The 243,793-nt window shown below is 43.9% G+C and overlaps 3 protein-coding genes across 3 annotated transcripts in view; 1 reads left to right on the top strand and 2 right to left on the bottom strand.

The window, feature by feature from the left end:
* Positions 1-3,180: 3,180 nt before the first annotated feature.
* LOC140718411 (uncharacterized) lies at positions 3,181-188,338 on the top strand. Its single transcript, XM_073032125.1, has 12 exons — positions 3,181-3,633; positions 17,926-18,119; positions 52,068-52,254; positions 57,930-58,112; positions 70,107-70,238; positions 76,692-76,923; positions 82,349-82,617; positions 125,147-125,299; positions 130,098-130,299; positions 170,089-170,225; positions 170,322-170,522; positions 186,518-188,338. Exons 1-12 carry the CDS (start codon positions 3,340-3,342, stop codon positions 188,336-188,338), a joined length of 4,005 nt encoding a protein of 1,334 aa, XP_072888226.1. The 5' UTR covers positions 3,181-3,339.
* Positions 39,408-40,529, bottom strand: LOC140718586 (trafficking protein particle complex subunit 6b-like). The gene has a single exon (XM_073032546.1). The coding sequence runs from the start codon at positions 40,527-40,529 to the stop codon at positions 39,957-39,959; it is 573 nt and encodes a 190-aa protein (XP_072888647.1). The 3' UTR covers positions 39,408-39,956.
* A 45,162-nt stretch (positions 188,339-233,500) lies between the features above and the next one.
* LOC140718412 (tumor necrosis factor receptor superfamily member 5-like) overlaps positions 233,501-243,793 on the bottom strand; it is a 15,855-nt gene continuing 5,562 nt past the window's right edge. The window contains exons 3-10 of the mRNA XM_073032126.1: positions 243,562-243,687; positions 241,494-241,637; positions 240,471-240,564; positions 240,102-240,262; positions 238,066-238,091; positions 236,340-236,402; positions 235,770-235,843; positions 233,501-234,190 (exon numbers count right to left, since the gene is read on the bottom strand). Coding sequence (XP_072888227.1) covers positions 236,373-236,402; positions 238,066-238,091; positions 240,102-240,262; positions 240,471-240,564; positions 241,494-241,637; positions 243,562-243,687 — 581 coding nt within the window. The 3' untranslated portion in view covers positions 233,501-234,190; positions 235,770-235,843; positions 236,340-236,372. The remainder of the gene's footprint in view (positions 234,191-235,769; positions 235,844-236,339; positions 236,403-238,065; positions 238,092-240,101; positions 240,263-240,470; positions 240,565-241,493; positions 241,638-243,561; positions 243,688-243,793) is intronic.

Here is a 243,793-nt window from a genome sequence, read left to right as displayed (position 1 = left end):
TAATATTTTAACTTGCTCTTTTTTTCTCATTTGCACAATTTGTTCTGACACTGGTTGCTTGCCAATCTTTGTTGTGTGAGTTTTTTCATTGATACAACTGAGTTTCTTGTATTTACCGGAAATGCCTGCAAGAAACTGAATCTCAGGGTATGATGACATACATGTACTTTAACAATGAACTTACTTTCAACTTTTGATTCTGCTTCTGATTTGCATGTCTTCCCTGACAACACAGTGGTGATATGGTTACCACGTCACGTGATTCTTTGTATACTTTCCGACTTAGGACAAAATCAACTTGTGAACATCTGTAAGAATGGAAGTTGTTCCTTACCCAGGGATGGTCTGTACGCTGTAGTTAGCAACAAGCACTGCGCGAGTCAGTACTTCCTTGCGTTAAGCCCCACAGTTATCTCAGCAGGTCCTCTCTCAGTGCTGCCACCAGCTTTTTTCCCAAATTTCTCTGTGGTTGGCTGATGCTTTACAGCTGGTCCAGGAAATTGCAGCCAGCGTCAACCCTTATTTTGTGATTGCCCTGCCCACCGTGTTCAGCAGGTAAATCTCAGTAACACCAGCATACTTGGCGTGAAAGGTGGCTAACTGTGAGAAGGCAAGGGTTTCAGTGCCAACCCTGCCCCCTACTCGGTAAGCCAGTGGTAAAATATAGGGAACTACAGCTAATGGCACTTTCCTTGGGACTGGACATAGAGGTGTATAAGATGATGAGAGGCATTGGTTGTGTGAATAGTCAGAGGCTTTTTCTCAGGGATGAAATGGCTAGCATGAGAGGGCCTAGTTTTAAGGTGCCTGGAAGTAGATGCAGAGGAGATATCAGGGGTAGGTCTTTTTACTCAGAGTTGTGAGTGCCTGGAATGGGCTGCTGGCGACTGGTGGAGGAGGATACGGTAGGGTCTTTGAAGATACTCCTGGACAGGTACATGGAGCTTAGAAAAATAGAGGGCTATGGGTAAAGCCGAGGTAATTTCTCAGGTAAAAGCATGTTCGGCACAACTTTGTGGGCCGAAGGGCCTGTATTGTGCTGTAGGTTTTCTATGTTTCTATGGACAAGGACAAAGGCAGCATTTCGAGGAGCATGGAGGAAATGAAATGCAAACTCCAAATGGACACACCCAAGTACAGCTCCGTCAGTGGGGCCATCTTGGGTGGTAAAAATCCCTCGGTTCTGCTTTAAAGAAGGTTAGGTGGCAGAGTACTTCCCCGAGTATCCTGGGCCAGGTTAACCCTCAGCCAACCTCTCTGAATGACCTGTATGGTGCATCGACGCTGGATCCAGACTGGGTATTAGTTTGACCACATGCACATCCAGGGAACAATTCAACGAGAGAGACTGAGAGAGCACAACTCGCCGTACAGAGCTTCCAACAGCTCAACCCCTGTTCCTGACGTTCCATTCTCTCCTTTCACATTTCAGTTGGGAGGCTCGTCCACAGGGCCGCGAAACCTCGGAACCCTGAAGCCATGCTCGTCTTCTAGTCCGCGTCCTCGTGATGTCGAAAAGCGGCCGGGCGTGAGCCCCCGGGAGCGGGGCCCCAGCACAGAGTGTAACTCCAGGTCAGCAGAACCCCATCCACCCCGAAAAGGAAAAGGAGAGACATCAAAGGTAGAAAGTAAGCTGTTGTTGTTTTTTTTAGATGAATACAAAGGAGTCGCAATTTAGCACCACCATGATTCAGCCTCCGCCTATGTTGTCCATCAATCATTATGTGCTGTGTTGTATGATGTAGGTGATCGTGGTCTTTCCGCGACCATGATTGACTTGGCAAATTCTTCCGCAGAAGTGGTTTGCCATTGCCTTCTTCCGGGCAGTGTCTTTACAACACGTACAACACGCTGGAGGAACTCAGCAGGTCGGGCAGCATCCGTGGAAACGAGCAGGACTGGGTCTCGGCCTGAAACGTTGACTGCTCGTTTCCATGGATGCTGCCCGACCTGCTGAATCTCTCCAGCGTGTTGTACGTGTTGCTTTGACCACAGCATCTGCAGTGCACTTTGTGTTCCGTGTCTTTACGGGATAGATGACCTCAGTCATTGTCCAACACTCTTCAGAGATTAATTGCCTGGTGTCAGTGGTCGTATAACCAAGACTTGTGATATGCACCAGTTGCTCATACCACCTTCTCTCGTGGCTTCGCGTGACTCTGATCGGGGGAGGGGGAAGGCTAAGCAGGTGCTACACCTTGCCCTAAGGTGACCTGCAGGCTAGAGGAGGGGAGGAGTAGCTTACGCCTCCTTTGTCAGAGACATAACTCCACCCCACCACCCAAAACTCTGGCAGAGAAAAGGCAATTAATGCTCTGGTATAGAACAAGACCAGCATCATTGCATTACAGTGTCAGGGGTAATACTGCCCCTGAATAAGGGCATAAGGCAATATGTCATAGGAGCAGAATCAGGCCATTCTGTCCATCTAGTCTACTCTGCTATCCCATCATGCCCTTATTATTATCCTTCTCAACCCTATCCTTTCTCCTCATAAACTTTGTCACCATTGCCGAGCAAGAACCGATCAGCCTCTGTTTTAAATCAATGCCAGAACGGGAGGTTTTGAGATTGGGTAGGCTGGGACCTTTTCCCCTGTAGTACTGTAAGAGGCTGAGGGGTGACCTTATAGCGTGAGGGGCATAGAGGAGCTGTGTGGCGACAGTCTTTTCCCCAGGGTAGGGGATTCTAAAACTGACGTGGGAAAGATACGATTTAAAAGGAACCCGAGACCCGATCTTCTGATGCAGGGGTTGGTAAGAACAGGGAACGAGATGCCGAAGGAAATGACAGAGGCGGGTATAATTACAACGTGTAAAATACGTTAAATACGAGAGATAAGGGTCAAACATAGGAAAACGGGTCGAGCACAGGTCAGCATGGATCAGTTGGGCCGAAGGGCCTGATTCCGTGCTGTATTACTATAACGTTAAGTGAAGGCAAACTTACAACTGAGGAATAAAACTCGTTTTAGCACCACTGGGGTATTTAAAGGCGTTCAATGTAAAATGGCTATTTAATGGGGTAAATCAGTAAGAGGCAAACATGAAGCAGTTGTCAAGAGCAGGAATTCGGTGTCAGAGCAGGGCAGAACTCAGGCCAGGGAACGCAGCCGCCCGGGGACTGGTTGAACCGCTGCTTGTTGACTGCCGTTTAGCTGAACTGGTTCCGCCTCTCTCATAGATTATTCAGGTCCTTGGTAATTAAATATTCAGCATGGTACAGACCCTGCGGGATTCGGTCTGGAACCGGCGCCGGAGCAAAATGGTCACGCGCAAAAAGTGAAGCGTCGGAAGGAAATGATAATCGAGTATTTGAACAAATACACAAGAGTATAAAATGGTTCTGGACCCCTCGCTGGTCGCTGCCAGGAACGGCGACCTGAAAGCGTTGCAGGCGCTGCAAAGTAAGGGCGCCCTCCTGCAGAAAGTGTCCGATCACCTCGGAGCTTCGCCGGCACATCACGCCGCCCGCTCCGGGAGACTCGACGCCCTGAAGTACCTGGTAGAAGAGGCGAAACTCGCCGGGAATCAGCGTGCCAGGAACGGGGCGACTCCGGCGCACGACGCGGCTGCCACCGGCAACCTGACGTGTTTGCAGTGGCTGCTGTCAGCGGGAGGATGTCAGACACAGGTAGGGAGACCGGCACTGAGGGAGACTGTGGGCGGCGAGGCCAGGAGAGCTTGTTTTAGTTGGAATTGATGTCGTAACTCTGGGCTCTAACGGTGGAGTCTGGGGCCGAGGGGCAGTCGGGTTATTATCGAAAGTGGGAGGACATAAGACGGGGAAACAAGCCTGGAGGTCCAGAGTTCCCATCACCGGCACATCCGCTGAATGTGGAGAAGATGAACGCATTCCTTCGGAATATCTCTGCCCACACGTAATGAGTTCACCCTCCGTAACAGTAATGAGATCCTATCGCGTTCCAGTGTTTCCATTAGTCCGCCTCGTGCTTATTACAGTGTGGATAGCAGTGAAAATATACAAAGACTATGTGGTCATTCAAAGAGAGGACCAGGCCATTCAACGTTTTTATTGTACTGTGAATGTTTAAGCGTCCAGCAAGTGGAATGACTAGAGTCTGAGAGAACTGGTTATAAAGAGAATCGGGGTTTACTCTCCAAGCTGCTTTTCCACTAAGTTAACTTACTTGGTTTACACAATCTTGACCTTACCGATGAGTGAGTCAGCGCAGAAGATGGACACTGTGTGGAACTTAGGCAAAACCAAGTGTCTGCTCCTATTAATCATTTGAGGCATCTCTTGCCGTTTCCCGTTGCGTTCTGCGTTACTTTCCCTTTGATTCTTGAAGTTCTCTTCTCCAGTGCTACTTTTTCCTTTGTGAGATGCCCTCCTGGGTTTCATTTCTCTTTGTAAATCTTCACCCTCCAGCTCCCTGCAAGCTCTCCACGCTTCGTGTGACTCCCTGACCTGCTTCCATTATTTCCCATGCAGCTCCCACCTATTGGTTAATAACTGCCTCCTGAATGACCCCCAATCTTGCCCCTTATTTCATGCAGTTCAAGTTCTCATCCTTAGAGTCATAGAAAAGTACAGCACAGCAACAGGCCATTCAGCCTATCTAGTATGTGCTGAGCATTTTAAACGGCTTACTCCAATCGACCTACACCGGGACTATAGCTCCCGCCCTCCCCCCATACCTCTAACATCCATGTACCTATCCAAACTTCTCTTAAATGTTGAAATCAGGCTTGGACGCAGCACTGTCGCTGGCAGCTCCTTCCACAAACTCTCAGTCCTCTGAGTGAAGAAGTTTCCCCTCATGTTCCATTTAAACTTCTCACCTTTCACCTTTAACCCATCTTTTAGCCTGCCGGTTGCTGCGATCTCCTCCAACGTTTTATTTCCGGACTCTCCAAGTTCGGACCTCCTCATCATCCCTGACCCTGTGCCTTCAACTATCAAGACCCTGAAGACTGGAATTCACTCCTTCAATAAATGATTCCATGTTTAAGAATGTGGACTCTCTACATAAAGAATTTCTTTTTGGGCAGCCCTAAAACAAGAGATTCTATGGACAACACACACAAAACGCTGGAGGAACTCAGCAGGCCAGGCAACATCTATGGAAAACAGTACAGTTGACGTTTCAGGCTGAGAGTCCACTTCAGGATCCTGCTGAAGGGTCTCAGCTCGAAATGTTGACTGCAATCTTATCCATAAACGCCGCCTGGTCTACTGAGTTCCTCCAGCATCTTGTGTGTGTTGGTTGGGTTTCCGGCATCTGCAGATTTTCTCTTGTTTGAGATTCTGCAGATGCTGGAAATCCGGAGTAACGCACACAAGGTCCTGGACGAACTCAGCAAGCCAGGCAGTGTCTTTGGAGAGGAATTAGCCTTCCCTTTTGGGCTATGAGCCTTCGTCAGGACTCGCTGATCAAGACATCCATGACCATATACTTCCTACCCCATATTCCATCTGCCATTTCGTTGCCGATTCTCCTAATCTGCCCAACTCCTGTGCATTCCCTACTTCATTCACATTATCCTGCCCCTCCCAACTATCTTTGTATCATAGATCTGTATCATGGATGGCCCTGGAAGTCGTGGATGTCTCTACTCTGCTCCTATTCTGTAGCTTCTGCCACAGCTGATGAGGCCAAAGTGAGACCTGTAGACTCTGCCCACAGGTGGAGCATGAGGTGTTTCTCGGGACAATTGGCGTGGCAATTTGGGAGGTAGTACACTTATTCAGCTTCTCTGTGTTTCCAATTAAAGATCACAAGCTTCTCTATCCCACCCCAAATATTCCTTCTCCAGTTTGCGCAGTCATTGCCCAGGAATTCCCGCAAGCCAGTGGGTATAGAACATAGAGCATATGACATTACTGCACAGGCCCTTCAGTCCACAATGTTGTGCTGACCTTTTAATGTACTCTAAGATCAATCTTGTACTTCGCTCCTGCGTGTGCCTATCTGAGAGTTTCTTAAATGCCCCAAATATATCTGCTTCTACCACCACTTCCACTGGCTAGGTATTCCTCAAACCCACCACTCTTTGTGTTTTAAAAAAAATTCCCTCTGAATCCCCGCTATACTTTCCTCCAGTCACCTTAAAATTATACCTCCTCATATTAGCCATTGCTGCCCTGTGTAAAAGTCTCCGGCTCTCCACTGAATCCATGTCCCTTACCATCTTTTGCACCTCTATCCAGTCGCCTCTCATCCTCTTTCTCTCCAAAGAGAGAATTCCTCACTCGGCCTTTCCCCATAAGGCAATGTACATTTCCAAGGAAGCTTTGGGAACTGCCTCAGATCATTGCCCAGTGCCTGGTAATAGAATGGAGCAACTAGGACTTTAGAAGATATCAACAGGTTTCTTTGTCCAACAGTGTTCTGTTCCAAACAAAAGAAAAATATCACCTTCCTTCCCCTTATCCTAACAACATTGTCCTTCCATCCTTGCTCACGGCTTGCTCCATCTTCTCCTTCAATGCGTAAGTGGTCCCCAGAAGTCAACATTTCACAAGAGTCAATGTTGGGTCTGCTGCTTCACACGTTATATGTTAATGGTCTGCATGCCACAACTGATGGCCTTGTGGATGATACAAAGATAATTGGAGGGGCAGGTAATGTTGAGGAAGACGGGGAGTCAGCAGAAGGACTTGGACAGATTTGGAGCGTAGTGGTTAGCACAATGCTTTACAGTACCAGTGACTTGGGTTCAATTCCTGCCACAGCCTGTAAGCAGTTTATGTACTCTCCCCATGACTATGTTCCTCCCAGAGCCCAAAGACATACTGGTTGGTAGGTCAATTGCTCATTGTAAATTGTTCTGTGATTAGGCTAGGGTTAAATTTCGGAGATTTCTGGGAAGTGCAGCTCGAAGTGTTGGGACGACATGTTTTTCGCTGTACTTCAATTTAAAAAAAGATCAGGAGTGGCAGATGGAATACAGTGTAGGAAAGTGTATGGTCATGCACTTCTGTAGAAGGAATAAATGCAAAGATGATTTTTTAAACAGGGTGTGAATTCAGAAATTGGAGGTGCATAGGGACTTGGGATTCTCTAGAGGTTAACTCGCAAGTTGAGTCAGTAGTAAGGAAGGCACTTTACTGCATATTATTTTTCACGGCCTGTGAGAACTTATTGAGGTGTTTACAATTTGGGAAATGGTACAGAAGTACGAAAAGCAGGCAACATAATTATTTACCTGTGTTGTGTTGAACACTTGCTGGGTTTCATATGATATTTTGCAGTTACACTCCCTGTGGGATATTGTATCTTAAAAGCAGTCAAATCTACAGTTGAGATGTAAGAGGAATCATCCTTTATCTAGTCGGTGACTCTATAGTTTCAGAGGGATATGGTCCAAACACAAGCAAATGTGACTAGCTTAGATGGGCAACCTGGACCATAAGACTTGGGAGCAGAATTAAGCCATTCAAACCATCAATCCTGACATTTAATCCTGGCTAATTTATTTTCCTTGTCAATCCCATTCTCATGCCTTCTCTCCATCATCCCTGATGCCCTTACTAATCACGAGCCTAATGATGTCCGTTTTAAATATACATGATGGCTTGGCCACATTGTTGTCTGTGGCAATGAATTCCACCGATTCACAAGTTCCAGTGAAATCTGCCCCCTCATTCTTTTAAATTCCAGTGAGCTCAGGACTAGAGTCATCAAAAGCTCCATATATTTTAATCCTTTCATTCCTGGGATCAGCGTCTGGACCCTCTCCACAGCCAGCACAACCTTCCTTCGATTGTTTGTTCGTTATGTACCGTGTTGTATGACATGGGTGATCATCGTCTTTCCATTGACCATAATTGTTCTTGGCAAATCTTCCTACAGAAGTGGTTTGTCATTGCCTTCTTCTGGGCAGTGTCTTCACAAGATGGATGACCCCCAGCCATTACCAATACTCTTCAGAGGTTGTTTTCCTGGTGTCAGTGGTCACATAACCAGGACTTGTGATCTGCACCGGCTGCTCATAGGACCATCCACCATCTGCTCCCATGGATAATTTTACATGACCCTGATCACATGGGGGTTGGGGTAGCTAAGCCGGTGTTAGACCTTGCCCAAGGGTGACCTGCATCTAGCCAAGGGAAGGAACACCGTACACGTGTCTCGACCCCACCACCCACTTTTTAGATACGGGACCCAAAACCTCTCACAGTACTCAGCATTATATCCCTGCTTCTTTATTTTAGTCCTCTGGAAATTAATGCTAACGTTGCATTGCCTTCCTTACCACCTGCAATGTTGATACAGAGCCGAGGTACTCCATCGTGTAGAGAAGAAAAGGCCACAAGAATTGGACTGGAACTCTTCCAACTGCCTAAGTCATCCCTCCTACACTATCTCTCTTCCCCAACCGTCTCACCAGCACTGGGCACACATGTCGTCACCAGCCCAAACTCTCACTGCCCATGTGGGGCTTTATGATGACCTGCTATAGTTTTAATTTGCTCATATCCCTACCAGCTAACTCTGCAGTTTAGTGCTTGTAATGTGCTGATGACACACTGTTAACTGTCAGGGTAATCTACTTTACCTATATATAGTCGCCTCCAAATCCTCCATAATGCAGTCTACGCTAAAGCAGGATATTGGTTAATGGCAGGATTACCCAAAGCAAATTAGTTTCCGTAACCTCTACTGTTTGTTCACTGCCTCATGTGTATCTACCAGACATATGCTCAAACTTAAACGTGACGCACTTTAGAAATTCAAACAGCATCGATATGGTCACCCACTTTTCTCAAAACCCATGTAACAGAATCAGGTTTTATTACCACCGGAATGTGTTGTGAAATTTGTTAACTTAGCGACAGCAGTTCAATACAATAAATACTAGAGAAGAAGAGGGGAAAAATAAAATAATAATAATCATAAATATATAATTAAATCGATTACAGTATATGTATATTGAACAGATTTTAAATCATGCTAAAACAGGAACAATATATATTAAAAAAGTGAGGTAGTGTTTATGGGTTCAATTTCCATTTAGGAATCAGATGGCAGAGGGGAAGAAACTGTTCCTGAATCGCTGAGTGTGTGCCTTAGTATCTCCTACCTGATGATGAGAAGAGGGTATGCACTGGGTGCTGGAGGTCCTTAATGATGGACGCTGCCTTTCTGAGACACCACTCCTTGAAGATGTCCTGGGTACTTTGCAGGCTAATACTCAAGACAAAGCCGACTAAATTTACACCCCTCTGCAGCTTCTTTCAGTCCTGTGCAGCATACCCTCCCCCCCCACCCCCCCCCCCCCCCATACCAGACAGTGATGCAGCCTGTCAGAATGCTCTCCATGGTGCATTGATAGAAGTTTTTGAGTGTTTTGTTGACATACCAAATGTCTTCAAACTTCTAATGAAGTATAGTCGTTATGTTGCCTTCTTTATAATTGCATCAATATGTTGGGACCAGGTAAAGTCCTCAGAGATCTTGACACCCAGGAACTTAAAACTGCTCACTCCCTCCACTTCTGATCCCTCTATGAGGATTGGTAGGTGTTCCTTCGTCTTACCCTTCCTGAAGTCCACAATCAGCCCTTTGTAAGGGGTGATTTCAGAAACTATTTGTTGGGATTTGATAAGTCAATGCTGCATTGAAGTTGGATGTCAATTAGTCTATCAAAACATAGTCAAAACCTGCCCTCAGTACCCATTTCTTCTCTGCAAACTGCTTTGTAATGTGTTGCTCTGTCCTAAGTTCTGCACAAGTTGTTCCGACTGGAAAGCTTCATGTTTAGTCGCTCAGCCCTACGGTATTTCAGGACTGACCTACTTCTCTCATCTGGCTTTAGCCAGATACTAATTGAAACAGAGGGCATGTTAATAAGTTCTCTTTTTGTCTCCCTTCCCCACGCTCTCTCTCTCCCACACAGCTCCACCTCAGTCATAAACCTGCTCCAGGCTCCCTAGACCAGTGATTCAGTCACAATGTAACAGAGCTGAAATTGGCTTTTATTGTCCGGTAATATAGAGGGATTATATTGCGCTAAACTTGATTGCTTGCTTAAATTTTCCTTCCTCAAACTTTGCAAGGCTTCAACAAATAACTGTGTGGATTGATTACCTATTTTCAGTAATAAAATTCAGAGAGCAGAGAAACAGGCCATTCAGCCCATCAAGTATCCATTTACACTAATTTTGAATTATTCCCATTTTTGTTCTCTCCACACTCCCACCTACACTGCACTGGTTTGGTAGGTTTTACACTTCATTCTGCATTGTTGTTCTTTTACCATATTCCAGCTCAAGGCCCTGTGTGTAACGATCTGATCTCTCTGAACAGTATGCAAGGCAACCTTATCACTGGATCTTGCTGCACATGACAATAATATACCAATACCAGTTTTTACCAATGGACGAGGGACTATTTACAGTGGATATTTAACTTAGTGCACATATATGGGATGTGGCAGTAACTGGAGCTGCTGGTGAAAACACAGGGAGAATATCGAAAGCTGTACTGATAACACCAGTGGCCAGGATTGAACCAGGGTCAATGAACTAGTGAAGTAACTGCAGTCCCTGCTGCCTTCCTGTGCTAATCTTTGAGCCAGTAACTAATAGTAATATTAATCTCTGGGTTGGGTGTCCCGGGAAGGGTAGCATCTCTCGAGGAGGGCTTGATGTGTCCATTCCGGGGCAGCTCACTCACCTTTGGTCTCCACTGACACTCAGCTCTCACCTGTGAATCTAAGTAGCTGTTTGCATGCCCCATCCCGGCACAGCGTTTCGACAGGTGGGCCTCATACTTCAGGGACATGCCTGCCCTAGCAGGTAAAGTCAACTCTGGCAGACTGGCCACATGAGATCAATGTTGAGATCCAACGGCCAGGAAGGCAGCTCTCCAATGCTGTGTGGAGAGCGAAGGGCCTGACAAGGAATACCAGACATCATGGTTATCCAGTGCAACCAAGGAAGACCCCAGTTGTGACAACTACTGGGCTTGAACTTCCGAGATCGAGTGAGTGGAACTGCCCCAGTGCAATGGCTCTTCTACTTTAAAAGCTCTCCTGCACAGGCTTCCTTTTCATCGTCTGATATGACTGAAAACCAATCAATCTTCAGGTTTTCAGATCAATTATATCAATATTATCATCTGTATTCACACCCTTTTACACTCTATGTTTGCATTCTCACTTTCTAACTATCTCATTAACCCGTCATCTTTATGACTTTGATCATTTTATACTCGTGGCAACATGGGCCTCGTCCTTTCACAGTTACCTGTCCCTCACCCTCCTTCTCTACAACTTCTCTCTCTTTCTGCATTGTGACAAGACATCTTTGTCCCGAAACCTGAACTGTTTCTCTTTCCGCAGGAGCTGTCGGACCTGCTGAGTTTTTCCGAAGCTCGTTTTTCTTGATGCAGGAATCGGGGCTGAATTAGCTAATGTACAATCCTAAGGAAGCAGCCTCTCCCACCACGTGCACACACCAGCACACCGTGAGCCCACTTCCACTTGAGAGGGCGGGAAGGACTTTGAGAATCAGCATCTCCTTGACTACAGTGCAAAACTGAGCTACTGAAAGTCTGAAGTAAAACAGAAAATACTGGGAATATTCAGTCAGTCAGCCAGAATCAATGAAGAGAGAATAAGATGACACATGATCGTTGATCTAGAACATTAATTTGCTTCTTGCCCTACAGTGTTTAACTGAACTGTGACATATTCCCCCACTTTTTCTGTTTCCTTTCTGTCAGTGTAGTGTGTGTATGTGTTTTCTACTTAGTTCTAGATTGGTGGCTTGCCTTCTTAAACTTTGAATCATAAATTCATACAACACGAAAACAGGCCTTTTGCTTCAACTCATCCATGCTGAATGTTGATGGCTTTGTGGCCAAGTTAGTGGATGAGATAAAGATGGGTTGTGCTGCAGGCAACGCTGAGGAAGCAGGATATCCGTAGAAGGACTTGGCAAGGAGAATCGGCAAAAAAGTCAGAACGTAATGTCGGAGCTCAGAGTTCAATTCCGTCATTATCTGTAAGGAGCTTATATGTCCTCCCAGTGGAAGGACTGGGAGGGGACTGTGTTTCCTCCCACAGTCCAAAGATGTACCGGTCAGTAGGTTAATTGGTCATTGTAAATTGTCCCGTGATTAGGCTGGGGTTAAATTGGGGGTTGTTCAGCATTGTGGCTGGAAGGGCCTGTTCTATGGTGCATAAATTTAAAAAATATATACATCGAAACATTAAAACATACAGCGAAATGTGCCAATGACCAACACAGTCTGAGAGTTGTGCTGAGGCAGCACTCCTGTGTCCAGTGCCAACATACTGTAGCGTGCCACAACTTGCTTACTAACGCTAACCCATATGCAAATGGGATGCGGGCCTTTGTTGCTAGAAGGATTGAGTTTAAGAGCATGGATGTTATGCTGCAACTGTACAGGGTACTGGTGAGGCCATACCTGGAGAACTGTGTGCAGTTCTGGTCTCCTTACTTGAAGAAGGATATACTGGCTTTGGAGGCAGTGCAGAGGAGGTTCACCAGGTTGATTCCAGAGATGAGGGGTTAGACTGAGGGGAGATTGAGTCGCCTGGGGCTGTACTCACTGGAGTTCAGAGGATGAGAGGAGGTCTTATAGAAACATATACAATTATGAAAGGGATAAATAAAATAGAGGCAAGAAAGTTGTTTCCACTGGTAGGTGAGATTAGAACTAGGGGACATAGCCTCAAGGTTTGAGGGAGTAGATTTAGGATGGAGATGAGGAGGAACTGCTTTTCCCAGAGGGTGGTGAATCTGTGGAATTCTCTGCCCAGGGAAGCAGTGGAGGCTACCTCAGTAAATATATTTAAGACAAGCTTGGATAAGTTTTTGCATAGGAGGGGATTAGCAAGGGTGAGGGTGGGTAGCCCTCTCAGGTCAGCAAATTTTCGGCAGAGTTCCTGAGTTCCATGCGGGCAGGAGGTGCGAGAGCCGGTGATCGGCTAGGTACACGAGTCAGCGAGACTGGCATTTTGAGGCCTCTAGTTCGGGGTCTCATCATCAGCAAGTATGGAACTCGAGGCCTGGAGTCATGTTACCTGATGATTGCAAAACATACCAGGGTGGCACTGCAGTACAATTGCTTTACGGTGCCAATTGGGGTTCGATTCCCACCACAGTCTGTAAGGAGATTGTACGTTCTCCCTGTGACCGCGTCCATTTCCTCCCACATTCCAAAAGATGTACGGGTTAGGATTAGTAACTGTGGGCATGCTATGTTGACGTTGGATGTATGGCAACACTTGGACTGTGCTGGTCATTGATGCAATACAATCCATTTCGCTGTATGTTTCGACATCCATGTTTCAAATAAAGTTAATCATTAAATCTGTAGTTGCACGTGTCTCCTCCTTGAAGTAGGAGGCATAGTAGCATAGCGGTTAGCACAATGGTTTACAGGGCAGGTGACCTGGGTTCAATTCCTGACGCTGCCTGTAAGGAGTTTGTATGTTCTCCCCATAACTGTATGGGTTTCCTCCGAGTGCTCCGGTTTCATCATACAGTCCAAAGATGTACCGGTTGGTAGGTTAATTGGTCATTGGAAATTAGGCTAGGGTTAAATTGGTGGGCTGCTGTGCACTGGGGCTTGAAGGGCTTGTTCCTCACCATCTCGATGAATAAATAAAACAAAGAATAAAAGAAAAAATCTGGTTCAGACGCTGGAATGTTTACTTGTAATTGCTGAACTTGGGGTTGTGTCCAGTCTTTGTGCCCAGTCTTAACACATCAGCGAACATGGGGGATTTATTTGTGCAGCTTCTATGGGGGAGGTGAGTTCTATCCCTCTGTGGGCCTCGATTATCCACTAATATCCAAATGCTAAACTGTCACTTGGGTTGACTGAGGACGTCATGAATGAGTCAGCGGTACGGAAGTGTTTGACGAATTTGGTTGGATTTATAAGCATTCAAAGGCAGGAAAAGATGCTGTCATTCATCCAACTTATTCCACGGATTTCTGATGCTTCCTGCATTCCTCAAAGCTATGAGATCTCGGGCAATAACAGTCAAAAAGGTATGACAGTTTGGGAGGAAACAAAGATAAAGATTAGCTTTACTTGTCACATGTACATCGAAACTTACAGTGAACTCCATCATCTGCTTCAATGATCACAGTCTGAAGATGTGCCTGGGGCAGCCTGCAAGTGTTGCCAAACTTCCAGCCTAACATAGCATGCCCACAACTACTCACCCTAACACATCCATCTTCATACTGTGGGAGGAAACTGGAGCACCCAGGGGTGGGGGGGGTGGGATGGGGAGCACATGCAGCCCTAGGAAGAATGCACAACTCCTTACAAACAACAGCGGCGATTGAACCCTGATCACTGACTGCTCGCACTGTAAAGCATTATGGTAACTGCTATGCTACCATATGGTGAAATAGATAGTGATCCGATTATAATTTTTAAATATTTGTTCATTCATTATGTGCCACGTGATATGATGCAGGCAATCATGGACTTTCCACGATCATGATTGTCCTTGGCAAATTTTTCTACAGAAGTGGTTTGCCATTGCCTTCTGGGCAGTGTCTTTACAAGACGGGTGACCCCAGCCATTATCAATACCCTTCAGAAATTGCCTGCCTGGCATAATGGTTGCATAACCAGGACTTGTGATATGCACCAGCTGCTCATACAACCATCTACTATCTGTCCCCAGGGGTTCACATGATCAGGGTTGGAGAGGTGGGGTTAAGCAGGTGCTACACCTTACTCAAGGGTGACCTGCAGGCTAACGGAGGGAAGGAGCACCTCACACCTCCTTTAGTAGAGATGTATCTCCACCCTGACAACCAAAAAATATTAGATGAAAACAAAAGGTTTTAGATGCATAAAAGCCTTAGCTTCCTTAGGAGTTTGTGAAGACTCGGCATGACACCTAAAACTTTGACAAATTTCTATAGACGTGTAGTGGATTGCATATTGAGTGACTTCATCACAACCTGATATGGAAATACCAATGCCCTTGTATGGAAAGTCCTACAAATCATCATGGGTAAAGCCCTCCCAACCATTGAGCACAACTTCATGAAACACTGTTGTAGGAAAGCAATGTCCATCATCAGGGGTTTCCACCACACAGGACATGCTCTCTTCTTGCTGCTGTCATCAGGGAGAAGGAACTGAGCCTCAGGACTCACACCACCAGGTTCAGGAACAGTTATTACCCCTCAACATCAGGCTCTTGAACTAAAGGGGATAACTTCACTCAACTTTATTTGCCCCGTCATTGAAATGCACCCACAACCAATAGACTCACTTTCAAGGACTCTTCATTTCACGTTCTTGTTATTTATTACCATTTATTTATACTTCCATTTGCACAGTTTGTTGTTTTCTGCACTCTGGTTGAATGTCCTCGTTGAGTGGTCTTTCATTGATTCTGTCACCATTCTATAGATTTGTTGAGTATACCCACAAGAAAATGAATTTCAGAGGTGTTTATAGTGACATATATGCACTTTGATAATACAATTTACTTTGAACTTTGAAGATCAGTAAACTAAGGATTAGGAAATTTAAGAATTCAGTAAAGAGAGCAAATGCATTGGCAGGGAAAGGGAAAGTAAAAAAAAAACTAAAGTATGCTAATGTGAAACAATCTTCTTAAGCCCGTCACCCCTACAGGGGCAAAGCTGCCGACAGCAGCTCACCAGTGTCCTCAGTCCTGGGTTATTCTCCCATGTTTTCTTTCAGGTGTTGTCCATCTTCTTGGTGTATCCTTGCTGTCCAGGGATGGGACCTTTGGAGCTTCTGCTGACGGTTTCAGTAGCTCTGAATTTTTACGGGATGGGGTTGCTATCTCCAAGCCCTACTCTCCTCCTTTCACAGCTGGGCTTGTGTCCGTCTGTGGCGGAGTTAATGAGAAACAATCACAGACTGTAAAACTATCCATGGACATGTGAAAAGCAAAAATACAGTCGTAGCATAATTAGTGGGTTGGAATAGCTTTTTGCTATTTCGTTTTTCATTCTGCATCATGTGGTCTTTAAGATATAAAGACCACCAGTCCAATGGCTTTTTAATTACTTTCTCCCTGTCCTTGACATTTTAGAACTATGAATATGAATTCCTAATTCTGTTTGGCCTCTTTTCTTATGCGTTGGATGGAAATACATTTATTTTCATGAGGGAATGAGAGAAATGCTAGAGAGAACATAAGCACAAGAGATTCTGCAGATGCTGGAAATCCAGAGCAATGCTGGAGGGACTCAGCAGATCAGGCAGCATCAATGGAAAGCAATAAAGAGTCCACTTTTCAGGCTAAGGAAGGGGGAAAGAAGCCAGAATAAGAAGGGGGGGGGGTTGAAAGGAGTACAGGCTAGAAGCCAGCTAAAGGGAAGGTGAATGGGTGGTGTAAGAGGAGGGTGGAATTAATTGAGAAGCTGGGAGGTGATGGGTAGGAAAGGTAAAAGACTGAAGAAGAAATCTGATAGAAAAGGAGAGTAGAGCATGGGATAAAGGAAGGGCATCAGAGGGAGGTGGAAAGAAATAAATAGTCAATGTTTATTCCCCTCCATAAATACTGACTGACCTGCTGAGTTCCTTCAAAACTGTGTGTGTGTGTGTGTGTGTCATTTGTGAGAGAACATTGTGAGGAGTATCTGGTCATCTGAGAAATATTTATTGGAAATTCCTTTTCACTCCCAAAGATAATTAAAACTAATTGTGATGTGAATGGTTTTATTCTGTATTTAGTGTAACCTAGTCTCTATTGCACACTAAAACAGCTCCAAATTCCCTTTAAAAGAATTCTGTAAAATGCCCATCCACCTCAGGTTGAGTTTTGGAGATTTGACCCTGCTTTGGATAAGATCCTCATTCCCTCCCCCCCCCCCCCCCAGCCTTAATTCTGGCTTCTTCCCCCTTCCTTAGCCTGAAAAGTGGACTCTTTATTCTTTAATTCTTCCCCCTCCTTCCTCAGTCTTGAAGAAGGGTCCCAGACTGACATATTGACTGTTTACTCTTTTGCATAGATGCTGCCTGACCTGCTGAGTTCCTCCAGTGCTCTGTGTGGTTTACTTAGGATTTCCGGCATCTGAAGACTTTCTCGTGTTTGGGCCCTTTTAGCCCAGCATGTTGACTAGGGTTCTGCAGAAAGTGGGCTTTCTGTACACCTTCTCTGAAGCCTCAATGTGGCGCCCACATCATTTAAAAAAAAATTTTTTTTATTAGTTTTTCAAAACAATTTACAAAATTAAAAACCCCAAATCCCAGTGGGGAGCATTAATACAGTGCAAGATTAAGCATACAATAACAATATGCTACAAACGAAGAGAATTTAACAAAAAAAGCACCTAAATTAAAGACAAGTGAGCTTAGTGTCCTCCCCAATCCCCACAACACAAGAAAAAAAACAACTCCAGACCGACCACAACACAATATAGAGAGTATAAGTCAGGACAGTCAAACTCCCAGACTGTGAATACACTTAGTAACAGAGGATAATAATGCCTACTACCAGAAAAAAAAGAAAAAGGGAGCTGAAAGCAAGAAAAAAAAAGAAAAAAAAAACCCTAGTCAAGAGGAAGGTTATGAAAGTACTCGATAAAAGGTCCCCAGACTTTATGGAACTTTAGATCCGAATTAAGAACTGAATAATGAATTTTTTCGAGGTCCAAGCAGGCCATAATGTCATTAAGCCATTGCGCATGAGTGGGCGGGGCAACATCTCTCCATCTAAGGAGGATCAAGCGTCTCGCCAGGAGAGAGGCGAAGGATAGTATTCGGCATTTGGTTGGACCCAGACATAAATCTGTCTCGCCCCAAAAACCAAACAGAGCAATTAAGGGGTTAGGTTCTAGGTGCTGATTCAGAATACCCGATAATGTAGTGAAGACAGCCCACATCATTTTAATTGAAGTGTTAAGCAGCCATTTTGAAAAGAATCTGAGATACTGACGGATTTATTTTTTTTCCCCCTCCACTCTCTGCAGGATAAGGACAGCTCTGGGGCCACAGTTCTGCACCTCTCATCGTGGTTTGGGCATCACAGTGTCACAGAGTGGTTATTGAAAGAGGGGGGCAGTGACCCAAGAGCAGCAACGGACACCGGAGCCCTTCCTGTGCACTACGCTGCAGCCAAAGGTGACCTCCAGTCACTACGACTGCTGCTCGGACAATGTCCCAAGTAAGTAATCATGGAAGAACTCAGATGGACTGAGGCTAATTGCTTGCTGCACTGTGGTGGAATCAAAGATTCAAGATTGTTTAGCGTCATTTCCAGTACTTGGGTATAAAGAAAAACAAAATAATTGTAACTCTGGATCTGATGCAGCACAAAAAAGATTAATGACACCACAATAAATATAAATACATAAGATAGCTTATATACATAGATTGATTGTATGTCTATAAAGTGATGCTAGGCACAGGAGTGTCTGTTTGTAGGGTGACGCTAACAGGAAATGTTTACGTAGCGGTGGTTATGGGCGTGGAGGGGTGAGTTAGTGGGTGGAGGTGTTGAGGAAAGTAATTGTTTTTGAGTCTGGTGGTCCTGGTGTGGATGCTATGTGGCCTTCTCCCTGCTGGGAGTGGACCAAACAGACTTTAGCAGGGTGATTGGGATCCTTTATGATGTTACTGGCCCCTTTCAGGCACCTTTCTTTTTATATATATATATGTCCCTGATGGGGGTAGGCTGATGCTGGTGATGCATTGGGCAGTTTTGACAACCCGTTGCAGAGTCTCCCTGTGTGCACTGCAGTATGGTTTCTGTACCATGCAGTGATCCAGCTTGTCAGGGTGCTCTCTTCCGCACGCCTGTAGAATGATGAGAGTATGGATGTACAAAGTCCGGCTGTCTTCATCCTCCTCAGGAAGTAGAGGATTTGATAAGCTTTCCTGACTGTGTAGGATGTGTTCTGTGAGATGTGCATTTCCAGGAGTTGTAAAACCTTGGTTATAAAACCTACAAGCTTCACTGTCTGTTTCTGAGGTGAGCCAAGTCTGGTCAAGTGTAACGACTGACAGGTTCTGCATCCTTGCAGTTTGAGACCCATTCAGATCTTGGGCGTTCCATTCAAAGTGGAGAACAAAGCAGATACTCTGATTTTGGTGCAGCACTCTATGCAGGAATAAGGACATTAGCAGGGATAATGGCGTCAGGTTAAAGGAATCGGAGAGGTGAATGTGGTTTGGACAGTAACGTGGTTCTGCTTCACCGTTTGGAGTTTAACTGCTCATTCCTCCAGCAGAGCCTTTTAAAGTTCTATCCATGTCACGAGTTTTCATCTGGACCACATTACTACCCTCTCAAAATCAGAATCGGGTTTGTTATCACTGACACAGTCTATCTCATGAAATTTGTTGTTTTGTGGCAGCAGTGCATTGCAAGACATTAAAAAATGATTATTAGTTCAATAAATTGTGCAAAAGAGGAATAGTGAGCTGGTGTTCATGGGCTCTTTGAAAATCTGATGGCGGAGAGGAAGAAACTACTCCTAAAATATTAAGTGTGTTTATTAAGGCTCCTGTACCTTTTCCCTGATGGTAGTTATGAAAACAGGGCATACCCTGGACGGTGAGGGTCCTTCATGATGGATGCTGCCTACCTGAAGTGCCACATTTTGAAGGTGTCCTTGATGGTGGGGACGTTAGTGCCCATGATGGAGACGGCCTAGTCTACAACCCTCTGCAGCCTTTTATCAATCCTGTACGTTGGAGCCTCTGTACCATTTGGTCATGCAACCAGTCAGAATGTTCTCAACGTGACACCTGTATGAATTTGCTAGCCTTTGGTGGGACTCCTAATGAAGAATAGCTGCTGGTCTGTCTACTTCATGATTTCAAACAAAGTTTCACTCCAGTCTTAAGGATTTGATCTTTATGCCGGTCCAGGCAGGCAACACAGCTCTTATGGATGCAGGGAAATTATCATAAATTCTATTCACTTTCTTGCCGTAAATTGGCTGCAAGAAAGTGAATATTAAGGTAGTACGGATTGAGTACCCATGATCCGAAAATCCAAAATTCTTTTTAGTGCTCACAAGATATCACAAATGAAAAATCCCACAAGGTGCTGAGAAGGTTCCCAGGTGATGAACAGGTCTCTGTGCACCACGGACAGTTCTGAGAAGTGACCTGACAGAAGTACTGAACAGAAGTTAATGAAAAATAGGCAAACGCTGCCTAAAGCGAAGAATGAAGATCTGGGTCGAGTATTGAAAGAGGGGATTCCTCAGTGTCGGAGTGAACATATGCTGCTTAATGGTGTGCTGTTCATGAAACAAGTGAAGATCTATCACAATAAAACTGAAAATTGAAGGTAGTTGTGAATATTCAGCAGGCTGGTTGCAGAAATTTAAGAAAAGGCATGGCATTTAAAGACTTGCTGTGATAAAGCATCTGCTGATCATGAAACAGCAGAGAAATTTATTGATGAGTTTGCCAAGATCATTGTTGATGAAAGTCTTGACATGTTGAATGGCTGCATCAGTACATATACGTGTTGAACAGGTATAAGACAAAGACTGCTTACCAGAACACTCAAATCCAGAGCCATAAATGATGGCAATTCCAAGCTATCTCATTATATATTCCAAAATCCAAAAAATCCAAAATCCAGCCCTAAGCATTTCAGATAAGGGGAACTCAGCCTATATATTGTAACTGCAACTTTGAGGAAGAACTATCAAAACTCAAAGCACAACCGAATGGGACTGATTGCTCTCTACAAAATCCAGTGTAGTGACAGCAACAAGTACTACATTGGTCAAACAGAAGGCACGACCCGCTGGTATCAGCTCACGAAGACGAAGAAGGACATCATTTCAACTGGACAGCCAGAGTCTTAACTCAAGCAAGAACTAAAACAGAATGAGAATTTTTCGATGTGTGGTTCTCTACCGTCAACGAACACATCAACTTCGATCCAGTGTATGAACCCTTACGGAGAAAAGACCAACAATGACACCAACAATCAATGAATTGCTAGTAATCTAGGGATCTGGAGAGCAAAGCAAACACTTCCAGCGGACCTCCATCGAAACTAGCCAATCAGAATCTGTTAAACTGTCCGGTGTTTTGAACCAGCCTACCAGATCACGATGTCTCATCTATATCCATTTGGACCCCAGAGGAGTATATAAGCCAGCCTTCTGAGGAGACAACACCCTCAACTGCGTACTGGTGATGGCTTCTCGATTGGAGCCAAAACATCTGAAAGCATGTTGCCAAGCTCGGCGATCAACCACACTTCCAAATATTGTAACGTATACGTACATTGATAATAAATTTACTTGACTTGACTGGACTTTACCTGGATCCACAAAATTGTCTCACTGTAGTCATAGTCTCCTGCCTCTCTTCACTAACCAATTCTGTAGGAATTAATCTGCGGCTGTGATGGCTTCTTGAAGCAAAATGTCCCCATAATTATCCCCCTCCCCGGGGGATTGCAGTGTCTGAACTTCACATTCTGAGTCTAATTTCCTCAAGCTTCACGCACTAAATCAGGGGTTTCCAAACGTTTTTAATGCCATGGACCCCTACCATTAACCAAGGGGTCCATGGACCCTAGTTTGGAAACCCCTGCACTAAATGCAGACTTAGTTGCCATGAATCTGAAAGTCTTATATTATCTCTCACATACTAAAGTTGAAAATTAGAAGACTTAGATTGAAGGATGAGACGGGAAAGATTTAAAGGGGTCCTGTGGGGCTCCAATGCTCAGTGGGTCATGGGTTTAAGGAACTAACTGCAGGGGAAGATGTAGAGTTGGGTGCAGTCATAATGCTTAAAACCATTTGGAGAGAAACATGGATAGAAAATATTTAGAGGAATGTGAGCCAAACATGGGCAAATAAGACTAACATTATAGGCATCTTACAGTCATGGAGTTACAGACTCCAACAGCATCCATGCCAACCATAATGCCCACCAGCCCCATTTGCCTGCGCCTGCCCAATAACCCTCTAAACCCTCCTATCAATATTTATAGAATGTTCTAATGGTACCTGCTACAACCACTTTTTCTGGCAGCTCATTCCATGTAAGCACCTTCCTTGGCATAAAGAAGTTGACCTTCAAGTCCTTTATAAATCTTTCACCTCTAATCTTAAACTTCTGCCCATATTTTCTCTGGGGAAAAGACCGCGTGCTCGCACCCATGGTTGGCATGGATGAATTGGGATGAAGAGCCTGTTTCAGCACTGCTCTGCCTGGCTTAATTTCAGTTATTTAATCCATAAATATTAAATATTAAACTTTGCTGTTGTCTTTAGTTCAGTGAAGTCCACAATCCATATTCCATGAAACTTATACTCAGTTGGTAATACATCCATTTGACTTTATGCATGAGTGAAAGAAGAAGTGTGTGTGTGTGTGTGTGTGTGTGTGTGTGTGTGTGTGTGTGTGTGTGTGTGTGTGTGTGTGTGTGTGTGTGTGTGTGTGTGTGTGTGTGTGTGTGTGTGTGTGTGTGTGTCCATGTGCATAGGTGAGTGTGTGTGTGCAGGTATGTCTGTGTATGTAGATGCACAGAGTTATCAGATGTGTACATGAGAGAATGAATTATCATCTTGTGTGCATATGTGTGTGAAAGACTTTCACAGGAACAGGATCAGGTGGAGGCCATGTGATTCCCTTGCACCGGCTCTGATGGCTGGCCAAATACTTCCCCTCGAATGCATTTACCTGGCTGAACCCCAGAAGGTTTACCAAAACCCTACCTCAGACTCCATGGTATGCGGTTACTCAGCAAGTAGATCCCTTCCTTAAATCAGGAAGGGGGAGGACTGTTTGTGTGTACCTACGAGTTCACATGTCAGAGAGGGAGAGAATTTGTTGAGGGTACATGTGAGAGAGACAGAGGATGGGGAAGAGTGTTTGTGTGAAATGCTATGCTGGAAAATTCCAGCTGTCAACAAGTCCTCTTGTTGCACTTCGCTTTGCTAATCATGAAAACAAAGTAATTCGCTAACTCACAAGTGACATCAATCTGTTTTGTTTTCACTGCCCCGAGTTCTTTACGTGGCCTGGTCGTCTAGGCTTGAGAATTTTGCAGGGATCCCCAAACTAGGCCAAACCTTTGCACCATTCATAATAAAGACAATTTGTTTCACTTCGCCCTGCTCTTTGCTCTGTTCCTTCTGGACAAGGACTTACCTCCATATTCTTTCCAGATTAATTTTCTTCTGGAAAAGTCAAATTCTCACCCAGTGAGACACACCGAGAAAGCTTCCTGTTTTTCATTCTTCTGACTGGACTCCTGGGGGATTTTGATGAAGCTTCTGCAACCTCCTGGTTTGATTTTGGCAACATTCCCAAAACTTACCCAGCCCTGTCTCTCTAAGGTTTCCACTGACGTTACTAAGGGTGATATCCTTTGGGATATTAACAGTGAATTGGTCTGTAACACATTAACAATTACCTGGAGCTTCAACTGTCTCTTCTTGCGCTTTCGAAGATCTTTCTTTAGCGAAATAAGGAAAGGTGGTGTGGCGGCGTGGTGGTGTAGTGGTTAGTGTGTTGCTCTACCGCAGCAGTGGTCGCCATTTGGGGTTCAATTCCCGCCACTGCCTGTAAGGGACTTGTACATTCCCACCATGATCACGTGTGTTTCCTCCGGGTGCTCCGGTTTACTCCCACATTCCAAAGACATATGGGTTAGGGCTAGTGAGTTATGGGTATGCTAGGAAGCATAGCAGCACTTGCAGACTGCCTTCAGCACAATCCTCGCCTATTTGATTTGATGCAGATGATACCTTTCACTGTTTGATTTGATGCACGTGTGACAAATAGAGCTAATCTTAGCCACGCCATTGAAATTAGATGAAGGAAGAAAGGCCCAAATCATAGAATTCCTCACTTCATTTTCACAGCTCTACTTGGGAACTGATTTGCAAGGCAGATCACAGGAGAGAAAATCAGTGTATACTTTGTGATGAAAGTGGATTCATGATGCACAAGCTCTGTGCGTGGAATGAGAATTCTGAACTGACTGCCAGATGAAATGTTAAAACAAGACTCCATCTACACTTAGAGAGATTGTACGGCATTAACTTGATAAAGATGGAATGACTTCTCTTTTGTATCTTATCCAAAATCATTCCCTTAACCAAGATCACAAAACATGGGTGCTCTGATGATCACACATAAGCTCAGTGGAGTCAGACAGCATCCATGGAGGGGAATGAAGCTTATGGAGTGTTAGCTTTCATAAGTCGAGGGATAGAGTTTAAGTGTTTAAGAGTCGCGGGGTAATGATGTAGCTCTATAAAACTCTGGTTAGGCCACACTCGGAGTACTGTGTCCAGTTCTGGTCGCCTCACTATAGGAAGGATGTGGAAGCATTGGAAAGGGTACAGAGGAGATTTACCAGGATGCCGCCTGGTTTAGAGAGTATGCATTATGATGAGAGATTGAGAGATTAAGAGGCTTTACTCTCTGGAGAGAAGGAGGATGAGAGGAGACATGATAGAGGTATACAAGATATTAAGAGGAATAGATAGAGTGGACAGCCAGCGCCTCTTCCCCAGGGCACCACTGCTCAATACAAGAGGATGTGGCTTTAAGGTAAGGGGAGGGAAGTTCAAGGGGGATATTAGAGGAAGGTTTTTTACTCAGAGAGTGGTTGGTGCGTGGAATGCACTGCCTGAGTCAGTGGTGGAGGCAGATACACTAGTGAAATTTAAGAGACTACTAGACAGGTATATGGAGGAATTTAAGGTGGAGGGTTATATGGGAGGCAGGGTTTAAGGATCAGCACAACATTGTGGGCCTTACTGTGCTGTATTGTTCTATGTTCTATGAAGAAACAGTCAATATTTTGTGCCCAAACACTTCATCAGGATGTTCGCTGACCTGCTGAGTTCCTCCAGCACTTTGCGTGTCTTCCTCAGGATTTCCAGCGTCTGCAGAGTCTCTCATGGTTATGATCTCATGGACATGCCAATACTGTTTGTGGGACCTTTCTGTGCACAGATTCTGCTGACTTATTTCCCTGTTGTTCATTGCTGATGCTTTACAATATCCTCGGGTGATGGAAATTCCATCTTACTATCCCTTTCTCCCAATCTGGGCCAACTTACTCTATCTCATTATAATTTATGCATTGGACCATAGGACATAGGAGCTGAATTAGGCCATTTGACCCATCGAGTCTGCTTAGCCATTCCATCAATGCTAATTTATTAGCCCTATCAACCCCATTTTCCTGCCTGCCCCTCGTTTCTGTTGACTGCCTTATTAAAAGAGAACCTATATGCTCCACTTTAACTATATCCAATAGCATGTCCTCTACAGCCATCCATAGCATTGAATTCCACAGATTCCCACCCTCTGTCTTAAGATATTCCTCCTTATCTCTGTGTAAAGCGATGCACTTGTATCGCCACCTTCTGTCTAATGAAGTTCCTCCTCATTTCTGTTTTCAAGTGATGTCCTTGTATTCTGAGGCTGTGCCCTCTGGTCCTACACTCCCCCACTGTAGGAAACATCCTCTCCAGATCCACTCTGTTGAGGCCTTTCAACATTCGATAAGTTTCAATGAGATCCCGCCCCCCCCCCCATTCTAATTTCTAGTGAGCACAAGCCCAGAGCTCATAGATACCCCAATTCTTACATTGATTATTCATTCCAAGCACTCTGAAGACCAATATTCCTCAGGCTCATCACACATATTTTTGAATGCAATAATTTTGCACTGTGTTTCTCAGAGTGCACCAAGCCTGTCTTTAGGCCCTGCCATGCAAGACCCTACCTTATTCCAACAGCTTTAAGATCTCTCTAATGTTTTGGACCAGGAAGGAAAGAGTTACTGATGTTGTTGCAAAAGGAGCCAAATGGTATTTATTGTCAGTTACTATCTGGACATGTGTTCCCACTGTTGTACTCCGCAATCAGTCTGTTTTCAGTGGTCGCAGAGCTCTTGTGGTGCAGACAGATAATGGTTCTCTTTTTGTTCATCCTTCAGTCATGTAAATAGCTTTATGCTCCTGAGGTAAAGGGGATTGTTTGAACATAAGAGAGACCCAGCTTTCTCATAGAACCGGGATTGAATGTGAACGGATCATTTCATTTCCGTCTGTCGGCCTTAATAACAAAGAGAAGTTTAAAGATTAGTGTTATTTTCACGTACGATGAAACACACAGTGAAATGTGTCATTTGCGTCAGCGACCAACACAGTCCGAGGAAGTGCTGCCATGCTTCCCAGTTGAGTGGGCTCGGCCTCTTTTCCTTGGAGTGACGGAGGATGAGAGGTGACCTGATAGAGGTGTATAAGATGATGAGAGGCATTGATCATGTGGATAGTCAGAGGCTTTTTCCCAGGGCTGGAATGGCTAGCACGAGAGGGCACGGTTTTTAGGTGCTTGGAAGTAAGTACAGAGGAGATATCAGGGGTAAGCTTTTTTATGCAGAGAGTGGTGAGTGCGTGGAATGGGCTGCCGGCGACGGTGGTGGAGGCAGATACGATAGGGTCTTTAAGAGATTCCTGGACAGGTACCTGGAGCTCAGAAAAATAGAGGGCTATTGGTAACCCTAGGTAATTTCTAAGATAGGGACATGTTCGGCACAGCTTTGTGGGCCGAAGGGCCTGTATCGTGCTGCACGTTTTCTATGTTCTATGCTCACTGCTCACTGACCCGTATGTTTTTGGAATGTAGAGGGCAGTGCCCAGAGGAAACCCGCACGGTCACAGAGGGACTGACCAAACTCCTTACCGACAGTAGCGGGAATTGGACGTGGGTTGCTGGTGCTGTGACGGTGTTATGCTACCACCCTGTGTTGTGTTTAAGTGCTTGGAGTACTGCAGCAATTAAAGCATTACTTCATCATCTTTCATTTTGACCACAGTTTCAGGTCAGCACCAACTTGGGTGTGTGAGCCCCTCAGGATTGTGGGTTCAAGTTCTTATCCAGAATCTTAAACACTTCAAGCTGGGCTGATGCTCTGGTGCAGTGTTTAAGGAATTTGTTTTGTCTTTCAAATGAGCTGTCAGGAGAAATATCAGCTGCCCTCTCTTGTGAATATCATATATCTCAAGCCAATATTAATTAGGAGTCTATGGAAGTTATCCACCTCTGCCTAAATCCTTCAAGGAACATGAACAAGAATCAAAATTAGGTGATTATCACATTGCAGTTTACAGGAGCTTGCTGAGTACAAAATGGCTGCCATGTTTTCTACATTTTATCCCAGCTTGTCATCAGAATACCTTACACGTTCACTCATTCATACCGAATTGTGAAAGGCACCATAAAAGTGTAAACTTTGCACATTTTTGAAAAGATTGACTATACTTTGAAACTTGTCTCATTATTTAACACTGGGCAGCACAGTAGCACAGCGATTAGTGTAACACTTCATGGTGCCAACTGTACGACTGGGGTTCAATTCCCACCACTGTCTGTGAGGAGTTTGTACATTCTCCCCGTGACCACGTGGGTTTCCTCTGGGTGCTCTGGTTTCCTCCCACATTCCAAAAGACGTACAAATTGAGTTAGTAATTTGTGGGTGCGCTGGGTTGACCCCGGAAGCAATTGCTGACTGCCCCAGAGCATATTTGGACTGCATTGGTCATTGACGCATTTCACAGAGTACTTCAATGTACGTGTGACAAAAAAAAAGCTAGTAAGAACCGGCGATCAGTTTTCTGGTCTGTTGCTGGAAGAGACAAATGGGAAGATCCTTTTGGAATGTGGTAAAGACAATGCAAGCATCCTGGGACCTGGATACAGTTGGCGAACATAACATGTATTCCCGATTCCCCTGAGTGTTTTGGACTGAGATTAGGTCACAGCTCCTGCTCTCTGTTTAAGATCAAGTCATCTTGGAGGCAGGACAGGCTTTTCACAAACAGGAGCTGCTGGAAATCCAAAGCAACACGTATAAAACGGTGGAGGAACTCGTATGATGTTCTCTTACGGGGTTATTCCCCTAAGGGAGAACGCCTCTGTGTGACTTTGTTTAATGTGGGGAGGCTGATACGTGGGTAGCCACTGCGCGGTCCTTGACAGATTGGGGTCAAAGTGCAGTGGAATGGAATGCAAGATGTGTAGGGACTTTTCACTGTGGCAGCGTTCTTCCAACTTCACTGCCGTCGTGATGCATCATCGTCTTCTGCCAGCTCCACCCTTGAGGTTTTGGTTGGATCGCTCTTTGTTTGAAACCTTCCCCTTGATGTCACCCCCATGGGTGATCCTACCGTGACCTAAGCTCCAGAAGGCACATCTCTCAGGTTCTCAGGAACTCACAAGCATCTCCACCACAACAAGGCGTCAATCCTCAAGAGGAGATAAATCATAAAGACATTACAACCTCAGCATGTCCCAAAGCATTTTCAGATTCCTACTTAAAATGCAGCACCCCTGGAATTGAGAATTACGGCAGCCAATTTGCACACATCCCTATGCATGTTAAAGTTGCAAGCAAGCTGTTAAGTCCTTTTAGATCTCTGTGAAGCAGGAAAAATGGTAATTACAGGATCAGCAGCACTCTTTTAGGAGGTGACAAATTTCCAGATTCAGTCATAAGCAAGGCCGTTGGTTATTTATCTTCAGACCAGAACCAAATGGAATTGTACATTACAATCTGCTCTTATATCAGTAAGCACGTATAATTACTGAATTATTAATTCCAAGGGCTGGACTAATAATGTGAGTTCAAATTCATTATGGATAACCTTGTTTTTTGCTCAGCAAAATAACTGTAAGGAATTTGTGAATAGTTCAAATTTTAAAGTATGCATGTTGCATATTATTCCTCAAGGCTTCATTACAGACATGATGGGCTGAATATCCTCATACTATGGTGTAACAGTTCCATAGTTCTTTAGATAATTGGCTCGATCATAATAAAACTTGATTTTACATGAGAACATCTCATGTGAAAGGTGCAGCTCAAAGCTACAGAAGGCAGGAGACTTGGTAAACATGAATGCAGATATAATAATGCATATTCTAATGTGCATTCCCATTTGGTTCTGCTGTGAAAATAAATGGCCTTGTTTACACCTGAAACTGGAGATTTGTCACACCCTAAGTGAGTGTTGTTGATGCTATGATTTCCATTCTTCCTGCTTCAGAGATCTAAAAGGGTTTGACATCTTGCTTGTAACATTGCTGAGCATAGGGACTTTGGAGAGGGATTATAACTCAGCCATGATGGAATGGTAGAGCAGACTCGATGGACCAAGTGGCCTAATTCTGCTCCTCTGTCTTACGGAAAGAGATTACTGAAGCAGCAGGAGTGATAGGGATCTTGTGCTAAAGCAGGCAGCAGCATAAAAGACATACATTCACTGAGCGTATGTTCATGGTCTTCTGCTGCTGTAGCCCATCCACTTCAAGGTCCAAAGGGCTGTGCATTCAGAGGTGCTCTTCTGCACACCACTGTTGTGATGCATGCTTATTTAAGTTACTGTCAGCTTGACTCAGTCTGGCCATTCTCCTCTGACCCCTCTCATTAAGAATGCATTCACACCCACAGAACTGCCGCTCACTGGACATCGTTCTGTTTCTCGCACTATTCTCTGTAAGCACTGGAGACTGTCGAGCGTGAAAATCCCAGGAGATCAGCAGTTTCTGAGATACGCAAGCCACCCTGTCTGGCACCAACAATCATTCCACGGTTAAAACCACTGCGATCACATTTCTTGCCTGGTTTGATATTTGGTCTGAACAACAACTGAATCTCTTGACCATGTCTGCATGCTTTTACGCATTGAGTTGCTGCCAAGTGATTGGCCGATGAGATATTTGCATTAACGAGCAGGTGTACCTAACAAAGTGGCCACTGAGTGCACGTGTAAAAGACCTGTCAGGCTAGCTGAATAAAATATCTCTTTTACAACTCATTGAGTTGACGTAATTTGCAACTACTGTAAGTTTTGAGATTTCTGGAATTATTTTCACTTTATCGCCGCTGAAGCTGGTTTCGCTCTTTCGTGCCCCTCACCCACCTCATACAGAACTTAGATTAATTATTCAATGATCGGTTATTTCTGCTGCTCTGAGCAGCTGTGATGGGACAGTTTCAGTTACTAGATCTGGAAACTTGAGTGCAGCTCCTCTCTCTCTGCCTTGTGGTTACCAGAAGTTGTGCAAACAAGTGTGTGTGATCACATTTGAACCATTCAGTTTCATGTGGCGAGCATGTAAGGAGTTAATTAAAACATAACAAAGTGCCCGAGCCGCGTGTGGAGAACATTTGGCAGTACATCACAAGCAAATCTCATTTAGGTTGGGCTTATTACTCAACTGGCCCAAATTGCTGTTGCTTTTGATTGGAAAATGGTGATATTGTGAATACTCTGAATTCCAGTTAAGGTAGTTGACTCCAAGAGACAGCTGGCTGTGTGTCACTAATGTTCACTGCTAAAGTATTAATTAGGCTAGTTGCAGGTTTGAAACTCCTGATAAAACATTTTACGTGTTGTATCTGATGAAAGGTCTTGGCCCAATACATCTGTTGTTAATTCCTTGCCATAATTGCTGAGTTCCTCCAGCATTTTGCATGTGTTACTTTGTGATATGGATCAGCATGGCTGTGGTAAAGACCCCTTCACCACAGCTGGCTTTTTCACCCTCTTCCAACTTTCAAACTACCCCTCACGGCCCCGCTTCACCTGGTGAATTCTGAAAGTCTCGGCGCAGATTCCGGCTGCCCAATTCTCACTGAGGCTAAAGGTCTCCATGTAACACAGTAAAAAGCTAGAACCTATTTGTGTGGAAGGATGTTGCTGAAAGTAATAAACAGAAGAGATTCTGCAGATGCTGGAAATCCAGAGCAACACATACAAAATTCAGCAGGACAGGCAGCATCTGTGGAGAGGGATGTGCAGTTTCAGTCTGAGGCTGTTTATTTGGACTGGAATGGAAAGGGGTCTGGCTCATCCCCCTTCCATTCCAGTCCTGATGAAGGGTCTTGGCCTGAAACGCTGACTTTTTATACCTTTCCATGGATGCTGCCTGACCTGCTGAGTTCCTCCAGCATTTTGTGTGTGTTACTGAAATGGAAGTCAGAATCAGGTTAATTGTCACTAAAATATGTCGTGAAACTGTCATTTTGTGTCAGCAGTAAAGTTACAATAAATAAATAAATAACAACAAAAAAAAAACCACAGAAAACTACTAACTGCTTTATTAAACACTTCTTCCGGTAAACGGTCACTGAATTCAATACCCCATAACTTTCCTTTCAGAGTTCAGCTTTTGAACAGCCTGTGCGACCTGACATTTTTGTGATGTGAATCGAAGTCTTGAAGGTGCAGCGTGGTTATGAAGTGGCACTTACAGGCTGAATCGAGGCGGCTTGGCCCGGGCACGAGAGCGGGGAATGAGCCAATGTTTGCCCATTGTTAGAGCGAACTTGGAGGTGAATGAATGTGGTAGAATCAAGTCGAGGCAGAGCCTGGGCTCGAGAGCAAGGAAAGACCTGACATTTGATCATTTTAGTAGCAGGCTGAATTGGAAAGGTCAGATATGGGCTGAATTGAGGTGGCAGGGCCCAGCCCCAAGAGCAAGGAACGATCTGAGGTTTGGACGATTTAAGAGCTGGGCCAGATTTAAAGGGTTAGGGTGTCGGGGCCGGAGGCGAGGGATGGGCAAGTTCAGCTGACGGTTCCGCAAGGTTTACTCATGTCTGTGCTGAATTGAGACTATGCCCTGTAACTAATGGACTCCTGAATCAGCTGCTGGCTTCATATCTGTGAACTCACTTTTCTGAACTTCAGTTCTGAATGCTATTTGCTTACTTTTACTGTTTGCACAATTTGGTTTATTTTTTCTGCACACTGGGTGTTTAACAAACCTTTTAAATCGGTTCTATTGGGTTTCTTTATTTGTGGCTGCCTGTAAGGAGCCGGATCTCAAGGTCATATAACGTGCACCTACTTTGATAATAAAAGTAATTTGAACTTTGAAACAGTGCAAAAGAGGAATAGTGAGGTCATGTTCATATGTTCATGAGCCATTCAGAAATCTGATGGTGGAGGGGAAGAAGCTGCTTGTGAAATAGCTTCCATTCATTGGAGCACAAGACTTACAGCGGTTAACAATTGTCAGTACAGGTGAATTGCCTTTCAGATAGGACATCAGATTCAGATGTTTTTTCAGCTGCCACAATAAGGACCTGGTAACAGGACAGACAAGGGTAATAGGAGAAAAAGAGTGGGCTATGTGTTAACTTACATTTGTTCTGCCATTCATTTGTTCATGAATGAACACTTACGCCAACCCCACACTCCTCATCTATTTTCAAATCTCTTCCTCTCAAAAGGTCTATTAATCACTGGTTTGAATGCACTCAATAATGCATCTAAAAGCAGTTTGTACGTCTCCCCATGACCATGTGGTTTTCCTCCGGGTGCTCTGATTTCCGTTCAGATTCCAAAAACGTGTTAGTAAGTTGTTGGCACTGGAAGCATGGCAACACTTGTGGGCTGCCCCAGCTCAGTCCGAGGACTGTGTTGGTTGGTGGGGCAAACAACATATTTCACTGTATTTTGATGTTTTGATATACATGTGAGAAATGAATCAAATCTCTCTTTAGAAGTGGCTCAGTACTGTAGAAATTTTATGTATTGCACTGTAGTGCTTTTGCTGCAAAACAAATTTCATGACATATGTGAGTGATGATAAGCCTGATTCTGATATGGGTCTCTACTGTGGACTGAGAGTGGGAAGGGGGCAGGGAGAGGGGAATCATGGTTGGGAAAAGGGGAAGGGAAAGGGAACGGAGTGGGAAGCACCAGAGAGACACACTGCAATGATCAATAAACCAGTTGTTCGGAATCAAGTGACCTTGCCTGGTGTTTCAGGGCTGGGTGTGTCTGCAACTGCGCCACCTCCCATCCCTGGCACTCCTTCTCTGCCACCTGTCCCACACCCCTCTTGCCAGCACTCCACCCTCACCATTCCCAACGTCCTTTGCTCCCGCTAGGTCTACAAACGTGTTCTCAGCTCCACCTTGACAAATACAGTAGGTACAGAAGTTTTGGGCACCTTTGCGATATATGTGTGCCTCTAACTTTTGTGCAGTACTGTAGATATCTCCAGTATGTGATCCCAAGTTATCAATTCTTCATCTTCTATTTGTCTCTCTGTGGGCACACAAAAGCCCGCCGCACCACCTTGAGAAGAGAAGATGGAACTCCCGCTGTTCCTCGGCCGACATTTCTCCCTCAACCAGCAGAGACCGAGCAAACAACACCTCTGCCTCCCTGCTCTGTCTGGGACCTTGCAGAGTGGATGCCGTGCTTATCGACATGATGGTGACAGCATTTCAGACTCAGTAATCAATCTGGTGCCCTGCCGGCATGACGGGTCCTGTGTCAACACTGGCTCGATCCTCCCGCGGCAGTCATCCACAGTCAAATGAAAATCTCAAGTCTGACAGGTGTCAGTGCAGCAGATTAACACTCCTCCATTCAACACGCTGACCTCTCTGTCTCCATTGATAACATTGAAGAAGAAACTGTAATCAGAAACTGAAATAGTAATTAATCAGCGTCGTAAAGGAATACAAACCAGGACTGTCACAGCATCAAACAGCATGCAGAAAGGGAAACAATTTTATCGCAGTTCTGCAGTAGTTGTTTAATGCTGCAGTTGGTATCAGTATAAATGCCATCAATTTAAAATGAGGGGAATGGTTTATAACCCAAAGTAACCCATACAGGTGACTGATAGTTTCTGTCTCTGTTCCAGAGTTTTGGTTTACTGTGGCATTCAGAATGTTATAGCATAATCTCTTTGTCCAATTTTGTGGCTAAAGGAGATGTTTTGGAATTGTACAGAACTGTTATACAGTATACGGTTTCTCTGGACTGTCAGAATGGGTGCCAAACATCTTCATTGGCATTTCAGACCAAGACCCTTCAGCAGTCCAGATGAAGGGTCTCAGCCCGAAACGTCGACTGTACTCTTTTCCATAGATGCTGCCCGGCCTGCTGAGTTCCTCCAGCATTTTGTGTCTGTTGCTTTGGATTTCCAACATCTGCAGATTTTCTCTTGCTTGTGATCTTCATTCAGTGCTCAGTCAACGTTTTCAGACCAATTATCAACTAGTGTGCATTAACCCACCAAAACTAGATGGGTTCTCTCGTTCTCCCCACCATTCTCAGCCCCTCCGCTCACATTTACTGCCTTCCTCTCTCCTGATTAGATTAAAGATCGGCTTTATTTGTCACATGTACATTGAAACTTACATGAGATGTATCGTTTTGCATCAACAACCAGCACAGTCCTAGCTGTACCTGGGGCAGCCTGCAAACATAGCCACACTTCTGGCACTGGCATAGCGTGCCCACAACTCACTGGCTTATTGTGATACAGTGCGGAACAGGCCCTTCTGACACTTGTCACCCAGCAACCTCCGATTTAACCCTAGCCTAAGCACAGGACAATTTGCAATAACCAATTAGGAAACCCACACGATCACGGGGAGAACATACAAACTCCTTACAGGCAGCAGCAGGAATTGAACCTGGGGCTCCTGGACTGTAACGCATTGTGCTAACCACTATGCTACCAATCCGCCCTATAGTCCAAGCTGTGCTGGGAGCAGCCAGTAAATATCACCACACCCTAGCACCAACGTAGCATGCTCACAACTGACTAACCATAAACCTAACCATATGTCTTTGGTGTGTGAGAGGAACCTGGAGTACCGTGGGGAAACACACACGATCACGGAGAGAACATGTAAACTCCTTAAAGACTGCAGCAGGAGTTGAACCCTGATCGGTGGACACTGGCATAGGCACTCCAGCACCTGCAGAATCTCTTGTGTCCATTGAACTGGAGTTGGGCATCACAGTAGCGTAGCAGCGTAATCCGTTACAGCACTAGCAATCTTGATCGGGCGCTCCGTAACCATGTCGGTCTTCTCTGGGTACTGTCATTTCTTCCCACATTCCAAAGACACATGGATTACGCTCAGTAAATTGCGAGCACGGTATGTTGGTGCCAGAGGCATAGCGACACTTGCAGGCTCCCCTCAGCTCATCCTTGGACTTCGTTGTCTGTTGACACAGAACAATGCATTTCACTGTATGTTTCGATGTAGAAGTAAGAACTAAAGCTGATCTTTAAACCTCTAGTTGTATGTGGGATTATCAAGGGATCAACACTGGAAAGGTGAGCAATTTCGAGTTCCTGGGTGTCAACATCTCTGAGGATCTATCCTGCAACACATCGATGCAGCTACAACGAAGGCATGACAGCAGCTATATTTCACTTTGAGGAGATTTGGCATGTCACCAATGACACTCACAAATTCCTACAGATGTACAGTGAAGAGCATTCTAACTGGCTGCATCTCCGTCTGGTATGGAGGAGGCTACTGCACAGGACCGAAATAAGCTGCAGGAAGTTGCAAACTCAGTCAGCTCCATCATGGGCACTCGCCTCCCAAACATCCAGGACATCCCCAAGGAGAAAGTCAGTATCCATCATTGAAGAGCCCCATCACCCCTCTCCTATTGCTACCATTGGAGGAGGTACAGAAGCCTGAAGACACACACTCAACAATTCAGGAACAGCTTCTTCCCCTCTGCCATCTGATTTGTGAATAGACATTGCCCCTCACTACTTTCTCCCCTCTTTTAGAACTATTTATTTAATCAAACTTTTAAAATATATATAGATATGCTTACTGTAACTTTTGGGTGGCAGGTTAGAGATACACCTTTACAAAAGAGGTGTAACCCTCAGTTAGCCTACAGGTCACCCTTGGGCAAGGTGTAGCCCCACCACCCACCGATCAGTGTCACGTGAAGCCATGGGAGCAAGTGGCGGATGGTCGTTTGAGCAGCTGGTGGATATCACAACTCCTGGTTATGTGACCACTGACGCCAGGCAGACAATCTCTGAAGAGTATTGATGATGGCTGGGGTCACCCACCTTGTAAAGACACTGCCCAGAAGAAGGCAATGGCAAACCACTTCTGTAGAAAAATTTGCCAAGAACTATCACGGTCATGGGAAGACCATGATCGCCCGTGTCACACGACATGGCACTGAACGAGCGACTGAACTGTAATTTACAGCTTTTAAAAATTATTATGGATTGCAATATACTGCTGTCGCATAACAACAAAAATTTCACGACATCTGCAAGTGGTATTAAACCTGATTCTGATTCTGTTGCAGAGCCTAGGAGGCTGCTGCATTGTTGGATCATTAGAGACCTGTGTGTCTTTGGTGTTGAAACTAACTCCATTCTTTGTCCACCCTAATAAGGAAGATGGAAATGCACCCTCAACCCCATAAATATTCCCTGGATCGTGAGGCACAGGCCTCCAGTCAATGGTGTAGGTGACATTCAATAAGCATTTTGGAAGTTATAAGGAAATTGAACAACAGAGTCAAAGTGATGCAATACAGGAGGTGGCCTTTTGTCCACTGCCTCTGCGTAGACCAACTGAAAGTGTTTCCTTAGGAGCCACACTCATGTCCACTTTTCCCATTGTCCTGCCATGTTTATTCTTTCAAGCACTTGTCCAACACCGTTTGGAAAGGTGGCACACCGGTGTGGTGTTTAGCACAACGCTTTACAGTTCCAGCGACCCAGGTTCAATTCTGGCCACTGCCTGTAAGGAGTTTGTACATTCTCCCTGCGACTGTGTGGGTTTCCTCCCAAAGACATACCAATTGGTAGGTTAATTGGTCATTGTAAATTGTCCCATGATTAGGCTAGGGTTAAATCGTGGGTTGCTGGGCAGCACAGTTCGAAGGGCCAGAAGGGCCTATTCCGCACAGTATCTAAATAAACAAATAAGTATATAGTTAGTTAGTTAGATAAATAAATAAATTAATTACTGGATTTGCTCCCACTGTCAAAGCATTCCAGATCATTTCAACTCACTGAGTAAGGATCTGAAATATTTCTCTCTTTATTTTCCTACATCTGTGCTTTCTGGTCACCAAACCTTGCCTATGAGAACAGTTTGCCACCATCTATTCAAACAAATATCCTGTCAGTATTCAACACCCCTATTAGTCACACATCTAACTCCTTTAGCTTGTTCAGCCTTCATTGCAAGAGGGTCTGAAACGATTGAAGATTACCCCCTTTTTGACCATACCTTGCCTAAGGAAACAGCTTCCTCCTTTTGACATGTAGAGGACCCTTATAAGATACATCAGACATTCCTATGGGGACTGACACCTTGTGGTGCCAACCCCTATGAATCCAAAAGCAGACAGCAGATTGGGTCACCAAGACTCTCTAAAGGTGGTGAACAGCAACAAGTGTACTGCAGGGGATTGGACTGGGCCTACCTTGTCAAGCCCCGTGAGACTTTTTAACATGTCAATGAGATTGCCTCTCATTCTTCTCAACTCAAGATAACATTAAAGCTTAAATAATTAAAAAGAAGTTAAGGATGTAACATACACACTCATATAAATACACAGTCAAAAATTTAAAAAATAAACTAACTTAAATGTTACATGTCTCATGAAGATAGGTTGAGCGAGCATGTCTGATGAAGATAGGTTGAGTGAGCATGTCCGATGAAGATAGGTTGAGTGAACATGTCTCATGAAGATAGGTTGAGTGAACATGTCTGATGAAGATCGGTTGAGTGAAGATGTCTGATGAAGATAGGTTGAGCGAGCTGGGACTTTTCTCTTTGTAGTGAAGGAGGACAAGAGGTGACGATAGAGGTGTAAAGTTGATGGGGCACAGATCGAGTGGATAGCTGGAGACTTTTTCCCAGGGCAGAAATGGCTACTACAAGAGGGCATAATTTTAAGGTGATTGGAAGAAAGAATAGGGGGATGTCAGAGGTAAGCTTTTTACACATAGAATGGAATGTCTTGCTAGTGGTGGTGGTGGAGGCAGATACTATGCAAAAGTCTTATTCACCCTCGCTATGTATATGTGCCTAAGACTTCTGCATAGTACAGTATACACACTTTTATAATAAATTTACTTAGACTTTCAACAAGCAAAAATATGTGCAAATGCTGGAGGTACAAAGCAGTTCAGGTAGCATCTATGGAAAGGAATAAATGGTCAACGTTTTGGGCTGAGACCCTTCATCAGTCCTGATGTGTGTGTTTCCCTGGAGTTCCAGGATCTGCAGAATATTTTGTGTTTATGAAATATTGGAAATGATAAATAAAAACAAAACCTCTAAGTTTTCAGTGGTCAGGCAACATCTATGGAGAGGAATATGGAGTTAATGTTTCAAATCAATGAACTTTCATCAATTCTATTGTGCACCTACTCTCTTTGTTGGTAATCTAACAGATTAAAAGATTTCAACGTACATTTATTATCAAAGAATGTGCAAATTAGACAACCTTGAGATTTGCTTGCTCACAGGTAGCCTCAAAGCAAGAAACCCAAAAGAACCCAATTAAAGTAAAAAATAAAATAATGACCAACACCCAATGCACAGAGAAAGGGGGAAAAAACACAAATTATGCAACTAATATAAGCAAGCAACAACATTCTGAATTAAAATGAGTCCTTAGATCTGAACAGCGGAGCAGCCTAGAGTAGGCCCAGGCTTCAGTATCAGTCCGTCATATTAGTGGACCTGGAGCTCAACAGCCAGGGGCAGTCTTCATACCCTCAGCACCATGGATAAGGAAGCGAACGTCATGGGAGAGCAAGCAAAATCAGCACTTGCCTCTGATCCCGATGCCCTGTTTTTCCAGTATATCATTTAAATGGTCCAAACAGTGTATTGTACCTTGCGGCTGGGCACCACTGCAGAGAACGGCTCCAGACCTAGAACACACTGCCTGGTGCTTTTCTCCGGGCCCAGATTTTGCTGCCCAGCCCAAGCCGCTCTTGGTCTCTCCAAAATCGGCTTGGTGATCCAACCTTGCACCTGGACCAGTTGTAGGAGCATTGGAACTCCTCAGCCTCAACTTCTCCTTGGTGATAATTTACTACAATTTACTTCAGAAAATACGTTATTTTTTTTGGTAAATTATTTTTTTTAATCTCTTAATCACTTTAATCATTTAAATCTGAGCCCAATACAGTCTAATACAGCAACTCTATTCCGTGAAAATCAGCAGTCAAAACTGCGGGAAGTAAGTGAATGTGAAAATGGGGCAAAGCTCTGAATCTCAAGGTACTTCTGATCTCAGGGGTTGATATTATTAAATAAAAAAACAGCCTGGGCTCCATCACCTGCAGTGGAGAGTATAAACCACAGTTTAGATTATGTCTCACAGTGAATATTATAAACTGCAGCGTAGACCACAACTCGCCATGTAGATCGCGATCTGTGGTGTAGAGCGCGAACCTGCCGATTATGACCCTCCCACTCTCCTGACTCAACAGCTCTGAACATCAGTAGTTTCAGTACAAGAGGCCAAATATAGCTTAGTCACAAGGGGAATTTTCTCTGGGGGTGACCCCAGTCAGGCTCTCAGTAGCTTTGAACAATTCAGACTGACTACTCCTTGCTCCGATGTGGAGCATAATATATAACTATATATATTGAGATGGAGATCTGAAGGTGAGAGACAAAGTAGCCGTGGATTCTCTCTCCATGTCCTTTGGACAGGCTAAAAACCACTTCAGGCTGCTGTCATTCCACCTGGATTCTGTACAAAAAGCAGTACCACAGGTGATGAAGCCTGTTGACAGGGCACTCTCGGGATCATATTGTGTTTTCTCACACGGAAGATGGAGGGAAACAGGGGAGAGGAGAGAACAGTTGAGAGTAAGAGACCAAGAACGATTGCTCAGGAGATAGTCACACTGTTAATGGGCAGTAACAGCAGGATGAATTTTGTCCTAAGACTGGCCCATAGCAAAGGGACACTTATCGGTAATTCAAGAATAATTTTTGTCACTGACTTCCCAGCAAGGGTTCCTTTATCAGCAGCCATAACTCACTATGAAACAGGCTTTGATTCACTTCTATCCTCATCATAGAACCAACTAACAACTTCAAAGTACAGCATCGATACAGGAAATGATAAGGCACAAATCTGTCTGCAGCTAGTTTAGCTTCTATGCTTCCTCGCTGGTCCTCGTCCAGCCGCACAGAGTCCTATGATGCCTGGAGCACAATGTGAAATTTACACGCTGGCATCGCAGAAACCTCCGCCGTAACTGTGCAGTCAATTCCCAGGTTGGGCAAGGCACCTCTCAACAGCCCACAGGTGAATGCCAAGAACTTTGGCGCCTCCTCCGGATATTGTTTCCCACTGGAAATCAGTGCGAGGAGACGGAATCGGTTGTCCTGAAGTACATAGGTTCCCTGATGATTTGTTCGCAGGTTGTCAATCTGTTTCCGGAAGAGGTTTGTCCAGAATTCCTTACAGATAAACTTCATGATGTCCAGCTCATCTTTGAATGAAGGCGTTTCCTTAGTGAATCTTTCAATCAGACCTTGTCCTGCACGGAAGCCCATTCGTTCCAGTGTGGAAATGCACTTCCCATGACCCGGGTCCTCGGGCTCAGCCTCGCTCTGTAGTCGCGACACCAGCTCCAGGTGCAGCAGCTCGAACAGCACCTCGGCTCCTTCCCTCCGCTTCAGAAAATACGTTATTAGTAATGTTTTCATCAAATTTCTTGCCTTTTGAACTACCAGTAAACTGTCACATGCATTCTGTAGCACCATGTTAAACCGCAAGTTTAAAATGTCCCTGTGTCTGCTGCCATTATGAAGGGGTGGGGAGAAGGTGATGTTAAACCAGATACTTACTATGATTTTAATCACAGTGTCACTTCAGGTGACAGATTTCCACTGAATGGATAAGTTAGGTGAAATTACTATGGCCCATGAACAAATTCCAAAACACAGTCAGTGCACAAAAAAAGTTATTGCAAGCCATTTCCTTTCTCTAATATATAGAGATAGTAGAATATTTCCTCTTAGAATGAGCTAGATGTGACTGGTCTAACACCTTAAAAACATATCCCTAACGATATATAAAGACTAGAGATTCTGCAGGTGCTGGAGATCCAAAGCGACACACACAAAATGCTGGAGGAACTCAGCAGGTCAGGCAGCATCTATGGAGAGGAATAAAAGGTTTATGTTTTGAGCCGAGACCCTTCATTAGGACTGAAAAGGAAGGGAGAAGACATGGAATAAAAATACGGGGGCGGGGGGAAGGAAGGAGGATAGCGAGAAGGTGATAAATGAAGCCAAGTGGGTGGGAAAAGTAAAGGGCTGGAGATGAAGGAATTTGACGGGGGAGGAAAAAAGGAGGAAGGGACTCAGGAGGAGGGCATCCTTTTTTTAACCAGAAGGAGAAATCAATATTTATGCCATCACCTTGAAGGCTACCCAGATGGAACATAAGGTGTTGTTTCTCCACCCTGAGCATGGCCTCATTGTGACATAAGAGGAAGCCATGGACTGACATGTCGGAACGGGAATGACAATCAGAATTAAAATGTTGGGCCACCGGGAAGTTCCACTTCTGGCAGATGGAGCTTAGGTGCTCAATGAAGCGGTCCCCCAATTAACGACGGGTCTCACCAATGTCACACCGGGAGCACCAGAATAGAGGAGGCTGCATTGGTAGTATACTATATAGGTCAGGATACACAGGGAGTGCTTGATCCTCCTGTAAAAATTCAAAAGGTGAGAGGTGCCAAGAAATCCTGTCACTTTCGAAATACAGAAGATGTAGGCTCCAGTTATGTTAGAAACATATCTAATAAAAATCATATTTACATAGCTATTTGAACATGGTGACAATCCTAAAGATTAACATCAGAATTGTGCTGATACAACTTATCAAGAGACCTCTTTTCTGTAGAAAAGAGGAGACTTGTTGAATCTGTTTAAAGTTATGAACTACTTCAATAGGGTAAACGGAAAGTAAACATTTCTTCTCGTGAGTAAATCTAAAATCCTGGTCTGTAAAAATGGGTCATTAATAAACCGAGTGAGAGAGTCGGATGAAGTTTCTTTAACCTGGTGAGGAAGTGAAACTCTGTCACATAGTAGGCAAGTAGCTGAGGTACACAGTATTTAAAAGGAATCACAGTAGCAGCACGGGAAAAGAATAGATGGAAATGCCGATAGTACTAGTGGGAACTGCTTGTGAAGAGCATGAACACTGTTTCTGATTCATGCTTTGGTTTTGATATTGAATGAATCAAAAAAAATCAGTTTGAAAGAAAATTTAATTGAAAGGATTCATTGGTATTACTGATTGCCTTTGCTATTCAATCCTGTTATTGATCATTTGATGCTATTATTGACCTACTGATAGAGGGAGCATTTATAGAGACATTGATAGGTTCAATAACCAATCAATACCATTATTGGTTGAGTGAACACTCAATGCTATTAACTCACTGACCATTCTACATTTTGCCGATATTTTTAACATTACAGATCAATTAGGAATTTAATATTAGAAGCATATTGATTATTGATTTATTCAATTACATCACTGATTAATTAGGAATTCAGTAGTGTTAATATTAGCAATTATTATTGATTGAATTTTTACTGAACAACACATCTTTTTTGTTACTCATTGATTACACATGCAGTGGTTTGCAAAATCGCTTTACTCTGCCAGCTATCATCGATTGGGGATCAATTCCTGCCGCTGTCTGTAAGGAATTTTTATGCTCTTCCCTTGACTGCTTGGGTTTCCTTCGGGTGCTCCAGTTTCCTCCCACTGTCCAAAGTCGCACAGTTGTGGGTGGGGTTAGTGAGTTGTGAGCATGCTCTGTTGGTGCCGGAGGCGTAGTGACACTTTCTGGCTGCCCCCAGCACATTCCTTGGGCTGTGTTGATTGTTGATGCAAAACGCCAGATTTCACTGTATGTTCCAGTGCTGTTTCAATTAATTGATAGATTGATTACTTATTGTTGTTTCTGATGACGTATTGATAGTTCTATAATTTGCTGTTCAGTATGAGTTGTTTCTTGAGTGACTGCCAATTCAGACCCAAGTCAGTCAATTGATTGATATGCTTGACATTCATTGCTGTTAACAGATTTAATTTTAATATTACCATGTGAAATATTGGTCTTTAGAATTACTGTACGTTGCCCTTAGATTGATTGTCTTCTTTGCTGCTGATGATTGAAAAGTTGTCTGCTCAACATCATTAATAGGGAGGTGGGGGATGAGGACTGCCTTTGGCTGTTAGAAGAAAGTATATCGAGGAATGAGGGCATTAGATTGCACGGGAGCAGGGGGTGTTAAATAGGAGGGAATTAACTGACAGGCTTAGTTTGTGAATGTACAAAGTGAGTTAAATTTGTGATCAGCTATCACAGATTGTCATATTGAAACACAGTGGATTCCGGTTAATTGGGATACATCGGGACCAGTACATTTTTGCTGAATTATGCAGCTGCCCCAATTAGCTGAAGCTTCATGGAAATAGTTTAAAAAGGTTTAAAAACAAGACAAGCTGAGTGACAAATTATATATATAAATGAAATACTAAACAAATTAGAACACTACTGAACTATAGAACTGTATTAGCTCCTAGTACTTTATCGATGGAAGAAATAATCTGCATTACATTATTTTGACTATAAATGACCAAAATCAGTGCCAACACCCAGTGCAGATGCTTTAGGGTAGATGATTGCATCCTCTGAATCTTAATTTTCATTGTAACATTCAAGATGATTGTTGAAACCGTCGAATTCATTATAGTTTCAAACATGTTGAAGTACTGAAATTGTTTCTTTTTCACTCCCGGCTGTTTCTAGCATCTCCAGTCCTGAATGTTTGAAACTGCAGTGAGCAAAACAGTTCTGAACTGTCTTAATGCTTAATGATTGCCAACTATCAGTGACATAAATTGCTGCTTTTTGACATGAACACATGCAACTGACAAAATTTAAAAGCTGTTCGCTCAAAGCATGGTGTTGCGTCTAACTGTCACGCAAGTGCACGCAACTGTTACAAGTTAGAAACTGTTTGGCAACAGTCTGCTGCCACAATTAAGCAGCATTGTGTCCCAAATAAACAAAGGGAATCACAGCCATTTTCTCAGTTAGATTTTGTTCTCCAAGATTTGTCCCAAATAAGCAGCTGCCCTCTAAGTCGATGGCCAGTTAACCGGAATCCGCTGTATATTGTAGTCTCAATATTTGAAACATGGAGGATGGAATTGGGCAATTCAACTTCCTGGAAAGCAGGTGCTCAGTAAAGATATTATAGTGACAGAGAGGCCATGGGATCTTAAGACATTTAGGTCGAGTCTGCCCCACCATTCCTTCCTGGCTGATTTATAATCCCTCTCAACCCCAATCTCCTGCCTTCTCCCTATAACCTTTGATACCCTTACTAATCAAGAACCTATCAACTTCTGCTTTAAATGTAGCCAATGACTTGGCCCCCACAGCTGATTGTGGCAATGAATTCCACAGATTCTCCACCCTCTGGCTGAAGAAATTCCTCCTCATCTCTGTTGTACAGGGACATTCTTCTAATCTGAGACTGTGCCCTCTGATCCTAGACTCTCCCACTCCAGGAAACATCTCTCCATGTCCAATCTATCTAGACCTTTCAGTACTGGGTAGATTTCAATGAGATCCCCCTTCATTCTTCTGAACTCCAGAGAGTACAAGCCCAGAGCCATCAAACACTCCCCTTACATTAATGTAAGAGTGGATGTAATGGATTTGTCAAGGTTATATTAGGCGATTGATCTTTTTGTGCCATTATTGATTGATCATTTGATTGGCTGCTGTTATTGATCAAAATCCATCTGACAGTGTTACTGATAGTATTCTGATTCATTAAGCATCCATTCATTGTTGGTACTGAGTACTTCATTGTCTGAAAGTTCGTCCTGAACATTGAGAGCTCTTATTGCTCAATTGGACATTCATTGTTGTTACATGCCAACCAATCGGCATCTCTCACTGACACCTCTGAATTCTTACTGTTTATTTCCCAGAGCTGGGAACACAAGGGAATGTTTTTGAATGCTTTGTCCTGCAAGCTGAGATCTATTGCTTGCTGTCGGAATGAATGAAGCCAGTGTAGAGGTCAGTGCTCCAGCACAAAGCGACACAGTTTAAGGACAGGGACTGATTTCTGTTACTGTCTTGAATTATTAATCTAACTGTGCTCATTATCAGCAGACACGATAACTAATGCTCTCCCTGCTGAAACATTCAGTGGTTTCTTGGGGTTTTTTGTTTGGATGGAGAGGTTAGCAGGTCGGGTGAATTTTGGTATTGAGAGATTTCCTCAAGGATTCCTGGAACGTATGCAAAATTCACACATAGTTAATCCAAGCAGGGTGCAGCCTGGATTAGAGAGCATGTTCTATGAGGATAGCTTCGTGAGGGATGTGAGGGGAAGTTTTTTTACACAGTGTGGTAGTACACAGAACTGAGAAGGATAGTAGTAGAGGCAGATACATTAGGGACATGTAAAAGACTCTGATAGGCACAGGGTTGAAAGAAAAATAATTGGGTGGGTCAGGGGAAGGGATTAGATCAAACTACGAGTAGGATTAAGGGTCAGCCAGCAAAGCAGAAGGCCTACAATGTGCTGTACGGTTTTATGTTCAAGTTCACATGTATAGATTTCACCACTTTAAAGCCGGTAATGTATTACATACAATGCAGAATGGTCTAGGAAAAGATTATGATGGCTCCCCAAACTATCTGTCTCTTAAAGGACAAAATATTATCAATACACACATACATTTGAAGTAATTATTGATGTCTTCTTTGAATTGAATTGACGTTATTACTTACATCCTTCACATGCACGAGGAGTAAAAATCTTTACATTACTTCTCCATCTAAATGTGCAATGTGCAATTTATAGTAACTTGTAATAAATAATATGTCCAATAGGACAGTCGATATAGCATAGAAATACAATTGTATCAGTGTGAATTAATCAGTCCAATGGCCTGAGGGAGAAGGCTGTCCCAGAGCCTGTTGGTCCTGGCTTTTATGCTGTGGTACTGTTTTCTAGATGGTAGCAGCTGGAACAGTTTGTGGTTGGGGTGACTCGGGTTCCCAGTGATCCTTCCGGCCCTTTTTACGCACCTGTCTCTGTAAATATTCTGAATAATGGGAAGTTCACATCTACAGGTGTGCTGGGATGTCCGCACCACTCCGCAGAATCCTGCGATTAAGGGAGGTACAGTTCCCATACCAGGCAGTGATGCAGCCAGTCAGGATGCTCTCAATTGTGCCCCTGTAGAAAGTCCTTAGGATTTGGGGACTCATGCCGAACTTCTTCAGCCGTCTGAGGTGAATGAGGTGCTGTTGTGCTTTTTTCATCACACAGTCAGTAAGACCGCATGAGATCCTCGGTGATGTGGATGCTGAGGAACTTAATGCTGTTGACCCTCTCAACACAGATCCGTTAATGTCAATAGGAGTTAGCCTGTCTCCATTCCTCCTGTAAGCCACAACCAGCTCCTTTGTCCTTGCGACATTGAGGGAGAGGTTGTTTTCTTGACACCACTGTGTCAGGGTGATGACTTCTCTTCTGTAGGCTGCCTCATTATTATTTGTGGTTAGGCCAATCAATGCAGTATCATCCTCAAATTTAATTAGCAGATTGGAGCTGTGGGTGGCGACGCAGTCACGGATTTACAGAGAGTAAAGGAGGGGGTTAGGACACAGCCCTGAGGGGCCCCTGTGTTGACGGTCAGAGGGGCAGAGGTGAGGGAGTCCACTCTTACCACCTGCTGGCGATCTGACAGGAAGTCCAGGATCCAGCTATACAAGGCAGAGTGAAAGCTGAGGTCTCCGAGCTTCTCGTCGAGCCTGGATAGAATTATGGTGTTGAATGCTGAACTGTAGTCCAAGAACAGCATTCTCACATAAGCAACCTTCTTCTCCAGATGTGTAAGGACGGTGTGTAAAGCTGTAGCTATTGCACCATCTGTCGATCGGTTGTGTCAGTAGGTGAATTGTAGGGGTCCAGTGTGGGTGGTAGCAAGCTGCAGATGTAGTCCTTGGCCAGCTTCTCAAAGCATTTGCTTATTATTGAGGTGAGTGTGACAGGACGCCAGTCGTTCAGACATGTTACCTTGGTCTTTTTAGGTACAGGGACAGTGGTGGATGTTTTGAAGCAAGAGGGCACCTTACACTGGGAGATAGGGAGACGTCTGAACGACATAAATAAACAAACAATCCTGAATCTTGAATCTCTTTGTGTGAGCAGTAACATTTGGGTATTTTTAAATGTTGGTGTTTTTTCTTATCTGTTGCCTTTGCATGGCTGCAGGAGCTCAGTCAGGCTAAAAGGATCACCCTCTAGTCCAGGTCATCTGGGACGTAACTGGACTGTAGCTGAGAACTTGTCACAGCGCATCGGGTGGTTATAGTTGGTGGATTCCAAGTACTTGCTTGGTGCTGAGACACAGTTTGAGGCCTTGGATCAGATCAATGCAACATAAATATGTCCTTAACACTTCTAAAACAAAAGAGATGATCATTGACTTCAGGAGATCAAAGGACAGAGTACACCCCCCCCCCCCTCCGTATACATGGAGAGGTAGTGAAAAGTGTGGAAAACCTAAAGTTCCTTTGAGTTATGCTGACAAAACAGCTGACATGGACCACCAACACCTCGCTGCTTGTAAAAAAGGCATAACACTCTTCTTCCTCAGAAAGCTGAAACAGGCCAAACTCCCACAAAAGCTGCTGCTTAACTTTTACAGAAGCACAATTGAAACCATCCTGACCAACAGCGCCACAGTGTGGTATGCCAGCTGCACAGCCGCCGAGCGACAAGACCTGCATCGCGTGGTGAAACCGGCCCAGTGAATTGTCAGGATGGAGCTCCCGGACTGGACACCATCTATTCCAGCAGACTCAGGAGGAAAGCAATCAGCATAACCAGAGACACCACACACCTCGGCCACTCCCTGTTTGACCCGCTGCCATTCAGCAAAAGGTTCAGGACACTACAAGCCAGAACAAATAGACTGAGGAACAGCGTCTACCCCAGAGCTGTGGCCTCCATCACACCACTCCCACAGAACAATGATCGAAACTGTGAGCACACACAAGGACCCAAATACTTGCACTAATGGCACTTTGTGCATTACTGTGATATTCTGGTGCTGCTGCAACTTATTTTCTGCTACTTATCTATTTAATACTGTTTTTCTATTGCTGTCTTGTTTTTATCTACCACTTTGTTTGATCGCCTGAGAGGAAGCCAAACAGAGTTTAATTGTACCTATGTATAATGACAATAAAGATGATTCAATTCAATATCACTGCAATTTTTTCCCTCAAAGATATATGCCTTATTTGTTGAACTAGCAACAGTAATTATTCATAGACTCAGTGGCCACTTTACTAGGTATCTCCTGTGTCTAATAAAGTGGCCACTGAGTGTATATTTGTGGTCTCTTGTAGCTGTTCAATGTGTTCAGAGATGCTCTTCTGCACACCACTGTTGTAATGTGCAGTTATTTGAGTTACTGTCGGCTTGAACCAGTCTCACCTTTCTCCTCCGACCACGTTCATTATGAAGGTATTTTTGCCCACTGAACTGCCACTCACTGGATATTTTTTAGTTTCTTGCACCATCCTCTGTAAAACTCTAGAGACTGTTCTGGTTGAAAATCCCAGGAGATCAGCAGTTTCTGAGATACTCAAACCACCCCATCTGGCACCAACAATCATTCCACAGTCAAAGTCACTTAGATCACATTTCTTCCCCAGTCTGATGTTTGGTCTGAACAACAACTGAACCTCTTGACCGTGTCCGCATGCTTTTATGCATTGAGTTTCTGCCGCATGATTGGCTGATTAGATACTTGTATTAACGAGCAGGTGTGCCAGCATACCTAATAAAGTGGCCACTGAGTGTATGTCCATGGTAATAGAGCACAACATCTCTTTCTTTTATCAACAATCTGCTGAAGATAATCCACAGGTCAAGCAGCAAAGGAATTGTTGGTGATTCAGGTCGGGATTACTAAATGCCGCATTAGGGCCTGTGCAGCGGGTGAGATAATGTGACAGGAGAGGAGACTCCAGGGGAGTAGAAACACCTACATGAACCATTTGAAATAAGATTTGAGATTGTTTAATGTCATTTCCAGTACACAAGTGTAAAAGAGAAAATAATTATTTCTGGGGTAGGAGTAATTTTTACCCCAGACCCGATGCAGCACGAAAACACGCAATAAGGTAAGGAACACAATAAGTCTAATAGAAGAAACACAATAAATATAAATGCATAAGACTGCTTATATACACGGTAGGATTGTATGTCCATAAAGTGACACTAGGCACAGGAGTGTCTGTACATAAGGTGACTCTGACAGGAAGTGGTCGGGGGTGTGGAGGTGTTGATCAGTCTTACTGCTTGGGGAAAGTGACTGTTTTGAGTCTGGTGGTTCTGGCTTGGATACGTCATAACCTCTTCCCTGATAGGAGTGGGACAAACAGTCTGAGAGCAGGGTGTGTGGGATCCTTCACTGGCCATTTCTGGCACCTTTCTGTACATATGCCCTTGATGGTGGGTCAGCTGGTGATGCATTGGCCAACTTTGACTACCCGTTGTAGAGCCTTCCTGTTCTCACAGTGCAGTTTCTATAGTCGGGACAAGGGCAGCATACGACCACAGCCATTTGCAAGCTCCTTTCAAAGCCACAAACCATTTTAACTTTGAAATAAAATCCCATGAGTCAGAATTTGCATGGTTCTAACCAAGCTTCACACAGTTATTGGGACCTATGACTAGAATATGGTCTCTTATTACTGGGTTCATTGGGGAATATGTTGTTGAATAGAAAGTTCACTGGTTTACTAGTGGAACTCTCCCCTCAAGGGCAACAAGATTCAGATTAGGTTCCACTCCAGGTATCCTGTGGGGATAAAGTATGCCTTCTGAACATTGGGTTGGGGTTCAATGAGGGTACTCCTGTGTAGCACACATGGAGGAGTGTCATCTGCCCATACCCGGCCACTTTGTAAAGGGTATTTGGAGCTCTTTACTCTTGACAAATGTGCTGTGAAGATAAAAATCCCTCACATTACATCTGGCAGAGAGGCGTGACACAATGGTTGCAAATGACCACTGCAACTAAATGCGTGCGTGGGTTTCCTCCTGGAGCTCAGGTTTCCTCCCACAGTCTGGAGACGTACCGGTCATTGTAAATTGTCCCGTGATTAGGTTAGGGTTAAATCGGTGGGTTGCTGGCTGGTGCAGCTCATTGTTGTAGAAAGGCCTGTTTCACTTTCTATATCTAAACACACTACTGTGCAAAAGTTGTAGGCACATACATACATAGCAAGCGTGCCTGAGAAATTTGCACAGTACTGTATTTGTCAACGTGGAGTGGAGAGCGAGTTTGTAAGTCTGGCAGGAGCAAAGGATGTTGGGAATGGTGAGGGTGGAGCACTGCGGGAGGGGTGTGGGGGAGGTGGCACAGAAGGAGTGCTAGGGGTTGGGTGTTGCGGGTGCAGACAGACCCAGTTCTGAGGCACTGGGCAAGGTCAAATGATTCCAAACAACTGGTTTATTAATCTTTGCAGAATGTCTCCCTGGTCCTTCCTACTTTTTCCCCTTTTCCCAACCATGATTCCTCTCTCCCTGCCCCTTTCAGGTATATCATCACTCACAAATTTCATGAAATTTGTGATTTTTTTTGCTGCGACAGCAGTTCCATGCAACACTACAGTACTGTGCGAAAGTCTTAGGCACCCTGGTTAAATGTATGTGTGCCTGAGACATTTACACAGTACTGTAAGTAAGTAATTCTGCCGCTGTGTGTGTGAGAAGGTTTGATTTTGTAATTAAAGAGGGATTAATGAGAGTAGGGAGAAAAAGAAAGGATTTGTGAAAGAAAAATTGCTGTAAGGCTGCATCAGAAAGGCATGGGAGCGGATTGTTCTTCCTCTGGGTGCTCCAGTTCCCTCGACATTCCTACAGAGGTATGGGTTAGTAGGTTACCTGGTCACATGGGTGTAATTGGGTTGTGCTTTGGACTGGAAGGGCCTGTTGCTGGGCTGTATCTCTAGATAAATGACGTTCATATGTACAGGTTATCTTTTTACAGGTTAAATCGGGTGTCCGGGGAGGAAATGCAGAGCCTGCAGAGAGACTTAGATAGTTTAGGGGAATGGGCAAAGAAGTGGCAAATGAAACACAATGTTGGTAAGTGTATGGTCATGCACTTTGGTGGGAGAAATAAATGGGCAGACTATTATTTAGATGGGGAGAGAATTCAAAATGCAGAGATGCAAAGAGACTTGGGAGTCCTTGTGCAGGATACACTAAAGATTAACCAGCAGGTTGAGTTGGTGGTGAAGAAGGCGAATGCAATGTTGGCATTCATTTCTAGAGGTATAGAATATAAGAGCAGGGATGTGATGTTGAGGCTCTATAAGGCACTCGTGAGACCACACTTGGAGTATTGTGTGCAGTTTTGGGCTCGTTATTTTAGAAAGGATATACTGACATTGGAGAGGGTTCAGAGAAGATTCACGAGAATGATTTCAGGAATGAAAGGGTTACCGTATGAGGAAACAGAGATGCGGAGAAATTACTTTAGTCAGAGGATGGTAAATCTGTGGAATTTGTTGCCACGAGTGGCTGTGGAGGCCAAGTCATTGGGTGCATTTAAGGCAGAGATAGATATGTTCTTGATTAGCCAGGGCATCAAAGGGTATGGGGTGAAAGCAGGGGATGCAGCTCATGATTGAATGGCGGAGCAAGCTCAGTGGGCCGAATGGCCTACTTCTGCTCCTAAATCTTATGACCTGCACAAGTGAACCACTTATATAACAGAGGCCCCCTTGTAAAGCGGTGGCACAGTTAGCGTATCACATTTACAGCGCCAGTGACCCAGGTTCAATTCCCACCACTGTCTGTAAGGAGTTTGTATGTTCTCCCTGAGACCACATGGGTTTCCTCTGGGTGCTTTGGTTTTCTCCTGTCTTGCAAAGACTTGAGGGTTTGTAGGTTAATTGGTCATGGTAAATTACCCCATGATTAGGCTAGGAGTATATCAGGGGATTGCTGGGTGGCACAGCTCGAAGGGCCAGAAACGCTTGTTGTGTGCTTTATCTCAATCAATCGATTGATAGATAGATGGCAGAGTTTTGTAGGGCCTGAATGGCCTGTTACTGTGCCGTATCTCTAAATTAAATAAAACATCAAAAAATGCATATTTCTAGTATGAATTGGTCAAAGGTTGAGTAAGGCTTTCTGTTCTTGTTCCAGCGTTGTAAATACACAAATGAAAAATGGTGCCACTCCCCTCTATCTGGCCAGCCAGGAGGGCCACCTAGAGGCCGTCCAGTATCTTGTGAAAGAATGTGGAGCAGACCCACACATACGAGCCAACGATGGGATGACTGCTCTCCACTCAGCAGCCCAGATGGGACACAACACCGTCATCGTCTGGCTGGTAAGTACTGCTCCAGGAGTCGTGCTCTGGTGGGCGGCAGTTTCTGCTTAGACTACCTGGATCCATTTCCTGTAGCTTGGTGTTCTAACTCATGGGTTCTTAACGCAGATTCTCAGATGTATCTTCAATCTAGAATACATCACAAAATGGTTTGCAGCTATCATTAAATAATGCCTGTAACAAAACAATAGGACATATTCAACAGGTGATATCTCAGAAAGGTGCCACTCATCATTAAGGACCTCATCATTAAGCGATGGTAGTCATTGCTACCATCAGAGAGGAGGTACAGGAAACATAGAAACAAAGAAACATAGAAAACGTACAGCACAATACAGGCCCTTCGGCCCACAAAGTTGTGCCGAACATGTCCCTACCTTAGAAATTACTAGGCTCACCCATAGCCTGAAGACACACACTCAACATTTTAGGAACAGCTTCTTCCCCTCCACCATCAGATTTCTGAACGGACAATGAACCCATGTACACTACCTCACGAATTTTTGTTCTCCTTCAGCATAACTTATTTAATTTTTTAAATATATATTTCTTACTATAATTTATAGTATAGTTTATGTTTTGCACTGTACTGCTGCCACGAGACAACACGTTTCATTAGGTATGTCAGTGATAATAAACCTGATTCTGATCCAAGGCTGAGAAACCTGGAAGGAGGTAGAAGGTTTGACTGAAGGAATAGCTGAAGGACTTTGAAGAAGCTTGGCAGGTGGAAAGAGGGGATTCCCTGAAGTCTGGGGTGCTGGTGGTAGAATGGAGTGAGTTAGAAGCCACAGAGAATGGGAGTGTTGGGGGAAGGAGATTGAGGACTGAAGGTTGCTGGGTAGTGTAATGCCCCTGAGGGAGTAGAGAAACAAGAATTGGGAATCCTATTGTAACGTGTTGAGGAACATCAAGTTGGTGTTGTGGAAACAAGCCTACTGGGGAAGAAGTAAAGTGGGGTCACTATTGAGTTATAATTGTCAGTGCTATTTAAATTCACCCATCACCCGTTCCTGAGGCTGCTTCGGACAGCCATTAAAAGTGCTGGAATAGTGAAAGGTTTCATTCCGGGAGAATAGGGAGGCATCGGTTTCTCCTCCATGCCATGAAGTGCAGAAATGGCACCACTTTAAGGGGAACTGTTGACTGAAGAGATTCCTTCCTCTGAGCAGAAAGCGTGAAGTAAACCCAGTAAAAGGTGCTGAATCCTTAACTCAAGTGTGCGGAGTTTAGCAGAAGAGTGAAGCTTTTTCCGCTCGGAGTCGCAGGCTCACACAGCACGGAAACAGGCCCTTTGCTCTAACTGGTTCACGCTGAGCAAGATGTCCATCCAGACCTATCCCATCATGGATCGGACTGTAGAATTGTTATTTTTCCTGTAGTTTAACCATGCTTGCTTGTATTTTAATATAATCACCTACATCCTTGTCATTTTTCAGTGAATTTTACAGTCATAATGATACAGTTGCCTCATATTTTACTGGAAACTGCTTATTTTCAGCGGCAGGTGTTACATGACTTGAATCTGGCTATCTTACTGGTTAACTATTATCGCTGGAATTTCTGTTACATCTAGTTTGGTAGGAGAAGAACACACTACTTTTATAGCCTGCTTTTTTCTTTCAGCACTTCCTCTTTGCCCTTAATAAAATAGTCATCAACACCAAATTTTATGCTTCATTCTTGACTTCTGAATAACCTTGGTATCACAAAAACATCATTTGCTAGTGTCTGACCCATAACCTAAACCCTTACTATCTGTGAACTGATAAAACTGCCTTTTAAAAGTTGTTATTTTTATTTATCCATTAAATACTGGAGCATAGAACCAGTCATTCTGTAAGATCATGTTGATCTGATATGGTCTCAACGTGACATTCCTGGGTAACTTTTCATTCCCTTTCCTGGTGCCTGTTAGCTGTTTCTGCATCTTTGCATCTTTCAGTGGGACGGGATATCGCTAAACCTCAGATACATATACAGGTAGGGTTTTGCACATGGACACCAGGGAAGAGAAGAAGATTATGTACACTTTCAAATGTCGTAGACCAGCATCTGCTAGGTTTGTGTGAAAGTGGGATGCCTAGAAATCAGAGACCCAGGGAGAACAAGGCAGTGAAGGCTGTGATACCAGGCCTTCCTTATTAATTAATTCCTTAGGAGGCTGTGACCATAATATGATAGAGTTCACCTGCAACTTGAGAGGGAGAAGCTGAAGCCGGATGTATTAGTATTACAGTGGAGTACAGGGAATTATAGAAGTAGGAGAGATTGGAAGGGTCACTAGCAGGGATGTCAGCAGGACAGTAATGGCTGGAGTTTCTGGAGCAATTCTGAAGGTGCATGATATATACATCCCAAAGGACTATTCTAAAGGCAGGATGATGCAACTGCAAGCGAAGTCAAAAACAACATAAAAGTAAAAGTGAGGGCAAATGATAGACCAAAAATTAGTGGGAAGTTGGGAAGTTTTTAAAAAAAAAACAACTTTTAAAAAACCCATAAGGGAAAAGATGAGATATGAAGATAAGCTAACCAATAATATCAAGGGGATACCAGAAGTTGTTTTCAGATACATAAAGAGTAGAAGAGAGGTGAGAGTAGATAGTGAACCACTGGAAATTACGTTGGAGAGGTACAGTAGCTGTGGTGGTCAAGGAGGTTATGGCGGACGAACCGAACACGTATTTTGCATCCGACAGCAGCGGTGTGCCGGAAGTTTGAGAATGTCGGCAGTCAGAGGTGATTCCATTGCTATTATTAGGGAGAAAGTGCTTAGGAAGCTAAAAGGTCTGAAGGTGGATAAGTCACCTGGACCAGTTGGACTACACGCCAGGGTTCTGACAGAGGGTACTGAGGAGATTGTGGAGGCATTGGTACTCGTCTTTCAAGAATCACTAGATCCTGGCATAGTCATAGAGGACTGGCAAATTGTAAATGTCACTCTACTTGTTAAGAAGGGTCGAAGGCAGAAGAAAGAAAATTATAGGCCAGTTAGTCTGACTTCAGTGGTTGGGAAGGCATTGGAGTCAATTGTTAAGGTTGAGGTCTCAGGGTACTTGGAGACACATGATAAAATAGGCCGTAGTCAGCATGTGTTCCTCAAGGGAAAATCTTGCCTAACAAATCTGTTGGAATTCTTTGAAGAAATAACAAGCAGGATAGACAAAGGAGAATAGGTGGATGTTGTGTGCTTGGATTTTTAGAAGGCCTTTGACAAGGTACCACACAAGAGACTGCTTAACAAGATAAAAGCCCATGGTATTACAGGAAAGATACTAACATGGATAGAGGATTGGCTGACTGGCAGGAGGCAAAGCATGGGAATAAAGGCAACCTTTCCAGGTTGGTTCCGGTGACTAGCGATGTTCCACAGGGGTCTGTATTGGGACTGACTCTTTTTATGTTATATGTCAATGATTTGGATGATGGAAGTGATGGTTTTGTGGCCAAGTTTATGAACAATACAAAGATAGGTGAAGGAGCAGGTAGTGTTGAGGAACATAGAACATAGAATAGTACAGCACATTACAGGCCCTTCAGCCTACAATGTTGTGCCGACCCTCAAACCCTGCCTCCCATATAACCCCCCACCTTAAATTCCTCCATATACCTGTCTAGTAGTCTCTTAAACTTCACTAGGAAGCAGGGAGTCTGCAAAAGGACTTAGATAGATTAGGAAAATGGGCAAAGAAGTAGCAGATGGAATACAGTATTGGGAAGTGTATGGTCCTGCACTTTGAGAGAAGGAATAAAAGCAAAGGCAATTTTATAAATGGGCAGAAAATTCAGGAATCTGAGATGCAAAGGTACTTGGGAGTCCTCGTGCAAGATTTCCTAAAGGTTAGTTTGCAGATTGAGTCAATGATGAGGAAAGCAAATGCAATGTCCTGACGAAGGGTCTTGGCCCGAAACGTGGACAGCGCTTCTCCCTATAGATGCTGCCTGGCCTGCTGTGTTCCACCAGCACTTTGTGTGTGTGTTGTTTGAATTTCCAGCATCTGCAGATTTCCTTGTGTTTGTAATGTTAGTATTCATTTCGGGAGGACTAGAATATAGGAGCAAGGATGTAATGCTGAGGCTTTATATGGCACTGGTGAGGCCTCACTTGAAGCATTGAGAAGAGTTTTGGGCCACTTAACTAAAAGAGAATGTGCTGACATTGAGAGGGTTCAGAACAGGTTCACGACAGTGATTCCGGGAATGAAAGGGTTATCATATGAGGAGTGTTTGTTGGCTCTGGGCCTGTACTCACTGAAGTTTAGAAGAATGAGGGGGATCTCATTGAAACCTATTGAATATTGAAAGGCCTAGATAGAATGGATATGAAGAGGATGTTTTCTATAGTGTGAGAGTCTAAGAACAGAGGGTACAGAATAGAGAATATTCTCAGCCTCAGAATAGAGCGGCGTCCATTTAGAACAGAGATGAGTAGTCAGAAGGTGGTGTATCTGTGTAATTTGTTGCCACAAGCGCCAGGTTATTGGGTGTATTTAGGGCGGAGACTGATAGGTTTTTGATTCGAGCGTGAAAGATTATGGGGAGAAGGCAGGGGAATGGGATTCAAGGCGGAAATGGATCAGCCACGTGCAGACAAAATGAATCGAATCCCCTGATTCTGCTCCTGTGGTCTTATGGTCTAATATATGATCAGTACCTACAATTGCTCATTTGATAGAAATATTTCATCTGACACTGAATATTCTGGTTTCTTTCCCTAAGGTCAAAAGCCCACAAGACTGAAAGAAAATAATTTGTTCCATTTCTCTGGTTTCCTCAGTGAGAATTTAAAAAGAGTGTTAGAGGGCACCAAAGAAAGAAGCTGATTTCCCCATTGAGAAAACACTTACCCTCTTACCCTGCTCAGCTCCTCCTCCATTTCCCATCATGCCTTGGGCTACAGTCACTGTCTTTACCTCAGAGTCAGGGAGTTTAAAAAATGGGGTGAAGATTTAAAAGAGGTAGGCACCATATGGAACAAGCTGTCATTGGAGGTGGTAAAGGTGGATACAGTTATAACATTCAAAAGACATTTAGAGAGTACACAGATAGGAAAGGACCAAACATGAGGAATTGGGACCAGCTCAGGTTGACAACTTAGTTGGCACGAACAAATTGGGCTGAAAGTTCTGTTTCCGTGGTGTATAATCCATGACTCTATGAGTGGCTGTTTATGAAGTGCCATGGGATATCATCTTAGATTCATCTTCCTTTCATTTATGGCCCCTTTGCCAAGACACCAAATATTCATAAAGCTTAGATATTGGTGAAAGGATTGAATTTAAGAGTGACTTGGTGGGGAGGGGGATGTGGAGCAGAGATGTTTGCAATCCCTGTGACAAACAATGATTATTTTAACTCTAAATCTAACCTCTCCTGAATTCCAAGAAAATGATCAAAGTTAAGAAAATGCTCTCAAAGAGTCATGGAGTGGTACAGCACAGAAACAGGCCCTTTGGCCCATCTAGTCCATGCCAAGCTGTTATCCTGCCTAGTTTCATTGACCATAGCCCTCCATACCCCTCCCATCCATGTACCCATCCAAATTTCTCTTAAATTTTGAAACTGAGTGATCATTTCTTTAAAAAACGGAACAAATATCTATAACAAATTTTCACATCAGGTTGTCAGACTCCGTTCACTGGTTAACCTATCGTCTCCATTGCCCCATCCAGGTGAGTTTCTCAGACATTAGCCTGTTGGACCAGGATGGTGAAGGGGCCACAGCAATGCACTTTGCTGCCAGTAAAGGACACGCCAAGGTTCTCAGCTGGCTATTGTTGCACGGAGGTGAAATTGCCACGGATAACTGGGGAGGGTCCCCACTGCACGATGCTGCTGAGAATGGAGAACTGGAGGTAAATTTCCAAACACTGCACGGATCTGAACTGTGATGCAGATGAAATGAAGTAATTAATAGATAAAGAGCTCAACTTCCTGTGATTCTTTATGTTTACTTACTATTTTCCTTTGTGCTCTGACAAACCTAACTCTGCTTTGTTAAAACCTAAGAATAATTCTGCTTTGAATTAGTTGGTATTAATTAAGGTCATCATATATAACATCAAGTCATGTATGTTAAAGTGAATGGTTTTACTCTGTGAACATAGATTTAAGGGGCTGAATGGCCTCATTCTTTTGTATAAGGATATATGGAAATAATTTAAAGTCTTGCAGAAAGCCCTCTCCTGGTTTAATTTGTAAATACACCAAAAGGTGCACTGGAAGGGAGTTTCCAAACTGAGTTCCCGAATTTGCAGTACTGTGCAGAAGTTTTAGGCACATAAATGTAGCTAGGGTGCTTAAGACTTTTGCACAGTACTGTAGTAACATTACGTAGTGCACAGAACTGCTGTCACAAAATAAATTAAATTTCATGACATATGTGAGTGATGATAAATTTGATTCTGATATAGATAGATGCTTCATTGATCCCAAAAGAAATTATAGTGTCACAGTAGCATTACAAGTGCACAGATATACAAATACACAAATATTAATAGAGAAGTAAGAAAGAATAAAAGATAAATTACCTCAAAGAGTCTAACTTCCCTGGCTATAGGTTGACTTAGTATAGCGCCCAATGGCCGACAGTGAGAATAACCTCCTATAGTGCTCTTCGGAGTAATGCAGTAGTCTTAGTCTTTTACTAAAAGTGCTCCTCTGTTCAGCCAAGGTGGCATGCAGACGGTGAGAAACATTGTCCAGAATTGCCAAGATTTTCCATAGGGTCCTTTGTTCTACCACAGCCTCCAGTTTGACTTCTTCAACAGAGCCAGCCTTTCTAATCAGTTTATTGAGCCTGTTGGCATCACCCATGTTGATGCCATTGCCTCAGCACACCATCGCATAGCAGATTGTACTGGTGACAACAGATTAGTAGAATTTGTGAAGGAGAGGCCTGAATATTCCAAAGGACCCCAGTCTCCTCAGGAAGTAGAGGAGACCCTGGCCCTTCTTGTACGCAGCCTCTGTGTTGGTACTCCACTCAAGTCTGTCATCCAGGAGCACCCCAGGTACTTGTAGGTCCTCACTACATCCATGTCCTCACCATCAATAGTAACAGGAAACAGTGCAGACTTAATCACCCTAAAGTCCACCACCATCTCCTTTGTCTCACTGATGTTGAGCTGCAGATGATTCAGCTTGCACCATTTGACAAAGTCCTCCACCGGGGCCCTGTATTCATCCTCCCATCCTCCCTTTATAATCCCAACTACTGCTGAGTCAATAGAAAATTTCTGCAGATGTCATGGCTCAGCATTGAATTTAAAGTCTCAGGTATACAGGGTAAACAGGAAGGGAGCCAACCCAGACCCCTGTGGGTCTCTATTGTGGACTGAGGCGGGAAGGGGGCAGGGAGAGGGGAATCGTGGTTGGGAAAAGAGGAAGGAAGAATGAAAGGAGCAGGAAGCAACAGAAAGATGTTGTGTAATGATCAATAAACCAATTGTTTGGAATCAAATTACCTTGCCTGGTGTGTCAGTGCTGGATGCATCGGCACCCATGCCACTCCCTGCCCCTGGCACACCTTCTTTGCCACCTGTCCCACCCCCCACTGCATTTCAGCCTCGCCATTCCCAACATCTTTTGCTCCTGCCAGATTTACAAACTCGCTATCTGCTCCACGTTGACAAATACAGTATTGTGCCGAAGTCTTAGGCACCCTAGCTATGTATATGTGCCTAAGACTTTTATATAGTACTGTAGTGCTCAGATATTAAATAAGTTTTCCCTCAATCAGCTATGGGGCGATAACAGCATGCCCCCACATTCTCAAAGCAGTGATGTCAATCAAGTGTCCTTTCTTTATAGCTGTCCAGTAACATCAGTAGTGAATGGCGACCCCTTAGCCAGCAGTGAGGATTATGCTTGGATAGTCCACTTCCCTATTCCTCTTTTCCTGTAGTTATTAATTTTTTAATATAATACTTTTATGTCTTGTACTGTATCGCTGCAGCAAAACAACAGATTTCACAGCAAATATCAGCAATAATAAACCTGATTTTGATTCTGAGCACACATCTGTAGAGTAGACTCCAAAGTAAATTATTTGCTTCTCGTGGAATCAATGTTCATTACAGGCATTAGGAGAATTTGAATTGGCTTATTATTGTCACATGCACCAAGATCCAGTGAAAAGTTGGTCTTGCACGCTGTTCATACAGATCAGATCGTTACACAGTGCGGTGAGGTAGAACAATAACAATGCAGAATGAAGTGTAACAGCTGCAGAGAAAATGCAGGGCGTTTGAGAGATGAGAAATATATTTCATGCAATTCTGCTCAGTGTGTGGTGTGTTGTACTGTTATTTCAATAGAGGCAGTGACTTGCGTTATATTCATTTTAACATTTCGAAGCTCATTTAGTTTCTGAGAGTTTTCTGCATGCTTTAAGGTCCCCCAATAAAGTCTCTCAAAGTTGCCATGCACGTTGATAGGATTGTTAAGAAGGCATACGATGTGTTGGCCTTTATTAATCGTGGGATTGAGCTCAAGAGCCACGAGGTAATGTTGTAGCTCTACAAAACCCTGGTTAGACCGAGCTTGGGATATTGTGTTTGATTCTGGGCACCTTATTGTAGGAAGGAGGTGAAAACATTGGAAGGATGCAGAGGAGATTTACCAGGATGCTATCTGGGTTGGAGAGCATGTCTTATGAGTGAACGTCTGTTTTTCTCTTTGGAACAAAGGAGGACGAGAGTTGAGAGAGGCGTACAGGATGATAAGAGGCACAGAACAAGTGGGTATTGAAAGACCTTTTCCAAGGGTGGAAATGGCTAATACAAGGGGGCATAATTTTAAGAAGATTGGAGAAAGTAACACCCTGCCAGGGGTCGTGTGGAGATAGATACACTAGGGGCATGTAAGATGAGAAAGATTATAGAGAAATGGAAGTTTAATATAGGAGAGAAAAGTTAGATTGATTATAGGGCAGGTTAAAAGATCGGCACCATATTGCAGGCTGAAAGGCATACACTTTGCTGTAATGTTCTATGTTCAGTGGAGGGAGGAAATATTGATGCACAATTCGGAAACTACCTTGTCACCAGTTCCATGGAGGGTTCTGGTCATCATCTGTGCTAACCTTGCAACTTCCCAGCTTGTTGATTTATCTATCGATTTATTTATTTATTGAGATACAGCACAGAATAGGCCCTCCAAGGAGATGGTGGTGGACTTGAGGAGACCTAGGCCTCATATGGAGCCAGTGATCATTAATGGAGAATGTGTGGAGCAGGTTAAGACCTACAAGTATCTGGGAGTACAGTTAGACGAGAAGTTAGACTGGACTGCCAACACAGATGCCTTGTGCAGGAAGGCACAGAGTCGACTGTACTTCCTTAGAAGGTTGGCGTCATTCAATGTCTAGTGAGATGCTGAAGATGTTCTATAGGTCAGTTGTGGAGAGCGCCCTCTTCTTTGTGGTGGCGTGTTGGGGAGGAAGCATTAAGAAGAGGGACGCCTCACGTCTTAATAAGCTGGTAAGGAAGGCGGGCTCTGTCGTGGGCAAAGTACTGGAGAGTTTAACATCGGTAGCTGAGCGAAGGGCGCTGAGTAGGCTACGGTCAATTATGGATAACTCTGAACATCCTCTACATAGCACCATCCAGAGACAGAGAAGCAGTTTCAGCGACAGGTTACTATCGATGCAATGCTCCTCAGACAGGATGAAGAGGTCAATACTCCCCAATGCCATTAGGCTTTACAATTCTACCGCCAGGACTTAAGAACTTTTTAAAAGCTATTATTAATGCTTTTTGAGATAGTGATTTAGATGCATATCATATTTTTTACTAGGTTAAGTATTGTATGTAATTAGTTTTGCTACAACAAGTGTATGGGACATTGGAAAAAAGTTGAATTTCCCCATGGGGATGAATAAAGTATCTATCTATCTATCTATCTCCCAGCTCTTTAAGCTGTGCCATCCAGCAGATCCCCTGATTTAATCCTAGCCTAATCACAGAACAATTTGCAATGACCAATTAACCTACCAACTGGTACATCTTTAGTCACGGGCAGAACATTACAAACTCCTTCTAGGCAGTGGTGGGAATTGAACCCAGGCCGCTGGTACTGTAAAGCGTTGTGCTAACCACTACACTACTGTGCCGATGCTGGTCAATTTACCAACTGTCCGGTCTGAGTGCCACATAGAATGAAGTTCAAACGATGTAGAAATTAAGGCTTGTATTGAGGATTTGAAGAACAGGCACCTATAGTTGGATGTAAACCTGGGTGTTAATGATGCCCTGAAAGCTAAAGATGATTTGCTCCACTGCGGTTCAGTGGGTTTTGAGGTTGGCGAGGAGCTCGATGCAGTCTCTGTCACAGGTGGTGCATAGTCTAGGGTGTTGTGTGGAGAATCATCTCCACCTCCTCCCAGTTGCTTCTTCTCCAGTTTGAGCTCGTCTGGGATTACCCTGAGCCTGGGAGGATGTTACATCTCTCTCTATGAGAACGACTTTCCTCTATGCTGGAAATCTCCTGCTGTGACACAAATTGGAGCTGACCTTGTTTTGGGTGCTTGGTACCGATGTAACCCACCCATCAGAGCTGGATAGGGCTGGCCTGAAGATTGCCTTTTGCTTCAAGGACCTGAGCAACTGTATCTAAGTGTCATTACATATAATCATGTATTTCAATGTAAACTGGCTTAGTGAAACAGCTCCTCCTACATTTAAGAGGCATTTTGGCAGACATTTAAATATCAAGGCATCACAGGACATAATCCTAACGCAGGAAATGCACTCCAGATCACCTGCCTGTTAACATTCATGTGGCAGCAACTCAATGCATAAAAGCATGCGGACACAGCCAAGAGGTTCAGTTGTTGTTCAGACCAAACATCAGAGTGGGGAAGAAATGTGATCTGAGTGACTTTGACTGTGGAATGATTGTTGGTGCCAGATGGGGTGGTTTGAGTATCTCAGAAACTGCTGATCTCTTGGGATTTTCACACACAGCAGTCTCTAGAACGGTGAGAAAGACAAAATGCATCCAGTGAGTGGCAGTTCTGTGGGTGAAAACACCTTGTTAATGAGAGAGGTCAGAGAAGAATGTCCAGACTGGCTGAAGCTGACAGGAAGGTGACAGTAACTCAGATAGCCACAGTGTGTGCAGAAGAGCATCTCTGAAAGCACAGCCATCAAACGTTGAAGCGGATGGACTGCAGCAACAGAAATTCACAAACATACGTTAATGGCCACTTTATTAGGTGCAGGAGGTACCTAATAAAGTGGCCACTGAGTGTAGGATTCAGTAGCCAAAAAGGTTGGCATGTATATGCTGGGCTGAAAAGCCTGTTTCTGTGCTCTCTTTGACCCTGTGACTATGAGATGTCAGGATGTGAATACATAACACCTTACTGCCCCCAGACACTATGTTAGCCTTGAGCTGGAACAGGCCTGATACTGGGTATCCCACCCTGCTAATGGGTTTGGAAAATTTGGTTGAGATGGCATTGGTGATACCTTTGCTGTGCTCTCCTGCTGTCTGGTTGTCCATATCTCTCAGTCCCACAGGGGGCAGAGGTCACTGCAGCTGGGTGAGCCGTGAACTTGGTGCCTGGTTTTGAAGTCTTGGTTTTTGAGCAACTTTTCCCTCAGAAGGCTGAGGCCATCGTAGAGCACTAGAGCACAGAATCAGGAGACTGAGGTCCTTCAACATCTGCCGGACGATGCTGAGGATGTTCTACAAGGCTGTGGTGGCCAGTGCTATCATGTTTGCTGTTGTGTGCTGGGGCAGCAGGCTGAGGGTAGCAGACACCAACAGAATCAACAAACTCATTCGTAAGGCCAGTGATGTTGTGGGGGTGGAACTGGACTTCCTGACGGTGGTGTCTGAAAGGAGGATGCTGTCCAAGTTGCATGCCATCTTGGACAATGACTTCCATCCACTCTATAATGTACTGGTTAGGCACAGGAGTACATTCAGCCAGAGACTCATTCCACTGAGATGTAACACTGAGCGTCATAGGAAGTCATTCCTACCTGTGGCCATCAAACTTTACAACTCCTCCCTCGGAGTGTCAGACACCCTGAGCCAATAGGCTGGTCCTGGACTTATTTCCACTTGGCATGATTAACTTATTTTTATTTAATTATTTATGGTTTTATATTGCTATATTTCTTCACTATTCTTGGTTGGTGCGGCTGTAACGAAACCCAGTTTCCCTCGGGATCAATAAAGTCTGTCTGTCTGTCTGTCTGTCTTTGGCCCATCGAGTATGTGCTGAACTGTTATTCTGCCTAGTCCCATGGACTCACACCTGCTCTGTAGCCCTCCCATCCATGTGCTTATCCAAACTTCTCTTAAATGTTGCAATCAAACCCACATCCACCACTCACGTTCGCAGCTCATTCCACACTCTCACCACTGCAGTGGGGAGTTTAATCATTTGATATTTGCTCCCAGAATCATAGTACATGGGAAGATATTGTATCAGAATTATTGTACAGAAAGACCAAGGAAAACTGGAATTAAGTGTTAGGTTGGCATTGTTATTCCCTGCCCCAGGCTCCCCCCTTCAGCAATAATGATGACACAGCTGTAGGTATTCCTAAATCTTCCCTCCTGTGGTCTCTGGCAGGGAAGCTCTGTGTATCTGTGCAATCCTTCTTCTCACCCTTTCTGTGTTACACTTCCTGCTGTGATCTCACAAATGACTCACCAAGTCCCACAACGACAGGTGTCAATGCTGTCGCTGGACGGATTCAAGTCGCATAATATTCCTACTGGAGTTATTCCGGGAGGGCAGACTTTCCTTTGGAAGCAGATGCCAATAAAAAAATTCCTCTTTCAAACATTGTGGGGAACTTGACTGAATTATTTTCAAAACCTTCAATTCATTGTTTAAATTCAGATGTTGGCTATTATTAATTTTTATTAATGGGAAGGTATTTACCTTTTTTTTCTCCTTAATAAACAGCTTCAGTCTTGGTCAGGGTTAGATTCTTTTTTTTTGTAATAAATTAATATAGTTCAATATAACTATTGATTAACTTATATGAATACGGGGTAATGAGATTTTTATTATGAATGTAGGCCACCTTTAGTCTCAATAGACCATGGATTTGCGCCTTGGAAAGTTTCCGAAGTTTTTTTAACGGAAAACCCTCAGTTGCCCAAGCTGCAAGTCTCCCCTCTCCATGCCACCAATTTGTCCAAGGGAAGGGCATTAGGACCCATACAGCTTGGCACCAGTGCAGCACAAAACAGGCCTTTCAGCCCATCTAGTCCATGCCAAAACAGTAATCTCTTGAGTCCCGTCAACCTCCACCTGGAGCATAGCCCTCCATACCCCTACCATCCATGTACCTATTCAAATATCTCTTAAATTTTGAAGTTGACTCACATCTACCACGTGAGCTGGTGGCTTGTTCCACACTCTCACTACCCTCTGAATGAAGAAGTTTCCCCTCATGTTCCCCTTAAGCATTTCACCTTTCACCCTTAACCCATGGCCTTTAGTTGTAGCCTCACCCAAGACCTCAGTAAGACCTACTTTGGTGGTTTCTCCCAAAGTGCAACATCTCCTTATCAACATTAACCATTAAATTCCATCTAACACTTTTCAGCTAGTCCAGAACCCATTGCAAGCTTTGGTAGTCTTCCTCACTATCCACCGCACCTCCAATCTTGGTGTCATCTGCAAATGTGCTGATCTAGTTAACCATGTTATTATCCAGACCATTGATATAGATGTTAAACGGTAACTGACCCAACACCAATTCTTGCAGTACGCCACTGGTCACAGGCCTCCAGTCAGAGAAGCAATCATCTATTACCACTCTCTGGCTTCTCCCATGAGGCTAATGTCTAATCTAATTTACTACCTCATCTTGAATGCCAAGCAACTGAACCTTCTTGACCAACCTCCCATGTGGGACCTTGTCAAAGGTCTTGCTGAAGTCTATGAAGACAACATTCAGTGCCTTGCCTTCATCAACCTTCCTAGCAACTTCCTTGAAAACTGTTATGATTGGCTAGACATGGCCCACCTCACACGAACCATGCTGACTATCTGTAATCAGTCTCTGTCTATCCAAGTACGTAGATATACGTTCCCTAGAATACCTAGCAATAAATTTCCCGCTACTGATGCCAGGCTTGCCAGCCTATAATTTCCTGGCGGAACAACACTTACTATCCTCCAGTCCTTCGGCATCTCTCCCGTGGATAAGGATGTTTTAAATATCTTAGTTGAGGCACCTGAAATTTCTGCGCTGGCCTCCCACAGGGTCCCAGTGAACACCTTGACAGGCCTTGGGGATTTATCCACCCTAATTTGCCTCAAGACAGCAAACATCACCTCCTCTGTAATCTGTATACGGTCCATGACCTCGCAACTGTTTTGCCTCACTTCTATAAACTCTATGTCCATCTCCTGAGTAAATCAATTTAGGATCTCCACCATCCCTTTCAGCTCCGTGCAGATTGCCACCCTGATACTTCAGAGGACCAACCTGTCCCTTGCTATCCTTTTGCTCTTAACGTATCTGCAGGAGCCCTTAGGATTCTCCTTCACCTTCTCTGCAAGAACAACCACTTGCCTTTTTAGCCCTCCCGATTTCCTCCTTAAGTGCTCTCTTGCATTTCTTATATTCAAGTACCTAATTTGTTCCTTCCTGCCTGTACCTGCCATGTACCTTTTTTTCCTGAAGCAGAGCCTCAATGTCTCTCAAAAGCCGAGCTTCTCTAAACCTGTTATCCTTGCCTTTTATTCTGACAGGAACAGAAAAACTCTCTACTCTCAAAGTTTCACTTTTGAAGGCCTCCCAAGTACAACTTTGTCAGAAAACAACCTGTCCCAGTCCACACTTGCCAGATCTTTCCAATGCCATCAATATTGGTCTTTCTCTACTTTAGAATTTCAGCCCAAGAGTGATCATTTCATGATCACAGGAGGGAATGAAAATGTGCAGAGGGTAAGGGGTACGTGTAGAGGGGATGGGCGAGGGGTAAGTGTAGCAAACTATGTAGACAGGACTGAAGTGCATGGGGCTGCAAACTCCTCTCTGAATAAAAACCGTTTCAGAGGTAATTTCGTGTCTCTGGTGTTTTTCCTCAACTGAGCAGGTTAATAATTTCAGGTTGACACAAGGACCAGACCAATCCTTTTCCACACTTACCTTGAAACTAAAGGTGTGATGATCACAAGATGCAAAGTGTTCCCTTGCACAAGCTTCTGTCACCTGCTCCATCTCATTCCCTCACAGGAGATCTAGTATCCACACTCTCTCTAGCTGGGATTTCTATGGGCTGATTAAGGAAACTTCCCTGAACACATTTAACAAACTCCTTCCCATCCAGCCCTTTTACAGAATGGGAATCCCAGTAAATATGTGTAAGGTTAAAATCACCTACTGCCACAACCTTATTTTCTTGCATCAGTCTGTAATCTCTCTACAAACTTCTTCCTCTAAATCCCAAGGTCTGTTTGGTGGTCTGTAATGTAGCCCTATTAATGTGATCATACCTTTTTTATTCCTCAGTTGTACCCGTAAAGCCTCATGAGATGAGTTCTCCAGTCTCTCCCTGTCAGAGCACTGCCATGATATTTTCCCTGACTAGGGTCACCATCCCCCCTCCTTTGCTCCCTCCCACTTTATCACGTCCAAAACAACAGAACCCTAGTTCCAAACAAGAGAAAATCAGCAGATGCTGGAAATCTGAACAACACACGCAAAATGCTGGAGGAACTCAGCAGGCCAGGCACCATCTATGGAAAAAAGTACAGTCAATGTTTCGGGCCGAAATGGTTGAGGACAACATTGATGGTGGAAGAAGGGAAGCCCCTTTCTTTGAAAAGCCCCAGTCCTGCCCCTCCTGCAACCAAGTCTCACCAGTGGCTACAATATCATAATTCCACGTGTTGATCTATGCTGTAGGCTCATCCGCCTTTCCTAGAATACTGCTTGCGTTGAAATATATGCAGTTTAGAACATTAATCCCACCATGCTCAACGATTTTATTCCTGACTTCATACATAGGCTTAACAATATCTTTCTCCGCAATCATCCCGCTATCTGTTCTGGCTCCCTGGTTCCCATTTACCGGCAACTCCCACTTAAACCCCAACTCCCCACCAGTGAACCTTCCCACTAGGATATTAGTCCACCTCCAGTTCAGGTGCAAACCGTCCCATCTGTACGTTCCAACCTTCCCCAAAAGAAAGCCAATGATCCCTCCCCCCCCCCCCCCACACCATCTTCTCAGCCACATGGTAAACAGTACGATCTTCCTATTTCTGACCTCACCAGCATGTGGCATAGGTAGTAATCCTGAAATCACAAACACTGGAAGTCCTGTTCCTTAGCCTAGCACCTAACGCCCTGAACTCACTTTGCAGAACCTCGTCCCTCTTCCTACCCATGTCAGTGGTACTCACTGGGCCATTACCTCTGGCTGCTCACCCTCCCAGAATGCAGTGGACTCCCTGACCCTGGCATCTGGGAGGTAACATACCATCCAGGAACCTTGTTCTCGTCCGCAGAACCTCCTTTATGTCCCCCTAACTAACAAATCCTCTACCACTACAACCCGCCTCTTCTCTCGTCACCCCTTGCCGTCTGAGCCACAGAGCCAGACTCAGTGCCAGAGACTTGATTGCTGTGACAGTGTATGTCCATTCTTTATCCACGTCCAAGCTGAGCTGACCTAGAGAAGGGCACAGTCTCAGATTAGAAGGACGTCCCTTAGAACAGAGGTGAGGATGCTCTCTTCTCATTACTGCCATCAGGAAGGAGATACAGGAGCCTGAGGTCCAACACCACCAGGTTCAGGAACTGTTATTTCATCTCAGCCATCCTGAACCAGAGAGGATAACTTCACTCACCCCAACACTGAACTGATTCCACAACCTATGGGTTCACTTTCAAGGGCACTATGACTCGTGTTCTTTCTTTCTTTCTATCTGTCTATCTATCTAATCTTTTTTATTTTTTGCATTTGCACAATTTGTCATCACAAGATCACAAGGCAAAGGAGCAGAAGTAGGCCATTTGGCCCATCAAGTCTGCTCCACCACTCCACCATGAGCTAAACTATTCTCCCATCTAGTTCCAATTTCCGGCTAATTTCCCCATATCCCTTGATATCCTGACTAATTAGATACCTATCAATCTCCTCCTTAAACACTCTCAATGATTGGGCCTCCACGTCTGTACGTGGCAACGAATTCCATAAATCCATGACCCTCTGGCTAAAAAAATTTCTCCTCATCTCTGTTTTAAATGGGTACCCTCTAATTCTAAGACTGTGACCTCTTGTCCTGGACTCGCCCACCAAGGGAAACAGCCTTTCCACATCTACTCTGTTCAACCCTTTCAACAGTCAACTTTTACACGGAGGTTGTTTGTCTGTTTGTTTGCAGTTCTTCATTGATTCTTTTGTGTTTCTTTGAATGTACTATGAATACCTGCAAAAAAAATCTCAATTTACTTTGAATCTATTTAGGCAGAGGGTGGTTAGTACCTGAAATACACTGCCTGAGAGAGTGGTGGCAACTGGGTCTCTGCCAGCATTTAAGAAGTACCCAGATGAACACTTGAGTAACTTGGGCATAGAAAGCCATGGGCCAAGAGCCGGGAGATGGGATTAATATGGATGAGTGCCCCCTAGTTCACGTGGGTGAGTTAGCCTAAAGAGCCCAGTCCCATGCTGTGTTATTCAGTGGTTGCTAGCAGTGTTGAGTATCGCTGCAGTATGGGCAGTCTTTGTGTCGCAAAATGGACCAGTTCTTATAGTCACCTTGGTAGTTTAGTGTCTGTCTTTCTCCAGTAGTGGCGGCCGGATCAGTAACATTTATTACGTTTGTTTGACATGTATTTCTCCTGTTAATGCAGTGTTGCCAGATCTTGGTGGTCAATGGTGTCGACCTGGGCATTCGCGATAACGACGGCTACACAGCTGCAGAGTTGGCTGAGTATAATGGACACAGTCAATGCGCCAAGTACCTCAAGACAGTCGAGAACATGGTAAGAGAAATCCGCCAGGGAATTACATTTGGAGTCATGGATAAATCCCTCTGATTAATGCCACAAATGCAGACTTCCAGAAGCAGGACGATTGTTCCCATTCTGTGAACTGACTCACTTTCAAGGACTCTAAAACTCATATTCACAGCACTATCTATCGATCGATCTATTGTATTGATGTACACTGGCAATATTGGACTCAAGTGCAGAGGAAAGACAGACTCCAATGTAGAGACAGCGACCAGAGTTTACTCATAATAATTCCAATAGAAAGTCGGTGTCTCAGCTGAGCGACACCGTGAGGCATGACATTCTCAAAACTGGGACCTTGCGATTAACTCTAATCAGGCATCTGCTTAAGTAATCCCCAAGACTATCAAAACAAACTTAACAAGTTTAAATGGAAAGCACTAGGAGATCACGTTACAAAGAGCGAGTCGTTTGTGAAAAAAAACACATGAGGAACTGTAAACAATTAAACAACAATTAACCAATTCAGGTGGTCTAAAATCTTTGGAGCCCAGTGCTCTCTGGCACCCTGCACAGGACTGAAAAGCTTATTACAACCTGTCTCCCTATTAGTCCATCAATGCATTTATCTATCTATCCACCAATCACCTGTCATCTATCTTAATCTATCTCTCTATCTCTATGTATCTGAATGTATAGTTATTGATTTTTCTTTATCTATCTTTGTGTTTATTTATTTATTTAACTCTCTCTATCTATGTATCCATTTTTTTTGTGCAATGATTCTTTGTCAGTCTTCATTTTTGTTTTTTTTTTTCGTAAACTCTATTGTATTTCTTTATATTCCTGCAACTGCCTACAGGAAAATGAATCTCAGGGTTGTATATGGTGACATATACATTGCTAATAAACTTACTTTGACTGGACTTGTTCCTGATAGAAGCATCTGTGTTTGGGTAAAATTCCACAGACAGGAGCAACTCCCTGACCCCTGACCTTTGCCCATATTATGAGGCAAACTTATGATTATTTGGCTATGTTGATCACAACCGTTAATAGAACATAGAACGTGGATCAGTACAGCACAGGTACAGGCCCTTCAGCCCACAGTGTTGTGCCGAACCAGTTAAAAAGCAAATCAAAAACACCCAAACACTAATCCCTCCTCCCTACACCATGTCCATATCCCTCCATCTTCCTTGTATCCATATGCCTATACAAACATCTCGTAAAATGTCTCTAATGTACTTTGCTCTCCACCATACCAGGCCACGCACTCCAGGCATTCACGAGTAAAAAACTTACCCCTCACATCTCCCTTGAACCTACCCCCTCTCGCCTTCAATGCGTGCCCTCTGGTATTAGACATTTCAACCCTGGAAAACTCGCTCTATCTCTGCCTCTCATAATCTTCTAAGCCTCTATCAGATCTCCCCTCAGCCTCTGGCGATCCGGAGAAAACAACCCAAGTTTACCCAGCCTCTCGTGATAGCACATGCCCTCTACACCAGGCAGCATCCTGGTAACCCTCTTCTGGACTCTCTCTAAAGCCTCGACATCCTTCCTGTAGCACGGCGACCGGAACCGTACACAATACTCCAGATGTGACCTAATTGGAGTTTTATAAAGTTGCAACATAACCTCTTGACTTTTGAACTCAGTGCCTCGACTAATAGAAGCAAACATTCCATAAGCCTTTTTAACCACCTTATCGACCTGTGTAGCCACTTTAAAGAAGCGATGAACTTGGATCCCAAGACCTCTCTGTTCAACAACACCATTACGTATCTTGTCCTTAACCACGTACTGTCTCCTTGCATTTTCCCTACCAGGAGCAACACTTCACTTTTATCAGATAAAGCCATCAGACTCCTCGATACTCAGAGCCTGGACTGACACCAACTCACTGCCCTCTACTGCGCCTATTGTCTTGTTTATTATTTATTGTAATGCCTGCACTGTTTTGTGCACTTTATGCAGCCCTGGGTAGGTCTGTAGTCTAGTGTAGTTTTTTTTTCTGTGTTGTTTTTATGTATTCAGTGTAGTTTTTGTACTGTTTCATGTAGCACCATGGCCCTGAAAAACGTCTCATTTTTACTGTGTACTGTACCAGCAGTTATGGTTGAAATGACAATAAAAAGTGACTTGACTTGACTTGACTTAAACTCAATCTGCCATTTCTCTGCCCGTATCAGCAACTGCTCTATATCACACAATGTTCTTTGCCAATCCTCCACACTATCTTGGTATCATCCGCCAATTTACTAATCTACGTTTTGATCCAGGTCATTTATATACATCACAAACAGCAGAGGTCCCAGCACAGCTCCCTGTGGAACTCTACTAATCACAGACCTCCAGCTCGAATAAGTCCCTTCAATCACTACCCCCTGTCTTCTATGTACAAGCCAGTTCTGAATCCAAGCAGCCAATTTTCCCCAGCACCCATGCATCTTAATCTTCTGGATTAGCCCCCCATGAGGTGCTTCGTCAAAAACCTTACTAAAATCCGTGTAGACAACATCCACTGTCCAACCCTCATCATTTTGTCAAAAAACTCAGTCAAGTTGGTAAGGCATAACCTGCCACTCACAAAGTCATACTGGCTCTGCCTAATTAGGCCGTGGGTTTCCAAGTAATCCAATCCCTCTGAATTTTCTCTTGCAATTTCCCTTCCACTGACATCAGACTCACTGGTCTATAGTTCCCAGGAATTTCCCTTGCTCGCTTCTCAAATAGAGGTACAAAATTAGCCACTTGCCAGTCCTCCAGGACCTCGCCTGTGGCCAGAGAGGACACAAGGATACTGGTCAAGGGCCCAGCAAACTCGTCTCTTGCCTCCCTGTGGGGTAAATTGCATCAGACCCTGGGGAATTATCCACCTTAATACTAATTAGGAGGCCCTCCTCCTTGACCTCTAAACACACTAACATTTATACACTCTGTGCTGATCTCCTGGTGCTCTATAATCCTTTTCCTTGGGAAATACTGAAACAAAGTACTCATTAAGTACCTCACATCCAAGCAAATGTTCCCCCCTTTATCCCTGAGTGGTCCCACCCTCTTCCTAGTTATCTTCTTGCTCTTGATGTGTGTATAGGATGTCCTGGGATTCACTTTAATCCTACTTGCCAAGGACTTACCATGGCCCCTCCTGGCTTTCCTACTTCCCTTCTTTATTTCTAGCTTCTGGCTTCTTTATACTCCATAGTGTGCTTCGTTTGACCTTGACTTCTGAAGCTTTGCATTCTTTTCCTTTCTCTTCTTGACTACTTTCATCAACCCTCTGGACATCCAAGGGTCTCTGACCTTTCCATCCCCGTCCTTCCTTCTCACAGGAACATACCTTTCCTGTACTCTGTACAACTGATCTTTAAACCCCCTCCACGTCTGATACGGGCTTACATCAAAGTGGTCTTAATTAAAGCATCTTAGTTCCAGCCTAATGCCCTCATAATTTGCCCTATTCCAATGAGTGAAGAGACTGCGGATGCTGATGAGGGAGAGGTGGAGAGGGGGCACAACCTTGGCAAATAATTTTGTGCCATCTTCCTCTGATGGATGTCAGGGTGTTCACCAGTCAGGAGTAATTAACTCGCCAACAGTGTATGGCGCAAACCCTGACTCTCACGTTGGATACACTCAGCGGCTCAGGCAGTACCTGTGGATAGGGAAACTGAGTTAATGTCATCAGTCAATAAACTTTGTTCTCCTCCCCCACAGAGGCTGCCTGCTTTGCTGAATATTTACCATGTTCTCTGTTATCTCATTTTTCTGGTTTCTAATGTTCTAATTTCACTGTTTTAAATATTACTCTCACCTTTGACATCAAAGGGCAGAGGATCAATTTTATTTGTCCACAAGATTATTTTCTAAATTTTAGCAGCTTATATATATATATATATATATATATATATATACATACATACATACATACAGACAGTGCCTATAAAAAGTATTCACCACCCCCCCACAGAAGTGTTCATGTTTTAGTGTTTTACAACATTGAATCACATTGGATTTAATTTTGCTTTTTTGACACTGATCAACAGAAAAATACACTTCCGTATCTAAGTGAAAACAAATCTCTACAATGTGATCTAAATTAATTACAAATAAAAACCACAAATTAATTGATTGCATAAGTATTCATCCCCATTTAATATGACACACCAGATCGTCACTGGTGCTGCCAATTGGCTTTAGAAGTCACATAATCAGATAAATGGAGACCTGTGTGCAGTCAAAGTGTTTCAATTGATTGTAGTAAAAACACACCTGTATCTGGAAGGTCCAACTGCTGTTGAGTCAGTATCCTGGCAAAAACTACACCATGAAGACAAAAGAACACTCCAAGCAACTCTGTGAAAAAGTTATTGAAAAGCACAAATCAGGAGATGGATACAAGAAAATTTCCATGTCACTGAATATCCCTTGGAGTACAGTTGTCAATCATCAAGAAATGGAAAGAATATGACACAGCTGTCAATCTGCCTAGAGCAGGCCATCCTCAAAATCTGAGTGATCGTGGAAGAAGGCGACTGGTGAGGGAGGCCACCAAGAGACCTATGACAACTCTGGAGGAGTTACAAGTTACAGCTATATGGGAGAGTGGCAAAGAGAAAGCTGTTGTTGAAAAAAGACTCAGATGAAATCTCAGCCAGAGTTTGCCAGAAGGCATGAGGGAGACTCTGAAGGAATGGCTGAAAAACAACAAAGTTAATTCCTGGAGTGGCCAAGTCAGAGTCCAGACCTCAATCCAATTGAGAGTTTATGGCTGGACTTGGAAGAAGGCTGTTCATTCACGATCCCTATGCAATCTGACAGAGCTTGGGCAGTTTTGTGAAGAAGAATGGGGAAAAATTGCAGTGTCCAGATGTGCAAAGCTGATAGAGACCTATCCACACAGACTCGAGGCTGTAATTACTGCCAAAGGTGCATCCACTAAATACTGACTTGAAGGGACTGAATACTTAGGCAATCAATTATTTTGTGTTTGATATTTGTAATTAATTTAGATCACATTGCAGAGATCTGTTTTCACTTTGACATGAAAGAGTCTTTTTCTGTTGATCAGTGTCAAAAAAGCCAAATTAAATCCACTGTGATTCAGATATTCACCTGTTTGTTAGATTAATGAGGGTGGAAATTCATTGCCAATCTGTATCAGCCTGCTGAGAAGGAGGGGAAAGCTTGTGTTCACATACACCTGCCATGCCCTAGAATACTTAACAACTGATCTATTGCCCTGCTAAAAGTGCCACAGTAGCTCAGCAGGTGCCGGCAGTATCAGAACCCAAGTGTGGAGGAAAGGCCGACTCCGACGTAGAGACAGTGACCTGAGTTCATTCGTAATATTTCTAAAGGAACGTCAGTAGTTCAGCAGAGCGACACCACGAGATGTAACATTCTCAAAACTAGGACCCTGTGATTAGCTCTAATTGGGTGTCCCGGTGTGTTTTAGTGAATAGTCCTGGTGTGTGTTAGTGAACGGTCCTGGTGCGTGTTAGTTAACAGTCCTGGTGTGTGTTGGTGAGTAGTCCCGGTGTGTGTTAGTGAGTAGTCCTGGTGCGTGTTAGTGAACGGTCCCGGTGTGTGTTAGTTAACAGTCCTGGTGTGTGTTGGTGAGTAGTCCCGGTGTGTGTTAGTGAATAGTCCAGTGTGTGTTAGTGAGTAGTCCTGGTGCGTGTTAGTGAGTAGTCCTGGTGCGTGTTAGTGAACGGTCCCGGTGCGTGTTAGTGAATGGTCCAGTGTGTGTTGGTGAGTAGTCCCGATGTGTGTTAGTGAATAGTCCAGTGTGTGTTAGTGAGTAGTCCCGGTGTGTGTTAGTGAGTAGTCCCGGTGTGTGTTAGTGAGTAGTCCTGGTGCGTGTTAGTGAACGGTCCCGGTGTGTGTTAGTGAGTAGTCCCGGTGTGTGTTAGTGAGTAGTCCTGGTGCGTGTTAATGAACGGTCCCGGTGTGTGTTAGTGAACGGTCCCGGTGTGTGTTAGTGAGTAGTCCCGGTGTGTGTTAGTGAGTAGTCCTGGTGCGTGTTAATGAACGGTCCCGGTGTGTGTTAGTTAACAGTCCTGGTGTGTGTTAGTGAGTAGTCCCGGTGTGTGTTAGTGAGTAGTCCTGGTGCGTGTTAGTGAACGGTCCTGGTGTGTGTTAGTGAGTAGTCCTGGTGCGTGTTAGTGAGTAGTCCTGGTGCATGTTAGTGAACGGTCTCGGTGTGTGTTAGTGAACAGTCCTGGTGTGTGTTAGTGAATGGTCCTGGTGTGAGTTGGTGAATGGTCCCAGTGTGAGCGCTGGTCTCCTGTGTGATGGGGTCAGTTGAGGATGTGGTTCAGTAGCGAAGCCTGACTCAGGCAACCTGGGAATATGATTGTGTAAATGGAAGTGTAAAGAGTTTGTCCATATCTGGTATAAGGGAGCAAGCTGGACTGGTTGGGAGGAACAGGGTATGTTCATGCTGTGTTACTTCATCTCTCTGTCTCCTTTCAGAGTGTGGAGCACCGGGTCCTGTCTCGGGACCCGTCCCTGGACCTCGAATGCAAACAGCCTGACTCGGGGATGTCATCTCCCAACACCACCGTCTCATCGCAGCAGCCGACTGGGACGGACTTGGGCTCCCCCTCCAGCACACTGTCCAACTACAACTCCTGCCATTCCAGCCAATCCAGTACCAGGGAAAAGAGGGGCAGCCCGGCGGGGCAGGCCCAGGGCCAGGGACAAGGTGTGGCTCAGTAAAGCATTGTCACTCTGAGATAGGAGCTTAAGGCTAGAACAGAACCAGGGAAGAAAGGGGCATGGTTTTGGAATTGGAGGGCAAGGGGAAGTCCTCAGGCACGTAAGTGAGAGATGTGGAGGAGTTCATTTCCACGGAGGGTGAGGAATCTTTGGAACTTCCTACCTCAGGGTACTCTGGAGGTTGACCCAGGTGAAAATCAGGTTAACGGTCATGTATGCAAGCTGGTGCATGGTTGTGTGTGGTGAGGTGGAGATACGTCTCTACCAAAAGAGGTGTAAGGGACTCCTTCCCTCGCTACCCGGCAGGTCACCCTTGGGCAAGGTGTAGCACAAGCTTAGCCTCCTCCTCACCCCCCCCCCCCCCCCGATCAGGGTGACATGAAGCCAAGGGGGCAGGTGGTGGATGGTCGTATGAGCAGCTGGTGCATATCACAAGTCCTGGTGATGCGACCACTGACAATCTCTGAAGAGTATTGATAATGGCTGGGGTCGCCTGTCTTGTAAAGACACTGCCCAGAAGAAGGCAATGGCAAACCACTTCTGTAGAAGCATTTGCCAAGTACAATCATGGTTAGTGGAAAGACCATGATCACCCACATCATACAATCGAGCACATAATGATGATGTCATACAATATGGCACATAATGATGATGTTGGTGACAGAGGTGTGATGAAAAACTTTAAAACTTACGGCAACTTTTCAGGCACATAGAGGCACGATGTTCAGAAGAAAAGCATTATTTGTACATAAATGGTGCAAGGCAGAACACAATTAGATCAAAAACAAGCAAACTGCATTGCATTGGGAAAGTGGTCAAAATGGTCACAGTGTGGCTAATAGATGAGGGTTGTGCAGATTAGTTCAAGAAATGACTGGTTGAAGGCATGTAGCTGTTCTGGAATCTGAAGGTTTGGGATTTCAGGCTCCTGTACCTCCTGCCTGATGGTAGCTATGATTTAAGGCTTCCCACGGTGTAATGTGGACTTCCGGAGTGTGAGGCCAACCTCTGTGACCACAGCATAAACACAAGTACATTCCCTATGTGCCATGTCATATGACATCATCATTATGTGCCATGTCGCATGACGTGGGCAAGCATGGTCTTTCCATGATCAAGATTGTTCTTGGTAAATGCTTCTACAGAAGTGGTTTGTCATTGCCTTCTTCTGGGCAGTGTCTTTACAAGATGGGTGACCCCAGCCATTATCAATACTCTTCAGAGATTGTCTGCCTGGCGCCAGTGGTCACATAACCAGGAGTTGTGATATGCACCAGCTGCTCAGACGACCGTCCACCACTTGCTCGTGTGGCATCACGTGATCCTGATCGGGGAGGCTGAGCAGATGCTACACCTTGCCCAAGGGTGACTTGTAGGCTAGCAGAGGGAAGGAGTGCCCTTCACTTCCTTTGGTAGAGATGTATCTCCACCCGGTCATCCTATAAGCACAGGACATTCTGCCGATACTGGAAAAAACAGAGCAACACACACGAAGTACTGGAGGAATTCAGTAGGTCTGGCAGCATCTGTGGAAAGGAAAAAAGAGTCAAGGTGTCGGGCCAAGACTGCTGTTGTACTGGGTTACTGCTTTAGTCAGACCTGTAGAATGGCTCCTTTTGGTTTGTTAGTGAAGCTTTGTCTCCACCTAGTGGTAATGAGAAACATTACATGCTCTATCATTTTTTTCGGTTTCAACCAGTTCTGTGCTTGAGAGCAATTTGAATGTTACCTGAGAAATTTGATTAACTCAACAAGGGAGGTTTTTTTTAAATTAAAAAAAAAGAAATATTTCATTTATGCTGAGGTCCTGCCCTTCTCGCAAATTGTAATAGTTAGGTTTTATTGAAATTGCTTCAGGTCTGAAGGGTGAGGAAGCCAAGTTGCTAGTTCCATTTGGACTCCATCACAGAAGGGTTGTGGACAAATGAGGATTTGGGTAGTTCCACTAGATGGCGCCCAGAGCCTTGAGGTTCATCTCAGAATGGGGACCTCCACATACTGTGCCAAATTTTTGTAAAGCTGCCGAGAGTCATAAAAATGTTAAGGGGAGATGTCAGAAGTTAGGCTTTTTATACAGAAAGTGGTGGGTGTGTGGAACACACCGGTGGTGGAGACTGATACAATACAGATATTTAGAAGATTCTGCCTCCTCTACATTGAGAGACTTGCCATAAATTGGGGGACTGCTTCGACGAGTACCTCCACCCCATCCACCAAAAGCAGATCTTCCTGGCGGCCAAACATTTTAATTCCCATTCCCGTTCTGAAATGTCGGTCCATGGCCTCCTCTTGTGTCACAATGAGGCCACCCTCAGGGTGGAGGAGTACCTGGTGACCCAGGCAAGGTAGGACAACGTCAGCATGGTTCCTTCAAGGGAAAATTTTGCCTGATAAATCTGTTGGAGTTCTTTGAGGAGATTACAGGTAGGAGAGATGAAGAGGATTCAGTGGATGTTGTATATCTGGACTTAGACCATAAGACCAGCTGCCACACATGAGGGTGTTTACTAAGTTAAGAGCCGATGGTATTACAGGAAAGTTACTGGCATGGTTAGAGCATTGGCTGATTGGTAGGAAGCAGCAAGTGCAAATGAGAGAATCCTATTCTGACTGACTGCCGGTGACTAGTGGTGTTCCTCAGGGGTGGGTGTTGGGACCACTTCTTTTTATGCTGTATATCAATGGTTTAGATGTTGGAATAGATGGCTTTGTCGCTAAGTTTGCAGACAATGCAAAGATTGGTGGAGGGGCAGGAAGTGTTGAGGAAACAGGTAGGCTGCAGAAGGACTTGGATAAATTAGGAGAATGATCAAGAAAGTAGCAAATGAAATACAATGTTGGAAAACACATTGTCATGCACTTTGGTAGTAGAAATAAATGTGCAGACTATTTTCTAAGCGAGGAGAAAATCCAAAAATCTGAGATGCAAAGGGACTTGGGAGTCCTTGTGTAGAACAACCAAAAGGTTGACCTGTGGAGGCCAGGTCATTGGGTGTATTTAAGGCAAACCTTGATAGGTTCTTGATTGGACACGGCATCGAAGGTTACAGAGAGAAGGCTGAGGAGGGGAAAAATGGACCAGCCATGATTGAATGGCAGAGCAGATTTGATGGGCCAAATGGCCTAATTCTGCTCTTATGTTTCATGGACTTATGGTCTTGTATTCTGTTTGGGTAGCGTCCAACCTGATGCTATGAATATCAATTTCTCATTCCAGAGAAAAATTTCTCTTCCCCGTCCCTTCTTTCTCTATTCCCCACACTGATTTCTTGCCTTTTCTCACCTCCCCCCTGTGCCCCTTTCTCCTTCCCTTTCTCCTGTGGTCTACTTTCCTCCCCATTAGATTAATTCCTCTCCAGCTTTTTACCTGTCCCACCCACCTGGCTTCACCAGTGCTCATCCCCCTTCCATCCCCCCCACCATTTTATTTCCCCTCCCTTTCCAGTCCTAATGAAAGGTCTCGCTCTTTATTCATTTCCATCGATATACTGCCTGACCTGCTGAGTTCCTCCAGCATTTTGTGTGTGTTGCTCTGGATTTCCAGCATTGGCAGAATTTCTCATGTCACAGGTAGTCTCATAGATATAAAAAAGCATGGAGGGTAATGAGTCGTGTAGGAGGGAAGGGTTAGTAGGTTTATGTAGATAGGTAGAATATTGTGGGCCGAAGGGCCTGTACTGTTTTATGATTCATAAAAAACAAATGGAGCTTCAAATACTGGCGGCATCAAACCTGAAAATGCTTGTGTTCTGCTTAAAGTTTTTAAAAAAAGACAGAGAAAATGTGTTCATTTAATGAGCGAAATAATTGCGAAAGGGGTTTACCTTCTTTCTCTTTTCCCTGGTGGATTTCTTCCTCATCCCTCCTCCGTGACGGGGGGGGGGGGGGGGTGGAGACTGTTCCTCAGTCAACATCAGTGTTGGCGGTTTGATGAGAAAAGATCTCGTCACGGCCCCTGATTCACTGGAGGTCTGCCAGTGGGGTGGGGGGGGGGGGGGAACGTGATTAATGCACCCAGCGTGATTCCCACTGCTCGTCTTGCAGTCTCGAAGTTCAAAGTAAATTTATTATCAAAGTACATACATATCACTGTATACAGCCCTGAGATTCATTTTCTTGCGGGCATTAACAGTAATTACAATGAAACACCACCAGAATTACTGAAAGATCCCATACATTATGGACAAACAACCAGTCTGCAAAAGACAACACATTGTGCAAATACAAAGGAAGCAAAAAAAAAAATCAACAAATATCGAGAATATGAGATGAAAGGTCTCCTTTATGAGGTTGCTCATTCTGTGACCAGCTGTTGGCCTCTGGTGAGCAAGACTGATTTACAAATGTACAAATCCTGAAGCCCACTTAGACGTAAAATTAATTATGTCGAATTGACTGTCGGCAACACGCACACAAAATGGTGGAGGGACTGAGCAGGTCAGGCAGCATCTACTGAGAGGAATAAACAGTTGATTTTTTTTGTTGGGGGGGTGGTGCTGAGACCCTTCGTCAGGACTGGAAAGGAAGGGGACAGAAGCCAGGATAAGAAGGAGGGGGAGGAGAACAAGCTGGCAGGTGACAGGTGAGACCAGGTGAAGGTGGGGGAGTGTGGGGAAGGATGAAGCAAGAAGCTGGGAGGTGATAGGTGTAAAAGGTTGAAGGGCTGAAGAAGAGGGAATCTGATTGGAGAGGACAATGGACCATAGAAGGAGGAGGGGCACCAGAGGGAGATGATGGGCAGGTAAGATGACTCCCACATTTATATTTGGGAAGGGAAGAAAAGAGCGGCCTTGCATTTATATAGCACCTTTTCTGATCTCAGCACACTCCAAAATATTCTCAACAACATGGCACACACTGAATGCTGGAGGAAATCAGCAGATGAGGCTGCATCCACGGAGATGAACGAACGGTGTGTGTTTCAGGCCGAGGGCTTTCATCAGGTCCCGATGGACTGCTTATTTCCCTCCATAAGTGCGGCTTGATGTGCTGAGTTCCTTCAACATTTTGTGCACTTTGCTCAAGGTCTGCAGGACCTCTCGCGCCTCTGAGGAATCACCTGTGATGTTACAAGCTGCACAACGATTATGAAGCACAAAAAACTGGAAATGATATAAATCCAAAATAGAACAGAACAGGTGAGAAACATTCAGCAGGCCTGGGACACCTGTAGGGGGGGGAGGGCAAAAGTGAGAAAGATAGAGTCAGAGAGAGAGAGAGAGCCGGATCTGCTGAGTATTCCTTGCAATTTTTACTTTTATTGCATGGCAATTATTGCAACACTCCTCCTTAAGATTCATTAATACAACCAGTGGATTCCCCTTGCAAACTAAAGTTTTATAGCCCGATTTTTTTCCCCCCAAGAGTTCCGAAGTTTTCCTTGGATTCTGATTGAACTTCCTTGTTCCCAGGGCCATCAGCGAATACGGACATGGACACTTACATGGACATGCTGAACCCGGAGGTGAGCCCTCGGGAAAACCAGGCACCGGGAAGCAAAGCTCTTCCGCTACCTCCTATGTTCCCGGCTCCGTCTCCCCCGGCGACGTCTCAGCCGCTGCCACCTCCGCCCTGCTACCCGGCACCACACCCCCCGGCGGAAGAGCCCTCGGCGGACATGTACGCGCACACGAGGAGTAACCTTCGGCAGGTCAAGAACGAAGCATCGAATAAACTGGAGGTGAGGATGGTTGATTAGTTGACATGACCACCAGAGTTCAGATCTTCTCTGGGAAAACAATACAGCTGCACAGGAGGCTGACGAAACCTTACTTCGCCATGAAGGATGTCATGAAGCGAGAGAGGGTGCAGGATAGATTCATGATGGTGTTCCAAAGGGGTAACAGAGAGCGAGGATCTCACAGAACTCCCATTAAACTGAGGAGGCAAACGTCTTCAAGTTCGGCATGCCTTGGAGAAACTTTCCAAAGGAGCCACAAAATGGATCAGGACTAGAAAGCAAGGTGGATAAAGCCAGGATAAAAAATTGGGTGGAGGAGGAGTGCAAACTAGCAGGTGATAGGTGAGGTTAGGTGAGCAGAAAGATAGATGGGTGAGGGCTGGGGGGGGGGGTGAAGTAAGAAGCTGGGAGGTGATAGGTGGAAAAGGTAAACGGCTGAAGAAGAAGGAATCTGATAGGAGAGGAGAGTGGACCACAGGAGAAAAGGAAGAAGGAGAGGCACTGGAGGGAGATGATGGGCAGGTAAGGTGAGGAGAATGGGTAAAAGGGGGAGCTAGAAAGAAGAAAAGAAAAAGAGAGAAGGGGGAGAGGGAAGGAATTACTGGATTAATCAATGTACATGGTGTCGGGTTGAACGACTATAGTCTGGGAGTTATAACAGCCAAAACTAGAATCAGAGCAGAAAGACATTTGGCCCGTTACTCTGATCCTAGCTCCTAGAGGGAAATCCTACCTGACAAGTCTTTGAGGAATACACAAAGTAGAATTGGTGGATGTTGTGTACTTGGATTTTCAGAAGGCCATTGACAAGGGTCACATGTGAGGCTGCAAAACGAAGTAAAAGTCCATGGTATTACAGGAAAGATGCTAAAATGGCAGATGATCGGGCGACTAGCAGAAGGCAGAGAATGGGAACGAAGGGGGCCTTTTCCAGTTGGCTGCTGGTGACTATCAGTGTTCCACAGAGGTTGGTGTTGGGTACTCTACTTGGCGTGTTATACATCAATGATGTGGCCAAGTTTATAGTGGAAGTTGATATGTTCTTGACTGGTCAGGGTGTCAAAGACTACAGGCAGAAAGCAGGGGAAGGGGTTGAGTGGGAAAATAAAGCAGCCACAATCAAATGGTAGAGCACGCCTGATGGGCTGAATGGCCTAATTCCGCCCCTCTGTCTTATGAAAGAACTACCTATTTACTTCTATCCCATGTGTTCTTTCCCACAGCCCTCCAATTTTATTTTCCATGATGTGTGTTCACACACAATGAAAATGACACCTAAATCCCCTTGCAGCACCCTTTCAGGCAGTGTTTGATAACTCAAGGTCAGATATTTGGTATTTTCAGATCAAAGCTGCTTTAATACTGGTGTTAATCGACTTATTTTAAATCCTTTCTGACAGCGGATAAAGTAACACCACAGCAGGGTGTTAAATCTTTGTTCCCCACTGACTTGAGTCTCCGCTGTGAAGATTTATACCTCAAACTCTCTCAGTGATCCCCACGAGTAAGTACACAACAAACACAATCTAGATGCATCACAGGGGTAGATTATTACTAGGTTTGTCTTCAAACCTTATAGAGCGATGTTAGGATATTAATATACACTCAGTGGCCACTTTATTAGGTACCTCCTGTAGCTTTCAAAGTGTATGTTCTGTGTGTACGTTCGTGGTTTTCTGCTGCTGCTGTGACCCATCCACTCCAAGGTTCAAAATGTTGTGCATTCAGAGACGCTCTTCTGCACACCACGGTTGTAACGTGTGGTTATTTGAGTTACTGTCACCTTCCTGTCAGCCTGAATCTGTCTGGCCGTTCTCCTCTCTGACATTTCTCATTAACGAGGCATTTTTGCCTACAGAACTGCTGCTCGCTGGATGATTTCTGTTTTACGCACTATTCTCTGTAAACTCTAGATGCCGCTGTGCATGAATATCACGGGAGATCAGCAGTTTCTGAGATACTCAAACCACCCTGTCTGGCACCAACAATCATCCCACTGTTAAAGTCACTTTTCTTCCCCATTCTGGGTCTGAACAACTAGCGAACCTCGTGACCATGCCTGCATCCTTTTATACACTGAGTTGCTGCCACGTGATTGGCTGATTAGATATTTGCATTAACAAGCAGGTGTACAGGTGTACCTTTAAAATGGCCACCGAGTGTACGTCTCTAGGCTGTGGGATAGGTGGTGAGCTAAACCAACCAAGCTATTTATTAAATAAATGGACTCACTGAGAGAAGGGAAGTGTTTCCTTCCTGTGCATCTCGTTTTAGTCCTCACAATATTGGCAGAGCATGTCACTGCACACAGGTATTACTGGGAAGTACTCTTTAAACCTCTCTGTATCATTTGATAGTATGAACACATTTCTATACTTAATGCCATCCTGTGGCCCTCTGGGGTGAAACCCCTTCCACTGCCCTCGATGATGTGTTGTAATATCAACTAGACAGCCAGCCAAACTCCATTCAAAGATGACAAGAGAGTCTGAATATAGCTTCCTAGCTTCTTGGTTTTATTGCTGACTCAATGGTATGACATAGCGAACAAGGAGTGAAAAGACAATGCTTCTGTTCAGGACGGTTTTGGATAGAAACTTCTTTCACTCCTAACATAAACCTCCAGCCTTCTGCCAGCCAATGTGATTTCCTACTTACTACTTCCTGTCTGCATAGGAAGTGGCCTAATATAGATCTGAAACTGCTCATTTCAAAATAAAAGCCGAACGTGCTTAATCACGTGGTAAAATCAAACCAATAGCCCAAAAGGCAGAACACTCCTTGTTTGAGGGGCTTCAGCACCCGATTCCAGTCACTCAGCAGTAGAAGAGCACTAGGGCTGTGGTCCTGCCCCACCTGACGCAGCTCCTCCCCGTCCAGTAGTTGTAGAACACCAGACTGTGCTGCTTCCCCACGGAGCCCTTGGCGCTGGCTGCGCCAGGCGTCAGTGTATCGTTCAGCACGTACTGCAGCCCAGGATGTGCCAGCTGACGGCGTTCCTTTATGGACTTCTCACCGTGCTGGAAGGCCCAGCAAGTTTCAGGAAGACGAAAAGTCGGTCTTTCGGGAGTTAATGATCTTCCAGCAATATTTGATGTTCTTCCCAGCATTCCATTCGTGTCTGCAGAAGAAGCAGGGGAGGGGCAGATGATTTGGGAAAGTGAACAGACCACAGGAGACACGGTTTAGTGGCCAATGTCCCACACCTTCGTTGACCTAGATCCAATTCCATGCTATCTGTGTGCATCTACACATTCACACATCGTTATCAGACTCTTGAATGGAGCTCTCATACACTAAACATTAACACCCTCAATCTCCCAGTCACTCTCATCATGTTCCTTGAACTTGTTTACCTGCACTGCAATTACTCCGTGACTGTAACACCATTTTCTGCATTCCGTTTTACTTTTTCCTTCCTCAATGTGCTTATGCATGGCACGACCTGATTGGATGTTATGCAAACTTAAGCTTTTCACTGTATCTTGGTACGTGGGACAGCAACTGTAAAATCAACCAAAGAACACCCTGTTGCTTTCTCTTGGGTATTCCAATTTCCTCCCACGTCCCAAAGACATACTTGTCATTGGGTTAATTACCTCTGTCCCATCTTAAGAGTTTCTTCCCCCATGCAGTTAATCTGATCAACCATTCTACCTAGCCCCTCCCATCCCCTCGCTCTGTTATCACCATGACTGCACTGGGTGGTGAGGTGGAGATACATCTCTACCAAAGGAGGTGTAAGGTGCTCTTTCCCTGCATGGACTACACTACACTGTAACCATTTAAACCACTTTTTTTAATAATGCTGTTTGCCTTGTAAATACATGCTGGTATTTATGTATTTATACACATTTTACATCTTTCTATAATTATTTATAATTGTTGAAGTTGTTTCATGTTGTATGTCCCTGACCAACACACCACAGCAAATACCTAATACATTGAAAGGTATACAGCGAAGAAAGTTAGCCCTTAAATCTTGATCCTAGTAAAGTTGGGAAAGATAAGTGAGTGGGGGAAGGGGGGAGTGAGAAGCAGAGAGGTGATATGTGGAAATGTAAAGGGCTGGAGAAGGATCAATATGATAGGAGAGGACAGTGGACCATGGGAGGACGGGCAGGAGGAGGGGCACCAGAGAGAGGTGAAAGGCAGGTGAGGAGAAGAGGGGGATAAGACGGAAGCCAGAATGGAGAATAGAAAAAGTGAGGGGAGGGGGAAAAATTCTGGAAGTTTGAGAAATTAATGTTCGTGTTGATTGATTGAAAGACTACAGTCTGGGAGTTATTTTGGCCATTATGCTGGTCCTAGCTCTTTGAAAGCATGGTTTCCTTGAGGAAGTCTGTTGAAATTCTTTGAGGAAGTAATAGTTAGGATGGGCAAAGGAGAGTCGATGGATGTTGTTTACTTGAATTTTCAGAAGGCTTTTGTCAAGATGCCACGCATCAAGCTGCTAAGCAAGATAAGAGGCCGTTGTATTACAGGAGAGGTTCTAGCATGAACGGACTGCATGGCTGACAGAAGGCGAAGTGTGGGCTGGTGATCCTTGATCCCAGTACTAGTGGCTGATGGGAGGATGAGTGGATGTTAAGAGGCACAAAAGGGAGATTGGGTTGTGGGAAATAAAAGTGCAATGGGAATGATGGGGTTGCTCTGAGAGCCAGCGTAGACACCGATGGGCAAAACAGCCTCTTCATCTATCTGAAGGATGTATGAAATATCGGTGGAGTGGATTGAAGGGGCCGTGTTGCCTACCCTACTCCGATTTCTTGGTTCCTTTGTGAGCAGACTTAACAAGATATGTTGTTATGTTGCAATTAAACTAATTATAAAAACTGCAATCACAAACTCATTTTACAGCTGAACGCCCGTGTCAAACCCTTCAGCGCTGATTAAACTTATTAGGTGTTGAAGGAAGCATAGTGCCCCATTGTGTGAGTTCACAATTACCTGCTCTCTGATTGCTGTTATTTACTGATCCGAGAGCACTGACTAACCTGTCTAATTAGCAAAACCTTCACTGTTTAATGAGCATCAGACTTGTGCTGAAGACTATTTCAATGTAACAAAATAATTCATTCCTTTTAATAATCACCCTGGGAACTTTGGCTGTTTTTCCCATTTGTGGACGTAGAAAGATTTTTTTTTTTAGCTTGCTTCACCTTTCATATCTCAAAGTCTACCGCTAGTGAAGCATAGTCGCCATTGTATTGGAGCAAGCACAGAGAGTAATGTGATATTAATACCGCATTATACGTTGCTAGATTCATTTTATTAACCTGCAAAATGTGGGTGTTATTATCTAAGGCAGAATTTATTCCCATCCCTGTGGGATTTGTTTGTCATTTTGGAAATCAGTTACTGCACAACTAGTTGTGAGTCCGGAGCCATGCATGAGCCTGTCTAGTAAAGCTGGTGCATTTCCTTCCTGGACAAGAGTCAACCAATGCACTCATGCATCAGCACACAGAGAACGCTGTAGGAACTCAGCATCTATGGAGGAAAATGAATAGTCGACATGATTGGGCCAAGACAGGACTCCTACATCAGCTCATGTAATTCTTCGCCCAATTCTAAGGATTAGAATTTAAAGCCCAATTCTTAGCTCATTCTAAGAATGCAGTGTGCATTCTTACATTAGTTCAGCAATCTCAGGATTTTAGTTGTATGTAAGTTAAATATTTCTTTAATTACCTGAACTTAAGTTCCTCGGCTGTGATGTTGAGATTAATACTGGTCACCAGCGGCTCGTCTCTAGGCAACTCCGAGCTCCTGAATCGGCCAAGCACCAAGGAAGAACTAACAAGCAATGCTAGAAACACTCAGTAGGTCAGTCAGCATCTGTGGAAAGAGAACAGAGTAATACTTTATTTATTTAAAGTAATATTTCTTTTATACATTTCTTACTGTAATTTGCAGTATTTTTAATGTATTGCCCTGCAATGCTCCACACACAAAAGAACAAATTTCCCAACATATGTCAGTGATAATAAAGCTGATTCTGATTCTAGGCCAACGTCCTTTCATCAGAACATTTTTCATGAATGATCATCAAAGTGAAATATTATTTCTGATTTACTCCGCACAGATGCTGAGTATTTCTAGCATTTGTCCATCTGTCAGAATCTCGGACAGACTCTCTCTCACTAGCGAGGGAGAGAGCGATCACTCCTGCAACAACGAGATCGGGAGACCAGCTCTCCAAGCCCTCCCCATTCAAGGACCTACAGGCTCTCATTCGCCACAAAAGAGAGAGAGAGAGAGAGAAAGAAAGAAAAATCACCCGGCTACAGATGCCTGCTTCTGACAATAGCACACACCGCCTGCTGTCTCGATGTTTCAGTCTCCCACGACACTTCAGTTGCCGACATCGGTGAGGAACTGGGTCACCTACGGGGCCGCACCCTGAAGACACAGACCTTCCAGGCCGCACCTGGAGATATCGAAATGCCGGTGCGAAAACTCACCGCTCACGGAGAACCGTAGTTTGAGCTGTAGCTGTAGATCACGGTCTCGGACAGGACCCCAGCCACCTTGAAAGGAGAAAAATAAGCTGTTGCATGGACGAACTGGACAAAATCACCCAGTTCTACAAAAACTTCAGGCACCATCTTTTCTCACACTTCTAGCACTTCCCCTCTTATTGAAGAAATGTTTAAGGGAAACACGAGGGGGGAAGTTCTTCACTCGGAGGGTGGTGAGAGTGTGGGACGAGCTGCCAGAGGAAGTGATAGATGCAGGTTTGATTTCAATGGTTAAGGAAAGTTTGGGTAAATACATGAATGGGAGGGGTTTGGTCCAGGTGCAAGTCAATGATAGTAGGCATAATAACAGTTTGGCACTAGATGGGCCGAAGGACCGGGTTTCTGTGCTGCTGTGCTCTATGGCTCCATGACTCAAATGAGATCACCTCCCATTCTTGTAATCTCAATACCCTAGAGCACTTAATCTCTCCTTGAATGACCCACCCGCCAGCCATGAATCAATCTGGCGAACATTTGCTGCCCTCCATTTGTTGGAAGTACAGTATGTCCCAGGTAGTGAGATTGTACCTGTACCCAGTGTTCTAGGAGCATGCACATTTGGAACGCAGCAGCTCTCCTGCTCTTAGATCCTCTATATTCACGCACAAGGGCACCCAGGTCCCTCCTAATATACTTCTAATATTGTAAACACTTCTTTAAGAACCCTGAATTGGGGGAAGTATTTTGCCTTTATCTGAAATAAAAATCAAAATGTAAAAATGTGTTAGAAATGGTCAGAAGGATGTGTGGCATCCATGGGAGGAGAAAAAGTGAGAGTTGTGCCAAGTTCAAAGTCAATTTATTATCAAAGTACATAGATGTCACCATATACAACCCTGAGATCTGTCTTCTTGTGGACAGATTCAATAAATCTATAGAAAAATAACCGCAACAGAATTAATGAAAGACTGCCCAACTTAGGCATTCAATTAGAGTGCAGAAGACGACAAACTGTGCAAGTACATAAATTAATACTAATGAATAAATAAGCAATATTTAGCAAGAACATGAGATGAGGAGTCATTGAAAGTGAGTCCACTGGTGTGGGAATATGTCAAAGATTGGGCAAGTGAGATTAAATGAAGTTACCTGCTTTGGTTCAAGAGCCTGATGGTTGCGGGGTAATAACTGTCTCTGAACCTGGTGGTGTGAGTCCTGAGAGTCCTGTGCTTTCTTCCTGATGGCAGGAGTGAGAAGAGAGCATGGCCTGGGTAGTGGAGGTCCCCTGATGATGATTTCCTGCATTAGCATTTCATGTAAATGCGCTCAACAGTTGGGAGGATTTTATCCATGATGGACTGGGCCATATCCAGAACTTCTTGTGGATTTTCCAACAATCTTGATTGAGATGGAGGTATAACAAATCCAAAGAGCAAGAGTGATTATTGAAGGAAAATAAAAAGAGAAAGAAAACAGTCCTGATGTGGGGCCTCTGCCTGAAACATCAACTGTTTATTCCTCTCCATAGATGAACCTTCTGAGTTCCTCTGGCATTTTGTGTGTATTACACTGGATTTCCAGCACCCGCAGAATCCTTTGTGTTTAAGTGCATGTTTCTTTTAAAACTTGATTTCATGTTTTATTTTATTTAGAGATACAGCCCAGTAATAGGCCCTTCTAATCCAATGAGTCTGTACCGCCCAATTACACCCATGTGTTACCTATTAACCTAAAAACCTGTACGTCTTTGGCATGTGGGAGGGAACTGGAGCACCCTGAGGATACGAGGAGAACGTCATTATCACTATCATTATGTGCCACATCGTATGGCATAGGCAAACAGGGTGACTAAGATTATTCTTGGCAAGTTTTTCTACAGAAGTGGTTTGCCATTGCTGCCTTCTGGGCAGAGTCTTTACAAGCCAGGTGACTCCAGCCATTATCAATACTCTTCAGAGATTGTCTGCCTGGTGTCAGTGGTCACATAACCAGGACTTGTGATATGCACCAGCTCCTCATACGACCATCCGCCACCCGCTCCCATGGCCTCACGTCACCCTGATCTGGAAGGGCTAAGCAGATGCTACTTCTTGCCCAAGGGTGGCCTGCAGGCCAGCGGAGAAAAGGAGCACTTTACACCTCGTTTGGTAGAAACGCATCCCCACCCCGCCATCCAGGGACGAACTCCTTACAGAGAGTGGCAACAATTAAACCCTGTCACTAAGTCGCCCCCAATTTAAACCTATAGCATATAGAACTCCTTTCAACAACCCAACATTCCAAGTTGTGTAAAGCTTTGTGGGGTAAAGGGGTTGCGATCACAAAGTGCAGCCGCAGCAATCCCATGGAACATCCCAAAGAAAAGCAGGATTCTCTTGTAGTCAAAATTCTGGAGGAGCTCAGCAGGCCAAGCAGCATCTATGGAAAAGAGAAAACAGTCAACGTTTCGGGCTGAGATCCTTCATCAGAGTACTTACTTTCCAGTCTTGATGAAGGGTCTCGGCCTGAAACGTCGACTGTTTACTCTTTTCCATAGACACTGCCTGGCCTACTGAGCTCCCCCAGTGTTTTGTGTGTGTGTTGCTTTGGATTTCCAGCATCTGCAGATTTTTTCCTGTTTGCGATTCTCCTGCCCATCTTGGCCAATATTTATCTCTCATGCATTAGCACATTGAAATTCGTCCGGAGTTTGATTTCTAGATTTTCTCAGTTACAGTAGACTGTTCTTTGAAACAATATATCTCTGCATGGCTTTTTTAAATGACTGAAAAGAAAATCTGGTTAGTGAGAAGTGGTCCATCTTGTTCAAACCCACTTCTTCGCAAGCACTCTACTTGATTAAGACTCCACTTGAAAACGATGTTTGGTCAGATTAGTCCTTGGATTAATTGTCTGTTTTCTGTGTGGTTTGGTGTTTCCCTTGTGATTTTGATCATGGCTCCAGCAGGCTATCAACTCATTAAAAATTGAGCTCCCTCCTGCAAGTATTTGGTGACAATTCATTATTCGGGGAAAAAGATACTTTTAAATTAGGTCATTAGAGAAGAAAGCTGTGCAAAGCTGGGGGCAAAACAAATGCAGAGAGCAAGAGTGATTATTGAGGGAAAACAAAAGAGAAAGCAAACAAGTACAGTACATATTTCTTTTTAAAATTTAATGAAACCTATAACATATCAAACTTCTTTCAGCAGCCCAACATTTCAAGAATGGGCAGGTGTGGGTGCATAAACACAAGAGATACTGCAGACGCCGGAAATCCAGAGTAACACACACACACTCACACACACACACACACACACACACACACACACACACACACACACACACACACACACACACACACACACACACACACACACACACACACAATGATGGAGGAGTTCAGTAGGTCATTTATGGACAGGAATAAACAGTTGCTGTTTTGGGCTGAGACCCTGCGTCAGGACTGGAAAGGGAGGGCAAAGAAACCAGAATAAGGTGGTGGGTGGGGGTTTGGGGGGGTGAGAAGGAGTATAGGCTAGCGGATGAGAGGTGAGAGCAGGTGAGGGGCTGGGAGAAGAAGGAATTTGATAGGAGAGCACAGTAGGTCATGGGAGAAAGGGGAGGGGCACCAAAAGGGAGGCAATGGCAGATAAAGAGAGGAGAAGGAGTAAGAGGGGGGCCAGAATGGAGAACAGAAAAAGAGAGAGGCGGAAGGGTAAAAATTACCAGCAGTTAAAGGATTCAATGTTCATTCATCAGACTCGAGGCTATTTGGACAGAATTGGTGGGGGTGGGAAGAGTTACTACTCTTTTTTATTATTGAGTTACAGCACGGAATGGGCCCTTCTGGCCCTTTGAGCCAGACCACCCAGCAACCCCTGATTTAACTCTCCCTAATCACAGGTCAATTTACCAATTAGCCTACCAACTGGTACGTCTTTGGACTGTGGGAGGAAAACAGAGCACCTGGAGGAAACCCACCCTGTCACGGGAAGAACGTGCAAATTCCTTACTGCCAGTGGCGGGAATTGAACCCAGGTTGCCGGTACTGTAAGGCGTTGTGCTAACCACTACACTACTGTGCTGTAGTCTTACTGTTGTGGCTGGGAAGGTTGTGGGTTCAAATCCACCCCTTGTAATAAACCATCTGTTTGGAGTTCTGTGCAATGTTAGACAAGATCATATACCAAGGCCCTGTCCTCTAACAGGTGAACATAAACAAATGAATCTTGTCATTTCATTTAACCGGAGGTCAGGGAATGATTTCTAATATTTCCAGAAGTTATCCTTCTTTCAACCTCTTTGAATCTGGTTACTAAACTGTTGTTTTAGTTAATAGACTGACTGCAACATTCCTTAGTGCCAGCTCTTCAAGTGGTTTTAAGATCAGTAAAGTATTAATGTATTTCAACAGCTGAGGCATACTTTGGAAGAGTCCTATGTAAAATTGTCTCTCTGTACTTACTTTAGTCATTGGCTGAAATGATAACTATTTCTCCCCATGGCTGCTGTCTGACTTGCTGAGTAATTGTATGATTTTGACTGGATGCTTTCCAGTCCATAAATAAACATTACCAATTAGAAGATGCAGAAAAAGTTCAGAGGAAAGCTGCCAGGGGTGGTGGGCTTTTGTTAAAAAGTGAGAATAGATAGGCTGGGATGGTCATCCCAGGATCGAAGGAGGCTGAGGGGTATATGGAATTATGAGGAGTATAAATAAGTAGATAGTCACTGTCTTTTTCCCAGCATAGAAGAGTCTACAGAGAGATTAGGTTTAAGCTGAAAGGGCAAAGATTTAAGTGGGTCTGAAGGGCACGTTTTCCACGCGGAGGAAAGCAGGTAAATAGAACAAGCTGCCAGAGGTGGTTGAGCCAGATATTGTGAGCAGTTTTGGCCCCCTTATCTGAAAAAGGATGTGCTGCCATTGGAGAAGGCGTGGGGGAGGGGGGGGGTTCACAATGATCCCAGGAATGAAAGGGTTAACATACGAGGAGGATTTGATGGCTTTGGGCCAGTTCTCACTGGAGTTTAAAAGAATGGGGGGGTGGGTGGTAGGGATCTCATTGAAACCTATCGAATATTGAAAGGCCTGGAAAGACTGGATGTGCAGAAGGCACCAGAAGGCACAGCCTCAATAGAGGAACATTCTTTTAAAACAGTAATGAGCAGGAATTTATTTAACCAGAGGGTGGTGAATCTGTGGAATTCATTGCCACAGACAGCTGTAGAGACCAAGTCATTGGGTATATTTAAACCAAGTGTTGATAGGTTCCAGGCACCCAATTCTCTCCGTGTTAAAAGCCTACCTCTGACATCCCTTCATTCAACATCTTTAAATCCAGTAACAAAATTATGTTGTGAGAACTAGCAGTCTACAGTGAACTGCGGGGTGGAAATATGTCCCTACAAAAGGAGGTGCAAGGCATTCCTTCCCTCCACTAGCCCCCAAGGTCACCCTTGGGCAAGGTGTGGTACCTGCTTTCCCCCCCCCACCCCCCCTGCCCCAGGTCAGGGTCAGCTGAAGCCATGGGAGCAGGCGGTGGATGGTCGTATGAGCAGCCAGTGCAGATCACATGTCCTGGTTATGCAACCACTGGCACCAGGCAGACAATCTCTGAAGGGTATTGATAATGGCTGCAGTCATCCATCTTGTAACGACACTGCCATGAAGAAGGCAATAACAAGCCATTTCTGTAGAAAAATTTGCCAAGAACAATCACGTTCATGCAAGGACCACGATTGCCCACGTCACATGACACAGCCAATAATGATGCTGATGATGAACGGTCTACCAATTGACTGCTGTTATTTATTACATGATCATAGTACCATACTTTTTAAATAGTTTTAAATGCAGTCAAAAACCCTACTTCTGTCACTTTCCTCCAGTCACCTTAAAGGGACGTCCTGTACAATTAACCATTGCCCTCCTCGGAAAGAGGTGCTGGCTGTCCACTCCCTCCATGCCTCTCATAATTTTGTACACGGCGATCAAGTCACCTCCCGTCTCCTTCACTCCAAAGAGAAAAGCTATGGCTATATATTTAACTGATTATAGATACAGTTCATACATCCATTTTGTGTCGTGATGTAGTGATAGTCAAACAAAGGAAGCCACAGGCTTTGATTAACCCTTTACATCCAGCTCAGTGACACCATTGAAAAAATGGAGCTGGCCCATGGCTGGGTTAGAAATGAGGGGGAAAGGAAATGTCTCTCTCCTCTTAGTCCTCCAATGGACTTGGTCAATGTGGTGGAGGACATGGTTGGTGGTCATGGCAGACCAGAATACGCTGACACATGTATTAAAGTACATATATTGGTTGCTCCCTCTCTCTCTCAATCTTCTAACAACGAGGAATACAGTTTGGGCATGTAGAAGATCCCACTCCACTAGTCAAATAACAGTAAGGAACATCCTCCATGATCTACCCGGTATTCTTAATTCAACTAAAGCACAGGTTGCTCTGAGAGTTATTGCCTGCTTATATCTGTCCCACCACAGCCAAATTGGAGTAACCCCAGATATTCACGCCTGTCTTTCTGTAGTGCCAACTGTAACTGGGTAAGTCACACACCTGCCCTTAAACTAGAGTGCTTTGGCCAAATTGTAGGTGAGACAATAACCAGGAAGGTGTCATGGATCCGATCAAGATCGTCTTAGACAATAGTTATCCCTTGGTTAACTCCATTATTTGGATATTGTCCATGGCTGCTTGTGGGACTGTGGGAGTGGCACAGCACAAAATCCCTGCCATACAATCACCCAAGACAATGAGGCAACTTTTCTCGTGGCGACAGGAATCCGCCACTGTATTACCAGGAAGAAATTGTAGTTTTTTCAGTAACAGATTGCTTTAATGAGGAAAACCCCTATATTTATATAATACACAAAACGCTGGAGAAACTTAAAGGCCAAGCAGCATGTTTGAAAAAAATCTATGGAATGGTGTTAGCCCGAGATGTCGACTGCACTTTTTTCCATCAATGTTGTCTGACCTGCTGAGTTCGTCCAGCATTTTGTGTGTGTTGCTTGGATTTCCAGTATCTTCAGATTTTCTCTTGTTTATTTATATAATACTTACCTGTAGAACGCCCTTAAGCATCTTATTCTCATGAAGTACATTTCGAGTGGGTATTCATTGGGTACAGTTGAAATTTCCTGAGGAAAAGCCTTACAGTATATCAGTAAAGTTTTTTTTTCTTTTCATTTCAGCAAACACAGAAACAATCAGACCTTTCAAACAATCTATTAGAGTTCAGCACGTCCTGGCCATTGAGATAAATGTTGTCTTGATTCCTCAATAATCTGACTGCAGAAACATGCAGAAAGTAAACAGTATGAAGTTTCAGTAGCATCCTCAGAATGATTATTTTCCCAGCCTTATCACAGTGCGTGGTGTGCATCGGATCAATGATAAGTTGCTGGTGTTTGTCTTCCTTGGTACTTTTAATTGGCTCATGGATGGAGTTGTAGTGGTCCCCCACACCCCCAATCTACTTGCGTCTGGAAAAGTGAGCTTTGCAAAGATGAGCCAGGTACCCACCTAGAGTTAGAGGGTAATACAGGGAGAAATTAGCCCTTTGGACCAACTGTCCATGTCAATCACAGCTTCCGTCCTACTAGTCCCAGTTAGCCGTGTACGGTCCATAACCCTCATTCATATATGCACAAACCTTTGCACGTTGCTATGTTTCTCAACATGGAGCAGAGAGTGAGCCTGTAAATCAGGTGAGAGCAAAGAGTGTTGGGTATGGTGGGGTGGAGTACCGTGGGAGGGGTGTGGGACAGGTGGCAGAGAAGGAGTGCCAGGGATAGGGGGTTGATGCAGGTGCAGACACACCCATCCCTGAGACACCAGGCAAGGTCATTCGATTGCAAACAATTGGTTCATTGATCATTACAGAATGTCTCTCTGGTGCTTCCTGCTCCCTCCCCTCTCTTTTCTCCTTTTCCCAACCATGATTCTCCTCTCCCTGCCCCCTTCCCACTCTCAGTCCACAATAGAGACTCATATCAGAATCAGGTTTATCATCACTCACATACGTCATGAAATTTGCTTTGTGGCAGCAGTACAGTGCAATGCATAAAATTACTACAGTACTGTGTAAAAGGTCCTAGGCACCATAGCTATGCACAGTATATGTGCCCATGACTTCTGCCCAGTATTATATACAGATGTCTCCTAGATGTTGCAGTTGTACCCACCTCAACCACTTCCTCTGGCAGCTCGTTCCAGATACTCACGGCCCTCTGTTTAAAGAAATTGTTTCTCAAATTCCCTTTAAAACTTCCCTTTCTTATCTTGTAAGACTGTAAGATACAGTATAGGAGCAGAACTGGGCCATTTGGCCTATCAAGTCTGCTCTGCCATTTTATCATGACTGATCTATTTCCCCCTCAGACCCAATCATCTGCCTTCTCCCCATACTCCTTGATTCCCTGATTAATCAAGAATCTGTCAACCTCTGCATTAAATACACCCAGTGACCTGACATCCACAGCCACCTGTGGTACCAAATTCCACAGATTCACCACTCTCTGGCTAAAGAAATTCAACCTCATCTCTGTTCTAAATGGACATCCCTCTATTCTGAGGCTGTGTACTCAAGTCCAAGACTCCCATACCATGGGAAACACCTTCACATACATTCTATCGAGGCCTTTCAACATTCTGAATTCTGGTGAGTTCTGACCCAGAGCCATCAAACACTCCTCGTATGATAAGCCTTTCAACCCCAGAATAATTTTCGTGAGCCTCTTTTGAACCCTTTTCAATGTCAGCACAGTTTTTCTTGGATAAGGGGCCCAAAACTGCTCACAATTCTCAATGAGGCCTCACCAGTGCCTTTTGGGCCTGTAAAGCACCTTGACTAGAAAAGAAACTAGCTCTGACTAAAATGATACCAACATTCTAGTTACGTATATCAATTTACTATAAAATAGTCAGATTATAATCTTGTGGAATCTGTTGCAGGAAAGCTAAGAAACTTCTAGAAAAATACAGAGAAAAGCACAGGATGTATAGATCCCAAAGGGAAAGAAGTATTCTAAAAGAAAGATGACACAGCTATGCCTAACAAGAGAAGTCAAAGCCAACATAACAGCCAAAGAGAGGGCATATAATAGGGCAAAGATTAGTGGGAAGTTAGAGGATCAGGAAGCTTTTAGAAATCAACAAAAGGCAACTAAAAAAGTCATTAAGAAGGTAAAGATGGAATACGAGAGTAAGCTAGCTAATAATATTAAAGAGAATGCCAAAAGTTTATTCAGTTACATAAAGTGTGAAAGAGAGGTGGGAGTGGATATCGGTCCGCTGGAAAACAATGCTGGAAAGGGAGAAATGGGACACAATGAAATAGTGGATGAACTGAAGAAATATTTTGCATCGGTCTTCACTGTGGAAGACATTAGCAGTATGGTGTACGTTCCAGATGTCAGGGGACATGAAGTGTGTGAAGTTGCCATAACTAGAGAGAAGGTTCTTGGGAAACTGAAAGGTCAGAAGATAGATAAGTCACCTGGACCAGATGGTATGCAACAATAACAAAGCAAAAAAAAAACCAATAGCAAAATGAGCCCCTCTCCCACCCTCCCACCCACTCAAACACCCAGAAAGGCCCCTGAACCCCAGGACAGGCCTCCAGCCCTTGGCTCTGGACCCTCAGACATAAAAGAAAGGCCTGTATTTTGTCGCGCCTTCAACACCCTCAAAATTTCCGGAGGATCAGGAGCTAGATCTCGGAATGAATGCTGCAATATTGGAAACCAGCCCGCCCACATATGCACAGCAAGATCCCAGAAAGCGCAACACGATAATGACTGCATCATCTGTTCCTGGCACGGCAGGTGACCGGGACGCGTTCCTGTCCTTCTTTGAGAAGTGCGGTGGAATATTTCACGTCTCCTGCCGCCAGCCAGGGAAATTTAATGTTTTGCCCGACAGTAGGCACCCCCCGACCGTAGAGGGTCAGCATGCAGCAATCTGCTTGAGCTCCACAGTGGGACGCAACTCCCAGACTTCTGACCCTGAGGTAGGCGAAGGCACTGCCGTAGAATGAAGCGGACTTTCCTGACTGATCTTTTCTCTCATTAGTGACTCCAAGTTTTATCCCTCTTCCTTCATACCCTGGTTTACATTACCATCTCAGAACTACCTGGAGGTCAGACAGGGAGGCCTCTGACTCCAACAGCCTTATCCCAGTCAGCTGGATTCTCACCACTGGCACGAAGGGAAAATAACATAGAAACATAGAAAATAGGTGCAGGAGTAGGCCATTCGGCCCTTCGAGCCTGCACCGCCATTCAGTATGATCATGGCTGATCATCCAACTCAGAACCCTGTACCTGCTTTCTCTAATGATCGCTTTTCCTTGAGATCTTTTCAGAAAAAATATTTCAGGCAGTTGACAAACATTCAACTTCCAAAAGACACCCAGCACTTTATAAACATTCATATTAATTTGTTGTTATTGGGGCTTTTGTCCTCTACAGTCCTATCCTGGTTTCTACACGTTTGGCCGTAAATGATATTTACCTAGCTCAGAGACAATAATCTAACCATTACTTATTGTTCAGTATGTAAAGAATAAAACCCACACACAGAAAAAGCGGAATTTGATTGGCAGTGACAATGAATGATGTCACTTGTATTACAGCTGATAGGTTTATATAATTTATTAAAGGTCATGGTAACAGTAGAAGCTAGCCAGAGTGTAGGTGGTGAGTCAGGTAACAACTCTGGGCTTCAGTGCCATCCTCATACTTGGGACAGCATCGGTCTCTTCTCAGCTGTGCTGATGCAACCTCAGGTAAGTGGAATGTTTTAATTTTCAAGCCTGCTCTGTGTTTCAACATGATAACTGTTTATATCTGATGTGGAGTTATCAGTTTCTGAGTTCTGTAGGACTGGAGACATTAAAAAGAAAATTAAAAGTGTCTTTTGGAAGAACCGTTCAAAACCAAAATATCCTAGTTAGGAATCAGAAATTTTGATCCATTCAAACTGAAGTATTTGTCCTTACTCCCAATTTTATCCTTGTCATTCAAAGACTTCCCAACAACGTAACATTTAAGAAGAAATTTTATTTTACATTTAGCAGACTTACTTTTCCAACGGGGTGTGTGATTTAGTTAAGATATCAGCAAAGTTCACAATAGATAAGATGCATTACTTGCTGTTCTTTCACATTGTGCTCCATGTTTATCTAAAATTTCTCTATAATATTATTGGTCTGAATCTTAGCCTCTGTACTCTCAGCATTCAACTACTTCACCTCAGGTGAGGAATTTATTTGAGTAAGCCACCCCACTTAACATGTTGGAGTAAAAATGAGGATTGTGTGTGCTTTTGAGTAGGGACTTTGATCTGTGGTTTATTGCAGGTCTTCTTCCTTCACTTAAGGGGGCATAAAGACAAAGAGGTTAGGGGATAGAAGTGGCATTCTGAGAGTGTGCAGTACCAGCCGAGGATGTGAGGGCCATCCCCCCCAATCAGCATATTACCAGTGGGAATCAGTCAACTAGAAATAGCTAAACAAGAGAAAATCTGCAGATGCTGGAAATCCACTGGCAAAACACACAAAATGCTGGAGGAACTCAGCAGGCCAGGCAACATCTATGGGAAAGAGTAAACAAGTCCCGATGAAGGGTTCCGGCCCAAAATTTCGACTGCTTACTCTTTTCTATAGCTGCTGCCTAGCCTGCTGAGTTCCTCCAGCATTTTGTGCGTGTTACCTAGAAATGCCTCACTAATCCCCATCATCGCCTGATTCAACAATAATTATAAAAGGCAACTTCTAGTTAGGCTGCGTGCAATAGTAAAAATAACTCAAGTTTCTAAGATGGTGGGTTTAAAAGAGCTCTTTGTAGCTATCTGTTTAAAATTTGGTCCTAATAAATAATGCAGGGCACCTTACAAGTTGGGACAATCTCCCAGCACAGAATATCTCCTTACATGTTATGTTGTGGACTCAATGATTTCATGTGAACTAAATGATTTCGTGTGAACAGCTCATTCCTGCTGGAATTTGTAGGTTACAGTGGAGCAACAGTGAATTTACAACCATTTCAGGTTGAATCTGACACCTGCCTGTAAGTCTTCAATAGACGCATCCACAGATGTATGCAAATTGTCTTTTCAAAATCAGATCCCCTATTGTAAAAGCAGGTTGCGCAGTGGCCCTGAACACTGACTAAAGAATAGAATGCAGCCAGGCAGGTGACAGGCTGTCAGTCCCACTCCTAATAACGTTGGCTTATTGGAATAGTTTTAACATCGAATCTGTTTGTTTTTCCTTATCTGCATTTGCTATAAGGTCAATGCTGTGCTTTCAAATCGTAATGTTCCACAGAGGAAGGCAAGGTGATAGGAAAATGGAGAGCTGTGGGGAGGGGAGGGTTAGATTGATCTTAACAGTAGGTTAAAGGGCCAGCACAACATTGTGGGCCGAAGGGTCTGCGAGGTAACATCAAAGAGAAGAGGGGGAATAAATGTAACAGGCTAGTCTCAAAGGGAATTAGATCAATACTCACAATCAATGGAGGGGTTTTGTGGGAAACAGATTCAGAGTTCAAGAGTTTAAAATAAATTTATCGTCAAAGTAAGCTATGCCACTGAATACAACCTTGAGATTCATTTTCTTGCAGGCAAACTCAGTAAATCCATAACAGAAACATTGAAAGACCACACCAACCTGGGCATTCAACCAGTGTGTAAAAGACAACAAACTGTGCAAATACATAAATAAGTAAGCATTGAGTACATGAGATAAAAGAGTCCTTGAAATTGAGTCCATAGGTTGTGGGAACATTTCACAGATGGGACAAGTGAAGTTGAGTGAATTATCCCCTCTGGTTCAAGAGCCTGATGGTTCAAAGGTAATAACAGTTCCTGAACCTGGTGATATGGGTTCGGAAGCTCCTGTACTTTCTTCCTGATGGCAGCAACGTCCTGGGTCAGTGGATTAAATGAGATGGCCCTTTCTGAGTGCTGGCAGAAACAAGATGGGCTGAATGGCCTCCTGAGATGGTTAATCCAATGAAACAGTGTGAAAACAACACTGCTGGTTTGTACAAGGAGGTTCAGAGCCCAAATATTGAGTGGCATGGAGAGGTTGTTGCCAGGACCAGAAAGTAGACCCTCAGATTTCAAGCATGCCCCTTTAGAAAATAAATGAGGTGGAATTTCTTTAGGCGAATCTGTAGAATTCATTACCAGATGGTTGTGGAGGCCAAATCATTGAGTATATTTAAAGCAGAGGTTGATAGGTTGTTTATTATTAAGGATGTCAAGGGTTACAGGGAGAAGCCATCAGAATGGGGTTGAGAGGTGTAATAAATCAGCCATGATGGAATTGTAGAGCAAACTTGATGGGCTGAATGGCCTAATTCTGTTCCCATGTCTTATGCTCGAAATGCCTAATTACAAGATTACATTGAGGCCGATATATATCACTGTTTATACTTGGTCAGATGGCAAACCCAGGACAGAATTTCTTCCAAGTTATTGGTATTACTGTGACATTTTATAAACAGTCTCTATGATTGAACCAGTGGCAAGGAGACAGAACAAACACATGTTTGATTCACTTTCTCTTTGGGTCACCATCCTCATTTTAAATACAGGAATGCCTCAGGACACAGATGACCTCGCTTACAAATATTCAACTTTACACAAGTTTGCATATTTTGTTTTAATACAAGAAGTATAATGAACAAAGCAGATGAGCTTAGAGCATGGATCAGTACTTGGAGCTATGATGTTGTGGCCATCACAGAGACTTCGATGGCTCAGGGGCAGGAATGGTTACTTAGAAACGGTTACTTGGTTTCAGAAAGGACAGGGAGGGAGGCAAAAGAGGTGGGGGTGTGGCACTGCTGATCAGAGATAGTGTCACGGCTGCAGAAAAGGAGGAAGTCATGGAGGGTTTGTCTACTGAGTCTCTGTGGGTGGAAATTAGAAACAGAAAGGGGTCAATAACTCTACTGGGTGGTTTTTGTAGACCACCCAATAGTAACAGGGACAAAGAGGAACAGATAGGGAAACAGATTCTGGAAAGGTGTAATAATAACAGGGTTGTCATGGTGGGAGATTTTTAATTTTCCAAATATTGATTGGCTTCTCCCTAGAGCAAGGGGTTTAGATGGGGTGGAGTTTGTTGGGTGTGTTCAGGAAGGTTACAATATGTAGATAAGCCTACAAGAGGAGAGGCTGTACGTGATCTGGTATTGGGAAATGAACCCGGTCAGGTGTCAGGTCTCTCAGTGGGAGAGCATTTTGGAGATAGTGATCACAATTCTATCTCCTTTACCATAGCATTGAAGAGGGATAGGAACAGACAAGTTAGGAAAGCGTTTAATTGGAGTAAGGTGAAATATGAGGCTATCAGACAGGAACTTGGAAGCATAAATTGGGAACAGATGTTCTCAGGCAGAAATGTGGCAAATGTTCAGGGGATGTGTTGTGTTCTGTCTAGGTATGTACCAATAGGACAGGGGAAGGATGGGAGGGTACAGGAACCATGGTGTGCAAAGGCTGTTGAAAATCTAGTCAAGAAGAAATGAAAAGCTTACAAAAGGTTCAAAAAACTAGGTAATGATAGAGATCTAGAAGGATAGAGAGATCTAGATAGAGAGCTAGCAGGAAGGAGCTTAAGAATGAAATTAGGAGAGCCAGAAGGGGCCATGAGAAGGCCTTGGTGAGCAGGATTAAGGAAAACCCCAAGGCATTCTACAAGTATGTGAAGAGCAAGAGGATAAGACATGAGAGAATGGGACCAATCAAGTGTGTCTGTGGAAAAGTGTGTCTGGAACTGGAGGAGATAGCAGAGATACTTAATAAATACTTTGCTCCAGTGTGCACTACTGAACAGGATCTTGGTGATTGTAGGGATGACTTACAGCAGACTGGAAAGCTTGAGCATATAGACATCAAGAAAGAGGATGCGCTGGAGCTTTCGGAAAACATCCAGTTGGATAAGTCTCCAGGACAGGATGAGAGATACCGTGTGGAAAGTGAGGGAGGAGATTACTGAAAATCTGGCAATGATCTTTGCATCATCAATGGGGATGGAAGAGGTTCCGGAAGATTGGAGGGTTGCAGATGTTGTTCCCTTATTCACGAAAGGGAGTAGAGATAGCCCAGGGAATTATAGACCAGTGAGTCTTACTTGAGTGATTGGTAAGTTGGTGGAAAAGATCCTGAGAGGCAGGATTTATGAACATTTGGAGAGGCATAATATGATTAGGAATAGTCAGCATGGCTTTGTCAAAGGCAGGTTGTGCCTTATAAGCCTGATTGAGTTATTTGAGGATGTGACTAAACACATTCATGAAGGTAGAGCAGTATATGTAGTGTATATGGATTTCAGCAAGGCATTTGATAAGGTACCCCATGCAAAGCTTATTAAGAAAGTAAGGAGGCATGGGATCCAAGGGGATATTGCTTTGTGGATCCAGAATTAGCTTGTTCACAGAAGGCAAAGAGTGGTCGTAGATGGGTCATATTCTGCATGAAGGTCGGTGACCACTGGTGTGTCTTAGAGATCTGTTCTGGGACCCCTACTCTTCATGATTTTTATAAATGACCTGGATAAGGAAGTGGAGGGATGGGTTAGTTAATTTTCTGATGGCACAAAGGTTGGGGGTGTCGTGGATAGTGTGGAGGACTGTCAGAGGTTACAGCGGGACATCGATAGGATGCAAAATTGGGCTAAGAAATGGCAGATGGAGTTCAACCCAGATAAGTGTGAGCAGGTTCATTTTGGTAGGTCGAACATGATGGCAGAATAGAGTACTAATGGTAAGACTCTTGGCAGTGTGGAGGATCAGAGGGATCTTGAGGTCCAAGTCCATAGGACACTCAAAGCTGCTGTGCAGGTTGACTCTGTGGTTAAGAAGGCAAATGGTGCATTGGCCTTCATCAATTGTGGAATTGAGTTTAGGAGCCGAGAGGTAATGTTGCAGCTATATAGGACCCTGGTTAGACCCCACTTGGACTACTGTGCTCAGTTCTGGTCGCCTCACTACAGGAAGGATGTGGAAGCCATAGAAAGGGTGCAGAGGAGATTTAGAAGGATGTTGCCTGGATTGGGGAGCATGCCTTATGAGAATAGGTTGAGTGAACTCGGCCTTTTCTCTTGGAGCGACGGAGGACGAGAGGTGACCTAATAGAGGTGTACAAGATGATGACAGGCATTGTTTGTGTGGATAGACAGAGGCTTTTTCCCCAGGGCTGAAATGGCTAGCACGAGAGGGCACAGTTTTAAGGTGCTTGGAAGTAGGTACAGAGGTGATATCGGGGTTGAGACTTACGCAGAGACTGGTGAGCGCATGGAATGGGCTGCCAGCAATGGTAGTGAAGGCGAATACAATAGGGTCTTTTAGGTACATGGAGCTTAGAAGAATAGAGAGCTATGGGTAAGCTTAGGTAATTTCTAAGTACATGGTCAGCCCAACATTGTGGGCCGAAGGGCCTCTGTTTCTATGTTTCTCCCATACGTTCTTAAAGTATTTTTAAGCTGGTAATAATGGGCGGTGGCGTAGAAGCAACAGCACTGGACTTTGATGTGAATGGTCCCAGGTTCAAATCTGGCCAGCTCCGTGCGCACTTTCCATCCGTGCTGGGTTGAGAGTCGAGCTAGCAACTCGGCCTCGTAAAAAAACAGACAAAAATGCTGAAGAAACAGCAAATGCCGCCCGATGTGCCAGAAGGCGCAGAGAGGGATAGCTAATAATAAGAAAACTAAAATGTTTTGTGGCAGTCATTAATTTTAAAACAGCTTCTTGCCATCCAACATCGAATTGCTGAATGGTCCATGAACGCATGAACTTGTACCAGAGTAAGTTTTATCTCTTGCACCGTACTGCTGCTGCAAAAGAACAAATTTCATAACATATTTCAGTGATAATGATAACTGGATACAATATATCAATTTATACTGTATCCAGTTACGGATAGTGGCATGGTAGTGTAGTGGTTAGCGTAATGCTTTACTACACCAGCGATAAGCAAACCGGGTTCAATTCCCACCGCTGTCTGTAAGAACCTTTGTTCTCCATGTGACCACGTGATTTCCCTCCAGGCGCTCTGGTTTCCTCCCATATTCCAAAGATGCATGGGTTAGGATAAGTAAGCTGCAGGCATGCTATGTTGGTGCTTGAAGTATGGTGACGCTCGTGGGCTGCCCCCAGCACATCCTCGGACTATGTTGGTCATTGATGGAAAAGCTGCATTTCACTATATGTTTCGATGTGTGTGACAAATAAAGCTCATCTTTAATCGTAATTAGTATTAGAGTGATTATTGGATGGAATGAAACAATTATGGCAGGAGTATGTAAAGTGACGTGATAGGGGTTAGTACAGAAAATGGATGTTTCTGACTTAAGTCAGCATGCAAACAATCCTCGGGAACAAAACCCTTATATAAAATGGGGACTGCCTGTATTTGATATGCTGGTGATAAGACAAAGTTGCATTTATGTCCATCTGTCCTCGCAATGGGTGCAAAAGTCCCTTGACACAAAGAGAAAGGAACTGATGATTATCTTTGAGGGGGCTTGTTGTGTGAAATTTGGCAGAATTTAGACATCTATTGTATTCCGTTGACTGTCGTATTGTACAAATCCATGTCCTTTTTGTAGCCTGCTTCCTCATTTCGGTTTATTGTATTGCTCGGGTGATCTGGATCAAATGGAGGAGACAGCTGTATTTGTTTTCACACACAAAAGCCATGCTTGATAATTTAACCCTTTGAAAGCTGCTTGTTCTGCTGGGGCAGCTCACAAGCTCACGTGCTTCTGGCGCCGACATTCTATTTAGAGATACAGCACATTAATACGTCCTGTGACACGCAGCGACCTCCCTGTGACCAACTAACCCACTAACCCGTACGTCTTTGTGGGAGGAAGCTGGGGGGGGGGGGGGCCCACACTGTCACAGGGATAGCGTCCAAACTCCCTACAGTCTGTGACGGAAATTGAACCCGGGTCGCTGGTGCTGCAATAGCATTACGCTACCGTGCCGCCCAGCACATAACAAGCCCGCAACTTACTAACCATGCACTGTTCGGCGCATGCAGTACAACCTTGCTTCAGCCTGAACCTTCAGGGGGGGACGTTATGAAAGAGGTTTGCTGCTACCTTCCCTGAAGATGCTGGACCATTCTCCGTGTTCGTTGTTCGTGGATTAGTCCTGGTGGTCGTCACTGGAAACAATGGGGAGATAATCAGACTCAAGCCAGTTTCTATCCATAAAACATAGGTGCAACATTAGGCCAATCGGCCTATCAGTCTGCTGCAGTATTAATCAAGGTTGATCCATTTCCCTCTCAATCCCATTCCCTTGTCTTCTCCCCATAACCTTTTATGCCCTGATTAATCAAGAACACATCAGCCTCTGCCTTAAATACACCCAATGACCTGGCCTCCCCAGCCACCTGTGGCAATGAATTTCACAGATTCACCACTCTCTGGCTAAGAAAATCCCTCCTCATCTCTGTTCTAAGAGGATGTCCCTCTATTTTGAGGCTGCACCTTGCCCACACATGCTCTTCCTGTGGAACCTATCGCACAGCAATGATCCAAGTTCTTGAGGTAAGTTTCATAGAACATAGAATATGACAGGCCAGTACAGGCCCTTCAGCCTATGATGTTGTGCCAACCTTCTGACCTACTCCAAGATCAATCGAACCTTTCCCTCCTACTTACCCCTCCATTTTTCTATCATCAATATACCTATCTAAGAGTTTCTGATATGCAAGTTTCATGCAAGTCTTTTTGAAATCAATAGGTTTTGAATCTATTTCAAACCAGAACACTAGGCAAAGACATTTCAGTTTTCAACTCAGCTCTCCGTGGGAGAGCTGAGTGAACATATTGGAGCCTGAGTGAACATATTGGAGTAGATGTGAAGTGTAAGAAGTTAGCCGTTGGTTTTTTAGCTTCTGCTTCCACCTGGAAAGATGGAGGAGTGAGGAGTTATCAGGTTTACCTCGACAAGCAACATGGTAAGGGGGACATGAGGGGAAACTTTTTCACTCAGAGGGTCGTGAGAGTGTTGAAAACGCTGCCAGTGCAAGTGATGCATGCAAGCTTGATTTCGACACTTAATCAAAGTTTAGATAGATACATGGATGGCACAGGTATGGAGGACTATGGACCAGGTGCAGGGAGCAGGCAGTGTAAACGGTTTGGCTCAGACTAGATGGGCCAAAGGGTTTGTTTCTAGGCTGTACTTTTCTATGGCTTTATTACAGTGCCAGTGACCCAGGAATAATTCCGCCTATGTGGGCAGGAAGTCTGCTGTTTTCCCCGTGACCTCATAGGCTTCATCCGGGTTCTCCGGTTTCCTCCCACATTCCTAAGACGTATGGGTTCGTGGGTTAATTGGTCACATGGGTGTAATTGGACGATGCAGGCTTATTGGGCCTGGAGAGCCTGTTACAGTGCCATATCTCTAAATAGAAGTAAGATAGCAATAAAAGACTAAGTGAAACAAATTGTGGAGTCTAATATCGATAAGGGATTGGAATATGCAGTGCAATAGAACAGAGATGATCCATACTTCACTCTTGGTGAATCTAGTTGAAGTGAAATACTCCAGAATACTGAAGGGAGCATGATGACACTTAAGAAACTCTTAGATAGGAACATGAATGAAAGGAAAATGGAGGACTATACAAGGGGGAAGCATTAGGTTGATCTTAGAGGAGGTTAAAGTGTAGGCTCAACATCATGGGCCAAAGGGCCTGTACTGTGCTGTCATGTTCAACGTTCTATGTTCTGAACAGCACATTTCTATTTGAGGGATCCCCATATGTTCATCCTACACTGCTGCACATGCATGAGATTAATGTTGGCTGATGTAGACAGGGGGACTGATTTAATAAAATGCATGCCAGGAATCTGCAGAGCCACACTGAAGAGGTTACTTAAATCACAGGTTCTGATCCTCCATGGTATCTTAGAAATTATCTTCTCCAGTACTGAGGGGAATGCATTTGAGGAATAGCTGGGGCGCTCACCGCTGTTAAATGATGATAGAATATAGAACGTAAAACATTACAGCACAATGCTGTTCGGCCGTTCGGCCCACGATGTGCTGACTTCTTAACCTACTCTAAGTCAATCCAACCCTTCCCCTCTACATAGCCCTCCATTTTTCTATCATCCATATGCCTGCCAAAGAGTTTCATACAACAGAAAACATCACTACATCAATAACCATATTACCAAAAATTTCTTTTCTTTGTTCAGGAGTTTGTCTGAACCCATAAACATAGGTAATGTCAGGAATGGAGGCAACCTCAGCTTTTCCATCCAGAGGCCTGCATCCAGTACCTGAAGGCCATTTGGCCCTTTATGCTTACCCTGAATAGGCTCCATTGAGTAGAATATAAAAACATGGACGTAATACTTAGAATTTATAATGCATTGGTCAGACCACACTTGAAGTATTGTGAGCAATTTTGGGCCCCTTAACTAAGAAAGGATGCACTGCCATTGGAGGGGGAGTATAGAGAAGGTTCATGAACTGATCCCAGGAATGAAATGGGCAACATATGAAGAGCATTTGATGGCCCGGGCCCGTATTCACTGGAGTTGGAAGGAGGAGGAGATCTCATTGAAACCCATCGAATATTGAAAGGCCAAGATAGAGTGGACATGGAGAGGATGCTTTCTATAGTGGGGGAGTCTAGGACCTGAGGACACAGCCTCACAGTAAAAGGATGTCCCTTCAGGAGGAATTTCTTTAGTAATAGGGGTGGTAAAACTGTGGAATTTGTTGTCAGACACGGCTGTGCAGGCCAAGTCATTGGGTACGTATGAAGCAGAAGCTGATAGGTTCTTGAATAATAAGTGTGTCAAAAGATATGGGAAGAAAGCAGGAGAAGGGGGTTGAGAGGGATAATAAATCAGCCATGATGGAACAGACTCAATGGGCTGAATGGCCTAATTCTGCTGCTAATTTTTATGGTCTAATGGTCTATTTAGTAACTCTAGCTGCAGAGTCCTTGCAAGCTGGCAAAACTCTGTCAGTCTCAGTCTTGAAAGCTTCAGATATCACCCAGCATCCACAACCTTCTATGGGAGAAACTTTACAGAGCTTCCCTAATCTTTTTGGAAATTGCCAGCTGCTTTTCCTCCAAAAGGCCAACAGGTGACACATTGGTGTGCTAGCAGCCACAGTCACCCAGGTTCCATCCTGACTCCTGGTGCTGTCCGGGTGGAGTTTGCATGCTCTCCTTGCTGATCTCCCATGGGTGCTTTGTTCCATCCCACTTCCCTTAAGACACACTGATGAATTAATTGGCTCCGGTGAATTAACCCCCCCCCCCCCCCACAGTAGCTGGATAGTGAGAAAATCAGAGATGGACTATGGGAGGGGATTGGTTACAGCAAAGTAAATGGGAGAATGGGGTTGATGGGATTGCTCTGCAAGCTGCTATACTCAAGGAGCCGAATGGGCTCCTTCTACACCTTAAGGAAATGTCTATGATATTAAGCAAATGACTCCTTTATTCCTGATTCCCTGGAAGTAATAGAACATAAGAGCATTACAACACAATACAGGCCCTTAGCCCATGATGTTGTGCCCACCTTTTAACCTACTCCAAAGTCAATCCAACTCTTCCCTCCTACATAGCCTCCATTTTTCTATCACCTGCACCTCCACCAAATAAGCATTTCAGTATAATAAATCAGTGCAACAGATAATTCTTCAATCTACAGGTCTCAAGGGAAGACAAGTCAGGTTAGTGAAATGTTTCTTCAGGGTTTAGCTTGGTGATCTGCATCAACTACGCCAGCACTCTGATCTGACCGTTCTCACTGCTCGCTCTTTCCGTTGTAGTCTTAACAAAATTTTCTTCCCTGGCATTGTGGTCTGAAGCTGATACTTGCTGACCATGCATTGCTCCTTTGATCCCTTCTCCAACCTAAAACCCTTTCCCACTCATTGCAAGGTTCTGTACTGTGCAAAAGTTCTAGTTACATATCTATATAGTTAGGGTGCCTAAGACTTTTGCACAGAACTGTATTGGTCAATGGGAAGTGGAGAGTGAGTTTGTAAATCTGGGTGGGAGCAAATGATGTTGGGAATGGCGAGGGTGGAGCCCTGTGGGAGGGATGTGGGACAGGTGTCAGAGAAGGAGTACCGGGGGCATGAGTGCAGGCACCCAGTCCCACGACACCAACAAGGACAGTTGATTCCAAACAATTGGTTTATTGATCATTACAGAATGTCTCTCTGGTGCTTTTGCTCCCTCCACTCTCCTTTCCCCTTTCCCCAGCCATGATTCCCCTCTTGCTACCCCTTTTCCACTCAGTCCACAATAGGGACCCATATCAGAATCAGGTTTATCATCACTCAGATGTCATGAAATCTGTTCTTTTTTTGTGGCAGCAAAAGATTACTACAGTATTGTGCAAAAGTCTTAGGCACCCTATACATAAAACTTATGCACTGTATGTTTTCTTTTAAATTCACCTGCAGTGGAAAGTGTCACAAAAATCATCTGTGGCATCATGACTGCATTAGAGTTATCTCTGTACTAAACCCTACACTGCAAAATAAAAGAGCAGCACACACAAAATGCTGGAGGAACTCGGCAGGTCAGACAACATCAATGGGGAGGAATAAACGGTCAACATTTTGGGCTGAGACCCTCCATCATGAGTCTTCCCATAATCCTGCCTGACCTGCTGACTTCCTCCAGCATTTTGTGTGTGTTGCTCTGGATTTCCAGCATCTGCAGATTCTGTGTTGTTTTAATGACTGCAGAATAAAATACAAGCCACAAGTAAGGTGAGAACCCCACCAGCGTGGAGTTGTGCCTCGTATTTGATAACGTGCTATGAAAGGCGTGCATTGTGTCATGTTTTGAGCTTTTGTTGCTCATTTTCCTCTGCTTGTGGTGTTCAATACAGCAGCCAGAACTGGGAAGGTTGATGGGTGAAGAGGAACTGTGGAGGGAAGCAGAGTGCTGGAGTGGGAGAGAGGAGCCCCATGGTAGAACCACCCAATGGAGTCCATTTATTGGTTTGGACTCAGAGGGCTCCATGGGGAGCAGGATCTGAGACAACAGACAACAGCTGCTTGATTTGCGTGGAGATTGACCTTCACCTGAACCTCATTCCTACTTCTGCTCCATTGCCAACAACATTTTCATTTTTTGCAATCTGACCTGACTCTCTGCCAGTCAGTCTCAAATTTCTTTAGGATACAAGAGGCTATTCACCTCTTCTGGCAATTCTGTCAATCCAGCTCCCCCTGCTAACTTCCTTGCAGCCTGTTCTCTCCCACTCACACCAACCGTTTATAAGATTCCATGCAGCCCGTGTTTGGGATGTGAGTAGAAACTGGAGAACGTAGAGGAAACCCGTGTGGTGTTTGGTACAGAGCCCATGGCCAGGAATGTTGATGGTTGGGTGGAAAGGGGTGGTGGAGGGAAACAGAGTGACAGGCAAGGGGTGGGAAGGGAGTGGAACGGGGTGGGACAATCAATTGGAGCACGCTCCAGACACAGTAGCGTCAAAGGTCAGAGCTGTAAGGTACCAGCAATACTATTCTCACCTGGTTCCACTGATTTCACATGCATTGATGAATCACCATCACCCTCCTCATCCTCACTTTTAAAAGCTTTGCCCTTGTCCTGACCTCGTGCAATAATTACTTCCACCACACATTCTTTCAGCCACACAGCCTCGCCCACTGTTCTCATTTCCCCCTCATCCTCTGTGAGGGACATCCTTTACGTCTAACACCCGTACCCTCTGGAGCTCTCCCAAAAATCCTCCACCATAACTCCCCTCTTTTACTTTACTGCCGCCTTCCTCCTCCTTTCCAAAAACCAAGTGAAATAATTAAAGCAACACACACAAAACGCTGGAGGAACTCAGCAGGTCAGGCAGCATCCATGGAAATTAATAAACAGTTGACATTTTGAGCCAAGATCCTTCTTCAAGACTCAAGAAAATTAAATCTTTCCATAGGCTCAAACCCTTGTTCATACCATCTAAGTTCTAAACTGCACTATCATGACTATGCTAAGAATTCCTCAGCAATACCACAGAAACCGCCTCTGGATGAGTGAAGTAAGACTGGTAGGCCACTGCCAACTTAACATTTTATTTCCTCTCATTAAGCCCTTTCCATGGTGGTTTTTAAAAGATGGGATTGGTTAAGTGCCTAGACCATGCGATATATCAAGTGACTTGTGTTATTCTTAGTTTGCAATTCAAATCTATGGAAATTAATTAATAATTAAAATATATGCTAAATAATTTCAGTTAATGCCTTGCTTGAAACTTGCCCTCTCCTGAGGCCTTACTCATATAATTTATACTGTTTCATATTTGCTTTCTACTTCCAAGCACATGGGACACGCTTTCATCGTGCTCAATGGGACTATGAAAGGTTTGGTTTCTCAGCCTATGTTCAGAGATGAGACTGCCTCATCTGCTTTATATACTGTGAGAGAGGAAGCACAGAATGAAAGTACGTCTCAGGAATGTAATTTCCATGTTTCTGTTAATAACTGTGACATGGCAGTAACAATCCAAATTTCAGGAAGTCCTAATGTAAAGAGGCAAACTATTTTATAAATGGGACTACAGTTCAGAAATCCGAGGTGCAAAGAGACTTGGGTGGGAGGGGGGTTTCCAGTGCAGGATTCCGTGAAGGAGAACTTGCAGGTTGAGTTGGGAGCGAGGAAAGCAAATGCAATGTTGCATCTATTTCAAGAGGAATAGGATATAAAAGCAGTAATGTTATGCCGAGGCTTTAAAAGACATTGGTTTTAGTCCCCCATGTTTGAGAAAGGATATGCTGGCTTTGGAGGGGGGGGGGGGGGTCCAGAGGAGATTGATGGGAGTGATCTCATGAATGAAAGGGTTAACATATGAGGACATTGGCTGATGGTGTAGTGGCATCAACACCAGACTTCGAGGCGAGTGGACCCAGGTTCCAGTCCGGCTGACCCCTTGCACGCTTTTCATCCGTGGCGGGTTGAGCGTCACTCGGCCCCGTTTAAAATAAAAAGACAAATAGTAAAGAAACAGCAAAAGTTACCGCCTGATGCAGCACGAGGTGCGGAGAGGAGCAACAACATAGGAGCATTTGATGACACTGGACAATTACTCACTGGAGTTTAGAAGAATGAGGGGGATCTCATTTGAAACCTATTGAATAGTGAAAGGACTAAGTAGAGTGAATATGGAAAGGATGTTTCCTATAATGAGGGAGTCTAGTTCCTGAGGACACACCCTCTGAATAGAAGAGCGTTTCTTTACAACAGATAGGAGGAGGAATTAACTTAGCCAGAGAGTGGTGAATCTGTAGAATTCATTCTCACAGACGGCTGTGGAAGCCAAATCATTGGGTATATTTAAAGTGGGGGTTGATAGGTTCTTCATTAGTAAGAGCGTTAATGGTTTTCGAGAGAAGGCAGGAGGATGGCATCGAGGAGGATGATAAATCAGCCATGATTGATTAGAAGGGTTGAGAGGCCTAATTCTGCTGCATGGCTTATGGTTTTATGGCTAGTGATTTTGCAACAGTGTTTGATTTCTTCAGGAAGGGGCTAATATATTTTGCAGATATACCCTGTGATATTGAAGAGTTTCTTAAATGTCCCTGATATAATTGCCTCTACTGCCACCCTGGCAGGGCGTTCCACACACTCACCACTCTGCATTACCTCCCAATCCATCCGCGGATGAGTTTGTAGCTCCCACATTGATATTGTCAGCGGTCTGGGAACTTACAAAGTTCAACGTAAATTTATTGTCAAAGTATGTACATGTCACCTTATACAACCCTGAGACTCATTTCCTTGCAGACATTCACAGCAGATGCAGAGAAATACAATAGAATCAGTGAAAAAGTATACACAAAGAGTGGCAAGCAAGCAATGTGCAAAAGGACATAAACTATGCAAATACAAATAAAAGAACACATATAATAACAATGATAAATAAGCAAATAAGTAATACTGAACGGGTAGATGGAGCTCGTCAGCCTGGGAAGGCAGTCCATCTGAGAGAGGGAAAACTCTGATTTCAAACCTCCGCTACCTTGCGGCCATACCCACTCATGGGAGAGGCTTCGGGAGTAAACCCTGAGGACAAATCTGGAGCTGGAGTCCCTAAGGCAGTCCGACGTTGTCTTCAACCTCACTCTGGCAACTCCTGCGACGACACCGGTGCCAAGCTGTATTGGCCCTTGCTCTTCCCTTGGACAACATCGGTGGCGTGGAGAGGGGAGACTTGCTGCATGGGCAACAGCCGGTCTCCCATACAACCCTGCCCAGGCCTGCGTCCTGGAGACCATTCCAGGCGCAGATCCATGGTCTCGCGAGACTAACGGATGCCACCAAATAATACTGAGAACATGAGTTGTAGAGTCCATAGGTTGTGTTCGGTGATCAGTTCAGTGTTGAGGTGAGTGAAGTCATCCACGCTGGTTCAGGAGGCTGATGGTTGAAGGATAATAACCGTTCCTGAACCTGGTGGTGTGGGACCCGAGGCTCCTCTACCTCCTGGCCGATGGCAGCAGTGAGAAAGGACCGTGGCCTGGATGGAGGGAGTTGCCGATGATGGACGCTGCTTTCCTGTGGCAGTGCTCCTTGAGGATGTGGGAAGGGTTTTTCCAGTGATGGACTGGTCTGCACCCACTACTCTTAGTACAGAACTGGAGTGGAAGGAAGTCATCCTTGATCCTGAGGGGACGACCCAAAAATGGATTCCTGCAGATCATGTTCTGACTGCTTTTATACTGACACTTTTCCATGATAAGATTGGAACCGACCTGAACAGCCATACAGAAGCTGCAGTACTGAATCACGTCGTACAGGTTAGACATATCCACCAGGACACAATTCTACCAGGGAGTTCTTGACCTCTGAAGCCTTTACTCCTCACGGGGAGAAATAACTGGGAGTCCTAAAGAACCTATCAGATCACCTCAGAGTGAGTTGCAGCTGATAAAGTAATTCAGATTAAGATTCCAATTTATTTATCACATCTACAGTACTGTGCAAAGGTCTTAGACACATATATATAGCTAGGGTGTCCAAGATTTTGGCACAGTACTGTATAAATTTATGTATTGCACTGTACAGCTGCTGAAAAAAAAGAACAAATTTCATGACATATGTAACCTTTCATGCCATGACTTATCAAGAATCTATCAAACTCCACCTTAAATACACCCAGTGACCAGGCCTCCAGAGCTGTCAGTGACAATGAATTCCACCGATTCATCACCCTCTGGCTAAGAGAAATTCCTCCTTATCTCCATTCTAAATAGATGCCCCTCTATTCTGAGGCTGTGCCCTCTGGTCCTAGACTCTCCAATTATAGGAAGCATCCTTTGCACATTCAGGCAACCTAGACCTGTTAGAGCACCAGTATCAATTTGGTTACGTTCAACTAAAATCAGCTATCTAAGATCTGCTGGCAGTCAACAGAATAATTCAAATGTTTAAATTAAAGTTTAAATGGTTCAGCATGGATCAGATGGGCCAAGGGACATTTTTCTGTGTTGTATTTCTCTATGGCTCAATTTACATTTATGACAGTATAAACACTCAGCCTAAAATTTAAAATGGCGAATCAAAAAAATACTTCCTCATATTGCTGGGTGTAATTCCATTTCACTATTAAATACTATTATCATCAGTAATTCACTGGATTTGCCTTCTTCATGAATTCCTTTCCATTCCCCCAGTTCCTCTATGTCTGGTACATCTGCTCTAATATACTATACATATACACACTGTGCCCACTTTATTACAGTCGCTTGTTCACCTAATCATCAATGCAAATATCTAATCAGCCCTAGGAATGAACTGCTTACTTTTTGCTTCATATGTCCCAGTCTGCATGCTGTATATTGGTCCCCACAGCCTACCAATTGCAGCTGACAAGCATATACTGTCATGATGATTTTTTGTTTTTTTTCCCACTATTCTTTGTAAACTCTACAGACTGTTGTGCATGAAAATCCTAAGAGATCAGCGGTTTCTGAGATACTCAAACCACCCCATCTGGCACCAACAATCATTCCACAGTCAAAATCACTGAGATCACATTTCTTCCCCATCCTGATGTCTGGTCTGAACAGCAACTGAACCTCTTGACCATGTCGGCATGCTTTTATGCATTGAGTTGCTGCCACACGATTGGTTGATTAGATATTTGCATTAATGTGCAGGCGTACAGATGTACCTAATAAAGTGGCCACAAACTGTATACCATTTGTGACGAAATGGCTTCTTTCTCCATGCGGCTGAGTCTGTTCCAGCATCTTTTGCTTTTATTTCTGGCCTCTCCTAGATGACCAGGTTGAGTAACAACCGGTCAATGAAGGGCTCCAGGATGCTGACGATGGAGCAGATAACACCATCTGCCCAGCCTCATTGACTCCTACACCAGCATTCTGTGCTTAGCCCTCTAACCATATGACTGATTGTTCAAAATTGAGTTAATTTTCACTCATTTTCTGCATGTCCATTCATTGCTGACCCTTGAATTGCCTGCTTGAACCACCACAGTACTCTTAAAGAAAGTACTCCGCAGCCGGGGAGTAAGTTCTGGGAATTATCTCCAGCAATGCTGATGCAAAGATGATTGACTTCCAAATGGAAATGGTGTGCTTTTTAAAATTGCTCTCGGCGGGCACTTCATTAGGTACGGGAGGTACCTCATAAAGTGGCCACTGAGTGAATGTTTGCAGTCTTCTGCTGCTGTAGCCCATCTGTTTAAAGGCTCAATATGTTGTGTGTTCAGAGATGCTCTTCTGCACGCCATTGTTCTAACGTGGTTATTTGAGTTACTGTCGCCTTCCTGTCAGCTTGATCCACTCTGACCTCTCTCATTAACAAGGCGTTTTCGCCCTCAGAACCGCTACTCACTGGATGCTTTTGCACCACGACGAAAGTACTCCGACATTTGGGGAGTAACGCAACGCTACTGAACGTCAAGGATTAGGCAGTTTGATTCTCCTTTGCTGGAGGTAATCACTTCTAGAGCAGAGAACAGTACAGCACGGAGATTCAGGGCTCAAGTTTATTTATCAAGCGTACATCGAAGCACACAGTGAGATGTCTTGTTTGTGTTGACACCCAACACACCCAAGGGTGTGCTGGAGGCAGCCTGCAAGAGTTGCCTCGCATTTTAGCAGCAACATAGCATACCCACAATGCTCGGCAGAACAAGGCAGAAGACAACAAGCAACGAAACAGCAACGGCAAAACAAGACCCTGTTCCTCCCTCTCACCCGTGCACGTGCACATTTCTCTAAACCCGGTTCTTCAGTCTCCAGCCTTCAGCAGACCGGGATTCGGATGCCGACACGCAGACACCGGGCCTTCAGCTACCCCAGCGGCCTTGCAGAGATTCGTGGACCCAGGGTACAGATTCTTCAGCCCACGATGTTGTGCAGACCTTTTAACCTACTCTAAAATCAACCTAACCCTTCCTTCCCGCATACCCCTCCATTTTCTTTCATCCACATGCCTATCTAAGAGTCTCTAATGTCCCTAATGTATCTGCCTCTGGGATACACCCCTGGGAGTGTCTTCCATACTCCCACCACTCTCTGTCTGAAAAAACTTCTGACATCCCCTCTATACTTGCCCCCAAACACCTTAAATTTATGCCCCCTCTTATGAGCCTTTACCACCTTAGGAAAAGGTGTCTGCTGTCCGCTGTATCAATGCCTCTTATGCACCTCTCTCAAGTCACCTCTCATCCTCCTCCTCGCCAGAGGAAAGCCCTAGCCCGCTGAAACTCTCTTCGTAAGACATGCTGTCTAATCCAGGCAGCGCCATGGTAATTTTGTGGCACAGATGTCACCTATCCGTTCATGCCTAGGTACTGTGTAAGGCTTGCTGCATTCTGGCACCAAGAGTTGCAAATAGAGTTGAATATTGAACGATTTTCAGCAATGGTTCTAATCTTGTGATTGAAGGAAAGTCATTAATGATACAGCTGAAGATTGTTTGTCTGAGGACACTACTCTGGCAAACTGCTAGACATTAGATGCTGGATATCTAGAGAAACACACACAAAATATAGGAGGAACTCAGGAGGTCAGCCAGCATCTATGGAGAGGAATAAAGATTTGCTGTTTTGACATCTTGATGCCTGTCAAGTCCTGATGAAGTTAGAAACCAACTCTCTATTCCTCTTCATAAGTGCTGCCTGACCTGCTGAGTTCTTCCAGCACTCTGTGTGTGTTACCCAGGAAACGTGTGTACTGTTATCCTGGTGTAAGAATGTTTGGCCTCTAACAATCACCACCATCTTTCGCTGTGTGAGGTATGATTCCAGGTATTGGTGCCATACTCTCCCATGATGCCATATTTGGCCAAAGGTTCACACTCTCCCTTCACCTCTGGAGTTCGGTTCTTGGCTCCCTGTTTGGGCAAAGGCTGTTAATGAAATCTGGATCCAGTAGTATAGTGAAACCCAAACTGGTCACTGGTGAGCAGATCGCTGGGAACTAAGTGCCACATGATAGTACTATCAATGACATCATTTCACTGATGATGGAGAGTAGATTGAATCAGTGGCAATTAACCCGATTAGTTTTGAACTGCTCATTATGAACCGGATGTAGCTGGGAAATTATCCACATTGTTGAATGGATATCAATACTGTACTGACATGGGTTCAGTTCCGCCGTTGTCTGTAATAATTTTTTACGTCATCCCCTGACCACGTGGGTTTTCTGTGGGTGCTCTGGTTTCATCTACATTCCAAAGAGGTACGGGTTAGTGAGATAATTGGTAACATGGGTGTAACTGGACGGTGCGGACTCATTGGATGTGAAAAGCTTGTTACTGTTTTGTGTCTCTAAATAAATAAATATATACAGATGACATTTTCCCTTTCTGGAGATGAATAGGAACACTGTGAAAGAAAAATGATTGGCCATTTGAGACAAGTGAAAAGGAGCTTCTTCATCTGGAGAGCAGAAAATGCCTGAAATTCTTTAAACATGAAGGAATAATTTGAAGTAAAGATTAACTTATTTTTGGATTTTGATGGATATGAGACTGGTTCTGGGAAGTGGTGATTAAGTGAAAGGTTCTACTGAATGGCAGAAAGGCTTAATCCTTCCAAGGGCAAAATCCTAAAGTTGAGCTTGTAAGCGTGCAGTAAAGTTGAGGGATCAGGTTACAAGGAGAGATTGCACATGCAGGGACTTTACTCCTTTGAGAAAAGGAGACCGAGGGGTGACCTTAAATCAAAGACCAAGGAACTGATTATTAACTTCAGGAGGAGGAAATCGCAGGAGTCCTCATTGGGGGATCAAAGGTGGAGAGGGTCAGCAACTTTAAATTCCTCAGTGTTGTCATTTCAGGGGACCCGTCCTGGGCCCAGCACGTAAGTCCAATTACCAAGAAAACACAGCAGTGTCTCGACTTAGAAGATTGTGAAGATTTGGCATGACATCTAAAACTTAGACACACTTATATAGATGTGCAGTGGAGAGTATGTTGACTGGTTGCATCATAGCCTGGTAATGGAAACATCAATGTCCAAGTGGATATGGCCCCATCCATCACAGGTAAAGCCCTTCCCACTACTGAGCACACCTATATGGAGCACTGTTGCAGGAAAGAAGCCTCCATCAGGTACACACAGACTTCTCCCTCAGGTTTGGGGAATAAAGAATTGTAGGGCATAGGTTTAAGGTGAAGGATAAGATTAAATAGGCAACCTTCTCACTTGGAGAGTAAATTGAGCAGGCTACCAGAGGAGGTGGTTGAGGCAGGTACAGTAACAACATTTAAGAGACATTTAGACAGGTAAATTGATAGGAAAGGTTTAGAGCAGGGGTTCCCAACCTTTTTTATGTCATAGACCAATTCAATGGACCCCAGATTGGGAAACCCTCATTAAAAGGGATGTGAGTCTAGATTAGATGGGCCGGCATGGATGAATTAGTGACTGTGATTCTATGTAGGATAGAGTTTTCTGATTTTCTTAATTGCATGGGCAGATTCTGGCTGGAGGACACGAAGTGTGTGAAGCTAACGTCTGCATGGCTGTAATGTCTCTATGGGTTAGGTTTATGTAATGCATTTACTTATCAGAAAGGCTCTCTCCTGCGGCTTTTTATTTACCACCAGTTTAAAGGCATTGCCACTATGCGGCCACAAGAGAACATTTTATTCCCATTGAGAAGCAGAAGTTCTGAAGTCGTACCCACATTCCTCTCTGACTTCCAGTGTTTTATTTAGACTTACTTACTGTCATCTAGGGCAGCAATGAAGGTCCTCCATCTCGGGCAGTGTTCAGGGCTTCCTTCATCATGTCAGTAGCTTCCTCTCAGTTTTCTCTAATGTCAGTCATGCAAGTCCTGGGCAGAGACTCAGAAATACCGTCGCACTCAGATATAGAAGGATTCTTTGTTGATGTTCCCATAACAGTTTTGTCCTACCAGTCAGGGTTGTTAGCCCTCAGCTGAGCCCCCGAAGCTGGAGGACTGGTGGACCACTTTTAGTTTGGCCTCTACCCTTTGACCTGCTTGGCATGGGTGACCCCAACCAAAGCATAAAATTCTGACTCCAGCCAACATAGATTTCTGGGTCATTGAGGCATGCAAGCCTCCAACCCACAACAAGGTTCTGGTCCTCTTAGAGGTTTGTTGGGCACAATTAATCCCCAGACCTTTCCAGCGATTGTGTTGTATGTGCATTGGATGAGGAATTTGTTCAATATTTTATCTTGTTTTTTTTTATTTATTAAGGTTTATGGATTTGTGTTGTATCTAGATAAGATTCCATACCTTGAATGACTTTAGATTTATTATATCGAAGTACCAAAATGTAGTTCCTCCTGAGATTCTAGGATGGACAATTCACATTTCCTGAACTTTATTCCAGTTATGAAAACAACTGGAATAAGGGAGGTTTTGGTTTATTGGTAACACCCCAATCCAAAACTGGTTTAGCATTGGTGTTTTTTTTTTGACGGAGCTGCCCCAGTTTTGCTGAGCAGTTTATAGTACCTTGTCAGGCTGTAGCAATTAAGAAAACTGAAGCCCATAAGACATGGGGGAAGAACTAGGCCACTCAGCCCATCAAGTCTGCTCTGCCATTCAGTCATGGCTGATTTATTATCCTTCTCAACCCCATTCTCCTGCTTTCTCCCTATAACCTTAGAGACTCCAGCTCCAGATTTGTCCTCGGGGTTTACTCCCGAATCCTTCCCAATGTGTAGGTATAGCCGCAAGGCAGTGTGGAGGTTTGAGACTGGAATTTTCCTTCACCTAGATGAGCTACCGACTATGGCTGATGAGCCCCATCTGCCCAAAGTGACTGGTTTTAAGTGCCGGTAACCCATCTTTGCTATTTCTCCTGTCAGTAGAAATGGTTCCATCGGGGTTAGTAGCTAAGCGACAGGTGAAGGCCAGGAGCTGGATAGTTGTCAGAGGCTATTGGGAGCATTTAATAGATAGTGGGAGCTTATCCCTACTAGCTCCCCCAGCTATGACAACCTTAAGGACACCCTCCGGGCCTACTACTTACCGATATGTTAGGGTCAATTTGCAGGGGCCAGTTATCCTAGCAACCTGTATATTTGTTGGATGTATGAGGAAACCGGAGCACCCAGTGGAAGCCAGGCAGACACAGGGAGAACATGCAAACTCCACAAAGACAGCACCAGAGGTCAGGGTCGAATCAGGGTCTCTGATGTTGTAAGGCAATGGGTCTGCTTGATTCACCACAGTGCCACTCACTCCCCGCTTCATCAGTGAGGAAATAAGAGTATTGGTTGTAGGGGCTTTTACCAGAGGTGTAATCTTCTGGCTGGTGACGCAAATGCTGTGTGTGAATACAGGAGCCTACTTGAAACCAGGTCAATGGCTCTTTGCATACGTGCAATGTATTTTCTTCTCTGTAATCACAGTGTTATTTCAAGAATGCAAGCTCAAACAATGGAGAACAAGACAAGTGAACAGGTGGAAGGAGAGCGAGCCAGAAATCACTTTGGCAGAGCCAGGTTTCTTCCATTCTTCCCAGCGTACTTCGAAAGAAAAGTCTGGCTGCTATGAAAGTGTCCCTTAGAGAGATAGTAACACAAAATAAGATCTTCCAAAGTAAATGCTGACTGAAATAGACACGCACAAATTGCTGGAAGGACTCAACAGGTCAGGCGGCAGCTATGGGACTGAATAAGCAGTTGATGTTTTGGGCAGAGACCCTTCTTCAGGACTGGAAAGGAATGGGGAAGGTGACACAATAAAAAGGTGGGGGGGGAGGGGAAGGAGGATAGCTAGAAGGTGATGGGTGAAGCCAGGTGGGTGGGAAAGGTGAAAGGCTGGGGAGGAAGGAATCTGATAGGAGAGGAGAGGGGACTATAGGAGAAAGGGAAGAAAGGAGGGGACCCGGGGAAAGTGATAGGCAGGTGAGAAGATGTAAGAGGCCAAAGTGAGGAATAGAAGAAGAGGGGAGAGAGAGGAAATTTTTTTTCACTGAAAGGAGAATAAAAGGACCACAACGTCAGGTTGGAGGCTACCCAGACGGAATATAAGGTGTTGCTCTTCCACCCCGAGGATGGTCTCATCGTGGCACAAAAAGAGGCCTTGGACTGACATGTCAGAGTGGGAATGGCAATCGGAATTAAGCGTTTGACCACTGGGAAGTTTCACTTTTGACGGATAGAGTGGAGGTGCTCGAGGAAGCGGTCCCCCAATTTACAACAGGTCTCACCAATGTAGAGAAGCCCACATCGGGAGCACCGGACACAATAGAGAGCCCCAGCATATTTGGAGGTGAGGTGTTGCCTCACCTGGAAGGACAGTTTGGGGTTAAGATATTGCATTAGCAGTCATGATTTTAAATAACACTATAGGCATTTAAAAACTTGAGTTCAGTAATCCAAGGGAACTGTTTTAGGTGTCAGTTTGAGATTATTTCAAATATTTTGTTCTACTTTACATGTGTATGGGAAATGACATTAAACAATCTTGAGTTGGCTCCATGCTTTTGAATCTATAGGATGTTTGGGAAAGGGGAAGTGATTTGTTTGTTACTTGTTCATCAGATGTGGTCTGAGGCATCATTTAATTGTCTATGCCTAACACCCCTGAGAAGATGGTGGTGAGTTGCCTTCTTGAACTCCTGCAGTCCTCGAGGTCTGATGAAGATAACGATTAGCTTTATCTGTGACACGCACATCGAAACATATAGTGAAATGCGTTGTTTACGCTGGGGGAGGGCAGCCCGCAAATGTTACCACACTCTTAGTACCAAAGTAGTACTCCCACAACTCACTAACCCTAACGGTACATCTTTGAAATGTGGGAGGAAACCAGAGTACCTGGAAGAAACCCTTGTGGTCACGGGGAGAACGTACAAACTTCTTACAGACGGCAGCAGGAATTGAACTCCGGTCCTTATAGATAGAGCTGTAATATCATTACGCTAACCACTACACTAGTATGAAATTCCATGGCTTTGACCCATTAACTGTAAAGAAACAGAGATACATTTCCTGTTTGGATATGACCACAGTCCCATCGGGAAGGATTAATTCAGATGCCACTATGAGGTATTAGTTTCTTGAAATCCACCCACCAACTCAGGAAGTAGAAGACAATTGATGTAGTATGATGCTTCCTAAAAACAAATTGAAATAGGTAAGTTTACTTAACGGGCAAGGTAGTGTAGTGGCTCGTGAATTGACATTGTAGTGCCAGTGACCGCTGCTGTCTGTGAGGAATTTGTATGTTCTTCTGGTGACCACATGGTTTCTCCAGGTGCTTCGAAGTTCAAAGTAAATTTTATTATCAAGGTACATATATGTCACCATATTATCAATAAATTCCAAAGACATACAGGTTAGTAGGTGTAATGGGACAGTGGGGGTTACATTGGCCAAGAGGGGCTTGTATTGTACTGTGTCTCTAAATAAAACAAAATCAACATACACTCTTCAGTCAATCCAAGTGATACAATTTCTATTTTACTGTTTGACTGTACACAGTAAATTATTTTTGTGGACCAGTAGTTCAGTTCTCTCATTCATAACCTCTGACCTCTTTTTGCCTCCACATACAGTTAAATCCCAATGAAATAAATCCAGACAGACTGAAGAGGGTTGAATCAAATCGAAAGTCAAGAGGCTTCAACAAGGAACCCAGCACGGCTGATTATTACAAGGCCCTTGGAAACAGTGCACAGCAAAGCTCTCAAATGGCACCTAATGAGGAGGTGAGTTTCAGCCATTGCAGTAATGACTCTGGCAACCTTTTACATTACTGCCAGACTCAGGAAATCAAACTGATTTAGTGCTGGAAAACAATATAGTCTACTGAAGCAATAACTCTTAAATGAACAATGGTGTCTTGGTTCAACAACATATCAAAGTCAAATCATCAGATAAAAACAAGTTAACAAAAGGTATTTGGTAAATTACATACACCAATTATAACATAAGACATAGGAACAGCATTAGGCCATTCAGCCCATTGCCATTCCATCATGGCTGATTTACTATCTCTCTCAACCCCTTTCTCCTTCCTTCTCTCCGAACCTTTGACACCCTTAATAATCAAGAGCCTATCGACCTCCACTCTAAATATTTGCTTAATAAGATTCAGCGCGAATAGGCACTGCCACCCAGCAATCCATGGAATTAATCTTATCCTAATCATGGAGCAATTTTTAATGTCTACTTAACCTGCTAACCAGTATGCCTTTAGACTATGGGAGGAAACCGGAACACCCGGAAGAAACCCACATGGTCACAGGGAGAATGTACAAACTGCTTAATGGCAGAGGTGGGAATTGAACCCCGGTCGCCCGTACTGTAAAGCGTTGTACTAACCACTAGGTTACCATGCCACCCCTTACCCAGTGACTTGGCCTACATAGACATCTGTGACAATGAACTCCACAGATTCACCACCCTCTGGCTAAAGAAATTCCTCCTCATCACTGTTCAGAGAGCTATGCCCTCTGGCCCTAGACTCCCACACTATAGGAAACATCCACTCTGCAACCACTGTATAGCCCTTTCAATATTCGAAAGGATTTTCCCATCATTCTTTTAAAGAAAATTAGAAAATAAAATATACAGAAAATACAGTACTCAGCAGGTCAGGCAGCTTCTGTGGAAAGGGAAACAGGTCAGAGAAGCATTGCCCTTCCATTACCTTCCCATGTATATATGATAAATAAATAAATCTTTATCCTTTACATTCCTCACACCCTCTCTTAAAACATTTCACTTTTCCAATATTTATGGAGGGTTCAATCCTTGCCACTGCCTGTAAGGAGTCTGTATGTTCTCCCTGTGACCGTGTGGGTTTCCTCTGGGTGCTCTGGTCTCCTCCTACAGCCCAAAGATGTACTGGTTGGTAGGTTAATTGGTCATTGTAAATTGTCCCGGGATTAGGCTGGGATTAAATCGGAGATAGTGGGCCTGTGAGGCTTGAAGGGCTGGCGGGGAGGGGGGAAGGGTTGGAGGGTTTGCCTGTTAGGTGCTGCGTCTCAATAAATAAATAAATATAATGTCTTGTAAGGTGAAGAGATGCCAGAGTTTACAGAAGGACCTGGTAAATGAGGGAGGCCTGTGGAACATAGGTGAGAGCTGTTACAGCAAAGAGAAACTAGATTCAGATTTATTTATCATGTGTACATGGGAAGGGTATGGAGGACTATGGTTCAGGTGCAGCTCGATGGGACCAGGCGGATTAACAGTTTGGCATGAACTAGATGGGCCGACGGCTCGGTTTCTGGGTTGTGGTGTTCTATGATTCTCTGAACATACAGTGAAATGCATCATTTGCATTAACAACCAACACTCCCAAGAACGTCACCGCACATTCTGGCACCAAAACAGCATTGCTACGATGTTCAGCAGAACAGCACAAACAGCAACAACAGCCCACCTAGTCACCTCCACAGCTTCCCTGGGCTGAGAATTCCACTGATCCACTACTCTCTGAGGGGAAAATAGCAGTTCTCCTCATCTCCATCCTAAATCTACTCCCTAGAATCTTGAAGCTTTGGCTCTTTGATCTCTTGGGTGGAGGGGTTCAGTCGATTGCCAGGTCCAGCGTGACCAGCTGGATTCAGCAGAAAGCCCAGAGAGAGAAACATCTGCCCTACTTGAGGAACCAGTGGACCTCTGGGTCCGGGTCCAGGGTCTGCCTGCCACCTGCCTCCCTCAAGCTTGACTGTGCACGTTTAGTAACTTTGAAACAAGCAATTATATCACGAGATTGTCACCAATGTAGACGCAGAGTCTAAAATTTCAGGCCACAATCAGTTTGGAGGCTTTGGACATTCGTGTTCAGTCTTGAAATGTTGTGGTTTCAAAACTGAAAGGCCTCAGCTCCATGCACATCTACCATCCTTTTAATGGATCACTGAGGCTGGTAACTTCAGCAAGACGAATTTCTTCCACAATTGTGTTGTTAATCAAGACCATTGGTATCAGGTTTATTATCATTGGCATATGTTGTGAAATTTGGTGCTGTGCAGCAACAGTGCAGTGCAATACATAAAAAAACTATAAATTCCAATAAGAAATATATATTTAAAAGATTAAATTAAATAAGTAGTGAGGTAGTGTTCATGGATTGGTTTATTGTCTGATGGTAGAGGAGAAGTTAGGAGATTGGTGCTGAGACGGAAAATGATAAAATGGTGGTGTAGACTCAATGAGTCAAATAGCCTAATTCTGCTCCTATATCTTGTGGTCTTAGGGTCTAGGCTGTTGATTGTGTGTCTTAAGACTCCTGTACCTTCACTCTGATGGTAGAAATAAGAAGAGGGCATGTCCTGGGTGATGGGGGTCCTTAATGGTGGATGCTGCCTTTTTAAGGCATCACCTTTTGAAGATGTCCTCGATGTTGGGGAGGCTAGTGCCTGTGATAGAGCTCTGCAGATGGTAATGCGACCAGTTAGAATGCTGTCCATGATACATCCATAGAAAAAAGTTAGAGTCTTTGGTGACATACCGAATCTTCTAATGGAATATAGCCACTGACATGCCTTCTTCATTGTCGCTCCTTGCCACACCTTGTGGTGAATTGGGCGGCAACTTTTCCATTTATTTAGTTGCTAGCTCAACGCTCAACCCATCATGGATGGTAAGTGTGCAAGGAGCTGGCCGTGTTTGAACCCGGGACTCCGGTCTGGATGTAACTACACCACTGGCTGGCTAACATGCCTTCTTTGCATCAATATGTACACTGGCTCAAGAAGACATCAAGAGATACCAAGGCAAGATTCAACCTGGAAATTTCCAACAGTGTAGCTAAGATTTTCAGTAGTTCTCCGACTCTTAGAAGCAGTTTTCTTGCTAAGTTACCCATTACCATCTTGAAGACTGTTGCCATTTGATAAGTAGTGACTCAGCTCTTCAGGGGAGTTAACAGCCAACCACATGGGTATGGGCCTGCTGGCCTGACATGGTAAGAATGGCTCGGTCCCCTTCGCTGAAGAGAAGAAGAGCATCATTTGGGTTTGTCCAACAATCTGACAACAGCCATTCTTGCTGCTACTTGAGGCTATGAACAGGACTGTAAGACTGCAGTGAATTATTTCAGATTGCTTTATAAAAAATACAATCTTTACCCACGGTAGTGTAGTGGCCAGTGAAATTCTATTACAGCTCGGGGCCTGGGAGTTCAGAAACCTGGCACCGTCCATAAGGAATTTGTACGTTCTCCCCACATAGGTTTCCTCCAAGTGCTTCAGTTTCCTCCCACAGTCCAAAGGGTGGCAGGGACTGCAGTCTGGAGGCGTCCATGGCTGTCAGGAGTGGAGTGGATGACAGCGCGATCTGCGGTCTGGAGATGGGCAATCTTCTGATCCTTCCTGGACGCAAGGAAGGTGAAGAACTGCAAATTGCCCTGTGATTAGTCTCGTGCTAAATAGGTGATAGGTGGCCAGTGGTGTAGTGGCATCAGCACCAGACCGAGGTGAATCGTCCCGGGTTCAAATCCAGCTGAACCCTTTCATGCTTTTCATCCGTGATGGGTTGGGTGTCGAGCTAGCGAATTGGCCTCATTAAACAAAAACAGTCAGATGCCACGAAAATGTCAAAAGTGCTGCCCAATGTGCCACAAGGTGTGAGAAAGGAACAACAACAAATAGGGGCAGAAGGGCCTGTTCGGCACTGTATCTAAATAGATCGATATAGATAGACAGACTGACTTCCCATGTTGAGTTTGCAATTAACTATAGTATAACTTGTTGAAAATTTTACACCTTGCACTGTATTGCTGCCACAAAAGAAATTCCACAAATTTCACGACATACGTCGATGGTAATAAATCTGATTCTGATTCTGCTTGCCCAATATAATGACTTGTTTACACCCGCAGAAACATCTTAAATGTCAGAAATTGGCATCATTTCTTTGTAATTTTTTTTATTGAAGTTCATCATCAAAAAAACAAGCATAATTTCTTTTCAACTTCAAACTGCCTTACTTTGTCTCTTAAAAACACAAAATGCTGGCAGAACTCAGTAGGCCAGACAGCATCTATGGGAGGAGGTAGTGACAATGTTACGGGCCGAAACCCTTCATCAGGAGACGACGTTTCAGCCCGTAATGTCGTCACTACCTCCTCCCATAGATGTTGTCTGGCCTGCTGAGTTCTGCCAGCATTTTGTGTTTTTATTTATTTCCAGCATCTACAGATTCACTCGTGTTATTTTGTCTCTTGCTCAGTTCTGAAGACAGGTCTTCAACTTGTAACTTTCATTCTTGTTTCTTGTTCCACAGACGCTGCCTGACCTGCTGGTTGTTTCCAGCATTTTCTGATTTCATTTTCAGATATTCAGCATTCACTGTTCGTTGAATTAAAACGTCTTAAGGTGTGCCTCCTCATCTAGAAAGAATTGTGGCCTACCTCTGAACTAAGCTGACATAAATAAACTACTGATGCATTTCCTTTGGACAACTCCAAGACAGTACATTCTGCAGGAACACTAATTTTCTGTCTTCCCAACTCAAAACTTTTATTCACAGTTCACTCCTTATTCTTCCTAGGGCTCTCTTGCACTGGAGGGAGGACTTAGGAATGGAAGCATTCCAGAAAACCAGCTCATCAGCGAAATATCTGCTCCCCCACCCCCTCCCCCTCTCCCAGAAACTGTGTCAAACCCCCTTCCTCCACCTCCACCTCCACTGCCAACAGAGACCACCGTGTCCAGCAGCAACCAGCGAAGACCTTCTTCATCCTCTGCAGGAAGTAAGTACTTGGTGACATCGTAGTCCAATTGGACAGACCTTGTGAAAGAGTTGGCTGAGGGCTAAAGAATTTAATGTTAACTACTTGCCTGATAGGCAGCCAGTGGTATAGTGCCATCAGCACTGGGCTTTGAGGTGAGTGGCCAGCCCCTTGCGTGCTTTCCGTCCGTGCTAGGTTGACCGCCGAGCTACCGACTTGGCTGTATAAAGAGCAGACAAAAATGCTAAAGAAATGGCAAGGTTTCTGCCCAATGGGCCACAAGGAACAACAAACAAAGTAACAAGAATTTGCTTGCTAAGGCGTGCGCAAAGTAGAGATCCCACTCATGAAGGAGTTCATAGTAAGAACCATGAAACATAAATTCAATGAAGAATTCAGGAAGAGACCTTTTTACAACAAGTAGGTAGAATGTGGAGCTTGTGAAGCTGAACAGCACAGATGCCTTTAAAGAGCACATGGATAGGGACCTGAAGGGAAAACAATGCCAGTGGGGTGAGATTAAGGTGGGGGAGAGAAGGACCATGTGAGGCATAAGCATTAGTGCAGGTGGACCTGCGTCTGTACTGCGTGATATACAGATTGAGAAACCTTTCGTTGCTGAACTTCTCTCTTCTTAAAATGACTGAGTGCCCACTGTCCCCAATCTGGCCTCGTCTACATTGCTGAGACCCAAAATAAATTGGGGGTCTGCTTCATCGAGCACCTCCACCCTATTTGCCAGAAGCAGAACTTCCCTGTGGCCAAACATTTTAATTCCCATTCCGATGTGTCGGCCATGGCCACCTCTTGTGCCACAATGATACCACCCTCAGGGTGGAGGAGAAACGCCTTACATTCCATCTGGGTAACATCCAATCTGATGGCATGAATAGCGATTTCTCCTCCTAGTAAGAAAAATCTTTTCCCTCCCCTTCCCATCTTCTTCTATTCCTCACTTTGGTCTTTTACCTCTTCCAACCTGCCAGTTTGGTGGTGTAATAACATCAGCACTGGACTTCGAGGTGGATTGTCCTGAATTCGAATCCAGCCGGGTCTCAACTTGGGCAGCAGCAGTATCTGCGTGGAAGAAAGGCCTGGCAGTCTACTTCCGTATTCTGCCACGAACACCCCATGGACAATTACACTATCCATAGGGTCGCCATGAGTCAACGACAACTCAACGGCACTCAGCAACAACAACCTGCCCATTACTTTCCCCTGAGTGCCCTCCTCCTTCACTTTCTCCAACAGTCCCTTCTCCTCTCCTAGCAGATTCGTTCTTCTCCAGGCCTTTACCTGTCCCAGCCACCTGGCTTCATCTTTCACTTTCCAGTTAGCCTCCTTCCCCTCCCGCCACCATTTTATTCCTTTTGAGTTCTGAAGAAGAGTCTCAGCCCTAAATGTTGGCTGTTGGTTCATTTCCATAGATGCTGCCTGACCTGCCGAAGTCCTCCAGCATTTTGTGTGTGTTGCTTTGGAATTTCCAACATCTGCAGACTTTCTTGTGTTTATGGGTTTAGGTCATTCGTTGGCTGATGCTGTCATCTGGTCTTACACCCGTATGTTCTAAAGCATCAGATTAAATGGGTTTTAATATTTATGCAACAAGAAGCTATTGGGTCCAGATTTTAATAAGATGCTTACTTCTAGGCTTATTTTTAAGAAGACCGTAATGGAAACTGTTTTAAAGATCTCACCTGATTCGGAACAAAAAAAATGTTCAGGCCAGATAAAATCAAAAATTAAGTTATGAGATACATTCTGCTGAATAGTATGTGGAATGAAACAAACTTCTTGCAAAGAAAAACATTTGGCCTGGATATCTTGCCAGCACCTGGAAATTCTATAAAGACCCGCTGATTAAAACCAGCGTAATCATAAATCTAAACCTATTATTTCTAAAGTTGTCATGCTCAATTCCTTTTTTTTGTTGCTTTGCTACAATGTGGTAGAATCACAAAGCAAGAAACTGTTTTTTCCCAAAAGAAAAATACTGTCTGTGAACATTCTTGAAACACGTAAGGTGGTAGAATACATCCCAAAAAGAGATAACTTAATGATTTGTGTGGCTTAATGAGGAGATCTCGTGGGGGCAATAATGCAAATCGCCTTCCAGAGATTTGAGTTTTAGCTCTAGACAGATGTACCCTTGAAGGATTGAGGGATTGCTGCCTTATAGGAAGTCCCATTGTTCATTTGGGTGTCTCAAGGAAGGGAAGTTCTTACTGATATTGTGATTTTCCAGCCCTTTGAGCTGCGCTGCCCAGTAACCCACCGATTTAACCCTAGCCTAATCACAGGGCAATTTACAATAACTGGTAGGTCTTTGGACTTTGGGAATAAAATGATGCCCCTATTTGCCTCGACACACAAGCCAGGGCAGAACAATATGGGGAGCAAGCAGTTGCCCATGTAGCAAATTCCTGCTCTCCACACATTTGATGAATCCTAAGGAACGGCAGAGACCGATATAGTTTGGCACCAGCAGCATCGCAGGAGTTGCCAGTCAGCATCGTACTCAACGTAGGACTGTCTTAGGGACTCCAGTTCCAGATATTTCCTTGGAGTTTACTCCTAAAGCTTTTCCCATGAGTGAGTATAGCCACAAGGCAGGGGAGGTCTAAGATCAGAGTCTTCCTTCTCCTAGGTGAGCTGCCAACTACCAGAAGTGATTGGTTTTAAGCCACTTTTGCCCCTTCTTCTGTCAGTAGCAACAGTTCCACTGGGCTTAGTAGCTAAGCCACACATGAAGGCCAGGAGCTGGACTTGGTTGTCGGAGGCTGTTTGAGACACATGCCATTGGGAACATTTAATAGGTAGTGGGAGCTTGTCCCCACTACCACCCCCGGCTATAACAACCTTAAGGAGCCATTCTACAACCAGTCTCAGTAAACTAGTAACTGATCTGTGTCATTATCGCACTGCTGTCTGTGCGACCTTGCTGTGTTACACCTAGTGTCCTCTCAGATGGGATCTTCACTTGCCTGATGTCACAAGATCGAATGCACCTAAAGTTTGCGTCATAGAGTAATAGGGAGATACCATAGAGGAACAGGCCCACATCAGCCATCAACCATCAGACGCCCATTTACAGCAATTCTACATTAATCCTTTTTTGTTATTTTTAAATCAACTACAACCCATCTAATTTCTAACAGAGTACAGGCTACTTACTATGTTAAAACCTGTGGCTGTGATGTTTGCTGTAAGTAAGTATTTTACTGCATACATGTGCTGGTGCATATGACAATAACTCGACTTTGACTTTGAGTTACACTGATCGATTATCCTAGCAACCCACAAATTTTTTCGATGTGGAAAGAAACCAGGCACTCAGAGGAAACTCACAGGATTGCAAATACAATTTTCAAATTCCACACAGGTAGCAGGATTCAGTCCAGGTGAGAGGAACTACAATGAAACAACAATGAAAAAGACCCTAATGTGAGTTATCTACAGGCCCCTAAATAGTAGCCTGGATATAGGGTGCAAGTTGAATCAAGAGTTAAAATTGGCGTGTCGCAAAGGTAACGCTGCAGTTGTAATGGGGGATTTCAACATGCAGGTAGACTGGGAAAAGCAGGTTGGTATTGGACCCCAAGAAAGGGAGTTTGTGGAGTGCCTCCAAGATGGATTCTTAGAGCAGCTTGTATTGGAGCCTACCAGGGAGAAGGCAATTCTGGATCTAGTGTAATGAACCGGATTTGATAAGGGAACTCAAGGTAAAGGAGCCATTAGGAGGTAGTGGCCATAATATGATAAGTTTTAATCTACAATTTGAGAGGGAGAAGGGAAAATTGGAAGCGTCAGTATTACAGTTGAACAAAGGGAACTATGGAGGCGTGAGGCAGGAACTGGCCAAAGTTGACTGGAAGGATACCCTAGCAGGGATGACGGTGGAACAACGATGGCAGGTATTTCTGGGAATAATACAGAAGGTGCAGGATCAGTTCATTCCAAAGAGGAAGAAAGATTCTAAGGGGAGTAAGGGGCGACCGTAGCTGACAAGGGAAGTCAAGGACAGTACAAAAATAAAAGAGAAGTATAACATGGGAAAGATGAGTGGGAAGCCAGAGGATTGGGAAACTTTTAAAGAGCAACAGAAAATAACTAAAAAGGCAATACGGGGAGAAAAGATGAGGCATGAAGGTAAGCTTGCCAAGAATATAAAGGAGGATAGTAAAAGCTTCTTTAGGTATGTGAAGAGGAAAAAATTAGTTAAGAGCAAAGTTGGGCCCTTGAAGACAGAAACAGGTGAATTTATTGTGGGGAACAAGGAAATGGCAGACGAGTTGAACAGGTACTTTGGATCTGTCTTCACTAGGGAAGACACAGACAATCTCCCAGATGTAATAGTGGCCAGAGGACCTAGGGTAACGGAGAAACTGAAGGAAATTCACATTAGGCAGAAAATGGTGCTGGGTAGACTGATGAGACTGAAGGCTGATAAATCCCCAGGGCCTGATGGTCTGCATCCCAGGATACTTAAGGAGGTGGCTCTAGAGATCGTGGATGCATTGGTAATCATTTTCTAATGTTCTATAGATTCAAGATCAGTTCCTGAGGATTGGAGGGTAGCTAATGTTATCCCACTTTTTAAGAAAGGAGGGAGAGAGAAAACAGGGAATTATAGACCAGTTAGCCTGACATCAGTGGTGGGGAAGATGCTGGAGTCAATTATAAAGATGAAATAGCAGCACATTTGGATAGCATGGATTTATGAAGGGGAAATTATGCTTGACTAATCTTCTGGAATTTTTTGAGGATGTAACTATGAAAATGGATAAGGGAGAGCCAGTAGATGCAGTGTACCTGGACTTTCAGAAAGCCTCTGATAAGGTCTCACATAGGAGCTTAGTGGGCAAAATTAGAGCACATGGTATTGGGGGTAGGGTACTGATATGGATAAAAAATTGGTTGGCAGACAAGAAACAAAAAGTAGGGATTAACAGGTCTTTTTCAGAATGGCAGGCAGTGACTAGTTGGGTACCGCAAGACTCGGTGCTGGGACTGCAGCTATTTACAATATACATTAATGATTTAGATAAAGGGATTAAAAGTAACATTAGCAAATTTTCCGATGACACAAAGCTGGGTGGCATTGTGAAATATGAGGAGGATGTTAGGAGAATACAAGATGACTTGGACAGGTTGGGTGAGTGGGCAGATGCATGGCAGATGCAGTTTAATGTGGATAAATGTGAAGTTATCCACTTTGGTGGCAAGAACAGGAAGGCAGATTACTATCTGAATTGTGTCAAGTTAGGAAAAGGGGAAGTACAACGAGATCTAGGTGTCCTTGTTCATCAGTCACTGAAAGTAAGCATGCAGGTACAGCAGGCAGTGAAGAAAGTTAATGGCATGTTGGCCTTGATAACAAGGGGAGTTGAGTATAGGAGCAAAGAGGTCCTTCTGCAGTTGTACAGGGCCCTGGTGAGACCACACCTGGAGTATTGTGTTCAGTTTTGGTCTCCAAATTTGAGGAAGAACATTCTTGCTATTGAGGAAGTGCAGCATAGGTTCACGAGGTTAATTCCCGGGATGGCGGGACTGTCATATGTTGAAAGATTGGAGTGACTGGGCTTGTATACACTGGAATTTAGAAGGATGAGAGGGGATCTGATTGAAACATATAAGATTATTAAGGGATTGGACACGCTACAGGCAGGAAACATGTTCCCAATGTTGGAGGAGTCCAGAACCAGAGGCTACAGTTTAAGAATAAAGAGTAGGCCATTTAGAACTGAGTTGAGGAAAAACATTTTTACCCAGAGAGTTGTGGATCTATGGAATGCTCTGCCTCAGAAGGCAGTGGAGGCCAATTCTCTGGATGCTTTCAAGAAAGAGTTAGATAGAGCTCTTAAAGATAGCGGAGTCAAGGGATATGGGGCGAAGGCAGGAATAGGGTACTGATTGTGAATGATCAGCCATGATCTCAGTGAATGGTGGTGCTGGCTCAAAGGGCTGAGTGGCCTACTCCTGAACCTATTGTCTAACTCTATGGCTGCCCCACCCCTGCTTCAGGGACTTCCAAGGGTTATGGGAAGCAGGACACATAAATGCAATTTCATTTGAGAATTTAAAATGGAGCAGGATGTAAAATCAATAGCATTAAGAAAAAACACTCCAATGGCAAAAATTATACTTTGCAAAAGTCAAGGACAAAGGAAATCTATTGTCAAAGTACATGTATGTCACCATTTTATACTTTGACATACATCTTCTTGCAGACATATACAGGAAAGTAAATATAGTAGAATTTATGAAAAACTATACATAAATAAAGATTGGTAAATAACTAATGTGCAAAAGGAGAGAATTTGTGCAAATTGAAAAAAATAATGCTGTGAACATGAGTTGTAGAGTCCTCAAAAGTGAGTCTTTTGGTTGTGGAATCAGTTCAGAGTTGAGGTGAGTGAAGTTATCCCTGCACTATGCCATCCATGGTCAATGGTTGTTCATCCCAGCCTCAGAACTCACTGCAGGAGGTCCTCAGCACAGTGAACTAGGCTCAGCCATTCCTGGCTTTCTCTTTAATGCCTTTCTTTCCATGTCAGAAGAGGGAGTGTTCGCTGATGATTGCATAATGTTAAATTCATTTGCAGCCCCATTGAAAAAGAACCAGCCCATGTCCAAATACCATAAAACATAACACACCCAGACACAGAGTGCCACAGCACATAAATGGGCCCTTCGAGCCATCTAGTCCATGCTGAACTATTATTCTCCCCAGTCCCATCAACTCACAGCTGGACCATAGTCCTCAATACCCCTCCCTTCCATGTACCTCGCCAAATTTATATGTTGAAATCAAACCCAAATCCACCACTTCTGCTGGCCGCTTGTTCCACACTTGCACCAGCCTCTGAGTGAGAAGTTCCCCCTCATGTTCCTCTTAAATATTTCACCTAACACCCTTAACCCATGACCTCTACTTGTACCCCCGCCTAACCTCAGTGGGAAAAGCATTTACCCTATCTATACCCTTCATAATTTTTGTATACCTCTATCAAATCTCCCCTCATTCTCCTATTCTCCAGGGAATAAAGCCCTAACTTATTCAACCTTTCCTTTTAATTCAGGTCCTCAAGTCCTAGCAACATCCTTATAAATTTTAATCTGTCCTTTCAATCCTATTGATATATTTCCTGGAGGTAGGTGACCAAAACTGCACACAATACTCCAAATTAGGCCTCATACTGATGTTCCCCATAACTTATAATGACCAGTGTGAGCAAAAATCCAGTGACAACAACATGTGCGCACTGAATAATTTCTTCAATAAAAACTGCATAAATAAGCCAGTTCTAAAATCTGCAGGCAAATCATAACAAGCTCCCCGTAGTCAACGCTGTCCGCATCAGAAACCAGAAAAGGAAATGTGATTATGTACAATCATGAAATACACTTAACATGCCAAGAAGGTAGAGGGTGACAACCTTTAGTGCGCTATTTACATTCTTCTGTGTGCTAGTAGCAAAAGATGTCTGTGTGTGCACACGCCTTAGAGCATATATGTCAAACTCAAGGCCCGCGGGTCAAATCCGGCCCGTGGTGGAATTATCTTTGGCCCGCGAGCTAATATCTAATTACTATTAAAGCTGGCCCCAGTAATCGAAGCGCCTATGGCGTATGATATGGCTAATGCTGAGTTTATTCAGGTACCAGGTTTTCAGGGTTTTTAGTGTTTATTCGGCAGTCTTGCTCGGCAGTCTTCTTCATAAGAAACGGAATTTGTAAAGTGAAACACTTTGTAGTTATAGCAGAGACTGAGACACATGAGAGCAGGCTGAAAAAACGGAGGCAACGAAAGCTGCGTTCGCACGCGTCCGACTGATCCGGCCCGCATGAAGCTGCATTTTGCTCAATCCAGCCCGTGACCTAAAATGAGTTTGACACCCCTGCCTTAGAGGGAACATTGTCTCACACCAACGTCTTAACAAGTCCATCATAACATCCCAACTCCTGTACTCAGTACTTTGATTTATGAAGGCCAATGTGCCGAAAGCTCCTTTTACAATCCTATCTATCAATGACACAGTTTTTAAGGAATTATGGATCTGTATTCCCGATCCCTCTGTTCTACCGTACAACCTTGTGCCCTCCCACTCACTGTGTACGTCCTACTTTGTTTTGTCCTCCTGAAGTGCAACACCTCACACTTTCTTGCATTAAAGTCCGGCTGCCATTTTTCCAGCTGGTCCAGATCCAGCCACAAGCTTTGATATTTTTCCTTGCTCTCCCTAAAAAATCAAGTTCAAGTTTATTGTCATCTGACTGTACACATATACAACCAATCCAAACAAAATTCCTCTGGACCACAATGCACCCACAAAACATATATCACACACAGCTCATGAAACATAATATTACCATAAATAATGTAAGCTAATAAAATATAATTAAAAAATGCATGTAGTGTACAGCACAGGTAAACTGTAAACAGCTCGCTGTCCCAGTGATGAGATTTCAGTGCTGGCAGGGTATTCATTAGTCTCACAGCCCAAGGAAAGAAGCTGTTACCCAGTACACCCCACCTTTGTGTTTCCACATATTTGCTGTTCCAGTTTACCACATCATCTTCGAGATCATTGACCAGTTGATTGGCTGATAAGTGGCAGATAGCTTATAAACACAGTGGTCCACCTACATCAAGCCATTTACCTTGGTCTTCAGTAGCATTACCATCACCAAGTTTCCCACCATGAATAGCTTGCAGTCACAACAGACCAGAGACTCAGCTTGACCAGCCACAGAAATATTTTGCCTACATGAGACACGGTATCCTATAGTGAATGGCCCACATCCCAACACCTCAGAGCCTTTCCACTATCTACCAAGCTCAAGGTACAAATGTGTTGAATCCATCAGTACATCCAGGTGAAAGGAACTCACTCTGTTCTATAAAACTCAGCTCTATTAAACCCTGGTTCGACCACACTTGCAGAATTGTGTTCAGTTCTGGCCGCCTCACTATAGGAAGGATGTGGCAGATCTAGGGAAGGTGCAGATGAGATTTACCAGGATGCTGTCTGGATGTGGGCTGAGAAGTGGCAGGTGGAGTTCAACCCGGAGAAGTGTAAAGTGGTACACTTTGGAAGGGCAAACTCCAAGGCAGAGTACAAAGTAAATGGCAGGATACTTGGTAGCGTGGAGGAGCAGAGGGATCTGGGGGTACATGTCCACAGATCCTTGAAAGTTGCCTCACAGGTAGATAGGGTAGTTAAGAAAGCTTATGGGGTGTTAGCTTTCATAAGTCGAGGGATAGAGTTTAAGAGACGCGATGTAATGATGCAGCTCTATAAAACACTGGTTAGGCCACACTTGGAGTACTGTGTCCAGTTCTGGTCGCCTCACTATAGGAAGGATGTGGAAGCATTGGAAAGGGTACAGAGGAGATTTACCAGGATGCTGCCTGGTTTAGAGAGTATGCATTATGATCAGAGATTAAGGGAGCTAGGGCTTTACTCTTTGGAGAGAAGGAGGATGAGAGGAGACATGATAGAGGTGTACAAGATATTAAGAGGAATAGATAGAGTGGACAGCCAGTGCCTCTTCCCCAGGGCACCACTGCTCAGTACAAGAGGACATGGCTTTAAGGTAAGGGGAGGGAAGTTTAAGGGGGATATTAGAGGAAGGTTTTTCACTCAGAGAGTGGTTGGTGCGTGGAATGCACTACCTGAGTCAGTGGTGGAGGCAGATACACTAGTGAAGTTTAAGAGACTACTAGACAGGTATATGGAGGAATTTAAGGTGGGGGGTTATATGGGAGGCAGGGTTTGAGGGTCGGCACAACATTGTGGGCCGAAGGGCCTGTAATGTGCTGTACTATTCTATGAGAGTATATCTTATGAGGGAAGGTTGAACAAGCTAAAGCTTTGCTCTTTGGAGCAAGGAGGATGAGAGGTGTCTTAAAAGAGGTGTATAAGATGGTAAGAGGCATAGATAGAGTGGATATTCAGAGACCTAGTCCTCGGGCAGAAACGGCTAATACAAGGGGGTGTAATTTTAAGGCGATTGAAAGAAAGTATAGGGGGGGATATCAGAAGTAAGTCTTACACAGACAGTGGTGAGTGCGTGAAATGCCCTGCCAAGGGTGGAGGTGGAGGTCGATATGTCAGGGGCATTTAAGAAACTCTTAGATAGGCACACGGAGGAAAGAAAACTGGAGGGCAATGTGGGAGGGAAGCATTAGAATGATCTTGGAGGAGGATGATCCCAGAAAAGTGTGAAGTGAATCACCGTGGAAGGTTGACTTTCAAGGAAGAATAGAGGGTTAATGGCAAGATTCTTAGCAGTGTGGAGGAACAGAGGTTCACGTTCTTGGATCCCCTCCAACTTGCCACGCAAGTTGATAGGGTTGTTGAAAAGAGCTGTGATGTGTCGGCCTTCCTTAGACAGGGGATTATGAGTCATGAGGTAATGTTGCAACTCTATAAAACTCTGGTTGGACCATACTTGGAATATTGTGTTCAGTTCTGGTTGCTTCGTTACAGGAAGGATGGGAAAGCTTAGGCAGAGTGCATAGGAGATCTACCAGTATGCTGCTTGGTTCAGAGAGCATGTCCTATGAGGATGGGTTGAGCGAGCTAGGGCTTCATACTTTGCAGTAAAGCATTGCCTGTAAGATGGGGCCAGTATACAGATCTGAGCTCCACCATCCTGCCTGACAGCAGCAAGACTTTGCTCAGATGTTCAAAGGACAACGCATGTAACATGGAGAGAAACCTGAGCAGGTGACAATTAGGTATGTCTGCTACCCTGGTCCTTCTTGGCAGCTTTGGAAGAGCCTGAATATTGTCATTGATGGAGTCTGAACCCACTGTTCATTGCTGGTGGTGGGAAGTAGGTTTAGGCAGCAGATGAGATACCAACGTGGAGTGTAGTTGTCTCCATGGCGCAATCAGTCAGCGTGTTCAGCTGTTAACTGAAAGGTTGGAGTTCGAGCCCTCCCAGAGATGGTGAGTTGAGGTATTCTATTCAATTATGAGTATTCTGGGGGAGGGGATTGCTGAATCTTAGGGTACCACAGTAGTGTAGTGGGTAGCATGATGCTATTACAACCAGGGGCATCAGAGTTCAAAGTTCATTTCCTGCGACATCTGTAAGAAGTTTGTACATTCTTCCCGTGACCACACGTGTTTCCTCTAGTTGCTCTGATTTCCACCCACAGTCCAAAGACGTACCGGTTAGTAGGTTAATTGGTCATTGTAAATTGTCCTGTGATTAGGCTAAGGTTAAATGAGTGGGTTGCTGAGCAACGCAGCTTAGTATTCCATACTGTATCTGTAAATAACATAGAACAGTACAACACTGTACAGGCCCTTCGGCCCACAATGTTGTGACAAACTTGGTAAGATCAAACTAGAGAAAGAATACTCTGTTTTCATCAAATTGCTGGTTTAGTGCCAAATGGATCAGCAGAGCATTTATGGATTAGCAAATCTCACTGACATTGAGTAATGAGTTTCTTCGAATGCAGACCTCAGATGTTGTCACAAGTATTGTATAGTGAAAGAGGACACACTGATGGTTTTCCACAATTGCAGCTCCAAGTACCTGGTCAAGGTACTATCTCCATGATAAACCAGCCTAAGAGTGAAAAGGTTTTAGAGATGAACATTGAGCAAGTTAAGATGAGCTTCCCAGGTCGCGATTCGGTACGGTTGTTAGATTAATAGAGCACTACAACACAGAAACAGGCCCTTCAGCCCATCTAGTCCATGCTGAATTGTATTATGTCCAGTGTTATTGACCCGTGCCTGGACCATAGCCCTCCACATCCCTTCCATCCATGCACCTATACAAATTTCTCTGAAATCTGTTGAAGATACTTTCTTGACCATTTTTATAAATTATATATGAGGCGATGCCCACTCCAAATTTATCATAGTTGATGGTGCCAAATTGGGTGGTATGGTGGCATACCAGTTGGTGTAACACTTTACAGCACACTGATCTGGATTCACTTCCTGTCACTGTCTGACAGGAAGTGAATCCTGAGTTTGTATGTTCTCCCCGTGACCGTGTGGGTTTCCTCCCTCATCGTACGGGTTAGTAAATTGTGGGAGTGCTATGTTGGTGTACGGGTAGCCCCCAACACATCCTCAGACTGTGTTGGTCATTGATGCAAATGATACATTTTCCAGAATGTATATTTCAATGTAAATGCGACAAATAAATCTTCATGACTGGAACAAGGATGAAATGGGACTATATTTTTAATAATATTTAAATTTATTTTAATAGATTGGAAGTTGAAACTCCTTCTGTGAATGTAATTCATCTCCACCCTGGAATCACATTTCTGTATTGGCCACTAAATTATATCCCTTTTATACTGATCTGTGTCATAAGTTCACTGACCTTGTTTCAAATTCTACAGACATTCAAATAAGGTTCCCTTACATTCATTGTCCTTATAGGATCTAGTAGCCATTGTGTTCTTTGCATTTGATTTTTCTGTAGTCCACTTTTTGACTTCCTTTTTGAAATTTTGCTGTTTTGAATTTTCTCATTTCTGGCAATCTAACATGATATAAAGTGTGTGTACATCTGTAGTCAATGCCCATTCACACTGTATTACAGAGCATGAGTGTACAGCGCTCATTCACATTACATGACAAGGTAAGGCTGGTGAGACTTTCTCCAGTGTAAAAATGTTTTCTATGTACCTGTACCTAAATTCTGGAATGGTTCCAGAAGATTGGAACATTTCAAATGTCATCCTATTCTTCAAGAAGGGAGAGGCAGAAGAAAGGAAATTATGGGCCAGTTAGTCTGACCCCAGTGGTTAGAAAGATGTTGAAGTTGATTGTTAAGGAAGTGGTTTCGGGGTAATAGGAGGCACCTGATAAAATAGGCTATAGTCAGCATGGTTTCCTCAGGGGAAACTCTTGCCTGACAAATTTCAAACAAGAGAAAATCTGCAGATGCTGAAAATCCGAGCCACACACACAAAATGCTGGAGGAACTCAGCAGGCCAGGCAGCATCTATGGAAAAAAGTACAGTCGACATTTCAGGTCCTGCTGAAAGGCATCAGTTTCTTGTATCCCAGTGTAATTGTGTCTGTGCATCTCAGCCTATCTGCAAGAGGAATGGACTGAAATTACAAAGTGGGCAAGTGCAGGACTGAAAAGCCACGGGCAGTGAAATGGGTCCAGTGAGGATCTCTAGCCCATGACTACACCATAGAATCACTGCCAGAACTCAGTGACAGCAGTCACTGAAATGCCAAAATGGCAGGGTGGAGATAAATCTCTACCAAAGGAGGTGTAAGGTGCTGCTTCCCTCCACTAGTCTGCAAAGCGTAGCATCAGCTTAGCCCCCGATCCCGGTCACATGCAGCCATGGGAGCAGGTGGTGGATGGTCATATGAGCAAGTCCTAGTCATGTGACCACTGACACCAGGTAGGCAGTCTCTAAAGATGAATGGCTGATATCACCTGTCATGTACAGACACTGCCCAGAAGAAGGCAATGGCAATTTTGCCAAGAACAATCATGGTCAAGACCATGATCGACCATGTCATATGACACGGCACATTATGGTGATGATAATGAAGATGAGATTTGCAAAGTAGTGGATATATTGTTTATTAGTTAAATAAAATTTTGTTTAGTCCATTCATTTCTCTCCAAAACTTTATCAATTTTGCATGTTATGTTTCTATGCCCCTGCTTTCTTTAACTGTTTATTTTTCCCCTCCTGTCATCTCTTTTTGTCTCCCTCTCTCTCTCTCCACTGTTGTGTATTTGTTCCATTCCTGCTGTTTGCTCTCTCCACACTGTACTGACAAACAACGCTCCCTCGTGTCATCCTTTGCTGTGGATCACGGCACCTCCTGCCTCTTGCCATGTGATTTCCTATTGTGTAACGTTTCTCTCAATGATCGGTGTGCATGGAACCGGCAAATCCCTTGCCATGGCTACTTCTCCTCTCTTAGACGTGTCTCACCATCCAGAAGGCAAAGGACCAAAGCTAATGAAGAGTAAGTAATTTGATCGAGGTTGTACCTCGTGTTAGTTAGTCCTCAGTAAGACAGTGAAACCAGATGAGTACACGTCAGCAGAACCAGAGGAAATACTGAGCTAACAGAATCCTTACTGATTCCTGTAATAACAAAGGTGGGTGGAAATCCAAGTACTGTAGATATTATACTTTTGTTTTGTGATAAAATTATTCAGAAGTGGCCAAGATTATTTTCATCAAGTTTTGTAAAGTTTTTCTCAATGGTCAATGTGCATTTATTGTTCCAACTGCTCCACTAAGTCTTTGCAGTGTAAGACCTTACAGGAGACTGATGATTGATTTTAGTGAGTTACATTGAAATATTCCAGAGTGAATATTCTGTTACTTGAATTTTCAGTCCTGAAGAAGAGTCTCAGCCCAAATTGCAACTGTGTATTTATTTCTGTAGATGCTGTCTGACCTGCCAAGTTCCTCCAGCATTGTGTGTGTGTGTGTGTGTGTGTGTGTGTGTGTGTGTGTGTGTGTGTGTGTGTGTGTGTGTGTGTGTGTGTGTGTGTGTGTGTGTGTGTGTGTTCGCTCGTTCACCTGGATTTCCAATATCTCCAGAATCTCGTGTTTTCTTGGTGATCACTTGCGCTATGTCTTTTTTTCAAATGTAGTATAACCAAAATGTTCAAAATAGTCCAGCTTATGCATGGATGCAGTTACCTTCACAAGGGTTTTTTTTAAATTAAAGGATTTATCATGTAGGACAGTGCAATATTATTTGAGGGAGGCGTGATACACAGTGAAATTATTGATAAGTTGTGGAGTTGTCCTCTGTTGAGAACTAACTAGAGAAACTGTAAATGTTTTGGAAGAACAATCCTTAGGACTTCATTAGACTTCTGGGAGTCACTTGTAAAAAGTCATCAGTTATAAAGTTTTGTGAGAGACTTAGTGTTTCTCACAGTTATCTTGGTTATACCACTTCCCACCATGTCACATGTAAAAATGCTATTCTGTCAATTGTATATGCCCCTCCATTGGTGCTGCCTGTCTTGCTGAGTTCCTGCAGCAGTTTGTGGATGTTCCAGTATCTGCAGAATCTCTTTATGTGACAGATTAGGAACTCAACAGGTCAGACGGCATCTATCAGAGTGGATGTTTCGGGCCGAGACCCTTCATCAGGACTTCCTTCGGCATTTTGTGTGTGCTACTCCAGATGCCCAGCATCGGCAGAATCTTTTGGCTTTATGCAGATGGTGGTTGGAGCTCAGAATAGTTAATAAAAGGAAAAGAGATTAGTCTTATTTGTCGAAATGTCGAAACAGGAAAACCTACAGTGAAATGTGGCTTCTTTGTCAAATGAAATCAACATGGGCTGCATTGGCAGCAGTCTGCAAGAGTTGCTGCATTTCCAGTGCCAACATAGTATGCCTACAACTTACTAACCATATGTCTTTGGAATGTGAGAGGAAACTGTAACACCCAGAGAAACTCAAGCAGTTATGGGGAGAATGTACAGACAGCGGGGGGAATCAAACCCCAATCCGTGATTGCTGGCACTGCAAAGTGATTGGAGACGTACCGTAAAGATTTCTACTCCTCACGTACGTGAAGGATGTAAGAAATAGTCAATTCATTTCAATTCAATACATGAGAGGCTGTAGCAGAAAAGATTTCATTTTCCTAAGGAAAAGTGAATGAGTTATTAATGTTATCAGTAGTTATTAATGTTCGCAAAATTCTAGATCAAGGAAAGAACACAAGGCAACAGGCCTGGACTTGGATTACTCTGGCAAAGTGTCAGCCCGGGATCAAAAAATTCCTTCTGTAAATGATTGTGGTTTATGCTGCTGAATGCCAAATGAACAGAGTTTTCATAAATGCATTTATAATGCCACTTCCCGTGTGTCCCGTTACTGGGCATTGTTGCAGATAAAAGTTGCCTGGTGTAAACCGTCCAACTTAAAAACTAGAATGAGCAATGCCAATAACAGGGGCTGATGAGTTTCCCAGGAGAGGTATGTTGATGCACCGATGCTGTTTGAAGGAGAGGTTGTTTGTTTGAAGTAAGTTTACACAGTGTTTCCCATACAATACACTGTGCTGTAGTTCTGCTGTTTGATCTCCCTATCCAGGTGCACAATGTAACTTCAGGCGGCATGTTATTTTAGCCTGGGGTTCTGAGTTTAATCCTGGCACTGTCTGTAATGAGTTTGTACATTTTTGCCATGAACCACATGGGTTTTGACCTGGTGCTCTGGTTTACACCCACAGTCCAAAGATATACGAGTTAGTAGGTAAATTGGTCATTGTAAATTTTCTGTGATTAGGCTCGGGGTAAATAGGTGGGTTGCTGGGCAGTGTGGCTCACTGGGCTGGAAGGGTCTGGTCTGTGCTGTATCTCTAAGTAAATACGTAAATAAGCATACCCTAGCATAGTTCAGCACTGGTACAGGATAAGTGTAGGTGAGCAGGTGTACATAGGACCTACCTGGTTCAGTATTTATTTTAAAACATGATTGCCACAGTGCTAATATCGTTCATCTTTAATTCAATCACATGTTGAGTGTAATTGGACAATAACTCTGGAAATCCCCATTCAAACCTCTCCACCTATCAAGGATTCAAAGATTCAAAGTACATTTACTATCAAACTATGCATGCAGTGTACCACCGTGAGATTCATTTTTCCACATTCAACCCCGAAACAAAGGAACTCCATGGAACCCATTCAAAGATAACAGCAAACCCCCAACGGGCAAAAGAAAGAACAAATCGCACAAATGGCTAAGAACGAGCAAGTAACAAACAGCATATAAAACATTAAACCACAGGGTCCTTGCGACAGTCTAGGAATGTTCGGTTTCGTTCAGTTCAGTTCAGTTTAGTGCTGTGTCGGCCCTAATCAAAATTGCACAAAGTAGCAATGAGAAAAGGAGTAACCGGAACCCCCAAAAAAACTACAACATGAACTGAAGAGTGTCCTCTAAATGTGTGTCCAATCCACAAACCGCGCAGGTCAGACCTTGCCTGAGACCCAAGATTCCTACACCTTCCTCTTAAGACCTTCCCGAAAACTACTTTTTCATAAAAACTTTTGGTCTCCTCTCCTAATCACATTTTAAACGTCTTTAATGTTGTAATTTATTTAATAACTTCCTGGCATGTACTTTGGGATATTTTCAAAGTTCAAAGACCAAAATTAATTTAGTATCATATACTCACCATATACAGGTGTCCCCCCCCCCCCCCCCCCGATTCACTTTACGCCACTTTGCTTCTACAAAAGACCTACGTTAGGAACCTGTTTTTGTATTACAAAGAGGATTTTCGCTTATTTTCGCCATATAAATTCGCTTTATGCCATTTCGGCTTAAGAAGTGTAACGGGGGTGGAGAGACACTTGTATTCATTTTCTTGCACTCATTCACAGTAGGACAAAGAAGTACCATAGAGTCAATGAAAAATGACAAATGACCAATGTGCAAAAGAAGGCAAGTTGTACAAATACAAAAAAAACACAAATATTAATAATCATAAATAAATAATGCCAAGCACAGGAGTTGTATAGTCCTTGAAATTGGGCCCGTAAGTTGTAGATCAGTTCAGAGTTGAGATGAGTGAAATTATCCACACTGATTCACAAGGCTGATGGTTAAAGGATAATAACTGTTCCTGATGCTGGTGGTGTGGGATCTAAGGCTCCTGTACCTCCTTCCCCATGGTAGCAATGACAAGAGAGTATGGTCTAGATGGCGGGTGTCCTTGATGATGGATGCTGCTTTCCTGAGCTCAATGGTGGGGAGGACTGGGCTGTATCCACCACCTTTTGTAGGCTTTCTATTCTTCAGCATTGGTGCTTCCACATCAGAATATGCTACTGGCATTAATGGTATTACATAGATGCATGGCATTGTTATTCATGGCCTTGCTGTCGCCTACACTTTGGCTTGAATGCAGATCACAACAGGAGAGCAGCCATTTTCATCGACCAACAGAAAACTGGCCGTCCTGCTATGTGAGACACTCACCACACTTTGATTCTGAATATGTCTTCTTGCCTCTGTGACAAACTTCCCCTCTTTGCTCGGGACCTGATGAAGGGTCTCGACCCAAAACATTGATTACTTACTCCCCTGCATCGATGCTGCCTGACTTGCTAAGTTCCTCCAGCATTTTGTGTATCTGAAGAATCTCTACCGTTACTGTTAAGCTATTTAATAATTGAGACAACATGAAATGTGTCCTTTCAGCCTTTTAGACTGTGCTGCCCTGCAATCCTCAATTTCTGAGATTCTGAGGCCTCCGTTGGTCTGAGTTGACCATGGATATTGTGTCCTACCTGTCTAGGGATACAAGCCTGGGCAGTACAACATGGAGAGCAAGCTGTTGTCCATGTAGCAAGCTCCCCCTCTCCACGCATCTGATGCACCCAAAGGAATGGCAGAGCCGGATACAATTTGATATCAACAGCATCGCAGGAGTTGCCAGTTAACATTGAACTCAATGTAGAACTGCCTTAGGGCCCGAAGCCTTCCCCATGAGTGGGTATAGCCACAAGGCAGTGGAGTTTTGAGATCAGGGATTTCCTTCTCCTCAATGAGCTGCTAACCACAGCTGACGAGCCCCATTTGCTCCGAAGTGACTGGTTTTAAGACACCAGTAACCCGCCTTGGCCCCTTCTCCTGTCAGTAGAAATAGTTCCGTCTGGCTTAGTAGAAGGAACGTGTCTGGCCCAACGTGAAGGCCAGGAGCTGAACTTGGTTGTCAGTGGCTATTTGAGACTAGCCCTCAAATTTAACCCTAGCCTGAACACTGGACAGTTTACAATAACCGATTAACCTCCCAACAAGTACATCTTTGGACTGTGGGAGGAACCGGAGTACCCAGAGTAAACCCAGGTGGTCACGGGAGAGAACATGACTTTACTGTCAGCGGCAGGAATTGAATCCAGGCCACTGGTACTGTAAAGCACTGTGCTAACCACCGCACTACCATGCCACCCCATACAAGATGACTAGTTTTAAAGCCAGAACTAAGGGACATGGTCTCAGGACAATGGGTCTCCGGAGTGGGATGTGGAATCATTTCTTAACTCAGATGGCTAACTCTTTGTAGTTTTAGAAACCTGTTGTATCCGCCTTGAAGCTTATGAAATATATCTACATTGAGATTCACTGATTTCTGGGTAGAGTCTGTGGTTTTTGCAGCAGATTTCTTAATAGTTCATTGGTTTGGGGTGGCTCAATGGAGCAGCAGTTGGCATCACTGTCTTAACGCTTCAGTCCATGCTGTCCATGTGGAGTTCGCATGTCCTCTCTGTGAGCATGTGGGTTTCCTCCAGTGATTCAGTTTCCTCCCGCATCCCAAAGGCTTGTGGGTAGTTGGTGTTGGATCTGGTGATGTCGATCCTGAGCTTCTTCGGAGGTCAAGAATGAGGCATGAATCTTAGTGGCTGCATTTTATTAAATGTTGCAAGAACAAGGAACACGGGAAGAGGACAATCGAACAGAAGCTGTGCTCGTCTCAAACTCAGACATTCCATGATAACAATTAACATATCAAATTGCAAATTCAGGGGGCGTGACATCTGATGCAGGAAAAGTAAGAAGCTTCTAGAAAAATACAGAATCAGCTACACGACAATGACTGGAAAATCTACTGAACAATTGAACATATATAGGTGATTATATAAAAATTATAAGTAAGCATAAGAAAGTTAAACTACAAGGAAATTACTAGAAAAATAACAATTCTGCAGTCTAATCCAGCAGTGGATTAATTGGTTGCTGTAAATTACTCCTAGTGGGGAGAATCTGAGAGGAGATGATGGGAGAGCATTGTGAATAAAATGGCTTAGTGTAGGATTGGTGTACCTTAATTGTCAACATGAACACACTAGGCCATAAGGCCTTTTCTTGTGCCGGGTGACTCTATGACTAAAAGATCCAATCAATGAAATTTTTTTAAAAGCTTCTTATACAGGAAGTCTAAAATATGAGCAGAAAATGCTGGAGATACTCAGCAGGTCAGGCAGCATCTGTGGAAAGAGAACCAGAATTTCAGGCCAAAGACCCTTAATCTTGGATGAGAGTTCTTCAACCAGAAGCATTAACTTTGATGACAAAAGAGACCACAGTTGCTGGACTCTTAAACATAACAATGTGCTGGAAGAACTCAATGGGTCAAGAACGACCTGTGTAAGGAAAAGAATTGTCAATGTTTCAGCTCAAAACCCTACATCAGGACTCTTGATTAAGTTTGATGCATTTTGAGTAGATTTGAGCCCCGTGAGAAGGTCATGATGAGCTTCACTAGAATGATCACAGGAATGAAAGGTTTATGGTAGGGGAACTTTTGATATATCTGGGCCTGTACCCATTGGGACTTGGAAGAATGAGGGGGGCATTTCATTGAAACCTACCTAGTATGGAAAAGCGTGGGCATGGAAAGCGCATAAACAGTACTGAGGGAGTCTAGGACCAAAGGGCACAGACTTGGAATAGAAAGAAATCCCTTTAGAACAGAAATTTAAAAGGAATCTGTGGAATTCATTGATACAGATGGTTGTGGAGGTCAAGCCATTAGGTACATTTAAAACGGAGTTGATAGGTTCTTACATAGTAAGGGTGTCAAAGGTTTTGGGGAGAAAGCCAGAAAATGGGGTTGAGAGGGAAAATAAATCAGCCCTGATGGAATAACTGAGCAGACTCAATGGGCTGAATGGCCTAAATCTGCTCCTATGTCTTGTGGTCTTAACTTTGATCCTCTTTCTGCAGGTGCTACCTGACCTGTTGAGTGTTCCCAGCATTACTTTTGTGTTAACTTTACAAGTAATGGTTGGACAGAGGCTGTTGCTTGCAATGTTTGGATGAGTAAATAATCGATGAGCTCTATTCTGTACAACTAAAGCAAGTTCTTGTCAAATTAAGTCAGGTACCAGGTTGCTTTGAATATCCTATTTGAAAGTGGTTAAGGAATGAATTATTTAGTTGTGTACTAACAGCAGGTTTATAGAAGTGTGAGGGTTGAAACAGCAGTGGAATAAATGAACTATATTTTTGTGTGCGTAGCAGCTTAACAAACACTCAGTGGCAACTTTATTAGGGGCCTTCTGTACCTAATAAACTGGCCATCGAATCTGTGTTCATGGTCTTTTGCTGCTGTCTCCCATCCACTTCAAGGTCCGACGTGTTGTGCATTCAGAGATGCTCTTCTGCACACCACTGTGGTAACGTGCGGTTATTTGAGTTCCTGTCGCCTTCCTGTCAGCTTGAACCACTCTGGTTTTTCTCCTCTGACCTCTCTCACTAACAAGGAGCTTTTGCCCACAGAACTGCCACTCACTAGATTTATTTTTGGTTCTTGCACAATTCTCTGTAAACTCCAGAGAATTGTCTATTAAAATCCCAGGAGATCAGCAGCTTCTGAGAAACCACCCTGTCTGGCATCAACAATCATTCCACAGTCAAAGTCACCCAGATCACATTTCTTCCCCATTCTGATGTTTGGTCTGAACCTCTTCACCATGTCTGCATGCTTTTATGTATTGAGTTTCTGCCGCATGATTGGCTGATTAGATATCTGCATTAACAACCAGGTGTACCTAATAAAGTGGCCAGGAAGGATATATTTCCTAGCATGGGAATGACTAAGGAAGCAGGCATGATTTTAATATAATTGGAGGAAAATATAGGGGGGAGTATCAGAGGTAGGTGCTTTTTGTACAGAGAGTGGAGAGCGTGTAGAATGTGCTGCCAGGGCTAGTGGTAGAGGCAGATATATTAGGGACTTTTGAAAGACTTAGATAGGCATATGGATAGGTAAATGAAGGGCTATGTGGGAGGGAAGGGTTAGATTGGTTATTGAGTGGGTTAAACGGTCCTGGGTATACTGTTCTATGTTCCATTCCACAAACTTGTTGCAGGTTAAAACCAGTATTTGTAAAACGTCCTTCACAATTCCAGCTATTTTTTTTTGTTTGCATTCAAGTGGAGTCACCATACTAAGGTGGGGTGCAGTATCCACATTGCACACAGTCACGATTTGTTAAATTGTTCCATTTAGATAAGTTATGCGCAGCAAACTATACGGCCATCAGTTAGAGGCCCTTCATCACAACCCATTTACCCAGGGATATGAGTACGGCCCCTGAACAATGGCTGGCACCTTGCTCAGCTGTGGGAGTCGGCGGGTGAGATACACCGTCAGCTAAGCCACTCCCTTTGGTCAAACACATGCTGTTTTATTCAAACAAGCTGCTGGAAGAACTCCGTGGGTCAGGCAGCATCCAGTGAGGGAAAGGGATGGTCAACATTTCAGGTCAAGACACTACATCAGTCATTGACCAACCGTCTGCCTCCACACATGCTGCCTGACCTGCTGAGTTCCTCCAACGATTTGAGATTGATGATGTCTTCTTGTATGGTGGTGGAACAGTTGCAAATAGATGTCTGAGATTGGAGAACAACATTTTTTGAGTTATTTCCATTCCAGATCCTGTGTGTCTCTTGAAGGACTGTCAGTGTTCCTTGCAAGGTTAACAATTATTGAGCATCTCCAATTGTCCTTGAATGAGGCAGTTATGAGTCAGTCACATGGGTGGGTTTGGAATCACAAATGCACAGACTTCCTTCAATATTTCCATATTTCCTAGTAACGTAGGTGGAGCCCATTTCATGCCATCGTCCATACAGCTCATATACTCTGTCATACACACAGGAGATTCTGCAGATGCTGGAAATCCAGAGTAACACGCACAAAACGCTGTAAAAATTCAGTAAATCAGGCAGCATCTATGGAAAGAAATAAACAGTCAAGTTTTAGGCTGAGACCCTTCATCAAGAGCTGTGGAGTTCCGCCAGCATTTTGTGTATGTTACTCTCATATGAGGGTGGCGGGTGGAGATACGTCTCTACCAAAGGAGGTGTAAAGCGCTCATTCCCTCCACTAGCCTGCAGGGCACCACTGGGCAGGGTGTCGCACCTGCTTAGTACCCTCCCCCCCCAAAAAAAAATCAGGATCAGGTGAAGCCATGGGAGCAGGTGCTGGGTGGTCATACGAGCAGCTGGTGCATATCACAAGTGCTGGTTATGCAACCACTGACACCAGGCAGACAATCTCTGAAGGGTATTGATAATGGCTGGGGTCACCCGTCTTGTGAAGACACCGCCCAGAAGAAGACAATAGCAAACCACTTCTGTAGAAAAATTTGCCAAGAGAAATCATGGTCATGGAAAGACCATGATCACTATGTCATACAACATGGCACATAATGAAACTCTCACATACCCTGTAACCTATTTTCCCACCAGCCCCACCCATTCCCATCAACTGCCTTCAGATTTTACCTACACACGTTAGGGATATGTACTGTACGGTATTGGTTTATTATTGTCACATGCACCAAGATACAGTTAAAAGCTTGTCTGTCTTAAAAACAATAACAATGCATAATAAAGTTCAGTGCAGGTAATCACTGAAGTGCAAGATCATAATGAGCCAGTCTGGGAGGCCAAGAATCCATATTATTGAACAAGAGTCTGATAACAAAGGGATGAAATCTGTACCTGAGCCTGGGGTACGTGCATTCCAGCTTTTGTAACTTTGGCTCAGTGGAGTGAGGAGAAAAGGGAGTATCTATGGTGGGTAGGGTCTTTGATTTTGCTGGCTGCCTTACTGAGCCAGCAAGAATCATTGACAGAATCCATAAAGGGTGAAGCTGTTGCTATGATGTGTGGAACTGTATCCACAGCGCTCTGCTGGTTCCCATGGAGCAGTTGCCACGCCATACCATTATGCACCCAGACAGAATGTCTCCTATGGTGCATCGATATAAATTAGTAAGTGTTGACAGCGATGTCCCAGCATATGAAGTCAGCTCCGGCAGACTGGGCGGTTAAGAGCTACAGTCAGATCCAACGACCAGGAAAACGGTTCTGCAATGCCCCATGGAGAGAGCGAAGGGCATGACGAGGCATGGAAGACGTCACGGTCATCCACCGCCACCAAAGGTGATGTTTGTTCATACTACTAGACCTGGTCCGCCAGGGTCAAGAGAGTGGAACTGCTTCAGTGTAACAGCTGTTACACTTTAAAAACTGTCCCACACGGGTCTCCTGTCGTCATCGGACATGACAGACAACCACCATACTTACCTGAGGAAGTAGAGGCATTGGTGAGTTTTCTTGGCCGTCTCATCTGTGTGGTTGAATCAGGACAATCTATGAGTGATGCTCGCACCCATGAGCCTATCAGTCTACATGTCTCTGGGATGTGGGAGGAGTCCTGCCTGGTCACAGGTCACACCACTGTTCTGCCCTGGAGGGTAATAGTCCAAGTCAAAGTTCAAAGACAAATGCCCAAGTACATGTGTGCACAGATGCAATGAAAAACATGGTTGCAGCAGCATCTCAGGCACTTAGCATTAGAGACATAACATTAGAGAAAAGCATAAATAAAACATAAATTATACAAGAAAACACAATTAGAGCCAAAGATACAAAGTCCTTTGTAATGCAGGTGGTCATAGAGTTGCCATCCTGAGGTTGTGATTAGGGTTGTGCAGATTGGTTGAAAATCTGATGGCTGAAGGGAAATGACTGGGCTTGAACCTGGTGGTGTTGGACTTTGGGCTTCTGTACCTTTATTCCAGTGGTAGCTGCCAAAAGATGGTATGGCCTGGACCGTGGGGTTCTTTGGTGGTAGGTGTCACTTCTTGAGGCAGTTCCTCATGAAGATACCATCGACTGGTGGGGACAGATACGTTTTGTGTTACATTTCACTGCGTCCACTACTCTGCTGCTCCTTATGTTAAGACCATAAGACGTGGGAGTAGAGTTAGGCCATTCAGCCCATCGAGTTTTGCTCTGCCCACTCCGCCGTGGCTGATTTATTATCGCTCTCAACTCCATTTTCCTACCTTCTCCCCAGAGCCTTTGACATCCTGAGTAATCAAGAACCTTTCAACCTCCGCTATAAATATACCCAATGACGTGGCTACTACAGCCAACTGTGCCAATGAATTCCACAGATTCACCACCCTCTGGCTGAAGAAATTCCTCCTCCTCTCCATTCTAAAGGGATGTCCCTCTATTCTGGATACACCTTTGGATGCATCTATCTCTAAGCTAAGGTCGCATACTTTATACAGCAACTTAGCTTCACCACAAGCTAGCAGCCATTCAGTGCCTGTTTCAATTACTGTTGGTCCTAAATAGACTGAATGATAAACTTACACCTAATGACTTTTCCTATTCCCCTCGGTATTATATTAGTTATCGTGCAGTGTGCAGAGATCTGTTGACACTCACCTTATATTCCAATGTATTTAGGATTGAGTCTCTCTACACCTTTTTGAACACAGAGTTGACTGTTGAAAATTCAGTCTGCAGGCAAGGTGTTTGACAGCACGTATAGATGGGGTTTTCTTGTACCATGATGGCAAGTTATATTGGAACAGTAGAAATTGACTTGCATTGTATTTTGCACAATTAAGCTTGGAGCTCTGGTTGCTTAATAAGGTTACTGCGAAAGTCTGACTAACTTTCTGACTGAGTGGTGCCACAACATCAACCTCTCATTCAATGTCAGCAAGACCAAGGAGCTGATTATTGACTTCATGAGGAGGACACCAGAAGTCCATGAGCCAGTTCTCATCAAGGGATGAGAAGTCAGTAACTTTAAACTCTTCAGTGTTATCATTTCAGAGGTTCTATCCTGGGTCCATCATGCAAGTGCCATTATGAAGAAAGCACAGCAACACCTCTACTTTCGTAGAAGTTTATGAAGATTTGTCATGATGTCTAAAGCATTGACAGACTTCGACAGCTGTGAGGTGGAGAGTATATTGACTGTTTGCATCATTACCTGATAGAGAAGTGCCCATGCCCTTGGGCAAAAAGCTTACAAAAGGGAGTGGATACAGCCCAGTCTATCACAGGTAAAACCCTCCCTGTCAATGAGCACACTTACATAGAGAGTAAATGTGTTGTCGCAGGAAAACAGCATGCATCATCAAGGATCCCCAACACCCAGGCCATGCTCTCTTCTCACTGCTGCCATTTGAAAGAAGGTTCAAGAGCCTCAGGATCCATCCCACCAGGTTCAGGAAGTTACTGCCCCTCAGCCATCAGACTCCTGAACTAAAGGGGATATCTTCACTCAACTTGGCTCTCCCCATCGCTGAACTGTTTCCACAATATATGGACCCCCCTCTCAAGGACTCCTCATCTCATGTTCTTGATATTTATTGTTTGTTTTTTATTATTATTGCTATTTCATTTTGTATTGCAGTTTGTTGGCTTTAGTACACTGGTTATTGTCCATCCTGCTGGGGAGGGGGGACAGTTTTTCATTGCCCCATTGTGTTTCTTTGTACTTACTGTGTATGCGCGCAAGAAAATGAATCTTAGGGTTGTTCACTGCCCAGTGAAGCAGTGGAGGCTACCTCAGTAAATATATTTAAGACAAGGTTGGGTAGATTTTTGTATAAAGGGGAATTCAGGGTTATGGGGAAAAGATAGGTAGGTAGGCGAAGCGCAGAATCAAATATCGCTGTGATGATTGTACGCTCTAGTATCAATTATTTGGTGACAATAAAGTAAAGATGAGTCCATGGCCAGATCAGCCGTGATCTTATTGAATGGTGGAGCAGGCTCGATGGGCCAGGTGGCCTACTCCTGGTCCTTTTTCTTATATGGTGACATGTATGTACTTTGTGTGACATATATGTGACCAAAAAAAACTTGGAACTTTAGTGACAGGTTTTGTAAAAGTGCTGGAGGAACTCAGCAACTCAGAAGAGGAGTAAACAGTTGAAGTTTCAGACCGAGAGCCTTCATCAGGACCTGAAATGTCGACTGTTTATTCCTCTCCATAGATGCTGCCTGACCTGTTGAGCTCCTCCAGCATTTTGTGTGTGTTTTTCTGATTTCCAGCATCTGGAGAATCTCTTGTGTTTTAAATATGTTTCAAGCTCTGTCTCGGTTTCTGTTGATTTGCTCAGATGACAAGAGCTTCCAGTTTCAATCTTGCTATTCACACATAAGGCAATCAATCCAGAGCTATTACTGGTTTAAATTTGCTACCTTTTGCCAGAAGGTTTTGGCTAATCCTCATGTTTGATTAAATTGCAGATCTCCATGCGGACCACAAGCTCCTCGCTGGGTTTGGAGGCTTGCATGCCTTAGTGGCTTGGAGAGCTATGTGGGCTGGAGCCAGGGCCTTGGGCTTTGGATCATGGTTGGGTTACCCATGCTAACCAGGTCAAAGGGTAGAGCCCGGACCAGGAGAGTTCCACTGGTCCTCCAGGTTCGGGGCTACAGCTCCGGGCTAACAACCGTGAATAATTTTTAAAAATTGTTACGGAAACAGCAATGAAGTATTTTTCTCTATCTGAGTGTGACTGTATGGACAGGCAGAAATGGAGGACCTTCATTACTGTCTGAAACGTCAGCAGCACGATCGGACAGTAAGCAGAGGCTTGCAATGAGTCAGTAACCGGAGTAAGCTATTTAACATAGCTTGCATTCCCTGAATTATCATTTACCATCTCATTAAAATCCTTTGATTGATTAACACTGGGCGATATTTGTAATGGACACACTAAACCAGTGTTCTTAAAATTCACTTGCTGATTATTTTAACAAAGGCTCTTTACTTTAAATAAATTAGCCCATTCAGTACCACAATTAAATAAGGACTATTCTTTTTAAAGGTGTGTAGCTGCCATTAAGGCTAGTATTAACTATCGTTATCAATGATATTGTTTGCTTGGCACCGTTTATTCGTGATACTTTCACATTGGTTAATGTTTACCAAACACAAATGAACCCAGAATTTGCACATTACGTTTCAGATTGTGATACATTTGAAATGCTCTTTTTCCACACAGTTTATAGCTTTCCATGGGATGAACGGTGCAGAAATGGCCTTCCACCCAACCAGCTTATGCTGGCACGTCTGCTCCACTATACCCTTCTCCCATCTTTCACCTCCGTCTCCTTCCCCCTCATTTGCCACTCCTGCTTCTCCTTAGACACTGGAGGAACTCAGCATTAGTGGGGAGGGGGTGGCGGAAGGGCTTGTCAAAAACTTCTCTCTCCCCCACAGATCTGCTGAGTTTCTTCAGCAGAGGCCGACAGGAGTGAGGTAGATCAGCGGGTTGAGTGGTGTCACAACGATAGCCTTGCACTCAACGTCAATAAGACCAAGGACTTAATTGTGGATTTCAGGAAGGGGAAGTTGAGTGAACACACACCAATCCTCATCGAGGAATCTACAGTTGAAAGAGTAGACAGATTCAAGTTCCTGGGTGTCAACATCTTCAAAGATCTAACCTTGGCCCAACGTATTGATGCAATTACAAAGAAAGCACGTCAACAGCTATATTTTATTTGGAGTGTGATGAGATTTAGAATGTCACCAAAGATGAGCAAATTTCTACAGATGTATGATAGAGAGCATTCTAACTGGCTGCATTTGGGCTGAAAGGTCACTGCACAGGATGAGAAAAAGCTGTGGAGGGTTGCAAACTCAGCCAGCTCCATCACGGACCCTAATCTCCCCAGCACCAAGGACATCTTCAAAATGCAATGCCTCAAAAAGCTGGCATCCATCATTAAGGACTCCCTTCACTCAAGATATACTCTCTTCTCATTGCTACCATCAAGGAGAATGTACAGGAGTCTGAAAACACACACTCAACATTTTAGGAACAGCTTCTTCCCCACTGCCATCAGATTTCAGAATGAACAATGAACCCATGAACACCATCTCACTACTTTTTGGTCTATTTTTGTGCTACGTATACATAATTTATGCTTCTATTGTAATTTATGCTTTTTCTATGTATCGCACTGTACTGCTGCTGCAAAACAACAAATTTCACAACATATACCAGTGATATTAACCCTGATTCTGATTCAGATTGTTGCTTCAGATTCTAGCATCTATAGTCTCAAGTTCAAGTTTAATTGTCCTTCAATCATATGTGAATACCCATACATACACCCAAATGAAACAGCGTTACTCTGGGAGCCAAGATGCAAAGCACAGTACCAACAGTCACACACAACACAATGCACAAATAGCACATATAAGATATCAGTAAAAAATAGTCACACAAAAAAAGTCATGTAAGTTCTTAAATCCATGAATGTTGCAGCGGTCTGAAGTCGAATACAACGCAATCTGCTTGTCTTTTGCCAAGCAAATACTGGGGACAGCACTGGCTCTAGCATGGACGTCTGCCACACCACCACTGTCACTCCAGCGGAGAACCTGATTCCAACGCCTGCCCCTAAGCGGCTGCAAACTGGTGAGGCCACGGCTTGAGGCCCAGTCCTTTCTACGACCGAGGCCACGCTGCTCTCCTGCCATTCGCCAATAAGCCAATGAACTGGACATACAACTTCGCACACCACCAAACTCCAGCAGGGGTTTGAAATCACAGGAAAAGTGACTAAGATGATCACTTGCTTATTAGAATGCACACCTCCTTCGCGCAACAATGCCCCTCCGTCGTAGGCAGCATTACGGTCCGCACCAAGTCCAGTTTCTTTTCCAATGAGCAACTCGCTGATGGGGTAGACCTGCAAGTACTTTAAGTTCTGAATGTCCCGCTGGGTCTTGCGATCATAAAAAATATGCTTAAGAAAGGGCAATAACACCTTTGGTTGAAGCAGACGAGTTCTGCGTCTGAGTGTGCTGCCATCCTACCGGAACGTGAGATGTGTTCTTTTAACTGCTGCTCACTTCAGCCACCACCTGTGGGAGTGAGTTCCACGTTCTCACCACCTTCGGAAAGTTTCATCAGTAGTCCCAGCTGGATTTCTTTGGAAAATTTATGTATAGTGTAAATATTTCAAGAGCACTGATGAAACCTACCGAATGTTGAAAGGACTATGTTGAGGGTCGGCACCACATTGTGGGCCGAAGGGCCTGTAATGTGCTGTACTATTCTATGTTCTATGTTCTATGACTAGACAGGGTGGCTGTGGAGAGGATGTTTCCTGTGGTGGGGGTACCCAGAACTAGAGGGCACAGCCTCAAAATTGAGGGGCGACCTTTTAGAACTGAGGTAAGGAGGAATTTTCTTTTAGCCAAAGAGTAGTAAATCTGTGCAATGCTCTGCCGCAGACTGCGGTGGAGGCCAAGTTCAGGGGTATATTTAAGGTGAAAGTTGATCATTTTCTGATCAGTTAGGGCATCAAAGGATATGGTGAGAAGGTAGGTGTATGGAGTTGAGTGGGATCCAGGATCAGCCATGATGGAATGGCGGAGCAAGCTCGATGGGCTGAATGGCCTAATTCTGTTCCTATATTTTATGGTCTTATGATCTCAGCTTATTAGAGGGTACATGTAGAAATGTCACAGCTCATCCTGCTTTTTGTGATTTCCCACTCTGTTCACCTGGCAATTGGATACTTATCATTGGAGCAAACACGAGGAAATCTACAGATGCTGGAAATTCAAACAACAACACACACAAAATGCCGGTGGAACACAGCTGGCCAGGCAGCATCTATAGGGAGAAGCGCTGTCCACGTTTTGGGCCGAGACCCTTCGTCAGGACTAACCGAGAGGAAAGATAGAGTACTTATTATTGGATTTCACCTTTTATTGGGAAGATAAATCTTTGCTGTGCAAACAGCCATTGGATCAAAAGACAATAAGGCACAGGAGAAAAATTAGGCCATTCAGCCCATCGAGTCTGCTCCACCATTCCATCACGACTGATTTATTGTCCCTCTCAACCCCATTCTCCTGCCTTCTCCCTGTAACCTTTGACTCCTTTAATAATCAAGAACCTATCAAACTCTGCTTTAAATATGCCCAAAGACCTGGCCTGTGGCAATAAATTCCACAAATTCACCACTGCCTGGCTAAAGAAATCCCCTCTCATCTCTGTTCTAAAGAGAACAGAGAAGAGGATTTGTGTGAAAAAGCTGCCAAGGCTGATGGTAGAGGTGGATACATTCGGGATATTTAAGAGACTCTTAGGTAGGCGCACAGTTGAAAAAAATTGGAGGGCTGTGTAGAAGGGAAGGGCTAAAATGATCATGGAGTAGGTTAAAAGGTCAGCATAACATCGTGGACCAAATGGCTATACTGTGCTGTAATGTTCTGTGTCAAGATTGTAATGATTTGAAAAATGTGGAACTAAGCAGAGTAATGGTCAGGTGCAGTATAGATGGGCAGAATGGCTTGTTTCTGTGCTCTTGTAATCCACGACTCTGTGTCTGCAGAAGTTCAACATAACATTGTGGGCCTAAGGGCATGTACCGTGCTGTACTGTTCCACATTCTATAATGTATATCTAAACGTGCTCCTAGTTGTACAGTGAGCATATAGCAACAGCCTTAAGTTACTGCCTAGAGCTTCAATTAGTGTTATTGAGGTTGGGATCTTTTTGTCAGATATTTTGATACTCTACATTTCAGGAATTGAAAGGTGAAAAGAATCTCACCCCAAACTGTAGTTTATTCCCCTCCATAGATGCTTCCTGATTTGCTGAATTCCTCCAGCATTTTGTTATGCTTAAAATTTACCACCTTGTGTTTTATTGCCTCTTCTGGTCAGGTGTGTGAATAATAGGGAGAGAAATACAATACTGTGCAAAAGTCTTTGGCACATGCATATTAGCTGGGGTACATAAGACTTTTGCACAGTACTGTAGTAATTTAATGTATTGTACTGCACAGACACCACAAAAAAAACAAAATTCATGACATATGTGAGGGATGATAAAACTGATTCTGATATGGGTCTCTACTGTGGACTGAGAGTGGGAAGGGGGCAGGGAGAGGGGAATCATGGTTGGGAAAAGGGGAAGGGAGTGGGAAGCACTAGAGAGACAATCTATAATGATCACTAGACCAATTGTTTGCAATCAAATTGACTTTGCCTGCTGTCTCGGGGCTGGGTGTGTCTGTACCTGTGCCAGTCCCCACCCCTGGTGCTCCTCCACCACCTGTCTGTCCCACACCCATCCTGCAGCACTCCACCCTCACCATTCCCAACTTCCTTTGCTTCCGCCAGGGTTACAAACTCGCTCTGTGCTGCACATTGACAAACACAATACTGTACACAAGTCTTAGGCACTCTAGCTATATATAAGTCCCTAAGACCTTTGTAAAGTACTGTAGAACAAGTGAGAAACTGAACTTGTCTCAGGAGCTTAGTGCCGATGATTGTGAAGCAGGTGTGTGGTTTTACCTAGAACATAGAACAGTACAGAGCAGGCCCTTCGGCCCACAATGTTGTGCTGACCCTTAAACCCTGCCTCCCTGCCTAAAACTTTAAGAAAGTTTTCTTAAAACTCATTTGGTTCAGTTGCTAATATTCCCACTAAACATTTGGAGGGCAGAGGGATTCTGTACAATTACTTGTTGATGTGAAAAATCAGAATGAAACTGTGCAAGATTAACATTCCTCAGACACGGCTTGCTACGCTGCGATGTTGCATGAATTTAGTGTGCGTTCAGGCATCGCCTGCTTCCACACATTGGAGCCAGATGTGTAGCCAGAATACACTGGTACAGGTTGTATAGCTATGGCATTTACTGCCTGGGCCTCCACTGTGTGATTCCTTCCAGCACCTCTTCCACTCTGTCCTCTAACCCACAGCATCAGTTTTTCATTTCCAAATGTTCCGTCGGTGATACAGTTGAGAGGTTATTACACGTTCAGTGGTGGGACAGCCCTGTACCTTCAGAGTTGCAGACCCAAGCGTGAATAACTCCAACTCTGAACAGATTCCACAACCTATGGACCCACTTTCAAAGATTCTGCAACTCATGAACTCATGTTCTCAGTATTATTTATTCACTTACGTATTATTTTTTTGGCATTTGCCTTCTGTGGCTGTTTGTCCGTCTTTGTGTGTTGCTTTTCATTGTTTTTATTGCCTTTCTTTGCCTTTCTTTCCTGTGAATGCCTGCAAGGAAATGAAGCTCAGGGTAGTACCTGGTGACATATACGTACTTTGATACTACATCTACTTTGAACTTTGAACAAGACACTGCAGATGCTATGATCAGGACCTGCGCATAACCTGATGGAAGAATTCAGTGGGATTGAGCAGCAGGCTTTCAGGGTTTTGACCCGAAAGGTCAACACTTCCTTCAACAGACCCTGCTTGACCCGCTGAGTTCTTCCAGCAGATTTTGTGTTGACACTTTGAGGTGGTTGCACCCAGCTTCAGTACATCCCTCAGCATGTAGGCCTCGACTTTGGAGAGTGCAACAAATAGCGGCCATGCTTCCAACGCCCACAACCTAAAACTGGAAGTAGAGAAAGGTGATCAGCTGTTTTATTGTCGTAGGTCAGTCATGTCCTCGTGTTCTCAAGTGGCATTTGTGATTTGCATCACCGCTGTGGAACGTGGCTTTCTTAGAACTCTGCTATTTGCATTCCTGAGGATTTGATCTGAAATCTCAGTCAATTTATGAAAATTTATGAATAATGGTTTTTTTGGAAGAAGTAGTTTGTTGTCCACCTCAAGTCACCATTAAGGAGGGAGTGGGAAGAGAAACTTCTTGGGCAAGGGAGCTTTGGGTGTGGTGCTGTCCCTCCCCAGTGAGAGCTGGAGAAAGTAGCCAAAGAAGATAATGTTTAATAATTTAGCATCAAAGAACCTGTGTCTATCAATTCCACGGTGCGTTACAGCATTAATGTGCAGTACACAGTAGAAGTATTTGGCAAACTGATCAGTAAATACAACCCAAGCTTATCGCAAATATCCTGTAGTCCCTGCCTTTCCTCTTGTATCCTCAGCTGCTTGTAGGATGAGTGTGATACCATTCAGAGGCACTTGCCATTTTCTGCCTCTGCCTTCTCTTTGTCATTCCTTCCAGAACATCTAAATTTCTCTCATCTTCTAAGACATAGTTTTAAATGTTTCTTGAAGAGCTTTTATCACCATATGGCTCAAAGTCAAATTTGGTTGTTAATAATACTTCTGAAAAGAGACTTGGATGTACAGACCTAGCATTGTTTGGGAGAGCTGGTAGTGAATAAGGACTCTTCCAGGATGAGGAAGACTCCTTGAAGGTCAAAGACTAAAGTCAGCAAGTCCAGAGGTTGAGGACCAAAATTTGAAGCCCCTGGGTTGGCTTGTCTGGAGTGGCCCAGGGTCTGTTAGTCCAGGAAGGGACTGGAGATTGGAGGCCGGAAGTCTGCAGGCTTGAGAGTCCGTGGCCATTGACTGGAGGTCAGAGGCCCGGAGACAGCCTGTCCTGTGGTTGGAGGCTTGTCTGTGTGTGAGAGTGGGTTGGTATTTTTATTTGAAAGAAATAATGTTGGTTGTCCACCCCCAGTGGGGGTGGGAGGGAGTGGGAAAGGGGCTCATTTTGCTGTTGTTGTCTTGTTGTTGTTGTTGTTGTTGTTGTTGTTGTTGTTGTTGTTGTTGTTGTTGTTGTTGTTGCCTATTGTGTTGTTCTGCAGAGCATTATGGGCATTCTAGATTGGCACCAGAATCTGTGGCAACTCGTGTGGGCTGACCCTGGCACATCCTTGGGTGTGTTGGCTGTCAATGCAAATGCCACATTTCAATGTACATGTGATAAATAAAGCTGAATCTATGAATAAACCTTAAATGCCACAATTTACATTGTAACCCTGCTCACACATAAGATTGGGAACCACCGTAATCTCTTAAGGTGCTGATTAAATATGAGTTCATTGCATATCAGTGGGTACTTTATGCTCACTCCTAGGTTGCTCGAAAATTGCATTTAGATATCAAAAACAAAATAGTTTGCATTTGCTTCCTCCAGGTCAGATGTGAGATGTTGTACCTAGGAATGTTTGTGTGCAAGTGGACCTGAAAACGTTACAGTCTCCTAGGGGCCAGGCTGAGTGAGGAAGGCCCTCAATTATCGTAGAAGTATACCACCCCAGTGGCAACAGCCCGATTGGTTTTAGGGAAAGTATTATGTGGTGGGGTGGAGATATGCCTCTACTAAAGAAGGTGTAAGGCATTCCTTCCCTCCCCTAGTCTGCAGGTTACCCTTGGGCAAGATGTAGCACCTGCTTAGCCCCTGATCATGGTCATATAGAACATAGAACATTACAGCACAGAAACAGGCCTTTTGGCCCTTCTTGGCTGTGCTGAACCATTTTTCTGCTGAGTCCCACTGACCTGCACTTGGGCCACATCCCTCCAAACCCCTCTCATCCATGTACCTGTCCAAGTTTTTCTTAAATGTCAAAAGTGAGCCTGCATTCACCACTTCATCTAGCAGCTCATTCCTCACTCCCACCACTCTCTGCGTGAAGAAGCCCCCCCAATGTTCCCTTTAAACTTTTCCCCCTTCACCCTTAACCCATGACCTCTGTTTTTTTTCTCTTCCCTGGCCTCAGTGGAAAAAGCCTGCTTGCATTCACTCTATCTATACCCATCATAATTTTATACACCTCTGTCAAATCACCCCTCGTTCTCCTACGCCATGAAGCCATGGAAACAGGTGGTGGATGGTTGTATGAGCAGCTGACAAGCTCTGAAGAATATTGCTAACGGCTGGGGTCACCCGTCTTGTAAAGACACTGCCCAGAAGAAGGCAATGGAAAACCACTTCTGTAGAAAAATTTGCCAAGAACAGTGTCAGTGGTGTCACCCTGGTGTCAGTGGTCGCATATCCGGAACTTGTGATATGCACTAGCTGCTCATACAACATGGCACGTAATGATAATGATTAAAACACTGCTGAACGCATTGACAATGAATATAAGAATGGAAATGCATAGTGTGGTTTATTCTTTTTCTTATTATTAATAAAAACAGAGAAACATAGAAAACCTACAGCACAATACAGGCCCTTCGGCCCACAAAGTTGTGCCGAACATGTCCCACCCTTAGAAATTACTAGGCTTACCTATAGCCTTCTATTTTACTAAGCTCCATGTACCTATCTAAAAGTCTCTTAAAAGACCCTATTGTATCCGCCTCCACCACCATTGCTGGCAGCCCATTCCACTCACTCACCACTCTCTGAGTGAAAAAATTACCCCTGACATCTCCTCTGTACCTACTCCCCAGCACCTTAAACCTGCGTCCTCTTATGGCAACCATTTCAGCCCTGGGAAAAAGCCTCTGACTATCTACACGACGAATGCCTCTCATTATCTTATATACCTCTATCAGGTCACCTCTCATGCTCCGTCGCTCCAAGGAGAAAAGGCCAAGTTCACTCAACCTATTCTCAAAAGGCATGCTCCCCAATCCAGGCAACATCCTTATATATTGCCTCTGCACCCTTTCTATGGCTTCCACATCCTTCCTATAGTGAGGCAACCAGAACTGAGCACAGTACTCCAAGTGGGGTCTGACCAGGGTCCTATAGAGCTGCAACATTACCTCTCGGCTCCTGAATTCAATCCCACAATTGATGAAGGCCAATACACCGTACACCTTCTTAACCACAGAGTCAACCTGCACAGCTGTTTTGGGTACCCCAAGATCCCTCTGATCCTCCACACTGCCAAGAGTCTTATCATTAATACTATTCTGCCATCATATTTAACCTACCAGAATGAACCACTTCACACTTATCTGGGTTGAACTCCATCTACTACTTCCCAGCCCAGTTTTGCATCCTATCAATGTCCCGCTGTTGACAACCTCTGACAACCCTCCGCACTATCCACAACACCTCTAATCTTTGTGTCATCAGCAAACTTACTAACCCATCCCACCACTTCCTCATCCAGGTCATTTATAAAAATCACGAATAGTAGGGCTCCCAAAACAGATCCCTGAGGCACCCCACTGGTCATCGGCCTCCATGCAGAATATGACTCATCTACAACCACTCTTGGCCTTCTGTGAGCAAGCTAATTCTGGATCCACAAATCAATGTCCCCTTGGATCCCATGTCTCCTTACTTTCTCAATAAGCCTTGCATAGAGTACCTTATCAAATGCCTTGCTGAAATCCATATACACTACATCTACTGCTCTTCCTTCATCAATGTGTTTAGTCACAAAATTCAATCAGGCTCGTAAGGCATGACCTGCCCTTGACAAAGTCACGCTGCCTATCCCTAATCATATTATGACTCTCCAAATGTTCATAAATCCTGCCTCTCAAGTTTAATTTGGAATTTAACAAAGAAAACTGACCCAGAGTTGGAAACAAGGTGTGCTTACCATCTGTGGAGTGGGTAGGGATACTGAAATATTACCAGAGACTACGGATCAGGTTCTGAGAGTTCTCAGGAGTGCAAATGGTGTGGTTCTTAGCAATGCACGGGTTCTTTAAGGAAGTATAAATCACGCATGACGTCTGACAAAGCATAACTTACTACAAGGAGGTCATCATACTTTCTTTTAATTTACTCTTGGGTGTTGTGAGCTGGGGCACAGTCAGAGGTCCAGGACTAGATGCTGAGGGATGCACTGAAACCCAGTGCAGCATCTGTGGGGAAAGGGCACAGTCTGGTGTCCTCTCACCGCTGGACCTGTGTCTAAAGACCTCTGAACCATATTGCTGATGGGACGTTCGGGAATGACAAATAAATCGTATTGACACGGAGGTTCATGTGAGGTTAAACCAGATTGGGTGGAGGTACTATTCTGGCATAGACAGAGATTTGGAGTCACAAGAGACTGCAGACACTGGTATTTGGATTTGGGGGCTGTGCGTTAACGTAGTGGTTAGCGTAACGTTATTACAACGCCAGGCACCAGGGTTCATTCCCCGCCTCTGTCTGCAATAGTTTGTATGTTCTCCCTATGACCGGGAGGGCTTCCTCCTGGTGTTCCTGGTCCCTCCGCCTTCCAAAGCCGGATGTGTCAGTAGGTTAACTGGTTATAAAGTACCGTGCAAAAGTCTTGGGCCTGTACTGTATATATAGCTAGGGTGCCCAGTACTGTATGGGTTAGAAGGTTAATTGGTCACGTGGGTGTAATTGGGCATTGTGGGCTGATTGGACAGGAAGGGCCTGTTACCAAGCTGTATCTCCAAACAAATATTGGTAAATAAATAACATGCAGAGACTTTAGGGAGACTGGGGATGCTCTAAATCCGGAGTAACACTCGCATATTGCTGGAGGAACTCAGTAGGTCAGGATGCTTCTAAGGAGCATTTTGGAGTATACAGGCATTTTCCCAGCCAGCAGAGGGTGTTAGGTGGAGTACCCCAGGGAAAAGTTGCCTGGGTCGCAGCTATTGACAACACCATCAATCATTGGGGACTAACTAAAATAACTCCAAGTTTACAGACGACATAGAGCTGGGGAAGATTGTAAGATGTAGGGCAACACAGTAGCACGGTGGCTAGCACAGTGCTTTACAGTCCAGGTGACCCTGGTTCGATTCCCGTCGTTTGTACATTTTCCCCTTGACCACGTGGGTTTCCTCTTTGTAAATTGTCCTGTTGTTAGGCTAGGATTAAACTGAGGGTTGCTGGGCAATTATTTACAAGAACAATTCTTGCCATAGGTGTCTGTGGAGACCAGGCCCTTATGTATATTTAAGGCAGAGGTTGATAGATTCTTGATTGGTCAGTGCATGAAGGGGGAAGGCAGGAGATTGGGGCTGAGAGGGAATTGGATCAGCCATGATGAAATGACAGAGTAGACTCAATGGGGAAAATGGCCTAATTCTGCTCCCATATCTTATGGTCTTATGTGCTAATAAACTGTTCACTGCCTTTTCATTCTTTACATTCATAGCCAATGCTTTCTGTACTGTTCTATTACAGTCCTACACACCAGTAGCGCTGCTCTCATTCACTTGGCCTTCTGGAGTTGGTATACTGCTACAGTAATAATCGAGAGGCTTTCTCCCCCAACCCACCCCTCCCTCTCCATTCGTGCTCCTACACCGTGCTCCTTCCCCACCGAGCCCTTGTGGTGACTGTGCCAAGTTTCAGTGCGTCCCTCAGCATGTACTCAAATGCTGGTCTTGCTCGCAACGCCACATCCCAAAGTAGAGAGAGATGATTGGCTGTTTTATCGTGGTGCTTCACGAGTTCTCACATAGCATTTGTGATTTGCATTCGCTCTGCGGAACTGTGGCTTGCTTAGAACCACACCATTTGCATTCCTGAGAATCTGATCTGACACCTCAATTTATGAAAATTTATGGAAAAGGGATCTTTTTCTGGAAAAAGATATGCCGGTTACCCACCCACGTTGTGGAGTGAGTGGGGAGTGGGTGAGGGTTTTGTGATAAACTCAAGCAATTCTGCAAATGCGGAAAATCCGTAGCAATGCACACAAAATGCTGGAGAAACTCAGCAGGTCAGGCAGCCTCTGGAGAGGAGTGAACATTCGACGTTTTGGGTCGAGACCCTTTGTCACTTTGTTAAGTGAGATTTGGTGTGTTGTTGACTCTTCCCAATGGAAGTGAAGTTTAAGGAGTTTATCTGAACTGAAACGGACGTTGCATCGGCTTAATGTAAATGGAATGACAAATAGTTTAAATTCAAATCAAATAGTTCAAATTAACATCAAAGAATGTATACAGTATACAATGTGAAATTCTTACTCCCCAATGAAACAAGAAACCACAAAGAATGAATATAGAAACATCAAAACTTTCACCCCTCCCACACACAAGCAGCAGCAGAAGTATCGACCCTCCCCTTCCCCTCACTTGCCCCAGCAGAAACCCCAACCTTCCAACATGCAGGCAATAGCAAAAGCCCCAAAGAGATCTTGATCTAAAGCCCATCAGAACTATAGTTCAACACCCAGCACTTCGGCTAATACTGGTGCTGTATGTGAAAATTCTGTGTGTATACCAATTTCTTGAATAGATGACAATTTCGAAAGTAGAAAACTTTCAAGCAACTTGCAAAGTGTCTCCTGTTCACCTAAGACTTCTTCTCTGATACACACAGGTGCAAAGTCCTTCAATATGATGTCCCCAAATGGAGGTAACACTGAGTTACTGGCTGAAATCAAGGCTGGAAGAAATCTGAAGCCAACTGCCCAGAGCAAGGGGACTACTGTGGTCTTTTCAAACTCTGGGAATATGGTGAGTATACCACAGACATACCAGTGCTGATCAGAAATCCAACGAAAGCTCGATGCCTCATTGCACCTTTACCCTGCTCCGTTTCTTGCATTTCAGCCCGAAAACGCAAACATGAAGCATAAGGGAGGCAGTCCGACCGAACCGTGTGTAAATGGGGTTGCTTCGGCTGCGGCTGATGCCGAGTCACTTGTACCGACTCACGATGAGCTGGGAGTTCCAATACCTGAGTGGAAGAGGCAGGTGATGGTGCGGAAGCTGCAGGTTAAGATCCAGGAGGAGGAAGAACAGAAACGAAAAGTGAGTTTTCAGAAGTAACATTGCCTTTACCATATTTCTGTCTTTAAGTGCCCCCTCCGCTGTGGTTTTGATCAACTTCAAAATTTAAGAAACCTTGGCACCCGAATCTATTTGAAGTTGGACAGTACAGAATACATAGTGAAGGGGGCAAACCTGTCTGAAGTGGTTTTGTCATGGTTATGCCAAGTAAACGCATATACAGTAAATATCAATCTTTTGATATGTATAAATATTCATCTTTTGAATTTGCAGAATTGTATTCTAATACTTTTAAAGATAATACGGCCACTGGGCCTGACTAGTCTATGCCAGCATTTTAGAGCAAACCCATTAATTCAAATTGCATCTCAATATTATACGTTAAGATGAAAAGTTGTATATATTATATAAATTCTATTATAAATTAATATTTAGGATATAATACATTCTATAATAATTGGAACAAGATCATTTGCCACTCCTGTTTGTATCATCTTTTCCCATTCACAGTGGTTCTTAAGACTTTTATCTACCTTGTTCCTTTTCTCCCATCCAACAAATAAGGAATATTGACTCTGCTCAGGATTGAACCACTAACCCTGCAAGTAAAAACCATAAGACCATAAGACACAGGAGCATAATTAAGCCATTCAGCTTGATTCTACCCCACCATGCCACCATAGCTGATTATTAGCCCTCCCATTCTCCTGCCTTCTTCCCATAACCTTTGACATCCTTACTAATCAAGAACTTGTCAACCTCCACTTTAAATATATCCAAGGATTTGGCCTCCACTGCCGTCTGTCGCATAGAATTCCACAGATACACCACCCTCCAGCTAATGAAATTCGCCCTCTTCTCTATTCTGAAGGAATGTCCTTCTATTCTGAGGTACAAGGCTCTCCCGCTATTAGAAATATCCTATCCACGTCAATTCTACGTAGGCCTTTCAGTAAACTTAGCAGCCTTAGTATGGGAAAAAGAATCGCTTAACTTTGATACCCATTCAAGGTGGGGAAGCAGATTCAAAGCTGATTCACAGAGAAAAAATAAATAGACATAAAAATTGCAGGGCTATCAAGCAAGAGCAAGCAACTATTTGGATAAGCTCCTCCACAGGACCAATACTTCAGTGATGGACCAAATGGGTATCTTCTGTTTGGCATTTAGCATAGAGTGACCATGGGCAAACATATCTCCATGGAGTACTGGGGTCCCCATTGTACTTCCTACTTGTGATGCAACTCCACAACAGAGTAAAAGGCACAAGGGGCTGAATGGCCTCCTCCTGTCCTTGAGCTTTTATGTTACCGTTCTTGCTTAGACTATGTTGTTCATGCCAGCAGTGGTTCTATGTTCCTGCAGCTTGTGAGCTTCCCTGTGATTTACCAGCGGCAGCAAAGTTAATAGGGTTTACAGTCCCAAAGCAGGTTCAAATCTCGGGGGAACAGTACAGGCCTACAGACTTATTTACATAATGTCTCCTTTGCAAAATCATAACAGTCCTCAGTTTTTTTTTATTGATCTGCGCCAAAATGATCTGTGCAAATGCCACAAACTTCCAAAAATTTATTTTTGCTTCCCAATAAAAGCAATGAATAACAACTTCAGATTATTTGTAAATCATGATCAAGGCACACCATGGACCATAAGGTTTTCGATGGAAAATTGATTTGTTAATGTTTGCTTGGCATAGCTGTTTGTGGGTGCAAATTGGATTGCTGTGCGATATGTAATATTTCAACAGTGAGATATCTCAAATATTAAACTTTGTATAATAATGTAAGAACAGATGTAGTTCTATGCCCATCAGTTCTTTAAGCCTGCTATGCCATTCAATAAGATAATAGCTGATTTAATCTTGACCTCAATGATACTTCCTTGCTCTCTCCCCAACACTGCATGAATCCCTGGTAGCTCAAGTATCTGTCAATCTCTGTTTGAATATCTCCACTGACTGCACCTTCATTGTTCTCCGGAGAAGTTCAAGGACTCACGGCTCTCAGGAAAAAGGAATTCCTCCTTTATCATAAAGGAGCAACTTCTTATTGTGAACCCATACCCCTAATACCAGACCCCCAATAAGGAGAAGCTTCCTCTTTGCAACCAACTTGTCAATGCCCGTCAGAATATTGTACAATTAATTCTTTTAATTCTCTTTATTACTTCATGCCACAAACTAACTTGCACGTTTACAATACAAATATTTTCTTTGAAGTATGGAGACCAAAACTTTTTGCAATGTTCATGACATGTCTCACCACAACTCTATACATATGCATCAAAATTTCACTGCTGTTATACTGTCCACCTCTTGCAATAAAGTCCAACGCTCTGTTACCCTTCCTCATTACGTGCTGTGCCTACATGCCAATCCTTTGTGTTAAATGAACTATGACCCTGTTGTATCACAATGCTTTGTAGTCTCCCCCATTTAAACAGTAATTTCTATTCTCATTCTACCCTCCAAAGTGGGCAACCTTATTATATTCCATCTTGGAACCTCTTTCCCACTTACATAATTTACCAATGTCCCTCTGCATCTGCCTCATAAGTCCCAAACCAACCTGTCTTTGTACCTTCAGATAATTTGGCTCTTAGTTTGATTAGAATGCAAAATTATTTTTCCTCATAGTTTATCTTTTACTATGCTTACTCATATTTTTATATCGACACCAACAGAACCGTGCAAAAGTAAAATAATACTGTTAAGCAAAGGTGCTTTCAAAAATAATGAAATGGAAAGTTTTAAAATATCAATCATTTACTATACACAACAGTCAACAGTAAAAAAAAATCTACCCTGTCAAAAGCAACACACACAACATGCTGAAGAAACTCAACAGATCAGGTAGCAACTATGGAAATGAATAAACGGTTGACATTTCAGGTTGAGACCCTTCATCAGGACTGAACAGGAAGGGGGAAGATGCCAGAATGAAAAGGTGGAGGGAGGGAATGGAGGTTAGCTAGAAGGTGATAGGGGAATCTAGGTGGGTAGGAAAGATAAAGGGCTTCTGAAGTAGGATTTCATAGGAGAGGAGAGTGGACCATAGGAGAAAGGGAAGGAGGAGGGGCTCAGGGGAAGTAATAGGCAGGTGCAAAGAGGTAAAAGGCCAGAGTGGGGAATAGAAGAAGAGGGGAGGAGGAGGGAAAAAAAAATTACCGGAAAGAGAATTTGATATTCATGCCTCACACACAAAATACTGGAGGAACTCAGAGGGCAGTCAGCATCTGTGGAAAATAGTACAATCGACATTTTGCGATAAAAACCCTTCAGAACGACAACTGTACTCTTTTCCATAGATGCTGCCTGGCACTGCTGAGTTCCTCCAGCATCTTGTGTGTGCTGCTCGGATTTCCAGCATCTGCAGATTTTCTCATGTTTGATATTCATGCCATCAGTTTGGAGGCTACCTTGGTGGAATATAAGGTGCTGCTCCTCCACCCTGAGGGTGGCCTCTTCTTTGCACAAAAGGAGGCCATCAAGTGACATGTCAGATGGCACAACCAGCCTTTACCTTTCAAACTGCATCAATTCTCTTAGGTACACGGTCATGCAGTTTACAAAGAAAATTGGCTGGTAGGTAGTTCCAAGCACCTTAGAGATCTTGCTACAGTACTTCTGCAGACTTCGGCTGTCTTGCTTGCTTCTGTCTCTCCAGGTAATCCCAGACAACCTTGACGATGTTGAGATCAGGGCTCCATGGAGGCCATAGCACCTGAAAGCATAAAAAAACCTAGAGTGCTTAAGACTTTTGCACAGTACTATGTATATGTGTAATTGCTCAGTGCAATATCTTCTAATTGTAGTATAGCTGATTCTGTATTTTTCTAGAAGTTTCTTGGTTTTTCTGCAACAGGTGTCAAGCCACTTGAATCTGGCTCTTTCTCAGGTTATTTGTTTATTCATTGAGATATAACACAGAATAGACCATCCGGCCCTTCGAACCACCCAGCATTTCCCTGATTTAATCTGAGTCTAATCATGGGAAAATTTACAATGAGTACTTAACCCACCAACCTGTACGTCTTTGGATTGTGGGAGGAAACTGGAGCACCGGGAGGAAACCCACGCGGTCACAGGGAGAACATACAAACTCCTTACAGACAGCAGTGGGAATTGAACCCATGTTAACTTGTTATATTTCTAGTTTGAGTTCGGTTAAGACGACCACAACTTCTTTGTTCTTCATCTTTGTTTCGTTCTTCATTCTTAATAAATGGCCATAAGTACCAAGTTTGATTCTTGACTTCTAAAGAACCTCTGGACCTCAAAATCACCAGATCCAGCACCATTTATGTAGATCACAAATAATTGAGGGTATCCCACTGGTTACTGATTACCAAGCCAGAAGGGAAATGATCAATTTCACCCAACCATTAATTAGCCACTTTCCTACCCATGTCAATATTTGCTCCCACAACACTATGCACTCTTGTATTGTGCTGTCACCTTTTATGTGGCCCTTTATCAAATTGTTCCTGGAAATCCAAATACACTATGTCAACAAGCTCTCATACATTAATCCTGTGTGTTTCATTGTCAGGAAATTCGAACAAATCCACCAAATCTTTTCTGTTGACTCCGCTTGATTATCCAACCCTTTTCTAAATGTCCTACTTAATAATCAAATCCAGCATATTCCCAAAGACAGAATTTAGAGCTAATACTTTATAATTTCCTACTTTCTATCTCCTTTTCTTGAATAATGGCATTGAATAAGCATTTTCTCAATCCTTCGGAAGCTCTCGAGCACCAATGAAATTTAGTAGGTTCGAACCAATGTGCTCACTATGTCAGTAATGACATGTTAAAGCACTAGAACGGTGGCCATCAGAAAAGATTGAAGAGATAAAGATTAGCTTTGTTTGTCACATGTACATCAAAATATTGAAGCATGCATTGAAACGTATCAATCGAGTCAAATCAAATGAACGAGGATGGTGCTGAGTCACCGCGCTTCCCAGCGGCACCATGGTATGCCCACAACGGAATAAACCAAACCATATCCTTGGAATGTGGACGAAACCAGAGCACTTAGAGGAAATCCACACAGTCTTGGGAAAATATACAAACTCCTTACAGACAGTGGCAGAATTAAACCCAGTCGTTGGCACTCTAGTAGTAGCGCGCTAACCACTATGCTACTGTGCTAGGTCGAGGTGACTTTAGCCCCATTCATTTGGCCAGCATTTTATTTCGAAGGTGGCGATTATTTTAAAGTGCTCCCTTTGATTCTCTAAAATATTAAGGATTTTTTCCCATTCTTCTACCGTAAAGACTGATGCAAGATAATTATTTATATATCTCTATTTGTCGTTATTACTTTCCCGGTCTCATCTTCTGAAGCACCTACGCTTTCTTTGCCTTTTCTCTTTCTTTTTATTTATCCGTGGGATCAATTACTGTCTGTTCTTATGTTATTTGCAAGTGAATTCCCCTTTATAGTAACACAAGGCTGTGGAGGAACTCAGCAGGTCAGGCAGCGTTTATGGCAATGAATAAAGAGTCAATGTTTTGGGCCAAGATCCTTTGACTCTTTATTCCTCTCCATTGATGCTGCCTGACCTGCTGTGTTCCTTCAGCATTTTGTGTGTGTTACTCTGGATTTCAAATTTCAACCATTAGGCTTTTGAACAAAAGGGGATAACTATTGAGAAGTTCCTAAAATCAATTATCTCACTTTAAGGACTCTCTATCTTGTTATTTCAGGCTCTTGGTATTGATTGCTATTTACTTATATTCGCATTTGCACAGTTTGCTGTCTTCTATGCTTTTCTTGATCTTTCATCGATCCTGTTATTATTCTCAGATTTTCTGAGTATGCCCGCAGGAAAAAGAATCTCAGGGTTGGATGTGGTGACATATATGTACTCTGATAATAAAATTTACTTTCAACCTTGAGCTTTGAATTTCCAGCATCTGGAAAATCTCTTGTGTTCTCCTCCTTTATAATTTCTTCTCGTCAAACTGCTGTTCAATAATCTCCTGACCCTCTGACCTCCCACTAACCTACACAATACTGCATGCACTTCCTTTCCATTTTATGCCTTTTTCTAAATGACCCTTCAAAATATAACTTGTATTGTGTTCCATTTGTAAATTAGTGACATTCAATCCTCTCAGGATTATACATTGCATCAGTTATAACTCTGTACTTCACCATACAATGCAACTTTGCAAAAGGATTTCTTAGGAAACTAACCTAAAATGCAATGTTTAAAAACTATTCAGAAAATAGAAATTCCTCAGCATCTGATAGAGCTATTGTTTATCAAAATGTATGATGGTTGAGCATTAGAAGTGAAAGAAAATACTTAGATAACTATATTGTAACGCAAGGATATACGTAAGTTCCTGCTTGCTTTCATATGAATAATTATGGAATAAGTTTCTACAGTACTTCTTGTGATATATTACAAAGCTTTATAATCCACGTTATCTAGGCACAGCTCAGGAATTATCAGAGTAGTGTGTTTACCCAACAAATGAGCTGATTAAACACTATTAATGAGTTGGTCTAAAGAAGTAATTTGTTTAATCTAAAGAAATGTGAGACAACATGTATTGGAACAGGAGCAGCAAACACGCCAATGATTAAAGGGCATCAAACTACAAGGGAAATGGAACTATGTGTATTTGTTAGTTATGACTCCTTGCTGCTAAACAGTTGATATAATGTAGGCTACACGTTGCAGTGATTGGCATATAAATGCTGGATAAGCTAAAAAAAACTGAAAATGTGAAAGGACTCAGCAGGTCAAGCATTATCTCTTGAGAGAGACGTTAATATTTCAGGTCCAAGACCCTTCTTCCCTCAAACCTGAAACATCAACTCTATTTTTTCTCTGCTGATACTGCCTGACCCGTGAGTGTTTCAGTATTTTCTGTTTAGTTTAAATTTCGGGTTTATAGCATCTGCAGATTTTTGATCTTCACCAGATGAATTTACCCTTGGCTGGTATATGTCTGTGCTGATGTCAATTTGAAGCTCTGTGTGGAGGCTGGAATGCAACACACAAACGTTATTTGCAGGAGATAAATATTGTGGTGGTTTGCTTGAATACCATTAGCGGGCTTTCATACAGAAATTTCCATTAAGAACACAAAACATAGAACATTACAGCATAGTTCAGGCCCTTCGGCCCACAATGTTGTACCAACCTTTTAACTTACTCTAAGATCAGTCTAACCCTCCCTCCCACATAGCCTTCCATTTTCCTGTCATTTATGTGCCTAGGAGTCTCTTAAATGCCCCTAATATATCTGCCTCTACCGTCAATTGTTCTACATACCCAGCACTCTCTGTATAAAAAACTACCTCTGACATCCCCCCCCCCCCCCCACTATACTTTCCTCCAGTCACCTTAAAATTATACCCTCTGATGTGAGCTATTTCAACCCTGGCTATCTACTCGATCTCATCATCCTGTACACAAGCTGAATGTGTAGTGTCTTGAAGTTGTGTTGTGTAGCTGCATGCATTAGTAAGTAAATGGATAGAACTGTTGACAGAACTTCCTTTATTGAAGGCAATGACTCTCAACTAAGTGGAGGTGCCTGGTACAACAATGTATCAAGTGATTCCACATTCTGCACTCAATTCTTAAATTAAATTATATTATATTCTTTATAATATAAGTTTATAATATATCTTATATTATAAGCTAAAATTATATTCTCTAAAACACACTTGGGATCCTACATATAATACATGTCCTTGTAAAATATGGACTGGAGATGAATGGAAGTATCTTTAGAGTTGTAGATAGTTGTATGTGGCTGGCAGGCTGGAGATATCTAGAGTACTGTAGTAATTTTATGTATTGCACTTTACTGCTGCCACAAAAAAAAACAAATTTCATGACATATGTGAGTGATGATAAACCTGATTCTGATATGGGCCTCTGTTGTGGACTGAGAGTGGGAAGGGGGCAGGGAGAGGGGAGAGAGTGATCAATAAACCAATTGTTTGGAATCGAATGACCTTGCCTGGTGTCTCAGGGCTGGGTGTGTCTGCACCCGTGCTACCCCACTGCTCCATCTCTTGTGTACGTGATAAGTAGCTGTGGCTTTTGCTTGGAAGCTGCTTCTAGCATTCTGTGGAATTCGTCAATATTTCCCAGTGAAAGCATCACGTTTTCAGGGGAACTCAGGGAGAATATTAACGTTTGTAGGGGTTCCCAGGGAGAGTGCCGAGTGATCTCAGGAAACGTGTTACATTTGCCAGAGATTACTGAGACTTTTACATTGTTCTGGGAATGCCTTAGGATTTGCAGTGCTACCATTAGATAGATGAATAGATACTTTATTGATTCCAAGGGAAATTACAGTGTCACAGTAGCATTACACGTGCACAGATATAAATATTAGAAGAGAAGTAGAAAGAAAAAGTTACCGCAAACAGTCTAACAGGAGGGGATCATCACCTCCCTGGCTATAGGTTGACTCATTATAGAGCCTAATGACCGAGGGTAAGAACGACCTCACATAGCGCTCTTTGGAGCAGCACAGTTGTCTTAGTCTGTTACGGAAAGTGCTCCTCTATTCAGCCAAGGTGGCATGCAGAGGGTGAGAAACATTGCTCAGAATTGCCAGGATTTCCCGTAGGGTCTTTTGTTCTACCGCAGCCTCCGGTGTGTCCAGTTTGACTCCTATAACAGAGTCAGATTGTCTAATCAGTTCATTGAGCCTGTTGGCATCACCCGTGTTGACGTAATTGCCCCAGCACACCACTGCATAGGAGATTGTACTGGCAAGACCAGACTGGTGCAACAGACTGGGAGGAGAGGCCTGCAGACTCCAAAGGACCTCAGCCTCCTCAGGAAGTAGAGGTGACTCTGGCCCTTCTTGTACACAGCCTCTGTGTTGGTGCTCCACTCAAGTCTGTCATCCAGGCGCACCCCCAGGTACTTGGGGGTCCACAGTACGTCCACATCCTCACCATCAATAGTAACAGGGTGCGATGCAGGATTAGTCTTCCCTAAGTCCATCACCGTCTCCTTTGTCTGACTGATGTTGATGATGATTCAGCTTGCACCATTTGACAAAGTCCTCCACCAGGGCCCTGTATTCATCCTCCTGTCCTCCCTTTACACACACAACTATTGCTGAGTCATCGGAGAATTTCTGCAGATGACATGGCTCAGTGTTGTATCTAAAGTCCAAGTTATGCAGGGTAAATGGGAAGGGAGCCAATACAGTCCCCTATGGGGCCCCAGTGCTCCTTATAGCCATGTCTGATACACAGCTTGGAAGTTATTATAAAAGGTGTATAGAACACTGACCTGGTATCAGATTGATGGTAGCTAAAACTAACCCACGTGTACTGAATCTGCTGTTTAAAATAAAGATAAAATATTTAGTTTGCCTGAAGTAGTATAAGAAATCTTCACACATTGTGACAGCAATGGACTGAATTTCCTCTGTGCAGTAAGTGTAGCGTAGTTGTTCATTGGAAACCAGATTATCATTTCACTTTGCTCCGTGTGGTCATGCTTCCCTGCAATATTCACAGACTTGGACAACCAGCTTCCAAGTCACTTTTAAAATGAATAGTTTTGTTTTCAAAATAAAATCCTTTCATTCTGGAAACTAAGAGGCCCAAAGGGAAGAAAAGTACAAGTTTAAAATTCATTCAACCATGCAGGATTACCCATGAATACAGCTAAATGAAACGGCATTGCTCCGGGGCCAAGGTGCAGAACACAGTACCAACAGTCGTACACAGCACAAAGCACATATAATACATATAAGATGGCAGGAAAGTAAAGTCACACACTAAAAGATAGTCCAAGTCCCTGAGTCAATGAATGTTGCAGCAGCCTGCAGTCGAACACAATACAGCCAAGCGAACACTGAGGGGCAGCTCTGACTCCAATATGGACGCTGCACCACACCGCCTCCAGCACTCCAGTGGAGCACCTGACTCCAATGCTCCCCCTGGCAGCTGTAAACAGGCGACACTGCAGCTTGAGGCCAAGTCCTTGCTGTGATCGAGGCCGTACAGCTCCTCCACCAATCACCAATCAAGCAATGAATTGGACTTGCAACACTGCACACCGCCGGTGTCCAACAGTGTCTTGTGATCACAAGAAAAGGACTAAGGTGACCACTCACTGTTAGGCAGCTCACCTCCTTTGCACACCGACACCCCTCGGTCGCAGACAGCATCACCATCCACACCAAGTCCAGCTCCTTCAGGATCTCCACCAATGGGCAACTCGCAGCTGGGTTGGACCTGCAGTACTTAATTCGCAGCAGAGTCTTGTGATTGTAAAGACTGCATTTAAAAAAGACAGTAACACCTTTGGTTGACCTCACTGCGTCCAAGCGTGCTGCCATCTCACTGGGAGGAGTCTAATCTGAATCCCATTCTGGACGTGGTTAATAAACTTGCGAAAAACTGCAGATGCTGGAAATCCAAAGCAAAGCACACAAAATGCTGGAGGAACTCAGCAGGTCAGGCAGCATCTATGGAAAAGAGTAAACAGTTGACATTTCAGGCCAAGACCCTTCTTCAGGACTGGGAAGAAAGGGGAGAAGTCATTCCCCTTTCCTTTCTAGTCCTGAAGAAGGGTTTTGTTCTGAAATGTCGACCGTTTACTCTTTTCCATAGATGGTCGAAAAACTGGTGTAAATGAGAACAGATTGATCCACGTTCTAAACAACAGCTTTGAGATCCATTTTGTTAGCTGCCAGAGGCAAGTAAACACTGGTGCTGGCTTGGTCACTGGCACTGGTCCAAATGTTTTTGCTTAGCTTCATTACTAGTAACACCTGAGCTATGTTTTTGTGGAAAAATCTGCTGGCATCAAAATTAAAAACAATGCACTCAGGTACAATAACAACTTGCATTTGTATGGCAGCTTTAGTGCAATGGAATGCCCTGAGGTGTTCAGTCTCCCCTTGTCGCAGGGCAGTGTTAAAAATCACAATCGGGTTTACTACTGGTTGGCGTGGGCTACTGCTGATGTACTATTGGCAGATACAGTACTGTGCCAAAATCTCAGGTGTATATATATATATATACAGTGCCTAAGATTTTTGCACAGTACTGCAGTGATTTTACAAATTGCACTGTACTGCTGCCTTAAAAAGAAACAAATTTCATGCCACATGTGAGTGATGATAAACCTGATTCTGATATGGCTCTCTATTGCGGACTGAGAGCGGGAAGAGGGAAGGGAGAAGGGAATCATGATTGAGAAAAGGGGGAGGAAGAGGGGAGAGAGTGGGAAGCACCGGAGGGATATTCTGTACTGATCAATACACCAAATGTTTGGAATGAAATGGCCTTGCCTGGTGTCTCAGGGTTGGGAGTGGATGCACACACGCCACCCTCCCACGCCTGGCACTCCTTCTCTGCCACCTGTTCCACACCCCTCCTGCGGCGCTCAACCCTCACCATTCCCAACGTGCTTTGCTCCCACCAGATTTACAAACTTGCTCCCCGCTCCATGTTGACATACACTGTACTTTGCAGAAGTCTTAGGCACCCTAGCTATAGATGTATGCCTATGAGCTTTGCACAGCACTGTACAGTTCTAAGTGAACTGAAATGATAAGAATCGTTAAAGTCAAACCAGTGCACATGGAGGCAACGGACAAACTCCTTAGAGACAGCGGCGGGAATCGAACCCCAATATATAGATGGCACTGTAAAGCATTATGCTAAACGCAATGCTACTGCAGTGTTTGCTATACTTTCGGGATGTGGGAAGAATTTAGGGTAGCACAGTACCAGCGACCCGAGTTCAATTCCTGCCGCTGCCCGCAAGGTGTTTGCACGTTCTCCCCGCGACCGCATGGGTTTCCCCAGATGCTCCGGTTTCCTCCCACAGTCCAAAGATGTGCCAGTTGGTAGATCAGTTGGTCATTGTAAATTACCTCGTGATTAGGCTGGGATTAAATTGAGGGATTGCTGGAAGGCATGGCTGGAAGGGCCAGAAGGGCCTATTTCACACAGTATCTCAATAAATAAATATATAGAAAAAGAAAATCCACACTGCTTCTGGTAGAGCAGGCGAACTCCACACAGGCAGCACCGGAGGTGGGGATCGAACTCAAGTTTAAGGAGCTGTGAGCCAGGAGCTCTACCACTCTGCCACTTATTATGTAGCTGATTAGCCTTCTAAACATCAGGAATTTAGTAAACAGATGAAATATTATAAAGCTATGTTCTTCATTAATGGGCTTTTAAATAAGCAAGATTACTAGGCTTTTATAATTTAAAGTCATTAACTCGGAAAGTATTCTTTAAATTTTCATGAGTGGTGATTGTAGTTCTCTGTATCAGGAGTTGCATAATTGGTGCTGCAATGCAACTTCTTAATGATCTAAGTTGTTAGAATCAGGTTTATTGTCACTGACATACACTCATTAGTCACTTTAGTATATATACCTGCTTGTTAATGCAAATATCTAATGAGTCAATCATTTGGCAGCAACTCAGTGCATAAAAGCCTGCAGACATGGTCAAGAGGTTCAGTTGTTCAGACCAAACATCAGAATGGAGAACAAATGTGATCTGTGTGACTTTGATGGTAGAATCATAGTTGGTGCCAGATGGGGTGGTTTGAGTATCTCAGAAACTGCTGATCTCCCAGGATTCTCAGAGACTGGTGCGAAAAACAGAGAACATCCATTGAGCGGCAGTGGTGTGGGCAAAAAAATACCTTGTTAATGAGAGAGGTCAGAGGAGAATGGCCAGACTGGTTCAAGCTGACAGGAAGGTGACAGTAACTCAAATAGCCACCCAGAACAACAGTGGTGTGCAGAACAGCATCTCTGAATCCACAACACATCAAACCTTAAAGTGGATGGGATACAGCAGTGGAAGAACACACTCCTGCACCTAATAAAGTGGCCACTGAATGCATATCACGAAATTAGTTTTAATGTTGTACTCTTCAATAATGGACCACTGTTATCACAAGGGATTATGTTGCTGAAGCAGTGTACATTGTTTCACAACCTAGCTATTCTTAGGCTTATGAGATCCCTAACACCCTTCCAGCAGGTAAATCCTTGCTTGGGAATTGTACTCCTTCATTTGAATTTTTATTGACGCTCAGTGAAAGCAGCAAAATTTTGTATTTAATTTCTCCAGATATTGTGTGGATAGGATTAAGAGAGGGATGAGAATGTACAATCCACGGAGGCGAAGGTGTCAATTGCAACAATAAGAGGATTTGTTCAACAGATTATTACCCCACTTCTTTGATATTTTAATACCAACCAAAACAATAAGTTGCAAAGAAAATGGAATAAGAAATCTGAAGATTTTTCTCACAGATAAAACTCCAATTCTTGGAGTCTCCGGGTCAATCCTAGCAGTTCTAAAGGCAGGGGCTGCTGTCAGCATGGATTTAGAAATGTCAGACCAGAGTCTTGGAAAGGGAAGATCGAGTTACATTCCTTTGTTGTCCATTGTCTACTTCACACATTCTCTTTCCAGGTGCAACGAGCATAATACTTAAGCGTTTCTTTTATTACATTTTTTTTCAAAATGTATTGTATGTGTGTGTATGTGTGTGTGTGTGTGTGTGTGTGTTTGTGTGAGTGTCTGTTTGCATTGCATGAGTTTGGTGGTTTGGTGCTGTTTGGAGTGTTGAATTAAAGCTGCAGTATCCATTTTATATCAAGTTCAAGTTTATTGTCATTAACTGTAAACACTGTAAACACCACCAAGCAGAACAACAGTCCTGCAGAACAAGGTGCACAACACAGTACATATCACTCTTAAAAAACACATTAAATAATATTACCACAAATAAATTAACAAATAATAAAATATACTGTATTCCAGAATAAGGTGTGTTTACGACACAAGTTAAAAAATAAACAGTATAATGCTAATGGCGCTTCATCATGATGAAACCCGGCAGGTGGCAGGGAGTTCAGTAGTCTCATAGCCTGGGGGAAGAAGCTGTTCCCCAGCCTAACAATCTTTGTCCCATGGTGTGGTGCCATCGGGGACCAAAGTGATTGTGCATTAGGGTTTAGATTAGGAGGGATTGGAGGGATCCTTGATGACGCTAAGGGCCCTGTGTGTGCAGCACTCCTGATGCTGGAAGTACCTTGGAAGGTTGGGAAGAGAGATCCTGATGATCACCCCAGCAGTCCTTTACATTGCGGTAGATATGGCCTTTCACTTTTGTTCCTCCTCCATTATTATAAAAGACCCCTCAAACCCCATGAAACCTGGCAACAACAGTGAAAAATGTTAGCAACTAAACTGACCTTTGAAACCGAACGATAAACACCCATGCAACAGATGCATTGACCACCACACTGCTGCGGAGAAGGGAGTAATACTGAGTTTTGCTTTGACTACATCATAAGACCTTGCCAGAAAGGTTCTTATTATTGAGAATGCCAATGCTAAATTTTCCTTTTAAGATGTAACTTGGTATATTGAACACTATAGGTGGATATCCTGACCTTTGTCCATCGGGAACAGCAAGTCTTTTGAGCACACGTTTCAGGATAATGGATCAGAAACATAAATTTGCTTTGCTGCCAGCTTTATCGGCCCTGGGAGTTCTGGGCTTTTGCTGGGCTTACATCTAACGTCGGCTCAAGCCAGGGAGGCCTTCTCTGTCCCTTGCCTTGTCTCCCAATTTGCTTCACTCAGGCCAATGTGAAATGTCACAAGTAAATTTGTGATGTCTCTCATTGCCCATGAGAAGCAATCTTTGAACTTTGAAAGGCAGTGTAATCATGCATGTAGCCATTCTTAGGTATGTAGTTCAAAAAGCTCCTGTTACAGGTTATATTAAGTTTATAAACTGGACGAAGGAATTGTTGATTCAGATGTTCAGAGACTGACCCTAATTGAACTTACAATCTACATCTCCTTAATTCAGCCTCTGAACTTCCAAAGGCCAACATTTCTACCCTCTATTCCAGTGTTGTTCTATATCTTCACACTGCTATGGCATACTATCATTTCCAATGGAAAATACTCAAGGTAATCAAGAGTAGTACAGAATGCTTCTCTTGGGACTACAACCATAAAATCTATCAGTTCATTACCTGCTGGCACAATGAAAGTTCTAAAATGTCAATTGCGTTGTTATGAGCTTTAGCATCCACCTCATAGTATAGAATTACTTTATACCATTAGACCATAAGATATAGGAGCAGAATTGGGCCATTCAGCCCATCGAGTCTACTCTGTCATTCTGTCATGGCTGATTTATAACCCCCTCAACCCAATTGTCCCGTCTTCTCCCCGTAACCTTTGATGCCCTGACTGATCAGCCTTCACTTTCAATATATTCAATAACTTGGCCTCTACAGCCATCTGTGGCAATGAATTCCACAGATGCGCTAACCCCTGGCTAAAGAAATTCCTCCTTATCTCTGTTCTGAATGGATGTCCCCATACTCTGAGGTTGTGTCCTGTGGACCTTGACTCCCCCACTATCCTCTCCACATCCATTCAGTCTAGGCCTTTCAATATTCGATAGGTTTCAGAGAGATTGCCCCTCTCATTCTTCTAAACTCCAGCAAGTTCAAGCTCAAATACATCAAACACTCCTCATATGTTAACCCTTTCATATCTGAATGTATTTCCTTCAGCTATTAGCATTCACGAGCTAATATGCTGTATTTGTAACATTCCAAATTCCAATTGAATTACAAAATTAGGGTACTGCAACTTTAAATGGTTTTACTTGGTGAGTGGTGCAAAGAATATTTTTAATGGCAAAAATGATCATCAATATTTAATTCTGCTAATTGAACAGTAGCACAAAAGGATTAGAATATCTTTAATGGAAATCCAGGCAACCACCATTCAGTCTGTATAAAGATTGATAAGTTAACACAATGATGGTCAAATATTTTAAATGCTAACTTAATTTACGTAGCTAAAAATGGAATTTAAAGTCTGATGGATGTTATATTGCACCACTAACCCTGTGAAAGATTATCAGTGGAGAGAAAATTAGGTCTCCCATTTGCTCAGAGAGATATTTTTGCCCTGTGTTTTCTCCTGAGGCAGTTTCACGACAGTAATTATTACCAGCCTGAGGGGTGGAAATACTCCCATGCACATAATGCTATCCTGGGACCATTTGGAGAACTGATGACGGAGGACGATATCATCCGTATAGAAAAGCAGATTGAGAACCTCCAGGTTATGCACAAGGTGCAGAAGGTGGAGACGGAGCTCGAGCAATTAGAGCTTGAGCTTCAGCAACTGCTACCCGTGTCCACTGCGTTAGCGCACGAGCATTTTACCGTGAACCCAAAGCAGGTCCATGGCCAGGCAGAGGACCTGCCTGCCTGGTGCAACAAGATTTCAATTCTACTGAAGAGCATGGCCATTCTTCTGGCCACCTTAGGAGGGAAGGAGGTAAGCCTTTTTGACCTGATGCCTTCGAGAGACCAACACAGGGGTCCGGCGGCTGAGCCGGTGAAGGTTTCCTCAGCCAAGGAGTCAAACTTGTGCATAGGGAGGTCACAGTCGTTCAGTTCAACTAGAGAGGATGTTCAGAAAGAAATCCTGCAATGCGGCGTGTCGGTCAAAAATATAAAGGCAAACTACGAACTACAACTGCAGTCAAGAATGACAGAGGAGGCACAACAGAAGGTCTACAAAAGGAAACGATCACTGCCTGTTGGACCTCATGGTACAGAAACCATTCTGGAAGAATCCCATAATTTTTGTACCAATGCATCTAAAAACACCAAGTCAAATTGCAGCGTGCAACAGTGCCCAGACAAGCATGGGTCAGGAATAGTGGAAGAACCACTCATTGTCCCAGTACACATGCCATTACTGTATTCAACAGACGTCAGCAACAATGATGTAAACCAGTGTTTATCTAGAGATGACAATGAGACGTACTTTAGTCCAGACCTCATGACCAGAAGTCTTCCAGTCCAGACGGACCTCAGTTACATTCAGCAGTATACAGACATGAGGAAGGAACGAATTGTGTTCCTCTTCCTCGAACACTGGAAGAAGTGGACATTTGTGGAATCTTCCAGGCAGAACCAGGTGAGGTCAAGTATTTCAGGTGCTCTGACAGAGGATTTTGAAGATATTCAGCAGCACGATGGACTCTTGTATAATAATTCTGAGTTACAGTCAGAATTCATGAGTGGACGAAGTGATGATGATCGACTCCTCTATTTCATGAAGCAGAGACAGGTGGTCGGCAAGCTGATAGGCCATTGGAGGACAATTATCTCGCAAGTTCCAACTCGACAAATCAGACGATTGAGTCGGCATCACATGATATATTGGCCAGAACATTTTCTTCCTCATGTGAATGGTGTGCCTGTTGATTACAACAGCTTGAGCCTTGATCTCTTCATGCTTGGGTACTTCCAGTTACTGGACATGAACATGTCCCGAGCCGAGCGGAAGTTTCGGCACATTCTTTGCTACGAGATGTTTGATCGCCTGGGGAGCCACCCTTGGGAGCTGATTCGACGATTTCACAAAGTGGTCATGGAAGAGATCGAGTCTGGGAATCGAGACTGGAGCGATGGATTTGAAGATATTAAGCAGCAGTTCTTTGGAGAGAGAGTTGAATTAGATGTTTCTCACCAGCACAATGCAACCTCCCAGAACAAGCAGGCAGAGCTGCAGGCAACAGAGCTATCTGAGCAGGAGTCATTTATGAGTAACACAAACAATCTCCCTGCCAGTGATGGCACTGGAGATGACACGATCGAAGGAGACAAAATTAGAGAAGATTCAATTCAGCTCATCTCCGAACTTGGAGAATTCTGTAACAAAGAGATTTGTCGATATATTGATCGAAGTTTTTCATTCTGGAAGGCGAAAGAAGCAGAGTTATTTGATATTTAAACTGATGAATTAGTGTTCTTGGCTTGAACCAGGTAGCTCATGTGGTAATGGAAAGGGCAGCTAATTTCCAAGAAGGGGAGATTGGATATAATGGTAAAAATGCTCGGGGAAGGATTGAAGATGTGAGTAAAACCATTTTGAATGTAGCAAATGGAAGCAGGGCTGGGCAATTCAGTTCCTTATGCCTGCTCTACTAGTGAATAGAATCATGGCTGATCTTTTACAACAGTGTAATAACCAACTGGCCCAAATGCCCAAATACCTACCATCTTCTGTCCTGACCGTACTCACCAACCTAGCCTCTGCAGCCCAAAGACTCACTGTCCTGTGGCTTTTTTCTCTCTTCTTCCTGAAAGGCTGATCCTTCACAGCGAGATGGTGACCCCCTCGCTCTGGAGCCATTGGTGGCCAAGGATGAGAGGCTTTAGTCTGCATCAATTTCAAGTATCTATTTAATTTGGAAGTAGACAGACCCAAGTTATAAAAACTATTCCAACAGTTGTAAAACTTATTTTGTTTTGAGTGAAAACCCAATCAGTGGTTTTTAACTCCATCCTTAGACACTAATTGAAAGATATAGTTAAGCTGTCTTTGTGTGGATAAGCCAAATACCAGTAGTAAAATTTCCAGGTTTACACTGACTACACCAACAGTACCCACATCTTCTGTCATTGAGAGAAGTTCTCCTTATTCCTGGTTTGGTGAGAATTTTGTGGACAAACCAGTTTCACAGGTATCCTAATCCACTACTGTTCCAGTTAATTCCCTAGTTTACTCTGGTTATTTGGCATCACGTATGGCCACAGTGAACTAACGACCTAAGTGACTTGGTCTCAGTAAAGGGAAAACCTGCAGACGCTGGAAATCCAAGCAACACACACAAAATGCTGGAGGAACTCTGCAGGCCGGGCAGCACCTATGGGAAAAAAGTATGGTCGCTGTTTTGGACCGAAACCCTTCAGCAGGACTGGAGGAAAAAAAAGCTGATGAGTAGATTTAAAAAGTGGGGGAAGGTAGCCTCCAGCCTGCTGGCACACAACACCTTATATTCTGTCTGGGTAGCCTCCAACCTGATGGCATGTACATTGATTTCTCAAACTTCCAGTAATGCCCCCTGCCTTCATCGTTCCCCATCCCCTTTTCCCTCCCTCACCTTCTCCCCTTGCCTGCCCATCGCCTCCCTCTGGTGCTCCTTCCCCCTTTTCTTTCATCCGTGGCTTTTTGTTCCCTCCAATCGGACTCGCCCTTCTCCAGCCCTGTATCTCTTTCACCAATCAACTTTTTAGCTCTTAACTACATCCCTGCCCCTCCCAGTTTCACCTATCACCTTATGTTTCTCTCTTCCCTCCACCACCTTTCAAATCTACTCCTCATCTCTTTTTCTTCAGTCCTGCCGAAGGGTTTCAGCCCAAAACATTGACTGTACTTTTTTTTCCATAGATGCTGCCTGGCCTTCTGAGTCCCTCCAGCATTTTGTGTGTGCTGCATGTGACTTGGACTGCCTTCCTTCCTTGGGTCTGCTTTTACAGCAAACACATCACCCAATATGGTCCAAACCAAATGAGGCCTGGTTATTTCTTCCTGTCTTATTTTGAAATAGATCCATTTCCTCTTGTAAAGAACTTAAAATGCCCATCATTGTATTATGAGGGTGGGTGTGAGTGGATTGTTGATCCCACACGCCTTCTCTTTGAATCCAGATGGAGCCCACCCATATAGAAGAAAGATGCAACATGATTTTTCAAGGTATGCGGTGGTGAAGAAACAAAGGAAAAGAGAACGCTGAAAATGGTGGAAACACTCAGCAGGTCAGCCAGTATTTATTGAAAAAGAGTTAACATTTCAGGTGAATGCCTGTTCGGACAAAGGGACTTTGATCTGAAATGTACCTTTCGCTCTTTTGACAGATGTTGCCTGACCTGCTAAGTATCTCCCATGATTTTCTGGGGTTTTTTTCTTGGATTTCTGACATCTTCTGTTTTATTTTCATGTAGACTGGGAGGAATGAATTATCAAATGTAGTAGATTAGACAAGACTGCAGCAGAGAAAGATCTTGGATGGACCTTGATAAAATTTCTGAGAGAGACTCTTCGGAAGCTGGCCACCAAATACTGGAAATGGTGGGAAATATTGAGTGGGCAGGCTACTGTAGACAGGAAGAGGAAGTCAGGCAGTACCAGATTGGAGGGGACGTTGTATCAGAGGAACAGCCCTGGCCTGGCCAGGGGTGGGGGGGGGGGGCGAGCAGGAAATTGGTGAGAGGAGGATCACAAACATAAATCCCCTCAGCACTGAATCCCTGTGTCCACACGGTTGCTCCAATTAGTAATTTCCCTGTCCAGACCCAATTATGTATTGTACCTACTGGTAATAGTTCATCAACGTCCTCAACAAACGTCCACTGTCTGTCGTTTCAGATCTTTCAATAAGCTGTGGTATGGAACCTTATGGAACTCCATTATACAGTTCCCCTCAGTTTGAGGAAACAAACACATCACAGCTCTTTGTCTTCCATTTCCTGGCCAATTTTGTCCCTTTGTTGCTGCAGTCCCTGGCGTTATCTGAAAAGCCTTCAAAGCAGTGGTGGGAGTCCATCCTGCCTTGATCTGGTTTCTCTGTGAATGTCCTCACACGTGATGCACAGGAACACCGAGTGTGAAACTGGAGAACTGTTTCACCCTCTGTACAAAGGCGCAAGCCCTTTGCAAGCTTCACTCGCCTCCCCTTCTCTGAAGCCTTCCTTAATTCGGACGGAAAGTGAAGGGATAGTTATGGAACTTCCCTCTTTTCAGGATTTGAGAAATTCCAGGCCAGTGTTATTTATTCATTTATTATTTTAAAATACAGCACAATAATAGGCTCTTCCGGTCCAACAAGCCCAATTACACCAATATGACCAATTAACCTACTAACGTGGGCGTCTTTGCTATGCATCCAGTGCCAACATAGCATGACACACAACGTACGGGTTGCTTACTCATACATCTTTGGACTGTGGGAGGAATCCAGAGCGCCCAGAGGAATCCTACACTGTCACAGGGGAGCAGCGGAACTGAAGCTGGGTCACTGGCACTGTATTAGGGTTATGCTAAGTGCTGCGCTATCGTGCTGCCCAAGTTGTAAACTTGCCCACTATTCTCAGTACTCAAACATCAGGTCGTTTATAACTTGGCTTCCTTCTCGTATAGTCGGTGGATGTTATAATCTCAGCTCAAGTTTATAACATTGAGGCAGTGCTGATATTTTGGGGAAACACATCACTGTATCACCTTACAGGGCATCTGGCTTTCTGGATTCTGTCTCTGATGAGAGTGCGCACCAGAAAGTCCGATGGATAATCCTGTTTTCCAACCAGTGCAAATTTAAAGCATTAACTTATCTGTTATTGTTAAAGGACAATACTACAATTGAACCATTAATTGGAACCATTGAATTATTGAAGTTTGACAGGAATGCTGTGGTATAGTCTCATTGACCAACAGATGATAGAGAGATGAGTCTTATTTGTCATGTTACATCGAAACTTTGAAATGTACAATGAAAGGCATTGTTTGCGTTAACGAATAACACAGCGATGAATGCAGCCTGAAAATACCGCCAACAGAGCATGCCACAAATTACTAACCCTAATCTGTACGTCTTTGGAGTGTGGGAGGAATCGGGGGCACCCGGAGGAAACCCATGTGGTCACGGGGAGAACATACTAACTTCTTACAGGCAGCAGCGCGAATTGAACCCAGGTCTTGGAGTTATGCTGCCATGCTATCCCCTCAGGCTGGAATTGTGATCTGAGAGTGGACCTTGTGAAATGCAGATAAGGTGGGGTCCCTTTTTTTTAAACCCTTGAAGTACACAGTGTTGGTTTAGTGGTGTATGACATCAATCAATGGATGCTGAAAGGAAAATACAGACAGCATTAATGCATAAAAAATACAAAACTTGTTTCAAAAATACTTTATTGATAAGATACGTAAAGATAGTCCTCACTGCAAACTAAATGTTGCTGTTTACATACATGGATGTTCTAGCAGTATCACTCCACTTCCAGTGTAGGTTCTGTGATATTACATTTTTTTTAAGGTTTTGCATTGATTCCAGCTCCTTGATGTGCAATGATAGGAGGGTTCTATCCTGTGTTCCCCAACCGAGGCTTTGTAAAACTGCACCAAACTTTGGTACACCTCTTAGTGTCTGTTCCTGGATTTTGCAACAGCTGAATCTCAACAAAAACCACTGCAGCCCTTCCTCGTCTTCTTTATGAAAGCATATTCCTGAGGCTAAGGACTAATTAGTCAAAGATTCTTCTCGAATCATTCATAAATGTAACATGTTCTGTAGATGCTGGAACCTGAGGGTGTGAACATTGATTTCTCTACCTTCTGGTATTTCTTGTCTCTTTTATCATTCCCCATTCTGGTCTCCCACCCTCACCTTCTCTTTCCCTTACCAGCCCATCGCCTCCCACTGTTTCCCCTCCTCCTTCCCTTTCTTCTGTAGTCCACCGTCTTCTCCTATCAGATTCTTTTTTCTTCAGTTCTTCACTTTTCCACCTATCACTTGCCAGCTTCTCACTTCATCACCCCACTCCCGCCCCACCCCCTCCCAAACCTGGTCTCAGCTATCACTTGCTAGCTTGTACTCTTTCCACTCCCCCACCTTCTCATCCTGGCTTCTGCCCACGTTCTCTCCCGTCCTGATGAAGGATATGAGCCTGAAACATTAACTCTTTATTTCCCTCCATAGATATTGCCCAGCTTGCTGAGTCCCTCCAGCATTTTGTGCGTGTTCCTCCAGTAATTCAGTTCTGCAAGGGTCAGGTGCAAGGAGGGCTCGTGTTGTCCCTAATACACTTTGCTGATAACCAGTCTGTCAAAACTTGCTCTCAAGGACATGATTTCATCCCTGCTCTCTAAGCTTAGGAGAGAGGAAGGAGAAAGGAGAACTTTGAGGCAATAAAATGTAAAAGGACCATTAATGCAATTATTGTAACGTGAATTAGACCAGTGTGTATATGCTCAGGGATCCTGCCCCTCATTTCCTTTCCACAATTCAGTCATTCCTTACTTGAGACGCATTGCTGAAGATTGGTATTAGATTGAATGAGAAACCCAGTTTAACAGAGCAGTGAAATAGAAGCCTCCGGTGTTTACAGTCATCATCTGTGTTGTGTTGTACCTTTTCACACTGCTTGTCATTCTGCCTGTTTTTATTTAAGGCGCAGTTTGTAGGCAGAGAAACGTCTTTTGGTGTCTGCACTAAATAGTGGCCTCTGGTTGGACGGCTCTCTGCAGGCTTCATCACACAGAGGTAGAAGAAAATATTTAGATGAGGGGTTCCCAACCTTTTCTTATGCCATGGACCAATACCATTAAGCAAGGGGTTTGTGGACCCCAGATTGGGATCCCCTGCTTTTGATGAAAGGAACCGATGTTTGATGTTCTCACGTGTTCTCTATTAACAGCCAAAGGCAAATTTCTGCACTGAAAGTTTTGCTTTCAAATCATAAATCTAATGCAATTTATTCTGTTTTAGTCATAATTGCATGTTTTGAATTGCTTATGAGTTTCCTTTATCTTCGTTATTTTATATAGAAGAATGAGCTTTGATTAGTATTTGAAACATATGTGTTACATACAGTGTCTCTTTTTGAAAGTATGTCAACTGGATTATTTTGCAAGTTAAAGTTAGGGATTGTTTAAATGGATAAAATGAATCTTACCTAATTCAATTACCTGTGCTCCTCATCAAGGTATCTCTCTTGATTCTTGAGACTTTACAAAATCTTCCTTTGACTAAAACACATACAGTTGGATAATAAAAATTACTTGAGCTTTTTAGAGAAGTCTGCACATTGTTTTAAGTTAGAATTTGTGGGGCGTTATGTACCAGGACAAAATGCTACAAAAATATTTTGAAAGGAAAGCAACGGCCAGTCGGACCCAGACAGAGTTATGCTTGAAGAGCGTATCAATGTCATCTACTGTATCTGGTAGTCTCAGTGCAGCCTCCTCGACGTCGGTGAGACACAGCCTGATGACCGTCCACCACAAAAGGTGGGATTTTCCAGTGGCCACCCCTTTCAATTCAACTTCCCATTCCATTCCGATCTCGGTCCATGGTCTTCTCTGCTGTCACGATGAGGCCTCAATGAGCAACACTCCATATTCATTCTGAGTAGCCTCAAACCTGGTGGCGTGAGCACTGATTTCTCTAACTTCCAGAAATTTCTTTCCCCTCCTCCTTCTCTCTGTTTCCATTCCCCATTCTGGTTCCCCTCTCATTCCTTGTCCTCACCTGCCCATCACCTCCCTCCTCCTTCCCTTTCTTCTGTGGTCCACTGTCCTCTATCTGATTCCTTTTTCTTCAGGCATTTAAGTCTTCCACCTATCACCTCCCAGCTTCTCACTTCATCCCCTTCCCCCACCCATCTACTGTTCCCGTCACCTGGTCTCACCTATCACCTACCAGCTAGTATTCCTTTCCCTCCCTCACCTTCTTACTCTGGCTTCTCCCTCCTTCCTTTCCAGGCCTGATGAAAGATTTCGGCCTGAAACATCAATTGTTTAATGCCTGACTTGCTGAGTTCCTCTAGCATTTTGCATGTGTTGCTCAAGATTCCCAGTATCTGCAAAATCTCTTGTGTTTATAAAGCTTGAAGATGTTCATTTGCTCTAGATTGGGAAGATCATAGGTCAGTTTGCACCTGGCTTACACACATACATCCCTTCCTATAATTTAGTAGGTTAGGAGTTGACCTCACCAATTGGGCTCCTCGCTCCAGTGTCAGTGCTGCCACCTGGTGTTTATTCTCTGAAAACCGGCTCAGACTCCACAATGTTCCATCCTTAAAGAGTTCTGTTGCTTTTGTGTACAGCTGCTTCCGAGTGTTAACAACGTGGCCCCAGGGGCTGAAGATTCTGGGGACAGACTGGGACATGGGTGAACACAATAAGTATATTGTGCAGAATGATTTGTAACCGCTTGGACAGGTATCGGGAGTGTAGGTGAGGTGTTGCCTGCCCTCCACACAGTGGTTGGCCACGTTCCCAGGACAACCTGCATTCCTGACTTTACCAGCTGTGAAAAGGCTTGAATTCCACTGAGGTCCCTTAATGCTCCAAGATTCATCTTGAGGCAGCTTGGTTACCTTTACATAAATTCATTACAATTCCCTCTGGAGCTAAGGAATAATTTATTTATTGTTTGTTTCAGTTCGAGAAGGACTTGGGATTTTCCTGTTGGGAACTGGAGTGAAATTATCCATCTCCACTGGAAACCACCTTTCTATCAATGTTAAAACCCATAATTGACAAGGTCTCTGCCCTTGAATAGGGAGGGCAAAGGAGGGGGGGGGGGGAAGGGAGCTTCACCTTACCACAGACTCGTCCCACATTATTCAGGTTTCCTGAACCTTTTGTCTTGACAACTTGGAAGATGGAGGAGGGAAGATTTCAAGAATTGCAATATTTTCCCTTTTATTGACCATTTATTTTCAGTTAAATTAAAAGTTTTTGCTCTTCACTCCCACAATGAGAGTAAATCTAGAAAAATCCTTTGAAAACCAAGTACAGTTTTCATTTATATCACACCTTTCACATCTTTTGACACCTCTTGTCCTCACCCACGGTGGTTCAGGATCGTGTGTGTTTCCTCCGGGTGCTCCCTACAAGAATTTGGATGAAATTAAAAGTGGCCTTGTCCCACAGGACGATAGAGGTTGTGAGTTTGGGAGATGCCGGTGACTAAGCGCTGTACTCAACAATGTACAGCAATGGGAGATAAGCTAAACACTTAGGACGGTCAAGGGGATGACACCACCAGGTTCAGGAACTGTTATTACCCCTCAACCATCAGGCCCTTGAACCAGAGGGGGTAATTTCACTCAACTTCATTTGCCCCATCACTGTACTGTTCCTACAACCTATGAACTCACTTTCAAGGACTCCTCATTTCATGCTCTTGATTTTTATTGCTTATACACTTATTATTATTCTTTTTCTTGTTTTTTAATTTGTTTCCTTGTATTTACTGTGAATACCTTTGAGAAAATGCACCTCAGATGTACTTTGATAATAAATTTGCTTTGACTCTGGCTTTGAATCAGTGGGGCTGCTTTGTTCTGGAAGGTGTCAAGCAGAGTATTGTTAGAGTTGCAGTCAACGGGAAAGGGTGGAGTATTCCAACACACCTGTTGCTGACTGGAAGACAGGTATCAATGAGTTCCTTCCCCCACCCCTCCTTACACGGCCCCTGATGCTGGTTGCCACAATGTGGTTAACAGCCGGCACATCAGTAAAGATGGTTATTAGCTTCTTTTGTCACTTATACATTGAAGCATATAGTGAAATGCTTTATTTGTGTCAACAACCAGTCCAAGTATGTGCTGCCCACCCACACATGTCACCACGCTTCCAGCACACGCCCACAACTCACTAACCCTAACCCCTACATCCTTGGAATGTGGGAGAAAACCAGGGCACCCTGGGAAAGCCCACACGGTCATGGGGAGAACGTACAAGCCCTTTACAGACAGCGGTGGGATTTGAACCCCGATTATTGGCACTATCAGAGCATTACATTCCACATCGATGAAAATGGCAAAGCTTTGAACCCTGCCAGTAGGTGGTTAGACACAACCTTTCTGAAGATAGTTTCTGGCTGACTACTGTAAGGTGCAAATGATACGTGTAATTATATATTTTATTAAAATATACAAATAAGTTTGCAGGGTACAGTGTTAAACTAAATAGGCCTAAAGGCTCCATATTTAATTCTCAGTCTGCACACTGAATGATAGACTGTACCCAGGATCAATGAACTCATATCAGGATCCCTACAGTTAGAAGCGATGATCCGTCTAAGGGGATATCCAGTGACCCTGGCTAGAAAAGACGGAGGTGAGGTAGGCCCGAAGCCCTTGTTTTATCCCACTGTTAGAAGATTCAGATTCATTCATCACGTATACGTCAATGCATACAATGAAATGTACCGTTTGTGTTAGTAATCCAACACACTCGAAGGTGTGCCGGGGGGCAGCCCACAAGTGTGTCGCCACACACTCCGGCACCGACATAGCGTGCCCGCAGTGTTCAGCAGAGCAACAACGACAACAGAATGACAGCAATGGCAAAACAAGCCCCTTTCCTCCTCACACTCAACCACTCACACACGTCGACAGCACTACAACCTCAGGCAGGCCACTTCCAGGCCTCCAGTAGACTCACAGAAACTGGGCCTCCAAGTTCCTCAGTGAACTTGTAGATTTACAGACCCAAGGTCAGGACACCACCATTGAACAGACCTCCTGTACAAATAGATGGACTCTTGACCTCACGATCTTCTTCATCGCGGCCTTTGCTCCTTGTTGTCTGCCTCCTCTGCACTCTCTCTGTAACTGTAACTCTGTATCCTCCATTTGATTTTGCTTTCCCTTGTGCACTGTTGCTGTGGAATGACCTGTATGGCTGGCACGCAAAACCAAGTTCTTCACTGTACCTTGGTACAGGTATATAAAAGTACGAGGGGTACAGAAATAAATGGAAGCATCGAGCTTGGATGAGACCAGAACTAGAGGTTAAGGGTGAAAGGCAAAATGTTTAAGATGAACATGAGGGGGGAATTTTTTAATCAGAGGTTGGTGAGAGCATGGAACGAGCTGCCAGCAGAAGGGGTAGATACGGTTCATTTTAGCACTTAAGAGAAATTTGGGTAAGTACCTGGGTGAGAGGGGTGTGAAAACTTCCAAGGGTGTTGAATAGTTTTTAGAGGCACCATATGGGAGCAGAATTAGGCCATTTGGCCCATCGAGGTTGCTCTGCCATTTCATCATGGCTGATCCAACTTTCCTCTCAGCTCCAATCTCCTGCCTTCTCCCCGTATCCCTGTATGCCCTGACCAATCAAGAATCTATCAACCTCTGATTTAATCATGCATAAAGACTTGGCCTCCAAATTCTACAGATTCACCACTCTCTAGCTAAAGAAATTCCTCCGCACCCTGCTATCTGAGGCTGTGTCCTCTAGTCTTAGACACTCCCACCAAAGAAAACATCCTCTCCATGTCCACATTTTTCCATAGGTGCTGCCTGACCTGCTGAGTTTCTCCAGCATTTTGTGTGTGTTGCCTGAAGTATAATGAAGTATGCTGACAGCATTATTTGTCCCACTGATCTTGTTAGCATCACATCGTATTTTCTAAGATATGAACAGTAAATTCTGGAAGTATTTGTAAAAATAGTTTGACGTGAATGATCTTTCATCAGAATCCTCATGGGTTCATCACAGGTAAGGCCCTCCCCGCTACTGAGCACACTTACACGGGGCATTGTCACAGGCAAGCAGCATCCATCATCAGCGAATCCCACCACCCAAGTCATGCTCTCTTCTCACTACTGCCATCAGGAAGAAGGTACAGAAGCCTCAGGTCCCGCACCAACAGATTCAGGAACAGTAATTACCCCTCAACCATCAGGCTCCTGAACCAAAGGGGTTAAATTCACTTAAATTCACTCACCCCATCACTGAACTGTTCCCACAAACTGTAGACTCACTTTCAAGGACTCTTCATCACGTGTTCCCGATACTTATTGCTTCCTTATTTATTATTATTATTTCATTATTTTATTTCTATTTGTACTTGCACAGTTTGTTGTCTTTTGCACACCGGTTGCCCGCCCTGTTACGGTCTTGCATTGATTCTAATTGTGGTCATTGGGTTTATTGAGCATGCCCGCAAGAAAATGAATCTTGGGGTTGTACACGGTGACGTTATGTACTTTGATAATAAATTTACTTTGATCTTTGAACCTTGAACTCACTGTCTGTAGCTGGTGGTTTTCTGTATCTGCCAATCTGGTCACCTGATGTCACTTCAGGAATTCAATGACATCAGCTCAGCTCATGACATTTTATATTGTATGGCCAATGGGATCAATAAATCAGTGGATATTAGATATCACTTGTTCAGAAGAACATGGTCAGTCCTTTCTATAGACTGGATCTTTGTTTCATAATTTGTATTGAAATGTGTTCCACATACTTACTGTCCTCGCAGTTAAAAATGCAATTCCCATTTGATTTAGTTGTTCATGAGATCACGAAAGCCTGAATCAGACCCAGTCTGCGCATGGCAACGGTTTTTTTCCTCTTATTCCATCTCATTCTTTGCTTTCCCAAAGAGGAGAGCACAAGCTGGTAAGTTCTCTTCTTGTGCCTTACTTTTTCAAGTTCTGAGATATACAAGGGGAGGAATCATCTCTATCAAAAACCGGTCACGGCCGGAGCAGAGTAAAGGAAAGACCTCACCAACGGGCCTGTCTGAGAAGAGGTCATCGACCAGGTAGAACATTTTGGAGCCCTTACCTCCGCCAAACTGTTTGTAGACTAGAAAGTGGAGATCTCTATTACCTGGGGAGTTGGAAACAAAGACAATGTTATGAAGCAAGACATCCGGCCAAAAAGAACATGCAGTGTGGAGGATCTCTTTTCCAGGGAATTTCCGGCCATGTACACACTTCCTCAGTAACTGGGAAATCAAGTCGTCAAGTCACTTTTATTGTCATTTCGACTATAATTGCTGGTACAGTACATAGTCAAAATGAGACGTTTTATCAGGACCATGGTGTTACATGACACAGTACAAAAACTAGACTGAACTACGTAAAAAACAACACAGAAAAAAACTACACTAGACTACAGACCTACCCAGGACTGCATAAAGTGCACAAAACAGTGCTTGCAGTACAATAAATAATAAACAAGACTATAGGGCAGTAAGTTGGTGTCAGTCCAGGCTCTGGGTATTGAGGAGTCTGATGGCTTGGGGGAAGAAACTGTTACATTGTCTGGTTGTGAGAGCCCGAATGCTTCGGTGCCTTTTACCAGACGGCAGGAGGAAGAAGAGTTTGTAGGAGGTGTGCGTGGGGTCCTTCATAATGCTGTTTGCTTTGCAGATACAGCGTGTAGTGTAAATGTCTGTAATGGTGGGAAGAGAGACCCCGATGATCTTCTCAGCTGACCTCACTATCCGCTGCAGGGTCTTGCGATCCCAGATGGTGCAATTTCCGAACCAGGCAGTGATGCAGCTGCCTGAATCAGAACCAGAATAGATTTAATATCATTGTATGTCATGAAATGTGTTAACTTTACAGCAGCAGTACATGATAAATGAACATAGAGAAAAAAACTGAGTTACCTTTAAGTATATATATGTCTATTAAAGTAGGTAGGGCAAGATAACAGAAATAAAAAAGGAGTGAGGTAGTGTTCTTGGGTTCAATGTCCATTGGATAGCAGAGGGGAAGAAGCTGTTTCTGAATCATTGAGTGTGTGTCTTCAGGCTTCTGTACCTCCTTCCTGATGGTAACAATGAGAAGAGGGCATGTCCTGGGTGATGGGGATCTTTAACGATGGACACCATCTTCCGAAAACACCACTCCTTGAAGACGTCTTAATACTACAGAGGCTGGTACCCATAACGGAGCTGACTAATTTTACAAGTTTCTGCAACTTCGATCTTGTGCAGTAGCCTCCCTCCCCACCCCCATACCAGACAGTGATGCAGCCAATCAGAATGCTCTCCAAAGTACATCTGTAGAAGTAGCGACAAACAAAATCTTCTCAAACTCCTAATGAAATGTAGCCACTGTCTCGCCTTCTTTATAGCTGCATCAGTATGTTTTGTCCAGGTTAGATCCTCAGAGATCTTGACACCCAGGAACCTGAAGCTGCTCACTCTCTCCACTTCTGATCCCTCTATGAGGATTGGTTTGTGTTCCCTCTCTCTTACCAGGGATGCGTCAGACCAATTGTTACCAGTGTTATCCGTGTGTTTGAATCTCCTGGGGTTGTAAGTCATATCGAGAAATGATACGTTGACCACACCTCAAACTATTTGGAGAAACAATTTTTTTCTTAATAATCCCCAGTTATTTCTTTGTTCCATTAAGTTAGTCGACACATATCTACAAGGAACAATCACGTCCTCTTTAAATTGTGAGTTGTTAGTCTCCACTGGCTTGATAGGAATTCTTGGTGCTGTTCAGTGGAGCTTCCTGTAGGAATCTCTGGGACCTGTGAATAATAGAACTTCTCTAAGAGTTGTGCTGGAATTTCTTCTTTGGCACAGATTAACCACATACTGTAGGCCCTAGAATCATAATGTCTCTCTTCTTCCCATCATCAGCACACCAATAGAGAACGATATTTCAATCCCTTTTATGCGTTTCTAGTTCCTGGTGACTTATTTTGTGCGATTTTGATCAGGGCGGACTGGCTCTGTGGCCTGCAGTCAACAAAAACACAGTTAAGTTGAACTGAACTAAACATTTCTAGACTGTTTCAATGACTCTGCAGTTTGATGTTTTATATTCTGTGTATTTTTTTTCTGTGTTCATTTTTTTGCGTTTTTGGGTTTGACATTTTCTTTGAACGGGTTCCATGATGTTTCTTTGTTTCATGGCTGTGGGAAGACGAATCTCAGGGTTGTATACTGCATACATACTTTGATAATAAGTGTACTTTGAAACTTAAGCTTTCCTTTCCATCTCATTGTGAAATTCTTGTCACTAGCACACACTGTCATGGTGAACCAAAGCGCACATCAGATTACCAAGCTTGTTTGGGAATATTTACAGTATTTACAAAGTTGTGACTACATTCTTTGAAGTGTTCAAACTTAAATGGACTAAAAGTTGTCAAGAGACATTAAAGCAGCAAATATCCGAAGCATAAGCTACAGCAGTTAGTTGTGGGTTGGTCAGACTCTGAACAGTGGCCATGATAGTGGCACATTAGCCTCTGTCCGCATGAGGGACCAGTTAAGGTTAGGATGTTTCGAGCAATTGAAGAGTCTAGGACCAGGCGGCAAAGCCTCAGAATAGAAAAGTGTCCCTTTCAAACAGAGATGAGGAGGAATTTTGTTAGCCAGAAGGTGGTGAATCTGTGAAATTCATTCCCACAGGTGGCTGTGGAGGTCAAGTCATTGGGTATATTTAAAGTGGAGGTTAATAGGTTCTTGATTAATAAGGGTGTCAGAAGTTACAGGGAAAAGGCAGGAGAATGGAGTTGAGAAGGAAAATGAATCAGCCATGATCGAAGAGCAGACTCAACAGGGCAAATAGCCCAATTCCACTCCTACGTCTTATTGTCTTAATGTGTTATCTGAAAGGTGGGATCCTGGCAATGCAGTGGTTCTTCAGCATGGCAATGGAGTTGTAAGTGTCATTTGCCATTCACTGAAGGGGGCTTAAAGGCAAGAGTGTGTTAATCAAGCAAAGCTGACAACTGCCTAACAACTGGTGTAGCATTGTTTACTCAAAGCAGCCTTTTGTGGACTATCAGGAGATAAAATCGACTACTGGAGGATTTCAGTGAGTCAGACTGCATCCGTAGAGGAAAACAGTCCACATTTTGGGTTGATAGTCTTCAATCAGGCCAGATGAAGAGTCATAACCCAAAATGTCAAATGTCCATTTCCCTCTTCAGGTGCAGCCCAATCCATTAAGTTCCTCTAGCAGCTTGGTTTTTGTTTGCTCCAGATTCCACATCAGGAGTCTTCATTCCACAGAAGAATCTGAGGTTTGTGATTTCCATAGGCAAATCTTTGAAGCTTTCAAGTATCTTTTTTCTCAAGATGTACCATAAATAAGAGAACTTCGATGTGGGATAGAAGCCTCTGCATTGACTAGACTCTTTCTAAGCCTCTGAGATCTGCTTTCCTCCTCTTCTGAACCCTTGGACATCCCTAAATGCATTTGCTTCACTGACAGTGGCGATGCCTTTGGGTTAAGCTCCAGTATTCCCTCCCAAAGCCTCCCTATTGTTCCTCCTGAAAGATAATCATTAAGGCCCACCACCAGGCTTTTGCTCAATGGCCCTGATGTACCCTCTTGTGTCTCTCAATTAATCTTGTCTGACAATACTCCTGTGAAACAAGGATGTGTTTGCCGTTTGAAGTGGAAGTAATTTGCATGCAGTTTAGCAACAAAAAATTCAGAAAGCGTATCGAGCCTCCGTTTAATAAATAATTATGATCTATAAAAAAGATGTCTTGCAAAAGTTAGGAAGAAGTTATTGTTTTCATGATGTATTGTAGTAAAGTGACTGTCATTTGATGTAAACCTGGTCTGTAACTTTCATTTTGAAATAAAGTTAGACCTAACTGGTGGCCTTCCTTATGGCGGTCACTTGAGTCTTTTTTTTACCTTATTTCAATTCCCAGGGGAATAATTAATTATTGAAAGACCAGTTTATCTTGCTGTCAATTAATCCATCACAAAGCAGTGGGGGCTGTCCAAGTCAGGCCTCTGTAGTGTGAGGTTGAGTCAGTCAGTACTCACAGCATAATGGCTTATCACCGAGGTGTCATCTTTCAGAACAGTCTCATTAATTATAGCGCTCCTATTAATTAGGTCATTGAAAACACCACAGGAGCTTAGATTTCTTATCGACTTGAAATAGAGGTACAACGAATTTGGATAATTTGCATTATGTGCTCTTAATATACTAACTGAATATAGTCAATTAACTTTTAACTCATTCCAGTGTACAAACATTTGTACTTTCTCTCTGGGTTCTCCACGTTCTTTATTTTATTACGTTTAGAAGAAAGATTCTACCAATAATAGATAATATGGTGTTAGCCCAGGACAAGGGGACTGGATGGGCAGTGAATTAGAAAAGCAGCGGGAAAACCTGGTCTTAGAGAAATACACTCAGTATCACTTTATCAGCTACACCTGTACACCTGCTCGCTAATGTACATACCTAATCAGCCAATCATGTGGCAGCAACTCAATGCATAAAAGCATGCAGACATGGTCAAAAGGTTCAGTTGTTGTCCTGACTCAACATCAGAATGGGGAAGAAATGTGACTTTGACCCTGGAATGATTGTTGGTGCCAGATGGGGTGGTTTGAGTATCTCAGAAACTACCGATTCCTTGGGATTTTCACGCACAACAGTCTCTAGAGTTTACAAAGAACGGTTTGAAAACAGAAAAAAACATCCAGAGAGCAGCAGTTCTGTGGGCAAAAATGCCTTGTAATGGCAGAGATCAGAGGGGAATGGCCAGACTGGTTTAAGCTCATAGGATGGTGACAGTAACTCACATAACTATTAGTTACTACCGTGGTGTGCAGGAGAGCATCTCTGAATGCACAACATATTGAACCTTGAAGTGAATGGGCTACAGCAGCAACAACCATGAACGTACAGAAATAAATTCAGTGGCCACTGAGTGTATGCTATGGCTTGCTCTGTTAATTGTGTCCTCAATTTGTAACATTATTGTGTCAATATTAGAAGTTACTAAACACACACAAAATGCTGGAGGAACTCATCAGGTCAGGCAGCATCCATGGAGAGGAATAAACAATCGACGTTTCGGTCCTGATGAGGGTCTTGGCCCAAAACGTTGATTCTTTATTCCTCTCCATAGATGCCGTCTGATCTGCTGAGTTCCTCTATCACTTTGTGTGTGTTCTTCAAGATTTCCAACTTCTGCAGAACCTCTTGTGCTTATTAATACAGTTGCTGATAGATTCACTATGCAGGGGGGTTCCCAGGAGTTTTAAAAATGTATTTAGAGATACATCACGGTAACAGACCATTCCAGCCCAATGAGCCCAATTACACCCATGTACCCAATTAACCCACTAACTCACAGGTCTTTGGAATGCGGGAGGAAACCAGAGCACCTGGGGGTGGTCACAGAGAGAACATACGAACTCCTTACAGATAGCAGGGGGAATTGAACCAGAGTCGCTGGCATTGTAATAATGTTGTGCAATTAGCTTTGCTACATGCCAGCCCCTTCTTTCTTTTTCCATTCCCCATTCTGGCTCCCAGCTTACCCCTTCTCTTCTCCTCATCTCCCAATCATCTCCCTCTGGTGCCCCTTCTCCTTCCCTTTATCGAGTGGTCCACTTTCCTCTCCTGTAAGATTCCTTCTTCTTCAGCCCTTTACCGTATCATCTCCCAGCTTCTCACTTCATCCTCCTCCCCCACTCACCGACCTTCCTCCTCACCTGGATTCACCTACCACCTTCTCATTTGTCCTCCTTCACGTCTCACCATCTTCTCATTCTAGCTTCTTCCCCCCTTCCTTTTTCAATCCAGATGGAGGGCCTCGGCCCAAAACATTGACTGTTTATTCCTTTCCATAGATGCTGCCTCCTGCTGAGTTTCTTCGGCATTTTATGTGTGTTACTCTGGAGTGCTCTGTCTGAAAGTCTGGGGGAGTTGATCTTCAGCAGAGAATTGGGATAAATGCCTGAAAAATGAAGCAAAGACTGCAAACAGAGAAAGATCGGAGACCAGTAGGAGCTCACGTACATTGGGCTGAGCTGTAAGATTCCACAGTTAAATCTGTAAGCTGAGCACTAAACTCTCCAATTCTCCTATGCAGGAGGATCAAGAAGCAGCTCGTTTAGCCAGCCTGCCCGCATGGAGGAGAGACATAGTGAAAAAGAAAATGGACGAAGAAAGGTAATTGATGTTGGAATTTCTGAGTGAAGCATTTGTCCAATATTTCAATGTGGCTTAAAGTATTTTTGCAAGAGCTAATCTTCTCTTTTTTTTTCCTTTTCCTTGCAGGGAGCAGAAAAGGTTGGTGTTCTTTCATTAACTTTCAGGACCAGTGTAAGTCTCAGAACAAAACTATTTCTGGTAAAGGGCAAATCTCACTGGGGGTTTACTTGGACAGGTTTCACTGCCTCCTCCACAAAACCATGATCCAGTTAACAGGCGGATTACCAACCAGAAATCCGAGGGAGGATAAAGAGCCATATCGAGTTGTGTTGGAATTTCAGTGACTCATTCATAGGGAGTTTGCGTATTAATTAATTTTAGTGTAATTTACCTGATGAGTTGTGTATTTCAAGATTCAAAATTCATGAATCTTGAAATTTATAAACACAGAACAAAGTGATTTGTTTGTGGCTTGGTGTTAATGGAACACTCTAATTCCTTATTAAAGCTCAAAGTTTATTGTCATCTGTAGAACCAAGTGAAATAAAGTTCCTCTAGAGCACAGTGCAACCACAATACATTATCTCACACAGCACACTAGACAAAATATTAGCACAAACCAGTTAATAAAATATAATTCAAAATGCATTTGAAGTGCGCAGCACAGGTAAACGGTAAACATCTCACAGTAATAGCTATGAGACCTTGGTGGTGGCAGGGTATTCATTAGACGGTGTGGAGTTTGCACTCCATGTTCATAATAGTTTTTATCTAACCAAGAGGGTATATAATATCAGCCAGGGACCCTGTTACCAAAAGTTGGTCCTGGAGTATGCCCAGAAACTTCGAATATATGGGAAAGGCAAGAGGGCTGGGTTGACCATCGCCAACGTTTCCATTGTAAGTAGGAAAGTTTCATGACCCCCCCCATATCCTACAACATAAAACAGTAACCATGACACAGCGATTGGTTACTGACTCATCTCAGCAATCCGTCGGTCTTGTGGTCTCTGGTAGATCCAAGTACCTGGTCATAGGAAACAGTGACGCTGTGTTGGGGCCACAATTAGTGTTGTCACCTCTCAGCTCTACGGACCCAGATTTGATCCTTACCTCCAGAGCTTCTGTATGGATTTTGTGCATTCTCCCTGTGATTGTTTGGATTGCCCTGGGCTCTCCCATATCCCAAAGACATGCTAGTTGATGGATTGATTACTTACTGTCACCTATCTCTAGTGTAGGTGACAGGTGGAGCATTTGAGGAGAGTTGATAGAATCAAAATCCGAATCAGGTTTTATATTACAGGCATACATCAGGTAATTTGTTTATTTATTTATTGAGATACAGTGCGGAATAAACCCTTCCAGCCCTTTGAGCCACTCCACCCAATTTAATTCTAGACTAATCACAGGACAATTTACAGCGACCAGTTAACCTTCCAAATGGTACATCTTTGGGCTGTGGGAGGAAACCGGAGCACCCAGAGGAAACCCACACAGTTCACAGGGAGAACATACAAAACTTCTTACAGACAGCAATGGGAATTGAACCTGAGTCACCTACACTGTAAAGCGTTGTGCTAACCACTACACTACACAATGCTATACATAAGAAGTCATAAATTACAATACGAAGTATATAAATTAAATATTAGTATAAAAAAACGAACAAAAATTAGTGAGGTAGTGTTTATGGGTTCATTGTCCATTCAGAAATCTGATGGCGGAGGGGAAGAAGCTGCTGCTAAAAAATATTGAACGTGTGTCTTCAGGTCCTCCTCCCTGATGGAAACCACAAGAAGAGGATATGCCTTGAGGATAGGAGTCCTTAATGAGGATGCTGCCTTTTTGAGGCATCACCACAAAACCATAAGACCATAAGATATAGGAGCGGAAGCAGGCTATTTGGCCCATCGAGTCTGATCCATCATTCAATCATGTGCTGATCCAATTCTTCCAGTCATTCCCACTCCCCTGCCTTCTCCCCATACCCTTTGATGCCCTGGCTAATCAAGAACCTGTCTATCTCTGCCTTAAATGCACCCAGAGACTTGGCCTCCACAGCCTCTCATGGCAACAAATTCCACAGATTTACCACCCTCTGACTAAAGTAATTTCTCCGCTTCTCAGTTCTAAATGGAAGTCCTTCAATCCTGAAGTCACGCCCTCTTGTCTTAGACTCCCCTACATGGGAAATAACTTTGCCATATCTAATCTGTTCAGGCCTTTTAACATTCGGAATGTTTCTATGAGATCCCCCCTCATTCTCCTGAACTCCAGGGAATACAGCCCAAGAGCTGCCAGACGTTCCTCATACAGTAACCCTCACCGATCACCTTTTGATCCTGGGGAGTCTCTTGCCCACGATGGAGCTGGCTTTTCTGATCCTGGTACAGTGGCCCTTGCATACCAGGTGGTGATGGTGAATGCTGTCCACAGTGGAGAGAACGAACAGGTTATAGGTTATTGATTGGGAAAAGGGGATGAGTGGGATGAATCTGAGAGCAGGCATCATTCTATGCCATTATAAATACAATGTGATTATAAGACCATAAGACAGAGGAGCAGAATTATGCCATTCGGCCCATCAAGTCTGCTTCGCCACTTGATCATGGCTGATCCATTTCCCTCTCAACCCAATGTTCAAAGTAAATTTATTATCAAAGTACTTCTATGTCACCATATACTACCCTGAGATTCATCTTCCTGTAGTCATCGACAGGCAAATGAAGAAATAAAATACAATTTATGAAAACTATAAATTACAAAGTTTGACAAACAACCAATTTGCAAAAGAGGATAAGCCATGTAAATAATTTAAAAAGTAAATAAATGTTACTGAGAACGGTGGCGTGGTGGTTAGCGTGACGCTAGTACAGCTCTGGAGTTCAGAGTTCAAGTTCAGCGCTGTTCTGTATGGAAGCTCTGAACGCCCTTGCCATGGAGTGCCTGGGTTTTCCCCGGGCACTCTGGTTTCCTCCCGCAGTCCAAAGATGCACGGAGTAGGTTAACTGGGCATTGTAAATTGTCCCTGTGATTAGGTTAGGGTTAATCGGGGTTGCTGGCTCAAAGGGCCGGACAGGCACTGTATCGCTAAATAAATAAACATGAGTTGTAGAGTCCCTGAAGGTGAGACTGTAGGTTGTGGAGTTTGTTCAGCATTTGGGTGAGTGAAGTCATCCACTCTGGAAAGGAGCCTGATCGTTGTAGGGTAATAACTGTTCCTGAACCTGGTGGTGTGGGACCTAAGGCTCCTGTACCTCCTCCCTGACGGTGGGAACAAGAAGATCATAGAAAAGGGCCCTTTCAGTCCACGTGTCTCTGTTGACTGCTAGTCAACACTAGTCCATTTGCCTGCATTGTCCCTTGTCACCTTTCTTATCTAAGTACTTGTCCAAGTGGCTTTTAAATGTTGTACGTTGTAATTGTATCTACTGCCTTTTGCCACTGTAATTGTATGCATACATGCATCAATTTTATCTATGATATAGTTGCGTGTTTCTCTCACGTGTCTCTCTCTCTGGGAGCTGGGGGCTTGCTGGGGTCATAAAGTAACACACAGATCGCCCTGTGATCTTAGGAAAGAAGAGGAGCAACAGAAGAAAATGGAGGAGGAGAAGCGAAAGGAGCAGTCCGAGAAACTCCGCACTCTCGGTTACGAGGAGTCGAAACTGGCACCTTGGCAGCTGCAACTCATCCTGAAGAAAGGGGATTTAGTGAAGCACGACTGAGACTCCCGCTTCAAATCTTCGATCGTTTCTGCTGTAGCGTAGAGCACGGTGTTCAGTAGTAGAGAGATCCCCGAGGGTCAGTTCACTGCTGAACATGCCAGGCCTCCACAGCAAAGCCCAATGTTAGTCAATAGCTCTTTCTTTGGTTGGTATCTCCTGTGTAATACACAAGCCAACGCTGAGGAAATATTTCAAGCTTCCGTCTACACCTGCACATCCCTTACTCTAACCCTCTTACCCCCAGCTTTCTCCAAAGTATTCACTAGGCGATTGCTTGATTTCTATGGAAAAAGCTCTCTGCTATCATGGTAATTGTGATTTGTAGATTTGCTACCCAAAAATAAAACCCAGTTATGATATCATGTGTTCCAGGTATAAAATCTATCCATTCCTTTTGTAAAATAACAATGCAGTTTTAAAGTTCTGGGGACTGTTAATTAAAATCACATGTTTTGGGCGTCGGCTCATTTTGAGTGATTGGTTTTGAGCTCATTGTCAAGCAGAGTTCTGAAGGTTTACCAAGTCAGGAGCTGAGTTGCCTTGTGAGTGGGAGTCCGTTGCCCAGCGCAGAACTGAGGTAAGGAGACCAGATTCAGATTCACAGTCGGGTTTAGTATCATTGATATACAGTATGCCGTGAGGAACACACACAAAATGCTGGAGCAGCTCAGCAGGCCAGGTGGCTTCTATGGAGAGGAATAAACAATCAACGTTTTGGGCTGAAATCCTTCATCGGGATCCATGACTCAGAAGTCATGATGAAGTGTCTCGGCCTGAAATGTCAGCTGCTTATTCCTTTCCACAGATGCTCCCCGGCCTGCTGAGTTCCTCCAGCATTTTGTGTGTTTTTTTCTCTGGATTTCCAGCATCTGCAGGATCTCTTGTCTAATTGATATACTTCATGAAATCTGTTATTTTGTGGCAGGAGTACAGTGGAATACATAAAAATTACCATAAATTACAATAAAAAATATGAGATATATATTAAAAAAATTTTGGTAAATTTGGGGAAATAAGACTGGGAAGGTTCGTGCCTTGTGTCCTCTGATGAAACCCCCATCATCTCTCTTAATTGGGCCAATCTCAGCTAGGTCTGTACCGGATTGCCTAGCAACTCAGAGACAACTGAGGAAAATTAGTAGAAGGGGTTTCCAGACTCTTGGGGCAGAATCAGACGAGGTGTGGTTGTGGTGCCTTCCACAGTCATCTGAACCTAACAGCCTTGGGCTGCAGCAGATGCAGATGTAAACGTAGGTACCAGGGGACGTAAGCCAATCGATACATCAGCAGCTGGCCAACCCGTGTCTCGAAACTGGTAATGCCGGGAAATGGGAAGGGCCGACCAGTAGCCCTATGGCAGAATGTGACTTCCCACTGCCCACCCCAGTTACATCAGTCACATTGCCTGAGCCCACTTCCACTGCGAGCGGGGGAGACCCTCACCGAGCACTCTGTTACACAAACACGATTGTACGAATTCCTGTCCGGACTCTTGTCGCTATCAGTTTTGTATGTAATTAAGCGGAGGCCACCTTATTTCCGATGAGCAGCTCTTCATCAGATTTTAGCGTGTGCACAAGGGAACTACCTCTGCAAACCCTCTGTAAATGTATGCGATGTTACATGCCACACTGTTCATGATTATTATTATAAACTTTCTTAGATGCCATATGACTTAAGGAATGAGACGAATGTCGCTGCCATTAGCCTGTTTTTTCACAGATTTAACACCCTAGTTTCTCAGCCGCCATCTCTCTACTTCCTGGAACATCGTGACTAATAAAAAAAAGAAACAATACCCGAGTTGTTGTTTTTCTGCAGCATTTTGTTGGGGGTTGCGAGGCAGTGAATTACCGAAAAAAGGGGAATATTGACGATAATTCAAACATCTCTGAGACAAGAAAAAGGGGGAGCAGTACCTCCATCCCACCATTCAAGGCCACAAACAATCCTTCTAAACTTCACCTGCAAGTCTGTCTACAGTATCTGTTTCACCTACTGTATCTGTGTAGCCTTCTCTACATCTGCGAGACCCTCTTTGTAAAGCATCTTCGCTCTCTCCACCACAAAAGGCGAGAATTACGTGTGGCCACCCTTTTCTATTTGACTTCCCATTCCGTCATGTTGGTCCATGGTCTCCTCTGCTGCCACGGTGAGGCCACGTCCGGGTTGGAGGAGCCACACCTCACATTCCTGATATTCACTTCATAGTCCCGATGAAGGGTCTCGGCCCGAAACGTCGACTGTTTGCTCTCTTCCATTGATGCCGTCTGGCCTGCTGAGTTCCTCCAGCATTTGTGTGTGTGTGTGTCGCTCTGGATTTCCAGCATCGGCAGATTTTCTCATGTTTGTGAAGTTATGTTCTGACTGGGTAACCTCCAACCTGATACCATGAACATCAATTTCTCCAACTTCTGGTAAGTTCTCCCCCCCATCTCTTTTTCCTTTACCCATTCTGGCTCCGCTTTTACCCCTTTTCTTGTCCTCACCTGCCTATTAACTCCCTCTGGTCCTGCTCTTCCTTCCCTTTCTCCCATGGTCTACTGTCCTCTCCTTTCAAATTCCTTCTTCTTCAGCTATTGACCTCTTCCACCTATCACCTGCCAACTTTGTACTTCAACCCCCCCCCCCCAAGCACCCTACCTTCCCCCTCACCTGGCTTCACCTATCACCTGCCAACTTTGTACTTCAACCCCCCCCCCCAAGCACCCTACCTTCCCCCTCACCTGGCTTCACCTATCACCTGCCAACTTTGTACTTCATCCCCCCCCCAAGCACCCTCCCTTCCCCCTCACCTGGCTTCACCTATCACCTGCCAACTTTGTACTTCAACCCCCCCCCCCCCCCAAGCACCCTACCTTCCCCCTCACCTGGCTTCACCTATCACCTGCCAACTTTGTACTTCAACCCCCTCCCCCAAGCACCCTACCTTCCCCCTCACCTGGCTTCACCTATCACCTGCCAACTTTGTATTTCAACCCCCCCCCCCCCAAGCACCCTACCTTCCCCCTCACCTGGCTTCACCTATCACCTGCCAACTTTGTACTTCAACCCCCTCCCCCAAGCACCCTACCTTCCCCCTCACCTGGCTTCACCTATCACCTGCCAACTTTGTACTTCAACCCCCTCCCCCAAGCACCCTACCTTCCCCCTCACCTGGCTTCACCTATCACCTGCCAACTTTGTACTTCACCCCCCCCCCCCAAGCACCCTACCTTCCCCCTCACCTGGCTTCACCTATCACCTGCCAACTTTGTACTTCAACTCCCCCAAGCACCCTACCTTCCCCCTCACCTGGCTTCACCTATCACCTGCCAACTTTGTACTTCAACTCCCCCAAGCACCCTACCTTCCCCCTCACCTGGCTTCACCTATCACCTGCCAACTTTGTACTTCAACTCCCCCAAGCACCCTACCTTCCCCCTCACCTGGCTTCACCTATCACCTGCCAACTTTGTACTTCAACCCCCCCCCCCCAAGCACCCTACCTTCCCCCTCACCTGGCTTCACCTATCACCTGCCAACTTTGTACTTCAACCCCCCCCCAAGCACCCTACCTTCCCCCTCACCTGGCTTCACCTATCACCTGCCAACTTTGTACTTCACCCCCTCCCCCCAAGCACCCTACCTTCCCCCTCACCTGGCTTCACCTATCACCTGCCAACTTTGTACTTCAACCCCCCCCCAAGCACCCTACCTTCCCCCTCACCTGGCTTCACCTATCACCTGCCAACTTTGTACTTCATCCCCCCCCCCAAGCACCCTACCTTCCCCCTCACCTGGCTTCACCTATCACCTGCCAACTTTGTACTTCAACCCCCTCCCCCAAGCACCCTACCTTCCCCCTCACCTGGCTTCACCTATCACCTGCCAACTTTGTACTTCAACCCCCCCCTCAAGCACCCTACCTTCCCCCTCACCTGGCTTCACCTATCACCTGCCAACTTTGTACTTCAACCCCCTCCCCCAAGCACCCTACCTTCCCCCTCACCTGGCTTCACCTATCACCTGCCAACTTTGTACTTCAACCCCTCCCCCCAAGCACCCTACCTTCCCCCTCACCTGGCTTCACCTATCACCTGCCAACTTTGTACTTCAACCCCCCCCCCCAAGCACCCTACCTTCCCCCTCACCTGGCTTCACCTATCACCTGCCAACTTTGTACTTCAACCCCCCCCCCCTCAAGCACCCTGGCTTCACCTATCACCTGCCAACTTTGTACTTCAACCCCCCCCCCTCAAGCACCCTACCTTCCCCCTCACCTGGCTTCACCTATCACCTGCCAACTTTGTACTTCAACCCCCCCCCTCAAGCACCCTGGCTTCACCTATCACCTGCCAACTTTGTACTTCAACCCCCCCCCCTCAAGCACCCTGGCTTCACCTATCACCTGCCAACTTTGTACTTCAACCCTCCCCTCAAGCACCCTACCTTCCCCCTCACCTGGCTTCACCTATCACCTGCCAACTTTGTACTTCATCCCCCCCCCCAAGCACCCTACCTTCCCCCTCACCTGGCTTCATGGCTTCACCTATCACCTGCCAACTTTGTACTTCAACCCCCCCCCTCAAGCACCCTACCTTCCCCCTCACCTGGCTTCACCTATCACCTGCCAACTTTGTACTTCAACCCCCCCCCCCCAAGCACCCTGGCTTCACCTATCACCTGCCAACTTTGTACTTCAACCCCCCCCCCCAAGCACCCTGGCTTCACCTATCACCTGCCAACTTTGTACTTCAACCCCCCCAAACACCCTACCTTCCCCCTCACCTGGCTTCACCTATCACCTGCCAACTTTGTACTTCAACCCCCCCCCCCCCCAAGCACCCTGGCTTCACCTATCACCTGCCAACTTTGTACTTCAACCCCCCCAAACACCCTACCTTCCCCCTCACCTGGCTTCACCTATCACCTGCCAACTTTGTACTTCAACCCCTCCCCCCCCCCAGGCACCCTACCTTCCCCCTCACCTGGCTTCACCTATCACCTGCCAACTTTGTACTTCAGCACCCCCAAGCACCCTACCTTCCCCCTCACCTGGCTTCACCTATCACCTGCCAACTTTGTACTTCAGCACCCCCAAGCACCCTACCTTCCCCCTCACCTGGCTTCACCTATCACCTGCCAACTTTGTACTTCATCCCCCCCCCCCAAGCACCCTACCTTCCCCCTCACCTGGCTTCACCTATCACCTGCCAACTTTGTACTTCATCCCCCCCCCCCCAAGCACCCTACCTTCCCCCTCACCTGGCTTCACCTATCACCTGCCAACTTTGTACTTCAACCCCCCCCCCCCAAGCACCCTACCTTCCCCCTCACCTGGCTTCACCTATCACCTGCCAACTTTGTACTTCATCCCCCCCCCAAGCACCCTACCTTCCCCCTCACCTGGCTTCACCTATCACCTGCCAACTTTGTACTTCATCCCCCCCCCAAGCACCCTACCTTCCCCCTCACCTGGCTTCACCTATCACCTGCCAACTTTGTACTTCATCCCCCCCCCAAGCACCCTACCTTCCCCCTCACCTGGCTTCACCTATCACCTGCCAACTTTGTACTTCAACCCCCCCCCCAAGCACCCTACCTTCCCCCTCACCTGGCTTCACCTATCACCTGCCAACTTTGTACTTCAACCCCCTCTCCCCCCCAAGCACCCTACCTTCCCCCTCACCTGGCTTCACCTATCACCTGCCAACTTTGTACTTCAACCCCCCCCCCCCAAGCACCCTACCTTCCCCCTCACCTGGCTTCACCTATCACCTGCCAACTTTGTACTTCAACCCCTCCCCCCAAGCACCCTACCTTCCCCCTCACCTGGCTTCACCTATCACCTGCCAACTTGTGCTCCTTCCCTTCCACCCCACCTTTCCTCCCCTCCGCACTGAGTTCCTCCAGCATTTTATGTGTGTCCCTCAAGATTTCCAGCATCAGAAGAATTTCTTGTGCTTAGGACAAGGGGAAAATCAGCATTTGGTTTCCAAGCGATCAGTGACACATTGAGACACATCTCTGCTGAGCTCCATGGAACTGGGTTCAATTGTTTTTGTGATTCTCTGACAGGCGATAAGCTTTGGTGACCAGAGAATGGCCTTTGCTTCTATGATTTGGTCTGGTGTGAAAATTAGCTCTAGTGTTCCTGTGCCTTACAAAGGAGTGCCTTTAAAAAGCTTTTGAAAGAAGTAGACCCAAAACATTGCAGATGCTGGACGTTTATAAAAACATACAAAAAGACCATAAGCAATTGGAACAGAATTAGGCTTTCCAGCGCAACAAATCTGCTCCGCCATTCCATCACACCTGATTTATTATCCCTCTCAACCCTATTCCCCCGTCTTCTCCTTGTAATCAAGAACCTGTCAATCTCCACTACAAATATCCCCAATGACTTGGCCTCCACAGCCATCTCTGGCAATGAATTCCACAGATTCATCACCTTCTGTCCAAAGAAATTCCTCCTCCTCTCTGTTCTAAATGGTCAACCCTTGAGGCCTCCTGGTCCGAGACTCCCCCACTAAAGGAAACATCCTGCCACAGCCACTCAGTGGGAGGAACTCCATGGGTCAGGCAACGTCTATGAGTCTCAATCCAGAATGTTGACTGTCCATTTCACTCCATAAAAGGCGTATCTCTCTAGCTGATTGGAATTTGATACAACATTCACCCCTGGTGTTGGCCCAGGGATGAACATTGCAGAGAAAGTTCACATTATATGTCAATGATCTGGATGACAGAATTGATGGCTTTGTGATCAGGTTTGTGGATGGTATGAAGATAGGGAGAGGGTCAGGTAGCTTTGAGGAAGCAGAAAGTCTGCAGAAGGACTTGGACAGATTGGGAGACTGGGCAAAGATGTGGCAGATGGAATATAGAATATAGAACATAGAATAGTACAACACATTACAGGCCCTTCATCCCACAATGTTGTGCCGACCCTCAAATCCTGCCTCCCATATAAACCCCCACCTTAAATTCCTCCATACACCTGTCTAGTAGTCTCTTAAACTTCACTAGTGTATCTGCCTCCACCACTGACTCAGGCAGTGCATTCCACGCACCAACCACTCTCTGAGTGAAAAACCTTCCTCTAATATCCCCCTTGAACTTCCCTCCCCTTACCTTAAAGCCATGTCCTCTCGTACTGAGCAGTGGTGCCCTGGGGAAGAGGCATTGGCTATCCACTCTATCTATTCCTCTTAATATCTTGTACACCTCTATCATGTCTCCTCTGATCCTCCTTCTCTCCAAAGAGTAAAGCCCTAGCTCCCTTAATCTCTGATCATAATGCATACTCTCTAAACCAGGCAGCATCCTGGTAAATCTCCTCTCTACCCTTTCCAATGCTTCCACATCCTTCCTGTAGTGAGGCGACCACAACTGGACACAGTACTCCAAGTGTGGCCTAACCAGAGTTTTATAGAGCTGCATCATTACCTCGTGACTCTTAAACTCTATCCCTCGACTTATGAAAGCTAACACCCCATAAGCTTTCTTAACCACCCTATATAGTGTAGGGAATGCAAGGCACTTTGGTAGACGGAATAAAGATGTGGACTATTTTCTAAACAGGGAGAAAAGTCAAAAATCAGAGATGCAAAGGGACTAGGCAGTCCCCGTGCAGGATTCCCTGAAGGTTAATTTGCAGGTTGAGTCAGTGAAAGGAAAGGCAACTGCGATGTTAGCATTCATTGTGAGAGGACCAGGATATGAAAACAAGGACGTAGTGCTGAGGCTCTATAAAGCATTGGTCAGACAAGAGTATTGTGAGTGTTTCTGGGCTCCTTATAGAAGAAAGGATGTGATGATATTGGAGATGCCGCAGAGGAGGTTCACAAGAATGGATGTTGATGTATGAGCATTTGATTTATTTTTATTTTTTTTTTAAACTTTTTTTATTGTTTTCAAATAGTTACAGAATAAATGTGTATGAGAAAAAAAAATGTTACCCAGCCCCCCTCCCCTTAACCCCTCCCCCCTAACATCCCTATTAAAAAAAAAAGAAAGAGAAAAAAAAAGGAATGCCTGGATATCGGAGGGTCCCCACACGCTCCACGGAGTTCGTAATAACTTTAGTGTATGCATTTATTTCTTTCCCCAAGTAACCAATTATTTCATCTTCGGAGCACCTATATATTTAATCCTGTCTTTTGTAAATAAGGGCGCCAAATTTTCAAAAATTGCATTGGCAGTAGCCAAAAAAGCTATTGCAGTGACTTGGAAATCGGATACATATCTAAGTATAGATCGTTGGAAGAACGAAATTTATGGCTGTATTCCACTTGAAAAAATCACTTACAATTTAAGAGATAAATATGAGCGTTTGATTTTTGACGTTTGATTTTTCTGGGCCTGTGCTCGCTGGAGTTTAGAAGAATGGTGTGGGTGGGAGGAGTGGAGGATCTCCCTGAAACCTGTTGAATATTGACAGCCGAGAGTGGATCTGGAGAGGATGTTTCCGATAGTGGGGGAGTCCAGTGCCAGAGGGGACTGCTTCAGAACAGAGGGACGTCCATTTAGACCAGAGCTGAGGAGCAGTTTCTTTAGCCAGAAGTGGTTGAATCTGTGGAATTCATTGTCACAGGTGGGTGGAGAGGCCAAGTCATTGAGTATATTCAAAGCAGAGTTTGATAGGTTCTTGATTAGTAAGGGTGTCAAAGATTACAGGGAGAAGGCAGGAGAATGCTGAGAGGGATTTAAAAAAATCCGCCATGATGATGGAATGGCGGAAGTGACTCGATGGGCTGAGTGGCCTCATTCTGCTCCTGTATCTAATGGTATTATTGTCTAAGATGACATTGACCTTCCTGGTGTTTGGAGTGATAATAATCTGCAGCTCAGTCTCAAACTGCGCATAGCCACAAGCAATCTTTGCATGCTGCAGCTTAAGTGCTGAGGCTGGAGTGACCTTGGTTGCACGGTTTGAAGAGTTTTGCTCTGGCTCTGAAGGCAAGTACCATTCCCAGGGGAGATCTGTTAGAGCTGAGGCAAACACGGAAGAGCAAACGACTGAAGAAGCTGAGCAATGATTCAGCCTTGCATCGCTGAAGCGGGATCTGTTGTTGACCTCTAGATTAGAATCGTTGCTTGCGTGCAACGTTGGCTCACTTGGACGGTACGGTAGCGCGGCCGCTAGCACAACGCTCTACAGTGCAGCCGCCCCGGGGTCACTTCCTGCTGCGACCTGCGAGGAGTTTGTACGCTCTCCCCGTGACCGCGTGGGTTTCTTCCGGATTCTCCGGTTTCCTCCCACAGTCCAAAGGCGTAACGTTTAGTAGGTTAATTGGCCATTGTAAATAGTCCCATTATTAGGCTAGGGTTAAATTGAGGGCTGCTGGGTGGCGTGGCTCAAAGGGCCCGAAGGCCTGTTCTGCACGGTATCGCAATAAAAATTAAAACTTTAAAAATTTACCGTGACGTTTGAGTGAATGGACTTTATATTCTGCACCCATAAGACAACGGCTCTCCACCTGCCTGCCCCCTCCCCGCCGCACCGCACTGCCTTCTGACAATAACATTCATGGCAAGGCTATGGAAAATACAGCCCATTTCCTGTACACTGGGAGGCTTCAATCAGCAGAGACAGTAATATCAAACAAGCTTCACTATTGCCCTCAATGCACTTTGGTCAATTCAGTAAAAGTACATTTGAATGCCAAGACACAGCATGCCATTCAGCCCAGGTAGTCGATGCTAGCTCCCCAGCAGAGAATCAGAATCACTGACATAACATTATGTCATAGAGCACCACACCACAGAAAAAGGCCCCTCAACCCCTTTAGTCCATGCTGAACTGCCCAGTCCCAGTTGCCTGAACCTGAAACATAGCCATCCATACCCCTATCATCCATGTATCTATCCAAACTTCCCTTAAATGTTGAAATCAAACCCTCATCCCCCACTTCCACTGGCAGCTCGTTCCACACTCTCACCTCACAATAGAAGGGTGTTCCTTTAGAACAGAGATGAGGAGGAATTTCTTTAGCCATTGCAAAATCTGTTGTTTTATGGCAGCACTTAATGTGCAATACATTAAAAATTACTGTAGATTGCAATAAGAAATATAACAAGTTGTGCAAAAAGAGAGCAAAATAGTGAGGCAGTGTTCATGGATTCAACTCTATACATCGGCTTTGTGGCAAAAAAGCACAGGTACATTTCTTCCACCCCAGGCGACTGAAGAAGTTTGGTATGAGCCCCCAGATCCTCAAGGCCTTCTACAGGGGCCACTGACTGACTAGCTGTACCACCACCTGGTACGAGAACTGCACCAGCGTTGATCGCTGGGCACTGCAGAGAGGTACGGACAGCCCAGCGCATCTGTGGATGTGAACCTCCCTCCATTGAGGACATTTACAGCAGCAGGAGCAGAAAGGAGGCCTGGAAGATCATCGGGGACACCAGTCACCCCAACCATAAACTGTTCCAGCTGCTTCCGTCTGGCAAATGCTACCGCAGCGTTAAAGCCAGGACCAACGGGCTACGGGACGGCTTCTTTCCACAAGCCATTAGACTTATAAATTCACATGTCTCTACATTGCGACAGAGTTATAACGCAAAGATTTTCACTCCCTCACATTGTGGGAAGGATGTAAGATTTAAATAAATTCTAAATTCTAAAAAAAAAAAAAATTCTAAATCTGTTGGCGGAGGGGGAAGAAGATATTCCTAAAATGTTGAGTGTGTGTCCTCAGGCTCCTGTACCTCCTCCCTGATGAGAAAAGGGCTTGACCATTCCCCTCCTCCTTCCCCCTGCAGCTCTGCGATTTGTTCCCTCTTTTTGCCCTTCAACACCCCTCATGTTCATTATACTACCTACACTAAGGGGTAGCATTGACTGCCCAATTAATCTATCAGCATGCCAGAGAGTCATAGAGTAACATAGCAAAGAAACAGGCCCTTCTGTCCATCTCAATCCATGATGACCACCAAGCTAATCCCATCTGCCCACATTAGACCCACATTCCTCTAAACCCCTCTGATCCAAGTACTTATCCAAACGTCTTATGAATGTTGTTATTGTACCCACTATCTTCAGCAGCTCATTCCATATAGGCCCATATGTGAAGAAGTTGCCCATCAGGTCATTTTTGCATCTCCCACCTTTCGCCTTAAATCAACTCCCACTTCCCTTTCGTGTCTTTGTGATGTGGAGGGAATCTGACATTTATCTACATGGATCTACCCAGGCTCTCGATCAAGCCCAGTTCACTGGAGATTGAGAGAGCAGCGTTAACAGCAGCTCCACTCTGCTGTGCAGAGTCTGCCGTCAGAGGAGGGATCGTCTCACCCAAACAGGATCTCCAACGCGTACAAGTTAAAAGAGGTTGGTAGTGCCAAAATTGTCCAATTTCCCCTATCCTGAGATTCCGGCGTCCTCTGTAAGAAGCCTCTGTACATCCTCTCTGTGGAACGTGTGGGTTATCCTGCCTGCTCCAGTTTCCTCCCACAGTCCGAAGCCATACCGGGTAGGTTAATTGGTCATTGTAAATTGTCCCATGGTTAGCTAAGGGTTAATTGAGATTGTTGGGGGTTGCTGGGGCGGCTCAGCAGGCCAGAAGGAGCTATTCCATTTTATATCTCTAAATAAAAAGTAAATAAAATCCTCCAGGTTGATGCCATTGTTATTCCCAGTTGAGCATTTTCCCATGGAATCTCCATTCTAGCTCAAAGACTGAGCACTGAAGATTTATCCTGTGGTATAAACAATGCTTAACTTGAGAAGGAATGAAATGAGGAAAAGGTAAAGGATATTCATTTATTTGTTTGTTTATTTATTTAATTGAGATACAGTGCAGATACTGGAACGTCTTTGGATTGTGGGAGGAAGCTGGAGCACCCGGAGAAAGCCCAGAAACTCCTTACAGGCAGCAGTGGGAACTTATTAAATTAGAGTCTCTGCATATTTCCCATTTGCATCATTCCATTGATGGTTATGCCTGGGAATTTCTAGAATTCACTCCCTAAAGAGTACCATCTTTACACCTTCTCCTCAAAAGTTTCTTCCTTAAATGTACCTTACATAGTTTCCAGTTTGAGCTGTTAAACACGCCTCTGAATCCCTTATGGAATTTTTGTGTCTAAGACAATATAGAGTCGTAGAACACTACAGCACAGAAACAGGCCCTTTGGTCCATCTAGTCCGTGCAAAACATATTCTGCCTAGTCCTACCTACCTGCACCCAAACCATAGGCCTTCATAACCCTCCCTTTCATGTACCCATCCATGTTTCTCTTAAATGTTTCAATCGAACCTATCTGGCTCTGGCAACTTGTTCCACACTCTCACCACCTTCTCAGAGAAGCAACAGCAACATCAAAAGTTTAAGTGAAGGCAGAAAACGTACGCATTCAGATTAAGTTTATAACCAAAGTATGTTCAGATGTTAATCTTCCTAAATGGATCAATCAATGGTTCGGGATCTTTTTCATGGACTCTTGCTCCCTCTCCTGGACAGACGTGGCATTGAATCAGAACTATTTTCTACATCTCAATGCTCATAACTGCAGATCTGAATTAGCAGTTAACAGTGTTGTTCACCTTGTTAACCCTTTCAGATGAAAGTCAAGACAAGGGATACTGTTTTGAGAAGAATAATTAAGCAAGGGTGTTGAAACTTATGGAACCAAGGAAGTAGATAGAACAGAGCTGCTGCTCACCTGTGACCTACCCGAAGGGCTCAAGGGCCGAAGGTCCTAAATCTTCTCATCGATATCTAGTTGGAAAATGCAGGAGGCTTTAAGAGCAGCCACTGAAGGAACAAAGGTGTAGACTATTTTCTAACTGGGGAGAAAATTCAGAAACCGGAGGTGCAAAGGAACTAGGGAGTGTTCGTGCAGGATTCCCTAAATGTTAACAACAGCATCAGATAAATAACAACCACAAGAAAAATCTAAATTATCCACAAGTTCCAGACAATTTTTACAAGAAAGAACATAGTTAGAATAAAACAAAGTCTACATTAGTGCAATGTAATCATGTAGTTGTAGTGTTACTGTGCTATGTTGTGCACAGTACCGACTCCAAGTCGATTCCAAGAACCGACTCATTGATGGGAAGTCGCTGTTCCTGAACCTGGTGACGTTGGACTTCTTGCTTCTGTTCCTCCTGCCCACTGTTAGCTGTGAGAATTCGGTGTTTGTCCAGATGGTGAAGATGTTTGATGTTGGATATTTTCCTCTGGAAGCAGCAGCTCGTATAGATATGACTGGTGGTGGGTATGATGTGGGAGATGGGCTGAGAGGTGGTAGACGGAGTTCAACCCAGGTAAGTGTGAAGCAGTTCATTTTGGTAGGTCAAATATGATGGCAGAATATAGTATTAATGGTAAGACTCTTGGCAGTGTGGAGGATCAGAGGGATTTTGGGGTCCGAGTCCATAGGATGCTCAAAGCTGCTGCACAGGTTGACTCTGTGGTTAAGAAGTCGTACGGTAAAGTCCTGGTCAATAGGTTAAAAGAATGCATTTGTTCTATTATTCATCCAGATCAAACTGGCTTTATGCCAGGTAGACATATGCATTTTAATTTCCATCGTCTTTTCAATATTTTATATACAAAACATGGAGAAGAGGCTGTAGTCATTTCATTAGATGCGCAACGTGCGTTTGACCAAGTGGAATGGCCATATATGATGTTTGCACTTAAGAAATTTGGATTTGGACCATCTTTCATCAAAAATGGATTGAGATAATTTATTCACACCCATCTGCCTCTATTATCACTAATCAGAATATTTCCTCCCCTTTTGCAATTCGTCAAGGCTGCCCCCTTTCTCCATTTTTGTTTGCAGTTATCATTGAGCCATTGGTTGTTAGCATCAGACAGGCGCCTTGGTATCTCCCATTGATACGCATGGACATAAACATCACCTTTCGTTATATGCTGACGATGTCCTTTTATATATCTCCAGCCCACAAACATCAATACCCGCCCTTCTGACTCTAATTAATAATTTTAGTAGTTTCTCAGGTTTCTCTATTAATTGGGATAAGAGAGAACTAATGCCAGTCACTGCAGTGGCTAATACAGCGTATTTACAGTCTATTCCCTTTAAAATAACATGATAATTTTTCCTATCTTGGTGTGTCTATTTACAAAAAACCCAGATGACCTTTTGCAAGTGAATTGGCGAAACGAAATTGAACAGGTTAAACGCAATATTAACTTTTGGAAAACCCTTCCAATTTCTTTGGTGGGGAGGGTTAATGCAACCAAGATGATTGTACTGCCACGATTTCTTCACCTTTTCCAGTCAATTCCATGTTTTATTCCTCTGTCATATTTTAAGCAATTTGATTCAATTATTATACCCTTTATTTGGAATTATAAAGCCATTAGAATTACTAAAAAACACTTGTCAAAGCCCAAGGAAGCAGGAGGTTTTGCCCTACCAGACGTTAAAATGTATTACTGGGCTGCCCACCTATCCATTCTTGCATGGTGGAAAAAAGGCCCACCCTCTACCTCAGACTCGTGCCCAGCATGGTTACTCATAGAGCGAGTGCTTTGTAAGAAGACTTCCTTACCAGCTCTCCTTAATAGCCCCACTGCAGTTAATAAGTCACATTTTAGTAATAGCTTTGTGGTTGGCAGCACTATAAGAATTTGGAAGCAGGTTCAACTACACATTAAGGCCCAAAAAACTTATATTGACACTCTGATTTGTGACAATCATTCCTTTTTGCCTGGCCTGAATGATACTGTTTTTTCGTCCTGGAAACAGAGTGGCATCTGTAGTGTAGGTGACCTCTATATTAATGGAAACTTTGCCTCATTTGTGCAGTTATGAGCAGTTTACAATATCCCTGCATCTAGTTTTTTTAGATATTTACAAATTCAAGATTATGTTAGGAAATATATACCTAATTTCGAAGTTTTAGACAAACATGAGTCTCTGAAGGCAATAAATAAATTTGATCTGGTTACTTGTAGTGCCGTATCAGATCCTACATAATAGAGCTCGGGTGAATACTGCAGGTCTTAAACAGGCATGGGTGGATGAATTGGGTATAGAACTGACAGAGGAGGTCTGGGATGGGTGTTTAAAGAGTATACATGATCGTTCGGTCAACGTCAAACAGACTCATACAGTTTAAAACAATACATAGACTCCATTATTCCAAAGAAAAGTTGCACAGCTTCTTTCACCGGGCTTGTTGTTTCACCAGTTTGTAATAGATGTAAATCTGAGAACAGTAACTTCATTCTGGTCATGTTGTAAGCTTTATGCATACTGGAAAAGTATTTGTCACTGTTTCTCTGAGGCTTATGGGAAGCGGTGGGAACCACACCCGCTCATAGCCATCCTTGGAGCAACAAGCTCCCTATCTTCAGCCAATAAGTATGAAAAAATGACTGTATTGTTTGGAATGGTGATTGCTAAGAAGTTAATCCTGCAAATGTGGAGAATGGACTCTGTGCCTACGTACGATCTGTGGCTGAGAGAGCTGGCAAATACTTTACATTTGGAGAGACTGCGACTATGTAATGAGGACAGAAGGGACATCTTTGAAAGGATATGGGGCCCCGTATTGGACTTTCTTACAGGGTGAGGACTGAGGTTTTTTGGTGCGAGCACCTCTGCTGTGAACGTTTACTTTTGCCTTTATATTATTCTCCCTTTTGCTGCTCAATATTTAATTTGATTTTGCTGTGGTCGTGGTTTTTGTGGATGTGCTGTATCTTTTTGTTTGTCTGTAGAAAAAAAAGAATAAAAAATATATTGAAAATAAAGAAGGTGTACGGTGTATTGGCCTTCATCAATTGTGGAATTGAATTTAGGAGCCAAGAGATAATGTTGCAGCTACATAGGACCCTGGTCAGACCCTACTTGGAGTACTGTGCTCATTTCTGGTCACCTCACTACAGGAAAGATGTGGAAGCCATAGAAAGGGTGCAGAGGAGATTTACAAGGATGTTGCCTGGACTGGGGAGCATGCCTTATGAAAACAGGTTGAGTGAATTGGGCCTTTTCTCCTTGGAGTGAAGGAGGATGAGAGGTGACCAGACAGAGGTGTATAAGATGATGAGAGGCATTGATTGTGTGGATAGTCAGAGGCTTTTTCCCAGGGCTGAATTGCTTGCCACAAGAGGACACAGGTTTAAGGTGCTGGGAGTAGTTACAGAGGAGATGTCGGGTAATTTTTTTACTCAGACAGTGGTGAGTGCGTGGAATGAGCTGCCAGCAACAGTGGTGGAGGCGGACACGATAGGGTCTTTTAAGAGGCTTTTAGATAGGTACATGGAGCTTAGTAAAATCGAGGGCTATAGGTAAACCTAGTACAGTAACTTCTGAGGTAGGGACACGTTCGGCACAACTTTGTGGGCTGAAGGGCCTGTATTGTGCAGTAGGTTTTCTAGGTTTCTATGTTTCCATGATGTACAGTACCTGTGATGTATCAGACTGAGAACACTACTCTCTCCAGCTTTTCACATTCCAGCCATACCAGACCATGATGCAACCAGTATTTCAACTTTCAACAATACTTCTGCAGAAGTTTGTCAGTATTCAATGACATCCTGAACTTTTTTAAGGATACTATCTCAATATTTTGATCTTTCTTTGCTCTCTCAGAAAGTAACGACACTGGCGTGCCTTCTTCATCATTGCTGTGCCAAGGACAGGTCATCTGAAATAGTCAATGTTTCAGGTCGAGATCCTTGATCAGGACCCAGTCGTGATGAAGGGTCTTAGCCTCAAATGCCATCTGTTTATTCCTCTCCATTGATGCTCCCTGACCTGCTGAGTTCCTCCAGCATTTTGTGTGTGTTCCTCAAGATCAGCAACAGCAGAATCTCTTGTGTTTATGATCTATACAATGCAGTTCAAAGTGGCCCAACGTTTACATCACGGGCAGAATCCTGAAAGCCCCATGCTCTGTTTTTTGAACACTATATTATCAAACATATTTTTGCAATTTTCATAAGGGAAGAAATGCTGCTCTGGTCACTTTCTTTATGTGGGAATTAAAATTCAAATCTGAATCAAAGACATCACCCAGGTTTGTTGCTTCTGAATTTTCAAGGAGAACCAAATTCCCAACTGTATGAAGAAGTTTATCTCTTTCAGCTTTGGGATTTCAGTTTTATCTTCATTTAGTTTTAGGAAATTATTGCTCGTCCATTTGTTTATTGCACCCATACTAGAAGTTGGAGAAGAGAGGGAGTTATCATGATCGGGCTCAACTGAGATACACAACTGTGGGTCATCTGCATAATTATGGAAATCAGGTTTATGCTGTCTAATGATGTCTTCAAAGGGGAGCATGTAAAAGGAGAGCAGGGGACCAAGACAGCTTCCCTGAGCAACACCAAAGGAAAATTGGTTTCCATGACAGGAAGAAAAAATCTGTAAGCTATATGAGCAAAATCAATTAAGAGCACTACCAGAGAAGCCATCCCAGACCTAGGAGAATGTTGCGGTCAGTTGCGTCAAAGGCAACTTTTAGATCTAGAGGAGTTAGAACTGAGATCCTGTTGAGCCTAGAGGCTGGTTTATACTTGTGCGTACGGGCTGCGCCGTAGCCATGATTCTCACCTCTGCATCGCTCTATGCCTTAGCGAGCATGCATCGGTGTGTGCCAGAACGCCAGTTGGCAGTGGGGTTTCTATGCCACTGTGTTGAGTTTCTTCGTGAGAGACATGGACGAGGAAATGCATTTCAAACATTTTCACATGTCGGCAGGTAGATTTGATGATTTGGTTCATCTATTTCGCATCGGTGTACAGACATGGCGGAGAAGCAGCAATCGGAAATGCATAGGAGGAAATGCGATGCTACCAAGCGGACCAATCACAGCTGTTGTGATCTGCGTTGCCGCAACACGTGAGTTACTTTTTTAGGGAGGTGTACGTCACCCTATGGCATAGATGCGACGCATGAGTATAAATCAGCCTTAGGGTGGCAGACAAGATTCGGCTTGATAACTAAAACTTCGTCAGTCTTTTATAGATGTGTAGTGGGGAGTATATCGACTGATTGTATCACAGCCTTATATGGAAACAACAATGCCTTTGAACGGAAAATCCTACAAAAAGTAGTAGATATGGCCCAGTCCATCACAAATAAAGCTCTCCCCACCATTGAGCACATCTACATGGAGCGTTGTCACAGGAAAGCAGCTTCCATCATCAGGGTCCCCCACCAACCAGGCCATGCTCTCCTCTCACTGCTGCCATCAGGAAAAAGGAGCCTCAGGAACAGATATAGATAGATAGATAGATAGATAGATAGATACTTTATTCATCCCCATGGGGAAATTCAACTTTTTTTTTTCCAATGTCCCATACACTTGTTGTAGCAAAACTAATTACATACAATACTTAACTCAGTAAAAAAATATGAAATGCATCTAAATCACTATCTCAAAAAGCATTAATAATAGCTTTTAAAAAGTTCTTAAGTCCTGGCGGTAGAATATTACCCCTCAACCATCAGGCTCTTGAACCAAAGGGGATAACTTCACTTGCCCCATCACTGAAATGTTCCCACAGCCAATGGACTCACTTTCAAAGACTCTTCATCTCGTGTTTTCGATAGTTATTGCTTATTTATTTATTATTTTTCTTTCTTTTTGCATTTGCACAGTGTGTTATCTTTTGCACGCTGGTTGATGTGCAAGTTGGTGATTCTATTGTGGTTATTATTCTAGAATGCCCACAGGAAAATGAATCTCAGAGTTGTATATGGTGACATATGTGTACTTTAATAATAAATTTACTTTAAAATTTGAAGATCATCAGGTTTGGAAAATGTGGCGCCTTCCCAAAATAGGTTAAAATAGTTAAGTGAAGCCTAAGTTCAGTGTGTGAACTGTTGTGTCAGTTGTGTCTGAAGCCAATCGTTCAGACTGAGGAGCCTGGTGAAACGCCCAGAGCCACACCCAGCCCAGAGGTAAAAATGTCTTCATCACTGATCTTTAGAAATTCATAGAGACCACGTAAGTCATGTTTGAGAAGCTCACATTGTTGCTGAACAATGCCCTTTTTGTCAGCGTAGATAAGGATCCTTTTTACAAAGGGGTGTTTAGTTAGCAGGCAAAGGAACTCGTACATTATGTCAACACGAGTGAATCTGCAGATGCTGGAAATAAATAAAAACACAAAATGCTGGCAGAACTCAGCAGGCCAGACAGCATCTATGGGAGGAGGTAGTGACGACGAAGGGTTTCAGCCCGAAACGTCGTCACTACCTCCTCCCATAGATGCTGTCTGGCCTGCTGAGTTCTGCCAGCATTTTGGTTTTTTTTAAAAAACTTTTTTTATTGAGTTTTCAAATGATTACAGAAAGAAAAAAATATATACCCTTCCCCCCTCCCCCCTATAGAAAAAAAGAAAAAGAAAAAAAAGAAAGAAAGAGTGCCTGGATATCAGAAGGTCTCCACATGCTCCACAGAGTTCATAATAACTTTAGTATATATATTTATTTCTTTCCCCAAATAACCAATTATTTTATCTTCAGAGCACCTATATATTTAATCCTGTCTTTTGTAAATAAGGGCGCCAAATTTTCAAAAATGTTTCATATTTATCTCTTAAATTATAAGTAATTTTTTCAACAGTCTCTTTTTAAATTTCTGATGTTCTATCTCTGTTAAATGTGTTTCTTGTAAAAAAAAAAGCTATATCTATTTTCATTTTTTATAATGTGTGTTAAGATTCTTTTTCTTTTCACCGGTCCATTAAGCCCATTAACATTAAAACTTAAAAAATTCAGTAAACTAGTCATTATTTTTAATTATGTTACTCCAATCTATAATAATACCTAATCTTTCAACTTTCGTGGTATCTTGGGAAATCTTTTTAAAATTCTCCATGTTGCCATGTGTGTCCCCACCGATCATCCAGGCAAAAAGATAGAAGAAAAATAGATTATAAAGAAAAAAACAAAATACCCCCCTACTAATGTTGTGAAAAAAAAGAGAACACATTACCCCCCTCTGTTGTACCGGTCATGGCAATCGCCATGATTACACACGTGAATCCCACAGTAATCGATCCAAAGCTCCCCAGCCCCCCCCGCAACATAAAAAAGTATATATACAAGGAAAAAAAATACTATTCTCAATTAGTATTTCTGAAATTTTGCCTTTCTCCCCTGTATCATCCTTAAATGTCCATCACTTCCATTCACTGTCTCTGTCTTCATCTTGAATCCATTACGCTTGGAAATCTCTATGTGTAGTTAGTGAATAGTTGGGAGTTTTTGTGCGAACTCCTCTGCTTCTCGATAATCGGTAAAAAATCTTCTTTTTCCATCCTCCAGAAAAATTATCAGTGTTGCTGGGTGATGCATTATAAATTTATAACCCTTTTCCCATAAAGCTTTTTTCACTGGGTTAAATTCCTTCTTTCTCTTCAAAAGGTTATAACTTATATCTGGATAGAAAAGAACTGCTTTCCCTTCTATCGTCAATGGCCCGTTTCTCTTTTTGGCACATTGGGCAGCCGCCTTCAGGATCTTTTCTTTATCTTGGTATCTTAAGCATTTTATCAAAATTGATCGTGGATTTTGATCAGCTTGAGGTCTTGACCTTAAGGCTGTATGAGCCCTTTCAATCTCAATTAGAGTTTCTCCTTCCATTTCCAAGTTTTCAGGGATCCATTTTTGAAAAAAAATTATTGGATCTTCTCCTTCTATATCTTCTTTAAGTCCAACAATTTTAATATTGTTTCGTCTACTAAAATTTTCAAGCTTATCCATTTTTTCCAACAATTGTTTTCTTTCTGATGTCCAGGCAGTAATATCATCTTCCATTTTATTCATTCTTTCAACCATGTCTTTCTTTTCCATTTCTTCCTGTCTTTTTGTCATTTTATCAAACATAATCTCCATATTTATCTTTTTTTTTGGATTACTTTTAATGCGTTTAATTTTTCTAATTTACGCATTATTTGCATCAAAGTCTTTTCTATATTTCCAGAAAAACTTTTACCTCCATCTTCGTCTGATTTTTTCCAGAGAATCTGAATCTACCTCAGATTCACTTTCACTTTCAATCGTAACTGGGATTTGTAGTTCAGGTTGCTCTTGTTTGCGCATGCTCCTTCCTTCACATTTGCGCAGTTCTCGTTGGTCTTTTTCTTTGAAAATGGTCGATGTTGCCGCAGTTTCTTGTTCTGTATCGCCGGAGGTGAAATGTACCCGAGCCCGCGGTTCTTTGGCAGAAGTGGGCCTTGATTCTGTTCCAACTTGCGTTGTCTTCACGGTAGTAGTTTTCTTCATCTGCTGTTTGTGAGGCATAACTTGAAACAATACGGTGTAGTTTATGTAACTTTTAGAAAGTATTGACTAACTTTTCTTCACTTAAACATTAATTTACTGATTTTTTTACGAGAGAGCTGGGTTCCCATGTCTCAATCCTATGTCATCACGTGACGTCCCCCCACCCCGCCGCCAGCATTTTGTGTTTTCATACATTATGTCAGAGACTTGAGCATCGGGAAGCTAAACAGTCACACTTAGCTTTGAGCTGATGTTCCTGATAATGGAGTCACCGATTATCAGTATTGCTGGCGGCAGGGAAGAAAACTGTGGAATCTGCGGTGACATTGCAGCCTGGGAAATAAGTTAGGGAGGTACCGGCCGGCAGCCCGGAGTGTGGAGCAGCTCCCTTGGGAGCATCTCGCCACTCACTCATTTGGGTGCTCTTGGCTGCGTGTCTGTAGGACACAAATATTGATGTGCATAGTCCAGCTGACTTCAGCCTCCTCAAAAAGTAGAGGTGTTAGTGAGCGGTCTTGATTGTGCAGAATGTGTTCTGGGACCATGAGATGCTGTGCAAAGTCAGCCCTAGCAAAGTTAATCTTGGGTGCAAATGAGAAAATTTGCCGATGCTGGAAATCCAAAGCAGCACACTGAAGCCTTGCCATTAATCTTGGGCGTCCGTCTCTGACTTCACAAGTTTGACTTGTCCTGGTGATGTGGACAATGTTCATCAATTGACATAATTCCTGACCAGCACTCCTAGTGAAATGTGTTCCTTGGTCAGAGTCAATGTGACATGGCAATCCCCATTTAGGAATGTAGTCCTCGTTCAGAGTTTTTGCTGTGTGTGTGGCAGTAGGTTTACTTGCTGGAGTAGTCTTGAGCCATTTTGAAAACTTGCCAACTATTACCTAACACTTTGATGAAGTAATAGAGTCTACTTGTAAGTGAAAAAATGGACTAGGTGGGGCAGAAGCATTTAATTGTGGTAATTTTTCCACTGCTCCAGGATTTGTTTCCTGGCATGTCATCCATCTTTCAAGCATTGGTCGAGCTTGTGCCCTGAACCTTGGATTTCACCACCATTGGGAATATCTACGAATCATCTCTTGCACTCCAATGTGCCTGAGCGAGTGAATTGAGGGGTAGGAGTTTGTTCATCAAGGTCTGTGGGACGATTGCATTGAATGCCAAACTGAAATCCAGAATCAGCATTCTGACATGTGTCCTTGGTTTCCAGGTGTGTCGGGGTTAGGTGCATGACAGATACTATGGCAGCTGTCGTAGAGTGGGTTTGTCGGTAACCATATTGGTGAGAGTCTAGTGTGGTAGGAATGGAGTTTCTGATGTTTGGCCATTCAAAGTCCTTCATGATGATTGGCATCAGTGCCACTGGGAGGTAGTCACTTAGCTCTGAATATGTAGAGTGCTATTTGATATTAATGTTATCTGAGATCAGCCTATCTTTAATCTCTCAGCTATTTGCAGAATTGTCCACATTGAATATGGGAACAAAGATTGATTTGACACATCTATCGTTTCTTTGTTTTCTGAAATCTGTTCAAAAGTAGATAGATAGATAGATAGATAGATAGATACTTTATTCACCCCCATGGGGAAATTCAACTTTTTTTCCAATGTCCCATACACTTGTTGTAGCAAAACTAATTACATACAATACTTAACTCAGTAAAAAATATGATATGCATCTAAATCACTATCTCAAAAAGCATTAATAATAGCTTTTAAAAAGTTCTTAAGTCCTGGCGGTTGAATTGTAAAGCCTAATGGCATTGGGGAGTATTGACCTCTTCATCCTGTCTGAGGAGCATTGCATCGATAGTAACCTGTCGCTGAAACTGCTTCTCTGTCTCTGGATGGTGCTATGTAGAGGATGTTCAGAGTTTTCCATAATTGACCGTAGCCTACTCAGCGCCCTTCGCTCAGCTACCGATGTTAAACTCTCCAGTACTTTGCCCACGACAGAGCCCGCCTTCCTTACCAGCTTATTAAGACGTGAGGCGTCCCTCTTCTTAATGCTTCCTCCCCAACACGCCACCACAAAGAAGAGGGCGCTCTCCACAACTGACCTATAGAACATCTTCAGCATCTCACTACAGACATTGAATGACGCCAACCTTCTTAGGAAGTACAGTCGACTCTGTGCCTTCCTGCACAAGGCATCTGTGTTGGCAGTCCAGTCTAGCTTCTCGTCTAACTGTACTCCCAGATACTTGTAGGTCTTAACCTGCTCCACACATTCTCCATTAATGATCACTGGCTCCATATGAGGCCTAGATCTCCTAATATCAGAGAGGGTAAATGCAAGCAGGCTTTTTTCACTGAAGTTGGATGAGACTAGAAGTAGAGGTCATGGGTTAAGGGTGGAAGGTGAAATGTTTAAGGAGAATATAAGGAGGAACTTCACTCAGAAAGTGGTGAGAGTGTGGAACGAGCTGCTAGTGGAAGTGCTGGATACGAGTTCAATATCAACATTTAAGAGAAATTCAGATGGGTACGTGAATGCAAGGGGTACATAGTGTTATGGTCCATGTACAGGTCGATGGGACTAGGCAGAATAATAGTTTGGCATGGACTGGATGGGCTGAAGGGCCTGTCTCAGCTGTAGTGTTCTACGACTCTATCTCAGTCTGTAGAGATTCCACGGCCGCCCTTTGCCATCCTCCTTTTTATAAATATTGCTGCATTCTGAGGTTTTTGATCCAAGGTTCTTTTACAAGCCAGGAAAGAGGCAAAAAGCTTGTTGCTTCACTATCATTTTATTAAGGGTCGATTGAACAGACAGTGATAGGGGTCTACTCATGAAGAGAAAGATAAGATTAAGGACGGTGTTGCTTTGAGTTTAGCTATTTTATACTACAGAGATAAGGCAAATTCCGTTCCGATTTATAGACAAGAATTAACCAATTAGAACCAAGTTAACCAATGAGAAAATACTTATCTAAATTATACAGAACAAAGAAGCTTCCAGAGCTTTCCAGAATTATACTTTCTATAGCTGTTAGAGGCATATTAAACACATAAGAACTACATAAAATACAAGCAGATAAGTACAATTAAGTAGTATTTTCTAAGAATTAAATAGTTAAGTTCTTACTGAAAATCACTTTTCTCCTTTCATGTCTACTTTTTAGTATTTTAGCTGCTGATTTTTGATGTACTATTATCTGATGAAAAGAGGTATTAAATTGCTTTCCCAATCAGCCAGGTCTCTCTCCACACCAGGCAGCCACTTCCTCGTGACGAGTCTTTATTGTTTTCCATCTTCAATATGAGCGTCTGCATATCCACCAAGGAGCTGCCCACAGAGAAAGGTCCTACCTCTTGTGCTCTTTATCAAAACAGAGTCCAAAGTGGTCATCTATTCCCGTTGATTATTTAAACTTTGCATGAGCTGAATTGATTTCTCATCAACATTGTCTCCCTCTTCCTGAATCAGAAGGAAAATAAAGAACTTAATTATTTTATTGAAATGGGAACACAGAATGTGTAACTAAAAACCACACAGCCCAAAATTATAAGTGGTAAAACTCAGTGGTAATCCACAATCAATTTAGTCAGAAGCAATGGAAAGCTCTGTTAAGGTAATTAAGTTATTGGTCATATGACTAATATGACCTTCAACACTCAGCAGTCCTTGGTACTTAGAAGTAAAGTCTATAGATCATTGCCCAAGGGCAGAAGAAAACAAGAGAAATGCACAGTACTTCCACACTTCAAAGCAAATTTATTATTTACATATATTTCAACGTATACTACTCTTGAGATTCACGTCCTTGCAGGTAGTCACAGTAGATTCAAAGAAAAACTACACACAAAGACGGACAAACAACCAATATGCAAAAAGACCAACTGTGCAAATACTAAAAAAAAATGTAATTAAATAAATAAATACTGAAAACATGAGTGGTAGAGCCCTTGAAAGTGAGTTCATAGGTTGTGAAATCAGTTCAGAGTGGAGGTGAGTGAAGTTATCCATAAGACATAGGAGCAGAAGTAGGCCTTTCAGCCCATCAAGTCTGCTCTGCCATTCAATCAGTTGTTGCTGGTCCCACACTGGTTCAGGAGCCTGATAGTTGAAGGGTCATAACTGTTCCTGAACCTGGCGGTGTGGGACCAGCAATAATTGCACATATCTCAAAACAGAGTGCATAAGATTACATAAAGGGAGATAATGCAGGCAAGAATGATTACTGCAACATGCAAACATTCTCATTTTAAAATGCAGAGGTTTTGAAGTGCTGAAGACCTTTATTGTTCATTGTTTATATAAACAATTTGGATGTGAATGTACAAAGCATAGTTACTAAGTTTTCAGATGATACTGAAATAGGTGGTATATACAGTGCAGAAGATTATCAAAGATTATAGCAGGATCTTGTTCAACTTGGTAAAAATTTGGCAAATAACATTGGAAAGTCAAACCAGAGTTGGACTTGACCAGTGGATGGTCGAGCCCTGGCAAGTTGCGGTATAAAGGGAAATAGGAATACAAGTACATTGTTGGCCGAAAGAGGCCTCACAGGCAGACAAGTTGGTCAAGAAGGCATTTGGCATGCTGGCCTTTATCAGTCAGGGCACTGAATATAGGAGTTGGGATGTTATATTGCAGCTGTACAAAATGTTAAGACCTCACTTGGAATGTTGTACACGGCTTTTGTTACCATCTTTTAGGAAAGAATAAACTGGAAAGGGGCAGATATGATTCATGATGATGCGGTCTGGACTCGAAGGACCAAGTTACAAGAAAAGGTTGGAGTTTATTCCTTTTAACAGAGGAGATTGAGGGGTGACTTAGAGTGGTGTATAAAAGCTTGAGATAGGGTGAGTGCACTCAGTCTTTCTCCCCAGGAATGAGGAACTAAAAACTAATGCGATACTTGCATTAAGGCGAGGTGTACAAGGGTTTCTAATAAAGCAGCCACTACGTGTAGATACAGACTGCAGAGTGCAGACGAACGTTAAATCTGCTGTGTGAATTATCTGAGAGGCTGTCTGAGTATACTTACTTCGCCCTGTTTACACAACGGCTGCAATCCATTTCTGAGGGGCACATTTACTCTGATGGATTACTACTGTAAACCTGCACAAATAAACAAATTATTAAACCTGTAACTTTGGAAAGTAATAATGTGTCATTGTTCAAAGTCCAAATGTTCAAAGTTCAGAGCACATTTATTATCAAAGTATGTATAAATTATACAACCTTGAGATTCATCTGCTTACAGGCAGCCACAAAACAAGCAACTCAAAAGAATCCAATTTTAAAAGAAGACCAACACCCAATGTGCAGAGAGAGAGAAAAACAAATTGTGCAAACATTAAAAGCAAGCAACAGCATTCAAAAAGGAATTGTCCTTAGATACAGAGCCTGGAACAGTCAGAGCAGGCCCACAGCCTCAGCATCACTTCATCACACAGCAGGGTAAATGGCTGCAAAGCTCGCAGACACAAAGCCCAGAGCAGCCAGAGCAGTCTCACAGCCTCAGCGCCGCTAAGAGGAGCAAACATCATGATACAGCGAGCAGAATCAGCCCAACCGTCGCCTCCGGTCCTGACTCCCTGCCTTTTCAGTCTACCTGGGCTGGCGTTTGAATTGTCCGAATACCTGGTCATCCCCCGATGTATTCATTTTGCAGACTCTGTGGCAAACAAAGTATTTTACCTATGATGTTCTGTATTGACTCACAGTATGAGCTTAAATAGATGAAGAAATGCCTCACTGAATCCTCCTTCTCTATTGAATGGTAAGCTTTCTTCATCAGCTAAACTATGTTTGAGAAAAATTCCCTCATAGACATAGTTAAATCTGTCTGGATTTATGCAATAGTTACTGTGGTTCCAAAAGTACAATCACATCCTTCTTAAGCACCCGACAGTAAAATAACTTCTACGTTCTTCTCCAATCATCTTCTGTGACACTCTTCATCTTCACATTAGACATCGAATGTTGTCACAAGGCTGCATTCCCCATTTTCATCATTTACAGTAGTGTGGAAGTCTTAGGCACACATATATAGTAAGGGCGCCTAAAACATTTACACAGTTCTATATTTATCAACGTGGAGCACAGAGCAAGTTTGTAAATTGGACGGAAGCAAAGAATGGCGAGGGTGGAGCACTGCGATACGGGTGTGGGACAGGTGGCAGAGAACGAATGCCAGGATGGGGGAAGGCACAGATGCAGACACTCCCAGTCTCAAGACCCCTTTCCCTTCCTCTTTTCCCAACCAAGATTCCCCTCTCTCTGCCCACTTCCCACTCTGTCCACAATAGAGACCCATATCAGAATCAGGTTTATCATCACTCACATATGTCATGAAATCTGTTTTTTTTTTAGCAGCAGCAGTACAGCACAACACATAAAATTACTACAGCACTGTGCAAAATTCTTGGGCAACCTAGCTATATACATGTGCCTAAGACTTTTGAACAGTACTGTACATTTTGGAATTCAGCTCAAAACAACAACTTCTACTGGTCAACATCGACACTTCAATGACGCTTTATCTGAATGCAACCCCGCACCTTCATCACCTGTACTCTTCCGCATCAGTCCTGGTACAGACATCCATACCATGCGGTGCTGGTTCGCCACCAATCCCCCTGCCCCTACATTTCACCTGAAGTGTATACCAGATCTAGAAGTGCTGCATTGGCAGAGTCCTTGCCATTGTCAAGTACCCCTCCCTTCTGTCCCACAATCTCTTTGACCTCCATTAGGCAGAAGGTACCGCAGTATAAGAACAAGCACTGTTAGGCTGAGTAACAGTTTCTTTCCCCCAGGCTGTGAGACTTCTGAACACCCTGCTACCACCCAGTAGAGAATATTTTTTGACAATGCCTATAGCTTTATACTGTTGTATATTTAACTATATGTCACATATGCTCTTTGAGTCAACTTGTACATCTACAGAATATTTTTAGTAGAAGGAGGGGATACAGGGGAGGTGATAGACAGGTGAGAAGAGGTAACAGGCGATATAATACATTGCTCTTCCTTGGATCAGATTAAGCAGATAAGGCATGTAGGCTGATAAACACAAAAACCACAACTGCAACAAAATACAATTACTGAACACTATCACACATTAACCATTTCACTTAAGTACTTAAGTGATTTAGCACCTAGGGCATGTATCGGGTACTTTGGAACCAGTGTATTTATGACTCATTTCAAGCTAAAGGAACAAGTGAAAACACTACAGTATTTCAGTTAATCTGCAATCTGGTTGCATTATGTCTTCAGCTTTAATTCTGCAGGAAATACAATGAACACACATGACTTGTAAAGAATGTACTTACAGCATTCTGTAGTCTGTCCCTGCAATCTACCAAAAACAAAAATTAGGTAGGTTTATACAAGTACTCCGAAAGTGATTTTCCGTAGTTTTAATTTACTCTGCCATATTTTGAGACAAAATTGATGAGCATTTTAGAACCAAATGATGTTCTAGTTTCAATCTAGTAAAAATGGTTTACTCAGTGACCTCAACAGCTTGAAGCTGGAGTGTTCCCACCACAATTATCTTTCGCTAATTTCAGTTTGATGAAAATTCCTGCCGCAGTCTGATGTGCAAAACCGCTGAGGGATATCCAAAAGGTTTGCAATGTCTGAATTCTGAGGAAACACCAGATTTGGGCCTAACAGGCCTAAATGGCCAATGATAAGGCTTAGATACAGCAGTCATTCAAATCTACAATTATGCAAGGGGATAAGGACATCTTCTACCAAGATCTGCTGAGAATTTCTGAGGAATTCAAACCAGGGTTGTTTTCCCTAATCCCACCCATCTACCATAACTGCCAAATGAAATTGCAGTTTCCTCTCTCAAGTACTTCTATGACTCTGAAGTATTTACACACTGCCACTCTCCACTCCCGGTCAGAACAGCAGCACTGATCCCTGGGTTCACCTGTAGCCATCAATCCCAAATCACACATACATTGTGGAAATAATTCAGAAAATGTGTAGCTTGGGTGGTTGATGGCTGGATTAAGTTGTTCTCCGATCTTGGCAATTCAAATGCAAACATTTCATCACCATATTGCACAGTAACAGCGAGCTGATATTGTTCTGTCGACGTTTCGGGCCGAGACCCTTCGTCACGAAGGGTCTCGGCCCGAAGCGTCGACAGTGCTTCTCCCTATAGATGCTGCCTGGCCTGCTGTGTTCCACCAGCATTTTGTGTGTGTTGCTTGAATTTCCAGCATCTGCAGATTTCCTCGCGTTAGCTGATATTGTTTCCTGATATATGGTGATGGCACGTGGTGATGTTGTTGGCGCGTGGCCTAGTGGGCAAGGCATCAGACTAGTAACCTGAAGGTCACTGGTTCGAGCCTCAGCTGAGGCAGCGTGTTTGTGTCCTTGAGCAAGGCACTTAACAACACATTGTTCTGCGACGTCACCGGTGCCAAGCTGCATAGGTCCTAGTGCCCTTCCCTTGGACAACATCGGTGGCGTGGAGAGGGGAAGGCCTGCAGCTTGGGCAACTGCCGGTCTCCCATACAACCCTGCCCAGGCCTGCACCCTGGAAACTCCAGGCGCAGATCCATGGTCTCGCGAGACCAACGGATGCCACCACCACCACCAACATGGTGATGAAACGTTTGCAAATGAATTGCCAAGATCAGATAACAACTCAACCCAACACATTCACTGGGGTCAATCCTTAGATGCACAGTCACGTCAGAAACTCCTGTCACCATTCCCACCACCGTTATTTCCCCAACCGTCATCATATGTGTGCCCTGATCGGCTATTTCACCTGCACTCGTCAGATCCTATATTCTCCTTTATATGTAGGCGTATCTGCAAATCATGATTCTTCCAAATCATGTCTGCACCTGTACCTGTCTGCCTGCCTCCTAACTGCCAGAGTCTGCTTCCTGAGTTTTCCTGATGCGGCATCTTCAGCCAAATTCCAGCACTAATCCAGACCCTAGGAAGTGCATCTATCGGGCAATCAGGGAAAATCTGAGAACTTCTTTGTCAATGAGACTCTGGTGTTAAGATTGCCTGGGCTCACCTTCATGGACTTCCTCCATGTTTCCCTTGATGTGGGGCTTGTGTACACCATTTCCATTTCATCCCACTCCTTTAAAAGTTAGAGGCCACTTTCTCCATAGGCACCTGAAGTAAAGGCCACTTAATTACAGCAGAAATGTTATCCCAAAGAATTTCCTGGGAATGATTTTCCAAAGAACTTAATAGAAGTGTAGGCAAAAATACTGGCAATTTTAACTTCCATTGTAAAATCCGAAGATTACATTCAATCTGGTTAAAAGCACTTTGGTTGTAGAAAATATTGGAAGATGTGCACAGTAAATTAATTACATACGTGATTTATATTTCCAGAGCAAAAACAACGCCAGAATTGCAATGAGACCCACACTAACACCGATAATAGAAGCTATAACTGTCTGGGAGCTCTTTCCTTCACACTTCACGTCAGCTGTAGCGTTCCCTGGCTTAATCTGTGTAAGTTTAAACGTTTCACATCTGGGGATGACACAGAAAAAAAAAAATCTGTACAAGCACCTGCAATAGTTGCTCCAAGTTTAATTATGATAAATCTGTTACAAGTGGATAAGTACCCAGATCCTAGTGGGATCTATCCTATGTTATTGAGGCAAACAACAGAGGAGATTGTTGGAACTTTGACAAAAATCCTTGTGTCCTTTCTGACCAGGGAGTTTAAAGTACTTACACTGTCCAGTTCTTACACTCTTCAGTTGATGAACTAATGCTTGAAAAACTCCCATTAGGACATTTCTCACACACTGTATCTTTTAAATTTGTTCCTGAAAAATAAAAGAATATATGACTATGCCAAGCAACCAGGAGAGAGCCAAAAGCATTTCTTACTATTCATGCACTCCAGTTAAAAATGATTAATTTTATTTGCATTACAACTATGTTTTCCATTGAATAAAATGAAGTTGTAGGTTTTGGTACTACAACTTTAAATATTTATTGAGCTGTCATTTGCAGAACCTGTAACTAAAAGTGTCAAACTCAGCAAAGACTTCACTGAATAGTCCTCACAGTGTTTAGGTGCAAGATTACCTGAACCTGTTTTGACTTCTAGCTTTCATTAGTTAATGCTTTCATATGGCTTCAATAGTTACTAGCGCCTATTATTACCTGGGTGGCATCACTGTACAACAAATATTTTCAGCTACTGGGGAGTGCAAGCAAGAAAATTAATGGGGGTAGTGTGAGGTCTATGGTATGCATCTGATGTACCAGCTCTGGGGTTTAGACACTCCAATCCTCAGGAGTATGGATAGCTGGTGCAGTTCCTATAAAGATTCTCGCCTGCTCCGCTCATTACAGGCCACGTTTTGGTGCCAAGATTAGGATACTTAAACAGCACCTGAACTCCGGTTTGGTGCTCAGTCGGCAGCTCAACTTTGGTTCAGTCTGTGATGGCATTGAGGATTTCTGTCTCCTCAGGTTCTCGTCTAGCATCTAGGCAAGAACCCTGATCTCATCTCATCGTGTCCCAATTCTAGTCTCAGATACTCCCGCACTTGAGTCCTTACCGTCCTCGCCTAGGCCTCTCAGCACAGCGAGGGCTTCATGACAACAGAAGAAATTGCACAAGCTTTGGAATAACAGTATGAGGAAGGTGCTGCAAAAAAATATCAAAGTATTTGCTTTTTAAATGGAGAACTGGAGCAGATCACGGTATAGACAGCCAAGCAGCAAATGAACAATAATAACCTACCTTTCTCTTTAACTCCTTGACCGGGTCGGCATGGTGTGTGCTTTACCACTGCCAAACAGTTCTGAATGCAATAATACCCTTCCCTGGGCTCACATACTGTATCGTGAGTGTCAGTACATGGTTTTTTAATTTGAAATCCCAGCTCTGTAAATAGAAAGCACTTCTGAGGTTAACACTGAATTAATACAGACTCCTTTCTATTTTAACTTGGACAAAAGAGAATATGAAACTGAAGCAGTAATTGAATGCTCAACCTCGTGTGCCCACTCTGCCATTCAGTCTTTTTTCCCTTCAGCATCCTTCTCTTACACTAAACCCACATCCCTCAATACCATCAAAATCCAAAAATCTATCACTCTTGTTCTTGAATATGAACGGCTACTGTGCCAGAGTTGCTGTGCCCTCACTCTGATATTGTGACCACCAGATCCAAGTGGAAATGCTGACCCCGCTTCTACTCCGTCAAGCCCAGTAGAATTTTGCTACTTCAGTGAGCTATATCTCTCAATCATCTTCTAAATTCTACAGAATAAATCCCAATCTGTTTAATCTTTCCTCATTAGACAATCCTTATCCTGGGAGTCATTGTTGTCCTCCTATCAGCAGTGCGTCCACCATTGTAAGATTAGATCAGTACTCAACATCCGAGGTACAGTCTCACCAAGATTCTATCAGCACTTGTCAGTCTATCACTTAAAACAAATTCTCCATATTCCTTTTTTTCAATCAAAGTGGATGACAGCACTTTTTTGTACTTTACATTCCATCGGCCACTCATTTAGCCTGCCTGCATCCCCTAAAGCCTTTCTGTATGCTCCTCACAACTCATACTGACTCCCTTGTATCTGCAGCAAACTTGGACGCATGACTGAAAACTGAAAAATAAACACTGAACTCCTGTACATATTCAGTTATTAGCTGATCTGTGAAAATAGAAAGAATTAATGTTTTGGGGTCAATTACATTCATTTAGCTGTAATGCTCACCCTGCACTACATGATGTGTCTTTTTAAGAACTGGTTTCAGGGATCAGGCCTGCTGGGTAAACAGAGACAGGCTGGGATGTGCCAATGAGTTACACTCATCTTTACAAGAAAACCAACAGCACCGACTGACCTGTGAACTTTGCAAATAGACTTTTTCACTGTTATGTAACTTTCACAAAGTGATAGGGTTCTCACAGCTGTTTTAAAACAATTGAAAAATAGATCACCTTTTCATTGATGCTGAAGCACATTGCAGCTAGGTCTTAAAACTTTACTTTGATGGCAGGAAGTCCCACAATACATTTGAATCAGTATCAGGTTCATTATCTCAGATGTATGTTGTGAAGTTTAACTTGAATCCCAGTTCATAATTTCACTATGGGTACAGTTACAGAATCATAGTCAAGCAGCTCCACTCCAACCGCCAAAAGCGGAACTTACCAGTGGCCAAACATTTTAAATCCCATTCCCATTCCGACATGTCAGTCCATGGCCTCCTCTTGTGAAGATGAGGCCATCGTCAGGTTGGAGGAGCAACACTTTATATTCCATCTGGGTAGCCTCCAGCCCGATGGCATAAATATCAATTTCTCCTTCCCCCCCCCCCCCCTTCTTCTGTTCCCCACTCTGGCCTTTTACCTCTTCTTACTGCTTATCACTACCCCTCCTCCTTTTCTTTCTCCTATGATCCACTTTCCTCTCCTATCAGATTCCTTTTACTCCAGCCATTTTTCCACCCACCCGGCTTCACCTATCACCTTCCAGCTAGTCTCCTTCCCCTTCCCACACCTTTTTATTCTGGTGTCGGCCTCCCTTCCTTTTTAGTACTGAAGAGCAGTCTTGGCCTGAAAAATTGACTATTTATTCATTTCCATGGATCCTGCCTAACTTGCTGAGTTCCTCCAGCATTTTATGTGTGTTGATACAGAATCACAGACTTCTATATCAGCAATAAGAAGCAGTAATAATACTTTGTAAATATGGCATATATAAGATTAGAAAGAGTAAACACATTTATGGAAAACCTGATCGTGATGGCTTGATCAATTCAGGATAGTTAGAGTCAGTATTATAATACATACCATGATCACACGCCTTACACTTTAAACAATTTTCCAGGCTAGTTGGATACTCTATATATTCTCCAGCTGCACATGGACTACACAATGTACTCCTCATTACGTTGCAGTGTTGCTCTACACTACTGCCTGCAATAAAATGAAACACGTGCATTGGAAAAGGCAGACATGGAATTACAATGCTTGTTCTGCTATCAGGAAGCCAGTTAGAATGTAGTTTGCTACAAACAAAAAA

The sequence above is a fragment of the Hemitrygon akajei genome, chromosome 29 (assembly GCF_048418815.1).
Source record: "Hemitrygon akajei chromosome 29, sHemAka1.3, whole genome shotgun sequence".
Lineage (NCBI taxonomy): Eukaryota > Metazoa > Chordata > Chondrichthyes > Myliobatiformes > Dasyatidae > Hemitrygon > Hemitrygon akajei.
Note: the sequence above shows the minus strand (reverse complement) of the source record. Positions and strands in the feature narration are given on the sequence as shown.

Coding starts and splice junctions, on each gene's coding strand:
- LOC140718586 (XM_073032546.1), bottom strand. CDS start 40,529: ATGGTGCTACAGAATGCATGTGACAGTTTACTGGTAGTTCAAAAGGCA.
- LOC140718411 (XM_073032125.1), top strand. CDS start 3,340: ATGGTTCTGGACCCCTCGCTGGTCGCTGCCAGGAACGGCGACCTGAAA. Junction 76,924..82,348: donor GGCCCAGGGCCAGGGACAAG/GTGTGGCTCAGT, acceptor CCTTGTTCCCAG/GGCCATCAGCGAATACGGAC. Junction 170,226..170,321: donor TTTCAAACTCTGGGAATATG/GTGAGTATACCA, acceptor CTTGCATTTCAG/CCCGAAAACGCAAACATGAA.